This window comes from Rissa tridactyla, chromosome 3, assembly GCF_028500815.1.
Source record: "Rissa tridactyla isolate bRisTri1 chromosome 3, bRisTri1.patW.cur.20221130, whole genome shotgun sequence".
Taxonomy (NCBI): domain Eukaryota; kingdom Metazoa; phylum Chordata; class Aves; order Charadriiformes; family Laridae; genus Rissa; species Rissa tridactyla.
Window position 1 is genome coordinate 10316543 of NC_071468.1, and position 251689 is coordinate 10568231.

The window sequence follows — 251689 nt, forward strand, 5'->3', positions numbered from 1 at the left end:
ATTTGGGGAAACAACCTTATTTGTCCTCTGCGCCGCGTTGGGGCTCAGATGTCGCGTGTGCGCGTGTGGCTCGGGAGTGGCGCGCGCGCGACTTGTCGCTGGAGTAGGTCATTGCAACAGATGCCAAACAGATAATGGTTTTGCGAAGACAACATACTTCCAGAGGATACAGATGTTCTGATCAAGGATCTCTGTGTGTGAGTGTGAGTGTGTGTGTGTGTGTGTGGGCGCGCGTGCATCTCTCTGGGTATCTCTGTGTGTGTTTGCCCAGGCGAGAGCAGGCTTTTAGAAGAGGAGCAGCGCTGTTTGTTTGCTAAATTTTGGGTGGACAGGAGTGAGCCAACGTTTCCACCTCGCTGCTGGTCTGCCCATCTTTTTCTCCTGGGCAGAGGCTCTTTTTCCCCAGAGCTGAGTTACCTACCCAGTTTTGGGCAGAGCAGGATGCGGTTTGTGGGCTGTGGTGGTTTAGCAGAGTAAGAGAGTGAAGAGAGATGGGTTTGGGGCACTGGAAAGCAAGTAAGCCAGCGGTAGAGGGCTTGTGGAGCCCCCGGTGCAGCTGGACATGGCTGTGTAGACAACCATGATTGGGATGTTCTTTGCCCTGCTCAAAGGCAATGGTTAAAAATGAGATCAAGGAAGACCCTGCTGACACAAGGAGTGGCCTATGGCTAGAAGACAGGCAAGCGTGCAGGGACAGATCCCCTCTTTTAGCAGAGCTGGGAGAGCTGGAAATAGCGTTGTCTTGGGCTGGCCCCAGCTTTCCCACCAAACCTATCATCACTGGCCGCATGGGTGAAGGGCACCACGACAGGAGGAGCAGCTCAGGAGCTGTACTTGTCTCTCTGCTTCCACTGGCCACGTCCGCCATCTCTGAGCTGCAGTGGTGGTCAGCCTGGTCCTCGTAGGGTGACTGAAAGGCTGATGTCCGGATAGTGGCTGGACGTAGGCTGGCCCTGGGGCACGACATGCAGCCCGGGTTGTGATGGGGGCTTCTTGACAGTCAGCAAGGCGGGATGCTCTCGGCGAAGGGAACAGATTGAAGGCAGATTGTGTGGGTGAAGCAGCACCGTGCTACACAGCTAGGGAGTGGCTTCAGAAATGGCATTTAATCATTCAACATTAACACAAGACATCTGTCACCGTCCTCGGCAGTGACGGGGCTACACAGCAAAACAATATGTTCCGGCGCTCCTAATCACTGGAAAAACACTACTTTTTGCAGAGAGTTCTTTTAGTGCCCAGCACAAATCCTTCTATTTTATTATAGCAATCCCAGCCAAATCCTCCAATAAATGGAGTTTTTATTAATGTGCAGCTGTTAAATGAGAAAAAATAAAACTCAGAAATAAAAATGAATCCCTGAATAATCGGGCTGATCCCAGGCAGTAAGAACAAGCAGGCCGACCAAATACTTGCAGCTTTTTGGTATTATTTAAAAATATGATCGGGGCTTTTCTTTCCCCCCTCCATTTTCTTTTTTTTTTTTTTTTTACACAGGCCTGATTAGATTTTGCTCAGGAAGATCCGAGCCACTTCTGTGGGCTGGAAACGCAGCAAGGAGGAGCGCGAGGTGCTGGGACGAGGGTCACATCCAGTGCATGTGGCTGGTATTTGCCTGCTTCCGCGGTCGGGAATTTGCTCGGGACAGGGAGGAGAGCGGCAGGGTGGCACCATGCCCAGGGCATCCAGGGTCCGGCTTTGCGGTGGGATCTGCTTGCTCCTGCGCAAAAGCAAACAGAAAGGAGTGTCAAAAAAAATGAAGGTGGGAAGAGGTGAGCGACAAAAGCCCTCTGCCCGTTGCGGCTCGCATCAGAAGGACGGGGCAGTTTCCTTTAACCAGTCACGGTTTGGGGCTCTTTGCCTTGAATTGGAGCTTGCCAGGTGAAATGTCACCCCCTGAAGTGAGTGCCATTTTGCAGTTAAAAAGGAAGGAAAAGTGATCCCATGATGATGTGGTGGGTGAGGCAGGTGCTGAGTCGGGGGAAAGCGCGATGCCTACCCTGGGTTTAGCCCCCGGTCCTTTCCCCGTGCACAGGTCCTGGCCTGCCAAGGTATCTGCCACCCCCATGTCACGGGTGGAGAGACCTGCCACGAAAGGAACAAACCTCCTTTCTTTATGCTCGCTATTTCTGCTGGGAGACCTGGTCCAACTCCGCTACGCCCACGGCTCAGCCACGCAACCGCATGGGTGCTGGAAGCTGGGCTAAACCAGGTCCCAGGCTACAGTCCAGCTGGCAATAAAACGACCATCAGGGGCCGTTTCCTGATGGCTCCAGGCCAAAGGACAGTGCTGAGTGAGCAGAGACGTAGGAGACCTGCTGGAGCTGCCATCAGATGCACGCACGTGTTTCCAGGTAGCCAAGACCTTAGACAGCCCTGTGGGGGCCCACCTAGAGCTAAGCCTGCAATGGGAGAGCAAAGCCAGCCCGGGCAGCTGCCCCAGAGCCAAGAGGGCTGTTGTCCTGCCCGAGGTGCTCAGAGCTGAGCTGTGGCCATCAGGACAGTGCCTGTCACCGGTGGTGAGACCCTGGTCACCCAGGGGTGCTGCCTAGGGAAGGCCAGGCAGGAGGGAATGCCCGGAGTAGATAGCACCCTGCCCATGAAACGGCACGACCACCTCCACTATTCATTCTGATTAAATTAGAGCCAAAGTAAAGCCCTAATTCTTCTGATTAAAGCTTAGAAGTTAAGCTCTTCGGGCAGGATGTGTGCCTTGCCCTGTGCTCTCCTAAACCACTTTGTCCACTCGATGACAAGACACTAATAATACACTCCTATATGTTTCTTCTCAGACACGCATGATGCCCAGTCCATAGGGTGTCTGACGTTCCTGGGACATCTCACCACTTCTGTCTAAATAGTGGTATTTATATGTGGTCACCTGGATGTTTTTGGCTACAGTGGTGAGTTAGGGTATCAGGGACAGAAGCAGATTTAATTGTCACTGGTTTAGCCTCAATTAATAGGTTGGTGTTTTACCCCAGGGTCGCTCTGTCATCAAGCCTCGCTCGAGTGCTCTGTACCCTGCTTTTCTGCTCTGCAGGACTTTCTGAGGACGCAGGATGGGATCGTGCATGAGGCTTGCCTGCATTGCACTTGCCTTTAAGGAGGAGCTTGTGACACCCGCTGGGAAGCCCATCCCTGGGCAAGACCTGGGCTGTGGTTTCAGCAAGGGCTGGAGGCACATCCTTAGGACCCCGTCCCCCACATATGTCCAGCTCCTTGCAGGGAAGAGCTGGGAAACTTCTGCTTCCCACATCTTGCATGGGGAAACTCTCCCGTCCCTCCTCCTCTGCACCACGGGCAGAGGCACAGCCTGGTATTGTTTGTCACAGATCAATGCATTTACCCATGTGGAAAAATGTCATTACCGCCAGGGCTCGGCTTTTCTTTCCCCTTGAACCGCTCCCGCTGTGCTGATGAGGGGCTGGCTAATTGCCTCTTTTCTCAGGTTGTCCCTGGGGATGGCTGCCCCATGGCCCACCGCCCAGCTCACGCCGGCCACAGCTCACGCCGGCGCTCCCAGGGCTTCCCCAACCCGGGTATCTCCTTTGCCACACAAATGAACACTCAGCCACCGCGTGTGGGGCCACGGGGCTCTTCGTTACATCTCCCCTCATGAGCTAAAGAAAGAAAGTGGGGAGGTCACTTAAAAAGAGAGGGAAGGATGGCCCGTGGGCTCCCAGGTAGGAGGGGAGATGCAGGTAGCCCGCTCGCGTGTTCTCCAGGCTGTTATGGTGCCAGGATCACAGAATCACCGAATCACCGAGTGGTCAGGGTTGGAAGGGACCTCTGGAGATCATCTAGTCCAACCCCCCTGCCAGAGGAGGGTCACCCAGAGCAAGTGGCACAGGAATGCATCCGGGCGGGTTTTGAATGTCTGCAGAGAAGGAGACTCCACCACCTCTCTGGGCAGCCTGTGCCAGGGCTCTGCCACCCTCCAAGGAAAGAATTTTTTTCCTTGTGTTGAGATGGAATTTCCCATGTTCCAGTTTGTGCCCGTTGCCCCTTATCCTGTTGCTGGGCACCACTGAGAAGAGTCTGGCCTCATCCTCTTGGCACCCGCCCTTTAGATATTGATAAGCATTGATGAGATCCCCTCTCAGTCTTCTCTTCTCCAGGCTAAACAGACCCGTGTCCCCCAGCCTTTCCTCAGAAGAGAGGTGCTCCATTGCCCTGATCATCTTTGTAGCCCTCTGCTGGACTCTCTCCATCAGTTCCCTGTCCTTCTTGAACTGGGAGGCCCAGAACTGGACACAGTACTCTGGATGTGGCCTCACAGGGCAGAGTAGAGGGAGAAGATGACCTCCCTTGACCAACAAAAGTAAGGGGCAGTGGGGTAGGACACCCTCAGAAGTGGTCCCCTCCCAGGTGGGTTGTGTCTGCCCCCAAAGATGAGCCAGGGCAGTGAGCACCCCAAAATGGGGCTGGCACAGAAGCTCCTTGCCCTGGGCTGGGCAGGGAGACAAGAGCAGAGGGAATGGCATTCCCCAGGGATTCTGCTGCCACCGTTCACCTCCCAGGAGGCTGGAGGTCGCTTTGACTGGCTGAGCACTGTAGGAGCCTCAAAGGAGGTTGAGCGGGGGGGATGCTGAAGGAAACCAATAACCAGGCATCTCTCCCCCGGTGAAACTGGAACCTTTCTAGCTGCCAGGCAAAAGGAGACAAGAGCCTTTGCTGCCATGTCCAAATAGGAAGAAAATATATTTATTCCACCTTCAAAATCCAAGGAAACCTCAAGCCAAAAGGAAAGACGGCAGACAACGATCCCCCAAGGGAGAGGTTTATTTCTTCATCTTAATCCGTTTCTTCCTCCTTTTTTTTCTCAGAGCATGACAAGACCAATAATATAACTCCTTATTTGAGGTGATTAAGTAACTGTTCATTGTCAGCAACATTCAATCTGTTCGTTTTGGACAATATGTTCCCTTTTGGCACCAAAATCCACCTTGACTATGTTAGAGGAATGGTCAAAGCGAAGACCAGGAGCCGGTAGGGAAACTGGGAAGTTTTTTGGGCTAAAATCTGTCCTTTATTACAAGAAAAAGTAATAATAACAAGGAAATTTTACACATTTTACAACTAGTTGCTGACAATGAAGAAGCTGAAGAGAAAAGAAGAGAAAAAGATGGCCCGGGAGTGACACTGGTGAGAGCAGGGCTGAGCTACGGCAGGAGAAGTACGCCAGGGGAAGTCCCTGCACGTTGAAAGCTGCTCTTTCCGCATCCGAAAAGAAAATTGCAGAACGCAGTGTCAGAGCACAGAAAACGCATCCCTGAGAGCATGGAGGGGAGCTGGGCATGAAGAGCTCTCCTGCAGGGTCAAAGAAAAGGGGCGAAACGAGCCATAGCAACCCTACCTCTTACATCTGTGTTTCTAACACCAAATAACGGGATTGCCTGCAAAGGTGATGCAGCCAAGCACACGCGCCTTTTACTCATACAAGAAGCAGGATCCATCCACAGGGACATACTTGATGCTATTTTTCTGTCAGTTCTATAAGTTCTTTAGTTCCGTTTGGGACAGGATTGCTTCCATAAAGGGTGGTTGGCTTGTGTAATGCCAGGTGGGCTCTGTGAGACAGCCACATGTCAGTCTCTTTAGCTAAAAGACCCCAGGTTATGTCTCTTGGGAGTCCGGCCCTAAACCGGGGGAGGGCTGTGAGATTCACTAACGAGTTGTCTGCTCTGTCTAAAAAGAAACGGAGGCATTGTGCGGTGTTGGGGAAGCCGTGCTCCGGCATCTCCCGGCTTGCCTGCCAAAGCCGTCTCCCCGCTCAGCTGCCGAGAGGAGAGAGCTGGGAAAGCCCAGGGTGTCGCTTGTCACGGCAGAGCCAGAGCCGCCCTGCGAGCCCAGAACGGGACCCGGACCTCTTTGCACATCCGAAACCTTTGGATTCACCTTCAAGTAGAGGCACCGCGTTTCGGCACCTGTTCGCATTCAGGGGAGCAGATCTAGGAAGCGGCGTTAAAGGGAAGAGTGAGAGTAGCCGCCTGTGCGCGTGGTGTCCCCTGCTTTAATTAGGTTAGCTTCTTTCATGGCAAGTGCTGTCATACTGAGCTGAAAAATCAATACCATATGGCACGGCACTCAGACAGCAAACTTGGAGATTAATTAAAGGAGAAGTAATTCTGTCAGGTCTCATAGCATAGCACCTACGATTAGGCATGGCTGAACTGGTTTGGAAACGCAAAGGCTAGGAAACACCTTCACCCAGAGCTGAGCTGGACTCTCCACCACTTTGGGATCAGAATAAAGCCAAATCCCCCTTTCTCTGGCCCCAACGGAGATGTATTAGAAATACTGAAATCACCGTTTTACGTGTTTTCCTGGATTTCCCTCTATCTGCGGGGCCAGCCACTTGCTTCCAGCTTGCTGCAGGTCAGGGTGGGGAGGTGGGAAGGGAGGCATTTGTTCTGGGAGGCTTCTGCTTGGCAAGGTGCTGGGTATGAACGTGGAGAAGGTGCTGCGTGGGGGCTCGCCGTGCTCCTGGGCTGGGAGCTGGGAAAGCCATGGGAAGCAGCAGAAAGAATAAAACGCAGAGAGGTTCAGACATCGCGACAATGAGCACGGGGCAGGGACTTTAGGGAAAGAGAGGGGTGGCTTGGAGGCTGGGTGAGTAGAGGTGTCTGGGGAGGGAAAGGCGGCTGTGAAGTGGAGAAGAGATGAGGCGAGGAAAAAAAAAATCAACCTTCAAGTCACCAGAGAAGCAGCCAGTTCTCACAAGGACCATTTGCACGTCTCCATCACTCCTTTACCTCCTGGAACCGGCGGCTTCCAAACCAATCCAGTTGTCCCTGAGCTTTTCCAACACCCCTTGCAGTCGCAAGCTGTAGCTGTGGCTGCCGGCGGGGGTGGGGGGTGAGGCATGCCCGTTGGTTGGTATCTGAGGGCCAGCCAGCTCAGGAGACTGGAGTCCTGGAGCCCAGCCTAGATTTCCCATGGAAGCAACTGGTGCGTCAGGGGTATTTTATGATGTTACGGCCAGAGTGAGTGCAGAGCAGCAGCAGTGCCCACGGCACTGGGATAAGATGCCTGGGCTGGGATCCAGCAAGATCTGGCTCCCAGCTCTGCCCTTGTCCTGCTGCCTGGCCATGGGCAGGTCCCTTCCCTTCCCCGCACCGTTCCACCCCATCCTCCATATCTTAGCAAATCCTCCATGTTTTAGCAAACGCTAAAACTATGGATGCCAACGGAGATAGTCTGAAAGACCCCGAAGGTCTTTAACTTATTTTAACTTATTTACACGTCATGCCATTATCTGATTGAAGGCCAAACATCTGAATGAAGGAACTTGGCTGACAATCTTCCGGTCTGGAAGTTAAGAATCTCAGTTCAGTTCAAAACCCACGAAGGTCAGTGAAAATCTTCCAGGGGTTTTCATTGTCTTTGGGTCGAGACCTTCATGGGACCAAAAACTTCTCTGCTCTCCCAAATGTAAAAGAAACCTGAGGTGGTGGTGAAATGCTGTTTTTTTCATGGGGAAAAAAAAAAAAGAAGAAGGAGAAGAAAGAAATCTGACTCCATCGCTTGGGAAGTTTCATTTCCAGGGCGCGTACCAGAGCGGGACAATGTCTACCCCTCTTTTGGGAGATGCTGATTTAATGAATGTGGCAGCTATTGTGTGTGCTTGGGAGCCTCACAGCCGTTTTTCTTCTGCTGATATTTTCTTTTCTTTTCTGCTTTAATGAGTGTTTCTCTAATTGACTTGATGATTTCTGTTTAATTAGCACATTTTGGAGGAATGATCAAAAAATAATAAGATAAAGTAATCGGACAAGCATAGTGCGGAGGAATAATAGCTCCTTTGTGGGGCTAATTGGAGTGGACAGTCCATCGGCTAGTTTGGGGCTCCTCACAGTTGGATATTCCCAGCCTAGCTGTGCCGTGTGCCCAGGACTTCCAAGCACCCACATAGACCCAGCTCCGGTAGTCATTTCAATTAGCTTTAATGAGCTGTGAATGAGGAGAACCGAGTCTGGACCTGCCCTCTTTTGCTGTTGCCCAGATTTTGCAAAAGGCTGCGGAAGCGAGCGGAGTTTGCCCAGGACCTACGGCCGGCACGGGGCTCCGGGTACCGCCAGGGAGAGCATCCCCGAGGAGGGCTGTGTCCCAGCTCACACACCCCGTATAGGACAGGAGGGGGTTGCTCCCAGGGATTTGAGATGGGGAGGTAAACGGGACTAGAAAACAACAGCAAAGTGGAGCGGAAGCAAAAAGCACGAGCTGAAGGAGCAGACAGAAATCAGAGCTACGGCTGTTGTCCTTGCTCCGCCTGGGTTTCTTCCTGAACACCCTGTCCCTTATGTTCCTATATATCACCTAAAGGTTTACACCTCTGGGACATGCCCCAGTCTTGTCCCTAGGAGCAGGGACAGGGATTTCCATGGGCTACATCACCTATAGCTCCTGAAGATACATGAGGCGAGCTCCGCTTGCTCACCGATTGCCACTCATGCCTCCAGTCGCGGTTGTAGGTGCAGCACCTTGATGGTCATTTGTTTGCCCTGTGTTTGGCTGGGAATTAATTAGGAGATGGGCTCCAGGCTGCTGTGACAGCTGCCTGTGTGCGGCACTTCCCAGCAGTTTGATTAAATCTGCGACACTCCAGATGTGAGAGCCCTGTCCATCGGCACATGGTTTGCTCTTAAACTCCACTTAAACCGTGACTGCTCTTCTGGTTTTAATCAAAGGCAAATGCCTTAAGACAGAAATCTGTGCAGAGGAATTAGTGGGGATGTCTCTGGGGCATGTGGAGTGGGACGTGGAAAGGGACATCCCCCCCCCCCCTCTGGTGCCAAATTAGGGCTGCTGATGCACTTGTGGTAAGCTGGGCTGGCGATGCTACAGCGCTGAGCAGGTGGCGTGCATGGCCAGCTGTGGCTGCGCTCACCCTGCAAACCCTTCGCTTCACCCTCATAAACTCGAGCTAGAAACGAAGCACTTTCCGCAGCCCTGCGCTCCCGGGAGCACAGATTTCCCCATCCGTTTAACCTGGGCCATTCTGCCCGCCCCTGCAAATCCAACACCCCAAAATGGAGGATGTTTGGCCATTACACCTGTCTACTCCTAACTGGCCAGGGGCGCACACGTAACCCACCACTCAGCCCTGGCTGCGGCCTGAGAAAAGTCCCATCGCCCGCGTCGCCAGGGGGAAGCCCACCTGTAACTCGGAGGTGGGCATTTAGCCTTGCAAAATACAGACGTGCCTCAGCGCAACGCCCCCCTCTTTGCTGCCTTCTCCCCTCACGATGGGCTGTTTCTCAGTTCCCTTTCACCCGTGTGTCAGAGGCAATGTTTTCACAACAGCCATCGCTTCCCCACGCTCCCAGCAGGACACGGAGGAGGTGGAAGAAAAGCCCTTTTCTTTCTGTCCGTGCTTACTGAGGCAGGGACCTTCCCCCCAGCCTCCCAACCTTGCCGAATGGCCTGTGTTGCCATCGTCTGGCTGCTCACACCGCTGCGCTCCACTCCATGGGCCACCTTACACCCGTGCAAGTTCCACTGTGGCCACCAGCCGGCCCAGCTGAGCTTGCCCTGCAGAGTAGGCACCCAAAGGCTGTGGCTTCAACATCATTCCTGGGGACCAGGCTCCAATCTCACTCCTGTGCCAGGTTGCCAGGAGCTGATGGAGGAGTATGGCACGGAGCCAGGGGGCAACACCGGGCTGTGACTGCCGGTGCGGGTCCAACGGGCAGATGTGCGGCAGGAACCGGGCTTTTGGAGAGGGGTTCTCCATCCAGCCTGGAGCACGGGAGCCTCTTCCACCCTGAGCTGCCTGAAACTGTCAGATGGTCCTTTATTATTGACCTGATTCATATCTAAACCAGGGAGGTGAAAGCTGTCTTATCCCATTACTAATCCCCTAAACCAGGCCCTTCCAATACCTTCTCCTTGCTACCCCCTCCTCATCACTGCAGCAGGTGGCTGCAAGGCGAGTGCACATCCTTCTGGGGTTTCCCCGAAGTTTCATGTCCCTGCAAAGACAGGGGCCCCCAAAACCCACCATCCACTGGCTCGGGAGCCGTCATCAGCTGAGGAGGGTCCACCAAAATGTTGCCCGTATCTGTAAGGACTTGCAAAGCTTGCCCCCGTGTCTGAAGGGGACAGCCCCAGGCACCCATCCCATCCCTCACGATGCCATCCCGTAGGGTGCTGCAGGGCACGGTGGGTGCCTGACGTAGCGCTGGAGCAGCCACAGGGAGGAGGGGACACCTCGGTGACTGTCCCACTTCCCCGTGCCCCCAGTCCTGCAAAGCGCAGCGGGGAGCAGAGCGCAGGGGACGCGGGTGCTCCATCATCGGCTGCGGGCAGCACCCACCCCTGGGACGTGGGTCTGCAACGGGGCCAGGGTGCTGTGGCCTCCATCCGTCCTGTCCGGAGCCCTCCTGGAGGGGCTGGGTGCTGGAGCAGTGGCTAGCGCAGGCGCCCTGCCCTGCCCACGGGAAGGGGGGGAACCCCGAGGAAATTAGAGCAAGGGGCGATGTTTGATGTTCTGCTCTTTAAGCGATTAATAATCTTTCGGCGTCGGAGAATCAGCTGAAAATCTTCCCTGGAAAATAATGAGCAGAGAAACATTTACTGATTAGTCTAATCCCAGCTAATCCTATCTGATGAGCATATATCAAGATATCCTTTAACTGATTTATTGTCCAAAGGAGCGGTGGAGATGCTCCTCTCCACCACTGCCGGGAGAGCTGGCGGTGGCCGCACGCGTGTCCCCCCCACCCTGTCCCACAGCCCCATCCCAGGAGCGGGCGCATCCCCCGTCCTCCCCCCAGCACCGCCACAGCCGCCCTCCGCCCCGGGCGGCAGCGCCGTATCCAGGCCACCTCGCCCAGCGCGGGGAGATTTAATCGCTATTTCCATTTCTGCATCTATCGGCTTTCTCTTGGGTTTGAGCTTTTATGTTTCATAAACTGATTAGGAGCAATTATACGCGCTTTATCCCCAAACTTTCCAAATGCCTAGGCCATATGCATATTTAAGGCTTCATCATCTCTCCCAACAGCTCAGCCTGAATGTAAACTGCTGAAATCAAGCTGATTCTGGGACAACGTCAAAAATTAGGGTTTTATCCACTAATATCTGCTCGGACAGGAAATTTGTTGTGGGTGGTGGCCGGATTATGGCTTCTAATTACTGTGGCAGATCCTCCCTGCCCAGCAGTGAAAGTCTCAGATTCCAGCAAAACTGCGGTGAAACCACCCCGGAGAAGCGCAGGTGCCCAAGGGGACCGTGGGGTGCTCTGTCGTCCCCATGCGGGGGGGCAGCCCTGGGTGGGGATGCCCCGAGCATCCCTGCATCCTGGGCACATGGGGACCCCCAATTGCTTGGTGGTTTTGGGAGTGTGAGCCCCATCCCCACATCTCCTGGTCCCCTCACACCCGTTTGCCTTTCCTGGTGCAAAGCGTGATGGCCCAGAGGGTCCCCCTCCCGCCAGCCCCCAGCGCCGGCCACGGCAATTATCCTAAATGAAAGTTATTGTTCTGCTAATCCCGGGAACAGCTTGCGAGGGGAGATTTGGGTCTTTCTTTAATAATGCAAAGTTAATGCGGAGTCCCCTTGTAATTATCTTTATCAGAAGGACCCTCGGTTAATCTGACCGTCCAGCGAAGGCCTGGATCAGGCGGCCCATGTAAGCCGGTTGTAAATCGTTTCCATCAACAGATGAAGGGAAGGGGGAAAAAAATTGCAGGCCAGGTGCAAGAATCTGGGAGCAAAAGGGAGCACAGAGGCCAGGCACCTCGAGGTGGCCCCAGCCCCGGTGGCAGGACACCTGGGGTCAGGGAAGGTCCTGCCCCACTGCCCCCAGCCGTCCCCAGGGTGCCGAGTGGAGGGACAGAGCGGCTGTGTGGGATGCCCCGCCTGGGATGTGGGGCTGAAGGGACACGGGGTGGGATGGGGGATACTGGGGAGGGGACCTGGGGAGGGCACTGCGTGTCCTTGGAAGAGGGGACACGGGGACATAGCATGGGGGTCCTGGGAGAAGACCCAGGGAGGGAACCCACGGGGATGTGAGGGTGGTTGACGGGGGAGCTGGGCGGTCGGGACCGGCGAGGGGGCTGAGGGGGTCCTGGGGGAGGGATTGAGGGCGACCGAAGGGGACCCGGGGAGGGGACCCGGGGGGACGGCAGGGGACACGGCGAGGGGCTGGGGAGGGCCGAGGGGCGGGGGCCGAGGGGAGCGGAGGGAGGGACGGCGGGAGGGGGCGGCGGGGGACCGGGGCGGTGGCCGGGGGCGGCCGGGGGAGGGGCGCGGAGCCGGTACGGCCGCGGGGGGGGGGGGGGGGGGGGGGGGCCGGGGGCCGTTAATCCGGGGATTGGGAGCGCCCCCCCGCCGGCCCGGGGTGTGATTGGAGCCGGGGCCGGCGGCGGGACGATAAAAAGGGCGGCGGGCGGCGGTGCCCGCTCCGGGCCGGGCCAGGCGGCGGCGATGCCGGGCCGGGCGGAGCCGTCGGTGGGACGCGCGGCGGCGGGGCCGGTGGCGGTGCCCGTACCGGTGGCACCCGGGGCGGCGGCGCGGCCGGTCGTCCCGGGGCTGCGGGCCAAGGGTTTCGCCATCACCGACCTGCTGGGGCTGGAGGCCGAGCTGCAGCCGCCCCCCGGTCCCCCCCCGGCGGCCGCCTCCGCCGCCGCCGGTGGCTACGAGGGCGGCGGGGCGCTGGGGCTGGGGCTGGGGCTGCTGTGCGGCCTGGGGGGGCCGGCCGCCCCGTGCCTGCTGCCCGCCCCGCTGCCGCTGCTGCCCGCCCGCGGCCCCCGCCCGCCCCCTGGGCCGCCGCCCGCCGCCCGCCGCCACAAGGAGAACATCTCCGGTGAGCGGGGACGGCGACGGGGGGCGGGGGGGGGGAAGGCGGGGAGCGCTCACGGGGACCCCCGGGCAGAGCCGCTGCCGGAGCCGCTTCGCGCCTGCGGCCCCGGGCACACGCGGTGGCGGCGGCGGCGGCGAGCATCCTCCTGCTCCCCGACCCCCGCTTCCCCCCGGGATGGCGGCACCGGTGCGGTGCTCCGGGCTCGGCCGCGGGCCTGATGCCGCCGGTTGCTACGGGAGGGGACCCCCGCCCCGGGCAGGTTTTGGGAGCTGGGTTTGTTCCCCGCTGCTCCCCGCGGGAACCTGACTTTCCTCAACATCGCCCCCCCCCCCCCCACGCCCCGCATTGCTGCTGCCAGATGAGGACAGTCTGTCCGGGGACGCCAGCGACCTGAAGATGTCCACCTCCCAGATCAAGAGGAAGAAACGCCGGCACAGGTAGAGCCCCAGAGCGGGGGTCGTCCCCGTTCTCACCTCCTCGCTGCTGCCACCAGCCTCCCGCTATCTCTCTGGTCCCCAGGCCGGGGCGGTGGATGTCCCCAAGGGAGCCAAGAAAGAGAAGGGCTGCAGCTCGGGTGGGGGGAGGATTTTCGGGAGGAAAACCCCAGCGAGGAGTGGGCTGCTAGCTCCGCTGCTTGCCCAAAGGGTCTGGACCGTGTCACAGGATGTTCTGTCCTCTCGGCAGGACGGTGTTCACAGCCCACCAGCTGGAGGAGCTGGAGAAGGCTTTCAACGAAGCTCACTACCCCGACGTCTACGCCCGGGAGATGCTGGCCGTGAAGACGGAGCTGCCGGAGGACAGGATACAGGTAGGTGGCCGTGATGGTCCGCTCTGCCGGTGGAGTCTGCGGGCTGCCAGTGCCCGGCTGGCTCGTCTGCTCTGTGGCCAGTGAGTGTACAGCTGGTGGGAACGTGGTGGCACTGAAATGCTGCAGGGCACCTGGGGGAAGGGGTAGCAGCTCAGTTTCTGCCCCCCGGAACTGAACAGTCTCCAAATGGAAATGCAGACCCGGGGGACAGAGCTGGCCCCAACAGCTGCTCACCACCAGCAGCTCAGCTCTGTCCTCCGGAGACCCAACTCAGGCAGGAGCTGAGAGCAATTCAGGAGCTGCTGGGCCAAGCTGTGTCCCACTAGCTTGCTCCCTAGCTTGTCCCTTTGAGGGACACATGGCATTTTAGGGCCTGATCCTGCCCCACTGTGGAGCAGCTTGAGAATGGGGTGGTGGTCTGGGCAGCAGCCAGGTTGTATCGACACCTCTTGAGCCTTCAAACGCAGGCAGGGGGTGAGGAGAGGGACCTGAGCGCCCTCTGTCATCATCGGTCACTGCATTATGGACCCGTTTTTCTGGAGAGGTTGGTGCTCCCTGTGGAGGCAGCAGAAGGGGCCCTGTGGGCAGGCGGAGCGTAGGGTGACTTCGGCTGGGATCACCCTCCCGTGTCACGATCAGCCTGGTGTAACGTGTGCTCCCTCTCCCCCCCTTCCTCCCCTCTCTCACTGACACCCACGTGTGTGCCCTCCCTCACCCTCCTCCCCACACACCGCCCCGGCCGCCCTCCCACTGCCGCCTGCGCGTCCGCATCCCCAAACCCCTCCACACACCCCTGTGGCTGCCCCTTTGCCCTGGACACACGCTCCCTCGTGCCCAACGGGCCCTGGTTTCCCGGCCGCGGTGGCCATCTCCTCCCCAATCCCACCCCTTCGTGCTCTCCTGGCTGTTACCCCTGAAGGTTTGGTTTCAGAACCGAAGAGCCAAGTGGCGGAAGCGGGAGAAGTGCTGGGGCCGGAGCAGCGTGATGGCTGAGTATGGCCTCTACGGAGCCATGGTGAGGCACTCCATCCCTCTGCCTGAATCCATCATCAACTCTGCCAAGAGCGGGCTGGTGGGATCCTGCGCCCCATGGCTGCTGGGTAAGTGGGAGCTTGGGGCTGGGGGTGGCCAGGGGGCAGGTGTGGAGCGAACGGCCCTTCCTCTTTCGTATGGCCATCCTCATCTTTTCCCAGAAAAGAATGAGGCCTCAGCCATGAGCTGTACACAGGCTGCCAAGCGCCATGGCTTTTCCGCTCCCTCCTTGCAAAGAACAGCTGGGAAAGGGAAAACCTTTTACCGCCGTGTCAGAGAGGTGCCTGCACCTGGTTAGGTATCACTTTCTAGTGCTAGCAGCCAGCGTGAGAGTTGCAGGGCATCTAGGAAGTCATCACCCTCCCTCCACCAAACTGAAGTTAACGTTAATGCTGCCTCAGAGCTACCCTCTGCTCATACACAGCCCTACATCGGGGTGACACTCAAAATCCAGGGTGGGATGGGCCATCACAGCACCCTTCTCCCTGTAAAGTCTTCCCTGCTGGGGGAAGGTACCTTCCCTGCAGAGGAGGTACAGACCAGTTCTGCCCCAAGCCATCCTTTTGGGCTACAGAGAGCAGGTGGCAGGGCTGCGGGTCGGGAAAGGCTGGTAGCTAGCATGAGTTTTCCTCGGGATGCAAGCGAGAGCTGAAGGAAGCAGCAGGATGGCAGGAGGTGATGCCGAGCGGTCCTGGGCAGAAATAAGCAACCGGCGCCCTTGGCTGTGCTCCCTCTCCCCTCTGCAAGGCATGCACAAAAAGTCCATGGAGGTGAGCAGGAAGGCGGAGAGCCAAGAGAAGCTGGCAGATGGCTGGCGAGCGGAGCAGGAGGAGGAGGAACTCAAAGGGAAGCAGGCCAGTTCCCAGAGGGGCTCCGACAAGCTTGGCCCCGAGAAAGATTCGGAGGACACAGCCATCGACCTCTCCAGGACAGCCAAGCACGAGAAGAGGGGCGTACTGCGGCAGTGCATCAATGGGGACCCCCCCACGGAGCAGAAGGACAGGGACCACTGAGCTTGGGCTGCCCCGGAGGAGGCCAGACCTCACAGCTTCCTGGCGAGATAATAATATTTATTGATTTATTGATATATATATTATTTTTTCTTAAATAATTGAACTTTTATCTGAATTCAGGGCATTTTAAAACTGAGCACACACATCCCCTTGTCCCCTCTTTCAAGCTGTTCACTTCTCAGCAGAGCCAGGGTGGAGGGTGAGAGAGGTGTCCCTGCGGGGCCAAAAGCGGTGCGAAAATGAGACCGCATTGTGGTCGGCATGGACCATTGCTGGGGAAGAACCACCCTTCCCCTCTGGGCTGTGAATGCTTCCCCCGCCAGCCAGGAGCACAAGGAGAAGCAACGCGACGGGAGCCGCTCCCTTCTCAAACACGCGGGTGCGAAGACGGTGCAGGAGTTTACAGACGCCTTCTCTGAGCACTTCCACCCCTGCCCAGTGCCCGCCTGGCAAGTCCCTCCGCTTCGAACACACAATCCTTCCACCTGGAGGAGCAGCAGGGTTTTTAAACACGGTAGGGTTCATCCTCAAGCTGGTGTAACCTGACAGGGTGCGCCGGTTTATACCTCCTGAGGATCTGGCCTGCCAACGCAGCCTTATCACTGGATTTACACTGTGTAGCTTCCTTAACTCGTATTTGGGAGAAGGGGGTAAAGACATTTTTGTTTATGCAACAGTTTTGTACACTCTCGAATGTTATCTGCCAGACTATGCATAATAGAACAGACCTTTTTGAAAACCAAGCCATAGTACCCCAGAGCAATTAAACAATTTTGTGAATTGACATAAGAAGATATTTTGTAATTGTCTGTAAAAAGTGTTAATGTCAGAGCTGTTTCTTGGTCGTCCTATATTTATGTCTAAAAGCACTTTAGTGATCTGGATTTTTGAATGTGGCTCTTCCCATTTTGTCCACCATTTATTTATTACACATCCATAAATAAAATTGTGGTGTATCTTTGGTTTTCATGCTCTGCATTGCAATTTGTACCTTCCTTTGGCACATCTCGTGGTAGTTGCCACCTTGGAGCAGATCCTCCACAGGCTCATGCCTAAACCGGGCTGGAGGGCTCTGCGGAGGCAGTGCAGTTGTTCCAAGGGGGCAAAGCGAAGCCCTCGTGTGTCTCCCCAGAACCGAGGTCTAGTCCAGTGGCCCTCCACATGCCATAAGGTGGTTGATTTCTGCCGGTCAAAGAGCCAAACCACGGCTGATGGGTTACGAGACGGTCCGAAACAGGGAACGTGGCCAGTCCCTGAGGGAAGCCACAGGGAAAAAGTTGCTCCAGTCTTCCAAGGGCCGTTGAAAATCCTCCTCAATAGAGCGCAAGTGTGAGGTTTTTCTGCCCCGACAGCAGGAAAGGCGCTCTGCCTCTCGAGTGTCTGCGCAGGGCTCCTCTCCTCCTTCTCCGCTCCTGCTGATCCTGCCGCTTTGGAGGATGCGGAGCTGGGCCCCATGTCCCCACGTCTCTTGTGGCTAAATACAAGGAGCAGCTGCTCACTTTGGCTAGGTGAACGCATGGTGGCAGGTACTGTTGGGGGCACCTCTGCCTCCCGGGGAGGCACGAAGAGGAGCCGTGTGGTCCCAACCGCACAAGCACCCCCAGCGAGGCACAGGGGCGTTGTGGCCACCCGACTGCCCCACTCCTGGCTGTGACAGGTCCTCCTCTCACGGCTGGGCTGAACTGGCCCACGCACATGCCGCGACAACAGCTCTCCTGGAACAGCTCCAGTTTCGTCTGCTGGCCAAAACATAACGGAAAATTGTCAGAAGGTTTTATTAAAATCTGAGTAATTCCAATTTGGAAAGTTTCCTAATACAGCTCAGGGGGGTGTGCAGCCATGTAACGATGCTGTCACCTGTCCCCCGCCTCTGCTGCTGGGCCCGTCTCCTTGCACACCAGCAGCCGCAGGCTGTGTTGGGCTGGGGGGAGAGCGGTGGGACGCTGGCTGGGAAGAGCAGAGCAATAAAAGTGGCATCTGCAGATTTCCTGCCTTTCCCCTCCTCCGCTCAGCCAGGCCCCGCTGGGCAGGAGCGGGGGGAACATATGCATGGCAAATACAAGCTTTGCAGCAAAAAAAAAAAAAATGTTTGACTGGGGAGGGGGCCAGGGGGGAGCGCGGTTCAGGGAAGGACCAGCCAGGGCTTATTGCAGCAGCAATTAGGCTCGCAGAGAGCCGAGACTTAGCACATTGGAGGCCTAATCCTGCCTGAGCAGCATCTGCAAACCTTTTATTTGGGCCGTGCCATGCTGGCACTGGATGCCTGCAATCATTTTTTTTTTTTTTTTTTTTTTTTTTTTTTGCCCTGCCCGCCTGCAGATGGCCTGGCTCTTCGCCTTGCGCTGGCTGCAGCGCTGCGAGAGCAAGGAGGGCCAAGCGTGTCACCGCCGCAACTGCTACACGGGGAAACGCCGCAGCCCCGGCACCGCGCAGGGGGCGGACAACTCTCCCGGTAGGGTCTGGTGGGCTCCCAGATCTCACCTCACACTGTGAACGGGGAGTCGCGGTGAGAGCTGCTGGCCCGAGGCACTTTTCGTGTGCTGGGAAGTAACTGCGGGGTTGTCCTGGTTTGAGGTAAAACAGAACCAACTTTCTGTTCAGTAATTTCACTTCTTAGCTAGGCCTCTTCTAACGCTCCGAAATTAAGAGCATATTGTGCCGAAAACGGTCCGTTCTCAAAGTGATAAGACCAATGTTTACAGTTTGTGCCAGGGAACGGCACGCAGAGAGGCTCTTGCTTACACTTATTGCTATAACAGCCAAGGTCAGCTAATTTCGTTATTTGCCCCATTGGAGGTCGGAAATGGAAAAGCGTAGAGGGGTCCCACCTGCGGGGAGGAGCAGACAGGACAGGGGACCCAAAATTGACCAACAGGGATATTGCATCCCATCTGCCCCATGCTCAGTATAAAAGCTGAGGGATAAAGGGTCAGCTCTCTCTTCAATGGCTGACACCCGAGGAGGACCCTGTCTGTTCATCTGCCTTTGATCCCAGTCTGTGGGTTCCTGACTCCAGCTCTGGAACCCAGTTCCCACCCGTCGCTGAGTCCAGCCCAGGACTTCCCCAGTGCCTGCCGGTGACATAATCCTGGGAGCTTAATACGGTTTTGTATATACTGTATCTATTTCATTATTTTCCTTTTTATTTTATTATTAATATTTCATTAAAGTAGTTTAGTTTCTTCTAAACTCGTAAATCTATCTCTCCTCCTCCCCTCCGTGTACGAGAGGCTGGGGGGGAGCATCTGTCGACGGCCACTGGCCAATTTGGCCAAAACCACGACAGGGGTACAGCCAGGTATGCTGGGGCTCAGACGTGCCCTTGCTGCTCCATTCACAGGGCGAGAGCCCAGGGAGGCCACATGGGTGCTGGTGAATGACAGTAACTGCTTCAGGTTCAGCTCCCGGTTGCCACCAGGAGATGGTGGCAGAGTCTGGTGGGGCAATCGTCAGAGCAGGGACAGTCAGTCACCTCTTAGCTGCCTGTGCTAAGCCTGGCAGGGCTGTCCTCCGTATGTCATGGTGGTTGTAGCAGCACTAGGAGCAGGGCAGTGTATTCTTCTTGTCGTTGCTTCAGATTTGATCCATCCTGAGATTAGCAGCAGCCAAACCCAGCCACTGCTCCTGCCAGTGCCAGTTCAGGCCAGGGCTGGTCACAACAGTGCGACAGAAGAAACTCTGACTTATGGCAATGGCTGACGCTTGCTCACATCTCCACTGCTGCGGTGGGTTTTGCCCATGTAAGACCCAGCAGCAGGTGACCACACCACCATCTTTGTGACCACACCAGGGCCTGGGTGGCTTGAGCTTCCCTCTGTGGGTGGCCCTGGGGGTCTCTCAGCCACAACAGCTGAGTTTGGTCAGGCGGGAGATCCCTTCGATGTGGCAAGAGGAGTCGGTAGCACCAAAGTCCCTGTTCAGTAGCCAGCGCTGACGCAGCTTCACTTCAGTTCATCTGGGCTGGCGCCCGCCCTGGCACATCCAGATCTTTCCACAGTGCTGGCCGGGGACTTAAACGATCTGCTAAACCAATCATGGAAGAAGGGACGAGGAAAGGGAATAAAATGAGATTATTTTGGCACGTCTCTTGTCTTTTACGGGATTGGAGGCTGACTGTCAGGCATGCACGTTTAGGGGTCGTGGAGGTGTCCTGGTGATGAGCCCAGAGCAGGCCAGAACAGACAAGGCTGCAGGGCTGCATTTGCGGAAGCATCTTCGTGGTGCCATTTCTGTACAGCTCAGCAACGTTAATTTCTAATTGGCATTTTGTCCTGGCCCATCCTCCCAAGCCGCTGGCTGGATTTTCAGATTGGGAGGTTAGGAAGGGAGCAAAGAACGTTTTGCAAGTGCTCCCTCGTGTGGAACTGGGCGCTGGGACACAGCGAGCACCCCAGGAACGGGGAAGGCTGGCTGGAGTCCTGGAGGAAACCAGAAGCCTCACTCCTTCCCCTTCATCCCAACAGACCCCTGTCCGCCTGTGGGGCGACAGGCAGGGGTGTCTGGATGGAGAATTAAAGAATCGAATCGACTGTGTGGGGGTTGTTTTTCATTACTCACTTCTCGGATCACCAGCAGGCACTCGGTGCAATGAGCAGCCCCTTCCCCAGAGCAAGCCGTCTGGGTTCTGGCAGAGGGCATAGGTACTGATCAGAAGGCTCCGACTTCCTCCAGACTGCTCCTTTCCAAGGTCAGTTCAGCATTAGCACCAATATAACCGCATTCGTATGAACTATGTGCCTGTGTTTAGCCCTGGGTGTGTGCCATTTCCCTCTTATTCCAAGTTCTGCTGGAGCGAGGCTCAGGGTGGGCAGGGCAGCAAAGCCCTCACCCCACTTTTGGCCCCATTCCCCCTCTTTCCCACCACAGTGGGAAAGCGGTATTCCCTAGGGGTCAGTACCAGGACCAGTCTTGTTCAATATATTCATCAGCCACCTGGATGAGGGGACAGAGTGTACCCCCAGCAAGTTTGATGATAACACAAAACTGGGAGGAGTGGCTGACACAGCAGAAGGCTGTGCCACCATTCAGCGAGACCTGGACAGGCTGGAGAGTTGCGTGGAGAGGATCCTAATGAAATTTAACAAGGGCAAGTGTAGGGTCCTGCACCTGGGGAGGAATAACCCCCTGTACTGGCACAGGTTATGGGTTGTCCAACTCTGTAGAGAGAGACCTGGGAGTCCTGGCAGACAGCAAGTTGACCATGAGGCAGCAACGTGCCCTTGTGGCCAAGGCCAATAGTCTCCTGGGGTGCATTAAAAAGAGCGTGGCCAGCAGGTCGAGGGAGGTTATCTTCCCCCTCTACTCTGCTCTGCTGAGGCCACATCTGGAGTACTGTGTCCAGTTCTGGGCCTCCCAGTTCAAGAAGGACAGGGAACTGATGGAGAGAGTCCAGCAGAGGGCTACAAAGATGATCAGGGCAATGGAGCACCTCTCTTCTGAGGAAAGCCTGAGAGACATGGGGCTGTTCAGCCTGGAGAAGAGAAGACTGAGAGGGGATCTCACCAATGCTTATCGATATCTAAAGGGTGGGTGTCAGGAGGATGGGGCCAGACTCGGCGCCAGACTCTTCTCAGTGGTGCCCAGCGACAGAACAAGGGGCAACGGGCACAAACTGGAACACGGGAAATTCCATCTCAACACGAGGAAAAAAATTCTTTCCTTGAAGGGTGGCAGAGCCCTGGCACAGGCTGCCCAGAGAGGTGGTGGAGTCTCCTTCTCCAGAGATATGGAAAAACCGCCTGGATGCATTCCTGTGCCACCTGCTCTGGGTGACCCTGCTCTGGCAGGGGGGTTGGACTAGATGATCTCCAGCGGCCCCTTCCAACCCTGACCACTCGGTGATTCGGTGATTCTGCAGCCTCTGGCTGCGGTCCCGCTGGAGCCTGAGAAGAATGAGGCGGGCGCCACCGCGCCGCTGTGTGCCCAGGCCGCCAGCCCTCGGCGGCGGCTGGGCCGGGGAGCGCGGCCTCGCGGAGGCCCGGCCCTGAGGTGAGGTGTCCTCAGCTGCCAGCCGAGGCTCCGGCGGGGGCGGGCGCGGCCTGGAGCTGCCGCCGCTCGCAGCGGGGCCGAGCCGGGGCGCTGCTGAGGGAAAGCGACCGCTTGGTGCCCGCTCTATGGTCGCTGACCTTATGGGGCCGCTCTGCACCGCCGCTCCGTGGCCTTGGCGGACCGTGAGGAGGCTTCGGCGCCTGCGCGCCGCGCCCTCTCTATCCGCCCGCCTCGATGGTGGCGGGGCGGGGACGGGTCCGCTCCGCCCCGCGGCGCTATGGCGGTGGCGGTGCTGCGGCCGCTGGAGGCCCCGCCGGCGGAGCTGGCGCCGGTCACCGCGCTGCTGCTGGCTCCGCCGCCGCTCTGCTCGGCGCTGCGCGGGCGAGGCGGCAGCGGTGAGGGCCTGGTGCTGGCGGTGCGGCCGGCGGGGCGCGGCGGGGCGCAGGCCGTGCTGCTGAGCGCCGTGGCGCTGGAGGCGGGGGGCCGGCGGGGCGCCGAGCTGTGGCTGCGCGGGGCCTTGGTGCGGCGGCTGGGGCTAGCGGCCGGCCGGCGGGTGGCCGTTTGGCCGGTGCGCCGCCCGCCGCCGCTGGCCTGGGTGCTGCTGGGGGCGGCGGGGCGGGCGGGGCGGCCGGCGGGCGGCGCGGTGCTGGTGCGGCGGGGGGAGGCGCTGCCGGGAGCGGGGCCGGGGCCGGGTCCGCTGGTGCTGGAGGCCCGGCCGGCGCTCCAGGGGTTGCTAGGCAACGGCACGCGCACCGCCCTCGCGCCCCCGCCGCCGCCCCAGCGCGAGCCCGCCGCCGGCAGCGCCCCCTGCCGGCCTCGCCCCGCCGCTCCCCCCCTCGTCTCCAGTTTCGCCGCCGCCGGGCCCGGCGGGGAGGCGGCTGCCGTGGGGCTGCGGGCGGCCCCCGGCGGCGGGGCGGGCGGCGGGGCGGAGGTGTGGGTGAGCCGGCGGGGGCTGCTGGCGCTGGGGCTGTTCCAGGGGGAGTGGGTGCGGGTGGGCGCCGAGGGGGCGGCCCGACGCCACCTGGCGGCCCTGTTGGCCCGGCCGCCGGCCTGGGAGTACCCGCGGGCCGCCCGCCGCGGGCCGCCCGACGGCGCCGCCCTGCTGGCCCCCGCACTGGCCTTCAACCTGGGCTGCGACCCCGCCGCCGCCGCCAACCTCCGCCTGCAGGTGAGCCGGGGCCCGGGGAGGCCGAGGCCTCTGGGGCTGGGGGCGGCGGCGGCAGGTCCTCACGGTGTGGCCTTTTCCCCTCTGCAGAGGTACGAACGGTCCGGCGCTGCAGGTGGAAAGGGCAGCCGGTCCGTGCTGTCCGTGCCCCCCTTCGCCAAGGAGCTGCACCTAGAGATCGTCTGCTCGCCAGCCTACAGCGCACGGGGGGGCTACGACCGCCTCCTCTACAAGCACTTCAAAACGCCCCGGTGAGCTGCACGGGGAGGGGACGCGTTCCTCTTCCTAGGGCGTGTTGGTGAGATGCACCCTTGCTCTGTGTTTGTGGCACCCAGAGCCGATACACACTAATGGTGTGCATAATCAACACCTTAATGCAGATGCTGAGTAGTTTTAGAATATCCGCTTGTACCATCTTCTCCTTGTGAGCGTGCTTCACTTGCACGTAGCACCTCTTGTCCTGTCCTTTGGAAGACATCCTCAAGTCTCCTTTCTCGTGATCTACCAGCCAACGCTGAGGGCTCCCAAGTGCTCCCTGCAAACCTCCATTCTGGGGCATGTTCATAACCCCAGTTTTCAGCTTTGAATGAAGTTGAGTAATCGGGAAACTGGATGTGTTGCCATCTTCTCTTATGACACCTGCCCCCAAGCCTCTTTCATTTGGCTGTCGAGGTGTTCTGTTGGAATTATTCTCGGCTCTTCCAGGAATAAGGAGGCTATTTTGTCTGGAAGAGACACTCTTTAATGGCATTCGTCTTCTATACCGTTCCCAGAAGGTTCCCCTTAGTAGTCTGGATGCGCGTACTCACATTCAGTGTATGCTAAATCTTTATGTGAGTATTTATAATTTTATTTACAGGAAAGGAGCGAGTTGTTATGAATAAGTATATTCTTTTCTATGAAAACGCATGTGGTACAGGATGGGGAGGACACACCACCAGAAGGATTTACTCTCACTGTTGAAACTCCCTGTTATTTTTTTGTAGGCTTGTCCAGGAGGGAGACATCCTATGTGTTCCAACATTTGGATATGCTGAGTTTTTAGAAGTAAATGCAGACAAATTCCTAAGGTAGGTGGCAACAAACCGTGGCTCTTACATGGGTACTGCAAAGGAAAAGATACTTTTCCACTATTGACTCTCTTGAAGCAAGACAGTTTATTCCATTCTGATCTGTTCCTGGAGTTTGGAGTTTATCGGCCTCTTATTTTAGGGAGAAGAGGGAAATGTTTTTGTTGGATTATGGAAGGCTGCAGCTAAAGGGAGGCCTCCCTTAGCTCACTCAAATAGTTGTGGGGGGAACAAAGGAAAAAGAGAGAAAGAAACTGATGGGGGGAAAAGGAATGAAGAGGAGGAAGGGGTGGCCACCAGCAAAGTGGGAGTTGGGCTTGTCAATGTGTGACAAACAACAAAATGTGAATATAAGCACTTACAGTTTGTATTAGAATAACTTTCTGTTTGGCCACCAATTCTGCCTTCCTTGGTTTTGCTTATATGGCTTTGAAACAGTTCTGTGCTAAGTGAGAGAAAGTCACCTTTGTATCAGCGTAGGGGTGCCTGCAGTGGGGTTTGGCTGGTGTTAATATAAACGCTTCATTTGTGTCACTGGGGGAACTGCCACAGGTAACGGAGGCGTGTGATGTGAAGAATCGCCTTGAATCATTCATGCAGGATGTACCAGCGACATGTTGTAACACTGCTCAGCTCCGCTATGCATTTTAAAATTTAATAGTTTTATAGCCAACTACATGAGTATTTTCTAGGCTGTTTCTCAGAGAGAGGCAGGACCATAGGAGGCACAAATCTTCCATTTGTGGTCTTATATTAGCCCCGTGGCAAGCCAGAGAAGACAGCAGAGTTCATGGGACCTAAGGAGCTTGGAATTGTGTTGGTGTGCAAGTGGTACAATTATTCAGAGGGTGGAGAAAATCCCAGAGGAAACCTCTGCAGATCACTTAATCCATCCAGTGGGATATCAGCGTAGGAGGAAGCCTTTTTCCTGCAAGGTGCCCAGGGTAGGATGCTTGTAAGGCTCTCATGGTATCTGGGTGAGCCCTAGCCTGCAGCCTGGAGGACTCTGCGCTGTAAGGTTTTAGACGCCGCAACTGAATCTCTGCGGAGTTGTAATGAAGGTAGCAACGGCAGAAGAGAAAATGTCTTGAGCTCTTAGATGAAGTTAGATTAGTACAGCCATACTTGTGGAATGAAGCCCACCAGCACAAGCTGTAACTGTTGACAGTCTTGTTGGTCTGTCTGGCCAGACGGCACAGTGGGGTCCATAAAGGATCCGTGTGGGTCCTGGGAGAAGGCAAGAGGATCTCTGCTTACCTCTGCCTTTCAGCTGTCTTCTTGTTGGCAACTGTATTGTTCCTGCCGTCAAGATCTTGACTCAACAATTTAGACTGCTTGTTTTTTCCCTTAGGTGGCCAGAGCTTTACTTCAAAGCGAGGAAAATCTTAGGCATGGGGGAAGGCGAGCAGTCTGAAGGTTACCTGGTGGACACCCAGAACACCTCTGTCTATCTGGTAAGATGTCAGTGGAGAGCAGGGAGGGTGTACAGGAGATCTGAGGCTGAGGTTGCACTAGGGGTGTTGAAGGTGCCTGTGGAGGCTTGTCTCTCCTGTCATTGAAAAATGGCATTTCAGCACACATTTTGTCACTTGGTACATGTCTTTTCTTGGGCGGTGTTCCACAGAGTGCTATTTTCCCTTCCTCACAGGCGGGCTCAACAAACAGCGCTGTCCCATCTGCCCCAGCCTATAACAGCCACGAGTTCTGGAGCAGTTTGTCTCCTGCTGGACTTTCTGATGTTGTGAAGCAGCTCTGTGACACTCTTCGGCCTCATCTGAACAGTCCGTGAGTTAGAATTCCTTCTAGCAAGCGCCGGGAGAGCTGGGACCGCGATCCCCGGTCACTAGGAGAACTGTCTCTGTGTTACAGGGCAAGTGCACTGAGCGCGGCTGGCAGCGTTCTCCTCTCAGGGCCAAGCGGCAGCGGGAAACTGATGGCTGTCAGAGCTGTGTGTAGCTGCCTCAACCTCCACCTGTTCAAGGTAATTCCTCCTGCGGTCAGCTGATTCGTGGATTTACAACATACAAAGAATTACGGAAATGTTCTTTAAGTTAGCCATACCAACTCTCCTGGGTATCGCAACCATGACATGCAGCCTGCGCAGAAGCTGCTCCCATGTGCACAAGCAGACAAAAGGGGTCCGAGTATTTTGAGCTTAGCGGCTTGCTCTGGCATGGGTTATGGCTGCTGGTGGGCAGAACCTCAGAGCAACCGTTGGGATCAGCCTAAAGGTCTGTCTAGCTCCATGGCCTATGTCTGAGACTGACCACTAACAGATGCTCAGGAAGAGAGCATAAGCATGAAGAGATGTCTCCTCTGGCAGGTACCCTCCAGTGCTCCGGAATCAGTAATTTAGAGATCTCTTGGCCCAGGGGTTGCATTTCTCCCTTTCTTTACTGACTCTTGCTATTAATGCTGTTGGTCTAAGGTACTTTACAGATACTGCAATTCACAGTTGTATTTTGGCAGACTGTCTCCCTGTCATTTGATAGGGCGTTGAGTTGATACTATACCCCAGAGGGTGGCAGTAACTAAAATATACAGAGAGAAGTTGGAAAGGTGATGAGGGCAGGGAATTGCAGTGGCACTGGGTGTTTTCACTTGTCCCCCCCATAGGCTGGGCAAAAAGGCATGTTGGAAAGTGAGGCAGAGATGATGCTAAGATCTTCTCTAGCTGGGTGGGAAGCCTAGAAAAGAAATTAAACCCTTGGTTTGATAATAGCATGTGTGCCAGATCTGGTTCAAAATTTCATGGCCTGTAGAAGAGCTACCCTGTAACTGTGTACACATTTGCCACCACCCGCTCGAGCAAAAAGAGCCCCCATATCTTCCATAGCAATGCTTGGCTTCTGAAAGAGGAACAACATCAAAACAAGGTTTCTTTAGAAAGAAAGAATCAGCCAAGATAAGGAAGTGTTACAACAAGAGACCGCTGCATAGATCACATTGGGGTGGCCTTGAAGTAAATGGAAGACAAAACAGATGAACAGATGACCAACACAGTCCACTTGGGTTTTGAAAAGGCTCTTTGGGAAGCTGAATGGTGGTGGGTTCTGAGTGAAAGTCCTGGCATGGATAAAGTGCTGGTTAAAGGTTAGGAACCGGCTGGGTGGTTGGTGGTGGTTGGTGAGTCTTCACAATCAGCAGCGGAGCTCTGCAGGCATCTGCACTGGGAACTCAGAAATGACCTGGGAAAGGGGGTGAACTGGGATATAATGGTTTGTTGATACCTAAATTATTAAAGGTAAGAGAAAAGAGACAGACTGTCCTTGGACTAGAGACCTTTAATGAGACCAAGTGACTGAGCAGTGAAATGGCAGGTAAAATTCACTGTAGTTAGTTTTACATGGAAATGATGGATTTCAAGCTGATTGTCACCAGTCAGTATCAAGAATTTGATTTTATGTCAATGGCTCCATGAAAATTTGGGCTCTGTTCTCCATATATGTCAAAGATCAGATCGTAATTTTAGGAAACAAACTTGAGAGTAGGTACTGCTGCTGTGCAGATCCTTGTCTTGCCACAGCTTGAATTCTGTGCACAGTTCTGGTGTCTCCATTGCAAAAGCGTAAACCTGAACTGGAAAAATTCAGAGGAGGCTACTGGGAAAGATCAGGAGTCTAGTCCAGTTTCTGTGTGGTGAACAGCTGAACAGGCTCTTCAGCTTGAAAAATAGAGAACTTGGGGAGAGTTTGATAGAGGTTTACAAGATCTTGAGTGGTCAACAGAGTGGAAAGTTTACTTTTCTTTGTGCCAGCATGAGGCCTGGGGCTGACAGGTGGAGCTAGTGGGAAAAGGCAAGCTAAAGGGGATGGTTCTTTGTGTAGGTAAGAGTATTTGGAGGAGAAACCTATTGTTATGAAATGACATCTGACTGGGAAAATCATTTCTGGTGGGAATGGTAGGTGCCTGGAAGAGTACTGAGCGGGGGGCGTTATATGTGCTTACTGTGATCATCCTCTTTCTTAAGCAGCCGCTTGTGGTCATGCTGGGAGACAAAATAATGGGCTAAATGGCCTCGTGGTCTGAACTGGTTTTAGTTTCTGAAACTCTGAAAGGATTTGGAAGAAGAAGAAAGATGGAAAGAAGAGATCTGGAAGGTTCCTTTTTGTGGAAGGGAAACATAGGCTTGCTCCTTTTTTGTGGGTATTTTTAGAGTCAACTCATAGAAAACAAGCTACACATTTTGGATATTTGGGTTTTTTTCTTCTATTTAGAAGTTGGGTCCTGTTAGGTTGACATTACTCTCTTTAGCTGCACTTTTCTATCCAAGTAAAGCTGTAACAGTGGGTCAGTGGGGGAGATAGTTACAGCTTTGGCCAGCTGCTGTGGAGCTCATCTTCTGGACGTGATCCTTAGTGGTGCTGAGCTCTTACTCTTCTGCAGATGTGCCATAGCTCTTGGGATCCAGTACAAGATTGCAGAGGCTTCACAGTACCTTCAGATGCACGTATAGGATATGTTTGGGAGCACTGCAGCACTGCCGTGTCCTGGCAGGTGGCCTCAGGTTCTTGTGCGATGTGCAAGGCTATAGCTCTGGATTTGGCCTTGTGTGCTGCTTTTAAAGACTAAGACTCTTACTACTGAAGCTAGAGGTATTTCCTGTCCGTCTTATTCTCCTATGCCAGCTTTTACGCTCTTCCCTGCTTTTCTCACTTACTGCAATGCTTACATTACCATTCCACCTTCTCTTCCTCTGACTGTTTTGCCTGCTCTCCTACCAGGACACAGTAATTCTTCCATACTGTAATCTCCACCACTTGACGATCAGCAGGGGTTTTTTTGTCCTTTCCCTCTGCCTTGCTGTACTTCCATACAGATACTGCTGCCATTTGGCTGTGCCTGCCCCAACCCTAACTCCTGTTTTTGCCTACAGTACATGGAGCACAGGAGTTCCTCAGCTCTGTGTCCCTGTCCTTACCCTTTACATCAGCTCTTGAGGCATTCTCCCTGCTTCAAGCTAGCCTTTCTGAGGATGAGGCCCAGGGAATCCAAGAGATGGTCTGGCTTTCTCTGCTCCGCCTCGCAGCAGCAGGAGGCAGCACTGCCTGTTTCCAGCAGCATTCAAGCTGCTGTTCAAGGCTGGCCAGTGACCTCTCCTGTTTGGATGACTGTATCAAATGTTTACTTTGCAAACAGTGTCTGGGCCTCTAGCCGCTTCCAACTTCTCCCCCCGCTTCTACCTTCCTCTTGCACTTTGAGCCTGTGTGGCACTGGGTTGAACAGTTTCCTGAGCCTCCCCTTCTGCTCTTTGCACTGTTCCTCCAAGACACCTTGTTCTCCCTTTCTTGGCCTCTCCCACAGCTCTCCCATCCCTTCCAGCTTTGCTTACTGAGCCGTGATATCCACCGTATCAACTTCTCTGGTCTCTTGGCCTCACCTCTTTCAGACACGTTTTCCTGCCCCCTTTACCTCCTGCAGAGAAGCAAGAAATAGATGTTTTTCCATGCCAGAGAGTCCTGAATATGTCTATTTTGAACATGTCCTGAATGTGTCTCTGGGAAGGATCCAACTAGATCTCCTTTTGGCTGTGAATTGCCCTTGGAAGGCTTTGTGGACTTGAACGTTGCCCTGGGTCCCCCAGCTGTCCAAGTTGCAACCACTGCAGACTGTGTTGTGTGGTCTGTCTCGCAGGTTGATTGCGTTAGTTTGTGCAGTGACACCAGTGGAGCCACAGAGGAGAAAGTACAGATGGCCTTCACCCAGGCCCAGCAATATCATCCGTGTGTGCTCCTGCTGAAAGACATCGAGGTGCTTGGCAGAGACCGGGACAGGCTAGGAGAGGACGCCAGGGTCATAGCTACTCTGAGACAGCTGCTCCTGGACAGAGACCCATCACTGAGGTACAGACCCTGCGTGTTTGCTATGAGCGTCTGCGGTGATTGTTTGCTTCTGCCATTCCTAGGGCAGCAGTCACCGTTACATCAAGGTGACTGATTGCTAATGTGCCCTGTTTTATTTTTAATCCGGTGGAATCTCTCCCAGACTTGCTTTGTTTACTTCAGAGGGCCCTTGTTCTTCCAGCTTAGTGGCAGAGGGAATTGGGAAGCGTCGTTTGTCTGAAGCTGGTTTCTGAGTTGTTCAGATGAGCAAACCTGGTGTGTTGGCTGTGAGGCATGCCAAGGGCCACAGGGACCCCGGAAGGGAGCTGGACCCCGGGAGAATCTTGAGGCTGATGACAAGTACCAGGGCACAGGGAAGGAGACATCCAGTGAAGAAATAAGATGCCTTTTGAAGGGCCTGTACTTGGAAACAGAGCCCACAAAGCAGTTCAAGGGCAAGCTGGAGGAGGGTGGCTGCAAGACACCTTGGCCAGTATGTGCATTTCTCAGAGGGAAGGCTAGCCATTAGAGAGTAACTTGGCATGGGTGATAGCAACGTAAAAGGGAAGCTTCCTTAGAGCTGAGACCATGCACTGTCGTCCTTTTATCAACAGCCATGTTGTCCTGGTGATTGCCACAACCTGCAAACCCCAGGATGTTCCTACAGACGTGCAGACTGCTTTCCTTCACGAGGTGAAAATTGAAGCCCCTTCAGAAGAGCAGAGGAGGTCAATGCTGAGCATGCTGACTGCTGGTCTGCCTCTGGGCAAAGAAGTGAGCCTGTCCAAGCTGGCCCGCAGGACTGCAGTGAGTGAAACCACAGCAGCATGTGGAGATGGGCAGGACAGGAGTGCTGGGCCAACCTCCCCTACGTGGCCTTGCAGAAAAGGGGCAATTCCCACAGCACAGGCAACTTCTTCAGTCAGACATCAGCTTTAACTTCAGATTTAACTGCAGCCTAAGGACTTCACACCTTTTGCAGGGGTGTTGGTTGATACTTAGCTCTGCTAGAAGACGGAGCCAATAGGAAAAAAAAAAAAGAAGCTAGAGCCTTCAGCCAGGGCACAGCAGCTCAAAGAACAGCTCTGCGAGGAATTTTTCCCTGTACACTTTTTATGGCCCAGCTGGAGCTGTGGTCAGGGACTGAACTGATGCTGTTTGTTTCCGCATTCACAGGGTTTTGTGCTGGGAGATTTCTGTGCCTTGTTGTCCCACAGCAGCCGGGCTGCTTGTACCCGCATCCAGGCCTTGAGGTAGCACAGGCAACAGGGCAGGAGGCGGGGGAGGGCAGGGGCTGCAGCCAGCAGGAAAATGCCAGGAGCTGGGGCGGAGCCTGAGTCCTTCCTTTCTCTTTCCTCAACAGTTTTCCAGGCGGACTGAGCGAGGAAGTGGAGAGAGATTTTTGCACTGCTGGGTTCCCGGTGCTTGAGGAGGATTTTAGCGTTGCGCTGGACCAGCTGCACGATGCCCATTCACAGGCAGTGGGAGCCCCGAAGGTAGGATGCTGGGGCAGAGGAGGGAGGGTTGGTTCTCTAGGGCGGTATGGCTCAGTATCTCTCGCAGACCTCGCCAGACAGGGCTGTGCTCTAGCATACCACTTCCTGTTGTGTCCTTCCATGTATTCCCCAGCCTTGGGTGGGAAACAGTCCCACTGGGCTTTCCCCACGAGTGCTTTTCATCCTCTTGGCTTTGCATTTGGTCAGGGTAGCCCTTGCTGCTCTAACTGGAGACCACTTAGTTGGCTAGTGCCATAGGGCTGCCAGCTGCGTAGCTCAGCCTTTCGAGAGGCAAAGGCAACCGCAGGCTGGCTGCCTCGCTGAGGTCTCTCCAGCCACCTGATGCATGGGAACAGAGAGGCTGGCGCGCAAGCTGGTGAGGGAGTTTCCCCACATGTGTGAGAAGCCTTATACTTGATCCCTGGCCTCGGACACTGCCCGAGCAGGCACAGGCTTTTCAGACGGCCGGGCGATTGGAAGAGCTTGGGGGTTCTTCAGAGAAAGGGACGTGGAGTGTCAGAGAAAACCAGCAGAGTCAGCTTCTCGTGAGGGGTGTGATCTGCCTCTGGCAGCTCGGCACACAGGGAAACAGCATTAGGGGTGACTGTTTTTGCTGCGTAGTGTGGGTAGTGTGAGGTCCGAGCGAAACGATTGGAGCCTCTTCTCCACACCCTCGAGTGCAAATAACTGAGCTCAGCACAGGACAGGGAACGCTGGCCTTGGAGCAGTTATTCTGGCGCCTTCCCCAGCTGCCCACTTGCAGTCCTGCCCAGGGTGACACCTTGCTGGTGTCATCATACAGGAGCTACTCCGGGACTTAATTAATTCAGAAATTTACTAGAGACTGAAATGAGCTCTGCTTTGAGGCCTGTTTGCCAAGTTTGCTGTAAGACAAATAATAACCATAGAGCGTGCTCGACAGTGAGCTGTGTGAATGGGAGCTGATTTCCTTTGTATTTTACAGTCCTTTATCAATTTCTTAGTAATTGGCTGCGGTTCAGAAAGCCCATTAGCAGACCTGGATACTCTCAACGTACATAACTTTCAATTCCCTGCTTGCATTTTCTGGTTAGTCACACATTTGTTTGCAGTTATAGCTTGAGCTTCCTAGAGACAACTAATTTCAAACCTCCCGTTGCTAGCAGTGTCTGCAACATGTCCTAGACTCACAAAGCTCTCCCCTGAAAACAACCTTGCTGCAGTTTTCCAGCTCCCATGCTGATGCCTGTAGAGACTTTTCTAGTGAGGCAGTATAAGCAAGAGTGCAGGGGAGAGGGCAACTCTTCCATTAATTAGCACTGAAGAAGTACGGCATGTGACCTTTTGCTTTAAGAGACTTTTTTTTTTTTTTTTTTTCCTGGAAATCCTTATCTTGTCTGACCTGATTTTCCTGGTGGACTTGCTGGACAGCTGGAGAAATAGCGTGAGATAACATCATCTCAAGTAGCGAAGGAAGGAGAGCCAAATTGGCTGATGGGAAAAGAATTTTGCTCTGGCCTATTTTTAAACTCCCAATTTTTGCTGGCACCTGTTCACCACCCAGCCAGCTGCTGGGGGGAGGTGTTTTTGGGCTTTGCTTTCTCTGCATGTTCCCGGGAGAGCTGCTCTGACTCTCAGGAGGATCTGTCACGCAGACTGTGGCATTCCTGCTATTTCTAATGCTGTGAGCAGAGCAGCAGCATCTTCTGAGATTGTTTTGCTCAGCACAAAATAACTAAAGTGTCATGGATCACCCCTCTCAAGTTTGCTGTCTTTTCTCTCCGCAATGATCCCTTGCGTATTTGCAGTTGACCCCATCCCTATCCATTTCTTGTAAGCATCCATGGATTTTATTCTCGCATCCCCCCTTTCAAAAGCAGCTGGTTTTCTGGACAGTGTCCTCCAGGATGTGTCTCTCTCACATCCTCCTTCACATGACAGAGGTTCCTAATAGCCCAGGTTTTGTCGCTCTGGTGAGAAGCCCTTGCACAGTCTCACCATCTTGGGGGACAAGGTGCCCTGAGCACAAGTAGCTCATAATTGCTAGGTCTAGGTTTCTTTTTTTTCTTTTTTTTCTTTTTTTTCTTTTTTTTCTTTTTTTTCTTTTTTTTCTTTTTTTTCTTTTTTTTCTTTTTTTTCTTTTTTTTCTTTTTTTTCTTTTTTTTCTTTTTTTTCTTTTTTTCTTTTTTTTCTTTTTTTCTTTTTTTCTTTTTTTTCTTTTTTTTCTTTTTTTTCTTTTTTTTCTTTTTTTTCTTTTTTTTCTTTTTTTTCTTTTTTTTCTTTTTTTTCTTTTTTTTCTTTTTTTTCTTTTTTTTCTTTTTTTTCTTTTTTTTCTTTTTTTCTTTTTTTCTTTTTTTTCTTTTTTTTCTTTTTTTTCTTTTTTTTCTTTTTTTTCTTTTTTTTCTTTTTTTTCTTTTTTTTCTTTTTTTTCTTTTTTTTCTTTTTTTTCTTTTTTTTCTTTTTTTTCTTTTTTTTCTTTTTTTTCTTTTTTTTCTTTTTTTTCTTTTTTTTCTTTTTTTTCTTTTTTTTCTTTTTTTTCTTTTTTTTCTTTTTTTTCTTTTTTTTCTTTTTTTTCTTTTTTTTCTTTTTTTTCTTTTTTTTCTTTTTTTTCTTTTTTTTCTTTTTTTTCTTTTTTTTCTTTTTTTTCTTTTTTTTCTTTTTTTTCTTTTTTTTCTTTTTTTTCTTTTTTTTCTTTTTTTTCTTTTTTTTCTTTTTTTTCTTTTTTTTCTTTTTTTTCTTTTTTTTCTTTTTTTTCTTTTTTTTCTTTTTTTTCTTTTTTTTCTTTTTTTTCTTTTTTTTCTTTTTTTTTCTTTTTTTTCTTTTTTTTCTTTTTTTTCTTTTTTTTCTTTTTTTTCTTTTTTTTCTTTTTTTTCTTTTTTTTCTTTTTTTTCTTTTTTTTCTTTTTTTTCTTTTTTTTCTTTTTTTTCTTTTTTTTCTTTTTTTTCTTTTTTTTCTTTTTTTTCTTTTTTTTCCCTTCCCTCTTGTGTCCCAAGGGCTGTCTGCAGCAGGGCTCTCTGGCAGGTACTTTCCCTGGGGTATTTTTGCTGACAGGTGATATGAGGTGCAACAGAGGACTGGAGACAAGGCAGCAGCTTGCATGGGGACATGCACAGTTTGTTCTCCATATTGCAGAGTTCAGGAGAGGGGAATGTGGGTGCTGGGGGATCCCACGGCCAGGATGTCTGGCAGTGCAGTGCGGGGCTGACTTGCTGCATAGCCAGACACAGGTGACGGCACGAGGGGCTGGTGACTACTACCCCACTGGAGCAAGAGCTCCCCAGGCCTGCTCGAGACTCAGGAAGAAGTGCTGACAGGGACTCTCTCTCTTGGCAGATACCGTCCGTCTCCTGGCAGGATGTTGGTGGGCTCCAGGAGGTGAAGAAGGAAATCCTGGACACTATCCAGTTGCCCCTGGAGCACCCGGAGCTGCTGTCACTGGGTCTGTGCCGCTCTGGTCTGCTGCTGTATGGGCCTCCAGGGACAGGGAAGACCTTGCTGGCAAAAGCCGTGGCAACCACATGCGCCATGACGTTCCTTAGGTGAAGAGTGGGGGTTCATGCAATGGGACTGACTTTCTCCTGGCAGCGGATGGGCATGTGCTAACTGGCTCCCTCTTCTCCCTTCCCCACAGCGTGAAAGGGCCAGAGCTGATCAACATGTACGTTGGGCAAAGCGAGGAGAATGTGCGTAACGGTGAGCAGATGCATCCTGCTCCTACATGTAGGAAGATGGGGCTTTTCCGTGGTGCTGGAGGGAAGGAGGTAGTACTTAAACCCCTCTTTCCGGCTCCCACCCACAGCTGCCCGCAAGGGCACAAACCCAACTGTCTCCTGCACTCAGTCTGTTCCTTTCCTTGCCACATCTTCCCCTCCTGCTCGCTCTGGGCCTGTTGCTCTTGTCCCTGGTTTTCCCGATGGGACAACAGCCCCTCAGAGACAAAGCTGAGCCTTGGGGCCCATGGTGCTGGGTGCTGCTTGTTCCTGCTCCCACTGAGCCCCTCAGGCAGGAGCAGTTGGTGGTGGTGAGGCAGTGGGCAGCTGGTTTCCATCCACGGCTCTTCCCTCCTGGTGACGTAGCAGGTCCTGTTGCCGTTGACTGCTCCTCCAGGCCTTTCTCACCTTTTGTGCTGTCTCCTCCCAGTATTTGCCAGAGCCAGGGCAGCTGCTCCATGCATTATCTTTTTTGATGAACTGGATTCCCTGGCCCCCAGTCGTGGGCGGAGTGGAGATTCAGGGGGCGTCATGGACAGGTGGGTGAGCATTATGTGTTTTTGAGAGACCAGCATGCCTGCCTCAGCTGGGGGGATGCACAGGATATCCCCACGAGGCAGAGTCCATCCCAAATCTCTATTTTTTTTTTCCTTCCTTCCCTGCTCCCTTCAGCTCTTCTGTGTGGCCTGTCTCCTCTCTCTGGACATTAGTACTGCTATTTGCATTGCCACAGATTCCTGATTGCCCAAGCTTGTTGTGCAAACATTTGGTAAAGACAGAGTCCCCTCCAGCTGCTTCTGTGGCTGCCAACTACTCCCTTTGGCCTCTCCAAGGTCATCCTTCACACCCCTGCCGTGCTCGCCTCCTATTAGCTGCTGTTTCGCTGCAGTGGGAAACCTTTCAGCTGCCTCTGGTAGAAGCAAAATATGTACAGCTTAGAGATACCCAGAAACAGGGTTATTTCCCCCAGGCCTCTTCTGCTGAGCTGATAGTCCCCATCCAATCTTCCTCTCCATCCATGGGGGTTCTGCAGAGTTTTCCAGTGACACCGTGTGTCACTGGACACAGCGTCCATCTTCACACGCGCAAACCAGTAGCTCTGGAAGGGGCTGGGTATGGTGCCCGTTGGTTGCCTCAGGTGATCCCAGAACCTGGTGGAGGTATCCCCATTCCAGGAGGTCTGTGCAGCACTGAAGTACTGTGCTGCCAGCCCAGCTTAAGCCTCGTGGCCGCAGAACTAGATCTGCAAGGTGTGCCATTCACCGCTCGGAGAACGGGTTGTCAGTGTCACCGGCCTGCCAGGCTGTCCCCGGCAGGGACTGACAGGGCAGTCCTGCAGCTGAACGTGCTGGGCAGTACCACGTAGCGGGGAGAGTTAGGATCAGCCAGCACATGCGAGTGGGCAACCTGAGCCATAGCCATGCATGCCTGCCTGCGTTTGCTCTGTGTTGCCAGTGTCTGATAGCAAGTATAAGCACGTGTGGCCATCCTGGAAGGGTTCAGAGCCAAGCAGAGGCCTGAAGGACTGTCTGGGTAACAGAGGTTTGCACTGACTTTGCAATGAACCCACACACTCACTGGCTGCACGTAAACGAAGGGGTCTGGATGGCTGTGTCAGGGCTCTTCAGGGAAGAGAAATACGAGCTGAAGTCCAAGCCACAGACCTGCCAGTGGCCTCACTTATTCCTCTTTTCGTTTGGTGGCTGAGGGTGACAGTGGGTGACTTGCCAAGGCCTAGTTGTGCTGTCTTGCACCCTGCAGAGTTGTCTCGCAGCTCCTGGCTGAGCTTGATGGCCTTCATTCCACCAGAGAGGTATTTGTCATTGGAGCTACGAACAGGCCTGACCTCCTGGACCCAGCTCTGCTCCGGCCGGGCAGGTATGTCGCATCCTACCCTGCCTTACTCCAGGGTAGTTCCCCGGAGCTCCTTAGGCAGTGATGAGGTGGACTGTGTCCCCACCACATTCCCTCCACAGAGACTTCCTGAAGTCCCCCAGCCCTGGCTTGTGGGGGAGATAGGAAGCCAAGAGGAGGCCGGTGCCTACGGCTGTATCAGCAGAACAAGATACCGCTGCTTGTTATCCCCCTCCACTCTGGTTATCGCCCCAGCATCAGAGCAGGGCAATAAGGGACCTGCCCGTTTCTCCGGCCTGCCCCGGTCCCTCTGAAGAGCAGCCCTGCCCTCCAGCACGTTGCCTGCTTTTTCCCCCCAGCTTTGTGTCATCCACGAACTTGGCAGCAAAAGGAGCTGCCCTAGGGCCACCCTTCAGTTTCCGTTGCACAGGGCCGAGCACCCGTGGCAGGTTTGCCTTGGCCTGTTCTCGACTGCCTCTTCTCTCTGCTGACAGGTTCGACAAGCTGGTCTATGTGGGCATAAACGAAGACCGGGAGTCGCAGCTGCAGGTGCTGAGCGCCGTCACCAGGAAGTGAGTGACCCTGTGCTCTTGCAGCAGCCTTCCGCCACCCTCCAGTGGGTCGCAGTCTTCCTGGGGTTGATGCGTAGTGTGCTCCAGCTTGGCTTCATGTCTGAGCCCTGGGGAGCACCTGAGTCACTGACCCACAGACAGCAGGTAGGGGAAGAGGATGGGGCAATTTCCAGAAGCAGAACTGGGGCTGGTTTTCGTACAAGATGGGAGCAGCTCAGGTGACTGTCCAGGTGGAGCGGTTGGTAAAGTTCTCCAGTCACCGTGCCCACATGCTTTTCTTGAGGAGCTTAGCCAGATCCTAACAGCGTGATGGGACTGTGGTGCACCAAGATAGCAGGAATCTCCCATTTGCTTCCTGCAAGAGTTCCCCTGGCGCATCTGCTGTTTCCAGGTCCAAGGGTGAAGGCAGCTCTGTTCATCTCACTGTCCCCCCTCCTGCAATGCTGAGGGGTGTTCAGCCTGTGCTCTGTTCCAAACACTGGTTGTGTTGGGATCATGGCAACGTGGGGTTTGGCTGCTTCCCCAGCCATTCTGAGCTCCTGAGGGCATCTCTCTAGAGGGAGAAAAGCAAGCCCTGGAATTCAGGTGCAGAGGTACCACCCCACCGCAGCTGGGTGAGCAGCTGGGAATCTGCCTCTGCGGGGACGTTCTGTCATGGATAGCCGTGATCGGCTGCTGCCTTTGACGATAAGCTAGCAGGAGAGGCGAGAGCGTGGGCTGGCTGCGAGCATCTATTCACGCCGTGTGGCTTGGCCGTCGTGCCCTCCAGCACCGTGCTGCTGTTCGTGCTGAAGGAGGCTCCCTGTCTGCAGCGTGGCACTGATGGGATGGTTTGGTGTTACAGTGGTTTGTACTGTCTGTAATTAAACATGTTCTTATCCAGCCCTGGCTGTAGGCTGTTCCCAGGCATGTGGACTACCTAGTTTCTCTGAGTGAGAACTCAAAAGTTGCCTTTGATCCTACTTAGCAGGAGAGAGGACTCAGAGAGGTGACTACATTGACAAAACAAACAAACCAACCCCTTTGATTTTTTGTTTTTTTCGAGCATGCAGAGCACAGTCCAGAAGTGGCTAAACATGGGGCCTCCAGTTCCTCCCGCCCAGTCAGACTGGCTGCCACCGCTCTCCTGGTTTGTTTTTTCTGTGGCTTTTACACCTGCACTTTTCTCTCTCGGCAGGTTTAAACTGGATCCTTCCGTGAATCTCACCACCATCCTAGAAAAATGCCCGGCTCAGCTGACAGGAGCAGACATCTATGCCCTGTGCTCGGATGCCATGATGTGCGCTGTCAAACGCAAGGTGGAATGGATCGAGGAAGGTAGGAGCCCGGCCTTTAGCTGTCCCACGTGTTGGGGTGGCCCAGCACAGGGGCAGAGAGGAGAGTTACCGATGCTGGTAACTGGGCTTTGTGAGAAAGGCCTCGACGGCTTTGGGACCAAGTCTAAATGCTGGGCTCTGGGTTACTGGCAGGCGGCTTCTGCAGATGTGATCATCTTCACCTCCAGCGCGTGGTCCCGGTGGGAAGGAGACAGACATGGATTTTCCTTCCAGTCTCTGGTGGCTGGAGAGGGGGCTGTCAAATCTTTCCAGCCGCCCCTGCGTTGGCATTCAGCCTTTTCCTGTCCTCTGTCTCATGCAGGGCTGGACACCGAGAGCTCTGCTCTGATCCTGACCATGGAAGACTTCCTGCAGGCTGCTGCGAGGTTGCAGCCGTCAGTCTCTGAGCAGGAGTTGCTCAGGTACAGACTCATCCAGCAGAAGTTTGCTGCCTGCTAATGCTGAGCAGAGCTGGGACTGGAGGAGTGGTGGGGACGGTGTGTTAAGGGGTGCGAGAGAACAGGCACAAACAGGCACCCCCCTGCTCTCCTCTGATGTCTCCTGGGCCCCCTTCTTTCGAGCTTGGGTGGAAAAGTAGCCGTCCGTTTTCCTGCACCAAAGCCCGGTGGAAGCACTGCTCTGCTCAGCCAAGCTGGTGGTGGGTTCTGTAACGGTCCCTCACATCTCAGGGAGCACTTTGTGGCTGCCGGGAGCATACCGGGGTGACTTCCCGGCACAGAGGAAGCTGAGTCTTGTGGTTGTGGGCAATGTAGGAGTGTCTCCGTGGGTGACAGAGCACTGAGTGGGGGAGCAAGTCCCAAACTGCACTCAGTTTGGCAGCAGGAGGGGGGCTGGAGGCAGCCCAACACTTGTTGGGGTGTCAGCCCCCAGTGAGGGGCGCTGGCTGGAGGGCAGTAGGACACGAGATGCTGCTGCTGCAGCCAGCCTGGACTAGACATGGTCTCTCTGAATAAATATGGGGGTTTGACACTAGGTATTCACTGCCTGGCCTCAGGTCTTTGCCTGCTCGTGGTGTCTGTGGGCTTGGGAAGGTCCCTACGAGCTCCCTCGGGTGGGTGTTGCAGAGAAACCCTTGTCCTGCAGGTAGAGGGGGGAGGGCACCTGTGAACAGGGCTGGGGCCACCTTTGTCTGGCAAAGGTTGCCAGAGTGGCTGCAGTACATACGAGATGAGGAGAGGCCAAGGGAACGGGGTTTGCTCAGCTGGGAGCTGAACTGTCTCTGTGGAGAGAGCCCAGTTCTTCCTGGAGGTGCTGGGAGGCAGGACACGAAGCAAGTGGCAGCAAGGGAAGTTCCCACCAGATACTAGGAAAAACTCGTCATGGGGAGAGGGAGTGTTCCAACCTTGGAAATACTCAACCCGTGGCTGGAGCAGCCCAGAGCTGCCCTGTCTGCGCTGACCCCCCTGCCGAAATCCTGTCTCACCTCCCTCTGTAGCCTCACGGCAGCTGATGGCACCACCACGTGTGTCCCGCTTCCTGGCCTTTGCCAAGGATGCCAAATAAATCCCCACTCCAGCCGTGTGTGGCAGCCAGCTGGCCAGCAGCTGCCTCCGCCAGGTCCCTGCAGCTGCTCCTGTGGCTCGTGGACATGTTAAGCCAGAGGCCCAAGGGGTCGTTGCTCCCAGGCTTTGCCCCACGGCTGGCAGTTGTGTCCCAGAGCCAAGCGTGGCTGTCGAGCACCAGGTCCCCACCGCGCTCCTCCTCGAAAGGGCTGGTTCTCCAGCAGCTGCAGGCATTCCTGCACGAAGCCCCAGCTGATACGTGCCTCCAGCCCTGTTGCGCTTGCTCTGGCACCTGAGCGTGTTGAGGCAGAGCTGTCCCTGACCGCAAGGCGCTGCTGGACCTGGCCACCACCTCTCTCCCCAGGGCGGGCAAGGAGGGAGCTGCAGCCACAGCAAAAGCGCTGGTGGGGGGGGATGCGGAGCCTCCCCCCTCGGGGAGCCCTGGCAGAGGGGTGTCAAGAAAAGGGGTCGGCGCCTGGCTGGGGGTGGTACAAGGGAGGAAAAAAACAGTTGCAGCACACTGTGAGCCGTGCTGTCGTGGGCTTTGCGGGGACGTGCAACCAGCCAGGAGCCAGCCCACCCTTGGCTCCGCTTCAAGGGGAGCCCCGAACCCCACACCACAGGCATGACTGGCACCCGCGGCGGGGGGGCTCGGGCGTGAGGCTGTGCCTGCACCCACCCCATGCTCCCCCCAGGCTGGGCAGGTCCTTCCCCGTGAGTCCTGAGGTGGCTTCGGCCATTCCTCTTGCCCTGGACCCTACACATACACGGACACACGAACCACGGGCTCCGGTAGGTCTCACGAATGCTCTTAATTAATGGGAGGGGGCTCCAAGGCAGCTCTCAGCAATGTCTCCAGCCCCCTGCTTGTCCCCGGAGCTGCTCGCAGCTCTCAGCCACCACAGTCCCATCTCTGCAGCCCCCTCAGGCCGTCTTCTTCACCACGTGGATGAAGTAGCAGGGGACGTGGGCTTGCCCCGGCGTGTAGGGCTGGAAGTCACCCAGGACGCTGTGCTGGCACTTCCCCTGGAAGGCGCCTTTCAGCAGGGCCGTGAAGGCCTCCAGACGGTGCGGGTAGTAGGAGAGCCGAAACTTGCTGCAAGGAGGCAACCATGGTGAGGTGGGGGCTAGCAGAGCACAGCACTAGCCACCCTCCCCGCTCCAGGGCTAGGAGCCACCCCCGCGGCCCCTCTCACCTCAGCTCCGGGGCTGCACCTGCCTCGGTGGGAGGGACCTGCACCGTATAGTCCAGGGTCACCATGTGCGCCTTGTTGTTCACCAGCAGCACCGAGGTGGTGATGTCTTTGGTCAAGTCACTCTGGGGACCACAGTAAGACCGTTTGTGGCCTGTGGGGACTTGGTGGCCCCCTCCCCAGCCTGGGCACAGCCCTGCTCCCTGCCCCACTTGGCCCCCTTGGGGCCAGAGGGCTCAGGTTGGGGCAGAGAGGAGTGGGATGGGGGAGGGTCCACCAGCCCACCTACCTTGTAGTAGATGTTCTTGCCAGGTGGAGCGCAGCCCGTGGCTAGGATGTGATCGTAGTTGCGGTGGTCGATGACCAGGACACCACCGGGCCGCACCATGCTGGCGATGTTCCTCAGGGCCAGCTTGTGGTCACTCTGGTCCCCTGGGGAGGAAACCGCAGTGTCCCCAGGCACTGATTGTACCCTGTGGCACAGCCCGTGGGGCCCCATTTTGCCCCCCACCCCCCCCACACACACACAGACAGAGCTACCCCTGCCGTGCCTCCCCCCCCCCAAAACCAATCTCAGCTTGGAGAACCCACAGCCCCACCCATGGTATGAGCTCAGGCACGTTCTCAGCCTCACTGGGGCAGAGCACACCACATGGGGAACCCACCACCCTGCTTGTAGCACAAGTCTGGGTGTGTCTCCAGCCTTGCCAGAGATGTGACAGAGATGCACACAGCTCCACCACCATCATCACAGCACCCAACGGGCCCCACTCATGCTATGAACTGGGGCACGTCCTCAGCCTCCCTGGAGTCACGCCGTGATGCAGCAATGCCACTGCGCGTAATCTGCTGCCCCACTTATGGCATGAGCTAGGGCATGGTCTCAGCCTGCTGGCAGACACAGTGCACATGTGTGTAGGTAACACACGCGCGCGCGCACACACACACACACCCCCAACTCACCTTTGAAGTCAGGCAGGTGCGCGAAGGAGTTGCCCAGGCAGATGACTGCATCAAACCCGTCCCCTGGCTTCTCCAGGTCCTGCTCCAGCGTGAGCCAGTTGGCCTCCTCGATGACTGCAGTACAGGGGAGCGGATGAGGGCAGGGACACCCCAACGACCCAACAGCCTACCCCGCATGCAAGCCCCCCCCCACCTGCCCCCCAAGCCCATCATCACCCAGCCCTTCCTTAGCCCCCTGCAGGTGCTGTATCCAGCCTGGGGCCAGCAGGCAGGTGAGGGCCACAGCCTGGGCTTGCAGAGCAGCTGGCATTGGCAGGTCCCTGCCCATCCCTGCAGCAAGGCCAGCGGCACCCACGCGAGGGGCCTGAGCATGGCAAGGGGTTGGGGACGGGACGCGAGGGGCTCAGGGCAGAGGCCCCCAGGCCGGGGTGGGGTGTTGGTCTCCACATGCCCCTCCCGGCCCCCGTGTCCCCCGCACCCCATCGGTCGAAGGGCTCCTCCTTGCGTCGCTCCCAGCGCTCCTTCAGCGCGTACTTGAGCATCTTGTCGCTGGCGTCGACGCTGGTCACCTGGAAGCCCTCCTCCAGCAGCATGATGGAGTCCACCCTGGGGACACGGCTGTCAGCGGGGCCGGGGGCAGCTCAGGGGGGGCCCGGGTGGGGGTGGGGGGACGGGACTTTGGGGACGGCCGGGGGCAGCGTGGCCCAGGGTATCCCCGGGGCGGGAAGGGCGGAGGGGATGGGGGGGGGGGGGACCGGGCGGGCGCGGGGCGCGGTGCCTCACCCGGTGCCGCAGGCCACGTCGAGGACGGAGCGGCAGCGGTGCTGGCGGAGCAGCGCCAGGAGCCAGCTGCGGTACTCGGCCGTGCGGCCCCGCGTGTCCCCGATGTACAGCTGCCACACGCGGGCCGCCCGACCGTCCGCGTACTGGTCCGGCAGCCCCTCCGCCGCCACCCCCAGCGACCGCGTCCGGTACACGCTGTCCACCATCCCGCCGACGCCGACACCGACACGGCCGCGGCCCCGGCCCCGCTCCGGCCTCACTGCGCCACGCCCCCGCCGACGCCCCGCCCACCCCCCCCGCCCCCGCCCCTCCGCCAATCACCGCCCTCCCGCCCCCTGCGCGCCTGCCAATCACCGCTCCCCGCCACGCCCCCCTCTCCGCCTCGCCCCCGGGATTTGGCGCGCCGGCGCGCCGCGGGGGTTGGGTTGGGGCCGGGGGGGGTGACCCCCGCATCAGCCGCCCCCGGTGGGGCCGGGACGGGCGGCAGCGCGGGGGAAGCAGGGCCGGCAGCGGCGGCGGTTCCGGGGAAAACGTCTTTATTTACAGTGCGGGGAGGCGGCGGCGGCGGGGCAGCACCCGCTGGAGCCCCCAGCCGGGCGGGGTGGGCGGCTCCGCGCCGCCACCCCCCGCGGCTCGCAGGATCGCACCTCGGGGTCGCTCACGACGCGACACAAGTCCCTTTTTCCTTTGGTACCGGGGGCTGCGGGCCCTACAGCTCATCGGCCGGGCTGTGGGTGAGCGGAGCCTCCTCCTGGACGCCGCTCTCCTCCAGGGCCTCCCCAGCGACCGGGAGGGCGGCAGCTCCCTCGCTTTCATCCTTCCGGACCTTCTTCTTCTTCTTCCCGCTCTTCTTCTTGCTCTGCTTCTCCCCCACGCTTGCCAAGTCGCCCTTCTTGCCGGTCCACTTCTCTGCCAGGCAGCCTGCGGGAGGAGAGGGGCAGAAGAGGGGGGAGCTGAGGGAGAAACAGGGGGTCCCCGTGCCCCAGTGGAGGTCCCCTGCCCTCCCCAGCACGCCCACGCTGCCCCTGCACTTACAGCAGCCAGGACTTACTTGTGTCCTTCCCTTTTAGCACGTGGTTGGCGCAGAGAAACTGGGAGAGGTCCTCTGTCTGGTGGTGCCTGTACCAGTCCTCGATCACATCTTCATACTCCTCCACCAGCACATCGCACTAGCGCAGAGAGGAGAGCCCAGCTCCAGCCACGTGCCACCGGACCAGGACCAGGACCAGGACCAGGGCAGCAGGTCCTGACGACACCCCCGTTCCCAGCAGCGCACCTCCAGACCCTCCCTGTGCTCCAGCCCACAAGGCCAAGGTGGCCACTGAGGGCTAGTTCCCCCGGGTCAGGTACCTGCTTTTTGAGGTCAGCCACCTCAGCGGAGGTCTCGTTCCACAGCTCGTAAGGGATGTCCATCACCACCTTGACGCCCTTGTGCACCAGGTTGTGCAGGGTCTCAAATGTCTCCGACATGCCCTGGGGGAGCAGGGCTGTCCGGTGAGGCCGTGCTCCTCTCGCCAGGTTCCCGGTCCCCCCTCCCAGTGCCACACAACCCTGCCCAGGGACGCAGGTACATGCAGGCCACCCAAAATCAGTGTCACCAGGAGGGAGTTCAAGTGGCAGCGAGTCCCCATCTGCAAACCCGCTCCCCAAAACAACAGAAAGCCATGGGGCCAGGTGCGACAGCCCCTGTCTCCCTCCACACAGATGAGGGCGGGGGCCTGCCCACCTCCCCAAGGACGGCACCCCACACCTGACTTGGGGAGCAGCGTGGCCTCACACGCTGGGCGCTGGCAGGGGTTCCAGGCGATGGGAAGGACAAACCCCAGTCTGGTGCCCTGGCGGTGCAGGGATCAGGGGGCTAGAGGACAGCCCTCACCTTTGCGAATCTGTTACTGCCGCTCCTCTCCTTGTGCAGGTTGTAATCCAACAGCCGCTTGCAGATGTTCTCTGTCACCTCGATTAACCGGATGTCCCTGCAGGGAGAGGAGGGAGGGCTTGGGCTCGGCACTGCCCCCCAAGAACAGCCGGGGCACAGGGCGAGCCTCAGCCCAGCCCATGCGATGGGGGAGCATCCTGTGGCTCCCCAGGCAGAAGGGACACCCCCCGGCTGCCCTGTCCTGCCCACCCCACCAGCCCTGGCGCAGTTCAGTTTTCCTAGAGGAACTGCACGCAGCGCAGCCTCCCCGCAGGCTCCCGAAGCCCCCCCAAACCACAGGCAGCAGGAGACCACCCGTCCCACTCTCACTTACGACTGCGTGTACTTGACGGCAGAGCCCTTCCCGTCCAGGAAGCCGTACTTGGTGTCGATCACCTCCTTGGTCTTGCCGGTCTCCTCAAAAGCGGATTTCAGCTCCACTGCCACATACTTGCACACTGCGGGAAGGAAAGCACAGGCGGGTTAGGGGGTTTCGCAGCTCTGATGGGCGGCATGACAGAGCACCTGGGGACGGAACAGCAGCAGGAACAAGCTCCAGGAGTCGGGCGCACTAGAGCCGCTGTGGGCAGAAAACAGATGTCTCGGCCATTCAAAGTAACACGGGAACCTCTCAACTGATTCCACCGGAGATGCCTTGAAGCAGGAACGCCTGAATCAGTGCTTCGGTGTAAGCGCATCCACACAGCCAGCTGCTACGGCACAGCTGGGAAGGCAGACAGCGACAGTTCTGCCTCCAGGTTTCCCAACAACTCCACTTTGCAGCCAACAAAGCCTCTGCGCCACAAGCCGCTCCCTTCCTCCTGGAAGGGGACAAGGTCTTTCCGCAATGCCAGCCCCAGCGTGGGTCACAGCTCCTCCTCACGACATCAGCACATCCCACCCCGTACCAGTTCCCCCAGTGCCCTGGGGACACAGGGGCTGCGCTGGGGAGCGAGTCGCTGGAGGGCTCAGCAGGCTGGGCGGTGGGACAAGATGCTGGCTACGGGCGGTGTCACCGCAGGAGGGGCTGTCAGCTCCAGCAACACTGCACGGGGCAGTGCCTGCAGCACAGACCACAGCACCAACAGCTTTATAACACAGCACATGTTTTCTTTTATAAAATTAAAAAAAAAAAAAAAAAAAAAGGAAACAAAAGCTTTATTTCTTCTGTAACAAAAAGTCCAACAGAGCTATAGAAACAGAGAGCAGGAGAGAAATATTTCAGAGGTTTACAAGTGGAAGTGGGATGGATGGGATGGATGGATGGAAGCCAGGCACAGCATGGCTCTTCCTCCCCCGAAGCCAGGGTACCAGGAAGCTGGAGAAAGCTTTGTCCTGTGCTGCGGGCTCCTGTTTGCTCAGAGCCACCTCTTCCTCAATCCCGGCTTTGGGAGAAGGACCAAGCCCCAGCAGGAAGTGTCTGAGAGCGATGAGCCGCCGCATCTTCTCCCAGGCAATGATGTGAGCGAAGAGATGCACCACAGGCAGGAAAAGAGCGAGGTGGCTTCTCTAGGGCTGCCATGCACGTGCCGAGAAGCCCTGCGCACCTCCTGCACTTTCCTTTCTCTGATGGCACCAAGGGCTGGAGATGACCACAGACATTTCTCAGCTGCTCCTTCCTGCATCCCCTCTGGACTTGGGCCTCGAGGACGTCCCTCTCCACATCACACCTGCTGCAGCGTCCCCAGTACGTGCTAGTAGCGCTCACTGCTGGGTCCAGTTAGCCAGATGCTGCCCGCGGCTAGCACTGTGCGCTGACACAGGTTCCAAGCCTGGGCAGGAAGAGGAGCAGTGCATGGTCAGCGCTCGCTATGATGCTTCTCTGCGGTTATGCAGGTGCCACAGCACGGCTAAGACATCAGTGTCTCCAGAACCACTTCCCCAGCAGTGAAAGCTTTGCAAAGAGCTCCGGAGTTTCATTTCTTCCTTTTTCTCTTTGCCGTCAAGCTTCACTTGTCCCTGCACAGCAAAGACAGAGGAAACCACGGCAGACAGCAAAGTTCCGTCATGCCCTGCCCTGGTCTGTCTGTGAAGCCCTTTGATTGCTTGTAAATCAAGGGGCTGCTCAGGGATGGAGCATCGCCGAGGCCGAACTGTGAGCAGCAGAGACGACCAGCCCCAGCTACGAACCGTCGGGCGACTAGCGCCTACTGGAAACAGCAGCCACTGCCAGGGCGCCCCTAACCCTCTCATCTAGGGAAGGACGGGAGACAGCCGCCAGCAGGGACACACCGCGGGGCGCTCCGCTCCGCTCCAGGGGCACTGCTGGATACTTGCTCCCAGCCAGGCCCACGGGCCCCCGCGCTCGCTCCTCTCCTCCGCCTGCGGGGCTGTGGGGCGGGCGGAGGAAGGGGCCAAGAGGCGGGCGGAGGGGGCAGCCCGCAGTCGGGCCTGGGGGCTGCGGCCACAGCCTCCGCCCTGGCAACCCCCTGCCCCCAGCAGCCAGCGGGCGGCGGCCGGCCCATCACCGCAGCTTCGCCCGGCGAGCCGTGCCCCGGCCCCGCTTACCCTCGCACTTGCTGGGCAGCCGCACCCAGTCCGAGTCGTCGCCTCCCACCAGTGCCGCCGCCAGCAGCAGCAGCAGCGCTGCCGCCACCGCCGCCATGGCTCCGCTTCCGGGGCCGCGCTTCCGGGAGCGCCCCTCCCGCCCCGCCGGGTACCCATAGCAACCGCGCGGCGTCGGCCAATCCCAGCGGCGCGCGTGGCCCGCTCGCCCAATCCCCGCCCGCCTGCCGCCGGCCAATCCCAGCGCCCGAGGGCCTGCTCGGCCGCCGTAGAATCGCTTCCGGGTCTTCCCGCTGAGCCCGCACGTGGGCGGCGGCGGGTGCGCACGCGGCCCCGGTCCCGGGAGGCGGAGTGGGGGGAGGGGGCGGGGATGCGCGACACTCCACAGGGTCCCGCCCCCCCATCTCCCCCGCAGCCCTCCGGGGCCCTGCCCTCACCCCTCAGGATACTTGGGGTCCCCTCCCTGCCCTCCCCGGATAATTTGGGGTCCCCTCCCTGCCCCAGGTAATTCAGGGTCCCTTCCCTCCCCACGGACAATTCGGGGTCCTTTCCTCCCTTCCCCCCCCCCCAGGCAGTTTGGGGTCCCTGCCACCCGCCACCACGTGTCAGCCCTTCTCTCTTCCCCACCCACCCGGGGCTCCCCTCTGCACTCCCCAAACAGCAGGGGGGGGGGCCTCTCCCTCCTCTCCACCCTCTGGAACATTCCAGGGACCCTACGTGCCCTCGGACCAACCTGAGGGGGACATACTCACCCCTCGGGGGCTGGCCTTTGCCGGGGCCCTCAGCTCTGGGCGAGGAGGATGGAGGTGAGGAGGGCGTCGGAGAGCGCGACCTTCAGCAGCACCACCCGGGCGGCCACCACCAGGGCTGCCGAGGCGCAGGCCGGCGGCACTGCAATGGAGGGGACGGGGTGATGCCGGCCACCCTGCTGCCCCCACATCCCCTCCAGGGCCAGGTCGGGGGGGTGGGGAGGGGGGACACACATCCCCCAAGACTTCAGGCCCAACAGGGCTTCTGTCACCCTTGCGTGTCCCCAAGACACTTCGTGTCACCCTTGTGCTGTCCCTGACCCACATTCCCACCTTCCCCATCCTCCCCCCCCCAGGCGGGGCTTCATCCCCTTCTCCCCAGCCCCGTGATGCTGTGGGGACCCACCCTGGCCACCACCCAGGTCCCTGTCAGCATCCCAGGGGGGTTTCCTCCCTGGCAGACAACATTCCCACTGCGGTAGGGCCCAGGGACTCACCAGCCGCCCCGCTGGGGCACGGCTCCGGTGCCTCCTCAGTGCCTGTGGGATGAGAGAGCAGCTGGGGACGCGGTGGCAGCAGACAGGACCCAGGTGTGCAGGGGTGGCCGCAAACCCCTTCCTGCGCCACCGGTTGGGGTGGCAACGTTTACCCATGCGGCCTCAGACATGGGCCACCAGGCCAGGCAGCAGCGTGGCCATACCGGTGATGCGGATGGGGCTGGAGCTGTGGGACGGGGAGGTCCGGTTGGGCCCCACATGGCAGGCGAGATCCCCTTCGGCCAGGGGTTCCTCAGGGAGGAGGGCGACGGTGCAGACGGTGCCGCCGTCCTCCTGGGAGCCCCCGTAGGCAAAGGACTGCAGGGCGCTGCCGTTCCCACCGGAGATCCAGACGGTGTGGCCGGAGCCGGGGGCCAGCTCGCTCACCACGCAGACCACCAGCCGCCGCCGCTGCCCAGCCACCACCATGGTCAGCGGTGGAGCCATGGTGGGCAGCGGCCCCATGGCCCTGCCAACTGCGGGAGGACACACAGGGGTTAGAGGCACGATGTCCCCACTGCATCCCAGCTGGGTGATGCTCAGCCTTCGCACCCGGGCTGGACGGCAACCAGCCCTGATGGCAACCAGCCCTCCCGTCTCAGCTGGGAGTACTCACCGGGCAGGAGCAGGAGCAGAGCGGTGGCCAGCAGCACCCAGGGCATCTCCATGGTGGCCAAAGGGCTCGGACCCCAACCGGCAGCTGTGTCGCCTGTCACCCGGCGGGGCTGGCGGGGACGGGGCTGCCACCAGCGCGGCGGTTCCCGCTCCCCCCCCGGCGGTGGCAATGCTGTCCCCCGCCCTCCCCGCAATGGCACCGCCCGCCTCCCCCTCCAGCAGCAGTGGTACTGCCCGCCCCGCTCCGCCCCGCCCTCCCGGCGCCACCGCCGCGCCATGGAGCGGGACCGCCACGGGGACGGGGACCGGGCCCCGGCCCCGCCGACCCCCGCCGCCTCCTCCTTCGGCGAGGTGCTGCGGCTGGTGCGGAGCGGGCAGGAACCGCCGGGCGTGCGGCGACCCCGCGCCTCGCCCACGGGGGACAGTCCCACCGCCTCCCGCGGGCCGCCCCCCGCCAAGCCCTGGGAGAGCCGCCCCCGCCCCGCCGGGCCCTGAGCCCCGGGGGTCCGTGTCCCCCCCCCTCCCACCCTCCCGCCAGACGGCTCTGAAGGCAGGTGATGTATAAACGTACAAAATAACTCTTTAACAAGAAGCGTAAAGGCTGCCCGCAACCGGGCGGCGGCCGAGGGAGGAGGCGGGGGCAGGCGGCAGCGCTGCCGGGGACACGATGGTGGAGTACGGGGTGGGGGGGGGACAGGGCTGGTGGCCGCTGCTGCAGGGATCCGGCCTTGTGCGACACGGCCAGCTGCTGTCCCACGCGTTACAGCACTGCAGGAGGGCTGAGGTCCAGGCTGGAGAGGCCTCTGCTCTCTGCTGCTGCTGCTTCTGCTTCAGCCAGAGATAAAAACACCCAAAAAATCCCCACACCAGGAGAGGTGCTGGGCTCAGCGGCATCACACACGCCCAGGACAGGCCTGGCACGGTCACCATGGGTCTCTTGCGGTCAAGGGTACGTAGAACTTTGTGCCTCATTCTTCTTCTTCTTCTTCATGAGTATTGAAATAAAGCGAAACAAAAGCTGTCCCATCAACTTTAGCACGTACCCGTCAGGAAGGCGTACGTTTTGCAAGGATTTTTCTTCAAAAAACAAAATATATATCTTTTTTCCCCCCATTGTCACTTCCAGCATTCAGTTCATGCTGTTTTATGACCTCTTCATCTTCGCAGCTGCAGCCAGCGCTTGGAGAACGAAGAACCCCCACCACTCTCAACCCATCATCCCGGTGGGAGCAGTGGATATCGCTTGATTTCCATACGCCACATCTCAATAGCTAGTGATCCTTTCGGTAAGTGCAAACCAACTTCAACAGCGCCACATTTCCTCGCCATACACCTTGGCGACGGGCCTCAATACAAACATCAAATTAATCTTGCAAACGTTTGAAGAACCTGAGAACTGACCTAACGCTTGAAACCAGCGTGGCTGGCACGTGCTTCCTCCCTCCCGGCAGCAGCACGGCCGTGCCCGAGGACGGAGCTACTCCACCTGGAGCTTTGTTTTTATGTTCATGGCTGCCAGCTCCGCCACAAAGTAACGGAAGACGTGGGGCACAGGGACAGCCTCGATGGCATCCACCTCGCTGCAGACGGAGCAGGAGTACCTCCTGTTGCTGGTCACAGAGGAGGAGTGCGGTGGTTTCTCCAGCACAGGAGATGTCATGCTGCCGCAGCTCGTGCAGACGTAGGCTATGGAGCCATCGGAGCAGTTGAAGAGACGGTCTTGCAGCAAGAAAGACGTGCCGTGAGCCAGCAAAGCGTCACGCTCCATCTCGCCGAAGCGAATCCCACCTTCCACGTTCCTCCCCTGGATGGGCTGGTTGGTGACAGAGTCTCGGGGCCCTGTTGTCCTCACCTGGAACTTGTCCGAGACCATGTGGCGCAGGCGCTGGTAGTACACCACTCCCACAAAGATCTCCGCCTCCAGCTCCAGGCCGCTGATGCCGCTGTACATCTTTTCCGTCCCGAAGAAGTTATAACCTGCGCTGACTAAAGTCTTGCCAAAGTACTTCAAAGCGGAGTCCTTCTCCGTGAAGGTGAAGGGAGTGGCGTCGTAAGAGACACCGTGCAGTGCCGCTGACTTCCCCGCCATGCTCTCAATTAACATCCCGATGGTCATACGGGAGGGAAAGCCGTGAGGGTTGAAGAGGATGTCTGGGACCATCCCGTTCTCCGTGAATGGCATATCCTCAATTGGCCAGAGCTGGCTCAGGATGCCTTTCTGTCCGTGACGGCTGGCAAATTTGTCTCCGACAGTTGGATTTCGGGGAACCCTGACAGTGATGCAAGCCTTCTTGAACTTCCCAGTGCCACGGTCGTTACTGCATAACCTGACGTTGTCTACAATGCCGACTTCCTTATTCCTGCGTAGGTGGAAAAACAATCACAGCAAAAGTGTCAGGCGTGCTTGTGATTTTTAGCTAGGAAAGGAAGGAAAACCATCCCAAAACACTTCAGAAGCCTCATAAAATGCCTTGGGATAGCTGGGGAACAATAGCGTTCCTGAAAAGTACTATTCAGTAGCGAGGGAAATCAGACTGTGTAAGAATCAAGGCGAGCAGGCAATACAACGGCATCAAATAGTGCCATTCATTTGCTTTTTCTAGAAGCACAGCTACAACTTTCAGGGGATCGGGTAACGCACCACCCATGATTTAAAATAAAGATCATTTAAATCTGGCTCATCCGTATCACGCTTTATCTGACAAACTGCATCCCAGTGCCATTTGTTCTGTTTTAAGGCAGCAGCCCCTCACCCTACCCCCCAGGAAATTCACACCATCTCGGTGGGATACCACAGTAAAGAACAGGGTTCAGTGCAAAGCAGCGAGGGAAGTTCAGCGCAGAAAGGGAAGGCGCAGTGTGGGCTGAGAGGGCTTTGCCAACAACTGCCTTGTTCGGGGCTGGGGCGGGGGGGGGGGTATGTGCTGCTTCTCCAGATGAACCCTCAGCCTGATGTTCCATGTGCTAGGTGTCTGCTGCAGCTTAGCTGTTGTTACGCGGCTTTCAGCCCAAACTCTCCACTCCTTTGGGAGATGATACCTAAGGAATAAATATATCGTGTCCCACATTAAGACAAGGTTACTTTTCTTCTTCTCCTTTGAAGTCCTAATGACTAAGTGTTTGCAGAAGGCCTGTACCATGTAAGTTTAGCTTGTTTCAAAGCTACCAGGGTCCAAGCAATCCAAAAGCTTGGTTACAGGCAATCAAAAAAAATCCAACCAAACCAACCTGTGCTTCGTAAGCCTTTTCCAACCTTATTCAAACTTTTGAAGTCAAAGCCTCTGTCCTCCCTGTTTCAAGCCACTCATAAGATCTATCAGCCTATGCAGCATTAGGACAGCAGGGAGAACTCCCTCTTAAGGGCCCTGGATCTCTGGGGCAAACTAGGGGCAGGAGCCAACACTGAGAGCTGGGAACCTCCTCTTTCTGAGAACCTAAATAATTATCTGATTTGGACCAAGAATGAACAAAAGCTGAATGGCACAGAGGTAAAATCGGTCTCTGGATAAGGAACCTGAACTGAGGCTGGGCTGACATGAGAGAGCTAGGGAGCAGGAGCGCAGGGGGGGAGAGCCAAAGAGGCTCCCCAAGTGCTGAGCTTACAGATCCCCACTACCACGTGCCGAATCTCTTAGCCCTGCTCCACAAGTCCACAGCAGCCTCCCCATGGCAGCTAAGGCACCATCTGTTACAGAGTAATAAACTACAGCTTTCCAGTAATGCCAGTTACTGTGTTATCCAAGTGCTTCTCAAACTAATTTGCCTTTATAACGGCAGTAACTGCACAGTGTTATCCTCACTCTATCGATGCTGTGGAGAGACACAGGTAAGGCCTGAAGTTGTACAGACAACTGGGAGTGCAGAACGCTTTTAAATATACCAGTTTTTGTCAATGTTTTTTGCTTCCCTTTCCTGAAAGGATTAAGAGGATTTTAATGAAAGCCTCAGCAGCCTTCTCCCTTTCAACTCAAGTTCAAAAATCTTCCAAAATTTTACCCCTGAAATATTCCAGAGGGAGGGAGGGGTGTAGCTGACACATTTTGATATTCTATCAGTTTGGAAGCTGCAATGTTAACAAAACTGCTCTTTGATCCCTAATTCTGTAACAACTTTGCTTACAAGGTTTTCTGGCAAGTCTCTGGGACCAGAGACTTTGTTTTTTTTAGACAGAACACCTTAAGCAAGTCAATTAACAAAAAGCTACATAAAACAACTGTGCGGGATGGGCAGAGCAACAGCCCTTGGGAGACAGCAAAGCACTTCTGCAAGCTCTTTCTTTTTACTGGTCTCAGATTCTCCTCCGGGACCAAGTCAGGCTCTGCAGCGTACACCAGATCTGAGAACAGCCGTGACAAGACACATGGGAGTCACACACAACATGAACTTCATGCTCGCTCTGTCATGACATGGACACCATCACGTGAGGAGAAAAGGGAACTCCTGGAGGAAAAGATACTGCAGCTCATCAGGGCCAAGTGCCCTCAGACTGCTCACCAGCGGTTATGTGGAGCCAGGCAGGACACGCTGTACTTACGGATAGTACACAGTGAAGGTCTCTCCCGTGTTGAGGTTCATGAAGCTGTAGAAGGGGTCCCCAGGCTGTAGGATAGAGCCAACAAAAGGCAGCCCGTCGGCATCCAACTTCTCCATCACATTCGGATCGCCAGGCCTGATTCCAAATACTAAGTTATCGCCGGCCCTGCTGGCTTTAAGGGAAAGGTCAATGCTCTCCATCTTGATAACGCTTCCATAGGCAAACCCTCTCTCCCAGGAAGATTTGTTTACAATCTAAAAAAGAAGAAACAAAGGCCTGTTAAAGACTTGCTAATAAATCCAACAAAGAACGCATTTCCATTCTGATCTGATGCTTTTCTTTTTAACATTACCCTCCTAAACAAAGCATCAAAGCAAGTCACTGTTCCAAAAGGCCCAAACCTCCTGCAACCCCAAGTATTTTTCAGTGCTGGAAGCCCACTGCCTTGCACAAGAGTGCTCCGCTCTCAGTACCTTCATCACTACCTGCGGTAACAACATTTAACCGCTCCTACATCTGCCCTAACAGAGTCTGTGGACAAGCAGAAGCAGAAAACGGGCTCTTCTCAGCTAGGTACCACCTTTCTTCCCAGTCCCACACATGAAATTCCTTTACAGGACAGCAGGATTTCTCCCTTTGGTGGCTTACCATTGCATCTTCCATGTCATAGCCGCTGTAGGAGATGACAGCCACAATTGAATTGGTGCCGACTGGATAGCTGTCCATACTGTAATGGTCATACATGCTGGGCCGCACCAGAGGGCTCTGGGGAGTGTGAAGGTGGTACAGCTTGTTATCTGAGCGGTCCTTGTAGTTATAAACCGGAAACCCCATGGTTTGCTTTCCTGTAAAGACAGAAAGTTGCATTTATTCAGGATCGATTCAAAGTTAATCTATGTTTCATCTTCCATGCGTCTTGTTAAGAAGAAAGCTGGAAATACTTACAATTTAGAGGGATTATCAATCTTAAAACCGTCGGAATGTAATAACTGCCCTAAGTCCAGCTATAAAAGTTTCTGTGAACCACAACACTCAATTCCTTTCATAATATTTCATAAGGACTATTTGTAATTTTCTGCCTTTTCTGCAATTTCAAAATCTCCAGTAAGGTTGGTGTGGTGGTTTTTGGTTTTCCTTAGTGCTGTTTTTTTGTTGCTTTGGGTTTTTTTTGTTTTGTTTTTCCTCTCCCCAGTTTGCTATAGTGAGACACACCTTATATATTTTCAGGCCAAAAAGCGTTTGCTTCTGCAGCGTAAATATATTGGCAAAGAAACCAAGTTTTAAACGTCACATTGGTACTTTCAGAAAAGTATGAAAAAGTGGTAGCATTCTAAGGACATCTTTCTGATAATATTGTCATAAATGTAATATGCTAGTGATGCTATCGAGGTAATGAGACCTGCTCTCTTGACGTCCCTACCCACACACCTTCTCTTAGCCTACCTTTTTTTTTTTTTTTTTAAATAAGCACATCACTTGCACCTCAGCTGACTGAAACCCCACTACATACCATATCACAACTTTTCAGACAACCAAGTAAATCAGTTTAAATCTTTGCCAAATATTTGTCAGAACCTCCCCACACCCTGTTGCCAGTGCTGTATTACTCTCTTGCAACAGATGCCTATAGCAAGTGTCCTCTCAACAGCTGCAGCGTCAAGACAGCAGTCGCTCACGGAACAGGTGGCAAGGAAACCTCACACTAACTGCTGCAGAGCATCTGCTGCAGCTACCAGTGAGAAGTAGGTTAACCTCTGTCGGTTGTGGGGACGAGAGGACTGTTGGCAGCACAGTTGTCAGACACTAACACCACCAAACAGCTGGTGCAGCGCCCAGTCTGGGTCATCAACAACGACAAATTAAGAAAAACACAAACAAAACTTACTAAAGGCTTAAGGAAGGCAACATGAGTCCGACAACCTAGAACTGCCCACTGGAAGGCAACCAGGATGATAAACTTGACTTCATTTACTTTGCCATGAAAAAAATGGCTGTTAATCAACCTCAATATTGAAATAACAGCTGGGAAGAGCTGTTATTTGGGAATGTGGGAAGACACACTGGAATAGGCACGTGAGAGATTTTTTTCCTCCCCTCTCCCTTGCCCAGGGACTTGCAGCATTAAGTACTACAGCACTTACCCATCTGGCACTGGTACATGTTTCGCGGACTTTGGTTGTGGTCAGAGAAGGGGATGAGGTTGGCCACCACGCTCAGAATGCTGTGAGGGAAGAGCTCCTGGTGAGTTGTTGTGCCAGGCACCACCTCCGACTCCAGCGAGGCCACGTTCATGAAGACCTGCAAGCATCAAATCAGACAACACTTTTTAAAGCTGCCTCCAATCAGTGTCTTTTTATCCATTTCAGTTTTCGCTGTGGTCGTGGTCTGCACATTAGTGTATTAGCAGGCAAGAAAAATACCAGATGGTTGCTAAACTACCTATCACAATCACAGACCAACTGCAAGGAAAGCAAGTCTGGAAATAGAAAACTGCAGTAACTTGTTCTCCCTCCTGTCTCTCATTTTAATTGTTCCAAATGGGCAAGGTCCCTGGCAATCCATTGCTTGGCTGCCCATGGCCAGTTTGGGGAACATGATGTAATGCAAGATAGCTTTTTCGCCTCAAAAGCTTCACGAAGTTAATACTGAGAGAGATTTCAATATCTCAAAAAGATCCTTACAGTCCTCCAAGACATTTACCAGAAACCAATTAGCAGGAGGTGAGAAAATCCTTTTGTCGCCTGTTCTAGCTCTTCAACACAAGCTCCCTATGCCCCATCCTCAGCTGCTTTCACAAATATTTTCTATAACATTGGTTTTATGCCAGGTACCTCTGTAATAGTCAACGCTTTATAAAGCAAATATGCAAAGCTCACCTGTTCCAGAGTACCAATCCATTCATTCCTTCCATAGAACAGGTTTTTGACAGGCCGCACCATCCGACAAGGGGTAGTAAAAATGAACAACCCAGGATACAGACTGGGTTTTCCCGTCATTGGGATAAGGACCACTTCTGCCCGTGCAGGAAATCTCTTCTCTTGTGTTATCTGTTTGCGCAAAGGAATACCAATTTAGAAACACAAACCAACACTGGTTTAGTTAAGCCGCATCCAACAGGCTACACAATGAAAATGCCAACCACAGGTGGATATAAAATGGTGGGGAAAAGATTTTTAAAATACTTTTAGAAAAGTCTCCGCCAAGAAAAGGACAGAGTATGTCTATCTTACCTTTTTCAAGAAAAAAAGTTCTTCTAAAAATTATGATTTCATAAACCAATAGACCAAACAAATGGACATAAACAAGAAAAACAGAAAAGCGCACTCTGATACTAACATACAGCCAAAGATAACTTATTGGGTCAGATTAAAAAGACATAAATGGAAGTTTAAAAAAAAAAAAAAGTTCCAAACATGCCTATTTTTGACCACTGCATATTGAGGATGCTTAGCTAAGAAACATTTTAAACAAGACAACCTTGAAACGGCGGAGGGTTTCTGCAATCTCAGGAGCCAGCTCCCGCTCTACCCAGCCCACCACAGAGCCATCCAACACAACTCTGTAACACTCCGCGTAAGGCTTGCTTGGCGTCGCATCAATGGGGGTGACACCTGCGAGAAGAGGGGGTTGGTAGAAGGAACAGCCGAAAAAGCAAACAAAACACAGAAGTTATTTCTGCAGGAAGCCTCAATCCACACCAAAAAGCTTTCTGAGACATCAAAACATTCAGTCCTACAGGGCAAAGCTGTAGATAATTTAATGGAAAATACAAAACATGGACAACTAAGAATGCCCCATTCGCCTCCTCATTTTTCTGATTGAAATAAGGATTCCCATTATTGTGGTAATTACAAGTCAGCTGCAGTTTAACTCGAGTCACCAGCAGCATTAGAAAGGCACTGTTTTGTTCAATTTCTTAGACCTTGTACTGTGCAATTCCTTGTGCTTAAGTGAACATCTTGACTCTCCAGCAAACACCTAAGAGACATTTACATTGAACTTTACACTCCAAAACACTGACATACCCGTATAAACAACGTGCTACTTAACACTAAGCAGAAGCACAGTACGTACAGTTTTAACTTGATTTCAGCTTCTCAAGTTAACAGTGTACAGTGACGGTATCTGGAGAACCTTTCCCAGATACAGGTTTGCAGGGTAGAAAGGTAAAAAGGAAGACCGTTTCCTTACATGATCAAGTCAGTAAAACATACCCAGGGAACACAACAAAGGTGGAATATCTCTCACAGGCACTATCTCTGTCACTATTTCACACACAGCTGTCATGTGGTTCATCAGACCACAGGGTTCTCCATCCGGGGTGTCCACAGGGCAGAGGAACCCCCAGGATTCGGGCAGCAGCTTGCGGACAGTTGTAGTTCTCATCTGGGAAAATGCTGCCCCTCTGTGTACGCAGCGAAAGTGGGAAAGGTAGCGAATGAAATTCAGCTTGTCTCCCACCACACACAGGCCGCTGTCCTGTAACATGCCCAGGCCTTGGGAACAAAATTGAGAATTATGTCAGGACGTCATCCGGCTTTAACAAATAAAGTACGATGTTACAAGGCAGTTTCTTATATTTCACTGACAAGCCCTAAAGATGCTCACACAGGATCACAACAACAGAAGCCACATATGCTGTTGCTTTTGAACAGGCAACTCAGTGACCTGAAGAGGCCTAGAGAGTTTAAATTCCAAGCTATCGCTTAAAATCCAACTCCTTTTAGAAACACGCGAAAGTCATTCCCAGTGAAGCGACTTGGGGTTTTGCAGCTAGTACTTTTTACTGAAATTCTGTGGCCTTCTAATCAGATTTCATTTTCTAGTGGGCATTCCATTACAACATCATCACACTAGACACTTCAGGAAAGCACAAGGTAAACTGGAAATATACGTTAGCGAAGCAGTTTCTCTCCATTTAAGCTCACACGACCAATGGGGCAGTCCTGACAAATGAACACCCCTTCTCTGAAGAAATAATCTTTGGGAAACCAAATCAAAATATGGTTGCTATATTGGCCAACTCTAAATTTAGTTTCAACTGTTCATCTGGGTAAAGGCTTTGCTTTAATAACTAACCTATTTTATCCATGCATAAAGTCTATGCTTGAGGAGAAATCTTGCCTTTTTCCTCGACTATCCCTTTCCTCAAACCACTTTCGCTAATTCAGTTACAGCGTACAATGTCTGCGTACAAGCAGTTGTTTTCAGTTAAGAGCTGGTTTATGTTGTTTCTCATTCTGTTCAGCAGGGAAAAAAAAGGCTTCTTAAGCCTGAAGATTTACCGGTTTTAGATCGCAGGTTACCAGTTGCAAGAAGATATTCAAATGGCTTGGTAAGGTCTGTTGCCAGGCCGAACGCCTTCACCAAGCTGTCTGCATTTATGTTGATATCGGCCTTTTCTGCTCTTTTCTCCAAAACGAACTTAACAGATTGCAACCAGCTTTCCAGCCTCTCCTACGGTTTAAAAGAGAGAGATTTAAATTTAAAACAGGAAAATAAAGGCTCAAATTACAACTTCACATCAGTTGCATGTGCTACAGAAATCCCCTGAAATCAGCAGGATGGACAACTTTTAGTGAACTGACAGTTTTCCATCCACATTTCCCATACTGACTTTGTTTTGTATCAAAGCTCTTGACAGTATCACGCCAACACAGGCCTGCAAGGAAAATACCCATCCAACAGCTTAGTAATCACTTCCACCCAGACTGGTGATGAGTCTGGCAAATGAAGTACAATAACAGAATTTCATCAAGAACAATCAAAATCCGAAGCAGAAATCATACCTAAAATCCGACCACAAGACTAACGCCACTGTTTACCCTGCTAAATACAGTGACAAAAGTAAAACCACATTAATGAAGTAAGTTTAGAAACCAAAACTTGAAGGCCATGGACACACAGTATTTAAATGTTGCTGAGACAATGTGAGATAGCGGATTTTAATTTTAACTGTAATTTTATCACTGCCGTGATCTTAGATACTATATAAAAACAGGGAAAAGGACACAAGATACTAAATAACGCTTTGAATTCTTAGAAAAATCCACTGTATACAGCCACAGTGTCTACTGTATGCTCTAGTCTATTTAGGATCTTTGCATTCAAAAAAGGGGCTGTTACCTCACTCCCCTGCTGATCTGACAGGGCCAGGCAGGAAAGAAACCTTTTCTTATTCCTGGTGGCAGTTCCACGTAGCACTAAAATCCTTCCCAGAACTCACTTTTTATTTTATTTCTAAACTCACTGAAACTACTCAAGTAGAAGAGAGGTATTAGTAGTCTTTCCATAAAACAATGCTAATGAAAATTTTAGTTAAAATGGACAAGGTTAAAAAAAATCGTTATCTAATAATTCAGGGAAGTATCTTTACTCGGGGACAGGAACTACTATTCCACAATGATTTTCATGGGATAGTCAAGCTTCTGAACAGGAATACTTTCCTCCTGGCATCCTAAAGAGAAGAATCCCTAGAAATAAACTGAATCCACATTGAATTGGAATAGATGAGAGAACCACATTTTTACATCACCAGTAACAAATTAACTGTTTAAGTCAGAAGCATGCTATCAAATTCCTGATCCATAAAGGAATTTAAAGATGGGAGAGCGACGACAATTTCATGAATCATCACTTTTGAAAGATGGAGGGGGCAGTTATTTTCTTGTACATTTGCCATGTGAAACAGCAGCACCACAACAAGGCAGATCTTTACCACTTTCACATGAATCGATACAACAGAAGTATGCTGTTTCAAACCCCTCTTTGAACACCAGAAGGATCGGTAGTCTTCCTTCCTCATACTCCAACCCTGAATGGGGTGCTTCCATTTGCTCTGGAAGGCTACAAAGCTCTTTATTCCAGGTTTTGTACAGGCTTTTCTTCAGCATATTTAGTACCCTATACTGAGACAGCCAAGCCTTCCTGGTTACACGACACCCAGCACTCTCTCAGCTTTCATAGCATATCCAGGCTCCCTGCTCTTCACTCTGGCTCCTGCGCTTTTCTTGTCCCCATGGGGTCTGGACTGGGTAACCATTACATTCACAGGCTTAAACCCCTTAAGACCTTACCTTTAAGAACATAAGGAAAAGTTGTCCCGGGGTAAGCACTTCTTGATTCATCAGACTGTCTGGATTATCCTCCATGCACTCCCCTTTGGCAAAAGCATACAGCTTCCGGGTCATCATGCACAGCAGGTAGAACTTTTCAGTTCTGTTTGTCAGGTGTATGCAGATACACTTGCTGGAGGAAGAGAAAGGAGGAGGACAACTCTTCATGCTAGCTGTACTTCAAGTTCCTCCTCAATATCGCAAACCAAATTTTTTTTTGCTAAAAAGCCTAACAAGGCACAAGCTTTTCCAGTTGCCATTACTATTATATGAAAATCCTAGGGAAATAATAATTAAAAAACCCCAGAGACGGAGCTGAAGAACGATCAACTTGTCTTTTAACAGGCTAATTTTGTCAAGGATATGCCTGGTTGATTAGGTGAAGGTGAACCTTGTGAAAGATTGATTTTACAGACTCCCACATTAGATGTCCGTACAAGTACGCAGTTTATGTAAACAGATACTTGCATCAGGAGCAGTCAACAGATGATGTTTGCGTGTTATTTTACAGTAGCTATGACACCAATCATATACACACACATGCAACGCAACATACATGCAACGCCCCCCCAAATCTGAAGTAGAAACTACTAGCAAACCACAAAACACTTCTGTTAACGCTATCAGTGTCCTGCTACAGAAAGTCCAGATCTCCACTGCTATCAACCCACATGTTGAAAACTGTGGGCTGAACAGCACTCCAGCACAAGCCAAAAGGAAAGCCACACCTAATTCCTACTAAAGCTGATCGACGGCTTTCCAAGACACTTGAGATCACTTGCTCTCCAAGATGCAAGTGCAAAAGTCTTCTACCAGCACTCAAAGATTTTTTTTCTGCTTTTCACTTCTGCTCTACATTGCCCTCTACTGAAGCCTTCACAACTTCACTGCAAAGTAAGCCAAAACTCCAAAGGTCGGTTCTGTCCAGGTAAGTTACAGTTCCAGCACTCTTACATACAAGGTACACCTTTTCACTATTCCTCCTCTTCTATCTCCTCAGCTGAGGCTAATAAGGTGTCCAGAACATACCAGAGGAAAACAAACCAACCAACCACCTGCCCAACAGAATATTTAGAAATAAGAAAATCAGAGTAATTAACTTTCTTGAGATTACCCACTCACATTTTTCGGTACAAAATTCTGTGCTTCCTGCTGGTCTTTTATGGACTTTTAAGTGCCCCTCTGAGGCACCTGCCAGCTGCCTTAATGTTTCCAGCCACCTGACCACCCCTTATTTAGAATTACTAAAGGACCTGGGCATCCCAAATGATCCTATTTATGTGCTAAAAAACCTCCCAAAAAGCAAACACCTACTTTACCAGAAAAATAAATTATTTAGTTGAATGCCTGTCACACTGACAGTCTCAAAGCCAGCTCTTCCATTCCTTTCCAGCTTATTCCATGGAAGCAGCAAGATTTTAAAGCAGGTAAATATACCATTTTAAAAGATAAACGTAATTTTCATCGTAATTGCCAGTGACTGTATGAAACTGACAAAGTACCACATATTGCAATATTTCTGTTCAACAAATAGAGCTTCGAGCAGTCACAGACCTAGCTTTAACCTTCTCTTCATTAGTCTTTAATATGTGATGTAATGTGCCAAAGTACTCTTAAATCTGCCTAAATTTCAATATGATTACACTGAATCACACACTCCTATATGCACGCATACATACATACTTCAAAATGAAATCTGCAGCCTGTTCATTGCTGTACCACTCAGGAAGGTTAAGTTTTACTCTGAAACTCTTTCCCAGGTATTCAAGGACGTTTTGCTGTGTCAGACAGCCAGCATCCACTACTGCTCTCATCATCTCAGTAACACAGTTCACATAAAAGGTGTCACTTTCCTTTTCTTTGACCAACTCTTCAAAAATCTGGTAGTCTGGGAAATTAACTAATGCCTGAAAGACAGAAGTGTATCAGATCAGAAAAACAAAGTCATAGCAACACCAGACCATCCTACTGATTTAGGTTTTCAGTCCTCTGGAAATACCCTTCCACCATGCAAACTGAAAAATACTGTGGGGCTGAGGTGCTTAGAGAGTAATGCACGGGATATTCACATCCTGATGATGACAAGTACTCCCAATCCAATGAGACCCTTGGAAAAAAACAAACTTGCACCCTCTAAATTAACAGGCTTCTCTTGTTTAGGTAATATCTACTTATGTCTTTAAAGAATGAGCTCATTTAGAAACATGAATTTAACCCACCAGCATCTCAAATTGCTACTTATTCTCATGCAAACCAAAAGGTAAATTCAGCCTTTTGATGAAGGCTATTAGAACGAATTCACTATAGTTTCAGCACTTCACATACTAAAGCTCATACTTAAATCCAACGCTCTTAGCTCTTGGTGTTATAATGGTTTCCTAGTTGTTTCTTTACAACTTCTTTTAGCGTTAAGTAAATATGTTGTCCACCAATGACTTCGGTATCTACTGACAAATGTGCCTCATCTTTAAGTAAACTCTTTGTTCATCATGTTTAAGTAGGCTTCAAAAACTTCAGGAAAAAATGAAGGCTGCATGAAAAAGACACTAAGGCAGGTTTCTTTACAAAAGGGGGCAACGTAAGCTCAGTTCTGCTGCTTGGTAATCACAATATATACAATCTGGAATCAGCCAGAGCATGTGCTGCCTCTTCTCCAGCACGTGCTGCCTCTTGTCCAGCAGAGGAGACCAGTGGGATGATTACACAGCAAGAAGAAACCAGAATTACAGCCAGAGCAGAAACGCAGTGGGGCCGCCATACCAGCAGTCTGATACAGTGGGACCTGGCCGGGCCCCAGGAAACCAGTACAGCACCCAGCTTGATTGATGCAGGGGAGGATGCAAACCCACAGAGAGTGACCAATTATGGAAGAATGCAAACTTCAGACAATATGGCCTGCTTATCCTGAGTTCTCAAGAGCTACTAGAAAGTCAGTACATTTCCTCTGCATATTAGAACAACAGCTCCTTTTGGTAACTACTTATGTTGAAACAGGAACTGAAGAAAACTATTGAAGAAAAAGTGAAATGCATTGTCCAATGTGAATACAGCAGGTTGAAAGAAGATACAAATTCAGTGAGGCTGATTTACATGATGCTTCCATCATGTAGCGCCACAGGCCTCTGATTTGCTCTAACACTTCGCTGCTGTAGGTAAAATACACAGCTGAAATACTCTAGGTCTGTAAAACTTTTGCCGGCTATCCAAAGCACAGTCTACATTCACCAAACGTGCGTTCAGTGGTTTACTTTTAGATGCGACAACCTGACTTTAATGATTAATATTGTTCACTCACTGAACACTCAGCTGTCATTCTGTTCTAAAAAGATTCCCGAGATCTTTCACATTATGTAGCAAACTCTTACACTCTCCAAGAGCTATTCATTCAGAGCGTTCATTAGCAAAAAGCCATGAAACCCTTGCCTAACTCTCACCACAGGCTTTTTCTGCTGCAGCCGAGTGTTACATTACAGGCATAGGCTTGGTTCTTCATCCAGTATAGGAAGGATGACTGAAAATACTTGATATAGAATTGGCTTATTCTCATTACCTAAATAAAAAAGCTTAGCAAAACTTTGTATTTATTCAAGACAGAAAGCAGGAGCATTAGTTGTTTACCTTCAGAGCAAATCCCAAGGGAAGGAAGAACAACTCTTTCTGAAAAATGAAATTCACCATGACGCAACCGTTTTCCAAGTAGTGAAGATTCATATTTATTGCAGTGTGCTCATCCTTAACGCAGTGCATCACTACTCCTGCAAAAATTAACACAAGCGAAGACCAACGTGAGCTCTACAAAACCAAATGGCTGCATCACTGTGTCGTGGCCGTGCCGGTGTGAGACAATTCACAAAAGAAACTTCGTTACTTCACGGCTGAGAACACGGGGCAGATCACCAGTCTTAGCATCAGTCTCCCATTTCAATTAAATACACCACCTCAATTCAGCTCTTAGTGGACAAATGTCTCAGGACAGCCAGTGCACTTGCTGCGAGGCTTGGAAGATGCACACAGTTTTTAAGAAAAGGAAAGCCCCAAGGCTCAACTATTCTGTCTTGTAACCTTCGGTTGTAAGATACAGCAACACACAAGTCCTCTTCCGAATTCCACTCTAGGTCAAGTGTTCACATCCCTTGTGTTTGGGTGGTACCGCTGAAACAGTGTTTCCTGGTCCCACCCCATCCTATCCACGGCAGGACAAACAAAAATAAAACAAATAGGAGTGTTGCAAACTGGCACTGCCTCAAAGTTAATTAATGTGTAATTACAGTGTGTGCTCAAACACCATGGTCCAGTCAAATCAGCAGCGGGTAGCACCTGAGTTTAAAACTGTAACTTTTCTGGTTTAATTAAGATTTAAACTTGTTACTGAGTATACATGACAAAGGTATGGAACAACCAAGAATCTAGTTAATCTGCTTCACGTAAATTAAATCTGCCATCCCAAAGTAAGGAGAAACAAACTTAATGAAACAAGTTCAGCAGTTTACACTGACTTTTACTGAAGGCAGGGTTTTAGTTACACCTTCCACGTAACAAAAGGTTACATGTACTGCAAGACCTGGAATAAAATCCCCTCTCTCAGCATGGGCGGCTCAGACAGCTCCCACAAGGCCAGCACCTGCCGCAGGCTTGTACCCTTTATGGTGGTGTTGACCCTTTATTTTTATATGTAGTAAAAAACATAAACATTACACAAGAGCTACGGCAAAACAAACTAACGAAAGTCAGCTATAGATGGTCACTCCTGTTTGTCCTCAAGTAGTTACTAGCAGGATGCTGCAGGAAACTGTTCAGCTTACCGTACTCTGTGAAACCAGGGCCTCTGTTTTTCCATTTATGTCTTGTCATTGCAAGAGGGAAATTTCGCCTGGGCATAATCAGCATCCTAATAACTTTTTCTAAGCCATTAATTATAAAGTAGCCACCCATTTCCTGGCAGAAGAAGAAAAATTATTTTAATGTGCTTAGAAATTCATAATCCAGAATTTTAAGACAAAAATGCCTGTATTGTACGTTAACAAACATTTAATGTTTTACCTATGAAACACATAGCAAGACATACGTTTGAGCACTGCATTTGGAAAGGTTGCACTCCTTGCCAGTCACTACTAAGTCTAAATGTAGCATACAGTGCAAAGAAAGGGATGCATGTTCCACAATTTAAAGGAAGAAAGAAAAAAAACCAAACAATAAACCAACAAAACCCTGTGTGGTCCACTGAATGGCTTTGAAGAGCTGACATTAATTTTTTTTTTTTAATAAATACTCTGAAGTTCTCATTTTGAGTTTATAAACCAAAACAGATCTTCAGTGCAGAAAACCTCTTTCTGGTCACATACATGCTTAACTTATAGCTCCCCAAACAGTATGCCATCAGACCAAAATTGTTTCAGTAGCAAGTAATAGTATGAATAAAGGTACAAGCCGCGTACTAGGGGGGCAGCAATAATACGCCATTGTAGATTTTCTTTCATAGTTTGCTTCCTCTTTTTGTGGGCGCAAAATATGGCATTAAATAATTCTGTATTCAATTCCCCGCAGCTGACAGGCTAGCAGGGAAATGAGGAAAAAGCTGCAGAGACAACTGAGAATTAAAATGCCCCGTTCAATGCCTGTTCTCCGAACCTCTGTCTCCGCAGAGGCCCACTCACTGCTACGCAGCCTCAGCTGCGGGGTAGCAGTTGAGAAGTCGTATACTGGAATTGTAAGTATCGGCACCAAACATAACCCTGTAATCAAAGACAGCTGTGACTGCAAATCTTTCAAGATGCTGTATCGCACCACCATAAATAGGGTACGCCCAGAGAAATAACAAGTCAGACCTGAAATAAAATATAAATGCTCAAGTTCTGTAAAGAGAAGCTGCCCTGAGAGACTGCTCACGTAAAACGCAGATTTTTCCTGACCCACAAAATCCCCGTTACCTCTTCCTCCTCATGGTGCTGCATTAGCTCTTTTGGAGAAAGATTGTAGAGGTTGCAGAACTTGGACTTCACCATGATTGGAATATACCCCAGGGGATGTTTAATAGTCCCTTGTGGCACATCATTCACGGACCAGCTGATGTCAGCCTAAAATGACACAAGGCAAACGGTGAGCAAATTAAGTTGCCCTTTTAGTCTTTCCTGCTGTGGTAACTGTACATTTAATATAACCACACTCTGTTTAACAAAGTTCTATCACTGTAAAATGGGGATAATGATAATAAAAAGCAGAACTAGTAGATACATGCATAAAGATTACTCCATGGAAACCAGCCAACATGGGTTTACATAAGAAAATCATACAAGCCCAGAACCAGGTGAAGAAGCTGCTAGTAGAGCGAACAAAGTTGACACAGCCTGCTTTCCCTTTCAGGCCCTTCAACAGAGCAGCCTAAATAAAAAAAGGCAGCCACAGGATACAAAAGGAAACCTCAGGAGTTAACAAACAGTTAAGAGAAAAAGTACAAAACAGAAACCGCTCAATGAAAAGACATCCACTACAAGCCTGTAGAGACCCTTCCTAAGTCTCGTTCACTTGACGTGTTCACGAGTGATCTGAAAAGTGGGAAAGAAATGCGTGCGTGAAGGAATATAATTTATTTACAATAACAAGATCTGGCAGTGGGTCCGCAGAAGGACCCCTTGAATGTAAGGCACAAGGTGATAAGGTGCACTGTGGGAGCAAACAATCCTCACTTTGTAGGCAGAACGACAGGCTTTAGAGGAGCTGCTGCCATGCACGTCAGAAACACCAGCACTGCAATCCAAAAACACTGGTTCAACACCTGGCAACAGTTAAAAAATTAAATCGAGTCTAAGGGAAGGAAGGGAAAGGTTACTGCGCCTCTCTAAATCCGCGGTGCAGCCTTACACTGAGATCCCCCGCACAGTTTCGGTCTCCACCTTAAGCCAATACTAATGGTATAAAGTGGCTCCCGTAGGAGCAGCCGCTCAGCAGAGCGGGGCTCATTCCCGCCGTGGGGAAGCGAGAGCCGCAGGAAGAATCTGAGGGAGGAGTACGCGGTTAGCGGCAGCGCGGTGGGAACAGGGCATGATCACAGAGCGCTGCGCAAGGGCAGGGAGTGGGAGAGACCAACCAACCCGTCCCAGCACAAGGCAAAACCTTCTCGCACAGGGCACAGCCAAATGTTTTGTTCCAACTGTGCCAAACATTTACGTGGGTTCAAAAAAAAATAAAAAATTAAACAGATAAACATTGGAAAAAAGGATGGGAAGTAATTCAGGTATGAAAAATAAAAGCACCTCTAGCTCAGGAAAATCTAAGAGCCACTGGGAAAACAGCCGCGCGCAATCTGTGACTGCCCCGCTTTCATGTTCAGATAAGATACTGCACTTACAGTTGCTTTTATCACTGTAAATTGTAATGCTTTGGACAAAGAGAAAAAAAAAAAGCTGAAATTGCAAGCAAACATTTCCCTTGCACCTTGTGCCTCATGCAAACATACCGCTCAGGCACAATTACACAATTTTAATAGAAAACAGCAATGGCCGTACAAATCTTTCAGAGTGCAAAGGAAAATATTTGCTGAGGATGCTGCTTCTCTGGGCAAATTTCAGAGCAATTCGGAAACACGCTGAACATACGATGTCATCAAGAGCGATTCAGAACCCCGTAGGAGCGATGCTGCTACTGAAACCCGGATTCCTGCAGGAACAGGATTCGGATTGTCCCCGTCTCCTCCCAAACTGGCTGGCTGATGGCAAGGCAAATCTGACAGCCAAGTGAAGACCCCACAGCCCGGCCGTGGTGTCTTGGCAGGCAGCGGAGACGGGGCCCGGGAGGGCCCGGTCGGAGGGGAGGCTTCAGGGAGCTCATACTTCACCGATACTTCAGGGCTACGAAGATGATTAGGGGATTGGAACACCTCTCTTATGAGGAAAGGCTGAGGGAATTGGGTCTCCTCAGTCTGGAAAAAAGACGGCTGAGGGGGGACCTTATCAACACTTATAAATACTTCAAGGGTGGGTGTCAGGAGGATGGGGCCAGGCTCTTTTCAGTGGTGCCCAGGGACAGGACAAGAGGTAATGGGCACAAACTTGGGCATAGGAAGTTCCACCTAAACATGAGGAGGAACTTCTTTACTTGGAGGGTGGCAGAGCCCTGGCACAGGCTGCCCAGAGAGGTGGTGGAGTCTCCGTCTCTGGAGACATCCAAAACCCACCTGGACGCATTTCTGTGCCACCTGCTCTGGGTGACCCTGCTCTGGCAGGGGGTTGGACTAGATGGTTTCCAGAGGTCCCTTCCAACCCTGCCATTCTGTGATTCTGTGACACCCGAGTCTCCACAGGGGGCGCGGCTCTCAGAACCCCCCCGAGGCCGGTGGAACCGGGGGGGATGGTGGGCAGAGGACACCGAAATGGGTGAGGGGCTCCGCTGGCTTTGCTGCCCCAGTGCGGCGCGGGGACACAAGAGCGGCGGGCGGAGGGACACTTACGGCGATCCTGCCGCGGTAGGTGCTGCGAACGCCGCGGCACTCGGCGGGGAACACCCTCCGCTCCTGGCACACCGTCCCGGCCGGCACGGCGGGGGGGGGTGATGGACACCCCCACCACCGCTAGCGACACTCGTCTGTCCTTCAGCGCGAACTCCAGCGGCAACAGATCCTGCAACGGTACCGGCATGAGGCCCGGCGGGATGGCCCGGCCCTACGCCGCCACCAACCCCCCCGCGTCCCCCTCGCCCCCGACCTGCACGGCGCGGTAGACGCCCTCGCTGACGGCGTAGTTGAAGGACTCGATGTGGGCGGCGGCCAGGTCGCGCCGGGCCCCGCCGCCGCTGCCCGGCGGCCTCGGCCGCAGCCGGTGCGGCTCCCCGTCGCCGCGCGCCGCCATGCCGGACCGGCCGCCGCGCGCCGCCTCACGGGAAACGGGGCGGAGGCCGGGCCACGTGCGGGGGCGCGGGCCGCCGGGCCGCCAGGGGGCGCTGCGGCACCCAGCGCCGCGTGCTGAGGGGCGCGCCTGCGCACAGCCGCCCGGCCGCCGCCCCGCATCCCTGCGCCTCCGAGCAGCCCCGCGGCGCCACCCGGCCCTGGCACCCCCCCCCCAGTGCCCCACAGCTGTGTCCCCCCCCCCATCCCTGCCACCCCCCGATGCCCCGGAGTCGTGTCCCCGATCCCCGCCACCCCCGCCTTGTGACCCACAGCCGTGTCCCCCCCCATCCCTGCCACCCTCCGATGCCCCGGAGCCGTGTCCCCCACCCCTGACACCTCCCCCGTGCCCCACAGCCGCCCCCAGCCGTGTCCCCGATCCCCGCCGCCCCCGCCTTGTGACCCACAGCCGTGTCCCCGATCCCCGCCACCCCCCCCTTGTGACCCACAGCCGTGTCCCCCCCCATCCCTGCCACCCCCCGATGCCCCGGAGCCGTGTCCCCGATCCCCGCCACCTCCCCCGTGCCCCACAGCCGTGTCCCCCATCCCCGCCACCCCCCCGTGACCCCCAGCCGCCCCCAGCCGTGTCCCCGATCCCCGCCACCGCCCCCCTTGTGACCCGCAGCCGTGTCCCCCATCCCCGCCACCCTCCCCGTGACCCACAGCCGTGTCCCCCATCCCTGCCACCCGCCCTGTGCCCCACAGCCACCCCCAGCCGTGTCGTCCCTTTTCTGCCCCCCACCCTGTGCCCCCCACCCAGCCCCATGCCCCACAGTCACCCCCTGCCATGTCCCCCTTTCCTGCCCCCCACAACCACCCCCAGCAGTGTCCCCCCCCGTGCCCCATAGTTTCCCCCAGCCGTGTCCCCCCTCTCCTCCCTCTCATCCTGTGCCCCACAACCACCCCCAGCCATTTCCCCCCTTTCCTGCCACTCACCCTGTGCCCCACAGCCACCCCTTGCCATGACCCCCCTTGCTGCCCCCCACAGCCAGCCCCAGCCACATACCCCTTTCCTGCCCCCCACCCTGTGCCCAACACTTCCCAGCTGTGTCCGTGAGCTATGCTCCCCCCCAGCACTGTGTCCTCAGCCACCTGCACCCACGTCCCCCACGGCCTGCCCCTCCCCAGCCTTATGCACCCCAGGGTCCCTGCAGCAGCAGTGGGGAAGCTTTGACACCCCCCCCATCACTCCCGACCGCCTCCACACCCCTGCACCCCCAAAGAGCCCCCCCACTCCCCACCTCCCGTCGGTGCTGGGACAGCTCTGGGGTGTGAGGCCAGAGCTGCTGTCTCACATTTGTCACCTCGAGGTGATGAAACCTTCACTGTGGGGCTGGGCTGGCTCCTGGGTTCCCCGCACGGCAAGGGGGGCATCGCTCATGATAGGTGCCCACAGGAAGGTTTTCTGGGGGACCTGACGCCCCGGGGGCCCAAGGAAACACCGCAGGCTGTGTGGTTTGCATGTTTTAATGATGGTTTAGGAGAGATGTGGATAGAGTAGTCAGAGATCCACCAGCTCAGGCATCCGCTGGCCCCACACGCACATGCTGACGTGAGAGCAGCTGGGGACGCAAAACGGAGCCCGTGGAGCTGCCAGCTTGGCAGCGCTGTATGTACCCCACCGTCCTCTCAACACCATGGTTTTCTGAGGGCTGCCATAACGGACACTGGCAATGAGACATGATTATGAACCTACGTACGGCACAGCACTGCTCTCCCGGAGAGCTGCACGTGGAGAACAACAAATGCTGGGAGCAGGGACATGCAAGCAGTCCTGAAGGGCGCTGGTCACAGCAGGGCTGGAAAGCCTGGATGAAGCGGCTTTTGAGCCTTTCTTAGACTTCTCCAGCATTATCCGTGGGCTGTGGCCGGCCAGCAGATTTTGGCAGGAGCACAATAGCTGTTACATGGTAATCACGACTAACCTGGTATGAGACAAGCCACAGGGGAGTCACCTGAAACCCAGAGTCCAGCGGGACCAGACCCTGCTGGAAAACACAGCCAGAGCACCTGGGCCTGAAATCCTTCCTGGCTGAAAGGAAGGGATACAACTAAGACTAGAGACATTCTGCAATATGGTAGATGTCTTCTGGAAACCCAGCACCATCCTTTGTGAAAGCTCAGGAATGAGAGCGAGACCTTTTCCGTTGACCTTTTAGCTGAAATAAGCTAGAAAACATTTATTGTTGTGTATTCCTAAAAAAAAAAGAAACAAAAGTCTCACAAGGGCTTGTGAGCACCACTTGCAAGGTGCACCCACGGCTGCAATGCTCAGGCCTCGGCCACACACGCATCCTCTACTCCACCTCGTAGCTAATATTTCAGGCAAGACCTCAGGCATTGTGGTCTCCATCCCTTATCATTTACCTCCTGTGTTTTACCTCGGGGAGCACTTTGAGAGCAGGTAGTAAATACATGCGATACCTGCTTTTTTCCTACAGAGGCTCTTACTTATTTCTGAAAAACTCAGTAAACAAGCCAACGATCAAAGTGTCCCTGAATCGCTACCTCCCCCAAGCCCAGCTGAAAAGGCAAGGGTATGAACAGCCGCATGGCCTGCGGTCATGGCTCAACCATCAAGTTGGAGCCCCACTTTCAGCTGAGCGGCAGAAATGGCCAGCTGCTGACTTGCCACAATGCAATCAGGGGTGAAAAAAGGGAAAGAAAAAGCCTTGGAGTTAGGCAGAGGGTCCCGAGTCACTCGCTCCTCCCGGCGGTGCCACCTGCTCCAGTTGGGCCCGCTGCTTTTGCCTGCATCCAGGCAGCTTTCTGGCCCTTATCCCACTACATCGGCAGGAATCTCACGTTACTCTGCAGTAAGGGAGTGATTCGTTTTTTTAATTTCCCTTTTAAGGGGAAAAAAGGGATGCGTCTAGCACCCCAGAAAATGAACATTTCTCATAATTTCATTACGATGGGGAAAAGTTTCTTTTCTCACGTTGCGCTCTGCTCGTCTGCTCTAGAGCTTGGAAGAGCCCAATGTTTTCCGTCACCCCAGGCACATCCTGGGCCAGGGTGACCGCTATTAGATGTTACCTTTGATGGACAATAAAGTGTATTTTTAAGCTCACATGAGCTAACATCTGAAAATGCCAATGGAGACATGGTGAACTTCGCAAGTTGAGTAACAACCGTTATAGCCTACATTTTACTTTGGAGTGTTCCCACTGTGCTTTACCTGACCAGCAGTGAAATTCTGACACCTATGGGCTATCATAAGGTTAAAAAACCCAACCAGTCGTTCCCCGACACCCAGCTTATCTCCCAGTTTATCACCCAGCACTTCCTGTCTCATGAACCGATGCATTCACGGTCCCTTTTCTGAACATCACGAGGCCCAAATCCAGAGACTGGACCTGGCACTCAGGCTCTTGCTGGGAGCAAGGCCACCCGCCAGCGCTTGCAGTGCAGGGGAACAAAGCTGCATCCCCGCTTTCACACAGCTCCTGCTCCTTGTCACTTCTCAGTGCGCACCAGTGCACCCTGCGTCCGCCACACCCCGTGAAGGTGCAGATCCACGCCGTGCTTCAGGGCGCTGCGGACTTCAGAGGTACCTGCGCGGCTCTTTGGGATGTGCCCTCTCTGCGGTGCTTCCGTGGGGTTTTGCTAAGCACTCTGTTCCCTCCTGGATAGGAGCGGCCCTGTGTGAAATGGTGCCACTTGTGGATTCACAGCGTGCCGCAACGAATGTCCATCCCATGACAGCACAATCAAAAGGCACCACTCCAAGGAGGCCTGGGCACGTCAGTCCTGCCTACAGAAAGACGCCAGGATTGTCTGCTGGCATGAAGACCTCTGAAATCTCTGTCATGAGCAGAGATGAGTACGCCAAAGTGCTAGGATCTTCTGGGGGAGGCAGAAATCTCACTGCCTGGTTCACTTCCTATTACACACAGGCAGCCAGAAGCCTGTAACCTCCACAATCTCCTCCTGTTTGTTTGTTTTGGGTAACAGGAACCAGTTTATTTCGCTGCCACCCATCTCTCCCTCCCAGAGGCAGCAGAACACAGCCCTGAACACCTCCCACAAAGCCCACTGCTGTTACAAGTGCCATTGTGCTCTGCAAAGAGCTCTAGCTGAAATTCAGGGACCTCAAGGAATTTAACCTCCCCTCCCCCAAAAACCACCTGCTTTCCCATCTGTGTGGCAAACCTATATACAGGGATCTCTCTCCTGGTCTACAAAACCTCACCCACTGTCCCCCTAAACTGGGACCAAGCTGTGGACTGTGTTCAGGGCAGAAAATCGCAGTATTTGTCAAATGGAGGAGAATAAAATTGTCTGGATCAAACAGGATAAAAATCATTCAGGCTGAATGGTTTCAGATTCAAGCCTCAAATGCATGAAGATGAACGCTGAGAGAGAAGCCTAAATTCACTGCAGCGTCTCATAAGAAACTGAGGAGATGGGGTTTCTGCTATTTGAAACGCTCTTAGCACAAAAGTGATGCCAGAAATCCTACAGCCTGCCGATGAGCCCCGAGAGGGTCTCTCTACCTCTTTTAAACAAAATCCAACTGCATCAGACTGGGATGGAGGCTGATTCAAATCTCATTAGGAAAAAGGGATAGCTATAAATAAACAAAATTGCCTTCCTTGCTTGGGTTAATTCACCCCCTGCAGTTCAGCACCCTTTCGCCAGCCGTTGCCTGGGTGTTCGGCCAACCAGCTTGGAAAATGACTTAAGGAAAACTGAATTCTCGGTATTCCTGGTTTTCGGCATCCTGCGATGCAAGACAGCTTGCTCCTTCCTATGTAATAAGAGCAGGAACAAAGGAAAGGAGTCACACCTATTTGGAGCTGAGCTAAGGCACTAATGATGCAGTAGGTGAGGAAAGAAGAAACACAGCAGGAGGACAACTTCCCAGCCACGATGTCCCAGAAGATCATCGTACTCTTCGCTCAATTCCCTTAAAAAACCCAATGTTATCACTATAGAAAAGGAGGAGCTAATACAGTATTATAGTATCCTTGTTGGGGTTTCATTTTAAGGTTACTTTGTTGTTCTCCCAGAGAGATTTGTTCAGATATCAAAGTCACACGAGCTGTTTCTGAAGTGGATTTTGGTGAATGCAGGCAGAGTTGTCTGAGCAGCTCTGGCTCACTGCAGCTTTGTGTAGATGCCTGTATTGTTGGTTTTTCCCCATGATTTTCCAGAAAATAAGAAGCCTGTCTCTATCACTTTTTGGCATGATACTGAGATAAGCCACCGAACTTTGCTGACCCGACGGGTGCAGTCTCTCCCTGTGCACAGCAGAGGCATTCCTGTCATCATCACAGCTTGATAAAGATCGATGATGGCTGGCTCGTCTTCTGCCCGGTGTCGTTGAGGGGGAAAACGCTAGAGATGGCTACATCCACAATTCCTTGGCAGAGCTCTGCATACAGCTTCCTAAGAGACAAAGGGAGAGAGAATCAGATGCCCAGGCAGGACAAACCAGCAGGCCCCCGACCCATTTGTAGACAGAGATGCATTTTCCCAGCAGGATCTACAAGAACCTGCTCCCATTACAGGTAGCTGCAGGGTGGCAAACGGGAGGAGGGTGGCATCATTTCCATCTCCCCCACTGCCTACCCCAGCAACCATCTTCTTTTTCAGCGGTGCTCCCATTCCCAATATTGTTCTCTGCCGGACAGGACCATAAACTCCATTGCCTAAGTTTACCGTCAGAACAGGCTCCTGAGCAGGCCCCAGACTTTTTCTGCTGAAGGAAATACACATGTAACCTCCCGTTCAATGCTGGCATCTGCGACATTTTTAGTACCAAAGCTGCCTTTACTGGAATTAACGATATCTTTCATCCTGTGCAGTTAAGGCTACATGACAGTAAGACACTTCTTCAGCTCCTGGGAATGTTCCTGCTTTCAGCAGCCAATTTTTGTCTCTTAAATGGGAACAGTGTGATATGGGTGCTATAAATTAGAATAACACTGAAAAGGAGAGGCCACAAATAGCCAAAACCTACCTCAGACGCTTTTGATGGCTTCCAAGTGCCCATAGAAGCACACAACAAACAGGGCATTGCTGCAACCCAAATCCACCCAGCGACAGCCAAATTCTACCCACACCGCAGGCAACACAAGGAGGTGCAAGGCAGTATTGCAGCACGGTGCACATGGTGAACAGGGCATCCTGGGCGCAGAAAGCTCCCCAAGCCCTAGCTCTGAAAAGGCTGCTGAACAGGCTGTCTGGTATGTTTGACCTGTATTTTTTGCCTAGTGTTAGTGATGATCTAATAGAATTTAATCTACATCTAATTTAATCTACATCTAATCTAATCAAATTCTAGTGTAGTGATGTACAGCCTGTTCTGTTTTGCTGGGCTTGCCCATTTAGCAAAGATTTCTAGTCTCCCGCGGTTGTCTCAATCACACAATACAGCTCCTGCTGCTGGGCTTATGCAGAGATGTTCACAGCCACAGCTGTTTGGCTGTCCCAGCCTCCCTGTGGCTGGTGGAGGCTTTGATCCAATGCCTGCAACATCCGCAGTGTGCTCGGGGGTCCTGCTGCCTGCAAATTCAGTCATTCACTTCCAGCTGCTGCCCTTAACGCTACTCATTTATCACGGGTTCAGGTAAGGACCAGCCACCAGTGGCTGCAAAAGAGAGACTGAGAAACCACCTGATCCCCAAAGCGTTAATTCTGCAACACAACTTCAACGCAATAGTGTCAATAAAAATGATCCAAGTTATATTCAAACCCATTTGTCCAAAACCTGAAGTTAGTGCCCCATCTCACACGGGAAAGAAGCTGAGGGATACCAAACACAAAGACAGGAGCAATGAACTTAAATCAACTGGCACTTAGAGCAGCGTTTGGTCTGGGTTAGCCTGGAAAACTCCCCTGCCATTCACTTTCTTCCACCTTTTTCACTTGGAGCTGGGACACAGCCATGCTCTGGGTGAGGCATGAGAATTGGTGGCATCGCAAGGGTATTCGAGAAACCGATTACTCACTGGGCACACGCTGGGGCCCCATTGACTTCTATCAGCCAGACCTTCAGCTCCTCATCCACCATGAAGTCAAAACCAAACAGCTGGAAGCTCTGGTAGTGAAGATGCTTTGTGCTGATTGCAGGCTCTATACACATAAGGCAGCTTCTGTGAAGGGAAAAACAGAAAGCCAAGATTAAAAGCCCCGTGGGCACACCTGTAGCACTGCAGCTTCTGAGGGCACATGCGCGGCACAGTGAAGTGGAGGTGTCCCCTGTTGCCCTGGGGCTGCCCCAAGTTACAAGCTATATCCAACACACTTCATGGTAACCAGGTCCCTGTAAGTGAGATTGTGTAACCATCAAAACATCTGTGGAGACAGCCCTGAGTGAACTCCCAAAGAGCTGGAGGGCAGCATCCACCCTCACTACTGGATTAGGCAAGTTGAAAAACGTGACGTGCAACTAGCGCCTGGAGCAGAAGGCAGAGCCCCGGAGGTCTGCAGCAGGTCCCCAAGGAACTGCCATTGAGAGCTCACTTGCCTCTGAATCCCTCAAAGATCCTGTCATGTCTTTTTGGTGTAAGTAACAGCAATGGGGCACCTGCAAAGTAAATTCTGCCATGAAGGATCACTTTGTCAAGACCTAGATTCTCTGCAGCACCGGGATCTCGGAGATCTCTCTCCAGGCACTTTCTGTGCCCAGGAGGTAGCTGGCTCTGTGTGGACCAAGCAAAGTGACCTATGCCAATGAGATGTGCTGCTGCTTGCTGGTGGAGGAGGAAGCAGTGAGATCCTGCAGACTTGAGTCCCACTTCATTTCCTCTCTTACACCTTCTATCTTTTTTAACCTCAACCGCTCCTACCTCTGTCTTTCGACCTACCCTCTTCCCCTACCAAGTGATCTCACTCCATCCTTCTCCAGCCACAGCTGGCAAAATGCAGACACATGGACACATAACCCGAAAGAACAGCACCTATGGAGGTCCCCTTTCACTGAGCAATGACATCGGGGTGTTTATGGCTTTATCTTAAATTTACCTCTGGGTTGCAACCCCTGATCCGTGCAATTGAAACCCTTCCCTTGTCGGTCTGTCTGCTTCCCCAGCTGTGTCCATACACATTCCCTGTCGCTGAAGGGTTGTTTCCCTATGCAACAGGCAGATGGCTACCTTATTATGTGTTTGATTTGCAGTAAGATGCTATTCTCAAGCGTTGTGTTCAGGGCATCCATCAGATACTGGTTGAACTCCTCGAAGAACATTTCATTCCCTTCCTCATACCGCCCGTAGTTTTTGGAGTATTCCTTCTGAATGCAGTGATTGGTCAAGTGGCAGGTTTTGTCCTGGAAATTAGCACTGTTATATGGTTCGGAAGAGGTCCGCAGGACACCCTCTCTGTAGAGGTAGATATTATATTGATGATCCACGAGAACCCAGCTCCTGGGGGGGGCAAGAAAACAAACAGTGGTCTCAGTGGCTCAAAAAGAAACAGCATGAAAATGGAGACCGGTATTATTACAAAAGCAGAAAAGGTTACCTGATGTCAAACTTGCGATGCCCTGGCTCTAAAAGCAGAGGCTTCTCCAGGTATTTCTGAATCACGTGCACTTGTCCCTGCTCATCGATGAAGTCCAGGAGCTCTGCAGCCTCTGAAGAAATCAAGATCCCTTCCCCTGGCACAAAGACAAGGACAAAATTAGCCAGAGGATCCTCCTACCTTTGCTGGAGCTCTTTCAGGGCCCAAGTGGACCACAGCTCGTTTGCCCAAAAAGCCACACGACACGCAAGAACCCACGGCCGCAGGGACAGCTGGTGTCCAAGCGATGTCATGTTGTCTCAGGGTCGGGCAGGGAATCCGCAGAGGGATCTCCCTGTTACCGCACCACGAGGCATTTGGCTCCCCTGTAACTGGGGCTAACGCAAATGGGAACCAAGGGTACCCGAGATGGCATGGCCTGCCTGGGGACTGTCTGCAGGGGGCAGCTGCTTGGTTTGGAGGATTTTGTTTCCTTTTCCAGTGTTTTTTCCCAGCTGAGCTTGGTGGGGGTAGAGGGGCAACGCACGTGTTCAGCACTTGTTCAATTTTGTTTTTCAGCAGTTTGGAGAACAGGGGTTTTGGCAGTGTGTTTTCTTTCTTTCTTTCTTTTTTTTAAATGTAGGGAGGGAGGTCTGTGGGGTTTTTATCCTAGACTCAGGCTTTCTCCCCCTGTCTGGCTTCTCTGGCTGCCAGAGGCAGCCACACACACACATTTGTGCAGTGTTGCCCCGCTCACCGAGTTCATTTAAGTTACTATTAAAACCACTGCTGAATTAGGAAAAGAACTGCTTCAAAACGTTCACCCATGTAGTCAGTGTTTTCCCCTGCTGTGGAAGCTCTTCATTAAAGGAGTTAGATGTGCCTTTTAAATACTGCCACATCTTGGCTGAAGCTGTCACTGTTCATTTATTGCAAGAGCCCAGATACAAAACCACTGTTGCAGAGCAATGAAGAGAGAACATATCCCTTCTGGGATTTGATAAAGGGATGGCATGGTGCCACGTGAGGGATAAACCAGATGAGGTAAAATTACCTAACACTTCCCTGGCACTATGTCCAGTCTTCAGGCATGTAGTTAACTTTTTTGATTAAAGCTGATGACATAGTCTTAATTTTGGGGTTTTTTGGAGGAAATACTGAGTGAAAAGGAAAAAACAAAACAAAACAAACCACTCTTCAAGGGGGCATTGGGGAAAGAACACAGGTTTGGAGCACAGGCAGGGTTTGACAGCATCATCCCACGGAAAATGCTCCTAGCTGCGTACTTTCACTGCCCCATGCCTTGCATACCTGAGTCATACCTTCCCTGCCCCACTGACCCCCTACACCGCGTCCTCCACTAAAACAAAGTCCCTTCATCAAAGTATCTTTCTCACCCGTGTTTTACACGGGGTGGGGGGCAAGATTTTTCATCCTTGGATCACAGCAGAGCCAAGCAGAAACCTGCATTGGTACAAGCAAAGGGCTGTGCACTGGGGAAGGAGGGAAACAACACCACTGTGAGCCAGTAAAGCCCCCACAGCGGGAGGATCAGCAGGCACCCGTCCTGCACCGGACAGACGGTGAATCAAGGGGGAGGTTAGCTTAACTGTGCACCTAGTCAGCAACCCAGTGAGGCAGCAAAGCAGATTATGTGGGGCAGCTGTCCCTTCTCTCAAAGAAAACATCAAAACCTCTAGTCACAGTTGAAAAACCCCTCAACTTTTAAGTCAGGACATCCTAAACCTTTCATTTTCCTTTTATTGATGGACAATCAAGCTTCCACTAGACCTGTCCTGAGTGAGGGGCTATGCCTGAGTTAGATCTGCCTCGGAAATTATGTCAACAAGCTTTCTTCTTCATCTGAAGTAATCCCCAGACATTTAAAACTTCCCTCTAGAAGATTAACATGAGGCCCTGCTTTCCACTTTAATTCCCAGCTTGAGTTCTGCAGCACACTGATGAATATGAAAGGTTACTCTGCTCTAACGCAGGAAAGATGGGATCACACTTGAATAAAGTATGTGAGGAGTTTAAACACCCCCTTCCTGCAGCAAACCACAGCAATGGCCTTTTCAATTGCCCAGATTGATTCTTTTCCAGACTGTTACACTACACAGAAATGCATTCCCTCACTGGCGTAACAAAAGGACTCTTCTCCCCTTCCTCCCTGGTGAAAATAAGCATACTCTTCTGATGCTCCTGGGTAACACAGCCAAGAGAGCAGAGCAGTGAAGAACGCCAGTGTGAAGGACAATTTTATCACACAGCCTCCCTGCAGCCACCTCTGGCTTTCACATTCCCTGGTGATTTTTGAAGACTGCATCAAAAGTGAGTAAATATCAGTAATACGTTTGGGTTTGCTCCCTTTGAAAAGACCAGGTTTTTCATCAGGCCGGGCTCTGCACACATGGCGAGGCAAGTTTTCATAAAACCATTCTAATAACGTGCCTGTGATACCGCCGTAACTGACAGACAGCATGTAGTTACCAAAGCATTACATCTGCAGCTGCGTCCAGCTACCTCCTCTAATAGCTCATTATTTCTGTAAAGTGAGCGATGCAATGACCCTGGCACGAGGAAGGACACGCTATCACTTGGGTATCTATTGCCTTACTCAAATTAAAGAGACATACGGACATTGCATTGCTTGTCTTTGCGCTGGTACCTGCCCCTGAGGCTTGGGTGTAATTTCGATGCACTGAGCTCGTGGCTGCTCAGCCAGTCTCTCAGTGCGGCCGTGGGTAGGCCATTGGCACCAGGCATCTGGGTTCGGTTGAAAGACAAGCTGCGGTACTTCTGCCCTGGTGAAACCAGGCTGAGCTGCAGCATGGAGAGCTGGGCTCCTTGCCCTTGAAGGCTGCTGTCCTGCCTGCTGCCCTCCTCCCGGTTATCTCCTGCTCTCCACGTTCCCCTTGCCTGCTGGTCCCTGCTGCCTCCTCCCTGCAGCAAACTTTCCCATATTTTGAGGTGCATGTGTAGGAAAGTGGAGGTCCTTTCGCTGCCATCCATGTCCTAGGTAGCATGTGCATGTTACAATGCTTGTCAGGAGCCCCATGCCACCAAAAAGACAACGGAGAGCCCTATGCTGGCTTGGCTAGCATGGAACTGGTAGGTGAAACCCTTTAGACAGGCTAGATATCAGCTGGGCTCAGCTAAACCCCGGGACTCTACCGATCAAGTAAGATGTAAGGAATAATGAGAAGGTGGCTCGTTTTTCTGGAGAATGAACCTTTGGCACCAGCTGAGGACTTGGCAATCCACACGTTGCCTTCTTTGCCTTCCCGCCGCCTGTTATAAGCTGCCAAGAAGACTTCCCGCTCATCTGTCCTTGTGTTGTTTATGAGATGGCGAATTCCATTCTGTGCTGGAGCCACAGGGGTCTTCAAGTTTGTTGGGTAAATCACATACGACTCAGGGAACCACGTGCAGGACTCCGATAGTTCAGGGCTTGTCTTGATTAGCCTGGGTGAAGAGAGACAGGCTGTTAATCTCCAGAGTGTCCCCACCTGCAGGGACATCATCTAATACGTAAAATTCTTCATTAACTGAGCTCTTTTGCTTGGTGACGAATAGCAGCTGACAGATAGTCTATGCTAATTTACTATATTTTCCTTAGACGCTTGAAATAAGGGTTTTCCTAAAGATATCATGGCAATCCCAACCTGCAGCCGAGCACTGCTCTTTGAACCAGACCTGCACGCTTTCATTAAACGTTTTGTAGATACTACGGATATTGTGAAACGATCAGTAGAGAAGTTTCCACGTAACTAGAGCCTGCGGGGCATTGTCTGCATCAACTCTGCCCAAGGGAACCGAGGAGGTGTGTTTGCTAACATGGAACAGGGCAGGACGGGATGCTGTGATCACAACAGGCAAAAGGGAAGCCAGTGCAGCAATGTTCTCCGTGCTGGTGCTTATCCTTTGATCCCGTCCCCACTGAGATCTGACCAGGTGTCCCAGCTGTGGATGAAGACCACTGGGAACCCACTGAAAGCAAGAGCACAGCCATACATCTCATGAGCCAAGGTGTCTGGGATCCCCCTTGCATCATGCAGCCTCTGATCTCTCTGGCACATCTCTCCTAACAGTAACGTCTAGAAATTCCAGCGAACTCCTGTTAGCAGAGCCCAGGCCTGTTTTCTTTCAGAGTGAAGGGAGCTGCCTACCTCTCTGAATGCTCACTCTGTACTTTGCTTAAGGCCAAAAGCAGAGCTCACGACTTGCTGACTCTCTCCGTGCATTTGTGCCTCTCTGTCGAAATGGCAATCAGTCAGTTACACCCTGGGAGCCCTGAGGAATGCAATTTGTGGTCCTTTGCGTTCGTAAGTAGCTTGATTCATGGTTGACCCCACAGTTAGAAAGTTCAGCCAAGCTTCAGGAGAGAACAAATAGGTGTGCAAGCACTTTCCGCACCGCCTCTAGACCACAGGTTGCAGAGAAATCCAGCTGGGGAGCGACATGAGTGCTTGTTTAAAAAAAATATTCTGCTAGTTTCTGACAAACACCACCACCACTGTAAAGAAAGCAATTGGGAGCAGGTTCCTTGCAGGGGAAGGAGAGACCTCGGATCAGCACGCACCGTCTGCTGGACTGCATCAGCAAGACGCAGCACAGGCACTAACGTGGAACCAAACGCTTGAAGGAGGCCAAGAGCTCTGACGTGAAGATGCCCTAATGGCCGCAGAGTTTGCACAGGGACGAGGGTTATCTGCAATGAAAGCTCATCCCCATTTCCCCAGGAGACCCTAGCACGGCTGGTCATGCAGAAATAACTCCCAGAGCTCTTCCTGGAGATGTCTCCAAGCATTTGTTTGACCAACAAATCTGATTAGCTAAAGGCATATTAGTGTCTCATCTCTGTATGAAACAGAATAAAAGGAGTAGGTTTTAATTAAATGTCTACAAGGAAAAAGAGCAGATATGTTTGAGGTTTTTTTTCCCTTTTGATTTGGCTCTAATCTGATTCAATAGACTCCATGGTTTCGAGCAGACATAATTCAGTGGAAATGGCATTTCCCCTGAAGTTACAAAGAGTTCTTTGTGCACACAGATAGCTCTAGAGACCAGCACGGGAGTCTGAAGACAGCACATGCTAGGACACTTCCAGGGCAGCTGTTCTGTGAAATACCCTCTGAACAGGTTCAAGACTCAACAACGGTTAGAAGAAAAGTTTCTGCCAATCCCATGTAACATTTCAGTGAATTTCTTACTTCACCAGAGACGCTTTGCGGCACAGCTTGTCTGCTCCCCTGTAGTAATTCACCAGCTGCACAAGTCCGGGTTCATGGCCTAAAAAGGGGAAACAAACAGGTCAGACAAACTTCCCAATTAATGATGGAAAAACACCTGTTTGGGGCAAAGGACCTGTGCAGTAGGGAAGAGAAAGGGGGCTATTTCCTTGCCCTGCAGCACAGGAACAGGCTCTAAGCTGATACTGGCCCCTGTGATTTCTTTCTTTTAGTTATGAAAAACCATGCATTTACCCAAGCCTGTTTTGAATCTGACACTTCCATTTTCCAAAGGAAAATAATCATTTCCTAATTCACACTGGGAACTGGCAGCGCCACACAAAAATGTTCTCCGTTTGCCGGCGGCAGTTTGTAAAAGCCAAGATTTCAGTTACTCTTAAATGCAGTAGGAAGATGCCGGGAAGCACACCATGATCCAAAGATCACAGCTTAGGAAAGGGCCTTGTTTCTTTGCCATGCACAGCAGGATTCCCTGTGCGACCTGGTATCACAAAACACTGGGAAACATTAAAAGATTTGGAGTCTCGCTTCCCTCTGGCAGTGTGCAGCAAGCCCCCTTGGACAGCTGGGGAGGGAAGGGACCTCTGGCTGTCTCTGCTCCAACCTCTTGTTTGATCAAAGTACGAGTAGCTCTAAGGATGAAGATCCTACTGCTTCTACAGGTCCTTGTCCCAGTGCTTGACTGTCATCCTGTGTCCCCGGACTACCTTGATGGCCCCTGCTGGAGTCACTGCAGGGTTCCTATGACTTTCTTGTACTGGAGAGTCACAAACTGGTCCCGGTAATGAGCTGTGGCCTCACAAGTGCCAAACAGAGTGCCAAATAGATGGGTACCTCCTTACCAATACTGGACTTCACACCACAGCCTGCCTGCCTTCACCTTCTCACACTTGCCCTCAGCTGGAAGCTCTCTGGGGGCAGCTGTTGCCCAAAGGGTAACACGAATCTGGACAACACCACGCAGCCTCTCCCACACAACCAGTGCAGCCGAACATGAATGTCCAAGGGGCAAGTGACACCTGGGGCAACACATGGGTCACCAGTGACAACAACTGACAGCAGCTGCAAGATCACAGAGAGTGAATATCTATTTCAACCCCAAAGTCATGGCCCTGACCTGGGTCCCTATTTTAATCACAAATCTTTAAATAGAAGATAGCTGAAAACCATCTTCTAGAAGAGATCTGCCACATCAGGTACCTCAATGTGTAGCCAGCACCGCCAGGCACTAATTTACTGAAACAAATTAGCATAAAACACCAAACTTCCTTCTGTTTCCAGTTTATTGATTTTGCTTGGTTCCTGGAGGAATTGAGGTCCACGAGGAGATCGCACCACTCCAGGTGGGCTCTGCCCCACAGTGGTCAGTCCACCTTGACACCAGTGACGGAGGAACGGGGATGGTGAAAGGAGGAGCACCGAAGCGGCTGAAACCTGCTTTGAAACCAGCGCTGTTGGATAACTCTGAGCCACCAGGAGGCACATCCTGGTCGGTTTCCTGAGCATCTCCATGGAGCAGTGGGGCTGTGATGTGGAGTCTGGTAGTCAGCAAGGAGTGACCACCAGGTGGGAAGGGGAAGAGGTCTCGGGCGTGTTGTGAGGTCTGCACCATGCATTTAGCAGGGTTAAAAAGCTGCCAAGGCACTCAATAAACTGGCACTCATCCCGCGGCTGGCAGGGCGTAGTCCAGCATCCTCTGCAGCCTCTTCCTCCTTTCCCTCCCCTTAGCACAAACTGCTTTTCCATTAAATACAGACACTCACAGCTTAAGGGCACAATCCCCCAAGAATGAGGGTATCAGCGAGAGCAACAGAAGTCGCTGCAGCTGGACAGAAGCAGCGGTGCCTGCTGAGAGCCCCCACTTCTACCCCTCTCCCATGTCAAATGATCCACCTTAGCCCCTGAGTAGCGCAAATCCCTATGGTTCCCTGAATTAGTGCCTGCTTCTGCTGAGTAGAGCCTTTAGGAAAGCCAAACCAAGCCAGCTTTGATGCAACAGTTGCTCAGAAGGACAGCTTTAGGAAGATGTACCAGAGAAGATACAGCTTTTTGGAAGATGTACTGAAATAACCATGTTATTTTTGGCCCGAATCTACTGATTTCGGGCAACCAGCTCCTGCTATAGGAGGATGGGTTAAAGAGGCCAGTGCCAAAGCACGGTCCTTCTCCATGGGTCACAAATGTGTCTTGGCTTTGAGAAATGGCTTGAATTTTCAGGCATCCCATGGCAACACGTGCTGAAGGGCTTGCTGAAGCCCTTCTATCACCCCAGGGCTCTTTTCAAGGATAGAAGGGGTTAATAAAACATGGCCAGGAGCCCAAGCCCACTGTGGAAAGGAAGCCAGACGCTCGCAGGCCCTGCCTGCTGGCCACTTTAAAGCACAGGTCTGCTTGCTGTGCCTGGCTACAGCCTGAGTGAGCATCCTTGCTGCTTAAGCCTTTCCCGGTGTTTCCCTGCCTGCTGCAGACACGCTGGCGCTGGGAGGTGACCAGATGGCATCGCCATGTGATGGGGACTTTCCACTCACAAACGCATGTGGAGACAAGGGAAGAGGTGCTGGAGTCGGTGACTTGCAAACCTGAATGAGCAGTCAGCGCTGGGTCTCAACTGCAAGGAAGGAGCTGCAAAAGCTGTCCTGCCCCGGAGCTGCAGGGATGGGGGGCCTCCTCCTGCTCCAACATTTCTGCAGCCAGAAGCAGTGCTGCAAAATCACCCCAGAAAGGAAGAAACCAGGACCAAGGGTGGGGAGGGAGGCCAGGGGGGTCCTGCCAGCTGCCAGATGCAGACGCGGGGGACCACAGGAGGGAAACACGCTGCCCTGCTGGGGTTTGCAGCGTCCTCATCCCAAACCTCCTCCTGACAGGCCTGGTGACAGGAGCCAGCTCGGCAGCTGGCACCCCGCACGGAGACCTGCCAGCCTTGCGGCTCCTGCCGGCTCGCCCCCAGCTGTGGGCAATGACAGTGCATCTTTGCTCTCCCCGACGCGCCCTACAAGGCTGCCAGCGCCTGGCTCGGCTCTCCCCGCTCGCAGGCAAGCGTGTGGCACTCTGGAGGCTGAGGTGGCTGCGCCTGACAGCCCTGCCTGACACGGGACAGACAATGCCCATGGCAGACAGGGGACAAGCATGCACAGGGGAGCTCCCGGGGCCCAGCAGAGTGACAGAGGGGGTCAGACAGCAGGGAAAAAGGGAGAAGAAGGGAGGTGGCCTGGCCCTACGCACACACAGAGCCTCTGGAATAACCCTCACCCTGCTCCGAGCAGGGACTAGAGGTGCTGTCACCCCCACCAAGCCCCTGCGGACGCACAGCCCCACCAGCCTGGCCTCCGGGGCGAGGGTTTGAGCGTGCCTGGCTCAGACCTGTTTCCCCACCTGCCCCAAACTGCAGAAACACCCCCGTAAGCTCAGCACCGCGAAGTCCCTGCCCTGCGCCTGGCAGGGGGATTGCCACGGGCACCACCACGCTCCCCACGAACCCACGCTGGGTGACTGAAGGCCCCTAAAACGGTGAAAACGGCACCAAACGCATTGCTGGGGGACGAGCCAGGCAGGGTGGGAGGCGAGGGCTGCACCCAGGGACCCCGAGGGTCCGCAACATGCGAGGTGGGGGGGGGGGGTCCCCGGGTGCCCTCTGCCGCAGCCCAGCTCCCAAGCTGGGCTGTTTTGGGGGGGTTACCGGTGACACCACCCTCCGGGCAGCTCGGGAGGGGGATCCTTCGAGCCCTGGCTGGGGCAGGACGGGAGGCCCTGGAGGGGGGGCTGGTCCGAGGGGAGGGGGGGGTGGTTTCTGCGGAGAGCCCTGCCGGAGGCCGGGAAGGGGCTGCACGGAGCCCCCCGCTCCCACTCTCCTTTGTCCCGGGCGAGGCGGGCCGGGGCGGCCGCCGGGCCCCCAGCACACGGTCCGCTGCCGGCGGCAGTCCCGGTGACCGGGACCGGGGGACGACACCCCCCACCCCCTAAACGGTGGGGGACCCCGGCGGGGCACGCCCCGTCCGCAGGGACGGCGGGAGACTGCGGGGGACCCCACCCTGCGGCGGGGCGGGAAGGGGCACGACGGCAGCCCGGCTGCCGGGGAGGGGGGCGGCCGGGGGTGGCCGTGGGGAGGAGGGGGAACGGGACAGACGACCCTTACCCAGCCTGCCAAAGGGGAGCCGGTTCCTCTCGCCCAGCATCAGGTTGAAGCGGGGGTTGTCCCTCCGGAGGCGCCGCCACTGCCCGCTGGCCAGCAGCAGCCGGCTCACCTCGGCGTACACGCTGCTGCCCTCGTCCCGCACCACGAAGGTGTACATGGCGCCGGCGGCGGAGGGGAACGAGGAGGAAGGGGGATGAGAGGGGGGGGGGGGACGGACGGGACGCCCCACCCTACCCCCGGCGCCACATCGGGCCCCGCCGCAGCCTAGGCAGGGCCCTGCGCGGCCGCCGCCGCCACCACCGAGCCCGGCTCCGCATGGCCGGGGCCGCCGCCGCCCCCGCCCGAGCCTGCCCGGGGCGGGGGGCTGACCCGGAAGCAGAACCACACCCCCCCTCCCGGAAAAGGCAGTGACGTCACGGAGGCCACCCGGTAACGGGAAGCGGCTTCCCCGCCTCGGACGGTCCGGCCCGGCCCGGCCCCACCGCTCCCTGGTGTGGGTGTCCCGGTCACCCGGCGGTGTCCGCTCGGGGCGCAGCGGGCACTGGTTTTGGTCGGCCTGTGGGTCCCGCAGGGCAGGAGGGAGGGAGCGACGCAGGTCTCGGTGTCGCCGACCGGAGGCACAGGCCTGGTCTGGCCGGGGCCCTGGCGACGGGCCCGTCGCCACAGGAGCTCGGAGGCCCAGGGAGGTGAGGCAGAGTGCGGGGGGCAGGCAGGCGGGCGGCCAGCGGCACCTAGGCAGGCTGGAGGCTCCAGGAGCCCCGTGAGGTTCGGGGAAGGTCAGCAGTGGCAGAGGCTGGAGCTGGAGGGGCCCCGCGGGGAAGGGCTCGGCGGGCACGGCCCCGAGCCCCCACGGCAGCCGCCGCCCGACCGACGGGGGCAGGGCCGGGAGGTGGAGGGAAGGGGCTGTGCCCCCCGGCTGGGAGCTCGTCAGACTCCTCCGAGGTAACGGTGTCCGGTTCAAGAAGGATGTTGATAAACCAGAGCCACGAACCGCCGCCGAAGTGGAGCACTAAGGGATGAAAGGGCCAGGTCGCCTCCCCGGCTCTGCCCCCTCAGGCCTTGGCCCGTGTCCAGGGGTGATGCAGTGCTTCCGCCATGCGACACTGGGACTGGAGAGCCAACAGGCCACCTCCTTTTCTTAACCTATTCGACTCTTCAAACCGTGTTTTCCTTGATATCTTCTAAGTTTTCTTGAAGATGCGTCCTTCTCATGCATTGTCACCTAGTTTGGTTTTTCTCTTTGGGAAGACATCTTATTTGTTTGTAACCATCACTTCTGTCCTCTTAAACAAGTCTGCAGCAGACCAAAGACATCTTCTCTCGCAAATTCAGAACCTGGAAATCACATTTCACCCCCCAAATCGGGTTTATCTTCACAAACCTATCAGTAACGGAAACTGTGAATTCTTGATTTGGGTTGGACTAGGTGATCTTGGGCTAGATGATCTCCAGAGGTCCCTTCCAACCCCTACAATTCTGTGATTGATTTGGTTAATGTCCTCTTTTTTCCTTGTAGACGCTCTATGAGGAATGTCTATGCATGCGCATCTTGGTTGCTACAAATCGTGATGTATTTCCAACAAATACATGGGACGGGGAACTACTGGAGCAAGTCCAGCGTAGGGCATCCAAGATGATTATGAGACTGGAGCACCTCCCTTATGAGGAAAGGCTGAAAGAGCTGGGACTCTTTAGCCTGGAGAAGAGACGGTTGAGGGGGGACCTGATTAATGTTTACAAGTATCTAAAGGGTGGGTTTAAGGAGGACGGAGCCAGGCTCTTTTCAATGGTTCCCAGCGACAGGACAAGGGGCAATGGGCACAAGCTAGAACATAGGAAGTTCCGTTCAAATACACGGAAAAACTTCTTTACAGTGAGGGTGACAGGGCACTGGAACAGGCTGCCCAGGCAGGTGGTGGAGTCCCCTTCTCTGGAGATTTTCAAGACCCGCCTGGATGCAGCCCTGAGGCATGTGCTTTAGGCAATCCTGCTCTAGCAGGGGAGTTGGACTAGATGATCTCTAGAGGTCCCTTCCAACTCTGAAGATTCCGTGATTCCGTGAAATCAAGAACATTTTGCTGAAGGAAACTCAGATGTGTGGTCGATTGGTCGTGACCTGCACACTAATGGTACTGCCTTTTCTTCTTGACAGCACAAGGCGTTACGTGATTCACAGACAAAAAAAAAAATTAATTTTAAAAATGGCTGCTATTTAATTTTCTCCTGCTAAATTGTTTTTAGCCTTCTCCTTCAAAATGTTTTTAATGAAATGCTTTCCCAAAACGTTTTTAATGAAGTGTTTTTCACCCTGAAAGAATTGTGGACAGGGACAACAATTAGTGTTTTAAGCTGGTATAATAAAACACTGATTTTATTAATAGTCTAAGGAAAATACAAGACCCTTAACTGTAGGCCAAATGGATGATAACAACATTCAAATTAAAAAAAAAAGTCAGATTATTTTTCATCAACTTTGACAGAATGCCAAAGTAGAGTTTGTTAAAATGGGAGGTTATTGTATATTCTGTTTGTTACTGGGATGAAACTTGGGATACTGAAATTTCGTCTTTTTGAAGCTAAAACTTACTTCCTGAATATAAAACAGGAACAACTGGAGCTTAAAATGCCTCCCCAAGAAAAAGAAAAGGGTTTTAAAGCAATATTGTCGCAACCCTGCTATGTAGAAGTGAGCTGTGGTAATTTTTGTAGTGCACACCTTGATCTGTGGGGAGAAGCCTGTGGGTACGCTCCTGTGTGGGCAGAGTGGGAACGGGCGCTCTCAACCTCATTGATTTGGGACCCCACCCATTGTCCTTCTGACCAGGCTAAAGAGGTGGGGAAGAAATCGGGACATTAAATCTCGCCTTTCTCCTGCTCTGGAGCGAAATTTTGCCTTCTTTATTGAAAAAGCTTTCCTGGACTGGCACTTGCCAGGTCGTGACAGTGAATTTCACGGCTTGCCTTGCCCCCTCTCCTGGATGGCCTGGAAGAAAGTGCTGCAGCGTTAACCTGCTCAGGCTCCGAGCAGGATGGCCAAAACAAGGGGAGGATGTACTGCTCCCAGATCAGAAACTGATGCCGGCATCACCGCTATAATTTTATTATACTCGCAGGCGTATAGAGAAGATGTGAAAACTCCTGCGGCTACTAAGTGTGAAATAACGAGAGAGACCAGGCTTGTCCAAATCCAGAAATTTCTACTGATTTCTACTCTTTGGCACAATTTGCGTGCTGCCTCATGGTGTGAGCGCCTAGGTGTCTCCAGCACCTGTTTGATGTAGGTACGGGAGTGCCCTGAACAGGTGCCCGAACAAGTGCACCACACATGGCACTTTCGAAGGTATATTGTGCCCTGTTACCAGTGTCGGCGTGTTGCGGCTCACTGATTATTAGCATGGGGGTGCCGCTGACGAACCCAAGGCAGCGCACAGGCTTTGCCCAGGGATTTTGGCGGGTTACTTGACCCAATCTTTGAGACAGAAATAATTCGCAAAATTTTCTTAGCCTCGCGGGTGGTTCTGAGGAGTTTGCTTTCCTTTTGTTGCCTTACAGCAAAAAGGTGATGTATATAATTTTGCCAGGCAGTTTATTTCTACTAGGAGGCGCTCACGGACCTGGGATTGGATGCGCCTCTCCACCCGCTTCCAGATGCATCCCGGGTTTGTGTTTATCCTCCGAGGGCTGCGCATGGCTGAGCTTAAAACGTCTCACAGCCCAGGGAATCACGGTCCGCCTGAGACTCGGATGCTGAGGCCATTCCCTCTTCCCGATTTAGGGAAGCGATGCTTGTCAGGGTTCCAAATTTATGGATATTGTGGTGGCTCAGCGGTGTTGTCTGCACAAGTAAGTGCAAGATGCAGAGGCATTCCCTGAATTTCAGATCAATGCGTTAGACCGGTAAGCAGAATGAAATCAAGTAACAAATTATTCAATATGCAATGCAAAAGTTAATGTAGTAAGGTTGTGTTAAAAATAATCTGTAAAAATAAATAAAAAAAAAAAATTTGCAATAATCTGCAAAAGCTTGCTTTCTTCTTTATGTACGTAGGACAAATGCTTGCAGTTGTCCCACTCTCGGTGAGATTCCTGCGTGTGCTTTTTGCTGTCTTTGGGCCTCAGTGTGAAAAGTGTCCAGACCATTTCCAAATCCAAGAAATATTCGTAGCTACGGTTTATCCACCATCCAGTTAGATTTATTTGAGGTTATTTTGTTTTGTACAATTCACGCTTGATGTTTTTTTTATTGCTGCATCGCGTTTCTTGTGGTGCGTAAACTAATGGATAGTAGTTTCGGGAAGGCTGGGCGGTGATCTGAAAGGTGCTGCTTGTCCAGCAAGAGCTTGCCACAGGGTGCCTTTATTTCCAGACCCTGCTAGACCTCTGCGTTCTTGCTCCTGGCCACGCTACAGAGTGGGGTTGGCTCCCTCCAGCTGGTTTTGTGATCGGCCTCCTTCCTCCAGTGTCCTCCACCCCACTTCCCTTGCAGAGAGAGACTCGGTAGACAGCAAAGGCTCTTTTATTGACAGGTCAGAGCATGGCTCGGTTTTGCAGTCCTCCATAGCGGCCGTCCCACAGAGTCCCTCACTTCGGCAGAGTCTGTAGCGGCGTGCCCTCGGGAGCGCCGATTTGTGGTGGCCCTTTCACTCTGGAAGAAAAGGCGGCACGCTTGGGCTGATGGATAGAAGAGCAGGAAGCCTGACAGCCCACATCCCCACCGGGCTGTCCCTTCCAGAGGGACGTCCCCTGCCTCTCTCATCAGGATCCACGCACAGGGCGGGATGGAGCTGACTCACTGTGCCTTCTCGATGTCCTCGATGCCCTCAGGCAGGCGCACGTTGAGCGTCTCCGGGAGCAGGAAGGCCACCGAGCCGCAGCACACTGCTACCCCGCAGTAGGTCACCTCGGGTAGAGACCTCCACACCTCATCCAGCAGAAACACAAGGGGGGCCAAAGCCCCGCCGAGGCGTGCCACGAAGGAGGTGTACCCCATCCCATTCTGCCTGGAAAGGTAGGGCACCGTGGTGGCCCAGACCACCACGAGAAAGAGATAGTACTTCTTTCATGTCAGACCTTGGGAAAAAGTGCAGACCCTTTGCCCCTTCCCCCTCTTTTTCTATAAATGCAGAAGCTTTCCCCACCTCCAGGTTTTTCCTCTGCCGTGCTTTTTCTGGGGAGGTTTTTTTATTTCTTCATATCTTCCTACAATGATAATATTTCTCAGAGAGTAACTGTAGCTGCTGTGATAAATAGATCTATATCTGAGAGAGAAGTTCCCCACTAAAAATACCTGCTCTAAAGTTGTTTCTGCTTTAAATGGCTACAACCCTGTAAGTCCTCTGATCTGCTGAGAGCAAACCCAAGTCCCTCCTTCTCCCAGGTATTTCCAGGCAGGTGGCATGAACTAGAGATACCTGTGAACACCTTTGGTCCTGCTGTAGCAATAAGCCTAGGAGAGCTTGGAGAAGAGGCCAAAAATAAGACCTGGGACCTAGTCCACTTACTAATTTTCAGGGGATGGGTGGCATTTCACGCCGACAACAGGCGTGCCGGGACCTACTCGCGCATCCACAGAGCAAGCGCTGCAGAAGGAACCAACATTTTTGTCTTTACCTGTCAGTGTCTTTGAGCACATGCAAATACAAGCCCATCTGAGAAGAAAAGTAGCAGATGAGCATGCCCACTCCGGTTTAAACGCGCGTCGTTCCCCCCATACAGCACACCAGTGACAGTTAAAGGACTATATGGCAGAGGAGGGTGCTCTGGGCAGGGAGGGACGGCGTGAAGTAAGCCACAAGCCCTGCCGTAATCAAGAGAGGTTTTCCAGACTTTCACAAAGAAACCAGTGAGGCCGTTCCCTCCACCCGCCTCAGGTATATCCCAAACTATGCTGATGCTCAGTCCGGTTTTATGTCACCATTACCTGGATATTTCATGAAGAAAAAGCTCTCTTTTTCCTCCTGAAAGTCTAATTAATCCCTGCTTTAATATCATCTGAATTCCAGAAGACTGTCAAACATGTAGTAGTATGTCCCCCTTATAAAACTTGATATTTCAAATTATTATTTTGGGGGGGTCTTTTAACAGTTACTGGCAGATTATCAGAGGGAATTAAGACTTTACTGAGCACAGATGCCTTATGGAGTTCAAAAATCTTCCCACACGGAATACTCCTCACCTTTTGATACATCTTCCTACCAACATAACCTAATCACACATAAGCCACGTAAAAAAAAAAGGGTAGCTTTCTGCTCCTTTCTGGTGAGTATGTGTAATCCCTAGAACCTGCTACTTGTAGAGGCAAGGCATCAGGCCCGCAGTCTAGCCAACAGCACGTCCTGCTGTGCTGATGTGGAAGACCTGAGGGTGACATCCCACCGAGGCTCTGGTTGTGCCCTCAGGCACGTGGCATCTCTTACCTCAGTACGGTGGGGTAGAGCTCTGAGGTGTACAAGAAGACGGTAGTGAATGCAGCTTCTGAGAAACCTTTGCCCATAATGGCTACTACAGAGCGCAGGGAGGTGAAGGCTAGGAGGAAAGAAGAGACATTCATGACAGTGGTCTAAGAGCAGCCTCTAGGAAGAAGCTTCTTGTGGCTTCAGGTACAAGAACGAAGAAGGTTCACTGCTCCTACAGACAAAACAGGGAGCTTCATAGCCCTGGAGCTGCTGCCTCCAAAGTCTGGTTCAGTAAGTCTGGTAACTATTAGCCCAAGTGGGAGCTGAACTGGTGAAAGGATAGGTCCTGACATTTCCCATTGGATAATGTCTATAAAAAAACCAGGCACTTCACCTTTCCGTCACTGGACCCTTACTAGCCACTTCACAGTGACTGGAGACCACCTGTTGCTCCCAGATGTTAGGGCCAGCCCACATTAGCAACCTTGACCCACAGGAGGAGGACATCTCCATACAGAGTTGCCTGTGGGCAAGATCTGCTGTTCTCTAGCACTGCCCAGAATGGAAACCTCCCCTTTAGCAAGGACTGCGTATAGCAGAAGAGCGGCTCACGCTTGGGAATGATGACGTTGGCTCCTATGCATAGTCCGGTCAGAATGAGCGCCCACGCCTGACTCTGCCGTCGCCCAACTCGATTCACCAGCACGTACATGATCATCTTGGCTGGAATCTCAATGATGCCAAAGACAAACTGGGAGAGGTACATGTTGAGCCCAAAGCCAGTTAGGTTCATGCTCATGCCGTAATAGGAGAAGGCAACGCCAAACCTGCAAGGAGCGTGTGGAGATGGGGATTAGGGAAATCCAGCCGGGGAACTGCAGGACAAATCCCCTGGGCAAAGGGACACCGCTTACCACACAGCCCCAGAACACAGAGAGATCTTCCGCAAGACTGGTGTCCTGAATAAGCTGATGTAGGAGTAACTCTCTCCTGGCTTTTTGTCTGTTGCCATCCTTCTGAGAGCCTGAGAGAGGTGGGAAGAAGGTAATAATAGCTCAACTGCTGTACATTTAGGATCCAGACATAAACCCTAGACAGGCTGGGGCCGGTGCCCTTCCCAGCTCCGGCTCCGCCTTGCATTTTCCATACATTCCCATTGCAGAACGATTCTCTGGGCATACATTATCAGAGGCATGTCTTCCTACAATTTTATAGATTGCCTACCGTTTTAAGCCTCTCTTTCCTCCCATGGCCCCTGCTCCCCTCGTACCCACATACCCTGCGTGGCAGAAAGGGTTGCAGAAAAATGTCAGATCATGGTGTTAGCAAAGTCAGCGTTGGCCAGTTGCACCCCCTTCCCCATGTGGTTGCCTGCCGTTGTGCCAGGCCTCGGGCAGGAGCTGACAGCGAGCTGCACGCTTTATGCATTTGTGTAAAGTGTGATTATTTATACATCTGTTTATACGGATGCAGACTATACATAAAAAAGTCAGGCACTGAGAAGTGAGAGGAATTTGAGCAATGGAATTAGGGGCAAGTACCAGGAGAGTTGGTAAGTTCTACCCACTGGCTGAGACGCAAGAGTCACCCAACTAGAGGTCTGCAATGCAGGCAGCTGTACCTAAGCCGGTTGCCGTGGGCTCCCTGTGCAGTTAATGGAGATCTCCAGGGGGAGTGATGGAGTCATTTTATCCTAGAGCAAACAGCCGCGTTCGGTCAGAAGAACCGCTTGCTAGCCTCCATCATTCATTAGAGTGCAGACTGGAAAGGAGATTGCAGACAGTGATGGTGTGGACACCTAATGTCGGGAGAGGTGAATTCCTCTCAGGGCAGCCTTGCTTCACCATGTCCAAAAATCATCAGGGTAGGGCAGTTACAATTAGATTAGGCTATGAATCACAGGACACCTTGAGGAGAGAGTCCGGTTAACTGGTTGCATGTATTCTCAAATCAATCCCCTCTTCAGAGAAAGCAAAGCCTTGGCCCAAGCTTTTGCATAAATACTTAATCCCAGCCGCAGAGCCACATAGGGAACCTACAACTTGGATGAAGAGGGCCCGCAGCGTCTTGGACCAGAGGATCATCTTCTCCAGTGCCTTGTCTCCAACAGTGTCCTGCAGTGGCGCCTACAGAGGAGCCGGGCAAGCGTGTAGAGATATTCCCCTAGAAATGTCACTGCCTCCAGCCGGTCAGGGACTTGCTGAACCAGACAGGGTGTCTCTCTGTTTAGCACCTCGATGATCATTTCCTACATTATCTAGTGGTTTGTTGAACCCAGGTTTTTCTTTTATTTCTGTACAATCATCTCTGGATCTGGTAACTTGTGTTAATACTGCACTACGGCAAGTAAGTTATTTTTTTAAACTTTTACCTTCTTTTTTTTACCTTTTTCACGGACAAATAATAAGCCTTTTCATCCAAATGCATAGGATGAATCATAGCACTGATAACAGACTGCTTCTGCAATGCTGAGAATTTCAATGTTAGACTCAAGTTAACCCGTTGGCAGTCTGTCCTCTCTTTAAGTTGCATGATTTGCTATTAAAATCGGTAACGTAAGACGTTAACATGGAAAACATCTTCCAGTATGTATTGTTAGCCAGATTTCGTGGTATGTGGAAGGACAACTGGGAGAGCCAGAACAGCGAGAACCCCAAGAAACTTAAAATGTACATAATTCAGTGATGGCTGGAAGGGGGAGGAGGGTGAAGGAATCTGCAGACCTACAGCATCACCTACAGTTAAGATGGTGCTGAACAACTATGGGGGCTGGGGACTTGCGGAAATGTTTAATAAAAGAGGAATCCCAGCCCAAAGAGCTCTCTGGTTGAAAGAATTGTACAAATGAAAGAAAGCATTAGGAAAGGGAAGAGGACAGCTATAAGTAACAGCATGTTTTACTAGGGAAGAGCTAAGGTTTTGTTTCTAGTTGCATGCTACCCTTCGTAGATTTTGGATGAGTGACAAAGCCTTTCATACTGAAAAAAGAATTTCACACGGGGAAATTCCTTAATCAGTTCTGTAAAACAATGCTACTAAACCTGGGAGTATGTCAGTAACGTGCTGTGCAATTATCCGGAGATTATACGTCCTTCAAAGTTCAGTCTTCTGAACTCAGGAAGACCAGTTGTTACCTTAATAAGCCATCAAAACACACTGATGCACAGTCAAGTCAACTCAACGAGCCAGAATCCGGCAGTTTTGTGTTGCCTGCATGTTTGGATACGGACAAGAAAAATAAGTATGTCCCTATAAACCTGATGAGTCACAACTGCAAGCCTTTCTTGGTGGTGGTCCCGCGGTCACAGCGTGGCGTGACTTGGTGCAAGGCTGTGATAGCGGGGAAGCCCCAGGTATATTTCCTCGCCCCAAGAATGGTATGAGGCTGCAAGCCCATGCCCTTCCTGGTGAAACGCCGCACTCCGAAACACAGAGTCATCAGTCAAGGCTAAACGAAAGAGGTTATAACTTGTTGTTTTCACATGTTTAGTCAGAGCTACTGGCTTGATTAAAGGCAAGGAAGAGTCACGCTCGGCTCCTGTCTGCAACAACCAGTAAATTCATAATTTCTCACATGATGGAACGACATGTTTCTGTTGTAAATCAAAAGGGCTCATCGCCTCTTCAACAGATATTAAGAAACTGCTTTTAAAAAAGTGGCGTGCTGGCCAGGACGGGGCAGCGCTGTGGATGCAGGAGCACTGGCTGCACGCAGAGATGCAGCTGGACCGTGACAGCAAAGCACAAGGCTCCTGAGCTGGTGCCAGGGGTTTCCCATCTTCCTCTTTTGGTAAGAGGAAAACCAATAGACGTTAAAGGAAAGATTGATGTTTAATGAACTACAGGCTTCCGTACCCACCAGATTTCACAGCTGGGCTTTGTTGCTCTTGAGAAGGTCGAGACCAATCATGTGGACCAAATTAGTCAGAGGTGACAGACGTGCAGCCATCCAAGCCTGGCTGTGGAGGGTGGTTGCGAGCGCTGACTACGCTCTGGTGTCTCTCCAAAGGGAGAGATCAGCTCCTGCCTGGCCCTTGAGTCCTCCCTAGAGCTGGGATGTCACTTGAGCTTATCACCATGCCCTGGAGCGACCAGCATGTCCTTAAGTAAGTGTCATGGACCAAGGCCTTGACATTTGTGAGTCTGAATGCAAAAATACATTTTTAAGATAGAACTCAGTACAAGACAAAGACCTCCAGATCAGCCTCATACCTTGGGCTTTGGAGCCGAAAATAGATAGATAGCTATTTTTCTGGGTTCTCCTTCCCCTTTATTTGTTCAGTCATCCAGATGAGCATCTTCACTCCATCCTTTACATCTCTGGGGTCAAGCAAAAATGGATTCAAACCAGTAGGTACCTGCCTGCTTTGCCCAACGCCTCACCCTTTAAATGCCACGTTCCTTTAAAATTGCTGGCAGAGCCACGACTGACTTGAGAGCAGAGCTTTAGCCAGGGGAAAAAGCTGATTATGCTAAACGTTCTTCATAGCCACATTCACCGCTGGGGCACTAAGGCTTCCAGTTTGACACGTACTCTTAAGTGCAGCCTGAGGTGGACGAGCCTTTACATTTGTGGATTACTCTATATGCAGTATCTCAAATGCAGTATGAGAGAAAATACGCTAACTACATCCTATTAACGTGCGTCTGCTCTCTGCTAGCACTTGTACCAGCGCGTGGCCAACAATATTTTTGTTTGCCGTATTTTTTGAGGCTGGGCTCCTCTCTCGCTGCGTATTTAGTCCCGTGTCCGGTGCATCGAGGCTTCTTGTCGTGGCAATAGTGAATGGAAAGGCACTCCACCTAGTGGAGGGGATTTCTGGCCTTATGGGAGCTGAGCCACTGCTTTATCTTAGGGAGCGGATGTAGCTCCTTCCCGGGGTAAAACGGAGCGTGGCTCCCCGTGGACCACAGTGCCCCACAGATCACATCGCAGGCTGAGCATTACTTCAGGTATCAAATAGAAGTAAAATAAGAGAGAGAGAAAACGGGAGAGGAAGAACACGTGTCTGGATCTTCAGTTTCTCACCTCTGGTGAGACAGCGAAGTCTTTCCTTCCGTTCATTCTTGCAGATCTAAGCAGATGCCTGTGAGCTTGTTTCACTTTGCCATTGGCTATGAGCCACCGGGCAGACTCTGGGACCCACCTGGTGCGAGGAGAGAAGACAGTGTTCCTGTTGGCGCTCCATGTTTGCCAACCCACACACATGGCCCTGGCCAAAGAGAGGGGGTCTCCTCTGTGAGACTTCAACCTCAGCTAAAAGCAGCGACTGTGGTGCATGAGCATACGAGTAATGGGACAACCCTGTTACACGTACATGCTGTTCTACCCTTAATGGACTACAGCCTGACCATTGAAGTCTATCCAGCCAAAATTTTTAGCATGTGATCTTTGATCGAAGCTCGACTTTCCTGAGCTGGTTGAAGTTTCAAACTCCTATCGGTTAAAATTGGCCTCGGTGTTTATATTTACAGATTCGTGCTTTTTGGGACTCTTTTAAACTTTGAAATTGTAGGATATAAAAAATTACTATGCAGAAAGGAATTAGCGGGCTCTATACTTACTTTGCTAATGGCTAAAATTGTTTGGTTTTCACAATAATCACAGCCTTCTGCACAACACGGTCAACTGGGGTCTAAATCATTGGAGCTGTGGCCCCTAGTGAAGTATCCATGCTAGTCATTGAGCGACAAGGGATGCTGTACTGCTCTGGAGCTAATTAGCAACTCTGAGCGGTCTGCGTAGCAGACCTGTGTAGGGTGGGAGTCCCGTGACTCTTATTTTTCTGTCTGTTCCAGCAAAAGATCCAGCACTTGTCACAAACTAGCATCTGCAACTCCCTCTTCTTGGACTTCTCTCTGATCTTGCATCTGGTTGCAGTTCATGGCTACGTGGCCCTGTTTGTCCTGGAGCTTCCCAAGCCACAGTGCAGCCCATCTGGCCTAGAGGGTCCGTGGCATCTTGCGGGTCTGCATAGTGGCCAGGGTTTGGAAGACATTGGAAATACCCCACAGTGGCTACATTCTGTGAGAGCGGCCAACACCTACCTCCTGCTACCCAAACCTGTCCCCCGCGACAAGTAGGAAACAGAATCTGTGGTTCTCATGGAAACTTTCAGCTGAGCATCTTGTGCAGTGAGTGGGAAGACTTATAACCTTGAAGAAGTACGTGGGTGTGAGGTCTACTGAGGTCATGCAGTTGTCAAAAATCTCTCACTGGAGTCTCCCACTGGAGCGGGCCGAGACCAGTTCCCTGTAAGCTGTTGGTGATTAATGTGCCCTGAATCAGGTTACGCAAAAAACCTAATGAACAACCGCTGTCACTATTCAAGCAGCAGCTGCAAAGGATGTGTAGAGCAAAAACCTTTGCAGAGCTGGTCTTCTGGAAAGTTCAGGTCCTTCCCAAAAGCTTATAACCCAATGCACCTTGGGAAATACAAAGAGTGAAAGGTGGCATTTTGCACTCATTGCCACCATTTCCAGAGTGTAATGTTATGTCTTTTGGTTGTCTAATGTCTCAGCTGAGTTCTGACGTTGTGTCAACAGTATCTACAGAGTGTGCTAAATTAGATTTTGATTCCATACGTCAGGGACTTTTAATTATCCAACAATCACTGACCTCTTGGGTGCTTGAATTTTGATCAGACTACGGTGTAATTTGTTGGAGAACTAATCTCCATAAAAGGCATTAACACGAGAGAGAAAAAATAATCAGTTATCATGGAAAAGGTGGGTCCAAACGTATCTGCGAATTTCAGCACTTCCCAGGACTCAATTTTTTATGGCTGGTTGTCCTAGAGAAAGAGCAAACAACTCAAACTAAAAAAGTCAACAGAACGCATATTTTAGTTGCGTTGGAGTCGATCGGTGAAGTGTCAGATGTAACTCTTTGCCAGAAAACTCTCATCACCAGTAAAACAATACATATTTTTTAAGCCGTTGATTAACAACAGCATGAGTTTATATCCCATTTTTTCATATGTGTTATTTGAGATTTTTCTGCTAGATCTGTGCAGCTATTTAATCTACTGCTTCATGCTCATGGACAGACAAACCGTAGGCTCTAGAAGCCTCTTTGATGGCAGCTGAAAGGCACTTTAGCATTTGGATCTCACTCTTTCTGCTCAGCGATGAAGCACATAATTTTGGGGTCCAAGTGTCTAACAATCAGAGCTTATTCTGCCTGGTTTCCAGCTGGAGCTCCCCGTCGCCCTGAGAGACACAGCTGTGATTTCTGCCGTGTGGTCCAGCACCGCACCGATGTCCCAAGAGGAACCAAAAAACCACCCTAAGGTGGAGGAGACCCAGACCCCCATTTCTGAATGTTTTCAGTGGGGCTGTTGTGAGAGTAGCTTCTTGCTTATTTCAACACGGGACTTTTGTCCAGCCAGGAAATGGAGCTGCTTATTCAAAGGACTGGTTTGGATCATCGAATAAATTGATCCAATACACTTCACGTTACAGTCACAGCATGAGGGAATCAGCCCTCTACTCTAGTCCATGTTAATACAAGAAAAAAAGAAGAAGGAAAATGAGTTGCTCTGATTAAATGAACTGTCTCACATTTTAAGGCTTAAGAGATGTCGGGTATTTCTTAAGTAAGGCTGCAGGAGGCAAATAGCCCACAGCAAGCCAATGCGTTTGACCTGTCAGGATGGTTACACGGCTGAGAAAGGCCATGGGAAGCGCAGAGATAAATGCACCTGACCTAGCCTGCAGATGCCATTGGCTCGTATGGAAAAATTGGTACCAGAGGTATCCCCCCCAGTGAGGCGGGGACAGAGGATGGACAAATTATTTATCTTGAGTCTACCTGGGATGAAAGCAAGGGACCCGGCTTGGCCTTGCCGCCCTTTACTGGGATCTCTTTGCTTGTTGTGAGCGCATCTGACAGCGCTTGCGGCACCAAATCCTGCTCCTTTGCCCTGCAACCTCTCCCCCAAATGCCTGTCCTCAGCCCCAGTCCTGCCTCCTCCTTGTCCCCAAGGCCGTGGCGCGACCTTGGCTGCTGGACTTGTTGGAGGTGAGGAGAGATGAAACCCAGTTTCCAAGAGCTGCCACCTTGGAATCCGAGTGCAGGACACAGGCGAGTCCCGCTCCTCTTTGGGTTGCCGGAGCCAATCCTAGGACTGGCGTTGGGACGTTTTACAGGCTCGCGGAGCAGAGGAGGCAAATCACAGCCCGCTCCCATCCCCACCAGCCGCCCGGCTGCAAGTCACTGCACTCACCACAGGCAGACGATGCTCAGAAGACAAGGTCCTGTTACGGCTACTAATAGCCAGTGCCATTCCCGCACCAAGTACGCTACCATGGCCAACAGCATGTTCCCGATGCTCCAGAAGATGCTAGTCAGGATCCCGGTGAGGGTGCGGTGCTGTATGTCCACCCACTCCATCCCTGCAAGAGGGAGGCAACGTTCAGCTGGGACACACAGGGCTTCTCCAGGAGGGGGTCTGCAGGGCTTTTTAACAAGGGCGAAGCAAGGTAACGTCCCTGGTCTTCTCCTCCAGGAGAGTTCCACTGTTTGCCCAACATCTGGCACATTTAAAACCTTCATCAATAATGCTTAACCTCTTGCAAAGCTGCAAGCAACTAAAAATAAAGCCTTAAATGAAGAAATAGTGGACATAGAGTAAGAAACAGTGCTAAAAACACCTTAGACGACACTTTTGTTTATCCCATTCAATAGCATTCAAATGGTCGTCTTCATCAAACAGATAATTTTTTTTCCCTAACCATCTTGGCCGCACAGTTTCCCATTTCTCTGCCCACTCATTATTCCAGATGAAAGAAATATATTCAGATGAAAGAAATATATTAAGATGAATTGTCGTTCATGTGGAATCTACCTGCAGCAGATACTAATGCACATGTGAAGGCAGAGCAGATGGTGGTCTCCTTGTTTCTGTGTGTGAACTAAAAGCCAATTTCCCTACAAAGATCTGGACATCTTGCTACAACCTCTAACAATTAGAAATGTCCCTCCCAAGCTCTACTTTGCCTTGCCGGCATCATCCTTTATCACAATAAAAAAGCCATAGCAGGCCTTGGGATTTGTGAGGTCTTGTGTGGACTTCTCCAGTATTGAAGCCATATTAGCTTGATTTTGGCTATATTTGCAAAAATCCTGGAAATTTTTGCGGCACCTCTAACTTGCTCTTGGGAACAATGAGTCTTGCCAACTGTATTTACAAAATCACCCAGTGCTCTGTTGGGTACCCTGAAATTTGGAGCTTGTTTTTGTTAGATAATTACCTAAATTCTTCAGCTTCAGTTTTGCCTAGCTCTGTATGATTTTTTTTTTTTTTTTTTTTGTGATTCTTTCCCCCTAACCTTTCTAAAAATAGCAACCGTGAACTTGTGAAAATGGTGAGCAACCTCAGGTCTGGGGAGGCGGAAACACCCTGCAAATGACACACCGTCCTCCTCCTGCTGAGAACACTGAGCGACGCCGACAAATTGTCTCAACAGTCTGTTGGAAGGGTGAGAACTCAGTACCAGAGGAAAGGGGCAGATGCTTTGGTCCGTGGCTTTATCGTACTACTGATGATCCCCCTGATACAGGAGTTGGGCAGCATGGATTGCGAGTGTTAATGTTGCAACAGCAGTGCTAATAAGTGGTTGTTGTATTTTGAGTAAACTGTTAAAGCGCTAATTAGCCGAACAGAAAATTGCGATTCTCGGATCCTCCCAAGCGGGATGCTCTTTTGGCTGCCCGTAGTGAAGCTGCACACATACCTCCTGTTCCTACTAGCTCTGCCCTGGCTAGTAGACAAGTCCCTACCTACCCGCTGCCTGGCGGGTGTCCCACTCTACGACCGGGCAAACCCACAAACTCCCACGAACTCACCCAAAGGCAGTACGATGAGGGAGACGCCGCTCAGGGCCACCCCGGTGAGGGTCCGCGTGACGGCCAGCATGCTGTAGGAGACGGAGGCGGCGCTCAGCATCCCGAACACGACAGAGCACATGAGCGACAGCAGGAGCATGGTTTTCCGTCCGAACCTGCCACAAGCACAGGCTGGATTACAGCGGCTGGAGACCTATCTCAGGAGCAGGTTTGAAACGGGGCAAACCGGAGATGTGAGAAGGAAAATGAAAATGTTGCCTGCTCTTGCACAAGACGCAATGCCCCGGGGAGGAGGAAACAGCCCTGGGTATGGCCGGTGCCACCGTGGTGCGGTCCCATTCAGAGGGCCAGCCTGCCCCATGAGCATCGGGCAGCCAAAACACTATATCGGGCTCCCTTGTTCAACACCGCCATCAAATGCAGTGGTGTCGGCTTGAAATCCCATGCTGCTGGCACACCCTGCTCCCTCCAATGGCTGTCCCCATGCCAGCGTGTCCTCCTCCCATGGCTCACTCAGGACGAGCCGCTGCCACCGCTCTGGAGGAGGAGAGCGAGCCGTGACACATTCATCCTGATCCGTGGAAGGAAAACAAAGATCCCAAAGGAAAATAAAAGGAATCCAATCGTCAGCCCACGTGTGCAAAGAGCCCTGATGTCCTAAGGGGGTCTATGAGGAATCTGCTAGGAGGTTGTTCCCCAAGGGTTTTGGAAGTTGTAGGACCATCTTACCCCTGGTGCAGAGTCCTGTGTGGAGAGTGTGGAGAAATCCAGACTATCAAATACACACAAATGCACGTGTATACACACACACACAGAGCGAGAAATATGTGTGTATGTATTTCTCCACAACCCATGAAAATCTAAAACTCAAAATGGAGCACAAGGCATCGGTCTTCTGATGGACATCAGGGCTGCATGTGACAAAAGCTGAGGTTCAAACTGGAGTAGTAAATTAACCCTGTCAACAGGTGATGTTCAGTCTATCGGCGCTGAAATCCTGGTCTGACTCTGGCGCTAGGGCTCCCTTAGTGGCCACCTGAGAAGGATGATGGCAAGAACAGTTGCTCCAGGGGCAAAAATGATGTGCCAGGACATAACGCCACAAAGCATTCCTAAAAATGATCATAAATGACATCAAGCAGCGGCCAGTTAATGAATCCACCGGAGGGAAAAAAAAACAAACCCTTGTGGCTTGGACCCAGGCAGTTTCCTGGATCTGCTTTGAAATTTGAGCAGAGCCAGTTTGCAAAAGTCATCGTAATGCCCCTGGGTCGCGGCAGCAAACACCCAGAAACACACCAGAGCTGGATCCCCTTTCCAACAGGATAACTGCCTAAGAAAGAAGATACGTTTTTTTAAACGAATGCTTCTATTGAAAATGCGGTAGGAAGCATATAAAGCCATAAGATTCCCCGCAGTGCGCAAGGCAGCTATTTATGGAGCCATTACTAGATTGTCTCCGCAAACGCATGCCACCTGCTAGGGAAACCAGAGGCGAGCTGGCAGGGTTGGACTGCGGGCTACAGGGAGGCTGCTAGAAATAATGCTTTTAAAATCGTCTTCAAAGGGAGAGATAGGAAAGCACTGCCTCTGGAGGATTAAATGTGGAAGACGCAATAAAAGGCGCAAACTGCGCAAGCAGAAAAATGCATTATAAAAAAAAAAAAAAAAAAAAGCCATTTTCATAAATATCCCAATCTGGAAGTCTGCCAAAACATCATACAGCCAATCCGGTACAAGGACAAGGTACAAAAGAGTATTTGGAAAAAAGCAGACAAAGGGGGCTTAAAGGAAGGATGGGGAGGGACTCTTTATCAGGGAGTGTAATGATAGGACAAGGGGTAACGGTTTCAAACTGAAGGAGGGGAGATTCAGGTTGGATACTAGGAAGGAATTCTTTACTGTGAGGGTGGTGAGGCACTGGAACAGGTTGCCCAGGGAAGTTGTGGCTGCCCCATCCCTGGAGGTGTTCAAGGCCAGGCTGGATGGGGCTTTGAGCAGCCTGGTCTAGTGGGAGGGGTTGGAAGGGGTTGGCAAGGGGTTGGAACTAGGTGGTCTTTAAGGACCCTTCCAACCCAAACCATTCTATATTCTATGATTCTGTATATTTTTTCATGTATATGTTCACAGAGAAGGTTGTTGAAAGGTTTACCGGGATAAAATTTGTCAGTAGAGATGTTCTCAAATCCAAATGTCTGTAGAGGCTTAGAACAAAACGAACCCAAACTAGCAAAATGCCGGGACCAGGTGGTTTTCACCCTGGGGCACTAGAGATTGAAACCTCTGCCTTACGGTTAGCACAGAGAAGCGGGACCTCTTCTCCCTTAGAGGAAAGGAAGGTTGCCAGTGGGGTTGCTTTTAAGGGGTTTTAGGGGAGAATGGGGGCTATGACACCTGAGGTTTAACAAACTTGCTGCAGACTTACGGGATGCACTGTCCCCACTGCCGTTACAGGGGCTGCAAGCCTTTCCTGACGTGACCTGCGAGCCCTGTGGCCAGGTAGCTCAGGTGGCCAGGGTCTGCTCCAGGCTGCTCACGGGGGCACAGCTGGCTCTCAAACCCTCCGTAGCCGCGGTTTTAGCAGACTGAAGGGTCCTGCTCTGGCTAATTGGGAGTCAAGCCATAACTTGATCTTTTTTGTTAGCTGCTCCGAATTTTCTCCATTTCTTCTGTACCTTTTTGAGACGGGGAAGGAGGGGGAAGGGAAATCAAAACTGCACGCAGTATTCAAGATGTGGGGCCACCACGCATTTGCATGGTACCGCACAGTGATATTCTCTTTAATTTTATATTCCTTTCCTAATGATTCTTAATTTTCCATTTCCTTCCCCAGCCACTGCTCGTTGCAGAGTGGATGTTTGCCTGGAGCTGTCATAACCCCAAAGTCTTGCTCCTGGGCAGCTATGGTCAGCTCAGAGGCCTCGGTTTTACATGAGAAGTTAGAATCAGTCACAGAATCACCGAATCACCAAATGGTCGGGGTTGGAAGGGACCTCTGGAGATCATCTAGTCCAACCCCCCTGCCAGAGCAGGGTCACCCAGAGCAGGTGGCACAGGAATGTGTCCAGGGGGGGTTTGAATGTCTCCAGAGAAGGAGACTCCACCACGTCTCTGGGCAGCCTGTGCCAGGGCTCTGCCACCCTCCAAGTAAAGAAGTTCCTCCTCCTATGCTCAAGCTTGTGCCCATTACCTCTTGTCCTGTCGCTGGGTGCCACTGAAAAGAGCCTGGCCCCATCCTCCTGACACCCACCCTTTAGGTATTTATAAGCGTTGCTAAGATCCCCCCTCAGTCGTCTTTTTTTCCAGACTAAAAAGACCCAAATCCCTCAGCTTTTCCTCATAAGAGAGATGTTCTGATGTTCCCATCCAGTCACAGGGCTCCTTAAGCTTCTTCTGAGGTTCTCTACACTCAGATCTCATCCTTACCAGCCTGGGCACTCAGCATCAGCTCCCCACTCGCTCCTTTTCCTGATAATTTATAAACGTGCTGAAAAGCACACAAATCCAAGCAGGTCTCCCTCCATTGTCACAACTGAACACTCACGTCTCCTTCCTGGCTTTTACTCAATTATCTAGTCGTGCAGAGCCCTTCCTTCTTATCTTAGGGATGCTCAATTTCTGTAGGAGCCTTTTGTAAGGAAACTTCTTGAAAGCCATGTAGATGGTATCTCCCCTATTCAGATGCCCGCTGGCACATTCAAAGAAACCCAGTACATTTGTAAGGCGCGAATCTTTTGCAAAACCCCCGCTGATTCTTCACCAGTATCTCATATCTACCCTTGTAGCCACCGACTCGATCTTTCAGAAGAGTTTCTACTCATTTCCCCAGTACGCATAGACATCAGGCTGCCTGCTACGCAGCTCCTGAGATCTTTTTTGGAGATTAGGTTAAAACCGGTTTGATACGTGACGCCTTCCCAGCTCCCTGCTGTGAAGGCCACACAGCGCCAGCAGCGTTCCAGCTTTTTCATCCCAAAGGTCCGGTGGGGCTCTAGGATGGGCACCCCCTGCTCCTGGCTCTTTACTGGCATTCACCTGGTGTATTTCTCCGTGCCTTCTTCTATCAGCTTATTTCAAATCTCCAGCTCCAACACCTGCCCCTACACATTCTCCCTCTGAGCACAGGCTCATTTACGTCTCACACTGCAGCCTTTTTGTTTCCAGATGCTCCTTTTACACACCTTGATCTTCTACTGGCCCTTCCCCCTCGCAACCCATTTGAAAAACAAATTATTTTTTCATTTTGCTCTCGCAGACACCTTCCCTTCTGCCTTATTTTGTCCTGCTCCTCTGCGTGATTCTGAATTTCTTTCCCTCCAGCTGTGCTACAAAACCATTTTAGCTACGAAGCCAAGGCACGCAGTTTGAAGATCAGCCAGGTGTCTTGGGTCCTTGTAGAAGTATCCTGATATATGCAAAGATATGGACGTAAAAATGCTCATCTTCAGCACTAAATCTCTGGGTTCTTTGTAGTGTGAAGCTCATTCCCCTCTGCCGCGTGGCGGTTTTGCAGCCCGCTGCGCTGATGCTTGTTTGATCCCAGAGGAAGGAAATTGGGAAGCAGTTTCCTGCGCAGGAAGCTCAGACGTTAAATAATGAATCACGTACGGTGAACAGCACACCCTGATCGCACGCTACATATTCTCCGGAAGGTTTCCTGCTTCTGCCGTTTGCAAAAAAATATTTCATTTCTTAACTGATGCCCTTTCTAGGTTATTACTCAGGCTTTTTTTCAGGTTTACATTATCACGTTCTAACATTTAATGAGAACGAGCAGATTTGTTCCTGTTTTCCTCATTGCTTCAGCTCTTCCTCATGGAATGCCTCCCTGCTCCTAATAACCTCCTGTACCCTGCTTCTCTAGTAGTGACAGTCAGGTTTTGCTTTCTGGAGACTTTTTTTTCCCAGGTAAGGCATGCATTTGGTCTGAGCCCCTCACCTGGGGGTCCTTAACCAATTTGCATATAACTTGCAAGGAGTTGACCCTTTTAGCCTCTTGTTTTGGCCTTGTTTTAAACAGCTTTCTCTTTTTGTTTTGTTTGTTTTTTGTTTTTTTGGTTTTTTTTTAGACGGTTGTTTTTTCCAAAATCGGTTTCACAGCCAGTGGATTTTTTTTCCCCCCAGTTTTTCCTGTTCCCGCAGCAATGCTCACCACTGCATCGTGGTGGTCACCTCACTCCTAACCAAGGCCAGAGCTGCTGCTCTGGTGGGCTGTCAACCGTCTGCTCCGTTAATTTAGCCAATGCATTGCTCCCTGGTATAACTTCAATCCAATTATCACGTGAGAGGCTGGATTCTCCCTTTACGATTGTGTTTTCTCCTTTCTCTCCCCCCTCCTATTGCCCTTTGCAGGCCACGGGTTTGTGAAATTCCCGTTACGAAACTGAAGCCCCGGAGGAACAGCCTGACAGGGGTCGGACCTGTCTGAAAGGTACCCGAATACCACGGCCCCCATCGTGACGCCGATGAAGAAGAAGGTTGCCGTCGCCTGGTTCAGTCCGCGCTGCTCGCACACGAGGTCCCACTGAAACACAAGGACAAAATGACACTTAGTGCCCGGTTCAGCCTCTGTTGCCTTTTCGAACCCCTTCCCTCCGGCGGTCAGCCATCCTGTCTTGCAATTTATATTGCCCAAATCCGACGGAGGGGTAGAATCCTGCACTAAACCGCACACAAGGCAGTGCTGGAGGCCTGAAAAAAGTGAAGTTGCATCTTAGAAAACTCAGAGGCCTCCCGGTTATCTGTCCCCACTGTGATAGCCTGTCTGCGGACACTTGTTGGGCATCGGAAAGCTTTCCTGGGTACCACTTACCACGGAGAGAGAGAGAGACCCCCCTTTTTCCTCTCCTGACCCCTGCGATAGCTGCTTTCAACTCGTCCCGGGCGCGCGTCTCCCCTGTCTCCCTCTGTCATGCCCTGGGACTGCCCTGGTGAGACGGGCGTTTGCAGGGTGCCGCGCTGCGGTGAGCTGTGAGACGTGCCTCAGCCTTCGTTAGGGAAGGTGGCATTGATAGCCAGTTACTGCTGCCCCGGACAGATTCCTTTGAAGTTGCCCGTTCAGGGGGGAAGGAGGAGGGCAGAGGGGGAGTCAGACCAAATGCTCGCTCCTGGTCCCTTGAACATGTCCCGAGGCCACCGCACCACGAGGCTCCACGCGCAGCGTCCGTGCAGCGGGGCACCTCCGCTGCCTTTTCCCCCAAGGGCTGCTTGACACCTTTCTCCCTGAAACGGTGCAGGAATCAGGTGGAGACCTGGTGCACATCGGACCCTCACCTCCATGCCCGCCGAAAACAGGGGTGGTTGGGAGGAGGCACCAGCTCTAGGAGCTCCTAACTTACTGATTTCTTACTGAGAAGTTGGTCTAGACGTTCTTGCTATTTAAGTTAATGAGCATCATTTTACTTTCTCGGAGGTGCAAATGTCGCTAATCATTAGAGAGTGCTGTGGCCAAGCTGCAGAGTTAATTTTCCGTATGTGCCAACTTGGCAAAACCTCATTTAATCATCAACCCGGCCTCGCAGCCTCTCTGACAGGTCCGGCCAGACCTTGAGCAACCTTTCTTGCTGCCAGAGCAAAAGACCCCAGAGAAAGCCCCGACCCCTTGAATGTGTCCTGAGGCCACCGCACCACGAGGCTCCACGCGCAGCGTCCGTGCAGCGGGGCACCTCTCCTGCCTTTTCCCCCAGGGCTGCTTGACACCTTTCTCCCTGAAATGGTGCAGGAGTCAGGTGTAGACCTGGTGCACATCGGACCCTCACCTCCATGTCCGTCGAAAGCAGGGGTGGTTGGGAGGAGGCACCGGCCCTGCTCCCTCTGAGACGCTCATCTGCCACCATTTCCAACCCAACCATACCCCTTTCATCTGACCAAATTCCCCCCTTCCCCAAGACCTCCTGTGACTTGGGCCGCTTTTCAAGAAAGGTAAAGCATTAACACCCAGAGGTATCACTGTCAGCCCTAGCAAAGCGTTTCGGAAGGCGGGCGGTTAATGTTTGATGGGCAGGGACTTTAGGCAGGCTCAAGGTTATGGCTGGCCGGTGTGCTGCATCTCAGCGGGGGGTGGGCCGTGGAGAGCACGTCTGGCTTGACGGTAAGAGACACGGGTGGTAAGAGAAAAGAGGCAACACAATGCTGGGGAGGAGAGGGGGAAGCTGGAGATCAGCGAGGAGGGGCAGCCAAGGGAATAGAAGTTACGAAGTGTTTGGAAAATCAAGAAAGCAAGTCAAGGGCTCACATGAAATCCTGATGGGTGTAATCCTCTGCAAAGCCCAAGCATGTAGGAAATCCTATATGTGTGTCTTCACCCCGCTCCCCCCCAATCTCTCAATCACTTGGAGAAATTAAGACACTTAATTTTGTGTCTTTTAATTTTGTGGGGCTGGACTAGATGACCTTTAAAGGTCCCTTCCAACCCAACACATTCTATGATTCTATGATCCATGGTTATACCGAGAAATGTTGACTTCTAACTATCACTCTAAGCAAGATGCTCATAATAGTAATAACGATAAATTTTGGCTTCTAACTCTGAGCTTCAGAGAGCTTCCCCATTCTGGCAAATCTTATCTCAACAAGTCATTTCCACTAGTTAAAACGCAAAGATTCCCCTCTGATTCTGCGCACCCAGTGAATACCTCTCCATCTGCTCCTTGAAACACCGAGCTAATTTCATTTTCGGCTAGGTCACGGGCCAGGCGTTACCTGGGTGGAGATGGTTGAGGTGAACTGCGAGTGGTCGTAGGCCCATCCGTGCTGGCAGGGCTGGATGATGGAGTCGTTTTCTGGTCGCAGAGAGGAGTTGAGCAGCAGCTGAAACTGAGGCCGCGAGAACATCTCACAGGACCTGAAAGTGCCATCGGGCTCCCGGGGGATGCTGATGAGCAGAACTTCCTCTACGGTGAGGTTCACAAATGCCTCCTGGTGTGGAATTGCACAGCGATGAGAGGGGGTAGCGGCAAGAAAATTGTGCAGCAGAAAATGCATGGGAAGGTTGATTCTTGGGAGGCAGAGGATAAACAAAATCAAAATCTGGAATCTGCCAAAGCCGCCAATTTCCAGCAAGAGATCCTCGAATTTCATCTTTTCTGGGGAGTTTGCTCATTCAGAGCCGCTATGTACCAAGGAGCAGCAACACGAGCTTGAAAAGCTGTCTCTGTCCTTGGAGCTCAACTTCCCATGGCTTTTCATACAGCCACTTCGCTGGACTTTGAGACCCCGCTGAAAGGTTGTCAAAAGTCACAGAGAAACTCTCCATTTGGGGTAGAGCCAAAGGAATCATCCTGCGTGCACACCACACATCCATTTCAAGCGGACCCAGCACGAGGCGTCTTTGCTTCTGTTGGGGGAAAGGACAAGAGTCCTTCCCTCCTCTTGTCATTTTTGAGAGGGAGATCTGCGTTAGGGAAGGAGGCCGTGGGAAGCGTGCTGTGAAAGCCCTGTTGTTTCTAGTGCGGGGGTACCACGCAGCGTCTCAGGTGCTGCAACAGGCTCTGTCTGGTGTGAGCTGATCACCAGCCAGCCCACCTGGATCACAAAACAGGCCCCCAGGAGAAGGAGGGCAACCCGTGGTGGAGGGATGCCCAGGGGCACCAAAGCCTAGCTGCTATGCGTCAGCTAAGCGTTTTTCAGTATGGCTTGTGTCACGTCACGGCCTGGCGGCAGGGAGAATGGAGAGGGGTGAGAAGGTGCCCAGAAGAGGAGAGAGATGAATGGATGGAAGCAATCAGGGAGGTGAGCATTCTGGGGAGAAAGGGTGGGCTGTGGGTGAGGGCCACCAGCTCACCACTGTCCTCCAAAGGCTGGGAAAAGTGAAAATGTTTCCCCGCAAAGTCCCTTTCTCCACCTGGGAAAGCGCTTTCCCAGAGGACGTGCAAGGCAGTGATGAGAGCTGCAGCCTGCCACGTGAAGGACCATGAGGTGCTCCTGCAAGGTCACAGCCCTGTGCTGGTGTGCTCTGGGGACCGATGCGACAGGCACAGGAGTGAGAGCGTGCAGCCCCCGACAGGGCCGCTGCTGCCACCGCTGCGTGGGCCTTGCACCGTGGCTCTTCCGTTGCCTGCTTCAGGGAATGGTTTCCTGGAACAGGTGGGTCTTTAATGTGAATTTCCACTCTTCTTACGTTCACAACCAAGCAAATGAGCTCTTTACTCAGCTGGAGCCACTGTAGAAGAACAACGGGCAGTGCATCTGAGAGGCTGAAGGTGGCTGGTCGTCAAAGGTGTGTCGCACGCAGCTGTATAACACACAGTATTATACCACACAGCTGCTGGGCAAGAGCTTTGACCCTGTGTGTCAGGGAGCAGAAAAATTGCTGAATTTTTGGAAAAGTTATAGAAACAATGCCTGGAAAATGCAGGAACTGAGGAGATGTGGCATCAGAGCTGGCGCAGTTTGATTCACACAACCAACACGGTTCAAAGAAAAGTCCCTAGTCCATGAGCAAGGAACAAAAAAAAATCCAGCAGAAGTGGCAGCTCCAGGTACTCCAGGACTGCCAAAATTGCCAAGAGGTGTACAACCTCTTCCATGGCTGGCAGAGACCTGGCTGGAGGATGACTGGCACTTCAAGACAGGATAGACACAACTCCCTGCCCTACAACTGAGCAAGCTTAGGAAAAGGGATGAGATCAGGGCAGTTAAACTGGGAGCACCAGGAAGAAGGGTCTCTACCCTGACTCTGTCTGGAGAGCCTGCAGGACCCTTTCCTGCAAGTCCCGTAACGCCCTCGCCACATCTGGGTACCAGACGTGGGCACATCTCCCTCGCAGGGAGTGCTCTGGACAGGCTGGACCCATGGGGCAGCCCCTGGAGATGATGCATCCCAGGCGGACATGTCCTGAAGGCTCAGGGAGCAGTGCATCGCCCACCAAGCAGGTGCAGCAGCCCCTTGCCTGTTCCAAGGCTACAATCCCTTTGCAGGGTGCACGTGGGGTGGCACAGGTACTGACAGCTTGCTATAGGTTATCTCCTGCTGCATCTTCATATTCTGTACCTCTCTCCCTCCACCCACCCCGCAGTCTTGAGCGTTTGTGAATCATAGAATCACAGAATGGTTTGGGTTGGAAGGGACCTTAAAGACCATCCAGTTCCAACCCCCCTGCCCTGGGCAGGGACACCTCCCACTAGACCAGGCTGCTCAAAGCCCCATCCAGCCTGGCCTTGAACACTTCCAGGGATGGGGCATCCACAACTTCTCTGGGCAACCTGTTCCAGTGCCTCACCACCCTCAGAGTAAAGAATTTCTTCCTAATGTCTAATCTAAGCCTCCCCTGATGTGTCATCCCAAACCCTCCTCCAAGCTGTTGTCCTGGGGCATGGACAGGACATTTTTAAATGGCCTTTAAAGCAGCTCTCGTTTCGCCATCCACCTGGAAAGTGGTGGCATTGGGTGTTGGGATGCAGGCGCATCAAGAGTCCGGGCACAGATGGAGTGCGAGCGCTGCCCCGCTGCCCGGCGCTGCCGAGAGCCGCCCGCCTGCAGAGCCCCGGCCGGTGACTGCCTGCCCTGGTCCCTGCTGCAGAGGGGTGCCGAGGAAGGGCTGGGGAGCAGCAGGTAGAGCTTTCTGTAGGGCCTGCCTCAGTGGCTGAACACCCGGGCTGAGTGTCGCCCAGATATTCCATGCTGCGCGGGCGGAGAGCACACGGAGCAGGGTAACGCCACGGGCTCACGCCCACGAGGCAAAGGATGCCGCGCTGTCGCCTTGAGAGATCTTTGCTCTTTTCAGCAGCATTCCCGCCTGTGTTGGTTTAGCTAATGCGCCTCCCCAGCCTCCACTATGGGCCACTTCAGTGCTCATCCCGGGACGAACGTGAAGAAAGCACGGAGGAGTGAAGCGGGGACATCGGACAATGCCGTGCCTCCAGGGTTACAGTTTAAGCTGAAGTTGAACTACAGGACAAGTTGTTTTTCTTCACCACTGGTCTTCTAAGAGCCAGGAACAGAAACTCTCCCTGATATGCTGTTGCATATTTAAACTGCAAAGCAGGTCCAGCCTCCCCCTCAGAAGCCAGGTTACGGGTCATTGCTCTGCAGCTCCTTCTGCAATTGCTCATGAAATGTACATCGGTTGATTGCTGCATTTCTCTAACCCAAACCTGTTCATTTAACCAGTCACCAGATTTGGTTAATGACCACCATGAGTGCAAACGCTGTGACTGACTATACCCTACCGTTTGGTTAATGAGACCCAGGACCAAACAGCTCGGACTTGCCCAGCAGTGGTGAGATTGGGCGGACTCCTCTGCTGCTGCTTTCACGTGTAAAGCTGGAAAGAAGAATTTACCTTCTACTTCACACGTGTACAATTTTCTTCTGCAGTCTTTCTTTCTTCTCCTTGTCGGGATGCCAAATGCTCGTCGAGAGGGAAGAGTAGTACATGACTTAGTCCCTAATGTGCCGGCTTTTCTGTTTCCAGCAGTAGTTCCGTAACACCTCGCGTGGAGCTGTAATAGGCTGGATGGTGAGGGGGTTGATTTTCTCCTTTAGCAATTAGGGCCACCCCATGGGTATCTCAGCCGCTGCAGGGTAGCTGGAGATCTGATCAGTTGGTGCAGGCTGGTGCTTCAATGGTGTTTTTCTCTTACGGGAAAGCTGCAGATCCTGAAATCCTGCCTCCCCTCCGAGTTATGCCTGACTGCCATGGACATACGTGTCCATCAGAGCCGATGAGCCAGGCTAACCTTGCTCTCAGAGGGCGGAGGTGTCCCCGTCTAACTGCAGCTCATCCCAGGCTGGGATGCCTGCAGGAGGGAGACGTGCCGCACACGAGGAGTCTCCATTTTTCCTATTGCTTGCAAAGGCCGCTTGCACAGCAAGGTCCTGCAAAGTTGGCCAAAGTCAGCTGAGGACACCCGCAGTATCGACCTAAGGTGACCCAGGCTGCAGCCGTGTGTCCAAATGCTCTTGCCAGGACGCGTGCACACCAGATATTGCAGCTCAGTTGAAGAATGCGGAGGAGAGGCCAACAAAGAGGTCCTGGGGCTCCTGAAGGTCTTGGTTTGGTGTTAGAAGAAAGTGACTTTGTGCCGTTCTGACTTGGTGCTGCATTAACAAGACGCCTACACTTTCCCTTACTTGCAGTTGTCTTGTGTGCAGACATTTCACTCGGTTGCACAAGCCAATAACAACACTTTTGTAAAATAAACTGGTTCTGGCCAAAGCTTCTTTTCTTGCCTATCAATCAGAAATATGAACATTGGTCCTGCTTTAATGCGAAACCACGTGAGCCACTTCCACACCTTCTGCCAGGTGTGATCACGGGTCCACCACCAGCGCTCGCACCCTGTCTGCTCCCTCGCCAGACCCCGCAGACCCGTCTTGTGCTTCCTCCTATGGTCGGCTCATGGAACTATTTTCTTTAGATTTTCATCTCACCAGGGCTGCTAGGAAACTGTAGCAGGGCAGAGATTCAGCCCAAATTATTAGGCTGGGTTTTACTGAGGGAAAGGTAAACCCAAACTGCTCCTTCAGCCAGGGGAAGAAAGACCCAGCAAGAATGGGAAGACCAGGCAGGATCAAATGTTTTCTGGGGTGAGATACCATCTGATTAAATCACTGTCACCTGCACAGTGTAATCCTGTGTAAAGTGAAATGTTGCCAGAGAGCTCAACACACGGACCCACTGGTTCAGGGAGCACCACGAGGAGGGGCTGAGCCAGGAGCCAAGGGGGCCCCAGCACTGGCCGTGCCCTCACCAACAGGGCACAGTCCCAGGGGGTCTCAGGACGGATGGCAGAACTGGGGGTGGGACAGGGTCCATCAAGAGCCCCAGACACAGCGAGGGGATGAACCGGGACCAGGGTCCCCCCAGGAAGCCCGGCCCGGAGCAGGAGATGGGATAGGAGACAAGGCTACAAGGCCGGTCCAAGGTCCGTGCGGCAGCCAGGGCTGGAGACAAGAGCATGCCTAATGCAGCTCATACTGGGACAGGGGACCCAGGCCTGATCTTAAATGAGGTCCTGGGCCACAAGCAGAAGGTGCATGGCTGGCAAGTGCAATAAAATTAACACCCATTAGTGCCCTCAAGGCCCTGACACGCTGCATCTTCAACGAAGTGCCAGGGTTTTACATCAAAAAGTAATGCAGTGCTGCCTGGAGAGCTTGGAGCAGGCTTTAGCACTGGCTGGAAGGCTATTTTTGGAAAGCCTGCGCAGACAGTAAGGGTGTGGGAGTGAAGGTACGCACAGTCACACACTTCCTTCCACTGAAAGAGGAGACGGGGTGCCTGGATGCCGAGAGTGATTTGTAGGTAATTACCGGGTGGGCGAAGCGAGGTCTAACGCTCTGCCGTACCTGCCGGTGGTTCTCTGCCCACCTGGCTGTGTGCTCATCATGATGCCACAGGTCCGTCCTTCCCTCCCTCCCCCTCCCAGGCCATTCCCAACAGGTCCCTCCCCAAAAAGGAGTAGAGAAAAGCTGCAGGGCATCCAGGTGATCTGCCTTCACCCTACGGCACCAGACCTCCAGCAGGGTGAGCTGCTCCACCTTCCTGCACTGATCACTTCCTCCACTAATTAACCTTCCTTCCACCAACCTCTTCATTTAAACCTGAGCATCCCCTAGCTCCTGTCTCGGCTGACCAGGACTTCCGTTTGGATTTTTCTGCCCGGTGTTTGAGTAGGGATCCTCTGCACTTTGCAGTTTCAGCAATGCTGGAATTGACTCAGGCTTGGACCCCTCGAAGCAATGCGAATCTCACCCAACGCTCCATCTCCAACAGTAGCAAGAAGCCTGGGAAAGAGTGTAGGAATGGGGGATGTATCTAGTATTACTTTCCAGATGGTCTTCTTGCCTCCAACCCGTTCCTTGTTTGAGGATGCAGTTTTTGTGACTCCTCCTATGAGATGCGTTGTCCCAAACTGGGTGCTTATTGACAGCTTTCAATTTACATCTATGCTTTGGATTAAAATTCCAACACAATTTCATTTTAAGGTAATTTTATATGCCTGCAGACAGGTTGTACCGTCATGTATGTAGTTGCGCAGGGCAATGTCAGGTACGTAACTGCCGACATGCAGTTCGTGTCTTTATATCGGTTCATCCCAGTATACAAGTTCCCCAAGTTCCTTAATTCATCTCTTTTCGCACCGCGTCTTCTGAGCCATGCATGAAAGCTTTGCACCCGCTGTCGATCCGCCTGTCCATCTGTCCTGCACGTGGCATTGAGAACGTGCCAGAGAACGTGGCTGCGGGGAGCTTTTTGGTGCGAGCCACCCTGTGGACCTTCCTTGGCAATGTTGGCTGTTTCAAAATGTTCTTCCTGCCCTCACCAGCTTGGTGTCCTCCTGCTCACAAGATGTCTCCTTAAGCAGTCACTGGGGCTGCAGAGACGGTGGCTGAGCGGGGAAGGTGCACCATGCCCACCCCATCCGTCGCAGATGTGCTCACCAACGGCAGCTCTTGCTGGACCTCTCCCTGTCATCAGCCTTACCTGAATGGAGAGTTGTTGCCTTGATCTGCGCCTGGGCTCTTTTTTTGCCATTTGTTGCTGAGATTAGAGCTTGGTGGCCTCTTGACACCGCAGACAAACTTGCCTGAGCCTCATCAGTCCATGCATTTACAGAACTTGTGGTGATGCCAAGTGTGGTCTGTGGCGACGGCTCCATTTCAGCCAGCGTCCCCTATGGGCAGCTGTGGGACGGGCCCTGGGAGGGTGGTTTGGTTGGTTCGCTTTGAGTGTAGGATGAAGTCCTCATCTGCTGCCGTGCTCTGGACCTCCAGCCCAGCCTCCAGGGCTGGGAGCCACACCTGCAGCCTCCCCTCAGTCTACTGAGCAACCTGGTGGGACCCCACTGTTGACCCTGCTCTAAGCAGGGCGTTGGCCTAGAGGCCTCCTGATGTCTCTTCCAGCCTAAAGCATCCTGTGAGCCTATGAACGTTATACCGCAAGGTTTGGGACTAGTTCAGCCTGTTATTTTAAACCTGAGGCTTTACCTTGTTGTGTTTTAAATATGAATTAGTGAATTAGGGGACTCAAATAAGTTATTTTCTTTAACTGACTTTGAGCTTTTTTCTAAGTAATGAAATCTGTGTTGATGCCGCAAGTTTCTGTTTCTAGATGCTCTCTGCAATCGGACATGTGGGCCTGAAGGACCGTTTCTCACACGTCAGCGGTCCTCGGGTCTAGCTGACTGCAGAGCCCCACTTTGAGACCCCATCATAGCTACCCTCTGACGCTAGAGGGTAGACGAAGGCAAAGCCAGGAATAACAAGCAGGAGCTCTGTTTCCTTGCAGTTGCAGGGAACTTCTGTGGCTTGCCTTGTCCGTGCTCTTCTTGTCTTGAAATACCTCAAGATGGCTGCGTCAGCTCGGCAGAAGCAAGGTCTCTGAAGAACCAAGCCTCTTTGGTTTCTCAAACTATATTGGCGGGTCCCAGAAAAGATATTGCCTCCTCCTACCTCCTACAAACCTGTCTTTTCACATTTCCTGGAACTGTTCCAGTACGATCAGGTAGTTTTCGTTTCTTTCCCCACTTGCCTTCTCGCTTGACAAAGGCAGAGTGCCTCTGACAACGCTGTACCCGGCACCTTGCATCTGACAAACGCGTCTTCCAGAGGACCTCTCATTTCACCTCCCAGGGGTGGGTGATGAAGCTCCCCCCTGTAACCCCTCCTGCTGGCAGCCGGTCCATGCGGTTCTGCAATATTTCTCCATTTCCTAGGTGATGCTGCTCAGCTTTAATTTTCGTCTGCCTGTTCCTGACATGGACTTTAAGGAGCTTCTTTGATCCCAATGCTTCTTTCTATGGATTTAGGTTCTGCACTAGAGTCAACTGTGTGTTGGCTATAGGAGAAAGAATAAAACCTGTCATCACAGGAACATCTTTCCAAGGGAGCACTTATTTTTTCATTCTTTTCTTCACTCTCACCCATTTTTCACAGCCCTTGAAAGCTGAGAGGGGCCGACAGCGTTCTCCTGTCAGAGTACTCGGTGTATCCAAAGGAGACTAAGCTTTCTGCTGCTCCTCATTGCTGCTTTTATCGGATTACCGTGGGCTACTTTATCAGAGACGTTGGCAGCTCTCACCTGCGCAGTGTACAAACGTGGGATTAGTGTGTTTGGGGGTATTTAGTCAAATGCTGTATATGACCAGCTAGGCAATGTAAAAAGAAAAAAAAAAAAAAAAAAAAAGCAGCTACCATATTTGCCTAACAAAGCCAACCTGCAGAAAATCACATTGTCGGGTACGAATTCTATTCTTACCCCGTAGGTTTTTTATCAGCTGAAATCTCAGACAAAGCACTCAGCTGGCGTGTTAGACCGTGGTGATGCTAGTGGAGGTACTTTACCGTATACCCAAATGTTGCAAATAGGTATTCCACTCGTAACCACAGTCACGAAATTAGGACAAAGTGAATCTGAATTTCACGTCCTCCCCGTCTCCTCCTGCTGCTGCCTGGGGGCATTAATGCCTCGTAAACAGTATTTTGAGCCACATTTAGATTATTTTTAATACCTAACCATCTTCACTGGCTGGTGGCCACACTTATTCCTGCCTGCGCCTTTTTGTTGTTGTTGTTGTTGTTATTTTTTTTTTTTTTTTTGCAGTTGCAACTGAGCAACAGGAGAATGAGCCTGCGTCAGGGAGCCGCAGAAGCTGACACACACTTGCCAGCAGACGGCTTCTATGTGCCTAAAGGTGGCTGCAAGTTTAGGAATGTTTAGCCAAGGAATGTGTCTGAGCCCTGTACTACCTGTGTACAAAGGACGGCTGGCGGCTTGCAAGCTGTGTCTAACCCTGTCTGCAGAGTCTCCTGGGCTCGGTAAAGGTGCCCGACTGAACGTGGCGAAGGGGCACGAACTTACCAGCCGGTGAAAACGATCCATCGTAGCTGCCCTGTTCCCTCTTCCACCACTCCTTCCCAACCTGCGTAAGGAACTGTACTGCTCGCACCCGGATGTGGTCTGCAGACGATAGCCACTCGGCAACTTGCACGTGGGGAAGTGACTGCTGTAGGAGCTGCCCTCGGCTTAAATCTCAGACTGTCGGTCAGTGTTACAAGTCAAACCGTGCCAAGTTACTGGTTCTGCTCCGCTTCCAGCGTATCAACGTGCAGGTCCAACTGCAGCCCCAGCTGGCTGGTCTCAGCACGGAGTACAGATGGGGCCAGTGAAGCATCGTCAGTGGTGCTCAAATTGGGAAGACCATATAAAGCAGAAGAGCAAGAGTCCAGTCCTGTAAAACACTGGCCCTCGCCAGCTCTGGAGTTCAGTGAAGATCTTCCAGGCAGATCCCAGATGGACTGCATGGATCAGCCAGGCATGGGTCTCACAAACAACTGCACAGTTACTTAGCTGTGCCATCTAGGCTTCTACCCTAAAAGCATATTTTTTTTTGTTAAAAAAGCAGGCTTTGCTCTCTGACAGATGCTGTTCTGGCAGTGGACAGCTGAGCCTGCTGCAGGCAGCGTGGCTGTGAACAAGATTCATGGTGAAGGAACATGTCTGTGGTGCAAAAACCCTGGCATGAATACCAACAGCCCTGCTCTAGCGAATTTTTCCAAGTCGTCCCCCTGACCTTGCCTCCTTGCATGAATCACAAGCCGCCAAGAGAAGAGGGAGCAGCGTTACCACTGTGGCACAGGGAAAGGCTACCACCAACTCAGACAGCTCTGAGCTCCTGCGTACCTGTCTACAGGCACGAGGCAGGAGCTGCATCATCGATGCTCATATTAAAACAAGGGAATGCTCCTGGTCCTTGCCATCATGTGTTTTAGGGTTGGTCACAGCCGACTGAGTTGTCGTGATGTCGGGAAGAATCATGTACCTCGTGGGGAAATCTTACGGCAACCTGGGGCACAGCTCTACAGGAGGTGTCAGAGAAGGAACGGGGGCCACAGCTGAAATGAGACCCAGGTACCATCGTAGCCAAGGTCCCTTGCCAACAATTCAGGTGGTGTTTCTGCTTCACATGGCCACACCAATAAATGTGAGAAGACACCAATGAAAAGGTAGACCGGTTTTAATGGCATGATCAAGAATCCCCTTTTAATAACAAATCTAATGACAACTGTGTCTGGTATGAACAAGAATTGGCATCATCATTTATTATTTTTTTTTTTTTTTAAGACGTGTTCTGAAGTAATGACAAATGCCAGGTGGATCTGTACACAGACAGGGCCTCTGTGATGCATGCCAGATTTTATGGCCAAGAAATTTGCCATGCAGTTGAACCGGATTGTGGTTCCTCGGTCGGAGTCGTACATTCTGTTTGCAGTGTGTAAACATTCTCCAGCTGCTTTCCTAAAGAATGCAAAGAAGATATGTAGAGAGATTTAGCCTTGGGACCCAGTCGCATTTCCAGGCAGGCAGTACCAAGGAGCAGAAGTCCTGTCTCCAGGCCAAAAGACTTTGTCAGACTGTGCCAGAGGCGAAGGAAACCGACGTCGGTGCGCCAGATACAATATCTGAGTGTAGAGTCACATGCTATCGTGTTAAAAGGAGATATACAAAATTATCTGTGTTTCCAGCTCCAATTCCTGTCCGGAGAAGAAGCAGCCCATGGCACAGCCGTGTCGCTGACACTGGTTTTCACACGCAGTGTTCTGCCTGGACTCCTTGCCTAAACCCCGGCGTCCTGCAGAGCTCGTCACACCATCTGCAGGCGATGGTCCAGGAGCCCCTGCCCCGCACCCCGGCAGCCATTTACCCATGTGCTGAGTAAACGTCAGCCTGTGCCTCCTCCAGCGACCCCGCGTCAGACCTCCTCGGGCTCAGGGCAGGGGCAATATGAGGCAAGCCAGGGGCAGAGCAGCTACTGGCAAGCCCCATGCTAATACCAGCCCAGCAGAGATCTCACCCCTGCAGCCCACTCTGGTTTAGGAGCTAAGAGCAGGAGGAGTTCTCACCTTGGGCCCTACCTGGAACCCACCTCTGGGTTTGGTGTGGGACCTCTCTTCCTCCTTTTAGCACAGAGGGCATCAACGCCCACTTCAAACCTGCTTTCCAGGCATTTGCAGCTCCAGAAATAGAAGGGATAGTGTTCCCCCCTACAACCCGGAGCAACCAGCCTGCTGCATAGGTTGGTGGCCAAGCCTGCCTCAAGCTTTGCAGAAATCCAGGAGGGCTCCAAGCCCCCGGCTAGAGATGGACTGAGCTGCAGGGAGTACACGGTGACTTTGAAGACAAGATTTGCTAGAGGAGGTAAATTAGGAACGAGGGGACAGCAGAGTTGTGGCGTGCAAATCACTGTCATTTCATGGGATCCTGGCTGTGCCCGGGACCACGGCTCACCACAGCCTGCAACCAGGGCTATTCTCTGGTCTCACAAAGATACCAACCCCAACGCTCACCGAGATGCTGCCAACCTGTCTTAACATCAGCTGTCTCTGCTGTTACCATCAGCATGGTCCCAGCCCCTCGGGGCACAGCAACAGGCTGAGGAAGACCAAAACAACCATTCATGGTTCTGCAGGGGACCTCGAGAGTCCATGGGCACCCACCCAGTGGTACAGGCACGCACCACAAGAGGGAAGGGCCCGAACAGGAGCCCGAGCTCTCTCCCTCGCATGCAGCTGTGCAGCTGTCAGAGTAGCTGTCAAACCGATGGAATCAACGGTGGTCGCAAACTCCCAAGTGGTCCCACGTGCTTTGTGAAACCAGCCTAGCGACGCTGGAGCACGGGCACATTTCGGTTAAGCCAGAAGAAACTCATTTGAAACCAAACCCGTTATGTCCACAACAGGACTTTTACTGTGTTCACAAGATTAATTTAACGGCAGTTGATTCATATAGTTGATTGCAAGGCCTTAGGTGGCCATCAGTGTCTGTGCACGTGGAATAGTGGTGGGATCATGCCATGGATGAGTAAACTATACAGAGTAAAGAAAGAAGTGTGCTAAGGGACCATCGAGCTGCTACTGGAGCTGATCAGGCTATCAACAGGTACTTAGCCACCTTCTTACAGAGGATCTACACTGAGAAAATACCTGTGTTGGAAAGGAGAAACATCAAAGATTTTCTTGCTCCAACAGAACTTGCTTTGGATTGAAGTGTTTCACTAGCAAACAAACCACGCTCGTGTTAGTCAAGGGCAGCCATGTGAGCAGGGACTCTCCAAACCATGATCCACGCCACGCAAAGACGGGTGGCAGTCCACCAGTTACAACAACTCTGATGGCAAGCATCGATGGCTGCCCACCATCCAAGCTGGGGGGGGTTTCGCCCCTGGTTCACGCTCTGGCAAGCAGAGCCTCACAGCTCACATGTGGTACCCTGTTCCTCCATCCAACATCTACTGCACACAGCGGTCAGTCCTGTACACATCAGAAGTCACGTAGCATCAGGGCGCTTCTTTGAAGGTAGCAGGATCCTTTTCAACCTTTAGCCACTATATATAATGGGCACTACTTATATTATATCATTATAATAATATATATATTATAATATTCTTTACTTAGAAAGGGCAAGCAAAGTCTCCTGCCTCTCACAGACTCCAAGCACACTGTCTCAGAGGTGTCTGCTACCCACACACCTTTTGCACCAAGACAAGCAGAAGCATTTGTGCTGCCAACCAGACGAATCAAGTTAAGCAGCTCCATCCACGTGTTCAAGCCGCTCCACGGTGTTAGTCTGACTGGTGCCATCGGTCCTTTTGCTTCCTCTGCTCATAGAACCTGTCATCACACTGGCTTACCACTAAGAACTTTCAGATTCGCCAACTTGGCACGCCCCTCCCTCCCCCACCTCCCCGTATCGCTGTTTCTTTGCAAACATTTCCTGGACAGAGAGCAGCCATTGACTCATTTTTACCAGCCAGTGTGCCATCTTCTCAGCTGGCAGATAAGAAAGCAGGTGGGACCTTTGCAGACCCGAGCAAAGTGAAGACTCTCATCAGAGCGTTTGCTGTGACTCACGATACCAGGCGGTCCTAAAGACACTTATGCTCCCAACGTACACAGGACCCCACAGTGCTCCCCTGAACAACTCCTGTCCGTTCCTACCACCCATCACATGCACACATAGACGCAGGCACGGTGGCAGCCTGTCCCAGGAATCTCCTCAAAACACACACGGGCACAACCATCTGCAGCTGGACAGGACAGACCCTGCAGCACACATACCCATGGGGAACCACGTAGTGTCAGGCTGTTCCCAGAAATTCCCGCAAACATGGAAAAGTGCTGAGAAGCCTGCTTCTCCTCCCCCCCTTGACTCCACAGTTTTCTTTACTCTTCCTAGCTGTTTCCTAGCTATTGGGGCCAGGCTCTTTTCAGTGGTGCCCAGCAACAGGACAAGGGGCAACAGGCACAAGCTGGAACACGGGAAATTCCATCTCAACATGAAGAAAAACTTCTTTCCTTGGAGGGTGGCAGAGCACTGGCACAGGCTGCCCAGAGAGGTGGTGGAGTCTCCTTCTCTGGAGACATTCAAAACCCGCCTGGATGCGTTCCTGTGCCACCTGCTCTGGGTGACCCTGCTCTGGCAGGGGGGTTGGACTAGATGATCTCCAGAGGTCCCTTCCCACCCCTATCATTCTGTGATTCTGTGATTCCTCTGCTCTGGTCAGCTCGATCTTCTCTCCTTTGCAGTGAAGCAAGGATGCAGCCATACATCAACAGCAGCGTTTGAGAAGCCCTGTGTGTCCCTGAGGCTTGACAGAGCTTGCACACCACGTATCATGGCGGAGAACAGCAGGGTCTTGCCCCTCCTGCCTTTCTGGGATGTGACACTCCACCATGTCCTGCGACATCAGACTGGATCGTCTGGCATCCCTCAACCACCTAACTTCTCCCTAACATCACAGACCTCGTCCCCACCTTCCCCCAGACATGATCTCCTGTGTTTGCTCCAACTATGGCAGGTGCCCTTCTGGCCTCCATGCAGTGTAGAGGAAGAGGAGAAGATAAGAGGAAAAAGAGGAGTCGTTGACACTTCTGCAGGGCTGTTTTCACAGTGACACTAGCAGAGAGCATCACTACTGGTCCACCTGCCTGCCAGAGGATCCCTCCAGACAGACACACAAGAGGAATGGGAACTCCTGCGACCAGGGTGTGCTGAGCACCCCAGTGACGGGCGCACCCTGGGGTCACACCCACCATCAAGCAATGGAAGGGCAGAACCTTGAAAATCAGAGCCAGGGAGGGGATCTGGAGCAGCACCCACGGCTTTCTCGTGTCCCTCTGTTGACACCTGAAAGAGGGATCAAGCCATCACCACCTGCAGCACGCGGGCTGCTAACAGGGGGCTTACAGGGCAGGCAGTGCCCTGTGACCACCTCTGCCAGCAAAACGCGGGTCTGTGGACCACCTTTTGTTAGCAAATTCTTGACAGCCACCTAACTGGAAAAGGCCAGCGCCAAAGCTCCTGTAAAAATAACTTCAGTGAAGGAATGAAGAAGGCGATGTGACATCCAGCCAGGATTACAGCACCTCTTGCCACAAGGAAGGGGAGCAGGTCCAGAGACCCAAACCTGTGGGATACGCGGGGACAGTCAGGCCTCGCAGGAACGACCCTTTGAAACCCCTCAGTGACAGCGCCCGGCAGGTCCTGCGCAGGCTCTCTGGGGAGAAAGCATTGCTGCAGTCAGCCCCCTTTCACTGCCATCGCACCTGATGGCACAGCCCTCTCTCATCCCAAATGACCGGGGGAGCACCGTGCTGTTGTCCTCCGTGCCAGAGAGAGCCGGGAAGCAGGGCTGTGCTGGGGCGGGGAAGCACAACCGCAAGGAGACGACTCACGCCAACCCCAGACCTCTGTGGGCCCAGCTGCACCCTCAGCCCAGCCCTGTCAGACAACACTGGGAACGGCTGTTATTTTCTGTGCTGGAAATCTTTCACTGGCTTTCCGAAAGCTGCGGGACTTGTCTGGTGGCTCTCCAACATGCGACAGCTTTGACATGGGCCCGGCAGGACCAGGAATCTACTGCACGACAAAGAGAGATGATACCTTGGTGTCACCAGCATCCTGCCTGCTACCTGTGGTTGGGTCATGGTAGGAAAACCTCTTAGAAGACAGCTAGGTTTCTCAGAGAACCTTTTAATAAGAAAAAAGTCCCCACACTCTTGTGAAAGATTTCACTGGACAATTGCTTCGCAACTAAAAGCCTGCCCTATTTCTTCAGCTGCCACTCTCAGCTACTCCATCTTCCCTGCTTTCATGTGCCAGACGGAAGATCTCTGCTCTGGAGCTTCCTTCCTGACATGGGTATAGCTGGGGCATGGAAAACGCTCCTTTAAACTTTCTCTTGAACAAATACGTCAATTGTGCTTTATTGGCCTCCCATGATAAGGCAGGTTTGCCACCCTGTTAATAGTCCTGTAGCCCTCTTTCCAAGTTCTTTTCATGTCGTTTTCGGCATGTGTATCTAAGACCTGGATGGAGCATCTGGTAAAGACTTCATAACAAAGTCTTACCGTCTGAGCACTCTAAAATGAATATCCCCTCAACAAATTAACAGGAGTGCCATTATGGTTTATATTTCTGGAAATAATCCATGTTTGGGTTTACTCTGTTTTCTAGTTTCTAAACATGTAGGGCATATTTAGGTTGTAGCTTCACCCACACGTCAAACTCACATGAAGTTACAGTGCCACCAGAAGACCAGAAGATACTCTCTGTCATCTCCTTCCCCCACTTCTGCTGTGTGACCAAATGCTGAATCAGACTGAGGAACCGAACCAGATGAAAACCAAAACAGCAAACCAGAGCTCTTGGTGTCATGCTGGATCAGCATTTCCAGCCACTTCACCAAATAGTTGCCCCGGTGTAAGGGGGTGGGACAGTGCAACGAAACAGCTGGAACCTGGAGGGACCACTGCTTTTGGTGGCAACATCAGGTCAGTCCATCAAACCGCAACCTGACCTTGGAGTTCCCATTGCTTCTCTGCCAAGACGAGGGCATGTTTTTAGACTAGAAAGGGTGCTTCTTACTCTACCAGGGGGAACAACATCAATGAAAACCAGCAAACACTTTGAGCTAGATGAAATAAATTCTTAGCATTGGCAACACTGAGACTGTCATATAAAGAAGTAATTCCTGTCACCTATTTCTATACATTTCCCTGTTCAGATGAGGCACTGGAACAGGTTGCCCAGAGAAGCTGTGGCTGCCCCATCCCTGGAGGTGTTCAAGGCCAGGCTGGATGGGGCTTTGAGCAGCCTGGTCTAGTGGGAGGTGTCCCTGCCCAGGGCAGGGGAATGGAACTAGGTGATCTTCAGGGTCCCTTCCAACCCGAACCATTCCATGATTCTATGTCTAAGGAGTACCCTTTTCTCCCAGCCACCCTGTCACAGCTCTCATGCTCTTTTCCAGAACGGTTCCTGTAGATGTGAACAACTTCAGGATCCCTGGGACTCGATGGCCATCAGTGTGACTGTTTGTACCTATGTTCAGATGAATCAAGGTCATCACTCTCCAGATTACTCTATCAAACTTTGTTGTCTGCAAATAGTAAATATTCGGAGCTAGTTGCAGCTGTGGGAATGAGTGTACAGAGCAGCCGCATTTTTGTTCTGCCTCATGCAAAACTTCTTTTGGGCATGACAATGGTGTGAAGCCCGAAGTATTTGGGTCTGGAGTGTTTCCCCCTGTGAGGTGCGGGGAAAATTTTGTGACTGCTTCAAGATCTCATCAAGCTCAGACAGGTATCAGTCTTCCTGGCTTTAATTTTTAAACCTTCCTAATTAGTCTGGGGGCTAAAAAGTTGGTTGATTTAGTTCTAGCTGAGCGCTAAGCTTCTGCTCTGGTAATATTACTGCTAGAGCACAGCCCTTGGTTTTACGTTCACATTGGTAGTTCTCACGCAACGTGTGGAAGAGCTGAGCACCAAGAAAGAGAAAGACATAAACTCAACTTCTGCAACTCAACCCACTATGCTCTTGGATAGAAATGCACAAGGAACCCATGGCGTGCCAGCAAACCTCTCCTCGCAAAGCAGCAGCTTTTGAGTATACTACAGGATAATAATTTCCCACCCTGCCGTGTAGGGGAACTTTCAACCACAGTGCCAAAATTCACAAACACCAAGAGCGTGACAATAAAGCACAAGGAATTTAGGTGCAAGGGGCACCCAAGCTAAAGGCATCCAGTGACTATTCACATCTTCAGCTGTGTTTGGTGGACTATAGGTCTGTGGCACCAGCCACACTCAGGTCGAGAGGAGCCACCCATGTTGGGAGATGTGGTCTCCACAGATCACAGTTTGGTATTTGAGACAGAAGTGGCTGCAGTGTGCTCCCTTCTACATCAATTAGCAAGCGCTCTTGACTTCCCAGCAAGCTGCCAATACGCAATTACTTCCATCTAAATACCCACCACACAGGCATCTGCTGAGACATCAGCAGTGTCGCCGAGCAGCAGTGCCAGACGGCCTCCTCTGTGGGACATCCTGGAGCAGGTAGGAGCATCCAGCGAGACCTGCCTGTCTCCCACTCCCACTTGCAGAGGCATCTCTGGAAAGGAGAGAAGAGCCCCCTCCACCCTGCCCCTGCTCTTATCTCAGCTCACAAGGACACATCCATCCCTCTTGGCTAAGCTGGTGACAATCCCTTGCTAACACAGGTGACAGGAGGCAAGCCAACACTCAGGTAGATGGCAGTGGCCAAGGCTGGCGTTTTCCCAGCATGGAGAGAGGAGGGAGCTGCCTGCAGGACAGGAGCCTTCCTCTCCAGCAGGCCTTGCTCTCATCACCTCTGCTCCTCTTTCCAAAGCCAGGGTCAGTGTTGGTGACTGGTATTGCTAACAGAGAGAGGGGAATGCCTGGGGAGGGAGGAGGGTCAGGCACTAGGCGGGCTGCCTGGGTCGCTGCTTGGTGCTGTGCGTTAGCAAGCGTGAGCTGCGGGCTGGATGTCTCCCTTGAAGAAGGCTCCGTGGCTCAGAGGCTCTCAGGCCCGTGGGAGCTGATCGCGACGGTGTGGGGTGAGAGTGAGTGAAGCATTGAAGTACAGCTACTGCTATACACTCATGGGTCCAGCGTGGAAGGCTGTGCTGCAGCATCTCAAGTGTATACTATATGCAGAAGTTACCCAGTCTGTTGGGCTGGCAGAAGATCATTATCTGGCAGCTGCCTTACTTTCCAGGGACACCTGCTTTCCTTTGGTTGCTGGACTCTGAGTCTGGGTTTTTCCTCTTTGTCGTTTTTTGGCCACACCAGGAGAGGGCAGGGAATCTCCTGTTGGCCCCAGGGCCTGAGCTGGGGGCTGAGGTCGGGGGGAAGAAGGAACTCGCTGAAGAGCAGTCCCTGGCTTATGCTGTCGGCCGGGAGAAGGACTTTCCCTCCGAGGCGGCAGCTGGCTTCTGGGGGAAGCACTGGGGTTTCTTGAAGGAAGGACAGGGCTCCGAGGGGATACACAGCTGGATCTCCGTGAGCTGCTCCGTGGAGGAAGAGAACTAGAGCTCGGTGAAGGAGGAAGCCGACTTTGTATCTGCGTTATTCGGCACTCGTTTGGGACACTTCCAGCTGGTCTCTGTGCCTGAAGCCTGCAGGGGAAGAGAAGAGGGAGGATGAAGGAGAATTTCTGCAAGGGGCTTCAGGCTCCTGGCAGGTTTGGCACGAATGTTGCTGGAAAATTACAAGGAGTCTCCAGCACCAGGATGACAGGAGCTATGCCGTGAACAAGATGGGGCACTGGCTTGAACACCATCCTGTAACTCTCGATGCTGTTCACTAGTGTTTGCCCTGATCCTCCAGCACCTTCTGGGACAACACGCAGGCATGGTTTGGCTGATAGCACAAACCTGGGACTCTTCTTAACATGCAGCATGGATGCAGCAACCTCTTTCAAGGCAGGAGATACAATCTGGGAACGTGGGCGTGAGCTGGATTGCACCAGTTGCACTGTGCTGGAAGATAAACCAACCCACCGGGATCCTGTCCCTTCACCCCATGTCTCTGAGAGAGCAGAATTTGCTGGACCTGTGGCAGAGCCACAGCAGCAGCTCTGCTCCTTGGCTGGACCTCCAGCCCCAAGGCCAGGCAGAAAAGCCAAACACTGATGAATTCAGAAGGTCCACCTCTACTTACATCTCTGTGCTTATTTGATAGAGAGCCAGGTACCTCCCAAAAAAATTAAGGCACAGGGATGTGTAGAGAATTCAGACCGTGTGGAGGTGACCCACACTGTTCCAGGTCACTGCCAAAGCCCATGCGTGTGCACCTCCCTCTCTCCCGCTCTTCGCATGCTGGGCATCTTCTGAGGCAATCACAACTGGCAACCTCACAGCCCGTGCAGCTCTAATCACAATAGCCAGGCCAGGTCCCCCTGCAGGGCTATGGCTGTGCCAAGCATGCTACAAAACTGAGAGCTCAACACCAGAATGATCTGCTATTTGCAGGATCAGACCAAATGAATGAGCTCGTGGAAGGCAAAAAGGCCTTAAAGCCAGGGCAAGTGAAGAGGGGCTTGGCCCTTTGGCCAGACTGAGCCAAAGAAGACAGAGAGGTGGGAATTTCACACACCAGTGAGCTGAAATGACTGTAGGAAACAGGGATGGACCACGCATGGAAGCCAGGTGAAAGGCAAAGCAGTGGGAGGTGAGCCAAGCCCTGGCTGATCCTCCTTAATAAGTCCAACATTTTGCATTGCTCACTCTTTTAGTCTTACCTGTAGGCAACAGCCGCGTCCTGCGGGGAGCTACACAGCACTGCCATTCCAACGGCCGTGGAGCTCTCAGACTTTGCCACCTCTAGCGGTGTTTTCACTGGCGTGATGGGCCGAGGAATTCTGCTCTTTGTGCTTATGGGTCTCTCTTCTTTCCCCAGAAGGGCAGGCTTCTCCTTCCCCGCCTTCCTCGGGACGGAGTCATCAGAGTCATGGGTGTCCTCCTCAGAACCGGTGGTTGACAAGGTTTCTGAGGCCCGCCGCCTCTCATCGCTGGAGGACGCTGAGGAAGAGGCCCCTGAGGCCAGCCGAAGGAGGCGGTTTTGCCTCTTCTCCATCACTAGGCGAGCCAAGTCAGGTTGCTTTGCCCTCTTATAAAGCCTCTCTTTGGCCGAGAGTGAAGTTGAAAGGTCTGAGCCGGTGTCCTCCTCAGAGAACAAAATGGGTATCCGACTTCTATACCTGGAGCCCAGAGGTCTTCTGGGGCCCTGCTGCGGTGTGTCGAGGAGGGGCTCTGCTCGCTTAAGGTGTTCTGCCACCGATGCTGACTTATCAAGGTCAGGCTCCCTTGTAACCATCTTGCTGGGCTCTTCCAAATCCAGTGAGAGCGCCACTTTGTCAGAGAGCTCCGGCTTGTCCTCGGGAGGCTTTGCTACGCCATTGGGAAGTGCCAGCTGCTCTCCCACCGCCTCTGAGGTGGTTTCAATGGGATTAGCTGAAAGCGCGCAGCTCTCTGTCTCTGCCCCTTCTAGCCCCGAATGTATGCTTCCATTCTCTACCAGCACCAGGTTGTCCTCCAGCTCTTCTTCGATAATGACCTCCTCAAACTGGCCCGGAGGGCAGTATTCCTCATGCCTCATCAGCTGGCCACTGGAAGACATGACATTTAAGTGGGTCTTTTCAGCAATATGAACAAATGTGCGCTCAACTTTGGTAAAGGGGGAGGAAGCTGTAGCCACTGCCACGGGAGGCTTTGGTTCAGATTTAAGGACTGAGGAGAGGGTTCCTGGCTCGGATACATCCAGTTGGCTACCCATAGGCTGTGGCCGCTCACTCTGAGGTGTCAGTGCAGCAAGAGTGCCCAGATCAACTTCTGGAGCCAAGTCTGTGGTCACCGGAGACTTTTTCAGATCACCTGGTGAAAACAGCACTAGTGTTTTTGAGCCTTCCTCCAGCTCCAGGTCCCCATCAGCCGTGGACGCTCGACCTTTGGATCCCTTCTGGTCATCAGCCAGCAGCGTGGATGGTGCGCACTCCTGGCTGCGCTCTGTGCTTTTTTGACTCAAGTCGCTGCTGGAACCGCTGTGCATGTCAATCTCATCTCCTTCCTCCTCTGCCTCCTCCTCTTCATCTTCTTCCTCCTCTTCTTCCTCCTCCTCTTCTTCCTCCTCCTCTTTTCCATTCATTTCCAGATAAGGTTCCAGAGGTTTGCAAGGAGCAGTCAAGACAACATTTGAGAAATCAACTTTCTTTATCCGCTGGGATACCTTAGGCTTTTCCCAGTAGTCTGACACATCTTTTCTGAAGTCTTGATAAGGCAAACTTAAAGGCACCGCCTTGGGCAGACCATTCATTTCAAATGACTTCAGCATATATGCCTGCAAGAAGACAGATGTGACAAAAGAAAAGGGTTAGTATTCAAACATAGCATTAACACAGAAGACATCAGGATCAACAGCAGTGGGAAGCATCAGTGGAAAGCGTCTAGTCCATCACGCTTCCAAAATACACGCCTGAGCAGCGACCACTTGATCATTCAATTTGTACAAACCTTAGAAAGGAGAGGTTCACAGATACGTATCAGCGAAGGCAAAAAAATGTGCCAAAGGAGCTCCTTTGTTAGCAGTCTTTAACCTGGACCTAAAAGAGCTGTTTGCAAGCAACTCCTCATGAATTTTCCACGTTTCCCAGTCTTCTTCAGTTTTTATACATTTGTTTCAGTATTTATATATTTACATATGCACTCCTTCTTTACTGGAACCATTCAGCAACTCTCATGCCCAGGCCAGAGTGAACTCAAGGGGCCTCCCTTGTGCTAGACAAATTTTCTGATCACTTTTCAGTCCCATCCACCATTATCTAGGGGGCAATAACCCTTCTAGAGCTCCTGTGCTCCCCTGCTGTGCTATTCATCCCTCCTTTCTGCTCCCACATCCCTCCAGCAACTCCTAGTTCTGTCTTCTTCAGGCTTCTGACAAGAAAGTCACAAAAGCTGACATATAAAGTATCATTATTAGACTCTGGGGTGTCCATCCCCTAAAAGCAACGGGAGGACAGGAGAGTTGGTGGAGGCGGTGTTTCTCGAGCAGCCCTCTGTGGCGGAGACAGCCCATAAGGCACCAGGAGAAAGCTGCGAAATGACTGCAAACAATACTAACGGAAAAGCAGCAGCTCATACACATGTGCACGCGCTTGACCAAACGAGCGAAAAAGGGCAAAATAAACAGGAAACGCCTACGGATGTTTGGCCTAATTAACAATTGGTTGTAAATGAAAAGCCGCTGCAGCACCACTCCGCAAAATGGATTTAAAAAAAAACCATTTAGGTCACCATTTTATTAAGAGGGCTGGAAAACAAAAGCCTCTCCATAAAGTCAACCAGTCAATAATGCATCACATGTTACCCTTGAAAAGTCCTAATCACGAGCAGAAGGGCTCCAAACATCTGCGTTTCCAAGCAGCATTTGACAGCGTCGAATATTTAAGCTACACAACTAAACAAGCACCCATTTAACTCTGCGGGCTACAGAGCTGCCAACAGCTAGCACATTCACCTGGCTAGGGGAACAGAGACCTTTTGGTCCCTAGCTGGGGAAAAAAGTCCTCAGTAGCTTTTCAGTTCAATGACACAATTTCAAATTGTGCTGAAAATCTGCATGTTGTTCTGTGCAGAGCAACCGCCCTATCAGTATGCCTGAAAAATGCAACATCTTTATGCTCATGTATAACAGGGACATTTCAAGTAGGTTGGTGGGCAGCATCAAGCTGTTATGTTTGGTGGTAAGTTGCTATCCATTTAATCTTTATTTTTATAACTTATAATTAAAACGCAGGCTGGGTTTGGCAATGCCTCTGGAGTCCAAAGCTCCTTCTCTTTGTTCATTAAAGCAGAAGCCTGGCCCCGAAGGTGGGCCTCTATTAGCCTGATCTGGGCTTTCACTGACCCACTCTACCTTTTCTATCGGGATGGCAGATGTGGAACTTGGACTGGTAAGAGGGAGTTACCACCCTTTGCAAAGGAAATTACTCCCTTGGCTTCCTCCCTCAGGCATTTCTTGGAAATTAGTCCATTCGGCAGCCTAAGGTTGGATTCTGCCTGTTGGCTGGATTTGGTTTTCCCAAGAAATACACCCATGGCGCTATTCCTAGAGTCCTGATCAAACAGACACGCTTCCCCAGTAGGACTGGGACCTGATGAAGAAGCCCCGACCAACACTTTGCTTTGTGCTGAGCCTCCCGCTGGAAAGAGTATCCCCAACCCCAAAGACCTGTTTGCCTGTTGCTCTACTTCCCCCCAGTTTTCTAGATGCTGTTGTTGATGGTACAGTTGGAAGATTGCTGGTTTCTCTTTGCATATGTAAACCTTCAAACCTCCCTGCAGCTCTTAGGAGCTTGTGTCATCTCATCTGCTTTCTGGCCAAGGAGAACTGAATCCAGCCCTGCAGCCCACATCCCATACAGGCCAGAGATACAGTTTCAGTGCCCTGCAGTCTGTCCCACCAGCAGCTCTGTCTCCGGCAACCCCTCTTTCCTCAACAGCTCTTTCCCTTGGAAGACATCAGAAATTTTTCTGAGATGAGATTGAACTAAGTGATAAGGTATGACATGGAGCTGGACAGCATGACGTTGCTGTACTAAAAATAACGGTTCTTCTGCTCTGGTTCCCCTTTGCTGTCATTGAGTCATGCTGCAGATACCTTTCTAACCTCCATGTTCTTCCACCTCTGGCTGTACAAATTCCTTGCGGTATTTAGCAAATGGACTGCCTTTCTGCCTGTCATTTCATTTTCCCCGTGTATTTTCTATTTCCTTGCATGGACATTGCATCCTCAGCACAACAGTGATTGCTTGGCTTCTACCTACCTTTGGGAAAATGCCAGAAGGCATTCCTTAAAGCAGCCTGAGACTGTGGTTGTTTTGCCACTGTAAATGTACCATCCAAAGAACATAAATATGCCAAAAAATATGCCAAAAAATATGGAGGACAGAAGTTACTGACAAACCCAACTAAAAGAAACTTCACTGAAATGACTCTTGGGTCAAATATTATTTTAACACATATTTTCTTACCTTCATTACTATCACCACCTGAAGCTGTTAACAAGGAAGACCGTCCTAGGGCATCCAAGTCTGATACTGTCTTCACTGTTGAGTTAATGTGACCAGCAGCTAGCTGCAAGCGGACACCCTGATAAACAGGGTGTTCCCAGTTTGAACCCCTCACTAGAGAAGCTTGTTTCCTCTCTTGACAGTCATCACGTGTCTTTTGTACTACAGCACACTCAGCTGCTCTAGGACCATTCCCCAATGGCTGGAGAAGAAATTTTTGGCTCTGTGGGAGGAACTGTGGGAAGGTGTCAGAAGATCAGGAGTAGAGAGGCTTAGCCTGTATCTTAAAATTTCAGAATAATAAAGGTGTAAGGAATCTCTGGAGGTCTCTGCTCCAACCACCCCTCGAAGCATGATCAACTTAGAGCTATCTGCTCTGGGCCCTGCCCAGCTGAGTTTTGAGTACCTCCAAGGGTGGAGATGCCACAGTCTTTTTGGGACCCTGTCCTAGTGTTTGAGGCTCTTCATGGTGAAAAAGTTTTTCTTTACCTTTTTTTCCCTGTATCTAATTTTCCTCGTGTCCATCACATCTCATCCTTTCACTGTGCACCTCTGAGAAGAGTCTGGCATCATTCTTTCATCAGGTAGTTCAAGGAAGAAATAAGATCCCACCCCAGTCTTTCTCTTTTTAAGGTGGAACCGACCCAGCTCTCTCAGTCTCTCCTCGTGTCATGTGTTTCTAGTTCCTAATCATCTGGGCAGCCCTGAATCTGAGTCAAAAGGGCGTCCTTTACCTCCAGCAAGCTGACCTCTGACTATGTTCCTCACTTTTCCAGAAGACACATTGCCTGTCCTTGGACGGTGAACCACTTTTTCCCACCTGCTTGGGCTCAGATCTTCACTCCAGTCTTTTGACTTGTTAGTCAAGTGTCCAGGAATGCGTATGGCAGTACATGTGTCTGAGTGTGTGCTCTCCACAAAGTCTGTGCATTTCACCTCTTTAACACTCTGTCTCTCTATAAAACTTGACTGCATTTAAATTTAATTTGGCTAGTAACTACTTTGGGTAACAATATGTATTTGGAAGACAGTAAATATCTCTGCTTTGCACAGAAGGCAGAGTTTGAATATAGAGGGGAAGAAGAGTCAGTAGAGAAAAAGATCTACCTGCTTACAGTTGTCAGAGGCAGAAACCAGCCCCTTCAAGTCCATCTCTGCCCCTGCGCTCATGAACAGCTTAGTGGTGACTGGGGGTTTGTCTTTACTGTAAACTGGTGGGGGTTCAAATTAGCAAGATCGTTGGAACCGGGACATCCTCAGAGGAGACTTGTATCACCCAATATGGGCAGCAGTAAAGTTCCTACACCCCAGTGATGCTGCAAATACTGCAAAAATCAGCAAAGATTCAGTCTCCACTTTGCTACAGCAAGTTTACACCCATGCATTAGAAGTTCCTAGGTCTTCGTGTAGCCGGGAAGGTAGCCAGACATGTCCTTCTCAGACAGCACCACGGAGCAGACTCATGCTGGTGGGTTCAGGAGCAGTACTGGCATCCAGCTCATTAATGTGCTCATCTATGTCCTGCCCCGTGCCAAGTCACACACACTCTGCCCAGGTCCCAAGAGCAATGAAGAGTGATAACGGTACCTGCTCTGCCTGTATGGCTTTCGGTGATCTCACGGCTCATGAGGGCACAGAGAAGACCTACAGCTTGCCTGTGCCTATGCCCCCGCAGCAGAGCAGTCTGTGGCACGGCACAGAGCAGGCCCAGTGTCCACCAGAAAAGCCTGTTCTCTCGAGCAGCTCTGCACTGACCTGGGGGAAAGGGAACAGTTTCCCCTGTGAGCCTAATCAATTTTCTCTCCCATCTCTTGGTTTCAAACAGTTTAAACGCATTAATTTGTAAAAAAACCCACCAACAACAGTTACGGGAAAAAAAAAATCACAATATTTGCCTAATTCATAAAACCAGGAAATGCCGCAACTCTTCTATCTACTGTTCTGTTTCACACCATGCTCTAAACCGTGTCCCAGACCGCAGTTACCGCTATGGCATCAGTGCATCCTTCTGCAGACGTACACACCTGCCACCCACCAACAGCCTTACAGAGGTGAAACGAAACACACTTTGAGGCGTTCAGCATAGAGCAGACGGGCTTTGGACCCTGCTAGATGCAGACTCAGAAGCAGCCTGCCACCTCCAGACAGTTCCCAGGAGAAAAAAGGGACTTCCACGCTGTACAACCCTATCAGTGAGAGACCACAGCCCAATCCTAGCTCCTCCTCCCAGACCCTCACCTGCCTGTACGAACTGCTCTCTGCCTTTGAGGCGTCGGGGTCTCGTGCTTCTCCTGCGAGGGGGAAAGTTTCCACCACCCCTTCCACAGGTACCAGAGCCTTTGCATGCACCTACTGCCCGCAGCCTCGCTCCCCAGCAGCTTGCAGAAAAACACCGAATTCATGACTGCGCGCTTCACACCAAAGCGGACAGGGTCTATCGCTGTGTTTCGTCTTCCAACCTGATCCCAGACAGACCCACAGCAACTGGGGTTGAGCCACGTGCCGCTCTAGAGCAGAGACTGCTTTCAAATAGTTACGATAAAGGCAGAGCGCGGTCGGATCCACTGAGCAGCCCAGGCAGGAATACGTTACTTGCAGGACGGTCACAATTTTGCATCCATCTCCCTGGGGTTTTGGGGGGTGGAGGGGCTGGAAGTTTATCAGATGTTCCTAACCACCTTGTCAAATGTCTAGACTGAGGGAGCCACCCACCCACCCTAGGCACACCGCGCTGCCAGTCAGAAGATGCCCACTGTGAGAAACCAAGAGAAATGTGATAAACTGTTTCTGCTGTGTTCATAGGTGTTGAATTGTACTAGCTTAAGTTTAGGCAGTTTGGATGCTGGTAACCATCAAGGCAGAGCTCTAAAAACTTATAAAAGTTGGGGCTAGGACTGGGTTCAAGTCAGTGAAATTGGTACTAGCCTAAATTTACATAAAGCGAACTCACATTGTGGCCTTCCCAAAGTGCATGAAACACATCTCCAACAGTCACGGAATTTTGTTTCTGTTCCCAGATCTGCCTTAACTGCAAGTTTTCAGTGATCACGTTAGTAAACGATAATTAAACTCTCCCTGCCCATGTACCCACGGATGAGCAGAGGACACCTTCCCAGAGCTGGAAAGCAAAGGGAGTAGAAAAACAAAGCAAGAAAGCAAACAAAAAACCCAGCCATCACCAAGGTGCTGCCTTCGATTCTTTAATAAGATTTTGGTAGTATACAAGCTCTTTTTTTTCTTTTTTTTTTTTTTTTCCCGATTGTCTGGATTAACATACATGGATTTAAAAAAGGCACAAAATCCATTGCACAGCTTCTGTTTTGTTTGTTTTTGATGACATTGCCTGTTCATTGTGGTTTCAAGTGTAGGATTTTACAGTACTCTGCAGCATTTACAGCATGGTCTACATACAGGTAATCAATGCATGCTTTTATACAGGAGACAGAATTCAAATTCTCTCTCAGTATTTCTATATACACAATAATACAGTGTTTTTCTTCTGAAAAAAGCTTTAAATTGGTCTTGCATGCTCGGTGTGCCAGAAGAATTAGTGCAAGCATATATTACAGTGTTATTGCAGTACAAAAAGGGGTTGACCTTAGGCTCTAAAGGGATTAGATACAGGAAGAATAAAAAGACTCAAGGAAAACAAGCTTTGGATCCCTTTAGTCAACTACGTCCTTCCAAATGGATCCCTACTCAGTACCGCCTTTAAAGCTACAGCAGGCTGCTTCCCCTCTGTCTCCCTGCTGCCCTCCCCCTGAGACGAACTTCCACAGCTTCTTCAAACCTTCCGTCCCTAGCAGTCGATGAGGACTTCTGGCAATTCGAGGAAGCCCTTCTGCTGTGCCTCCTAATGCTGGAGACCGGCTTGAAGGGGACTTTCCTGAGACCCACTGCTTCAAGGAAACTCAAGTCCCGGCAGATGAAATTTATCGAGCGAACCGGGAAGTACGACAGGTTACCTACAGCTTTTGTCTCCTCTCGGTAGAAACGACTGCAGAAACCCACATTCACCTCCCACTTGAATAGCAGTTTGTTAAATATGGTTTGGACTTTCTCCTGCTTAGCAGCGACAGAAGTCTAACAGGTGACACAAGGTAATGCAAAGGAAGGATATGCTGGTCCCTGAGATTCTTCATGGGAGCTGGAAAGTCCGAGAAGCAGAAATCAAGTTCCCAACATGACGTTAATTGCTCCATTGGGAATGGGAAGAGGCCTTAGTCCTGAGAGATGCAGATGGCACACAGACAGCAAGAGCCGTGGTCCGGTCTTCCCTGTTACAGCTTTGATTTGGATACTATCAGGACCTTAGCATATCCTGGAAGTGACATTATCCTCTGCCAACATAAACTAAAGCTTGTTTGGGACTGGGAGATCTGGCAGGATTGGCAACAGCGAGTGGAAAAAAACTAGAATCTGAGTTTCTGAAGCAGCTCTTTCTTCAAACCAGCATCAGATGAGGTAAAAGTAGCAGGGGTCTTAGAGCTGCCAGGCTTGCTTACAGGATCTCTGCGTTCCAAGAATCAGCACCATAAATGTCAGAGAGATGTTCTTCTTTCCAGCATCTTACCATCAAATGCTCCACAGCCTTACTCTTTGTTTTTTTTTTTTTTATTGTTGTTGTTTTTTGTTGTGTGTTTTTTTCCTTTTTTTTTTTTTTACCAAGGTGAACAGGACAGTCCAGTCGTATGCTGGATAAGTGCTCTGCTCCTCCCCATTTGTGCTTTCATATGTTGTTAAGTTTGTGCCAGCTTTCCTAGCGTCTTGGACGGAAGCAATAGCTCTGTAAAGGTGGTACACCTGCCACTTAGCTTCCCACCTCTGCACCCACCAGTGTCTCCAGCAAGAGTCAATGCAGGGCTCCCTGTCTGAGCAGACACGAGGACCACCTCATTTTTATCACTCGTAAGAGACTCAGGAAATGGCAAGCGAAGTGGAAGGAAATGATAATCCAAAAATTGTTCTAGTCCCTAATTGTAAAGGCAACTTAATAGCAGCAAGAAAGAAGAAGGAGGTTCTGAAAGCTAAACATCTTCCTTAGTCATAAAAATAACCAGAAGTCAGCAGTGCTGAATAAGAACCTGATCTGGATTTTTTTTCAGGAAGGACCAAGCTGAAGGGGTAAGAGTCCCATGGAAATCCTCCTTATCTGACTTGTTCAGAGGAAATTTGTCATTACTGTGTTTCACGTTGCCAGATCAATTAATCGCACTCATAACTAAACTGAGAAACACGTCGGAGTTGTTGGAGGAAGCCCTGGGGATTCTTATGAGGCAAGTGCACTAGATGAGGTAACCGACCTGAAACACTTTGCATATGAAAAAATAAAACCTCCAAACATAAAGCAATTTTCTTTTCAAACACTAGAAGACATGCAAGTGAATGTAAAGTGGGGATTACTTCCAATCCCCAGGTTACATGGTTAGCAGCTTGTTTAAAATGTACATTCATTGTAACATCGTTTTTTTAAAATGGCAGGTGTAATACAAAGGAGTTGCAATACATCAAATAATACTTAGAAACATTTCCCAGAAATTAATCTCTGCGCTTCCCGTGGAACTGCAAATGCAGACCTGTGTGTTATAGTGACCCAAACGCAACACACGTGCTATAAAAATGCAACAAAAAGGAAGGCAGTACCGCCATGATCGGCCTTTACACATTTTATTTAATGTTTTAACATTGCCCAAAATAGCTGTTTGCATATGAATAAATTATGTCCCAAGTGGCTGCACCATTCCCATCGGCAGAATACTCTGCCACCAGCTGATGGCAAAAGGAGGGATATGTATGCTACAAGACACTGAATTAAGAAAACTGGGCTGGGCCAGGTTGCCGAAATCAGATCTGCAACGTGCAAAGGAGGCCAGGTGTGCCACCTGAACCAGACACCACGAGGATACTTTCTGTAACCGACTGAGATTCGTTCTTTGCAACAGCCTTTTGAGCACTTGGATGTGTGCAAAGTGGCCCATTGCCGGCACAAAAACGCTTCTGTAAGGCATGACCAGGCGTGGCCGTTCACCCTCCACATGTGGGTCACGAACACATGGAGATATACATACAATCAGAAATGGAAGCTCCAGCAAAAAGCATCCCAACACCACCCTCAGGCCAAGAGCGAAATCAGGATGCACATCTGGCTTACTTTGGTCAGCCTCTCCAGAAGCTGTAATCTCCTCCAGTCACCCTGGGGAGGGCTGGCAACTACAGGGGAAGCAGGTCAAGAAGAAAAGCACCCCACGTTCTCCAGCTGAGAAATATCTGGGGAGCGATTTATTGACTACAAACACTAACAGGAGTTTAGGGATTTGCAAATCGTCCACGATTTTCAAGGCTTCAGACCTTGTCTGCTAGCAAACACAATTTTATTTTCTTCAGCTAGCCTCTTGAAGCCCATCTGTTACTGCCAAGCAGAGCTAGACAAATATACAATAGCCATCTCCAAATAGTTCTTTCCCATTTGTCACCAAAGGAAAAACAGAAATATGAAAATAAAAATAAAAGCTTCCCTTTTGAATAGATTGGGATAAAAGAGCCCTTTCTTATTCAATCTGAAAGTCGCAAAATGGTCTCAGCTCCAGGTAAAGTTCTGAGAGTGGCGTGAATGAATCTCCACTGACAACCATTAATAAAACGTGTCATTCATCTAACCCAGCAATTTACAATAAAATAAAATAAATTAGGTCATCGACGCAGTATTATGTGGCTGTAATATGAACGTGACTGGATACCACAGAGACTCCACCTGCCTAAGGAAGAGATGCAAGACCCACTGGACAAACACGGTTGCTGTCTGTCACCAATCCCTCCAGATGAGCAGTAGAAAATCTCCTTACATTTCAAAGGATAATCTCGTGCCGCTGTCAGGCACTTAAAGTTCCACATATATACATCATGGAAGATCAATTGTTGGAGGCGTGAGAGGAAGGGCACTAGAAAACAGGAAAAGGACTGAACACATCTTTCCATGCTTTCTGATCTTCAGTCTCACAGTGCATCCTATTGTTGAGCTATTTTACAATACAGGACTAAACTAGCAATGGTTATATTTTCTGGCCTTAATTTATTTACATAGGAACACAGCACCAGATTCAAATAGTGCATTTTTACGCGAGAGAGCAAGTGAAGTTCCTGGTCATTTGCAAAGAAATGCCGCAATGATCCTTGTTATATTTGGTATATAAGTCCCACCCCCTGCCCTGACAATTTCCAGATCATGAAATAATGTTCTGCCTCCTGAAATTCTCTCTGTGCAATCAAACTCCCATGTCTGGCTTCATCCTGACATCTTCTGAAAAGGCTTTATTTGCTGCTGACTTCCTCCAGCTGTCCCGTGTGTCAAACAGCAGGGAAGTGACCCAAAGGAAAAAGAAAGCACTTGGGGATCTCTTGGGTTAAGAGGCCGTAGGAGGGTACGAGTACTGTGACTATTAGTGTTGCTTCTGAATAAACTCTGGAAAGGCTCAATCGAGGTGTTTGCCCTTCTTTCCCATCTGACTGCAGAAGGCTTCTACTACAAAACAAATTATCAGGTCTCTCAGAAGAGGCCTTACACTTTGGGGCAGTGTGGTCAGTGATAAAGATGGTAGCAAAGGCTGGCGATGTTACTGGAACAAAAGACAAATGAGGTAGTTAAACACTCCAAAGTGAACCCTTTGGAAGACATGTTTTAAGCACAAAGCAGAGAAATCTCCCGAAGAACATTTGTTTCGTTTCTCATCTTGAAGCGCTCACAGCCTGGAGGAGTTAGAAAAGAAGGTGGATGTTACTTGGCTTTAGTCACCTTTGGAAAAGAAACGCAGCCCAACTATCGAAGGGTCACTCAACCACTCTGCCCAAAGACCAGGCTAGGGAAGCTGCTAAGGACACCTTTCCTTATTATCACTGACAATTTGAAACAATAGGCCTCTTTCCAGAAGTCCTATATGCAAAAAATACATCAAAAATTGATTTTTTTTTCACCTCAAAAAGGAAAAAACATTGTTGACTGGTTCTTAAAGGCATGCTGCCTTCTCATGTAACACCCGGGTTTGACTGTCGCAGAAGCAGCTGGGGAGAGCTAGCTGCCAAATGGGATTGCAGAAGAAACATGCAGCTTGTTTAAAACAAGAAGATACTTTGATGGCGTAATAATGCCAGTGGCACAGGCTAGATAAGGGATGAACTGTCACTGTATGTGTCAAAGTGAGGAACACCAATCCTCAAGGAAAAAAAGCCACCACTCTGTGATAACTACAGATAAGACAGGCAACGAGAAGAAACACCAGCGAGTTGAAGTTTAGAATTAATGAACAAAGTGTGAGCACTGTTGCACTTAAAATTGCCCTGTCCTGGCTGTTTGAAATACCCTATTTATGTATATTTTCATTTAGATACCCCCCAGCAACTCCCAGGCTGAAGAATGGGGACAGCCACTTTTGACGGCCCAGAAGACATCCAGTTGGAAGAGCTTGTACTATTTGCAACTGGAGTTGAGACATTTTCTCACTCACAGAGACCAGGCACCGATTTAAATGGAACTTAGAGACATGCTCACAACAATAGAAGTGGTGTTTAATCAGCTATTTACATGGTTTGCAATCACAGATGGTAGCTGTGTCTTAAGGGAAAGTGCATTGCCAACTCTCTAAATTTAGCTGCTCATGTACACAGTAATTTTGGGGAGTTTTCTAAGTCCGAAGGATTCTAGGATTTGAAACTCGTGAAACTGTCCTGAAAATGAAGGTTATCTTTCATTATCATCTTCAAAATGAAACTACCTTTAAACAACATGATTGCTATTTCTCACACAGACTCCATGTAGAGCTGAGACTCCTCCACGTGCCAAAAATGTACCATTTTTCACTGTTTCCTCCAAGGAAAACAGAGGGAGGGAAGGCAAGAGGCTGATCAAAGTGCTACAGGGACTGTATGTTGCAACATGAGATATGCAACGCATAGGAAACTGGTGCAGGAGGCAAGCCTTGCATATTCTTGGGAACAGCAAAGGCAGGAGGTAGTGCAGGTACCCAGGGACGCGATAAGGATGCGAGGGATGAGATACCACAAACGGCAACGGAGGTAAATCATGGGGGCAGGTGATTGTGTGGAGCGGGACACGCGTCGGCAACTGGCATGGAGTAAAAAGAGTTTTGTCACATAGGAAAGAGATGGGATAGGCAAAGGGGAACAAAGAGGCAACCAGATTTAAGAGAGCTTCTCAAAAAGTGAGGTGAAGATGAGAAGGTTTTGCCTCCTCATCGCACCGTGTGTGATCAGCTACAGTTGACATCTGTTGTTCGTGCATCTAGATTCAGATTTAAATAAAAGCTAATTGGGTGGCAGCTGAGCAGCGATATCTCTGCTTATGGAACAATGGATGAGATCCCAGAGGAGAACGTCAGCCAGTCCTGGAGTCAGCTGCCTTATCTCAATCCAGTCTGGAGGCCAACTGTCCAAGTACAGCTTCTTCATCCTGGGCTGGGGAGCTGGCAACTGCCAACACCTTCCACAGCTCAGGTGGTGCCCGCTGCCTCCCAGCACTGGAAGGGAGAAGGTGTGCTCAGACTCTCCCCCTCAGCCGAGTACCTAGCTGGAGCAGCTTCCTACACACTCTTCAGAAGTCATTTGGACACAGGATTTGAGAGGTGGGCTGATCCGCCTCTGTCCTTGGGGACCCCTAGAGAATCACCACATGAACTACAGGAAAAGAGCCGAAGGAAAGGTCTTGGAGTCAACATCTGTGATGCAGAAAGGAAAGCAGCAGTCCAGGCTGGAAGTCTCTAGGAACGATAAAGACGCTTAGCCCAACAAATGCAACTTCTGGACCATTTGTCCCTTTCAGAGCAACAGTCTTACAGCAGCCTGGACCACAACAATGTCCAGGTTCAAAGAGAAGGAGTGGAAGAGCAAGAGATACTTTTAAAACATCATGAAGAGGTAGCACAGGGATGGGATTATATCACCCATATGGCTGTCTTACAGAGCATTTGCATTTTACATTTTGTCATCGCTGTAACAGAAGAGACCTTAAACAGTGAAAGAGGCGATGCAACATGACTCTTCCACTTACCTGCCCCTTAGCACTGGCAAAAAAGTATGGGAATGGTGGACAAAGTCAGGTTCACACCCGGGACTTTGTCAACGTAGGTATGTCGACAGGATACTCCTAATGCAGACGCGTTGGCATCTGCAAAATTGTACCGTTGTCAGAACAGCTTATCTTCAGCCAACCCCCTCCCGCCAAAACCTTCATTACTGAAAGTGAATGTGTGCCGGCATAACTACATTTACCCAATTCATGCTAGCTTAACCCAAGTATTTACAGTAACATTTTCACAGAAATCACACCTCATTAGCTCCTTCCCGTGGGAAGGAGGCTGGGAAGAGAGTGATAAATTGGAAACATCTCCCATTCTGCATAGAAAGAAAGTGAAAGGAGCCAAGGGACCAAGGTATAAAAAGATGGCTTTAGTATGTATATACAACTGATGTGCATTTGCTCACCAGAGCATGAGATCCTAGCAACAGCTGCCTGTCCTTCTGAGGCTAACGATCTCTGTATTGTAAAGGAGTGGCAAATGCTCATTTCAATCGTCATTTTGGATTCTGAGGAGAACAACCGCTACGTACAATGGGAAATAAAACCAAGAACATCTCTTTCAGGATATTTTCCTGAAGGAGATCTTTTCAGGATCTCTTTCTTGGACCCTTCTGATGAACACAATTTGCCTAAGAGTCTGATGCTGCAAGGGAATTTTATTTCACTCGTATTGGTTTGCACTGACTTACCCCAGCTGAAGAATTTAAGGAACCTTATAAAACATAAAAGGAAAAATAACCAGGGCAACTAATTTTTCAGCCCATAGCTCCATGATCACTTTTTGTGTCATCAGCCCTCCATCGGTTGGTTTTTTCCCTGCTGATGGTGGCTTGCCAGAGCTGTCAGTTGTGCAAAGGGACAGTGAAGCAAAGCAGGAAATGAACCCAAGCTGAAACCAAATTTCCTTCTCCCCGTGCAGGTCCATGCGGCTACATGAACACCAGCACAGGCACAGGGGAAAGGGCTGAAAGGGATGGATGGGATGGGGTGGGGGTAGGAGAGTACCTCGTAGAGAACAGGTACTTCTGTTCCCCTAACTTGACCACGAACGCGCAGCCTTCAATGGGAAATGGCTGCTTGCCACTTCCTTTGAGCTTTCTAGTTGGTTTGTTTTGTTTTTTTTTTTAACAACTGATTTTGGACATATTTACATTTATAATTGCAGTCATTATAAATGAAACACAATAAATAAATGCAATATAAATGTAATCTACAGAAGTGTTTTAGAATTGCACTGTAACTAGTTTTAATATTAATTTATTACATTTCCATAGATATAAAAAGAAAGCTATTTTCACATTTCTTTAATTTGCCAACTGTTCCTCAACAATATGTGGATTCCACAGTATTTATTACAGCATTAGATGAAGATGTTAAAAAAATCTGCAAATTGACTATTTTTAATACTCTTTGCATACTACCGTAACACCCGGATTCCAGACATTAGCACCAATTAATTTGTTCAGAATTAGATTTTAAAAGCCATATTGATTATGAAATAAAATTTCCCATAAAACCCAGGCGATAGCAACATGTCCAATTATTCTGGTATAGAGCCCAACTGTGATGGTTTAACAGGATTGGTTTAGAAATCAATATCCCACCTTACAGAATCTGAACAGTGAAAAACTCAAGTGTCTTTTAATAATGTATTTCAGCGGTTTACTACCCACCTATGTCTTTAAAATGAGCATCTCGCTTCTAGTTTGACCTGTGTTACTTTATCTTCCAGCACCTAAACCCATATCTTTGCCTGGCGGATTAAAAACCCATCTTGCTCTCTTCAGGCACGTGCTCCTAACAGCAATCCTGCCACTATTTAGTTTTGCCTTTTAATAACAGACTGCGTTTCTCCAAGCTCATGCTACAAGGCAGGTTTTACAGGATCAAACAATTCTTGTTTCACTTCTCCTTTTTTAGGTTTTGAAAATCTTTCAAAAAAATTTCCATACAAGACTTGGATATGATGTCTGGTAGCGATCTCACCAGTACAAAAGATCTCCCCTCTGCTCCCACATTTTCCTGCTGATACATCAAAGAAGAATTTTTTTTTTTTTTTTTTTGCTATAGCAGCATAATGAGAGCTTACATGCAACTAATTATTTCCCCTAACTCCCACCTCATTTTGGGAGACGACACCTCCCAGGGCACGGTTTCTCCCACTCTGTGCGTGTGACCTATATTCTTCGTACTTGAAACATGACCTTGTCCCTGGCTGAATGCAATAATTAGTTCCAATGCAAGCAACTTATCAAGCGATCTAGATCTTTCTGCAAAGCTGGCCTGCCAGTGTTATTTTATCGAGCCACCCATCTCCCTGTCACTGAAAACTTTCTCCTCTGTGATTTCTTTTTTCCTCTTGACAGGCACTAAAGGCACGGAATAGTGCTGAATTAAGAGCAGGAGTTTAGGAGTCCTAACGAGAAATGTCCCCACTTGGAAGAGATACCAACATATAAACATATTTTGTTTGCTTAGTTGTTTTTCAATTTTTTAGTAATTTTAACTAGAAGAAAGTCTTACTGAAGTCTCTATAAATCAACCATCTTTATCAATCAGACTTTTGAACTTAGAGGAAGAACAGAATCAAGTTTACTTGGAAAGAACAGTTCTATCTTTAACCATGATGAACAGCATTAGATAGATGACTGCCCTTTAAATTTCATGTATGGAGCTACTTATCGGCTAGTCATAGTTTTTGTTTGAAACGGGCAGGTTAGAGTTTATAAATACCCAGTTATCCTGTTTGTTCTCTTTTCTCACTGGTGAAACTAAAAATTTTTTTTTAAAGAATAGAACAATAAAAATTTTTATTCCTACAACTGACCTTGAAAAGCGGACATTGGTGTTTTGGAGACTATGAACTCAAGATTATTAAGAGCTACTGATTTTAAATCTACTTCTTTCACAAATTCCATTTTCTGTGGAATCTGCTGTTCTATGAAAATCTCTACCAAACATGGAAAAAATAACATCAGAGCGGAGTCTACTTAAGGAAATCATCCCTTCTCATGTCACTTTGAGAAAAGCAAAGCCTTGCTCTTTCTGGTTTCTCTTGACAAGAGAAGAACTGCCAAATAGGATTAGGCTACTAGTTAATGCAGTCTAAGCACTTCTGGAAATGCTCACTGCCTTTTTTAAAAATAAAACTGATAAACAAATTGCAAGATAAAAACTTTGGCTGGGCGGTAAAGTGTCCTGTTCACTCATGTTCTTGGGGCAAATCAAAAGAAATTGATCTCAGTGATTCAAGAATGACTGTGGGAAGAGACTGGTCATGCTTATGCTGAATCTTCTCAAGGAAGGTGCGTTGCCCCCTCCATCTACATTCCTGCACCCACCGGGATGCTCTGTGGGCGGGCAGGAGGCACTGCACGCCCAGCCTGCCTGAGCATGTCCTACAGCATGCAGACCCACCAGGCTAGCGCCTACGAGCTTCAGAAAGCACCACCCACCCTCTGTAGGGTTGCGTTGTCTGGAGTTGCTTATAGAAGGGTGAATCTGATATTAAGGGGAGCCTCAGGCAGGCCAGGTATACCTACAGCAATCCACTGGAAACACCCTACCTGTGCAGTAATACCTCCACGTCACAACTTTCTTACTTTGGACACGCACTTTCTTAAAGCCCTGAGTACCAGCCACGACCCCTTCTTCTTCTTTAACACCCATACTGCCTCTTCTCCCAGAAGACCAAACCAAAGGCTCATTTCAATAGAAGACAGTTACTACTTTCAGTTAACTATAGAAGCTCTTCATACAGCCTGGTGTTTTACACTGCAGCTATACTGCGAAGGGCAATGTATCCCACTGTATACGACAATTCCAATTAACTTTGATCTCCCTTTTCCTCTGAGATTCAAGTCAGTTTTAGACAAGGGCTCCAGGGGCTCCGTGTACTGAGTGCTGAGGCCAGTTTATTACTCAAGGGAGATCTGTTACCACAGGCATTTCCAAACAAGGCCAAGAAGCAGGGCTGCTCTGCCATTGAAAAGCTGCAGGTGCCTAAAATTTCTGGAATTTGGAAACAGCGCACTATACAGCTGGATCAGTAAGAAAATCCTTGCTATCCAGCTCTTGACAGGCAGCACCTCTAGGGGAAGGCAGGTAGATTTGGAGCAGCTTAGGAATGGAGAGCAGACAAACAGGTCCGCCGTCACGTAACAGAGGCAAAACCAGAGAGACAGACATACGTGGTCAAAGTATGGAAACCAAACCGCAACAAAGCAAGGGCATTTCCAAAGCCAAAGCAACAAAGAGATACACGATCGTAACTCCACAAGAGGGACAAATCCTGAGGTCCTGCCTCAGGTGAGCTTCCAGTGGGAGTCTGCCTATATCTAAACGGAGTAAAACCGCCTACAGATTTGGCCCAGTGTAAGATACCAAGAAAGATGCTCGAACCAATTTGCCCGGGGAAGGTAACGCTTGCTGATACCTCCACGGTCTCTCCACTCGAGTCATAATTTGACAATGTTTGTGGCTTGATTGCATGTGTTCAGTGAGGCGGCCCTGCGCTTCCTACCCCGGGGCTGCAGGACGTGCGAGCGAGTCTCTGAGATGAGACCTGGCATCCACCTCTTTCACACATCACACGTTCACCATCTGCGTTCTCATCTTCGGCCATGCTGCCGCCCCTCGCCCAGGTTGCTGGGAGGTTTAGAAAGGCAGATGTTTTCAGTCTCTGTGGGGTCTGGTTGCAGGGGCTTTGGAAGTTACAGTACCTTAGGCCAGTGTTGTCTGGGATTCAATATTGCATTAAGTGGTGACACATTGTGGGCAGGTGGGATCTATTATTGCATTATGGAGGCTGCTGCTTCCCTGAACAGGCTATGTTTTGTGTGTGAAGCGGGCCCACACCTGCTGGAGCTGGGACCTGGAAATGCGGAGGACGGAAGGCATGAGTCTGTGGTTTCCTGCCGTGAGGGGCATGTGCCTGCGGTGGGGCATGCGCACGGGGCTGCTCTCCGCCGAACGGCTGCGCTGTATGAAAGTGCCACCAACGTGAGGGTAGTGTTCTGTCTCCAGGGTTGAGGAGGAGAAAACGGAGGACGCCAGTCTTCTCAGGGGGCTGTACCTCGGGAGGGAGTGCTGAGAAGGCCTGTCCTCCTCCAACTGAAAAAGACCAAGAAGAGTGGAGGAAAAGGTGTCAGGCAAAGACTTGACTCGCCCCTGGTTTGTGATGCGCATGCTGCAGACATCTTCGCCGGCGGATGAAAAATGCTTTTGCTCTACGCGGGGCTTACTTACTGCTCTGTGTCTATAAAATTGCAAATCTAGAAATCTTCCCAGGGATCCTACGGGCACCACGGGAGCCTGCCATTACAGGGGGCCTGCCATGCTCTCCCCAGCCACACGCGGACATGAGCGACACCAGCAGTGTCAGGCTCTGCTACGTCTGTCCCCTCCTCTGGCTCTTCAGGCCACACGCCTCACCTCTCTGTTCCTCTGGCATCACTCATCTTGACACGTCACTAGGCTATTCATGCATCTTGCATATAGGTAACAGTCAAACACACTTGGAAACCATGTGTACAAGAAAAGGTGAAACACCTGGTACTATAATGATTACGTGTATTTAAAAGTGAGGGATTCTCAGAGGCTCTTTCAATGAGCCTTATTAAAACTCGCCCCAGGGATTTGCAAAGGCAACTTTGGGGGCTGTCAGTGGACTTTTCTCTCACTCACGGCCTCCCGATACACTTTTATATTGAGTACCTGCAGGGGGAGTGTTAATGCTTCCAGTTTTGGTAAGCAGAGGACAGGCAGCAGCTGGAAAGACAGGCAGAGTATAATCCTTTCAGTGAGAAATTCAAAACACAGAGCCACGGGAGGACATGAGGAGAAGATGCACTTTTAAGTCCCTTTTCTGCTCCTGTGATCCTGGGATGGCCAGGAGAGGGAGGAAAGTATACTCACAGAGGACAGCTTGTGTCAGGATGAGATCGCAGTCCCTACCTTCCCTTTATGCACCGAATGGAAGAGAGAGGCATTACGGGAATGACTTCAGATTCTTCACCCTGAAAATGCTAAGCTCTTCTTCCCCTTTCTACCTCTGCTATGAAACTAACGCTTTCACAGGGGTCAGCAACCTCAATTTCCAAAACCAGACTGTTTTTCCTGGAATTACATTTTTCTTTTCAAATCCATTCCCTTCCTTGTGCTGCACTTCTTTTCAGGAAGTCTGTGCAGGTTTCAAAATGTAATTGGGAAATGTGAGAAGGCAATACTGTATTTTCTTAAGCCAACACTGATCTTCTTACCTTCCTAGAGATGTTGCCCTTGCAAATGATATGAGAAAAAGAGCTGAACTTCATCCAGTCTCATCTCTTTCCTGTCACCTTCAATATCTTTGCAGTGCTTTGAGGCAGGTATCTTATCTTCATAAGCATCTGAGCTTGTGGTGGGCATTAAATGTGAAAAGCAATTATTCACAGTCCTAAATGTACTGCACGTCACTGCATAGATCAGACTCTGAGATGATAATAATGTAATGCTGTCATACAGAGTACTTGAGAGAGACCAAGAAATTCTAGACAGCAGCTCTAATTTCTCATAAAGACAACCATCTCTTCTTTGCGTAGATGGAGTAGAAATTCAGTCCTGGGTGTTCTGTTTGTAGGCTGCACAACTAAGCATACTGGAATTATTATTATTACTTTTTGCTCCATGTTCGGGCTCAGCATATTCTATGATTTCCAATGTATATATCATCCCAACATGGTAATGAATTCTCAGATCAAAAAGGATCACTCCAACTACCCAGACGGACGTCCTTTACAGCACAGGATCAAGGACCTTGCCCAGGCCATGAAGGGGCAAATTGCACCACCCCACCAGCAAATGCACTGAGATATCGCTGCCTCCTGGCTGAAGCTGAGGTTACAGACACACCGCTTTCCTTCACTGATGCTCTAACGCTTAAATTACACAGCCAATGCTGGAGGTGCTGCCCCCTTTCATCCCTCTGCCCTTGGGAACAAACAGGCTGGACCACCTTCCGTCTGGCCTGCACGGACAGGAGCAGTATGGCACCTCTCATATGAATTCCCAGAAAAATGTGATGTTGATAGAGCTCAATATATTTTAAAGAATATAAAATGTAATTAGGAACTTCTACTGAACCTGAAGTTTTGATTGTTATGATCTGTATATATATAACGAGCATACGTGAGCATAACTTCTCTTATAGGATCACCCTTTTGCTGATCCTTTATTACTAACACACGGAAGGACAGGGATCCTGAATCTAAAGAGCATAAGGGACAGAGGACAACTCTACATACATCAGCATCTTCTCTATCAGCTGGCAAGCTCTTCTCATGAGGAGGGAAGCCAGAGGAGCTGAATGTCAAAGAATCGCATCATCTACAACAGGCACTAAATGCTGTTCAAGGGGAATTACACTGAGCGAGGGGCAATGAGAGTCTGCCCCTCTTCTGCAAATGCCCATTTCTCACCACTGAGAAACGGTCCCTCACGTCCCCTCAGAGCAGCTCACAGACAACGCTGTAGAAGCGAAAGGAAACCAAGACACACAGCACCTTTTCATATCTGATTTTCCCTGCCACCTTCTTCCCTACCTCCTCTGCCCAGGGTTATAAACCTGAGAGCCTGCTGTTTTGCTTCTACCCGTTGCTTGATTATTTCAGCCCAGCTTTTCTCCTTTCTGCCTCCAAGCCAGTGAAGTTGTAGTTTCCATTCTCTCTTCCTGCTGTCCGTAGGCACTCTGGGAGTGCCAAGGATTTCCCCACTGCTCCAGGGTCTGGGGCCACAGAGGTCACTGGGCCCAAAATATAATCCAGAGAAAACTCTGCTCAGCTCTTGGTCTTCAATCAAACAGAGTTTCTCTAGATAAGAGACCGGGGGCAACCCAGGCCTCTATACCACACAAACCAAAGAGGCAGTACAGATCACCCAAACTGCTAGAGCCCTGTCCTTGCTGTGAGGCACCCCTCTCCTGTGTCTCTATGTCCCTTTCCGAGGAATAATCATTACAAACTCAAATCAATGGAGGTAAAGAACTGCACACTGGGGTCGCTGAAGCGGTTGTCACCTAACCAGCTGCACTGCTCCCATGGGTATCAGGCCACGTCCAACTTGGTCTCTTCTCCCAAATAAGAAGCGATAGGACAAGAGGAAATGGCCTCAAGTTGTGCCAGGGGAGGTTTAGGTTAGATAATAGGAAAAAATTTTACACTGAAAGGGTTATCAAGCATTGGAACAGGCTGCCCAGGGAAGTGGTGGAATCACGATCCCTAGAGGTATTTAAAAGACAGGTAGACGTAGTGCTTAGCGATAGCGCTTAGTGATGGTTTTTGTCAGCCCTTCCAACCTACACAATTCTACGATTCTATAGCACCCCTCAGATGAGGCAATGGTGAAGTTCAGGAGCATGGGGACACCTGTGGGCTCAGCACCAGAACAGAGAATTTTTTCTTGGCTCAGTGAGGGTCCCAGAGCAGTTTTTTACAGAAGAAAACCAGTCATTGTACATAAAGTTGGGCTCCCAGGTGAAGTTGGCCCAGGCAGCCTGTGCAATGTGCTTCTGACTGCCTCCTGTCTTACCTTTTCTAAAAGATGTACTCTTGGCTCTGGGAGATGGGACTGTAAGACACAGTGTAATCAAAAAGCTCTCTGAACACTGCAGAATATATCCAAGAATAGGCAAGGAAGAGTTAATATGATCTCCCGCTATTGCTTCACTTTTCTTGTGTTTTTTAGATGCAATATCATTTGGGCAGGCATGTTTTAAGAAGGCACGTCCCAAAACATTTTGTACAATGCCAATTGCACTAGCAGCAAGGGAGATTCAGAATCAAGAAATCTGCACAGACCTGAAGTCAGAAGTAATTGCTAAAACTCATAAATGCATGAACATTTGCATTTTTTTCCAACGCAGAAGACAGCAGTAAGTTGCCATCTCTGTCAAGCGTCAGTGAATTTACTCAGCTTATTTAAGAACTTGACAGATTTTTAAGTTATATTGCTAGGCGTGGATATAAATGACTTCCAACAATAACAACAATCCTATGCCAGGATTAATATGTAAACAGAAGTACAGGTTCAAACTTGTTTTTTTACTAATTTTTAGCTATTTCTATAGCTTTATCTGCACATTAGTGCATAAAAATAAGCAGAGATTTATTAGTACATTCTTAAAATGTATACATTAAAAAGTAGACCCTAAGAGCTCTGTTAAAACACCTTGCTGGGTGCTCATTGCTGCACTAAGCGGTGCACAGACAGAAGGGCTTGAATAGCCTGACAGACCTGGTCTCCCTCTGTACCAGGGCGCCCCATGAGGTCTACGCTCCACTGCAGCTGTCTTCTTGTGAGCTGAAACTGGAAGATATCTAATATGTGAGAATATTTGGGTCAGAAATTCCCCCAGGCTATTCAGAGCCTCCTCTGTACTTGACTTTTCCCACAGTAGCATCCGTTCACACTGTGCTCCCTCTTACACCCACACAGTTTCATGAGGACACCACCATCCCTCACACTTGCACTATAACATCTTTCTTCCAACAGATTCATACATTTGAACAAACATCTGAGCTCTAAATGAGGATAACTTCAGGAACTACAGGCTGGTCAGCCTGGAAAGGGCACGGAGCAAATCCTCCTGGAAGCCATTTCCAAATATACGAAGGAGAAGGTGGTGATTGAGAGCAGTCAGCATGGATCTATGAAGGGGAAGTCATGCCTGATGAACCTGATTGATAGCTTTCTGTGATGAGATGGTTGGGTGGGAGGTTGTTTACTTCGACTTTAGTAAGGTTTTTGACACTGTCTCCCATGACATCCTCCTAAACAAAATGATGAAATATGGGCTAGATAAGTAGAGAGTGAGTTGGACTGAAAGCTGGCTGAGCTGCTGGGCTCAAACCATAGCGCGTAGGGAAACAAAGTCCAGCTGGAGGCCAGTCACTAGCAGTGTAGCCAGGGGTTGATATTGGGGCCCCTACTGTTTAACAACTTCATTAATGACCTGGATAATGGGACAGGCTGTACCCTCAGTAGCTTCGCAGATGATACAGAACTGGGAGGAGCGGTTGACACACTGGAGGGTTGTGCTGATATTCAGAGGTGCCTGGATAGGCTGGTGAAATGGGCAAAAAGGAATTTCACGAAGCTCAACAAAGGGAAGTGCGAAGTCCTGCACCTGGGGAGAAACAGTACACGCTGGGGGCCAACTGTCCGGAAAGCAGTTGGACAGAGAAGTACCTGGAGGTCCTGGTGGACACGAAGCTGAACGCAAGCTAGCAAGGTGCCTTTGTGGCAAAAAGGGCCAACTGCCTCCTGGGCTACATTAGGAGGAGTGTTGCTAGCAAGTTAAGGGAGGTGGTCCTTCCCCTCTACTCAGCACCGGCGAGGACATACCTGGAATGCCATGTTCCAGTTCTGGGCTGCCCAGTACAAGAGAGACACGGACATACTGGAAATAGTCCAGCGAAGGGTCACAAAGATGATGAAGGGACTGGAGCACCCCTCACTTGAGGAAAAGCTGGGAGAGTTGGGACTGTTTAGTCTGGAGAAGACAAGGATCGGGGGGGGGCGGTTGTCAACATTTATAAATACCTGAAGGGAAAAAGAAGATGGACCCACACTCTTCTTAGTGGTGCCCAGTGAAAGGACAAGAAGAAATGGACAGAAATTGAAACACAGGAAATTCCATTTAAACATAAGAAAAAGTTTGTTTACTGTAAGGGTGATTGAACACTGGAACAGGTTGCCCAGAGAGGTTGTGGAGTCTCCATCCTTAGAGATATTCTGATTGGACACTGTCCTGAGCAAACCTGCTCCAGTTCATCTATTTTGGAGCAGAGGGTGGGACTAGATGATCTCCAGAGGTCCCTTCCAACCTCAGCCATGCTGTGATTCTAGGATAATCCAGAAGTCACTGTCTTTTTGCCAGTAACAAGTAATGGCTTATATACTGGAGTCAGAGAATGGAGGAACAGAAGAAAACATTAAAGCAGGGATTACCCATTTCCTCTCAGTTGGTACTCTGCTGACACCAATGGACGATCACCAGTTTTCACGAGACCAGAATGAGGTCCCAAATCGGTACAACAAGGTCTATGACCTTCGTGTCACGGTAGTTCTGCATTTAGTGACATTTTCACCTATCTTAAAGACTCAGTTCATATTCAAAGATAAGGAAGATTTACTCACACACATACTACCTAATCACAGTTTCAGTCAAACCCAGAGGAAGCCCAAGCCTGAGCTACAGGAAACATCTGTCATTGTTAGTGAGGCCTTCAGTATTTTCATTAGTTAAGTCCTTGGCCAACTTCTTATTAGCATCCCAAACAACTGTCCTTCCATCTCTGCTGTACCTGAGGAGAACAGGCTTTTGCTTTCCTTTAGGCACCAAGTAATTTTTCCTTTCAGAGTTAGCAGTTGGTTTTGTGACAGCAAATGGAAAAATATGAATGTCACTGCAAAGCTGTATGTATAGAGGCAACTGAAGGATCTAGACATCAAAGGAAGCGCAACTACATACCGGAGAGCCAAAAAAGTACAGTGTTGGTCTGTATGTACAAAACTAGGCCCAGGAATTACTAGAGGGTATTTCAGAAGACAGGTGCAAAAAAATGTGCAGCCTGCTGGAGAACTAAAGTTGTCTAATATATTAGCAGTGATCACCCACAATCCCATTGTTTTAGGTTTTTTGCCTGCTTTTTAAGTATCACTGTGAAGCGATAAGCAGCCTTCATACTGCACCATACCCAACTCCCCCAGGCATTTCACATAGCAATATTATGTCCTATGGCCAAGAAGGCACCTCCAGCCTCCTTTACCTACACTACATATGTCACGGTGTCCCTGCTGGTTCTTACAGCAGGTTCTTACCAGCTGGCTCTTACCATGTTCATTGCATCTTGCCAATCTTGCACATGTTGCACTGACCAGCCTAGTAAGTGTACAGACAGCAAATTCAGGCCCAGACCCTTCCAACTATGCAATCTCTAGCTATTTGGGGCATTTAACATATTTGCTTTACATAGCAAACACCTCCACCTTGCAGCTGGATGCAGTCTCCATGAGAAGCACGTACTGCTACTATTCCGCGCTCGGCAGGACAGTCCCGCTAGTGCCTGCTGTCGCTGCTTCTGTCCTTCCTGTACGTGCTGCAGCCTCATACACTTTAGCAAGGAACACCTTGCCTAGCAGGCAAGGATTTGGTTTGATTCTTTTAACATAGTTTCATGTATCATTCATGTTTTGCTGAAAAAACGAAGTCCCTTTTTTCTTGTACCTCTCCGGCATCCAGAGAAGAGAAGAATCTGGGCAAGACCTGAATAGAGGATGTTCTTTTAACGCTCCAGTCCAGCGAACACTTCCTTACAGAGTAAGATCAAGAGAGAACGGGAGATGGAGTTACCATCTTCCAGAGGGGAACAAGCGACTGCCCGAATGCCTGCTGTAGGAGGGTATCGCTGTGCACACGACCTGAGACTCGCCTGCTCTTTGCTGCGCTTATGGATCCCACGCACATGAGAGATCTTCATTAACATACCAATACAAAAAGCCCTCAGGAGAACAATTTTATTGTCTCTTGTAGTGAACACTCTGGGACAGCCTTCTTCTGAATGTCTGAGAAATGAAGATTAGATATGACAGAGGAACTCTGAGCCTAACAGTATATCATGTTTTCCCAGGTAATCTAATAAATTACCTCCCACTAAAAATTGAATTTCTCTATATCTTCAGAGGACCACAGAAAAAAGCAAAACTAAAAGAAAAAAGCCCTTTACTATCTGGAAAAACCACAGTAAGTAAAGAACATTTCTGTGAGTCAATACCTGGTAAGAACAATACCAGTCACTGAAGCAAGGTCGCCCGGATGCGTATGCTGGTTACTCTGAACTTTCTATTTAGAAGAAAGTTTTATTTCAGGGAGTTATTTTGCAATTTGCATTGCTGCAGGCCTGCCCAGTGCTGGTGTGTGATTAGATTGGAGGGCATTCTCTTGCCATACACTGCTATTGCTGCTGTGAAACTACGCGGAGCAGATTTGCTAGCGACACCTCCATACAACTAAGCAGTTATTAACAGAACACCGTGGGAAAGCAATAAGAGAACTGATTAAAGATACTCACAACCACAGCTGTGCTCTCCTCTTGTCGCTGTGCCAAAACAACTGAAAGATCTTGATAATAGTGTGTCCTTGTTAGGGGACAAAATTACTAGCTATAGGGAGCACTTCTAAGGCGTTCACAACATTTGCAAGCACTGTCAGAAAGAGTTTCACAGGACCATCCATGCTTGGAATCACAGGCTTCTCCAGCACAGCTAACTTTTCCTAAGATGATGACTTTGCTATGCTAGGCAATAAGATACAGACCCAGGGATCTTACCTGTCTCTGAGGACCAGTAGGTTCAGATTCTCGTCTCCTTTGTCGGATGGCTGGTGCTGAATGTAGGGGGGAGTGGGCTGGACTTCCTGTCTGCTGTTCATGTTTACTGTCAGATACTGTTTGAGAAGGTCCTTCATGTCTGTGGGAACTGTCCTCCTCAGTCACAGGCTGCATACCCCGACTTCGCCCGTCATGCGTCTTCGGCCTGACTGCGGCATCTGCCCCCAAGCGCCTTCTCTCCTCACCGTCTTCAATAGGTCTTAGCTCCTCAGGCTCCTCATCCGTGGTTCCAGAGGTGCTTGGCTCAGCACCTGGGTGAAAGTCCTTCAGCTCTGTCTCCTTATCAATGATAACCCACTCCTTGCTATCAAAGTCCTCCTCCTCTGCGAGTGGCACTGAGCGGAATGCATTGCTGAGGGCTTCATGTTCCACCGAAGCAGACACATCCATCCTACCACTTGCCTGCCGGTCAGCCTGGCCAGTATCTATGGACAGCATCTGGGCTGGCTGGGAGGAGCATACAAGCCGTGATGGAGAGCCAGGTAAATCCATTCGAGATCTAAAAGCAGAACATGAAGCCATTAAAAATACATCAGATTTGTGGTTAAAGTTAGGAATCATAAGAGTTGAGAGAAAACCCATACAATCCTTCTCACTCATTTCTTGGTGCACTTCAGAAAGACAGGCTTCAGCAAAAATATTTCTCTAGAACCTACAATGGCATAAAGATGTTCCCCCTAAAGTGCTTCAGTATGAAAACCAAGTCATCATCTCTATTCCTTGTAGATGACTGGATGATAGCCAGTTTTCCTTAACAAAACCAATATACTCTTTCCACTTTGGTAAATTCTACTGTTTGTGGGGGGGGAAAAAATAATCAAACAAAACACCACTAAATCCTAAATCTACTGTCTGACCTAACAGTGTCTCTCCTGGGCTCCTATAACCTCTTCAGCTGCACTGTGCTATCTCTGTGGTGGCCGCTGAGGCCTCTAAAGCAGACACATGAGTTCTCCGAAGACAGCAAGAATCTTTGATCCCATTGTGCATAGATGACCCCAAAATACCTTGGAGGAGCAGGAAGGAAATATGGCAAGTATCCTTTTACAAAGAGTAGTACAATGTTCAATGGCTCACAGTCTAAATAGCAGCAGCTTCTGCAGCCATGCAGAAATACCTTTCAAAGAGGCCCTGGAAGCTCCCTTTGCCCCAACGGCCCTGGCAGCATCTCAGCTGGAAAAGCCAGTGGCACTTCTGTCTTTCTGCTCCACAATGTTTATGATCCACACTTCTCATTTGGCCTGCACCTGCTGCTTGCTTTGCTTCTCTGTCTGTCACAGAGGCTAGAAGCTTGCTGCACAAAGCGAGAGTGTCTGCTGCCCAGAAAAAGGCAGCTGCAGCGTGTTTTACAAAAGGATTTCAACGAGCACCATACAGGAGCCTTGCAGACTCTTCTGGGAAAAGCTTTCCACGTGTGAGAACGCATGAGGGGAAACAGAAGGGACGGACCATTGGGTGGGGGCTGCTAAGCAAAACTAGGTGTCTTTAACGCAGTGGAAGGTCAGAGCTGAGATGGAAAGAATTACAAGCAAGAATGAAAAATTTTTGATGAAGAAAGGGGAATTAGAGAAGGAGGTGAACCAAAGGCTGATGTAGAGAAAGTTGTGAGCAAAACCAAAGATCTCAGCAAAAGCCATCTGATGGATCTGAAAGAAGCAAGGCTGTACTTGTTAAAGTCTTAAAAATACATTATTATGAATAGGGAACACTAAGTATGCAAAGTAAGAATGAAAAATGGCCTATACTGTCTGTGTAAAGAACTGGGATTTAAAGAGCTGTTGCTAAAAAAAATAAAAGAAACTCTGAATTTAACCAATGTCTTCATCCACTCCCCAGCCGAGAAGAGACTCCTGGCGTGGAAGAATTTACTCCAGAAAGCCAGAAGAATTTCCCAGTGCTGGGAGTCACGTCTGTGTTGTGAAAAGATGAAAACAGAATAAAGAGAAGACTGTGTGGCAGAGTGGGACTGTATTTGCTGCAGGTTACTTCAAAGATAAAAAAAGAATCTTTATTTTAAAAACAGGAGCTGAGGGAAGAAGGCAGGAGAAAGGGATGTGTTTTGGATAATACACATTTTCTATATCATTAGCATAGACAAAGAATAGTGTGAGAAATAAAGGAAGGAGTTAAAAGCATTCAGTGAATATACAGGGCTAGTGTTGCTGACTGGGTTTTTCCTTTCCTATTTTAAAGAGCCTTTCTTCGGAGCAAGAAAAAGAAGAGGTAGCAAGACCCAAGATTTGTTATTCAAACCCTAAATTATTAATAGCAACGCAATCTTTTGTGAATTACAGAGAAGCGTTACAGCTTCTCCCAGCCACCCAGAATAAAACAGTACCTAACAAACTCGGGGTAGCACTAGGGGTCATTCTCTCTCTCTAGTTCTTTTTGATCCCCCTTCATTTCCAGCTACTGTCTCCTTGTGACTGTTCGTCTTGGCTGCAGTCTGTCAGATTGTCTCTGAGAAGAAGGCCTGTCCCTCCCCTACTTCTTCTAGAGAGGCCATTTCACCAGTACATCCTGCAACCACAGTCCACGCCCTGACATTCAATGGGAAGATGACACAGTAACAAAGATGTGAAGCGGGTTACCAGCACTAAGGGCTTATGTCTTGTAACATGTGTTCTCCAGCACACGAGACTTTAAAAAGCTTATTTTCATTATTTGTGTTATTCTTGTTTTTTTCTTTATTTCTTTGCTGTGGATCTGAGAGAAACTATTCATATTACCCTCAGAATCAGTGCGTAATGTGTACTTTTCACATGCAAACAAGTGCAACGCTATATGCTGAAAAATGAATACTATTATTACTATTAATGAAAAATAATGACATAATGAAACCCACCAGATCAGGATCTGCCAGCTAGCTCCCAGAATACATGCATTCTTGTATGTACCCTCGCAAGATCCATTCTTCTCTCCCACCTCAGGTCAGCCAAAAGCTTTGTGACTATTTACATTATCTCTGACCTGATGCTTTGCCTCCCTCTGACAAAAGTCCCTGCTTCCCTCTGTGGAGTTCTTCCCATCCAGGGACAGGATGAGAATCATTCCCACTGACTCTCCTTATTAACAGACATGAGTGTCTCACCAAAAAGATCATAAAGCCCATGAACACCTCCACCTAGAAATGAACTTCCAGTGCCTGCTTATCTAACGGTTATGTTGGTCTCAACAGTCAATCTTCAAGACACTCCTAAAAGCAGTAGGACACTACAGAGGTTAAGCAAACCTTCTTTCATGTAGATCTGCTTTGCCATCAGCAGTGGAGAGGCGTTCTGACTCAGGGCTGTTCACACGGCGGTATCTTAGGGAGCGCACTTGTGCGGTAGGGGACTCCGGAGGCACTCGGACAGGGGAACTGGGGCAGACACCATTTCTCTGCTCCTCTTCCACCATGCACTGAGTCTGTAGGGGATAAACACAAAGAACCTCAAAATCTGGCCAAAGACATTGATTTCCCATCCTTCACTGTTGCTCTGTGCTTTCTTCCAGGGTACAGTTTCAGCTGCATTTTCACAATCCACACAAGCAACATTTGAAGGAACGCAAGGGCCCATATGCCCTGGCAAGTATCTAATATTAAAACAAGGTATGGATTTTAAATCAATTAAAATATTTAACACATCTTTACAAGGTGGCCTTTCCATTTCAATAGTTGATCCAAAGGAGTTACCATGGGCAAACCCACTGCATACACAAACCCTAACTGCTTATCCCAGATGTCTAAGAGCCCTCATTTGTCAATATTTGTCTATGCAGCATCCATGTATTATAACGCACTATACATACTTCTACTTCTGATGAACTTGATATGACTAAGACCTCTCCTAATTCTCAGGGTGTTTGGGGATTTTTTGTCGGGTTTTTTTTTGTGGGTGTTTTTTTTTTTTTAAATCTTGGTCCTCTAAACAAAGTCCTCCAGGACGCACACTCAACCGCAACATCTGTAAGAGCTTTCCACAGACCCAAGGTCATGCAGGGACTTGAACATGCTCGTGGACACTTGTGAACATCGAGTGTTCATGCTCTACCACTACGTATTTTATATTTCCATATGGCCTTAGTGAATTTGATTTTTTTAATTTAGCAGCAAACAAAGGAGCAACAGTAGGTGACTGTAACACAGCTGCCTTCTGCCTTCCACTGAGCTGCTTCCCCTTGGAAGAGAAGACCTGCTTGGGCAAAAGAAGAGAGGCAAAATGGTCCAGGGGCTACAGCAGCAGTCTAGAATTTGCATTCAACCATGTCGTGATGCCAGCCATGCAACATCAGCTGCTACTCGCTGCTTCTGTGGGGGGATGTGCCAGTGCAAGTTCCTAGCATGGAGAGTGTTTACCCTTCTCTGCAGCACGCCCTACATTCACTTGTCCTCTATTAATGCCAGAGGCTCTAAATGTAAGCAGGCTTCTCAGGAAAATGCTGCTCAGTAAAATGCTGCTGATCAAGACAGCTGCCTTTGTGCATGTACTGTGTATGCCGCAAGTCAGCCAGTATCCATAAATTAGCAGATCTAAACCATCCAGGCTGGGTTTGGAATGCATAACTAAGGAGCCTTAGCAGCTAGGGAGAGCGGAGGAAAACTTGCAGGCATTACAGAAAAAGCAGAGTAGATTATAATGATTTAATCTGTAATCCATTCAGGCCAGGAGAAGGTCAGTGACAAAGGAAGGCCAAATGTGCTTGTGAAAGGAGCACAGTGCTGATGTAACTGTAGGGTAACAGGCAACTTGGAAAGATCCAAGGGCAGAGAATTAGGGGAGGGTGTGGGAGAGAAGGAAGAGGCTTCTGAAAAAAAAAACAGAATGAGAACTTTGATCCAGTGGAGGAAGGAGAACCAGAAGGAAGATTTAGAAAGGTCAGTGATGGTAAGCAAGGAAACCGTCCTTAGCACAGAAATGGGAGAAGTAGGACAGAAGGAGATCTGAACTGTGTGAAATGAGAAATAAGGATGACCTTAGAGAGGTATCAGGGAGAAAAAACATGTCAAGATCTACTCATCACCTAAATACAAAGAGCAAGACAGGGAGAGCCAGAGTTACTTCTAGTGTTACAAGACTGGAAGATGAAGGATGGTGAAGCTGTGAATAGCAGAAGGGTGATTTACACACCAGCTGCCCTTGCAGTTCTGAAAGACACAAGGGATGCCTGAGATTACAAGCAGAGGTGAAGCTGTGCCCTTACATGTCGAATCTGCTGCCTCCTTTTTTTCTCCGTGTGGTGACTGTGACTTAAATAAAAACCGATTCTCTCTCAGAGAGCAATCAGACTAAAGATAATAAGCCTAGCAGAGCGAAAGGACAGGCAAGAGTCAGACTAAAGATAACAAGCCTCACAGAGAGAGAGGACAGACTTCTTTAGCTTTGGAGAGCATGATGCCCTGGGCTCTATTTCATAGACTGCTGCGTAGCTACAGAGCTTGTCAGAACTGAAGTGCTCATTGCCACGCTGACTAACTCCCTAAGCTCCTTTGCCAGTAAACTGAGAAGAAATAGCATATCCCTTGGCAGGAGAGTCACCTGGTCATGCTGTAGATCTTGTAGAAACCTCTCCTGTCTCTAGCTGCTGTTATGACAGGGCTTGTGAATGACAGTGCCGGGTAAGGTACCTAAGACATGACGTACAACTAGCACGCAGAAAGGACATTTAGGACTCCCTTGTGCACATTTCAGTCTGACTGAAGAGCATCAAGGCACCTGGTGGTTCAAAGGAACAGAAAAACACATAGGAGTTACCAGAATTTTTCTGTAATACTCCTTTTTTTTGTTCGTTGTGGAAGCAGAACTGTACCACTCTAACAGGATTTTCTTATTTCATCATGTGCCTTCAAATAAGAACTTCTGGGAATGCACACCATTTACCAGTGAGAGATGAAGAAGTGATTTGAACTTGGTTTATAATTCTCAGCACTGGGGAATGCCACTGGTAATGTTCCATACAGGTAACATGTTGATCCAAGTTATTTGCATTGGAGAATTTAAAGCAAGTTAGATGAGATTATTTCTTGTCCATGAAAAATGTTTTCTAATAAGACTAAGGATAGAGGAGATATCTACAGAGCCAAAAGAAGGACTAATTTTGTGCCAGTAGAGACTGAAGGGAATTCCGGTCGGACCGAGAAGACTGGTAGATATGACACGCTGGTCCACAAATGTCCATTAAAGACAGGTTTGTGGAGTGAATCGGATATGCCTTGGTAATATTTTAAGTCTGTTTGATGAAGGTTTCTCTGCTAACAGATTCTGTATGTATCTGATGTCATGCCATGTGACATTCGGGTTTTTAAATAAGCGAGATCAACATAACAAATACTAATTTACTTACAATATGTAAGTTTATCTAATAAATACACTAACTGGTAGATTCTCATACTTAACTTTTACTATGGAATCATCATTCAATGGGGATGGGGATACCTTCAAGAAATTAGGTAACATTTACAAGAAAGGACTGAGAAATGGTTTAGGGATTATGAGAAAAAACAACTGAAGCATACACTTTATGCAAGCTAAAAAGTGTAATATGATCTTGGAATGCAGAAATATGAGAATATTAAGTGATAGTTTCTCTCACTGTTCACAGGGGTGAAACCATCATTAGATACTCTTTATTGATTGTGAAACCCTTGGAAAGTTAAAAAATTGTAAGAGAAAAATTAGTGATGATTCGAGATGTGGAAAAATATAGCTTATGAAGAAATTTGTGAAGAAATTTATTTACCCAAGAGGTCAGGATACAATAAAGTTTTGGTTTATAATTTCCTAACCTGTGACATTTCTGATATTGTATCAGCTATGCAAGGATTAGAATTCCATTGCTTGAAGTATCGAGATCCTAGATAATGATATAATGATTGTATGAGAGAGTCACTCTAGCATTATTTGCCCCCAAAATGTCATTTGCATAAAAATCCAAATTAATCCCAATGGCTTTTACTCTGTGAAAAAACTGTTTGTAATTTCCCATTTCCACAGGTAAATTCCACAGTGCTTTTTGGGCTGCACTATGTAGGATGCTACATCAGTGGATCCAGATGGCTTCTAGCAGTCTATGAATCCATTGCCCTAAATCCAACAGCCACAGGAGATATATAAATGTTCTTTACTTTGCTGATGCTGATCCTGAGTTTGTTGCGATTCACATCTGTCTCTTCCCAAACTTCAGCCTCATTGAAAGGTGTGTTTGGAGCCTGACCAAGACCTTCCGCTGGTCGGCCTGACAGGATGGGAGGAGCGTTCTCTTGATCACTCAGGTGTTCACCCTGTAGGACATCCTCAGTGTTCTCACGAAGCAAGTCCCCAGGTACCGGAGTGACGTTAACCACCCTATGGAAGAGACAAGAAGAAAAGTAAAGTCATTAGTAGTTACATAAGGAGGCCTATCACACTGCCCCACAGAAATTCCTCAGCAGCTTTTAGGGTATTACCAGGTTGAAAAAACAGGCAGTCCAGCATTATCCCACATATGACAACCTGGAACGGCATAGGAGGATTCCACTTAATATATAGTCACAAAAACAGTGGGATGGATCAGTGAAAGCATCTTGGAACTTTTGATATGCAGGCTGCAGACTTCTTCAGAAGTTCCCATTACACAATATTTAGCTTAGAAGAAACTTCCCCTCTTTGCATGAGCAAATGAGGCTTAATAGGCCTTATAGCTTTTGTCTTCTATGATATTAAGCTTTTACCTTCTATAATATCACTAAGGATTATTGTTATCCCTTAATGTCAGCCCCCTCAAAAGCACCCGAGACAGACAAAAGAGCCAAGCCTTATAGACTTGTGTTTGGACTCATTTCCATCTCTGAGCACCAAGCTCTGTGTACCTGTGCACCCTGTAAAGGTCGAGGAGCTCTGTTCGAGGTGTGACCAGTTCATGCACTCTGCTGCGTTCAGCTCACTACCAATCACAAACCCACCCCACAGCAAGGCAACAACTGCCTCACGGCAGGCGCTCTCACAGAAGCTCCAGCCATGTGTGCCATATAATGTGCAAAATATACAAGCATATGGGCTCCATCAATCCTAGACAAAAGTCTGCAGACATCCGTTAATGCGACTTCAACCCACACGCTCATCCCCAGTAGAAGATATGTTTTCAGAACAGCAAGGCTATGAAACTGGGTTCCACCACCTTAGATATATGTTATATATATATACAGCCAAATCAAATGGTGGCTGCCATGCAGCTCCAACTTCCCAGGACCATAATGGCCTTGAAATCTTTCAAATATGAACTTGTTACTAAGCTTTTTATTGAGCATGTCCACAGTCTGACTGGTTCAACTGTAATACTCACCCAAACATGGCTGCTGTTTGCCTGGTGTTTTGCTGTGGTGGAGTAGAGGTGCTAGTAGACAACAAGATATCTGTACCAGCCTTCTCCCAGTCAAAGGCTTCATTTTCAGTGATGCCTCTTTCTTTCATGCTGTTCTCGAAAACGGACATGATTAGCTGAAATAAATTTACAAAAACAATTTCTGTTACGTACTTGAGGGTGGGTCTCAGAAAAAACCTGAAGTATGAGCATGAGGACCAAGCGCAGTTTATAATCTCCATCTTGCCTATGAAAGGTACGAAAAAATGAAAGCAAATGTCATAGAATCGTATCAGTTTTTTTCTCAGGCTGGTTTTGGCTTGGTAACTGATATTTCTTTGCATCTACAAAAGAAGTGCATGCAACATTTTGACGCTGATTTGATGAAATCTTGCAGCTGGCTTGTACTCTAACACTTAGCTTCGGCTCAGCTTTCCTGTAGATTAGACATATACAGAACAGTACATTTGATACGTAGAGTTCAAGGGCTGCCAGAAGACATAAACACAACAGAAAAACACAGTCCTGGGATGCTGACTCGTTGCAGTGTCTTGCCCAAGTACAGCTTGGTCAGGTGCCCTAGGATATGCTCATGCACAACGTGGCCTGCCACATTTGTCTGAGGAAGAAAACGAAACCGTAAAAGGGATGATAAAATTTTCTCGGTAAGATGGCAGGTACAAATGCTCATGCTGACATGGTTTATGCTCGTTGCTTTCTAAGAACAGATATTCTTTAGGAAAGAATGAAAGTACTGGCAACAGTGCTCCGTGCATCAATGCGTTACCCAGGGAAATCTGATGTTCTGCTGTCAAAGGGAAACTGGATGCTATAGGCCAACACAGCCGTAGGTGAGGTCCTGCATTTCTAATAAAATTATGCAGCTGAATAATGCGGAACTGAGAGGATTCAGTCTAAAGTCCATATGGAGAGAGTATACGGTGACAAATACATTCGGCTTATGGCACAGAATTAGCATTAAGTTATGAATAAAAATTAGGATGAACAAACCGCCTATGTGTTTGCATTTGTATTCCAGTTCTGTTTATCAGCATGATCAGAAGGCCAGGAGGGACTGCCATTTCCTACTACCTTATACCAAACTACAGTAAAATACCTATTATTTGAAGCTTTCAGTTGAGCCATTTTTTCCCCTCCTTTTTTGATCTAGAATCTGGTGCTCCAATCCTGCAATGGCACTACGTTTGATTATAAGAATTCCCAAAGTTGATTGTTGGTCAGGCCAAGGAACAGGTAACACGGCTCCAGAAAATGGACACGACATGGCAGTGGCAGCAGCTTCTTTGATTTGAAAGGGATTTTACTGTTGTGACAGTTTAATATGACAGGATTGTGTTTCTGCTTGTTAGCCTCATGTCATGATGCCCCCTTTCACCTCTGATGGAAACGGGAGTTGTGCTGCCACTGTTGGCAGGGAATTTCTTGCTCAAAACTGAATGTGAGTAACTAAAGGGTCACAGTCTTGCTTTTAGAAAATGCATTTCTGGTATTTAGTAACCTTAGGCGGATGTTTTCTCATGAATTTGCCTAATTAGTTATTGAATGCATAAGCTTTTGGACTACACCTATTTTATGGCAAAGAATGCACCAATTACGTGAACTATCTTCTTTGCTCATTCAAACCTAGCACCTGCTAATTTCATTTGGCAGTGCCTCATTTTTGTATCAGAAGAAGCAGAAAACAATCATTCTCCATTCAATTCTGGCCATTCTGTGTTTGATTTTAAAGATGTCGTGTACATGTCAGTCCTCTCTTTTTTTTCCAGAGTGTACTGTCCTAGTCTGATTAGCCTTTCTGTATCTGGAAGTGAATCTATTTGGCCTCAAGTTGTGCCAGGGGAGATTTAGATTAGATACTGGGAAAAATTTTTACACTGAAAGGGTTATCAAGCATTGGAACAGGCTGCCCAGGGAAGTGGTGGAATTGTCATCCCTGGAGCTATTTAAAAGACAGGTAAACATAGTGCTTAGCGGTATGGTTTAGTGATGGTTTTTGTCAGTGTCAGGTTGATGGTTGGACTCAATGATCTGAAAGGTCCCTTCCAACCTAGGCGATTCTATGATTCTATCTCTAGCCTCCTTGTCACCCTTCCCTACAACTTCTCTGATTTCAAGATATCCTTTTTGAGATGCAGGAACGGAACTACACACTATATTTAAGAGTATGCGTCACACAGATTTACGTGGCAGTATAAGGATATTTTCTGTTTACCCTCTAATACTGCTCTAATTATTCTTAGAATTATATTTGCTTTCTTATTACTGGTTTGTCAAGGATTACTGTCAAATGTCTTTTAGAAATTAATACCCCACATCCTCAAAGACTCCTTCCAAGAACTCCATGTATTTGTAGGCAGATGCCCTTATAAAAGCCATGCTGACTTCTGCTCATTAGACCATCCTCACCCATCTGTCCGCTAATCCCAGTCTTTATCACAGTTTCTGACTCTGAGGATGAGATGCACCTCAGAAGAATCTATCTCAGTCTTCCCTATAGGTAGTAGAAGGCAACAACCAGGATCCCTTTTGTTCCTTCACTTCTTAAGCTCAAAGAAACCCGCTTCTCTCAGACTCTCCCATTATGGCATGTGCTCTAGCTCCCAGTCATCTTGGTGGCTTTCCACTGGGCTCACTCCAGTTTGTATGTCTTTCTTGTACTGGACACAGCTTTCCTGATGTCATTTAACAAGTGCCTAACAGAAGGGAATAATCACTTCCCTTATACTGCTGGCTATGCTTGTCCTAATACAGCCCAACAAATGGTTAGCTTGCTTTGTCACAAGGACACACTACGGTTTCATGGACACCGCTAAGACATACAGGTCTGTCGAAGCAGAGCTACTCCCTAGCCAGTTAGTTGATCCCCAGCCCGTACTGTTCCACGTGTTTTATTCCAGCCCAAGTGTACGACTTTGTACCTGCCTTTGCTGAACCTCATGAGGTTCCTGTAAGCCCATCAAGGTGTCTCTGAGTTATCAGTACTACCCTTCAGCATATCAGCTGCTTCTCCCAAATCTTCTGTGAACTGGTGAAAACGTGCTCTGTCCCCCTGTCCCATCATCCAGATCTTTAATGAAGACACTGAACACTCTTAGCTCCATGAGAGATACCACTAATGGCCAGCCACCAACTGAACTTTGCATTGCTGATCACAACCTTCTGACACCCAGCAATCCAGACACAATTTGCCACCAACCTTGTGGTCCACTTATTCAAACCATCTCTTTCCAATCTGGATAAGAAGACATTATGAGAGACTGTGTAAGGTCAAGGTAGATAACATTCACTGCACTCTCTGCATCCACAGAAAAAGTCACCTCCTGGCAGAAGGCTGGTCAGGTTGGTCAGGCATGCTCTGGACTGGATAAATCCATGCTAGCTCTTCCCAGTTCCCTTCTGATCTTTCATGTACCTGGACATGCTTTCCAAAAGTATTTATTTCATAATGAGCCCAGCATCCCTCTTCAGCAAGAATATAATGCCCACCATAATGCCGGTATACACCACTCCGTTAAGAATTTTTTAGTTTGTATACCATGGACCTAAGGGTAGATAGAGGCTAAACTTGCCATATTTTCTTGTCAGTAACAGACCTGGCCTTTTGGTGTCTGGACAGAACACAAAACCAAGGAAAGTGATTAGTCACATTTTCCCTTGCTGCCTTTGAGAAAAGTCTGGCTCTGTTCTCCCCACAACTGCCCTTAAGGCAGTGGAAGACAGCAATCAGATCCCCTCTTTGACTTTTCTTCTCCAGTCTAAACAAGTCCAGTTCCCTCAGCATCTCCTCAGTCCACCTCCATCCCTCTATAGCCTTCCATCTTAGTGGCAAATGTTATTTTTCCGCTGTCCTATCCAGAAAGTATTTGCCTTTTTTTTTTTTTTTTTTCTTTTTTAAAAAGTTGTGGTTGCTATGCTGCAACATGTACATGGCTAACATAAAAAAGCACTGCTGGAGAGAGTTTGCTGAAACACCCTCCTACCATTTTCCCACTCATTTGATGCACTATCAACAGAGGCAGACACTCATTTAAGACTGCACAAATCAGCTAATAAAATGTTGTTTTCATCATTCTGGCTTTAATGTACAGTGAAAAACACTGTGATAAAAAAGGGACACAGAATCAAGTCGCCTCAGTTATACTGTGTTAGCTGAGCTACTGTAACTGATCACATATATGCTGACAACATTCAGCAAACAGTGAATGGGAGAAAAAAAAATGTTAAGATGAATATTAAAGAAAGAGATAGTAATAGCTAAGGCCCATATGAGTCTGCAAGAAAACAAAGGAGTTGCTGTGCACTGTTGAGCTGTTGGCATAGGCTCTTTGCAGACTTTGTCAAGCTGTGCTAAAATTCTGTCACGTTTGGAGTATCTCAAAACTTCTGTGTTTTAATGAAAGCCAAAAGTACTCTGTTGCTTGGGAAGAGCTTTCTGGTCTGGAGTACAGGATTACTTTGGACAGGGTGGTGGCAGGAGAAGAAAACACTTTTGAGATGTCGAAGAACTGTACAGGCCAACCTTTTTCTCCTGGTCCTAGGAAAGGTATTCCTCAGCCAGGTATGAACACGTGCATGGAAACGTTAGAAAATCCAAATGCCAATCCAGTGTGCCACGCATCAGACTGGTAACAAAGAAAGGCTCCTACCTGATAGTCTGGCTTGGTGAAGTAATCTAGGCTTGCAATATGATCCAGAAAAAGGTGGAACTCTGAAGGCATGTGTTTTAGCAGCATTCGGTGTTCATACTTTTCTTTTATCATGCCAACCTGCTCCTGGAAAAAAGAAAATATCTCAGAGCCAAGAATCTCTTCTATTGCTTCATAGTCATACAGTCTTATCATTCCTGGAATACCATCTAGTGTTATCATTCCTGGAGCACGGCCTCTACTTAGACCCAGCACTGTGTCCACACACTTCTCCTGTTTGGCAGCCCTAGCAAAGCGAGGTTGGTCACTGATGGTAAAGGTCAAAGGGGAATCCTGAGTCAGAAACGCTCTTCAGAAGCTGTCCCTTTAGCACAGCCTTCTGCACAGGTGACCTATTTCTTTCCAGGGATTTTATTCTCCAGCACAAAGTCTTTCCAAGACAACATGAACGGTTAACTTTATTCTATTTAACTTTCCAGTTGCAATTCCCATTTGGCTTGTTTGGCATGGCAAAGCGTTATCGTTCCGCCTTTCTAAAGGCTCTGCTTTTGTCAAAAGAGTAGCTCAGCCTTCCCACTTTTGTTGTTTGCTTTGCAAGAGCAAAGTCAAAGTCGCTTGATCAGATATGATTAACAATGTGCATAAGAAAACGTCTAGCTACTCCAAATAAAACAAACCCGACACTGTGCGTCAGAACACACAAAAGCAGGTTAGCATCTTGCAGCGAGATCTGATGAAAAGCAGGCGCTGGCTTTACTTCAGCAAAAAGCTGCACTGAGCTGCAGGAGGAATATTAAGAGTCATAACTATAAAAATGTAGCACCCTATCTTAAGCACAGTCACTAGGTTTCCTACCTTATCTTTGATCTTTCGCCATGGAAGCTGACCAACCGCAAACTCCACCAACATGTAAAAGAGGGACCACAGATCATCATGTCTACCCATCTCCTGGAGAAAAGAGAGACGAAGACTGAGGAGCAAAGTTCCATGCTGCTCAGTAGTCCAGCTGTGCTCTCCAGATGAGCTACCTCATTTTAAAAAGCAGGAAGAGAAGTCATACTTCCCATTCAATGATTAAAAAAGCCAGATTAAAGACTAAAGATGTAAAATCAAGCATTTCTTAAGCTTGGCAAGGTAAACACAGTCACCTGAATAACCTCTTTTGTTTTTTTCCCCTTTTTGTGAATATATTAGGAAAGAAATTTTATCTATACAACAGAACACAAGCTTTCCGTAGGACTCTCCCTCACTGAGTATACAAGAGTGGAATGTTTATTAATGGGATGTGGACTAACTTAGATTAAGGACAAAAAAACCACAAGCTGCGTGTAGAAAGTCTTTTTTATTATTGTTTTCGAGCTAAATACCATTCAAAGTCTTTTTGCAAGACAGCATTTACTCAAGGGCTTTTGCAAAACAACATCAAGCACCACAACAATTTACAGATGTATAACATTTCCACATACCACTCTCCTCCTGGCCTAGCAAATGGGAAACTGAAACGTGGGGATTAAAGCTGAAACTGTCAAAGCACAAGAAGCCATTTTTGGTGCTCAACATCCAATGTCTAGAACATGATTTCTCAGAATAGCATGCATTATGCAGCATTTTTTGTGTCTAAATATACCTTCAGCTGATGCCAGCTACAGCTGGCACTATTCAGCTCTTTCAAAAATTATACCTCAGGTTTCTCAGTGTCCCAGGAAACAGAACGAATTCCTGAAGGCATTCAACTGCCCTCCCCACATCACACTTTCCACCTTCTGCAGACAATAACTTCCTTCCCTAAAAAAACTTGAAACTTTCCCTACAGACTCATCCCAGATAAGGCCAGAAACCTAGAGATAATGCAAAAGGGCTGACAGTTTCCATCTGGCAAGCACTTAGTGTCCGAACCAGAGGACTTACAGTGTACTGTCAACAAAGGAGCATTAGTGAAATAGGACAAACGAGTGTTTTGAGAAGAATGTTGGATGAGACTTCTGGAAGCGTTCAGAATGAAATAGGCCAGACACTATGTAAATAATGGCTCTTTTCAGGGAAAAATAAACCTAACTATCACTAGGTGGCTCTTTGCCTGACAGCATGATGTTAATATTAAGAATTCCAGGTGGAGAATGGATCTGGGGACCTGGGAATTGGTCATTCACAGCCAAGTTCTGCTAGAAACTAGTAGCAAGCAGCCTGGCACTTAACCCGATTTCCACTTTTGCATAATTTCTTTTTCCCCTTAAAAAGTGTCTGATAACACAATAATTACAATAATTAAGGCCGCCAACTAAAGAGGATTCAATAACTCAATAATAATTTTGATTTTACAGTCAACAGCCTTGACCACCTAGTGGAATTCATCTGATATACTAACTTCCGTAGGTAACAGAACAGAACTCACACCTCTTAGTCCTCTGCTCCTGAAAACAGGTTTCTGAGGAGAAATAACCTTGCTGTTAACTCCTTAAAACCAAAAAATACTCACTCGGTTTTTGTGTGCATTCACTGAAGCGTAGCGGACCGTTCCTCGAAAACCAGCAACATTGCGAGGCTGAAGGGAGACAACAGAAAATCTCAGAGACAGAGCAGATTACTAAATCCCCTCTGCAGCTAACTCCTGAGAACTTCTCGTCTATACTGTGATTTCGTATGTGCCCAAGGGATACAAAGCTCTTACTGCCTCCATCTGCTCTAGCAGCCAGCTAAACAGACAGCATTCTCCAATTCTGCGTTTCTAGAAAAGCTTATTTTACAGAGAGGGCAAAGTGGTTACAGTGATAGGTTAGAAGCATAATAGTGTAGGCATAGAGCTAAGAACATTATCCAAGATCGTATTTTCCTTTTTAGACTCCAAGTCAAGGGAAAAGCTAGTAAAGAAGCGCAAGTGCAAAACTGAGTCATCACATGAGCTAAGCAAAGCTGGAGGGCAGCCTGGTCAGGCCAGATGACCATACGCGTTTGCTGACACTGCTTGTTAACATCTTCTGTAAGACTTAAAGACATTAAGAACCTCTGACTTTCAAAGTTCTTGCTTTCTTTTTTTCCCCAGAGTGTTCCCAGTATATCCTAAACCATGTATCTTTATTTTCTCTGATTCTCTTGTTCCTCGTGTCCTGGGGAAGAGAAGGTTTGATACAGTGGCCTTGGCAAGAAGGCAGTTCTCCTGTGACTATTCCTCTGGGCTGGAGGCTTCCTCTGCTCTGGGGGCTGAGCAACACTTCCAACTCTTTCCACTGCTGCCTCCGCAAGAACATTAGACCACGTGAGTTCACTTACTGAAGATGTCATTGTTCTGGAAAAAATGCATTTAAATAATGACATCCACCAAATCCTTTCAGCTGAGCTAGAAGCATCAGAGTTAACAGCAGTGCTTTCAAAACTCACATGGCAAAACCAGGTTCAGGCCCAGACATCTTCCATAATAAGGTTATGCTTGGGCGAAGAGCTAAACTTACTCATAATTAAGATCCTACTCTTGCAGAAATTGGAGCAACTCTGCTTGGGTAACTTGTCCCACTTAGGTCAGTTGATTCATGTTTGTTCTTTCAGCTGTGCCTATGCTTTCAGAACTAAGCCTAAAACTGTACTTTTATTCTTGGGCACCTTTCTGTCAGCTTAAATACATACAATTCACTTGCTTCCTTTTGCGTACAGGGAAGTTGCTCTTAGTTTCAATATTCTCAGAAAGAATAAAACTTCAAATGTTTTTTAAACAAGTTCACCAACATCGTGCCACTAACATACACCCGGATGGTGTATAATGCAGCTCTTAAGTTATAGCGACTCCAAGCAAAAAAAGCCACAAGTCTATCTTACAACTCCTTTACATTAATCAAATGCCCACAAGGAGAACCCGTATGCGTATCCCATGCACTTAATGCGGCATTTAATCTTGCAGTACACCAGCTTGAGCTATAAGCTACTTATTTAGCAGCAGGTAATAGTCGAGATACTATATTCCTGACCATGTACCTCATTGCTCCTGGGGCATGCATTTAGGATTAGCACTGACAAACGACTGTGAAATATTTTTCAGAATTCCAGTGAATTCACTGATGTGAGTTCCTGAAAAGCATAATATTGCCCACTGGAATACATCTGTTGGAATCAGCCATCACCGTAAATGTCCTCTACACATTCAAAAGCAAGAGGACGTTCCTCTCTTCCATTATGAGCGGAAGCTAGTGTGTTTGGATACTTTTCATAAGCCATAAAAAATGAGTGTATTGGAACAACTCTAGCGTGTAACCCAGAATGTTTTCAGAACAAATATTGTTCAATATTTGCAGTCCACGGGAGTTTGTCTTCCGTGTTCTTTCCCCGCTTCAATGTCATCACTTATCAACTGTGTATGTACTGAACCACGTACCACGTGTGCTGGTTTCAGTACGGTTGGCAATGTCTCTGAAAATCTCTTTAGATCAATACTTACTATTTCTGGCGGACAGGCTATCTTTGCAGTCTTTAATTAGATCTATTCTGAAAGCAACTCTAGGCAGTTTGCAAATGTTTTCCCCTCCTCTTTCAGAAGCAACCCAAAAACTCAGCCATCTTTTAACTGTGCATCTGTCCCACCGCCAACATGACACCGCTCACCAAGGCAGTCCTGCAGCTGAACCCCAAAGGGCTCTCTCTCCAGTCCTCTCTCATGTGGTACCTCAGCGAAGGCAGAGCACTGCAACTCAGCAAGACTTTGCAATTGTTTTGACAGGACGTTTAGACCTTTGGACAAAATAGGCAGATGCTAACTGTGTTAAGAGCATCTTTTCCTCATAAAGGTTTCACCTCTTTTAACCGTATTTGACTGCCCTGCCAGTCACAAGGCAATTAGTCATGCCTTTTGACTGTGTCACTAATCACTGCAATCAAATATTTCCATGGCTGTGGAGATACTTTGTTTTTCATCCAAACAAACAGCTCCTGCCCGAGCATTTATTGTAGCACATTCTGTATACCCCAATGTTATTGACTTTTCTTCTGAATTCATCCACATTAATTTTCCAGATGATTTCTTTACACGCTTCATTTCTTCCGGTTAACAAATTTCACCCCACCACTGCATTGCCCAGCAGTGGAAAAGAGCCTGGATAAAGCATCCCTGCTGTCCAGACTGGTCCATGTTTGACACAGAACGGACACTGTAACAGTTAGGAGCTTCAGATGATGGAATCATATATAACCCAATTGATTTGAATCCCCCAAATGATAAGAAGGTAATAAGCTAGCAAGCTGAAATACAATTTTAAACCATGCATGATTTATGTTTTAATTTTTTCCACATCAGTATTACTATCAAAAACGGTACTCAGGGTAAAGTATATCTCTTCCTGCATTCAGATTGTGTCTAGCACAAAGCTAAAGTAATTTATTACACAGAGCTGTCAGCGAGATGACAGAGATATCAAGTATATTGAATTGTGTTAGAAGCTTGGTTTAAAATGAGTTTTAGCTTGGGAGAATATGTTAGATCACTACCACAGAGCAAAAATTATACTCTGTGTTCCTTGCAATATATTGGTGATGTACACTACATAAAAGACAAAGACAGAATTAGGTAACAAAATCCTGTCCAAAGTGGATGCATTGTTCCAAACTGTGCTCTTCTGCACCCATCTGCTTTTCATCATTCTCCAGTTCAAACACTCATGATTATTTGTATTTTAAGTGTCTCCCTTATCATTCACCTGAAGTCTGTCTTTCCTGCGTATGCTCCCTTTATTTCAGGAGTGCTTATATTTCCTCATTAATCTGAATCCCTGCCCCTTACACCACACTCATACACAGAGATTAAAATTTTTCCTCTCGCCTCACTGGACCCTAGGTTGATATTTTGAATGTCCCGGTTTCGAGCTTCCTTCCTAAAAACCTTAGATTTGGATGCCAGTACTTTCCTCCTGCTGTTTCTTATGCCTGTGGTCCTCTCATAGAACATGACTGCTGGTTCCTCCCCAACTTTCTGGAGGCCTGTGCAAACACCTCATGAGAGCCACCACCTTTGCCCCTGGCAGGCCTGCTGTCACCTAGGATCATTAACCCACCTCTCCTGGAAACAGGAAAAGGACTTCCAGCAGTAAGAAAATTAAAAGAAAGTTAGCGCAGATCGAAGAGAAGGTGGTAAGGGGAGAGCGGAAATGCCACAGATCATGGGAAGCACTTGGAGATTTATCTTGCATTGAAATGACTTGTTGGAAAAGTTGTAATAAGAAGGAAAAGTGAAAGGAAGCTTTAACTGAACTGAAAGGAAGTATCTCTGTGACTTCTAGGAATCTCCTGCTTCCATCAGTTATGCTCACGGGGAGATGCAGGGATATGCATCTCCACCTCTCCTGTGGAGACAAATTCTGCCCCTCTTATATGAGTTTTAACTTGCTAATTTCAACAGCAGCACTTTGTAGAATCATTAATGACAGCAGCATATTTTATCCCAATGGGGAGTCAGAAATTAATAGAGGAAGCTGGAGCCAAAAATGTAAGATGAGAGAACTCCCCTCCCCTTGCCTCTGAAACCACAGAAATGACAAAATCACAGTCTCTGGCACCACCCAAATGTCTGCCAGCCCCTCAAGCAGAATCCCAAGTGTTCTAGGCCTCTGCATCACATTTAGGTAGCTGTCATGATCCTGCTGAAAAACAAACATATCATGAGGGAAAAAAAGAAAACCAGGTGTAATTCGGACTTCCATATATAACAAAAGCACAAAACAAAATGAAAACCCAGAAGCATGGTGATGGCTCACTCACAACTCATAGCAGAGATGGTTACGAGCAGCGGATGGGAAGCCAACGCATCAAACACAGCCTCAAAAGAAGAGCCCAAAAGAACTGTAAAACAGAGAGAAACCCAAAGAAAAACATGATAAAAAACAACAAAATGAGAAAAAAATTAAACAGAAATGAATTAAAAAACAATTTAATATCGTATCCCTCCAGAAACCTGAGTCTCTTGTTCAGCTGTTGCCATCTCCCGGCATCCTTCCCAGGGCTGTTGGCCCATGCTGTATTTAGTTTCATTTACACACAAAGCGTTTCGTGAGCCTGTGTGGATTGTGAGCGCTCTGTATAGTGGTGAGAGGGGTCCCTCTAGAGACTAACTTCCCCCTGCTCACATATCACACCTAACAGTATAAGAAGCAAAGTTGAGAGCAGAGATGCACACAGCCTAGCCACAGATCAGTTGTATGCTTCTACCGTGATTTTCCTTCCTAAAATCATCTGATACTTACACATCCCTTCCTCCCCCAATCACACTGATCTAATAACCAGCAAAGGGATTTGCTCTTTCTCATCTCTTGCTCTTTTCACCCAGAGCAAATTCTAACATCAGCGCATAAGTTTCCAAAAATGATCAGAGATGCCCCCTTCCCCATTTAAATTGTCATGGGTTCCCACCAAGATGTTTGGCTTTTTCCCCAGCCACCACCTTGCTTTCTCACCAGCAATCTCTGTACAATCACTGACGCGCCAATTTTACAGGCTTCACAGCTTCATCTTCCCCTTCCCTGATAACCGCTGCAGTGCTCCACCGAGAAATAGCGGGGTCTCCGCTGCCTGTGGTGGGATGCAGCATGGTGGTTTGTAAGAGAGCAGAATGAAAGTCAGTGCTGCTTTTGGGTCGTGTGGGCAGTCACTGTATCTTAAGATGTGAATTGCACAGTATGGAAACACGAGGGCCACCCTGATCAGAGACCAGAGCTAATGTTATAAAATACTATATAACCTTAAAACTCAATTCAGTGAACTGAGGAAAGACCTCGGCTAAGAGATAATTATTCCAAAAGAAATCAACTAATCAAAAGCAATCAACCCAATGGAGCTTCTTATTTGAATCTCAGTATTTCTCTTCCCTAAAAACATGCAAGTTCTAAGAATTCCATAGATTTTGCACAAAATTTAGTTTTGAGAAAGTTACTTAATAGCCTACTACTATTCTTTCCAAAGCAAAAGACCCAAAGGAGATGAGTTAAAAATGCCATCTTTCCTTCTTTACTTTAGGAGAATTCAAAATTTCCAACGGATTTTAACATCAGAAAAGACTAAGGTAATAATTTTGTCTTTCTGAATAGCATGCACCAACCGTGTCATCATGCAGTTCCTGCGCCAGAACTTGTGCTGGAGATGAAGATGCCTTTCTCACATTGGAAACAGGGCAAAGAATGATCACTTTTTTAATCAAAAGCTTATTCCAGCTGTAATCCTATTATTTGATTATCACTTGATTTTTAACAAGAGAATTTTGGCCTCAGAGCCACACTTGTTTCTTACATGTGTGGTCCCATAGAGGAACAAGTAGCACAGAATGTCTCCATGGAAAGTGATAAGTAAGGAAGAGAAGTTCTTCATGTGCTGTAACAGAGAGCGGGGGAACCACTGACATTGAAATGTTTTGGAGAGTGCTGTAGAGAGTTAGTCACATCTCATTTGTGATTTACAGCTCATAATGCTTTCCTAGAGTCAGATGGAGAAAATGGTCTTTTTCTACCACAGGAAGAAGACAAAAGACAGTCCTGGCAATCACTGAGATGCTGCAGAGCTAAGTTCAAATCTCTCCACCCCCTGGACAGACATGAAAACCACACTTCCCTCCTTCCAGAGCACACCCTCACCCCTAAGCCACAGGGTGCTTTGAGATGCAAGTCTAAGAACATCCGTGTTGGAAAGGATCCCTTTTGCACAGAATAATTGAATATTTATTACCAAGAGAGAGAAGGTGTACGACAGGCACTCTGTAACTTGGCAGCAAATGCACTTACCTGATGGAGGGGAGACTTGACTGTCAATCCAATTCAACATGCACCTGCCCAGGGTGTGAAGCCCCTGTTCCCTCACCACCGCACACAGTAATAGTTTTCCGTTCCTCTCTCTGTAGTCCAGTGGGAAGAATAATCAGAGCTTCAAGTGGAACAGCATCGACCAGAAGGAATGACACACTCAGATGTACCGTATCCCCCCTGCAGCCTGGCAGGAAAGGTGCTCGGAAATGGAAAATGGGATCTCAGTTCCCTGCAGGCATATACGGGATTTGAGCCTGAGCTGTCCTTCCTTTTCCCTCACCCCTCTAGCACAAGAGCTCTAACCAGAGCGTTGCTACATAAAATAAACCACCAACAAGCTGATGTAGATGATCTGAGGTCACCCTCACTGAACCAGGGCTGCCAGGGGAGGAAAGCAGAGAAACAGCTAGTTATAACAAGATACAAGAGTCTCTGCTCGCTAATAGATTTTCAAATCCATCAGCTAGTCTGCTTTTCGTACATTTAATTTCAATTGCACTGGCTTTCTGTAGTTGCAATGTTTTAAACCAGAACGTGAACTCTGTTCTCAAGTCCAATAATGAAAGTTACAACGAGAACCTTTACATAATTTTCACAATGATCTGTTTTATAACTAACCTATTCCCACAGAAACAGCATTTCTATAATATATTAAATGCGCACTATTTTTAAAGACATTGGTTCACTTTTTTTTTCCTTTCCCCCCAGCTCTGGTGGCTCTAGTTGCATGCTCTAGTGGCAGAGATTGTAGGTTGTTTGGTTGGACTCGATGATCTCAAAGGTCCTTTCCAACCATGCAGATTCTATGATTCTATGATCTCTGTGTGAACCAATGTGACTATGTTGTGCTTTCAGCCTTTTCTCCAATTACCTTTCTACAATAGAAAGTTCGAGACAAAAATTATATCCCTTCCTAAGGGATATAACTCAGAGTACTACAGCTCCACAAATCTGTTTATTCTACTGCAAAATGTTCATCATCTCCTACATAACGTAACAACTTTTCATGTATTTCAAGTACAAAGTAAGTATAAAAGCTAATGGGCTTCTATGTTTGAATATTTGGGGTCTTAGGATGTAGGAGTTAATATCCTTTGTGTTATTTTATAGTTCATTTTCCAGTGGGGGGAAAGTACTTAGTAGAAAAACATACCTTTCTGTCCTGTTCTAATACCTTGTTCGCTGCAGCAAAGTTTATTTTTAACACTATGAACAGACATTTGGAAAATAAATACCTTTTTTTTTCCAATTAGCTGACACATTTCTGCAGCCTTCATCGTGCTCGTCTGAACAGGCTACGCCCTGTCCTGCCTACAACATCTTCTTTCTGCCCACTGACTCACAGAGCCGCCCTCGCACATGTACAGTATCTTCGGCAAGGCACTGCAAACTACTGCAGTGCAGTCTGAGCCACGAGGAGACCGAGATCTAATCAATGGGCTGCAGCTGACTAAGCTAAAAAAATGCTTTGCTGAGCATAACAGCCCAGTGTCAGATCCTGCAAGGGGAGAGAGACTCCAGGAAAAACATAGCCTCTCCTCTGTTTTCCAATAAATAATTAAGACCAAGCTGCTAAACCCTTGACCACTTTCAATTAATATTTGTGGAGCCACAGGGAATATGTTTCTGAAGGCAGGGTGTCACAGACAGAGGAAAAGCATAATGCTTTCTGTACTGCACGTTAGTGACAAATCTAGCAGACCTGAACAAAGACCAGTAATGATCGAGGAGTTATTGTCCAAAACCTGACCTACATTAGCACAGAAGACCTTCATGACTCAGAACACCTCCACTATACAAGTGTTATGTTGTTCATCATATTATTTGTATAACAACATCTATGTCTATTTTCTCCTCCAAGTTCAAATTTTCTGCTCAGCCTTGGTTCCCTGTATCAAACGCGTTCTGCTAGTCCAGCTCTCATGCTATAAAAATTAATGGAAGATGAAAATTTTGACTTGTGCACTTAGAAGATACTTCCACAAATTTAAAAAACCCCAGCTTTTCTATTCTTTCCCCAGTTGCTTAGCTCTGTTGTCTGAAGACGTGCATCAACATTGACTGCTCATACTGCTGCATGGCAAAGGTAGGTTGTACAATCAGGACACCACAGTGAATAAAACTGCTCTTATCTCTACCTGAACCATGGCAGAAGGTTGCGCCTAGAGGAAATAATAGTTAAAACCCTAAAAAAGCTCTCTGCATCTCGTAATACAAAATTTGTTACAGAAGGTCTTGCGATTCACCCCAAAATGGACTTTTTCACGGGAGAGGTGAAAAAAAAAAAATCACAGAGAGAAAACTAGACTTTTTTCTCAGAAGAGTACCCTCTGCATCTGAAAGCACTTATTAACTAGAACTGAACTAACAGATACCCTCCATAAGCCACCTCTTCTTAAGCAGATCTCCAAGACTTCCATGACTGAGAAACACATGGCTTGAACTTCAAACACATGCCCACTTCAAACCCATGTGGATGGGAACCCTCGTGCTGATAACGAAGAGTATAACACATCGGCATAACCGTATAAAAAAAACACGCTTCCTTGCCACTGAAGTTATACAATAGCACAAATCCTAGGAAGATCCCATGGAGAAAAAGGTATTGTGGGGTGTGGGAGGGTGCAGAATGTAAGCTGGAAAACAAGGACAGTGGCCTTGGATGAGGTAATGGGATTGCTTTAGGTGTTAAGGAAAGGAAATACTGCTTCCTATATGCCAGGTTAGATTGGTTCAAGACAACACTGCACCCAAGCTACTTATATTTCCCAATTTTCTTCTCCAGCAAGGGAAAAATGGGGTGCAAATGTTCTGCAGGATGACCATTGATATGGAAGAGAACACCAGTTCTTTCTTTTACCTCCATTTTTGATATGTTTCTAAACAGATTTTATATTTACGCGTTTTCCTGCTGCTAGTTTGCCTGGGCTAGTTTGCCCGCATGCAACCACAAAGTGAAGCCACTGCAAAAATCTCAGAGGAGAGGGGTTAAAAAGTAAAGCACCCTACAGCAAGCTCTTTTAATAGTAGATGGCAGGGATGGCCTATATCCACAACTGCTGCTACCATCATACTATGACCAACACAAAGAGAGAGGCCCTTTGCACGAACAAGGCCAATAGATACTCAGTCCACCTCAGATCAGTCTGAAGTTTACTGTCAGGTATGGTATGAGAACTCTGAAAAGCCACCCCATTCTCATCAAAGGTCACAACAGTGATCTCTGATTTGTCCTGAATTCCTTTCCCAATGAATTCTAATGTTTGAGTACCTTCTTGAAAGCTGTTGAGTATCAAACCTATGTTTTCATGAAGCTATTCCATAACATCGAGGTCTCAATTACCAGCGATACTCATCAGTTCAGAGGCCACTGTGAACTGTGAAATTAGAACTGTTCTCCCCCTGCCCCAACACACACCATGAGCATCACTGTTTATCTATGCAGAATTTCACCTGCCATTTTTTAGTACCCCCCCTATCTTCTATAGCTGTCCCTTACCTTTATCACAGCACACTCTGTCCCATCGCTGATATTTAGACCAGTCTCTGACCTGCACGCATGTGCTGTATTACTCTTCCCAATGTGCGCTTACTACCTGTGGCAGCAAGTGATGCCTCATGAATAAATGCATCCCTTTATTGGTTTAAATGCATCACCTGTTTCACTGACTATCTTGTTCCTTTGTAACCAAAGAGAACAGAGGCTCTCTCATTTGCTTCTGAAGACTTTATAGTATCTTACAGACTTGTATAAAATTTCTTTTATTTGTCTTCTTGCTCAGTTTATAATTACAATCTTTTCCATCCCTCTTCAGGTGAGTTTGTCGTTACTGTCTTCTGAATCCTGTTTAGAGCTGGATGGGTGGTATCTTATGCATCACCAACTGTTATCTCATCTAGATTTGCGTAAAGACACCAAAAAAGCTTTCATCATCCTATTTGATATGGACCGTAACAATTGCAACACTGGCCTGACGCATTTGGTGACCTGCCTCCAGTCCTAAAGAAGGTGCTTCTGGATACCCTACAGGTAGGGTACATGTAGCTGGGCACATGCGGTCCCCTTGCATTCTGTTCAATCTAGCACGTGCAATACTAATTTTTAAAAGGTGTGATGTTGGTTCAGATCCTGTGCACCAGAACGAATACTTGAAACCCTCCTAAGAACAAAATCAATTGAAATGTGGCTAGCTGGGATGCAATTAGGAAAAGTCTGCACAGCTTTTCTAAGGGAAAGTACCGGATCACCAACAGTATACTCTGCAGCATTTGTGCCTAAAGACAAGGGCAACATAGTCCATATAGTACATCTGAATTTTCCAAAACATCAGGCCCTGAGAAAGTCCACACTTCAAGAAATTACACTGCAAAAGACAACGTTTACCTCTCATTTGAGTTGTGGCAATTACAGTTGTCCTTTAAAAAGGCAACAAATTAAAGACGTGCACACAACAAGAACTGTATGACACAACCTAGTCAAAGTTGTGTTATCAGTCTCCCCTCTCTTGTTAAACTATTTGTAGTATCACGAGACAAGAAAGTTTTGAGATCAGACAAATTCAGAACCTGATTTCCTGTAGATCAAAGTTTAACTGTGAGAATCTCAATATTTAACAAAAACTTGGACATGAAAAGAATGAACATTTTGATTTAATAACAGAGCTGCAGCAGTTGTGACAGCAGTTAGCAAAACAAGGGTGTGAAGGGGCCCGGAAACGTTGCTCAGGACAGCGTGGACCTGACTGAAGCTATAATGATGGCGGTGATGGGCCACAAGGCCTGGTCCCCAGCATGGGCTGATGCAACTATCTTTAGCACGCTGGAGACCTCAACCCAGAAAAAGCCCTAAAGGAAGGATATAGCCATTCACACTGGGCTTCAGAGAGCACCTGATGCCTCATTTCTAAGAGAAGTACTCTAGTTGAGGTGCGGAGTTACCAGGTGAAGGAGCTGTAGTGAGGTGGGAAAGGAGGTGAGCAGATTGTGTAGCATCAGGGAGGGTGAAGAAGAGATCAAGAGAATCTTCGCAGAGCCTCTGAAAGTGAAGATCATGCACCCTGCAATGCAAGGAAAAAGGGACAAATAGCAGTTATGCTCAAAGGAGCAACAGATGGAGACTCCCAAGAGGAGGGAAGCTCGCAGCAGAAGGGAGGGTCCTGCTCCACATGCAGATCTGCAGCTGCTGAATAGATTTAGTAACCTGGGTCAGGTGAGGAGGAACAAGAACCGTCAGGAACGCCAGCTGAGCCTGTACCAAATGTCCATACCAAGAAGCAGAGGTGAGTGATGGTCACTGAAGACGTCTTCCTGTAGGAAATGGAAGCCCTATCTACTAGCCTGGCTTGATGTCTCAAGAGCTTTATGGCTTGTTGGGGGTGTGTATGAGAGATAAGGACACATTGCCAAGGTTTGTGTCGCCCTCTGGCTATTAACTTTTGCCGCTCATTCATGGGAGCACCAAAAGCCCCTGGTTTTGAACAGGTTTTTGAAAGGGTGACCTTGAGTATACTAAGAGTGACTACACATCTGGCAGCATGGGGGCCCCGGTGCTGTCCTACTAAATCCTGACAGTGAGTGGGAAAGACTTAGGTAGAAGTGGATGCATCCTGCAAGTCACCACCTAGTGATCAAAGACAGGGCTTTGGCTTCTATGACCATGGGTCCCTCTTTGAGGAAAAAGGAATGTAAGTGAAAGAAGGGACTTATCTGGCAGAGTGGCGAGAGCAGCTTTTCGAAGGCTTTGCATCTAGGCTTGCAAACCTAGTGAGGAGGGCTTAAAGCAGGTACAATGAGAGAGTATTACCGTATCCTGAAGAGAAATGGAAGAACAGAGGCTGTGAGGAGGTGTCCTGGGAGAGGATGATAGAAGCTCTCATGCCTTCCCTGGGAAAGCAGCACAACTGGTGGCTCACCTCAAGTGCCCCTCCACAAACACCTACATATGTCAAACGAACAGGAGGAGTTAGTGGTCCATGTGCCATTGCAAAACTACGATCTCACCGGGATTACAGAGAGTTGGTGGGACAGCTCGCATGGCTTGAATACCGCAATGAATGGAGAGAAGGACTGGGAAGGCAAGGAGGTGCATTTGTGCAGGAGTGGTTTGAATGTATGAAGCTCTCCTTGGAGCAGGCGATGAGATAGTCACTACTGATAGGTAAGTGATCAGCACCAACTAACACAGGTAATGTAATGGTAAGCATCTGCTACGGACTGCCTGATCAGAAAGAAAAAGTAGATGAAGCCTTCTTTAGACAACTGAAGGAAAGCCCTGCAATTGCAAGCCCTGGTATTCATAGAGGGCTTGAATTCTTGGGTCTGCCTGAAGAGGCAATATGTCAGGGTGAAGCAACCCAGGAGTTTTCTGGTGAGCATTGAGCAGAACCAGAAAAAGAAGAAATGAAGGTTCAGAGTCACAAGAAAAGGACAACACTGAAGAGGAGCACAGTTTCTTCTCTACAGCATTAGGTCATTCACACAAAGTTTGGAAGTCTCAGATTAAATAACTTCCTCTCCTACAGGTGTTCCTGCATTCTCACCTGACAGCAGGGTACCACAGACATCGTGTATTTAAGGTGTATTGAAGCTTCACAGCGTTGCGTAAAATTAAGACATATTCCCTAGAAAAGGGACCTCAGGAGTCCCACAGCCCTGGAGGTGGCCCTGTTTACTGTGACTAAGTAATTTTTCCACTCTCTGTTTCAGTAAATATGTAAGTATTGAGCACCAAAAGATTTACTTAGGGTAATGGACCAGGAATACTTTGTGAATTATCACTTGATAAATGGGAAATCCCAGTTCAAACATACCATGCTGAATACAGATCACAGATCTTATCCAGTGTGTGCTACCTTTCAAACAGGAGAGAGTGGGGCTTGGAGAGGCAGGGAGCAGCAGTAAAGAAATAAGCATCGCCTCCAGCAATTTTGTCAAGCTGCCTGTCTTTTCCTTCATTTCCCTGTCCTCACAAGTGTTTGAAAACAAAATCCTCTGGACATTTTTTTGCACTAGCAGTCTGTCCTGTTTATCGTAATAGCCAGAGTCCCTCCTGCTAGCCAGGATGTTGACTCTGATCCAAATGACAGAAATGCTGATGGTAGTCAAAGTAGCAGCCTTCAGCCAGGCCCTAAGCAGTTCTCAACACACAACGGGCACCAAATGGCTACATGGCTGATGCACATCTGCTCTACCTGTCCAAAGGAGTAACTATCAAAAACTCACTTCTGCAACCCTCAGTATCAAGTAATGAGACTGTTGAGAACAGCTGAGTTCCCCTGATTGCTAACAGAGGGAAAATTGTTGCCGATGCTTCCTTACACACCTTCTGGCTCCAACCACCTTGTGTCTTTATAGTGCAATGTGAGTTCCTACAGACTGTAGGAGACTCCAGAATCCAGGAAATTTTACAACATCTGTCAAGAGGCTAGTGGTAGAGAGGTGAGACCATTCGCATGAAAGCAAGTCTCGGCAACAACAGCTTTTCCCCAATGAGTAGCATTTGTCTAATTATTAGCATCCCACATAAGGCAGATCAGTTTTGTTTTCCTAGAAGCACAGAAAAAATTCATATTCTGAAAAAATTTACATTTACCTAAGCCAAGTGGCCCGTAACTTTATAAACGCCAAGCAATCAAGCTGAACTTTCAACTAGCTATGCTCTATAAAAATATACAAACCAAATAAATAGTACTCATCAGAAGCTTAGCAGCTCCCTAGGTAAAAGCTACTGTGGTGGCCCTTGAAAGAGAGTCTGTAAAGCCAGAGTGGTGACAGCTGACGACAGAGGAATTAATGCTCAATGAAGACCATGGACAATAGAAATGATCCCACCTCAGAGCTTTAATCAGTCTCTAGAAAATCAGAACGAGACCTTTTAAATGACAGCCTATCCTATCTGCCTACTAAGGAGCTCCTTGCCTTTTCATATAAAAAATATTCATACTCTTTGGCGTCAGTGAATTGCACGTAAAAAGATAAATACATACATTCAGTGCCAACACAGCTTTCTAGAGGATCTTGCTCCACAGAACCACTGGCTTTTCTCTTTTTCAAAATCAAAGGTGTTTTCAAAATAGAAAAGTGACCAAAAATAAAAAGGCAAAAGGTAAGTTAAAAAACCGAAACAAAGCCACAGCATCCTAAAGGCCAGGCCGATTATCTGCATTACCAGCAAGTCATTCAGAATCTTTCTGAAAAGCTGACAAGCAAGATTGAGGTTATGAATCTCAGAGGATGTGAAAACAGCGAACACTTTTTATGGTATTATTCATAAAGTATGACAATGGTTCTGAAACTGTAGGAAAACTGCACAGAACCTACTTGAGCAGAAATCATCTCTTAATAAATGAATATGACTGAAAGCAAAATTCAGACATGCTTCCAGAAAAAGAGAAAGTGAGCTCCTTCCCCTACCTATCCTGTGTATTGTACCTCAGAACCGAATCACAAAAAGACTAAGCTCAGGATGATCACATTATAAATCTGGGAATTGTGTTCTTCATGGATAAAGGTACTGAAAGAGAATGGAGATAGAAGAATCTACCTTACCGGCTAGAAACAATCCCTTTGGTGAAATAAAAGATTAAGTTCTTAATTAAAAGAAGAAAAAAAAAAAAAACTACAAAAAAAAATAAATCTCGTTTCACTTGGCTTCATTCTGTCCTTCACCACCATCTCTTTCCTAATCGTCAGCGCATTATTTGGGCAGCAATCACACCATGCTTCGCCGGGCAAATGTCTCAGCCCTTTAAGTGCGACTCAACAGTGGCATCAGGCAGCAGAGACATAAAAGGATCAAACAGCCTGGTGACTATAGCATAACGTTAAAAGGGACTGAATATATTCTTCAATATATTCATCAATGACCTGGATGAGGGGATAGAGTGCACCCTCAGCAAGTTTGCCGATGACACAAAGCTGGGGGGGGTGGCTGACACACCGGAAGGCTGTGCGGCCATACAGAGAGACCTGGACAGGCTGGAGAGTTGGGCAGAGAGAAACCTTAGGAAATTCAACACGGGCAAGTGCAGGGTGCTGCACCTGGGGAGGAATAACCCCCTGCACCAGTCCAGGTTGGGGGCTGACCTGCTGGAGAGCAGCTCTGTGGAAAGAGACCTGGGAGTCCTGGGGGACAACAGGATGACCATGAGCCAGCAATGTGCCCTTGCAGCCAAAAAGGCCAATGGCATCCTGGGGTGCATCAAGAAGAGTGTGGCCAGCAGGTGGAGGGAGGTCATCCTCCCCCTCTACTCTGCCCTGGTGAGGCCACACCTGGAGTACTGTGTCCAGTTCTGGGCTCCCCAGTTCAAGAAGGATAGGGAACTGCTGGAGAGGGTGCAGCAAAGGGCTACCAAGATGATTAGGGGACTGGGAACACCTCTCTTATGAAGAAAAGCTGAGAGATTTGGGTCTCTTCAGTCCAGAAAAAAAATGGCTGAGGGGGGACCTTATCAACACTTATAAATACTTCAAGGGTGGGTGTCAGGAGGATGGGGCCAGGCTCTTTTCAGTGGTGCCCGGGGACAGGACAAGAGGTAACGGGCACAAACTTGAGCATAGGAAGTTCCACCTAAACATGAGGAGGAACTTCTTTACTTGGAGGGTGTCAGAGCACTGGCACAGGCTGCCCAGAGAGGTGGTGGAGTCTCCTTCTCTGGAGACATTCAAAACCCGCCTGGACACGTTCCTGTGCACCCTGCTCTGGGTGACCCTGCTCTGGCAGGGGGTTGGACTAGATGATCTCCAGAAGTCCCTTCCAACCCTATGATTCTATGAACTAAATATTTATGTATTTTGTATTGAATCATTTTTGTCAAAAAGCTTCACCACCTGAAGAGTGGCATGGGAGAATAGGTACATTAGGTATATGAGACTCTACCCCATATGATCCTCCCACATCCCAAACAAACTGAGACTTTTTGCTGCTCTCAGCAGAGCATACTCCCACCCCTCTGGGGATCCCCATGTCTTTTTTCAGGAAAAGATTATGTGTCATAAGTCCTTTCACAAGACCCATCTGTGGCAAGCAACAACCATCCATCAGAATGACCAGAATTAAGACCGACCTTCTCAGAGTCGTGCATCCTAAAAAAGCCCATCCTCACCCACACCATCCCAAGCAGGACACAGCTTGTGACACACAGATGAAGAAATCTTTTGCTCTGAAAAATGTCGAGGCTGGATGTAGTGCTGTTTTCAAAAACAGGGCCTGGGAGTATTCTCTAATGATGTAGCAAAATAACAGCAAAGTAATTTTAAATTAGTGGGAGAAAGGAAGAAAAGAGAGGATCCAAAAGAAGAGACATCTGGAAAAAATAGTTTTTTCAATTGTAAAGAAAGAACAGTGTTCAAACAATGGTATTTGAAGTACAGATATAAAACATAGTCGCTTCACTGAGGCAATGAAGAAATAAATTTTGCAAAAAACCAAATACCAATTTCAATCCATAATGATCTTGAATTCTGAATGCAGAAAGAGGAAAGGAGTGGGGCTGTATTTTGAAAAGGGCAGTATGGAAAAAGGGTTATCCCCAAACTAAACAGCTTTGACAAGGAAGACCAGTACACATAGTGTGTTTCTTTTTAAGACTAAGATGCAGACACAACCTTTGGAGCTGCTCCCATCTACGGCTAAATAGAAAAGGCTCGCAATGTCCAACTGAAAATACTTATAAAAAAAGAAGAAAAAATAGAAGAAAAAAATAGAGAAAAATCCTCCAGCTGTGTTGATAAAATCTGCTCACTGATCTTTGATTTCTTCCCACTCCCTAACCATATCCTGCACTACAGAGTCTCTGAATTTAGCTCTCACGTTGTCAAGATGTTCTGGAACAACAATTATCTTGCAGATCGAAAAAGATGTGCAGACCAAAAGGTATAAGCCTAGGATGATAAACAGAGAGATTGTCTGAGCCCTCCCTGCTTGAGCTGTGTTCCAAAATAAATCTGGGAATGCTCTGACTGATACCTAGAGCATCTGAAGCTTCGTGCATCCTTATGAGTGACCCCAGAAAACACAGTGCTGGTAAAAGGACTGGAGATAACACACACGTCACGTGGCGCAAGTTAGGCCTCCTGCCCTTACCTCCCCTCCAAGCAGGCACACTGAAATATTCCTGCTAAGAAATCTGGACAGGGGGCAACATACATAAAACTAAAGCCAGGCAAGGTTGAGTACAGCATTACCAGTTGCAGTTCACAGTAAGCCCAGCCTCTGAGATCAGGTCAGCCTCTAACTTCTAGCATTTTTTTCATAAAAAGCTTTAAGAACGCACCAAACTGGTTCCTCAGATCACAGAGAACCGAACTAGACCAGTCCTCTGGGACTACAGAAGTTACATGGCCAGCACCGGGCTCACCCTCTTTGCTTGGCCATAATGTACTCAGTAAGTATTCCAAGCCTATGGAAAACATGATTATCCTAAAGGGAAAAAAAACAATAAATAAAAAAGCACACACCTTGTAAGACAAAAGCAAGCATCCCTTCTTAGATTCTCAACTCAGCTGAAGTCACCTGCTGCTTCTCACCTTGCAAAAATGCAGTGCAATATAATGACCAAGCATAACAATCACAAAACAAACAAAATCACAAAACCTTTCCATGCCTAAGCAGTTGCAAAAGTGGAAAAAAAGTACTTAAAATTTACTTACTGGCCGGACTTCACCAGTAGTGTTGGTATACTGACGGGCCAGACCAAAGTCTAACATGTAGCACTTCCTGTATGTTGAAGGTAAGCGGCCCATGGCAAAATTGGACTAGACAAAGAAAGAAAAAAAAATCAATTTGATACCAGCAACTTGGGTAAGAGTGGCTATTTGTTAACAAAACTTTCCCATATAGACACACGTGCCTCTGGTGGAAACATAAGTCAAAGGAACAATTTTAAGATGCATCTTAAACATCATGATTAGAGAATCACTGCAATGTTAAGAAGTTCACTTTGCAGATAAGTAACTGTGGAGTCTCAAAATAACTAAAATTCACATTAGCTTATCTAAATTTCAGCTGCTATGAGGAAGAGCTGCATTTAACACCACTAGCTCTGCAGCGAGAGCTCCATCACTTGCATAACAGGATGGAGTTATTGTAGACAAACGCTTCTGTTCATGGTTCAGCTGCTAGCATGCGTTATTCTGCCCTAACTCCCAGAATCTCCATCCACTGTATTGCATTACCTAAATTTATCCGAACATTCAGACATCTAAAAACCACTAGGTTTGGTTCTTAGTAAATAAACTGACAACAAGCAAATGGAACAGCTCTTTTTAAACCCCCATCTTAAAGTTTTATCCTTTACCCTAATGGATGGCTGCCAAAGGATTTGTGGCCAGTTACATTAGTGACTGATTTTCAGCTGAATCTGATCAGCCAAAACCAGCTAATTTTAAAAGTAGCAAATGATTTTGCTGGAATCAAGATGGTCTCAGGTACAGTGGAGAAACAAGTGTTCAGGTCAAGTAGTGAAGAGCTACAGGAAAAAGAGTGACTCCTACAGTGAGACTTGGAATTACTGTGTGTCACCTAGGCAGATGACCAACACTGTGACTGTGTTTCTGACACTGGAAACTGTACTCCAACTTTTTGGCAATTGCTCAGAAAAGATTAAGAGGATTATTTAGCTAAGTCAAAACATGAAATAGCATTTATTCAAGTGATGGGTCATAGAGCAAGACATACTTTCTGACCCCCTTTTATAGTAATAATTGGTTGGATTCCAAATGGTTCAAAATTAGATTGTTTTGCCATGTGATCTTGACTGGTGCAAGTATGACTGACAGCTACTAACCCACCATGAAGTAGCCTCTGCTCATAAAATCTAGTTTGCTCTGCCCTTAAAGGAATGACAATACTATATTAATATTCTGTACTTACAGAAAATAGCCAATGTATCAGAGAGTGGGAGTGCGCACGGAGGCCTAAATCCCTCCTTTGAGATCTGCCCATATTCAGACTACCTTTATTGACTCAAGCAGAACAGAGAGACATACAACCAAAAGAAAAATTTCCAAAACAACATACAGGCTTGATGTCACGATGAAGGAATCCCACAGAGTGAATGGCTTCTATTGACTCCAGAATTTGTTTGCCTAATCGCAGCGTTGTGCTCAGCGTGAAAGTCCCTCGAGGCTGACTCCTTCTGAGATCTGCAAGATTTCGGCCCTGAAACAACCAATAAAACATTTAAACCGTGACATTAAAGCATAGCATTTCACAGCTGCAAGTTCTAACATGCATCCCCCAAAAAGCAGAAATGCTAATCAGACAGGTGCTCACCTTCTGTCTGCTTTATTTCTTGTATATGATTTTCCAATACTTCCTTTTAAGTGATGTATTTGCTGATACGAAGATATCAGACTGTTATCTTGGCAAGTCAGCTGATGTACTATTTGAGAAATAGGCACAGCGTGGACAGCCGTGCCTCGGACTGTGTGGGCCCAGCATCTCCTCACTCTTAAAACCAGACTATATAGAAGCTGATTTAAGAACAACCTTTGACTGTTCTCTGAGCCATCTAAAGATTAAAGCAGTACAAAAATGATAAGCAGGTCATGAAGCCACTATATAGTACAGCTCACAGGAGCAGTTTCATAAGAAACTCTCTAGCACCCAACTGTCTGGCTCAAGCTTAAGTCAGCATTGTTGTGGCAACACCACAATGGGGCAAGCTGCCTATCAAGAGAATCATACTCAAAATAGGAGAGGATTTTTCCACTGACTTAAAAAATACTTGTTAAAAAAATTGGTAATTTAACTCTAGTTAATTACATTTCTTGGGCAAAAATGTCTATCAGCTGTACATGAAAATAAAGACAATTTAGCAAAAAAAAAAAAAAAAAAAAAGGACAGACTAAACACCAGAAGAATTACAGTATTCTTTGATCTCTGTCATCTCAGTTTTGTCTATACCTCTTTAGATTTGTAAAGAGAAAGAAGGTGTTAAAACGAGTATATTCTATGGCACTGTACCCCTCTAATCCACAGAACTAATGCATTTATCAACCGATTGAAAACATTATGCATAAGAGTCCTCTGTTTCAGAGAACATGCATCAAAAACAAAAGTTACCGGGACATGCTAATTATCATTATACTATAGAATCTGCTGTTTCTGCTTCTGCAAAGACATACATACTTATATTACTTATAATCCAGATGCACTCAAACAAAATTCGCAACAGAAGATATATAAAAGATTCCAAACATTTGATGAGAAAGCACAGATTGCTCTCCAAACCAGTGAAATGCCATTTATTCGTCCACCCGTTTCCAGTTCTCAAGTTATTTACAGACATTAAAGGGCCAACTGCAACTGGCTCTTCCAGCATATGACTACTCTCAAATTGCTTTGACCCATGTTTCACTCCAGGGCTCTGGTCCCTCGAACAACCACGCTTGACGTTGGTCAGCTAATACAGATACAGCCAAACCACAGCAACTGGCCCAGGTTTGCTCCTTAGCATGAACAAAATAAGACTAAGCTACTTCTCCAGTGCTTATCTTTTTTAATTCCTGTGAGAGTTTACTAGAGGCAGCACAGATTTGTCATCACTGTCCTGAAAGATCTGAGTTACTGAACTGACAGCAGATCTTTCTTTCCACTGTAAAGTGGTTCCTTGGACACGAACTCTCTTATCCAACAGTAACAGGCAAAGGCAGATTTTTTTCAGAGCCGCACACTGAAATGTGCCATAATTTTCCCCAAGCTGTTCTGGGAGATGGTCTCAGGTGCCTGCTCTGCAGAAACAACCCAAGGCATGTGAATATTCAGTACTGCCCCCAGGAAAAGACAGAAAATGAGCGTTATTTTCCAAATAAACACCATCAGGCTGGCTAAGAAACAGAGCAGATGCAATGAGTTGCAAAGCTTAGAGTGGAAGCCTCAGACCCAGTGACTGAAGAGAAAGGGATTCTGCAATACATGACAGTCAGAGGGACACATGATAAACCATGTCTCCGCAGACCTTGAAGCTGAAGGAGAATTTTAGCCTGAAGAGTGATAGTGCAAAGCTAACTAATGCTTTAAGTATTGAAGTCTTAATTTGCAAATAATTAAATGATTTTTAGCTCTGCCTACTCTATAAGCTCAGCTACATAGTCAAGAACAGGCTAGAAAGTAAGAGATTCTACACAGAGAAGTTTTTTTCCAAGGTATAGTCATCTTCGTCAGGCTTGTTAAGGACAGGATTGGGGGATTAGAAACTTTGTTCTTCCATGAGCTCCAGATTAGCCCTTTCAAGAATTGTATTCACACTCACGCTGCAACAGCAGCAATAACCAGGGTTGTTTAGAAAGCAAAAGGTTTTTCTATCTGTAACAGCACCTGGGATGCCAACAGCGCGTAAAAGGCAAACCCAAGCAACCGGGAATTTACTGGTTTTATACATCTGCCTTGCAAAGCAGAACTACACTTCAAAAGAATCAGAAGTTTATTTTAAAGAAGCACCGGGGTCTGCTGGTGACAACTTTACTTCATTCACTAATTAAAAATAACCTTCCAGTTTATGCAGCAGTTTACTTCCCATTACTCTGTGCTTCAATCTTCTCACTTTCCTTCAGCACGTTCTATCACCCAAATTATACATAAAGAAACATGACATGGGCTGCAAGCTCTCCAGGGGAAGGGTCGGTTTGTATTGTATTGTCTAATCATACAGTGCTTTGCCCAGCAAAGCCCTGATCGTACAAACAGCCAGAGAGATAGGACAAGCTCCCTGTCAACGCTTGTGTCAGGTGCTGGAACAGACCAGCTTCCAAGGCAACTGTGTCAGAAAGAAGCACCTTTAGTTTGAAAAACATTCCCCTCCAGCCAGGGACAACCTCCCTCTCCTTAAAGGCCTTTCTTCCATGTGTTTTTGACTCAGATATCTCTTCCCACTTGCTCCCCTCCAACTCTTTCTCCTGTGACTGTATGCTGTAAAAAAAAAGCTGCTTTCATGAAAAGCTGTTTACATGACAGAATGACCATATTTGGGCTCTGAAGATCGAACTATATATGCTTTCTTGGTGAAGTGCCATGCCGAACCATGCAGAGGTCCCTGCAGCTCCTGCTGTTATTGTGGCTTGCGTAGACACCCATGTAAGGCTTCAGGTGGCTAACTCTGATGGGAGCAGCTGGCTGTCTAGCAGTACAGTCACCATGTGCTAGCTGCCCAAGTATTTACCCATATTGACTTAATATCAGCAGTGTTCAAACGGGAGAAAACACTTTCACAGCAGAAGCCAACCTGCTGCTGAGCTTGGTAGAGATGGGGGAGCCAGAGATCACTCCCTTTCATAGAGAGGACTGTGCTGCTGCTGTGACACCACTGGCTCCCACCGCACTCTGAGCTCTGATACAAGATGCATTTTGAACACTGCATCACAGAGCTCAGCAGGAGATATTTCAAACAGCTGCCACTGCTGCACGATACTGTGGGTAGCTCTCGCAGGCAATCTGAATTGAGTGCTTTCTCAGAAAATTGTCAGAAAGCCATCTTAAAAGAGAAAAGCAGAGCTATGAAATATCTTAGTGCATCTTGACAACTGGAGCTACCCCAAGGGATATCACAGCAACACCACCCCTTCTCACTGTCTCCCATTCCACCCACTTTCCATGTACAACAAAGTCTCTATACCAGTGCTTGGCCTTATTCTCTCACTGTAAATCCTTTGCTATGATGCAATCTCCATGGCAGAGGGGAAGCACAGAACTCACCTGAAGCTGCATGACAACATAATTAAATTTTTCATTCCTTCCACAGCCAATAAATCTGCAAACATGATCCTTCCCTGAAAAGAAACAGAAACATATAGAATGGGACATAAGATAACAACTCTGTGATTGCGATTTTTAGAAAAATGTTTTCTGATCAAGGGCTTGTAACCATGAGTGGCCTCAGGCAGGGAGTTTTGCGGAACAGACTGATTTTGTTTCTGCTTCCCAGTCTCATAGCTCAGGAGAGTACTGACATACAAGAAAACTGCCTGTGAAATAGCCATGAGTGGAAATCGGTGTCAAGGATCCTCGAATTCTCAAAGTGACACAGGACACAAGTGACAGTATGACAAACCACTAGGTGCAAGCAACACCACCACAGCCACCACCATCCCTGAACTAAACCACGGGTAGCACACATGACCACATGGTTTCACAGGTTCACTGGCAGCATGCTTAAGCTCATTAGAATCACAGAAGGGACCTTAAAGATCATCTAGTTCCAACCCCCCTGCCCTGGGCAGGGACACCTCCCACTAGACCAAGCTGCCCAAAGCCCCATCCAGCCTGGCCTTGAACACTTCCAGGGATGGCGCATCCACAACTTCCCTGGGCAACCTGTTCCAGTGCCTCACGGCCCTCAGAATGAAGAATTTCTTCCTGATATCTAATCTAAATTTCCCCTCTTTCAGTTTAAAACCGCTACCCTTCATCGTATCACTTCACTTGCCAAAAAAGAGTCCCTCTCCATGTTCCCTGTAGGCCCCCTTTAGGTACTGGAAAGCTGCAATGAGGTCTCCACGGAGCCTTCTCTTCTCCAGGCTGAACAACCCCAACTCTCTCAGCCTGTCCTCATAGCAGAGGTGCTCCAGCCCTCTGATCATCTTTGTGGCCCTCCTCTGGATTCACTCCAACAGGTCCGTGTCCTTCTTATGTTGTGGGCTCCAGAGCTGGATGCAGTACTCCAGGTGGGGTCTCACAAGAGCGAAGCAGAGGGGCAGAATCACCTCCCTTGACCTGCTGCCCACGCTTCTTTTGATGCGGCCCAGGATGCGGTTGGCTTTCAGGGCTGTGAACACACATTTCTGGCCCAGTCCTTCTCAGAGCTGCCCTCAAGCCATTCTCTGCCCAGCCTGTATTTGGCCTTGGGATTGCCATGACCCAGGTGCAGGACCTTGCACTTGGCCTTGTTGAAGGTTCCCACAGGCCCATCTCTCAAGCCTGTTCAAGTCCCTCTGGATGTCATCCCTTCCCTCCAGTGTGTCGACTGCACCACACAGCTTGGTGTCGTCGGCAAGCTCAATTCCATTGTGCATGTCCCCAACAAAGATGTTACACAGCACCGGTCCCAATACCGACCCCTGAGGAATAGCACTTGTCACTAGTCACCACTTGGACATCAAGCCATTGACCACAACTCCTTGAACGTGGCCATCCAGCCAATTCCTTATTCATTGAGTGATCCACCCATCAAATCCATGTTTCTCCAATTTACAGATGAGGATGTCATGCAGGACAGTATCAAATTACACCAACTTTACTCAGTAAATGCTGACTTTTACACACCATCACTACACTTGCCTATGAGCATTTCTTACCCTGAAACGGCTAAACTAACACTACTTCAATGTGGACAAACTCTGATTTTAACAGTCAGAACCATCTGGAAAAGAAAGATCCTTAAGAAAAAACTCCACTGAAACGTTAAAGGAATTTCATAATAAAAGAAGGAAACAAACCCAGGCAATTTCATGTTGCGTACTGTCATAGTGTTAGAAATACAAACTACATCTACTCAGAGAAAACCAAAACCAACCAGCCCCCCCGCAACACTCAGCTACTCCTCTAGGTTTGTTCTCTGTGGTACAAAAGCGCTGCTGCAACATCTACATTTCTTCACATGGCACCAGGCAGGACCTATCTTAAGAAAAAAAAAAAAAAAAAAAGAAAAAAAAGCAGAGAGAGTGGAGGCTGTGGCTTCAGATCCTGACCCATAATGGATCTGTGATGGTGTGCTCTCTGTATTAGCAAAAGGGGATGCATGTGTTCCTCTAATAGCAGACTTACTGATAACAGAGTAAAGGTTGATGCACACCACAATGATGAACATTTGATGCCTGGTGGGGTTTCTAAGCACGGAAAATAGTGAGCATCATTGCATAGCTTTGCCCTGTAGTTCTTTGTAGCACTTGAGCAATTGTGATTTTAATTAGTTTTTAAACCAAAGATTATTGTTTGATACTTCCCAGTTTTAAAATAAAAAAAGGAAGAACAGGAACATATACAGTACTCGGTAATTGCACTGCCTGTAGCACCCTTGGGACCCTGCTTTTGCTCTCATTGTGTACACCATAATCCTGGGGTATCAAAAACCGCTGGGGACGGCAAGATGTGATAGAGTAGGGACCTGGAGGGCAGGAGACAAAAAAGCAGCTTTCTCACTGGAGAACCAGAGCTTTGACCAGAGCAGTACCTACAGCTGTGGAATATGGAGCTCCATCCGAGGTCTCTTGGGAAGAGCATCAAGAGCCTGTCCTCCAGGGCCCAGCAGCATCCCATAACAGAACACCCACACACTCTCTCCTACCACAAGGAGATAACAGAGCTGCTGGCAACCAGAACTGGAGGGACAGAGGCCTTGGCTACTCCTTACTCCCTTAGGAAGAAAACACTTAAAACCAACCAACCAACTAATCAATCCTAGTATCCACCTCTACCTGGTTAGATAAGCAGGAAGGTTATATGGCTGCAGATCCTTCATGTCTCTGGCACAGACTTAAGGACATCGTCCAGTTTCAGGACTGAGCGTGCAAGACCGCGGTGAAACGATCAAGGAATGCCACAAGCCACCATATTTCAGGAAAAGATATTCAGAGATCAGGAAAGCATCCTCTTCAGCATACATCAGGACAGCCCGCACACTATTGCTTGACCCTTTTTCTCAAATACCAAGCCCACATCCTGTGTGTGCTCATGAGTGCTGGGTGCCACTGGTTTCCTACCATCTGCAAATTCATTGCAAATTCAGTGTTGATTTTGACATACAGGTCTTTGGTTTTCTGAGGGAACTTGAGACACTGTCTGGTTATAGCACACGTCCTGGCGTGGGCATTACCAAGAAGGGACTGCCGGCAAACCTCAACTGTCCTACACATCTTCCTGCCATGGGTCCCAATATGGATGGCTATGCTGCCTGCCAATCGATGTGAAGGCAGCCTCAAAGCCAGATTTGTAGCTACCAGGTCAACATATCCGGATAACCTCAGAAAGAACCGGTTATATTTCTTTAGGAACTTGTGATACCGGTGTCCTTCAGCAAACTGGCAGTCTACAGAGGTCTCAGAGAGGATGGACAGGCCAGCACAGGTCCACTCTCATCCCAGACCTAACTCCTTTAAGTCCGTAGAAATTCACAGCCTGGCTTACTTACAGACGCACTGTGAGTCCCACTTTGCTTTGCCTTTCAGAACACCAGGAGATGGATATTGAGGTAACAGCCAAAACAATGACTGTTTCAACTGGCAAGGAGAGCTACTGTATGGTAAATTGCTCCAATTTTTACTGGCTTTTATTGTTTTAAATAATTGCAAAGCACTGATAGGCAGGACACCACGTGCTTTTTATTGCTGTAAAACGACAGACAAGAACATTAAAAACCAATCCTCTGACAGGGAGAGCCTGGCCAGCTAAATCAATCATTTCAGCGAACAGCAGTGTTAGTGTCCAATACGCTTGATTGTGACTTAAGACACATCCACGCTCTTCTGATTTTGAGTATATTCCTGAGACTTTTTTTTTTTTTTTTTTTTTTTAAATCACTTTCTTCCACAACATAATGGTTTTCTGGATCACAAAAATCTTACAGGAAGAAAAAGCATTTAAATTTTTAATTTATTGTCTTTGAGAATTACATGCATGTTTAGGCTGACAACATGTTTCTGTTTACTTTCATTTTTGAAAATGATGAACTGACTCACAGTTCTTGATGACCACATCCCCAAACTGACTTGATTTGATACTGAATCCTCCTTTCCAGCCTAAAATGAGCTCCGACCTGACCTGTTTGTTTTAGGAATTGAGGTGCTCCCTGGAACAGCTCTCCCATGCGCTATTCTGCAACACAAGCAACACCAGGAAAGGAAGAAGAAAGGGGGAGAGGGAAGACTGCCAATTCCTGCATGAGAAGAAAGGAATATAACAGCAGACCACATTTAGAGGTGGGGTATGTACAGCCAGCTGGTCATATAAATGGGATAAATGCTTGCAGCATCAACCTCTCCGGGTTTCCGAGGCTTTTACTCATTTTTCAACTAAAGGAGGCAGCAGGTTACAACTGTTCTCTCTCTCAGAGGAGTTCATGCCATGCAGAAGTAGCAGATGGAGGCCGACAGTCAGGCGTGACTTTGGGATTCCTGCAGATCGGTCCTGAGGCTGATCAGAATTATGAAGCCCACAAGAACAATCACCTTAATAACCTGCTGTGCAGCCAGGATGACGGGACTGTCATACTTTCCTTTAAGGCAGAAGGAAATAGCCCTCCTTCCTCACACATGCCCTCCTTGAGCATGAAGATCATAGCAGAGAGAGAAGCAAAGCGTATTTTAACCCAGAAAAGTAAGAAAAGGTAAAAAGTTTTTCCAAGGTATAGTTAGCATGGGGAGCCTCACAACCATTTTACTGCACTAACCGCCAGATCACACTTGCTCCTTTGCTGAACAGCCACTCTGGTATTACAGAAGATCACAAGCTCATACTTTGGAAAATAAGTCCTATGTCTGTATTTCTTTATTACTAAAACAAAGCAGTTATCTTCCAACAAAGTAAAGGAACAGAGCAAGAGATTATAAAGAGTTTTGGCCTGTTAACTAACATAGGTTGGAGGAATAAGTCAGCATGATTTCACGAACGCTGACCTGAGAAAAATTTCAGAGAACACGTGCTTTCTTTTGTTTCACATGCATTCATTTTCCCAACCATTTAGTTAAGGCAATGCTTTAATATTCACCCATAGAAGAATATTCTTTCTACTGCTGCTTTTAAAATAAAATAAATGTAATAAACTCCCATATAACACCGTGTAAGAGACAAAATATTTCGGTTACTGAAATGGTCTTCACCATCCTTGTTCTGAAGGAACTTAAAAATTACAGTCAATGGCCATGTCCTCATGTATAAAAATAACTTCAAGTATCTGGAAGATCCACCCTAGGATAGATATTCATCACCTTCTAGAGAAACAAATTAAAACCCCATATTAATACTTAAGAACTTTCATTACATGAAAAACTTTCATTACGCAGCAGTTAAAAAATTAGTTTATGATCCTTTTTTGAGTGTATTTTTCCACATGGATCAATTTCCAACTGCTAGAAACCAATATTCATTCCAATCTTTTACTTGTTTAAATTCTTAAATATTCCTAACGTATTTTCAATACAGCAATGAAACTAATCAAATAAATAGAGTAAGAAAGAAATATGTGACATTATTGTTGCAATTTGAAGGGTCTTGGTTTGGGTTTTTTTTGGTAGCAGACTCTGTATTTCCTGAATTTTTACCTGCAGAAAACAAATAACCACTCTTCTCCCCAAAGGAGTTCAAGAATTTAAGCTTTTAAATTTATGCCAAATTTATTTTGTGATTCATCTCCATAGATGAGCTGTCTCATTGCTAACAGTCCACCCAAAACACTGAAGAAACTTCTTCTGCATAGATTATCATAAATCTCATTGCAATTATTGTTACTCTTATAACTGTTACCTTACCGATTCTTGTACTTCTATGATTCTACGATTTCCTCTGCGGTACTAGACCAACACTGACATAATAGTGCGAGTCCATCAGCAGCCACCAGGATGGTTGAGGGAAAAGGAGAACGTGACATTCGCCAAAAGTGTCAGAGAACTGGATTTGTTCGGCCTTAGGAAGGCAGCAGAGAGGGATCTAACTACTGGTCGGAGCCACCTAGCAGAACAGTGCCGAGAAGATGGAGCCTGACGTTTCTCAGAGGTGCACAGAGAGGCATCGGACACGAGCAGCAACATGTGAAATTCCCATTAGGTGTCCTTTCTTTTTCACCACGAGGGTGGTCGAACCCTTGAACAGGGGTCCAGAGATGCTGTGGGATCTCCATCTTTGGAGATCATTCAGAACTTCACCGGAAAAGGCTCAGAGCAACCTGATCTATTTCTTTCTGCTTGGAGCAGGAGGTTGTACTGGAGACCTCCAGAGGTGCTCCCCGACAGCCTAAATTATCCTCTGGATCTATCCATGTCAAACACTCATGTTTCTTTAAGGCCTGCCTCTCGCATCAGCAGGGACCTCTGACCTCTCTAATCACAAACTTGGCTTAATTCCAGAATCATCAGTCAAGTATCTTTTTATTCTGGTAATCAAAACCAATGGTACACTGCCGGCCAAAAACAACCAGCAAGGCACAGCTCAACCTTAAAGACAACTGCATAGGAAAAGCCCAAGTGCTTAGTGACATAATTTGCTTGAGCACTTGGCACTGCCAGGGTCTCAATTATATGCACAGTTGTGGACATCTAGCTATACAATTGCTCTCACCGGCATTTGGAAAGATGCAGCTATTTCTCAGACTCTACATTATAGACAGAATATACATTTTACAGCTATCCTGTTTTTTATTCGCCTGTCGACATCAGTATCAGGTTTATCAGCTAATCAAAGATTTTGTATTGTGAGGATATTGAATTCACTTCTGTACAAACACTCTAAAGAAATGGAGGATCCATCAGGACTACAAAATGAAATGAGAATTATTTTCATCATCTTCTAACTTTACTTGAAAATGGTGTCTGTATCTTGGCAAAGCTGACTAGCATACAGTTTTCTTTCCTTTGCAGTTAGCAAGTTTCATTTCTGGCCAGACAAACTAGCTGACTTCAGGGACTTGTCAACGCAGCTGGAAACAAGGAGTTTAGAATATGAAAGGAAACAAATTCTATGCTGGAAGTAAGGCTTAAATAACTACATTATCCAATAGTAACCAACTAGGATTTAATCAACTGGGTTAACCTTGCTAGTGCTTCTGTAATAAATGAACGAACTAATGCATATAAAAACAAAAGGCTGATCATCATCTTCTAATCAAAGAGTAAAAGGCAAAACTACCTGACCTGGCATGGCATAATTTCCTCTTCTTATTTCCCAAGACCACTAAAAACTTTAAGATAAGCAATTGATAATAGATCCCACACATGGCAAAGCAGAATAGCAAAGGAGCAAGAATTCAACAAAGCCTCAAAAAAATTATGTTTTAAATCCTCTTTCATCCATCCCATGTCCTTCCCCCATCCTGCGACACCACAGTTGACACAGAAAACATGTGGCCCAAAGGCCAGTTCATTCAAACACCCATAGGTCTCTTCCACATGGAAAAATGCAGTGCTGAGCAGAGAGGCTACATCAGAGCTACATCAGGTGCCTGAATCTGCCACCCTGTCATAGCCTAAAGACCTGCCAAGAGTAATTTACCCTGCTTTCCAGCCTTTACAAATAGCTTGGTTACATCAACCTAGCAAAATACTACAGAAACATATAAAATGTGTCTACAAAGTAACAGAAACTGAATCACAGAGAATTAAGGCACCACTTTCACATGAAAAACTCACATACGCAAAAAGAAAAGACTAGGACTGGCAAATGAGAAAAAAACAAGCAAGATCCCCTTCCTTCCCTTATTTTGTTAGGAAACCCTTACCTGTCCAAGCCCTGACAGTAACCAGGGAACAAGCAACACAGACCTGCTTCGCTATCTGCTGTAATAAAATCAGGTACTCAAAAACTACAATGCCTGTGACCAGGCTGCATCTTGCACAACTACTCAATATGCAGAAGATCTCTGCACTGCAGAATAAAATTAATCAGTCCTACGCAATGAGATCGGTCACACTGAAAAGAAGGCATTTACAAAGAAAAGGACACACTGAAGAGAACTTAGGAATATCTGGCTGCTGAGTGAGGTCGAAGGCAAGTACATGGGGCTTCGCAGCCTCACACCAGGGCAAAATTGCCACTGCGGATGAACAGAAAACAGTGCTCAGCACCAGAATAACCTGGCCATTTTAACTGACAATCTGGCTGTTACGCTGCTCCAAGGAGAATCCCAGCACAGGAAACTGAATGCCGTGGCCACACCCAAATTTTTGGAAGCCTGCAGACCAGAAGGCATCTGAAGTGCACGCCTCGTGAGAGATCCTTTTGCACCGTCCGAGTCTCACAAGCCCTCTGAGTGCTCCCAGAGGGACCTATCAAGAAGTGGGTAAGGACAGGGAGAACACTTTTGAATTCAAAGCATCTGCTGCTGGGCCTCACGCAGCCCCAGTTGAGCATCTAGAGCAGGCACAGTGCCTGGTTTGGCATGTAAAGATGGTTTCCACACCCCTCTCTGCAGCAGCCTGAAAGCTAGAGAAAACAATCCACCGGATTTAATCAGGGATACTGCTTCACTATTTCTGCAATTAAGGCTGCTGTCGGAAAGGCAGAATGACACTGAGGTAGCTCAAGTCAAGCACCTCAAAAGCTCTACAAGAGCTGCTCTAACAGAGCCGTTGGGTTTTGATTAACCTTAAAGACCTCAGAGATAGGAAACAGAGCGCGGATAGTATTTCACCTGAATGTTGCTCCACAGCAAATGCAGGGTGGGGAAAAAAAGTCACAGAGAGAGCAGGCAGATTTCTTTCTGTCTGTATTCCAAAGGATTAGAAAAGCATTGAAGATATGTAAAAACATCTGCTTTTCTAGAAGTGACAGGCTCTTCCATCGACGTGCTCAATGACAAGAAACCATCCCGTTTTTTCTCCCAATGATTCCAAAGAACACGAGTCTCAGAGTCCTGCTTTATAATAGCAATGCGGTTTTAAAACAAGCCCCCATACTGCCTTAAACCATTGCAATTATCATGTCAGTGTTGTTCACAGAGTGGCTTTGGGTCATAGAAACATTTCTGAGCAAACAGACCTAGAAGCTCCATTCCAGCTACACACCAAATACTCCCCAAATCCTAAAGAAGACAGTCCAAACCAACAACTGGTCCCTCAGACAGGGAGACCAGATTAAAACTAACCCAAAGGAAGATCCCCAAAACACATGCTGTTTATGGCGTAAAATCCCCAAGCCATATTTGCTGGAGATGCATAGGCCTGAGCAACTGCTTCCATCCACTGATCTGCTGGTAACGTACTGCTCACGAACGTAGACATAGCTTAAGCGTGTGAAACACAGAAAACCCAGCAAAGGCCGTTCGTGCTGTCTGGATAATTAAGTTGCTAATTAGGCACACAGATCTTATTTCCATTCGCTTTTTAACGTATGTGATGAAAAGGCTTGTCTACACAGCAAAACACCTGCAGATACAACTAAACCAGCATCCTTCTCCGCTGGAGAGAAGGTGTATCTGCAAGAACTACTTTGCCAATGCAGCTTAGGCTTGGTTTCAAAATGCTTGACTGCAAAGTAGAAAAGCCCAATAGGTTAAAATTACGTTCAAATGGTACAATCATATACATTTATGTCACTAAAGATAATTTTACAGTAGTGATTAAGGTAATAAAATGAGGGCTTGGCACTAAAATGGTATTCTTCTGACATAGAAACTGTATTCACGCAGAAGTTCCCTGTGCAGATGTGCCAAACTATCCCTGAAACAGTTTCTGAATTTGTTATAGGTAAGATTTTCATCCCTAGTAGGGTAATTCTCTATTAGCTGTCTTTAAAATTATTTTTCTTATTATCTTTTTTCATACTATTTGATTTATTATCCCTATGCTACCCAACTACATACACACATTTCTTATTGCTGTACACCATGAATTTTGGGCATAATTTCCATATTTCTTGATACTTATTGCATATTTTAGAGATAAATATGTATATAAGAATCTGTTACTGCAAAAGTTTACTCTCTGATGTGGTTCCTTGGACTCTCCATGACACCCAGCAGCCTTCTTCAAGGAATGAAAATTTTCTGATCCTCAAGGTAAACTTAGTCCTGTTTACTCCTTCATCCACGGAAGGGACAGATAAGGCAGAGATAATCAAGCCCAACAGAAGTGGTGAGCAACTCCTGTAGTCAGGCCAAAAGGGTTGCTCAGGCTGGTATTGATAAGTAGCAGAGGACTTCACCTACAGCAGACAGTGGGTAAACACATGGTGGGATCTCAAGTAAATGAGAGGTCCAAGGTTATAATCTCTAGTGGCCACTGGTTCTACAACAAGGTGTGCTTGCCTGAATGCCACCGCATGGTGAGGATTTGGAAAGAAAGACTTGTTTTCAAATGGTGACCCTCATGGAAGAGGCCTGGCATCATGGAAGATCCCATATGCTCATGCTGCAACGATGACAGGGGTAAAATCAGGCACTATGGAGGGTGCAGGCCTCCTTGAGCAGAAAGGACAGTAATACACATTGTGATGCTGCGGTCAACATTCCTAACGGTACGAAAAAGAGAATGCAATTTTTCTGTTCCCCAAGAAAACTTACCAACACACAATGAGTAAATGGCCAAGGCCCTGTCAGAATAGAGGAGCAACAGGACAATGTAAGCCAACCAGTGCTTGACAAAGACGAAAAAGAAATGTTATCTTGTGGTACTCTGATTAGTATTGGCCAGATAAAGTATCACCAAACAGAACGTCCTGAGCCCTGCAGCCTGAACAGGGAAATACTCTACAGCAACTCTGTGGGACCAAGAGGTTTTGATTTTCACAAAAATAGCCCATGGAAGGCAAGAAAAAACCCAGAAATTTTGCTGGAAACTTTTTGGGTAAATGTGCAACAACAGGACAACTGAGAGCTTCAGCTCCTCACCTGCTTGAGCAAGAAACTCTGTAAGCTGACTTCTCAATCATGTTTCACCCAAAGCCTAAAAGGACACCATTGCTGGTGCTTCCCAGCCCCAAGATAGTATAAAGATTTGGAAGGTTGGTCAGAAGATGATCTACAATCCTTGCAAGCAAGAATACAAGTCAGAAATAACTTTGCCTTTGGCAAAGACATTAATATCTAAACAGGTAACGAAAAAGCACTACACATCTAGAAAAATCAAATCAAGTAAGAACAGAACAGAATGAATCTACAGGGCAGTTGAGAGATACTGAAGTGGCAGTGATCTCACATAGCCAAGCACAAGTTTTACAGAATCATTTTTGTTGGACGGGACCTTTTGAGATCATCTGGTCCCCTACCACTTTTCAAGCAGAGACAGCTACAGCAGGTTGTCCATGGAGACATCCAGTTGGGTTTTGCACATCTCCAAGGATGGAGACTCCACAACCACTCTGGGCAACCTGTGACAGTGTTTGACCACGCTCGCGGAAAAAAAAAGCTACCAGCCTCACAGTAGAAAAATACACACAGTGTTTTCTTAGAAGGTATAGAGACTCTCCAGAAGAGTCATTAACTCATTAGTTCTGCAGCTGTTCTGTGTGGACTGACAGTGCAGAAAGGACATTGTGAGGGACCTGCAGCTGTGCTACTTATGTGGCTATTGCAGAAAGTGTCCCAGAAAGTCTGACTGTTGGCAACAGCCTGCAGTCCAAACCAATCAGGAGCTACTGCACTGAGAGGTCGGGCTGCACCTAAACCAGGTCCTGAAGTAGGTCTGCAGTACGGGGTAATGGCCAGCCTTCTCTATGCCAAACTCCGGGACGCTCTAGCAACTTGCAAGACACTGATCACAAGCTCTGAAAAGAGTGGCAGCTCATTAGTCCTTTAATGTTGGTATGATACCTAAACAGAAAACAATAAAGTTGTACTATTTAAAAAGAACTGCAATGTTAAATTCTACCAGAAAAGTGCAAAGGAATTTTAGACAACAGTGTTCCCTTGCTTTTCACCTGGAAAACCATGAACCGACCATATCACCTATGGTAATACCACCAATTTCCTCCATCCGTGAACTGTTTGGATAAAGTCAGCATCTCCCTTTCTGAAATGTTTCACACCTTTTCGCAACAGCTTACAGTGAAAACATACACAATACATGATTCCCAACTCTCTCAACCTTATTTCTTATTTTAACTTTATCATTTATTTCAGTAAGGCATTTGGGGATTAACCTTGAACCCAAAAAGCTAAATTCTTCACAGAACAGCTTGATTTATAAAAATATGGCTGAAGTAATTTGTCATTCTTAAACGTGGGATAGCTGATGCATAATCAATTCTGCTTCTTCTGCCTCTTCTGTCCCTTAATATTTGCTAACTGCTTTGCCAAGGGACTGTCCTAATTTCACACACCACCACGCCCTCTCCCCAATTACCAGGATCATGCTGTGTACTACTGTGGGTGTTTTTTCAAGCATTTGGTATTCTCAACTATTTTCCATAAATAAACATCGATGTCAAAGCACGTGTATTAGTCAACTCCTTGCACATTTTCTGATGCTAGTTCTGATTTGGCAACTTCAGGTCATGCTTTTCAGGCATTCCCTGCCCTGGATGTACCACGTATTGACACTAGCCAGCATGATGGCATCGTCTCTTGGTATTTTAATAGTCTGTTGCTCTACACAGTCACACTCTCACTCAATTCAGAGCAGTTCCAAGTGTACAACCAAATGTAAAAATCTAAATCTCTGCCTGTCTTGCCCTCACTACATTGCTTTCAGACCTCAGCTACCTGCTCTGCTGTTCTCTGGGAGTTCTGTGTATCCGGGCCTTTCACAGATCAACAGAAACCTTCCTCCTAAGGACCTGGGTTGATTTCTCCTTCATTGCGATTCTCTTTGCACAGCTCAGCTGCATCTATTATAATACAGTGTATTCAAAAAAGGCCTTATCAGTCCTCCCCTTAAGAGCTGGACTGTGGAAAACTATTTGACCTTCCAAAATAATTCACTGACTTTTACCCAGAGGTTACCTGTCGCAAACACTGAGTAAACTCTGTTTCACAAGATCTGCAACAGTCGCCCCCTCTAATTCAATCATATCTCTGGAGATTTTGTGTAAGGGCAGAGGTATAGACACGGACATAGGGCCACAATACTCTCTCTGAAGCATAAGCCCTGGTGATAAAGATACTACTCACTGCTTCATGGGAAGGTGTTTCCTCAGCCCAAGTGGGAATAATGCAAAAAGGGACATCCCTTCAAAGGCATACTATACTACAACATGTAAACTGTACCTGTCAATAGCTGGCCTTCACAAGGAAACCATGCGCAATGCACTTGAGCAAACAGCAGTTCTCTGATCCTCAAAGGCAGATTTGGAAATCTCTTGTTTACATCCTCCTCTAGCAATCAGTTTTTAGAAGAAGCCCCCTCACTGTTCCTTCAGCCAGGAACAACTGCAGCAGGATTGCTCCCTTGCACCCCGTGGTGTTAAACTGTATCCCATCAGCATTGCAAACGCCTTGGGGATACTGGCTGACTTCCTTCACCCTGCGCTACCAGTCCACTCCCGAAAATGACTGTGACTTTAAAGATCAGCACAGGAAGTTTTAACTTTTAGCCTTGTTTATAGTTTCACCTGAGCAAACAGAAAACAGCATCCTGGCATAAGGCAAGTCCCCTTCCAGTGTAATTTCTTAAGTAGAAGCAGGGTTGGATATGAGTCAAGGAAGGCTTCCATTTTGCTGCTTCCCAGTCAGTTTGAAACCTGCTTATAAGCTTTGCCAAGGTCAACTTAGAAATCAATGGTCCCAGGGTTGACTTCAACATCCAAACCAATACAAAACTGTGTTAGGGAAAATTAAGAATAGGCATATAATTCAAATTAACATAATTCAAAACCACCACTCCCCAGACTAAATGGCCTAAAATCATTTCATACTTTGCCTTCAGGACAGTCAGGTACAGGAAAAATTAACTAATTGCCAGTTTCCCTATACTTCATGTAAACCCCTTTTTGCACTCATCTACTAGTCAACCATTTTACTTGGAGAGTCCGTCATGCTCACAGTCATAAACATTGTCCCGGTCCTCTGGGAGGCAATCAGCTAACCTCATTTCTTAGGCCGGCACTGCTTGCTCTATTCCTTATTATCTCATCAGTATCACTAGATTGCACAGACCAGTGTACCAACAGTTCAGTTCAAGATTCCTCATTGTTCTTACAGCCTATCAGACAAAAATAGTCCCTGTGGTTGGAACTCCCTTGAGTAGGACGCTTTGCAGAATGTAATAACTTTCTGAGCTGAATGGCTTAATGTAACTTCACATATAGATGGAATCTGAAAATTATAAAAAACATTTGCAACTTTGGATTCTAATTGTTAACATGCACAGTGACCTTTAGCACTTCCAAAGAGCTTTCTGCCTTACCTTGCAGCTTTTTCAGGACAGCCACTTCCATCTTGAGAACTTGCTTGGGCTGCTGGGCTGATTCCACTTTCAAGGCCACATTCTCACGGGTCAGCAGATCCATCGCCTCATAGATCTCCCCAAAGCCACCACCACCAATCTTCTTCAACTAGAAAAGTACGAAGAGATTTGGTACAATGGATGAGATACCACATCAAATTGGCTCTCACAGAGCCAGGGACTAGCTTCTTTACTGCATAAGGAGAACAAGCCCAGCTCCCAATCTGTGCTGTGCCTGAATCCCTTCACTGCACAGCTAGGCAAAAGTCCAGCTACCCACTTGACTGTGCTATGTATAAATTCATTTTTGTAACAACAAAGAACAAGCCTAGCAAGCGATGACATGTGATACATTTAAAAGCAAATGATAACGCCTATTACTTCAGCATTGCTCTTGCCAAAATTCAAGGAAAGACCCTTCAAGGAGATAGTAGAACCACTATCCAGACCATGGTAGATAAAAACTGTCATTCCCTCTCAACAAACACATCTCGGCAGCAAAACACAACCATGGTAGTTGGAACTAATGCTTTCAAGACATAAGTTAAATGAAGTTTACATCTCTTTCACAGGATTTTAAATACAGAAAAAAACATCCACTGGAATATTTTACAAGTTGCTTGACCTGCTCTGCTAGTGAGGTTACTTCAGTGACACATTTCAGAGAACTGCCAACTACAAGCCACAAGTATAACTCCATTGTTTCTCATTCTCTCTTTCTCTCTCTTTTTTTTTCTTTTTAATTTTAAACCACACCGAGCAAAATTAAAGTTTCTGAGCAAAATTAAAGACTGTTTCACAATAGAAGGATATCACTGCTTGGAAATCAAAACAATTTCAATTGACATAAACTCAAAGCTAAAGATGTCTAAGTTTCAGCATATTTGATGTGCACCTGCTAGAGATAGATCGTCTGCCTGTTCTAGAGTAGCCACCCACTCAGAGAGCAAGCTGGGATCCTCTGCCTTTCCTGGAAGGTGATTCCTTGATTCTCCTTCTGCTGGGACTTGACAGCATATGCACATATGCATGTATAAGACAGACTCCTAACGTGTTGCAAGCGTCAATGTCTACGCCAGGAAAATTATTTTATATTTGTTTTTCTTAGATATATTTAAAGAATACTATGCTGCCCATGAACAAACTCATGTTTACAGCAGAGCTACATCAGGGCTCCTTTGATCTGCTCAGCGCTTGTTCACTGAACCTAGCTGCAGCCCTTCCCTTCAGCATTTTGTGTTCCCTCTGCTCGCAACTGCTGAGGAAGCCCCGAGCATTGCTTCTTCCCAACGGCAGCAATGACACTTGAAGAGAAAAAGGAGTTTAAATCAGGCAGATAGTTAAACGTGGATCTTACGCAATGTTTAATGAGGTTTAGATGATATTTTAGTGTCTTCTGCGCTCCAGAAGGCCTGTCCAGTTTGTGCATCTGTCCAGTTTGCTGAACAAAGGGCCCTGCCTCTCAAGGGCAGGTTTGTTTGCGTTTTTTTTTAAGGTAACCTGAATCATTTGCTTTTCTGGCTCCCAGGTCAAGAAAAATCAGCTCTGCATGAAGAAGGTAGTGGGTTTCGTATTAACAGCCTGACTATTGTCTCTGAAGCTACTTCTTGATAACCCTTTGAGAGTTGCTGCCAGGAGTCCTTCTTCTTCTCCTTTTACTTGTTATTTTTCCTCACAACCTTCCACTGGGCTAAAGAGGCATATTCATACAGTAAACAGCCCAATAAGCAGGTCACCACACATTATTCATACATTATTACAGTACAGCCCTATTTCTACTTGGAAATTCACACTAAGTGAGCTGGCTATTAAAAATCTTTCTATCAAAACAGTGCTACGTTCAGCATAGCAACAACATGCCAGCTAATACCTCAGGATTCAGTCCACAAGATCTTCTGTTGCCTGACGTATTGACAACACAGATGGAAAAGGGAGAGGGACAGTAAAAGCTGCAGAAGGCAAAAAGTTTAGTTGGGATCTGGAAGGACTCTGAGGAAGATTAAAAAAGTCTCAGTGAGAAAATAGGTAACATAGTAAAAATATAACACAACATAGCTGGGATGGAGAAGAAACATAGGCGACCCAAACAGCTCATTGGATTCCAAATTCAAGAAATGGATCTGGGAAGAAATATTGCTGAGCCAGCACAGATGCACACAATGATCCTTTTCCATTCGCTAGCCTTAACAGGGAGAGCTCCCATGTCCAACACAGCTGTCAAAATGCAAAGCTACTAGAATATAAATGGAACAACACAGTAATATGATTAGGATAGCGGCACTATAAGGATCTGTAGGAAGGTCTAGTCATGTACAATACTGACCACCTAGGCTCTCACTGAGTTAGAAGTGGTTCATTTCAGGATTAAAAGAATGACCAGGAGCCTAAAAAGACTAAGACCAGACTAGGACTGCTACCTCAGAAAAAGCAAAAGAACATGTGCATCACAGGAACAGGTTCAGGAAGAAAGGTGCAGGCGTTCTAACTTCTGCTCACCTGGGAAGACAGCCAAATGGGAGGACCCATATAAGTCTACAGAGCAACAAATGCAAAATGAAATGAGATCAAGACCAAAGCTTTGCTGAATCAGGAAACCGGCTGCACTCAAACAGTTGCAGTCAAGGGCTCAGTGACCAAGTGGCAAGTGGCATTCCTCAGGGGCTGGTATTGGGGCCAGTGCTGTGTAACATCTTTGCTGGGGACATGGACAGTGGGATTGAGTGCACCCTCAGGAATTTGGCCAACCACACCAAGCTGTGTGGTGTGTTCGACATGCTGGAGGGAAGGGATGCCATCCAGAGGGACTTGGACAGGCTTGAGAGGTGGGCCTGTGGGAACCTTATGAAGTTCAACCAGGCCAAGTGCAAGGTCCTGCACCTGGGTCATGGCAATCCCAGGCACAAATACAGGTTGGGTGGAAAATGGCTTGAGAGCAGCTCTGAGGAGAAGCACTTGGGGGCGTTGGTTGATGAGAAGCTCAATATGATCTGTAAATGTGTGCACACAGCCCAGAAAGCCAACTGTATCCTGGGCTGCATCAAAAGAAGCGTGGCCAGCAGGTCGAGGGAGGTGATTCTGCCCCTCTGCTCTGCTTTGGTGAGACCCCACTTGGAGTACTGTGTCCAGCTCTGGAGCCCTCAATATAAGAAGGACACGGACCTGTTGGAGTGAATCCAGAGGAGGGCCACAAAGATGATCAGAGGGCTGGAGCACCTCTGCTATGAGGACAGGCTGAGAGAGTTGGGGTTGTTCAGCCCGGAGAAGAGAAGGCTCCAGGGAGACCTTATAGCGGCCTTCCAGTACCTAAAGGGGGCCTACAGGAAAGATGGGGAGGGACTCTTTGTAAGGGAGTGTAGTGATATGATGAAGGGTAGCGGTTTTAAACTGAAAGAGGGGAAATTTAGATTAGATATCAGGAAGAAACTCTTTACTGTGAAGGTGGTGAGGCACTGGAACAGGTTGCCCAGGGAAGTTGTGAATGCCCCATCCCTGGAAGTGTTCAAGACCAGCCTGGATGGGGCTTTGGGCAGCCTGGTCTAGTGGGAGGTGTCCCTGCCCATGGCAGGGGGGTTGGAACTACATGATCTTTGAGGTCCCTTCCAACTCTAACCATTCTACGATTATAAAACTGATTTTATACACATATTCCAGCCAATGGATGCACCTCACTGTCCAAGAGCCCTCAAGCTGCCTCTACATCCTCACATCCTTTCTCACCCTCTTATGGAAATTATTCTCTGGCATACTTTTCCCAGCACACCAGATGGTCCTATTCATCATTTCCAGCACTGCCATCCTCCTTGATTTTTCAGCAACATCCAGAGGCCATCAGCAGCCATTTCCTTTTCATTGTTGCAGAGCAAGTTGTTATCTTGCAACTCAAGGTCTTGGCTGAGGTCAAGGGCTCACCACACATGCATTTCCTCATTGCTTGGGTACTCTGTGGAAGTTCACTGTTTAAGGTGAACTCAGCACAGCCTTCCGCTGGACACAAAGGAGTGATGGGCATATACCACTCAAGAAAATAAAACCATTAAACGCAAAGTCAAGAAAGAGAAGGGAACATCTCACAAGAATCACCTAAGTGGTAATCATGAGTCACCGGCCCATGCTAAGCCTCACTGCTCTTTGAATATTCTCTTCTCATCATGTTTCCTACCTTCCACCAGACCATTTACTTTTAAGACCAGGATACAGGCTGACAACACCAGCAGGATTCGTTCTACTTAAATGCATGAGCCTGAATGTGAGCTGGGTGTCCAGGTTCCCATTACAGCCTGTAGAGTCACGTGAATGATTCCTCTGATCAAACACAGGTATCTATTTGGACTTGCACACAGACAACTAAAATGAAGCAAGCTACATCTCAGACATGATTTCAGTCCTTTCAGCATCCTAATGGCCACACGACCATACAGCTCATTGCAGTGCTTCTTCCATATTCTAAGAGGTTTCATGCCACATTAGGCCCTTGGAGTACACTGTCACAAAAAAGCCACTCTACTTGACCCCCTCAGTGTGGCAGCCTACAACTATGAGATTCCAGTAATTCCCCAAACTGAACTCAGGACTACTGACAGAAACCAGCCATATCCTGATGGGAGAAGCCACTCTGAAAAGGCCTCCCGGATGTATCAGTAGTTACACAGCACACAGATGGCTCCCTTTGAAGTCTCCTTTAAATATTCTGAAATATTTTGGATTTATCCTGAAAAGACTCTTGCAGCACAATTCTCCGGAGCCTATTAAAATAAAAAAACCCCAAAACAACACCACACAGCCTTGCCATTAAACAGGAATCAGCACTCACAGCGGGACAGTTCAAAAAACCAAGGCAAGACCCCCCCACCCTCAATCAAAACTAGCCTTCAATTACAAATTTAGCCTTTTATTCAGCAATTGTATAAGACACCACTGCTCTAATCAAAGTCTGCCTTCCAAGGATATGATATAAAGACTAGACCTTCCCAGGAAAACGCTCTAGGACCAAGGCATGAGTGTTTCAGTCTCAGGATTGGTGGCAAGGTCAGGAACAGGAACATGGGCTCTGAATCCAGAGCAAAGGACCAAACCAATGCTTCAGCTATGGTGAACTCAGCCAGGGTCAAAGCTGTCACCCACAGGCTTCAAATGCTGACAAGGTCAAACAGTGACTACTGTGACTGCCTTTTAGGAGCACTTCTATAGTGAAGCCTACAACTCCTGCAGCCCAACTCAGTGGGCTACTTGGTCCACAAATGGCTACCAGGCCTCATATGACTTAACAACAGGTGAGGAAGAGCAGATCTATATTCACCAAACTCTCAAGAGTCCACTCAACTTGCTTAGGAGGACTGGAGTTATAATGATCTCAAGGGAAAACTAACTTATATAAAACAGACATGAACTGAGAAGCCAATCAAGGAGAAGTCAACAAGCCCCATTCTAGATCATCTGAAGACCTTCCAAAGTCCACCTAAAGCAATTCTGCACAGTGAGACCAAAACGGGCCCCAAGACTGACAAAGCACCTTCCTTGTGCCAAGTTCCCTCTTGGAACCATAAATGGCCTTTGTGACCAAGAGAAGGTGAAGAGTCCACAAAAGTTTGTGCAGCTTCCAGCAAGGTTTCCAAAATAAAAAGAGTAAGGACAAGTGTAGCCAAAACTGCAGTTCAAGAATTGCACCTGACAAAAGAGCTTACACATGTACAAGAGTCACCACTTGTACTCAAAGTTCAGTGCAGGAGCTGCCAACTCTGTCTTGCTAATAAGTCTCAGTTGTTAATCCCCAGTACAAAGTGCTTAGGTGAAATAGATACATCCATTCTGCCTTAAGATCAATACCTAGTTCAAAGCAAGTACAAGTTATGTTTGACTTTGTTGCTTCGCCCGAACAAAGCAGTTCACATCATTCAGAGCACGTGTGGATCAAGTCACCCTCTGGGGTCTCAACAAAAGTCACGTGGTTCCAGTAATGTCCAAATTTCATCCAGTCAAAGCATCAAAAATATCTGAAAGTAAAGAATGATGACTCAAAAGAATACTTGTTCAAGTCCAAAAGTTTTGATAAAAAGCATAAGCACTCCCTGTCCATCCCTTTCCCCAAAAGTAAGAACAAAAATATAATAGCTGTCAGACAGCCAAAATTTACTGACTTGGAGCAACAGGAAAATGAACTACAACAGGCTAACTGCAGAGAACTAACATCTTCATTTGTCAAAGCTTTGTCAGCCAGCATATAGGAGGAGACGAGGAAAGGAATTCAAGGAATACATTACACTGATCTAAAATTAGAAATTGGCTCAACGCTGGAAGTATGCCAGCACTAAGAACTACAAGGTTCAAGCAGATGCCCAGCCAGAGACAGTCACAATGGGAGGACAAATTACACAAAAAACCTTCTGGCAGCTGAACCCCAGCACCACATAAATATGCCACACACCTGCCTGAGCAGGATCCATCACTCACAGCAAAGCTTGGACTGTCCAGCTTGCATGCTATGGGTCAGATTCAGAAAGGTCTGCAATAAAGAAAAAGATGCTACAACTGACATTACAGCTGTATGCTCACTTTACGGTACACTGCCTTTTTCATCTGTCACTTGATCCTGTGCTACCCATTTCCTTTGTCCAACAGAGGTATTTTAATATTTTTTCCAAATTACTTCGAGCCCCATACAGCTCGCAGTTCTGACTGGTCCCACACCAACATCAAGCACATGAAGGGGACAGAAGCACAGAAGGCCTGCCTAAAGGGTGTGCACTTTTGTAGTGGGGCAGAAATGACTGTTCAATGAAGGCTCACAACACACAACTCAGCTAGCACAAGGCCAAATTCCCAGCTCCACTCAGAGCTGGGAATTAGAATTTCTCATTGCTATCGACGCCCGTAAGCAAGTCATGTAATTTCTCAGGGCTTTCAAGTGGGGCAATGACCTCACTGCAGTATTGAAGACTACTGTGAGACAACATTATAAAACATAAAGGGCTATTTCTCTGGTTAGAGGTAGTTGTTGTTGACAATATAGCTGCACATTTCTATATTTTCTAAGGCAGAGTTAGTGGGTAGAGCTTCTAGCAGTCCCCAGTCACAGGTTCATGCAACAATGAAGTCACTGAATCCCACATTTAGTGCCTCTACCAAATTTAAAATTAGTTTGAAATGTTCCCCTATGAGCATAACTGAGCATATTTTAGGCTTTATTTGGACTTTTTGGTGCTTTTAAGAGTTCTGCTGTTTCCAAGAACAAAGCTACTTTGTTTAGACTGTGTTAAAAAAATACTCCCATAATTTACAGAAGTTTTAGCACTCCTGCCTATGAAGGAGAAACTCAAAGTTTGATGAACAGTAGGAATGGCACAAGCTGAAGTTAGCTAGGGTAAAGGACAACGGAGAAGAATGAGCAACATGGACCTGAAGCAATGGCTTAGCATCAGGAGAGCATCTAAATTCAGCTTTGCAATGAACATACACCAGTCTGACCAAATTGTAGCCTCTGAGGAAATTTCCATTTGTGCAGGGAGGGTCAGATAAAAGCTGCAAGCAGTATTTTCTGAGAAGTCCGTAAGCACAGAGCATGTTTCAAGTCCTGTACGTCAGTTAGCCTGACATGTATCATCCTGCCAAACCAAGTATGCGTGCTCCAGCCCAGAGAACTGCAAGAGCACAGCAAGACTTTCCTTCAGCTGTGCCAGAAAGCTTGGGGAGGGGGATAGGGGTTGTCTCCATTTTGGTGTCTAATCACAGAGAAAATTGAGGTTCTCCATCTGCTCTCAGCAAGCACGGAGAATGAAGAGCAGGTTGCATGGCTTAAATATAAATAGGCTGTTCGGGGATAGGCCAGACAGAAAAGTGAAGGCTGCGGAGAAAGCAGGAGCAAAGAGCTAGGATGGAGAGGCAGGCAATGGGGGAGTAACAAGAACAGAGCAAGGTGAAACTGTCCAGGGCAACAAAAAGATACAGGCACGAGGCAAGTCTAATGAAGGGATAATACGTTGTCCTAAGCGGGATGTTGAAAATAACCTGTCCTCAGCCTGGAACTGAAACGAGTTCAGAGTCCTGAGTCTCTTTAGTCCTCTGCTCTTCACAGCCCCACTGCAAAACTCACAGGGCAGCTGTACCACAGCTAGCGAGCACAGAGAAATGACTTAGTGCTACTACTACAAATCACTTGTAGTTCATCTAGCAACTCTGCTGTGAGTTTAGCAATTCAGACACAGCTGGTAATCCCAGTTAAAAATGGAAACAATGGCACACATGGGATTTAATTTTTTTTCCAGCTTTTGAAAAGCAAAGCTTTTAAAGCCAGAAAACAAAAACTCTCAGAAAACACATACAGAATTTCAAGAGGTATAAAGGTGCATGATCTTTTCAAGTATTATATTCTAATTTCTTCAACTGAGGTGATAATATAATGCTTCTTCCCCCACTATCCTGGAGACCTCACTTTATGACTAAAGAGAAAGTCTGATATGTAAGAGGAACTGCACCCTCTGAACAAATCTGGTAGCAATGAAACACATGTCTAGAGGATGAGATTGTCCCCACGTCTCTATCACAGTATTCTTGCATGATTCTGGTCAAGCTGATGAAGTCTCTGCTCACAAGCCATCACTAATCACATGCTCATTTGGTGGGTGCCTAAGGCAAGACAGACAGGACCAATCTATAGAAGTGCTGAGTGTGCCTAGATGCCCACGATGTCTACTGGAGTTGTGTTTTGGTCATAAATATTTAGCACTCAGTAAAAAATAATAAAAATCAAGATCAAGAAACTCTGTAAAAGCAAGCTAATAGTTCTGTCTTGTATCACCTGGTAAAAGCATGAATTAAAAAAAAACACAACCCTATATCTGACACAGACACAACAGCAATGAGAAACATAAAGAGCTGAATTTAAATGGCAAACTCATGCCATGAATTTAAATGGATAATGAGATCTGCAGCCATACAATGAATGCATAGAAGACGAAATGGCTACTAATTCAGTGTACTCCGTCCAGCTTGCACAATAGATGAGACAGCTGTCCCATAAGGACTAAAACTCTTAACATGTGAGGATATAGTTTTAAAAAGTATCCTAATAAATTTCCACAGAAGTTGTACCATCAAGCTAATTATGGAATTTTTGACTTTTGAAGTAGCTGACATTCCAACCTGTAACGTTTGCTTTTAAATTATTTTATTGTAATGCAATTTATTCATAGGCACATCTGTAGTATTCTTTGCCACAGTAACTCAATATCTAAGTTTCTTAGTAAAAGATGACTCAGCCTGCTGCAACGGTTCAACCCTACCTAAAAATCCTTGGCAGGTTTAGCCTTCTAAAAATACCAGACATTCTAAAAAATGTTAGAGCAATAGTAACCATCTTCTTGCAGTATCTTACCAACTTGTCAAACCATACCACTCCACTGTTGCTTGCCAGAACCCGCGATTAACTAGACAAGTTTCTGTACTACTACAGGAGGAGGAGATCTGTTTGGACCACCAAAGGAAGCGCAAAGCCGGAGCTACTCACCACTTTCCAGCGATCTTTGACCACATAATTGGCCGGAAGAATGTCGACCTGCTCCCCTCCTCCGCTCATGTTTGGTTCGTCCTTGATGACTGCTGCTAGGCACTGCATTTGCCAGCCAGAGAGTATTTTAGTAGCTCCCAATTTAAATGAGCCATTTATCTGGGGAAAAAAGGGGCGGGGGGAAGGAATGACAAAATTAGTACAGGTCACAGCAGAAGTACATGCTACATTTCCACAGGTTTTGCTTATGACTAAATCAGGACCGATGTCTTAGGAAAGAAGGCAAACTCACCTTGCAAACACCTGAGCTCACTCCATGCATAAACTTGGCAGACGCAACCATGCTTCAAGTCAGCAGCACAAACTAAAAGGGTGACAATTACCAGCTTTACCATGCAAGAGTCCAGTGCTCTCGGGCCTGACAGCCAGCAAGTCAAAGAGAATCTAATGCTGCAAGAGCTGTTATTGTTACCAGGCAAAAAGGTCTTGCTTTAACAGAGCAGCTGCTACATAGGCAGTTTTTATGGTTTTCATTGGACGACATCCAACACAAATCAGAAAGGTTTGCCAGGTATTGCATTCAATAAGCCTCAAAGCATCTGAATAGGGTAGAAGGGCCTTTACAGAGCCAGGATTACAGACACTATCACTGTGATGAACAGCCAAGCAAAGAAGATGGGGATGGTTAGAAAGGGCTTCAGCCATGGATAAATTAGTCCTTCTCATAGCATACACACAGTGCTAAAAATGATCAAATTAAAATACAGAGAGATATCTTGCTCCTATGGTGTTTGCATTCTACCTCATGCCCCTTTTTCCTGCTTTTAGAGGGAGCTCCAGATAGCCTATGCTGAAATTAATTTTGTTTTGACGTTTTTGGTTATAATTCTTCTACAAATATGACTTTCAGATACACATTAACTCCACTTTCCTGGAAGAAAATTAATTGGAACAGGACTAATATAAGATTTTTCTATTGCATTTCATCTCTTCCTGTTAGATATTTTGCTGGTTTTAGAAGCAGGCCAGATCTTTTATTAAGCATGGATCTTTTATTAAGCTTTCTCGGCAGTTCTATCATCCTTCTCCCAAAATATGTAATATTTTCCTTCCTAAAAATGAGTGTTACTGTAGCACTCTGACTGCAGACTTAAATAAGATTACAACATAAATACCAAATTAGGAAAAAAGACTAGAGCTGGTCATTCAACCATCACACTTCTTCAGGCCCAAAAAAAGGAAAAAACGTCACCAGTGAATTATGAGCTCAAGTAGAGAAAAGAGCTCATTCCCTAGCAATGAAAGGACTGAGAAGGAAAGATAGGAAGTGACCAGCATGTAGTGTGCACAAGGAAGCAGCAGACAGAAGTATGTCAAAAGTGCAAGACATAGAGGATGATCAAACGAAACATGAACAAAAGATTTCAAAGAGATCTTCTCAAAAGATCTTCACAAAAGAAGACTTCATTCCAGATATAGAAGGGAACTACATGAAAAAAAGGAGCAGCAGACTAATACAGAAAGAGGGCTGCTGAGGAACGTTCATACAATCCGACCTCTGCTGCAGTACAATCAAAATGGTAGAAGAGAAATAAGAAGAAACTGAATATTAAAGAAATTCAGAAGAAAGATGCTGCAAAATGCTCTGAATTCTCATAGAAAGAGTCCTGCATCTGTATGGGGTAGCAGCCCTTTCAGCCATCAGGTACTAAAATAAGAAACTGGAAAGCTCTCCAATGAGAGAGTACACGCTGTGTTTGGCAGCACCACGTTTGTGCTGCTTCTTCCTAATGAGCAAGCGTAATGCCATTTCCAGGCTTCTTATGTTCCCCAGATCACCTGAACTGAACACCCCTAAACTACCAGCGAGCTCTGCAGAAGCTGTGCACACGCTGTGCACCCAGCCTCCCTGCACATCACCACAGGCTGCACCGGAGAGAGAATCCCCACAAAAATATCTTCTTAGGCTGGCTTTTCTTCTGTTATTTAAAGAAAAGTAATTTAATTATAGAGATCCGAAACTCCCAACATTACAAAAACTATAAAAACCCCAACATTAACACCCAGGTACAGAGGCAGGCATCCCCTCCCTACTCTTGAAGGTCTGTCTCTTGGCATCACTTCATGAAGACAGGTACAGCACAGTGCAGGCTCTGGGTTGCAGGGGATACAAAAGCAGCCAGAGATCCAGGACATGGGGTGGTAGTAGCAACAAACACAGGTAGAAAGAAGTTTAGGAGTTTTCCAGAAAAAGTCAGCCATGCGCTATTTTTCACTTTGAAACAAAACACCTGAAAACTATAGTACATGATGTACGCATTAGCGATGCACGTGCATAATAAGATTTCGGTCTAGTGACTAGCAGTGGAAAGTAATTCCAAGGAATAATTTTAGAGGAGAGACACAGCACGGAAGTCTACGAGCACTCAAAGCTAAGCAAGGTAGAACTGCTTTCCCTGGCGCACAATTCCATTTTCCTTTATCAATGTTATAATACATGTGCGCAAAGATAACACAATTATTATTTAAAGGAGTCACATAAATCTTCACTGGCTTTGAAACAGAACAAAATCCTCCTGGGCACTACCATAAATAGCAGCCATTTGGCAATGCAGAATTACAGAACTAAGTTTATAGATACACTCTGGTGTAGCCAGGGTGATGCAGCCAAACCAAAAGCCAATTTAATTACAGCCTAAGACAAATTTCAAGCTGTTTTAGATCACAGCAGCAGCACAAAGCAGTGTTAACCTATCAAAAATTTCTTCCTGAGGCAGTACTAACACTGCAGAAATATGCTCAGGCCTATGGACCATGGGTTTACCAGAGTAAGACTGAAGCATCGCCTACACCCATGGCAAGACGTAACACATTAGATCTCCACAAGCATCACAAAGAAAGGGCAAAAGAAGGGATGAAGTTACCTTAGTGCAGAAAACATAAGCACATTTAAATGATGATTCTAACTTAGGCATTATTGCAATTCTTTCTAAGTGAATAAAATATAGTGTAAATATTGTTTGAATAGCATCAAGCCTGCAGCCAGACATCTGCTAGCGCTGAATTTGCTAATGTAGCTACAAAAAGGAGGTGGTGAAGGATGGTTAGTGAGGGAGAGGTAAGGCACTACCACCTCTTCCCAGCACACAGCAGAGAGCATCATTTCGGCATGTTAAATGTTAAGTGGTGTTAAGGGGAACTGGAGGAGAGATGGAAGGATTGTCTCTCTCTTGAACTCCTGTAAAGCTGTTCCCGATTCAAAGGGTGACCAAGCTTATGAACTTTGACATATCTGCATTACCTTTAGCTTTAAAACGTACACACTGTAGAATGTAGAGATATGTAATTCTGAAGATAGTGACTGAGAAGACAAGAACTTTCAGATTGTCTTTTCCTGTAGAAAGTGCACAGGATGTCAAGAAATGATTGTACCCCCCTTCCATGAGGACAGGCAAGAGAGTTGAGCGATCCTAAGATACTGTAAAACTGGCTTCCTAGAAATAGCAAGTGAAGCAGAAATGAAAGCAGCTGTGAGAAAGAAACAGTGACAACAACAGGACCAAATCTCATCTCTTGGCCAATCTCAGCATGAAGAAGTGTGAAATCAGCTCTTGCATCCTGCTGTCTCTTCCAGCCCATATTGCAGAATCTTTAAAATTTTATAAATCTGGTCTTGGCCTTTAAAAAAAAGGAATCAAAAAACCATGCTTCAACAGGCTAATAAGCCCCACTATGTATTCTGACACACTGCTCTGCTAGCCGTTCCTTCCATTTGGCACCAAGACAGTTGCAGTCAATAGCACTCGTGGGTAAATGGTCTCCTTATTTTCAAGGCAGCTTACAAAAATCTGATGCACTATAGCAGCAATTATTTAGCCGACATGAGAATCAAGACCGGGCAGAGAAGCATGACTGGGATAGGCAACAATAACAAAATTAGGAGGAAAGTCTACAAGAATTTCAGTGCAAGGCCTGATGTTGCAATTAGTGTGGCAGAGTCTTACATCAAACGCATCTGCCTTGTTCACACGTGTGTTCATCAGGAGGCAAACTAGACCAAGCAAAAGTAACTTCATACAAGTTGTTAAGCTGAAGAAATCTTCGCTGCAGATGCTAAAAGCTTACATAGATTCAAAAAGTGACTTGACAAATTCACTAAAAATAATAATAAAAAAAAATTCCATTAAACAGTTACATACAAATATTCCATCTTTAGCTTAGGAAGCCTTCAATTCACAAATCACTGAAGGTGGCAGGAACATTCTGCGGAGTCATTTTATATGGTTTTCTGCTTTTATTCTCTACCCTAGATATCCACTCTTGGCCAACTTAGGACGGGACACTAGCCCAGATGACCTGTGATACAACTCAGTATGGCCAGACTTGTGTTTTTATCAGTTACTTCCAGCGGAAGTAGTGTATATATAATATATATGTCTCCTTTATCCCTTCAAGGAGGTCAGAGACTAAAAAATAAAGAATCAATCAAAAAGTCCCATGTACACAACACAATTACCTATCTTAGAATGTTCTTTTTCATGCAAGCAATATTTTAAACAACTTTACTGGAAAATATATTTCCTAATTTTACAGGATCATAGCACTCTTAAAATTAAACTTAAATATGGAGCATTCCCCGTGGAAATTCCTAATGTATATACGAGATCTTTCCTATGTTAGCTCACTTCAGTCTCAGTATACTGTGGCAGCAGTGCTCAAAATACAGCCAAACTCAAACAAACATCAAGTTGAAAACTCATCAGTCGGAAGGTGGTTATTAAACAGCAGAACAAAGCTATGGAGGTCTGTCTCTCACCATCTTACTAAAGGTCCTGGATATCTTAAGTGTCTTAATCTCACTGTTGCGGAATTGCAATATCCCACTTTATTTCAGGACACATCCTCACCTCTGGAAGCCTACAAATTAGAACAATTAGAACAAGTGAAGTTTATTGAGACCGCTGTAGCTCATGACCCTCTTTACTCAATCAAATTCCCCACCATGAGCACAGATCCACCTTAAGAGCAGATCCCAATGGTGTTTCAGAAAGGTGGTGCAAACTACAGCTTTTTAGGTGAGACAAAGCTGGACATCTGCAAAAACCAAAGAAGTAACCCCAGTAAACTGCAGTCTAGAAATAAGATCAACCTCCCTGTCCAATACTTGCATGGGAGGAACAAACAAAAAACAGTTGTAAATAGAATTTAAGCATAACTTAGCTGTTCCCAACATGAACTTTACTGGCATTAAGCCAAAATGGAACAGATGGGGTGGGGAATAAGAGAATATAACAAGTAGGATTGAGAGTGCTTAGAAGTAAGAAAATAAAACTGGAGTTTCCAAGTGCAACTGAGCAGCAGAACTAGGGCTCAGTTAATGGCAGCATTAACTGCACACAGTCAGTGTCGCTCACTGTTTTACAAACGTCATCTGCTTCCACCACAGAATATCAATTATAAAAATTAAATCCCTCACATTAAAACAAACAACCCCCCCCTCTTAAATCTTTATATAAATAAGTTGTACCATGCACTAGCATTCTGTTATTAGGGTAGAAATACATATGACAGTACAGGAAAAATGTTCATTAAAAAAAAAAATACAGTGCACTGGACTAACAGCCCCTCAGCCCTGGAATACATCATACCTCCTGCTGAACTTGAAACAGCAATTAAAAACAAGTCATACGCTGTTAGGGTAGTTCTGACAGCAGGAGCTCGAAAGGTTCTGAATTGTTCCTTGAAGACACATATCTTCCTTCATTGCCTGCCTCTGCTGTAGCAAACCCTGCTTAGAGAGCAGGCTCAACTCCTAGCAGCTGCGGCTTAAAGTCTCCTCTGTGACATATTCTTCTCATAGGCATGCAACGGCATCAGCCTTAGAAATTCTGGATTTGCTATTCACAGCATTTCATTTCTGTAAAAAACAAAACATCTAAAGGTGAGGTTGCAAGACACTGGGACTGTTCTTCACCTTTGAAAGGTTTATGACCCTTAAGGAGTGATGTAGCTATGACTGGGAAAAACAAAAACCAAAAAGCCAAACCAACCAACCAAACAAAAATATTCCCCCCACAAAAAAGCTGCAATCAAGACAGACAGGTCCAGATTCTCTGCTAACACGAAGCTGCACTGAACAGAACATACATAAATATATTAAATATAAGAGATACACCTTGACAGCATTATTATAGCTACCTGGTTGCACAGCCAACTGAATGTAGCATTGCCTGCACAGTGACACTTACGAGTAACAGCATACGACCTAAGCAAACCAAACAAAACCCCCAAACACATAATTTCATACTGCCAGAGACTGTATTCACATACATTACAGAGCAGCCAGACATACCAGAGATTTCTGTGCCAAAATCACCTATCTACAGGGAGAATCAGCACAGTTAATGATGACAACAAATGATTAGGAACGCACACCAGATAAGCACGCCTGCACTACTGGCAGTTTATGTGATCCTAATCCTCTCCAACTACATCTCGTCAGCAAAGCTAAAAAAATTGGAAGCAGGAGAGTTTGAGAGGAAAGTCTGTTACCTTCCACCGCTCTCCCTGACCCAGTTGCTCCAATTTTTGATCCAAGCAGAAAATTAAATCCAACGCCAGGAAATCCCTCCAATATCACAACCAGCTCAACCTCTACTAATTTAACAGGCAAACATTACAGTCTGCTTACAATTAACTGCAGCTTAAGTATATCTACCTGCAAAGTAAATATAGATCACTACTTGCAAACCTTGTAGTATATATCTGAATAGAAGCAAGAACAAAGCAGAGGTTATACTTATGGTATCAGACTTAAGCTACACCTGACACCACCAGAAACACCACACAGAGGTACGTTTTCACCACCTGATCCTGGGACCAGTTTGTTTAATTGATCCTTAGGCAAGTCCTCTCCCTTCTCCCTGCAGAGCATTTTTGTGGGGAGCCTGTTACTCATCTTCCCTCAAATGTGGCCACTCCAAGTCGCTTCTCGTAACTGGGGTCAATAGTACCCTCCTCAAGTCCTTATTCTTGGAGAACAGTATTTTACCTTGGAAAAATCAACTCAGCCATAACGAAAACTGAAAACACCTGTTGCTCAATGGTCTTGTATATAATCAATTATATCAGGTTATTAAAAGGCCCACAGCCTGAGATCAATCATTTTAAACCTCCATTCCAGGGAAAACAGTGCTCATCTTACCCATTCAAATCATTTTAGGATAGACGCAGTCACCATAATTATCAAGGATTAAATAAACTTGTCAAAAAACTATTCAGAGATTAGGAACATAACAGTAAGTTCCAGATCAGAGATTTGGTATTTTCATTCAAATTCTGGAAGACAGGGTATTTTGCAGGGAAAAATCAGCTATTTATAGATTTGCTACACAGACTTCATGTTGCCAAGCGCTTTCTGAAATTTAATAAAAATTAGCATAAGTGGAGTAACTGCCACTTACTGCACTGATACCTCATATCAGACTAAATGAGATTAAGCTGGACAAAAATGTTGCAGTTTTCAAGCCCACTGCTGATCACAGCAGAGATTCTGTTTGGTATTACACAGAAGAGATTGCCCGGGACTGACAAAAACATTTTATCATGCCAACTGTTAGTCGCTTAAATTGTCTCTCTACAGCACTTCTGTAACCATTTTTCCCATTTTTGTAAGGAACTCCTTCCCCTGCTTGGAGCATGCTCGGGGGAGCATATTCAACCTTCCTGCAAATCTACAGTTTCATTCTCTGATCTGCAGCCTCACCATTTTTTACTTTTCAGACAGCTGGTGACTTGCCCGAAGGTGATGTCCTCATGGCTGACCCACTTTTTCTTCTACCCTTGGGAAATCCCAGCGCATTCTCCACCATATTCAATGGTTTTCTGAGCTTTTTTCTCAAAGACAGAAGTCCCCAGAGGTGTAAAACTTGGTTTTAGACTGGAAGCTCAAATTTAACTGTTATTTGGAGGATCTAAATTTCTAGAGGAATTTGTTTCCTTTGTAGTTAATATCTAAATATAATATTAACAAAGAAAACAACATCAAGGCAGATAATGGCTGTGGCCTGCACCTGTTTTTCTCTATGCCTGAACACCATAGAAAGATATATGAAAACTCTTGTATATGCAAGCATGGTCTGTTTAATTTCTTTCTGCGCTGCTGTGTCACTTTCCAAGGAGAAATGGTGTTACTAAGATTCTGGAAGAGTTTTACAAGCTCGCCTGGACTGCCTCTGTTAAGCCACTTCCACATGTGTCAACGATGCCATATAGTCCGTAACTGTCAGTAGCTGCTTGCGTTCTCCTAGCCCATGCAAATAATCATTCCCCATCCATAAGTCTGGCTGTCTGTTGAGTTAAGCAGTTCTATGACTTAGGCATGTGTCTTCTCATTCTGCTATCAGATCTTACACCAGCTCGTCGTGCTTGACAGAAAAATCCCTTGACTATTATTCTCAGGGAAGAAAAAAAAAAACAAAACCAACAAACAATTCAAAATGTGTTCTTCAGGGTAGATTCATTGTAATAAACCTTATTTGTACTTTGATCCTTAATTTGCCAGTTCTATGACAGGTAACTGAATCCTGAGAATTTCCTATTACAGACCACAGATGGTCAGAATTTGTTTCCATAAAAAGCACCATAAATCTTGTGTCATATTTGATTGTAAAAATAATTTCTATTCTATTCATAGCTGTAATAAAGTAATGGAAAACTGAATTTTGTACCTGAGCTGTCCAAAGCTCATAACAATTTTTCAAACTGATCTCAACCTGAAATGGGAAATTGCGCATTCTGTGCTCAACTTGCCAGAGTAAGCTGGCTACCGACAAATGCTTCTAATAATATTCCACAGACAGAACAATTACTGGTTTAAGTCCAGCCTAGGATGTTGGGAGGGGCAAAAAAAATGTATATCATTTCACCACAATCAGAAACACGGGCAGCAAGGTTAAAGAAAATCTGTTCCACGAAAGAAGCAACAGCCACGCTATAAATATCAGCTGCTGAGTTTCCATGAAATTTGAATATATGCTGCAGAGACCTACACGACCAGATAGCCCTGAGTCCTAGAACCCAAATGCCTCCTGCCTTTTCCCCCACATCAACTGCTACAGGAGTGAGAAAATACTTGACTACCTGCTCTTTGCATTTGTACCTTTTACATTTTCTCTTTTTTCCTGTTAGGTCAATGGACAAAGCCCCTTAAGCATCATCTCTACTTGATAAGCAAGCGCTCCTGACTCTTTCTAGACACGGAGAACAGCAGAAAGAAAAAACGCATCTTCCACAAAATGCTTCTTAATACAACAAACTTATGCTCAGACATCTATGGATAAGTCATACAGGTCATGCATACAGAGCACAGCATTGCTACAGGGAGAAGCAGATAAAAAGGGAGGCAATTCGGTCCTTGTCTACAACTGGGGAGAGACAGTGGAGTCCGGTAAAGGACCAGCATCCTTGCCTCATGGTCACTAAAAAAGCTGGAGCTGAAAAAAGACTGAAAGACGCCTTCCAGCCACCTGAAAACTAAACTCTTTAAAATGCATGTATCTTATCCAAAAGTCACACTGAAAAGTAAATTAATGTAGTGTAGAAGTATCTCCCTATGATGAAAATTTAAGAAACGGAAGGGCTCTCCCATTCTAGCTCATCTTCGGCTAGAAGCTAAAGGCTGACAACTACAAATTAGTTTTTCATGGCAGTTTTCCTTAAGGACAAGGCCTACAACGAGGGAGATGGTGGATTCTAGATCTCTTGCTCTTTTCAGATCAAGGCTTGGCACCTTTAAAAAGGAATGTTTTAGCTAAAGCAAATTTTACAAAAAACAAAAATGACAAAAGAGCAAAATAAAAATCACATTTTTCGGTGCTTAGACACTAATGAATTAAGGTTGAGAATCAATATGGAAGCACTGTTACACTGGATTACCTACATTCCCTCCTCCATAAAGCCTACAAACAGACGCTGATCCTGGATCCACAGCCTCGGGCTCCTGGTTAGCCAATCTAAAAACCTACCTGCAATGAAGAGAAACAGTTCCCCTCTCTGCTGCCATCTCTAAACTCCTGCACACAGGATTCCACCATGGGCCAGTTCAGTGACTTGTACTAGCAGAAAAACTATTCCTCTTCCTAATAAATACGGTTATTTCCTTGGCTTAGAGCTCCTTTAACTCGTTCATGGCAGGGTCCGTCAAATGCAAGTTCCAGCACAATGGAGGAGCGGTACCTCAGATCCATTTCAGCCTCAGTCAAGATGTGCTCTGTGTTCTCCACGGCAGGAAGCCCTCGGCCTTCCATGAGATCACAGGATTCAGCAATTTCTGCTTAAAAGCAGTGGAGTGACTCTACCTGAGGCCAACTTTTTTGTTTTCAAGGAAAGTAAAATTTAAAGAAACCAGTTAGTTTCGATAACTTACTTACATAACCCCTAAACTAGTAAATTTTGGAGTCTGATGCAGCTAGATTCTGTTCAAATAATTCAAGACGTAATTAAACCACAAAGTGCTAAGTCTCCTAACACAATGTCACCACAAAGGTGACTTCTATTCTCTGACCAAGGCACTTCAACAAGCAGGCAGCAACTTTCTTTTCTTCATGAAATGAGGGAAACAAACCACACAATTTATGGAGCGTCCAATCAAAAGAAGCATTGCGCTGATGCCTATATGAAGGGAAAAGCGTAAAACAGCTACACCCTCCCCTTGTCTGAGTGAGCAGAACACATATAAAGAATTTAAGCTATACGTCAAGAAGACTATGAAGTTCCTAGTCCCTAACTGTAAAAGTGAAATGAAAAAAGTGATGCTAAAAGAAGAGGGAAACAACTGAACTACCTACCGACTGCCCTCCACTACCTCCAAAAAGGCTGGAAGCTGGGAAGCGGGCAGCGGTGCAGCAGAAAGGTGGGACAGCTATAGTCTCCTCCAAGCACTGCGTGTACAGCTACCTACCTGTGAAGAGATGTACGCGCACCTCTCAGTCCTCAGAAGCAAAATGTTGCTTCTTCACATTAGGGATGGATGAACTGCACAAATTGGGGGAAAAGAAGAACTTCAGGTACGTTCCTACCTTCAGACTATGCTCCTACCAAGGAGGGGAAAACACCTTGTGGCAATAGGTCTGAGGGTGACTAGCAAAGATCCTGTTGGTGAAACCTCCTCACCGGATGGCAGTATCCCGTCCTCTTGCACCAGGAATACCCACCCGCTGGGCAGAGGAAAAGGAAGGCGGCAGAGGACACTCAGATACCTGGCAGGCACACAGTTACATCTTAGGTGACAGGACTGTGCAGTGTCCTGCCCGTCAGGTGTGAGAGTGGCACACCAGCTGCCGGGAGGCAGATTCTTACAAAGAACAAGTTGAGGTACGGTATGATTGCGGTCTACACAACCAAGTTCTGCATGGAGAAGGTGAACAAGAAATGACTGTTCACCAGTTTTTCCAGTATGTTACAGAAGCAGCAGCAGACAACTCTAGCAGGGGGCATGTTTGAAACAAATGTAAAGAACAAATGAGTTGTGCAACGCCCTGCTGCAAGACACAGTGGAGGTTAAGCATTTACACTGAGTCCAAAGAACAGGGCAAATTCATAGAAAAAAAAACCTAAGAAAAACAAAACAAAACAAAACAAAACAAAACAAACCAGCCAGTAGAGGACAACTGAATACAATGACAAAAATCTTTGACCAAAAAAATCACTGAGCTGAAAGCTACTGATGCAGGGTAGGGAAAAAATGGGCAAAATTTTAGAAGAAACACCCCCCTGCCCTCCAAGAGAAGTTCTGCGGGTAGGTCATATTTAAATGGGACTCAAAAAACCAAACAGATGAATTAGGTCTCAGAAGTAAGGTGGAGAACTAGGATGTCCATATGGATTCAAGGGAGAACATGGAGTCAACACATACCCCAGGAACTTGTCAACAGAGTGGCATTCTCCAGCGCTCCAGGGAACAAGGTACACAGAAAAACACCAGGTCACTCAAGTGGAGGAACAGTGCTACATACTAAAAAAAAAAAAAAAAAATAGACTCAAAGGAGATAGATAAATGAATTGTATTAAGCCCAAATGGAAAAACTGTAGCAGCAAAACTACCCCGTCAGCCCAGAACAAAGCAGCAACGGTGATATGCCATGGGAGAGCAGAAAGGCTGTGCCTTTAGGAAACAGGCAGCAATGGGGAATTTCAGTTTCCTCACGGAGATCAGGACATGTCATCAGGATGAAGTTTTAAATAGTAACGTTATAACTCAACAGCAACTCAATTTTGTTGAGTAAGAACAGAAATATATCACCTTAAAAAAAAAAAAAAAAGTCTTTGGCCAGTGCAACTTCTGCTTGGTCCTTTAAATTGCTTGATTTAAATTCTAATTGACTTATTGTACAAACAAGAAGTTTTTTAAAAATAGATGTGCACAAAAGAAGAAAACAGCACAAATTCTTCAAAGTTAAGTATGATATTTTTTTCTTAATGATTTTAAAGAGATGAAGAAAATTTCTGCAGATAAAAACTACATATTTTCCACACATACCTGACCAGAGGCCAGCCAGCCAGTCTGCTGGATGACAGATAGACAAGAAACAGAAAGACAGAACAGAGAAGAAGATGCCAAGGATTTGGGGTTGTTGTTTATTTTAAAAAGCTCTGCAGAAGATCTGGAAAATCAGCGAATCTTACTTCTGCACCAGACATGCCCAGAAAACTGAAAATGAAAAATAAAACTAAGTGGCAGGCAGAGGGGAGAAGTCATGATTTATAAACCTATTAGGAAAGGCTAGGTGCTTTTAGGACGACTCGACAAGCACACAGATAGGGCCACCTCACTAATAACAATGTCTCTGGATAGCCAAAACCTTCTGGTGTGGTATCAGACCAGAAGGATATGTCCCAGGATAAAACCAAAGTTTCTCTAAAACTGGCTAAAAGAGAGGGAAACACACAGGGATGCATAGCTAGGTTTCACAACAGAGTGCTGTTACCAGCGGAATGACACACCCTGTGTACATACAAAATTATTCAGGCTAACAAATAAAAAGACTGAAAAACCGCAGACTGCAACAGCAAGAACGGTGTAACTGGGCAAGCATGTTACACGCGTCCTCTCAGCCTTTCCTTAAGCATCATCTCTTGGCCACTGGTAGAAAAAGGACTGGAGCAATACGGGGTTTTGGCCTGAGCAGTTGGGTTTATAATCCTATAAACAAAACCTTTTCACTAGACATCAATTTCTCCTTATCCCTTTTGCAATCTTTTCATATCTGATCGGTAGGCCACCAAAGCTTTCTACACATACAGCCTCCAGGCTGATGGTGAGCCTCCTAATATTTACTGTCGCACGGACAGCGAGGAATCCACTTCCATCTGTCACAGCTGAGACTAAATCTCTTTCTTAAGGCTAGGCTGCCCCGCTTCTCCAGAGAAGAGGAAATCTGCGCCCACAAGCATTCTCTCTGCTCCCTGTTGCGCCTATACGGCTGGAGTCAGCCCATGATCCGCAGTTTGTTCCTTTCATATTGTTAACAAATTAAAGATGATACGGCTTGACACCAAAAGGAAAGGGTTTCCAAGCACATCGTATTTGATTACATCTACAGTCCATCATGCTGTCAACATCTTCTCAACCACAAAAAAGACCCTTTCCCATGTTTCTCTTGAGTAGTGAAGAAGACTTGATGGGAAATAGTGTGGAACTGGGTAAGACCAAAAGGGATTTTGAGTCTAATGAAAAAAGCTAGTGTGAAAATTTCTCTCCCCCCCGCCCCCGTCAAGTCTAATACATTGATGTATCTGCTGGTTTCCAAAAAATGGAAAAGTTCATGTGAAAAAACACTTGATACATTGAGTTCTAAGTCACATCACTATTGCTAGATTACTTCCCATATTTTCTGGGATAACTGTCGTGGGTCTCAACAGTGTGATACACAGGTTGCACGTGGGCACTGTTGTGGAGAAGACCAAGAGTTGGTCCTACATGACACAAGAGGACTGCCATTGCCCAGTTTGTAGCTGGTAAGACTTGTAAAGGCAAGGGAGTCTCAATTCGGGTCCAGACACATGGTGTAAAAATCACACCATCTCCCTCACCTCCCACCTCTCCTTCCCAATGCTTCGATAAACGTCCTACAAATTCTCCCATTCCTCTTCTGCCCTAGGTGGGGAGGCCTCATAGCTGGCCTTCCTTATTGCTTTCTCTCAAAGCAATCTTAACATTTATTCCAAGTGGACGGTGTCCACTAGGGGGATTTCAGGATGTTTCAGAGGAATACCCACTTTCTGGTTATTTTTCATGGAAGAAGGGGAGGGAAGCACTCGTCATGCCCATTCTGTATCTTACTCAGTGAACTAGCAGTGCTTAAACACCCTTTTAGCAAATGCTTCCACAATCACTCTGGCAAATACTGGGCTGTGCCTTGTAACGTTCAAAGAAGATATCAACAAAGCCAGCAAACCCTTAAAAACGAGGGAACAGTTTACAAAGCCCTTGAGGACTTTGTAGAGACATAATCCTCTGTAAGGCTCTATTTTCTGTCTTCTGCTGTTTTCAAAGTGAAACAATGTTATTGGAAGGTCATTATGGAGCTCTGGCAAATTATTCTAATCTAGGACCTTCCCAGGATGGGAAGCCACTTCTGCAGAGTTTATCTGGACATTGATACATACATAAATAAGACCAAGGCAGAAAACTGACAGGACGCAGTTGAAGGGATGAGCCCACAGCAAGACCCACAAGAGAGTAGTGGGCTACCTAATAAGCTATAAAGTGACGTGTCAATCTTTCTGCAAGAGAGGGCAAGAAACAGCATGAAGGGATCCCAGCACTAAAGATAAAAAAGGAGGAGGGATTCGGCTCTTCCTGGATCTGTCTGATCACTCCTGCTTTGGAAAAGAATGAGTACCAACTGCTTCCATCAGAGGAGGGCTCCATGCTGCCTGTTGCGGTGCATAGGTACACTTGCCTTTGCCACCAAACATTGGGGTTGGGATGGAGAGGGAAGGGGAAGGAAATCCACACATGGGCCACAAGCGCCACTGCATTAGCATGAACCCTGGGAGCTGGTGAAATAGATTTCCTAACACCAGAGACACTCCTTTCTGGAGGACCAAGAGCATTGATGGCGATCTGACTTTCCTCTTGCTAACTATTCCAAGAAAAAAAGTTTACGTAGGTGTCCCCGAGACTGATTCCGATAAAATTGTCCTACAAGGGAATGATAATTCCAGTGTTTTTCTTTGCAAGTCAGAGAAGAGGAACTTTGCCCATTCCTGAAGGAATAAGATTATCATAAAGCATACAAAAGCACACAGAACACAAAAGAAACAGCAGCAGACACCACATACACCATTCATGAGCATCGCATCTCAATAGTTTCTGATCCCACATACATCAGCATGAGAATGCTTGTTATGAACTGGATGATCACTGGCACAAAACGGAAAAAAAGCCAAAACATTAACACATAATTCCTAACCTACCCCTCTCACACTGAGAGTCTCAAAAGAAGCTGAAACACTGAAATGTGGTGAATAACTACTAGTGAGGCAGTTCTGATACATACTGCTCTTTAGTCATCGCACCTTAGCACAGCACCTATAAGCATTAGTGTTGAGGGAGCATTAGCACGTCCTGTCTCACACACAACACAAGGTTAAATTTCACTCATAGAAAGAAAAAGTTCTCCGGCTGAATATCTCTGTTGTGACTCACTGAGAAGTTTTTTGCTAAAAGGTAGCATTTTCAGTGACAGTACAAGGAATATAAAGAAAATTCATGTGCAATGGTAAAAATAGGAAGCCTTTCCTTCTATCAATCAAATTGTCTATATTTCCTCCTTGCAAGCCTAAGTAAATTAAAAAATATAGAAGAAAGATTTTAATATGCAGCTGGTTTGGACTGCTCAGAAACATGATACCAACAGGTATTGAAATCCCCGGCCCTCAGAAAAACACAGGGGGTCTTGAACTTGGCACGCGAGTAGTTCAGCAACACTGATGGAGTGGCAGCATCACTCTGGTGATTCTCATAGCATACTGGTTCCTCGCTAAATACAAGATGCACTTCAAGGTCATGGTGTTCATCTTGAAAGTTCTCAGTGGGTCAGACCCAGCTTCCTGGATACCTCCTCTCCAGGTACACAGGGAAAGCACAATGACTACAGTCACATTCACCAAACACAAACTTGGGCACCACGAGCAATAAAGACACAATGGCAGGAGACTTCAAGCTAAGGAGCCGCAGAAGACACAGCAACGCACACAGGAGCACAATCATCTCCCACCCCGCGAAAGCCAACGAGGGGAAACTCTCAGCCTCCCGCCTCAGACCCGAGCACCGACACATTACCCCAAAATATAACACAATGAAAACGCCCCCCTCCCCAAAAAGCCCCTACAAAACGGGCTGGCTTTCCAGCATTTGGTTAAGCAGGTGCCCAGTGGTGGCTGGGAGGATGCTGGTCCCCTCGCCCCGGCGACAGCTGGGATGAACCCACACCCCCTGACAGGGCCCCGGCCACCCCTCACAGGGCCGCCGGCTGCCTTCGCACCTCAGCCCCCACCCCGACGGCACCTGGGGCCGGGCGGGGACGGAGCCACCTGGCAGCACCCGGCGGGGCCGCTCCCGCCTCGGCGGAGCCTGTCATGGCGCGGCGGGGCCGGGGCACCCCCCGCTCAGGCCGCCCGCCGCGCCCCACACGACGACGCCGTCGCCCGCGCCCCTGCGAGGCCACCGCCCGCCCCTCCCTCGGCGGGCACCCCCCGGCCGAGCCCCGAGCTCCAAGCCCCGGCACCCGCCGGCCCGGGCAGGAGGCGGAGGGGAAGGGGAGCCGCCGCCGCCGCCGCCCCGGTGCCCCCCCGGTTCTGCCCCTCACCTCGGGCGGCCCCGCCTCCCCCCGCCGAGGAGGTGGCCGCGTCCGCCCCTGCACTGCAGCTGCCGGCACGCCGGCTCCCCCCCCCCCACCTCGGCAGATGGTTCGCCCCACCCCGTCCCGCCTCCTCATTGGCGGCACCCGCCCGTCACTCCGCTTCGGTCCCGCCCAGCCCCATGGGCATGCTGGGAAACCGAGTCCCCCGCGCGGGACGCTTCCCCTTTCGCGGGCGGCACTGGGCGGAGCTGCGAACTACAGCTCCCACAGTGCCCTGCGTGCAGCCCCGGAGAGGAGCGGCCCGGCCCGGCCCGCTGCGGCCCCGCTGCTCCGCACCTCCCCCGCCGCCGGCGGGGCGCCCCCTCCCCTGACAACGGCCCCAACGGCCGCCGCGGCCCGTCCCGTCCCGTCTCACCTGGCCCCGCCGCCGCCGGCGCCTCCCGCTGCGGCCGGCGTGGGCAGCGCATGCCCCGGGCCCCTCAGTGCGGTTCGCCGGGCTCGGTGCCGCCGGCCCGGCGCGCTGCGGCTGCGGCTGTGGGGCGGGCCGGCCCCCGGAGCATCCTCCCCCTCGGAGCCGCGGCGGGCGGCCGGGATTCGCCCACAATGCACCGCGCGCCGCACCGACAGCATCAGCCTGACATCACCCGCGGGCCGCCCCCGCCCGCCCGGGCCCGCCCCGGGCCCGCCCCGCCGCCACCGGCAACCCGGCACCCGGTACCCGGTACCCGGCAGCGGCGTGGGGTTGGGCACGGCACCGCCCTGGGAGCGGCGCCGGCAGCGCCGGCACGGCCAGGGGCATTGGCAGGACGGGGACTGGGGCAAGGCTCGTCTCTGCGCTGCTGGGGCCGGCACTGGCATCACCAGCGTGGGGCTGGGGACTGCGCAGCCCGGGGACTGGGACCAGCACCGCCAGTATGTGGCTGGGCACTGCATGGCCTGGGCACTGTGACCAGCACCACCAGTATGTGGCCGGGCACTGCATGGCCTGGGCACTGGGACCAGCACCACCAGTATGTGGCTGGGCACTGCATGGCCTGGGCACTGGGACCAGCACCACCAGTATGTGGCTGGGCACTGCATGGCCTGGGCACTGGGACCAGCACCACCAGTATGTGTCCGGGCACTGCATGGCCTGGTGTTACGTGAAACGGGGCCAAGCGGTTTTGGCAGAAGATAAACCCCCTTGCGTTCTAACACTCCTCACCGAGGTGGGAGGCCAGGTGCGGCTAGGTTTAAATTCTGAGTGATGCCCAATTCAACACTATCAGTCCAATCGCGTTTAATATGTATTAAACTATTACGATTTGGATACACTAATAGTGGACTGCACCTTCAGTCTAGTCGTGCTCCTGAACTAGCACGGCCTCTCTGTAGTTTTGGTCGCGTTCAGTGAGAAAGCGAAATGACTAGCTACTTAAACAGTGCAGTTTATTTAAACAACAGATATACAGGTTCTTTAGGATTGCCGGTGATAAATACACTGTCTGCAAAGCACGTGCAAATAAAGATATTGCGAAGTATACAAACGCGCGACAAAATTATAAACGATACAGCCTGGCTATAAATGTAGGGTAGAGATTCTCTAGAGAAATTTCTAAGTCCCCGAGAAAGCGCTCGGTGTAATCGAAGTCTTACCCAAAGGCGTCCCTATGGGGGGGAAGAAAGGCTCAGCCCGTCGACTGATCCCGGAAATCAGCGGTGGAATTCTTCGCGATGGTGTCTTCCCTGACATCCCCCCTCTCTTGGGCTATTTTTATATTATTTTTTTATCTTCAAAGTGGAGTTTGAGTGACTTTAGTCATACGTACTTTTATTATGATTCATGTATTCAAGGAGGAGTGTTCGCACCTCGGGGGCGGATAGCCTCCGGGATGGAGGTGTGTTTTGGTACATTGTGGTGAGCAAAGTTCGCACAAAAGGACAGCATTTCATCAACATTTGACGAAATGTTGGCTCGGGTAGCGTGCAGGCCGCTTATCAGTTCCGTAGTACCATCTCGTCCCCATATCTGCTATTCGTCACAAGGGAAGGCCACGGAACAAGCGTGTTCCGTTCCATCCCTCGTGTAGTTTCGCAAACAACCTTGTACAGGGAATCACAGATGTTGCATTCTTCGTGTGCTAGCTGCGGCTGTATTCTACCTCAGAAGCCTCTTGATTTTATGACTTTCCTTAATGTGTGAACAATGCTGTATTTTTGTATTCTTGGCCAATTTAGTAATTATTCCACATAATCCACCCCGTGACTACAGTCACTCAAGCTCCACGATAATCAATACTGATGGGGAATATCACATGTCCTCTTATGGCGAGGGATATCAAGTGCAAATACTTCTTGTGGGGTGATTAAGCGAGTTAAGCATTTCATCATAATCCAAAGTCTAACATACAAAACAATTGTCAAAGCAAAGCACAATACAGTGAGTACTAGTAGAACAACAACAGGATGGAGCATCTTGTTAAAAAGTCCTGTAGCTGTTGGTGACCATCCAAAGAGGGTGTCCCACCATTCATGTCCTCCGTCTCTCTTGACCCTTTCCAGTACATGGTGTATTTCTTCAACATCATGATGGACAGTAATCAGAGTTCTTTGTCCATTTTCTTGGGCCTCTTTCAACAATCGCTTCAATTCATCGTGTTGTAGCAACTTCTTCACTAGTGAGAGATTCATTCCGATAGGGGTAGGCAGCAAATCTCGAATCAATGTGTAATTAGATTGTAGCAATTGAAAAGACGTAACAGGAGCTGAATAACTGAAGTCACATCCAATGATGTTAGTAAAGTTACAAACACAAAGATTTGAGTTATTACTTATATCTACTGCTATGTCATCTACGAATACAAAAGTACAGGGAGACCTCATGCAAACACACCCTTTCCCAATGTATACAAGCACAGTTTCTGGGGTTTCATCAGGTTGTATCTCAAAATGACAAACATTCTGGTTGGTGTCAAGACAAATGTCTTGTGCCTTGAGAGTATTACTCTCTCAAATGAATCCTTGTTGATCTCGTGAAATGCATGCTTCAACATCAACAGTTTGCCATTTATTCTCGTTTTGTTGTGCCCACACTCTATGCTCTACCGGATGGAGTATAGCTCCATGGTGATTCAACCCCAGTGCGATGATTGGGTATATGGTGTATACTGAGGCATTGCGTATCGTTAAGACAAAAGCTGTGGCTTTGCTCTCAGTGGGATCATAGGTGAAATTAACCAGATACCACCAGGATTGAAATTTTCTCTCAAACTCAATTGCATTATCCCATATTACTTTTCGAATTTCGGTGGGCAAGGTGCCTTCTTCACCTTCCCTTATAATTGCGGCTGTCATAGATTGCATCCACAGTTGGGCTTGGATACAACTAAGGGCCAAGGAAACATTGTTTTGGGTTGTACCAAGTGCATTTGTGATCAGCTGATGGTCTTTTTCACCTGTTTCTTCCCACTGAGGCAATATATTCGATAAAAGCCATTGGTGATTTCACAATGCTGATAGAGAGGACTGTAGAGGATGTTTTGCATCATGTCTTGTACACTTTCTTGGCTCTCTCCCCCTATTAAGATGTCGTCAATATATTGGTATACTGTACATCCCTGTGAAACAGGAATCTCTGATAGCACTTTAGCTAAAGCATTATGAGCAATGGTGGGGGAATGTTTGTATCCTTGTGGAAGTCGGTTAAAGGTATATTGGACTCCTTTCCACGTGAATGCAAACTGCGCTTTGTCTTGCTCAAGGAGGGGAATCATAAAAAACATGTCTTTTACATCTAAGGCAGCCATCCAAGGATGGGCAGCTCCTTTTATCATTGTCACAATTTCTGCGATATTCGGAACCGCAGCGGTCAGGGGTGCAGTGTTGGCGTTTAACTTTCGGTAATCTACTGTGAAACGCCATTGCCCGGTTGGTTTCTTTACTGGCCACACCGGTGAATTATAAGGCGAGTGAGTCCTCTTAATGATGTTTCTTTTTTCTAAATCTGATACCACCCCGTCTGCTCCTGCAAGTGCAGCTGCAGGCAGTGGGTACTGTCGGACGTTGGTAATTTTAGAGGGAGGCAAAGGTATAGATGTTTCTAATAGGCCCAGTTTAACTGTGTCTAATCCTTTTTTGCGTCCTGCAAAACTCCACACAGTTCCATCCGGGAATTTCCACATTCGCCCACGCAGCATGTCAAATCCTAGGAGGTTAGTATGCGAGGCACCCACTAACACTTCTGCCCTAGTCATTCGCTGCTCTCCCGGCAACCAGAGGTTAATTTTTGCAGTGGGGCATGTTTTTACCACACCATCAATTCCTGTGAAGTTGACTCTGCGTCGGGTGGGATTTATACCTAGAAGTTGTGCTGTTTCGTTAGTGATTGCAGACATTTGGGCTCCGGTATCGATAATAAAATTTACCGATATCTTCCGGGGTCCAACAGGAATGACAATAACGGGTTCGGAGTCTTTATGAGAGAGCCATTGAATTGCTAGTACCTGCCGGACAGGGTGGCTCACTGCCCTCCCCGGGGATAGGAGTTTTTTGGCTGGGACTCTGTCAAATCAATCAAGTTACGTTCCGGTGCAGAAGGCACAATTTTCTCACGACTTGGGGATTCTCTGGTTAGACTTTTCTCCCCAGCCGCATTATTCTTTCTAGTTAGAGATTGGACTAGTGTACGGAGATCTCCCGTAGGGACACCGTGCAAGAATTGTCGGGGCACCCCTAATTGTAGGGCTTTACGCCACAACTCATTTCGGTCCTTATCAGGCTTAAACCTTTCCTCCGATTTAGGGTTTTTAGTGTGAGTTCGGACTTGGCGAACCTTTCGGGGGTGTTCGGAGGATTTCTCACTAGTTAGGCTGGCCCAGCCCATTCGGCGCCCATATTGGTCTATTTCCTGTACATATTCATTCCAGGTGGGCATGTAGTGACGACGGCCCCGCCCATGAGCACCCCGAGCATCCCGTATACGATCTTGAGTGCGAACAAGGAACGGTTTCAGGCAATCGGGAAGACCACGGATGAGAGGGGCTAATCGATCGGGGTCGATAGGGGCTGACATTGGGGATTTCCGAAATTCCTCTCTGTCATACATGGCTTGCAGACAAGCTGCTTTCCGTACAGCTGCAAATAGATCAGAGTAGCCTGTAGCTCTAATCTCTAACGGCTCCCCCCTCTCTCGCGGATCCATACCCCCTGCCCAATAGGCTGCTCGAGCAGTTAGGGAATAATTATGATCCCCAGGCATAGTGGTTAAAAACACTCCTGGTCCCCAAGAGTCTCCTGCTTCTTCCTCACTCAGCATAATTCTGTCCCCCCCTTCAGAAGAAACTCGCCACACGTACTCAACAGCTGACTCTTCTGGTCGCCTCGAATATTTCTCCCTTATTTTTGTTAACTCGGTTGGTGTCCCTGGAACGGTACGCACAGTGGTGTGAATTTCATCATCGTCATCAACTGCAGTTTCAGTTTTAACCAGAGGACGTAAAGGAAAAACTTGGGATTTCAAAGTAAAAGTCCTTTCCTCCTCATCTTCTTCATCATCCTCACTATTAGACAAAAAATCTCCGCTCTGGGTTCCGGAATTTGGATAACGCATTAACTTACGAATCTGTTGGACCTGGGTCGAGGGCTGCATTTTATCTAAGAGCCCAGTCACCCTTTCTAATAATATTTTAAGTTGAGCATTCTGGTTTCCTAAACATTCATTCTCACTCACAAGCTTATCAACTTGAGTTCTTAATTTTTCTCCTGTCTCCTTTTGCAAGGCTAATGATGACTTCAGCACCTCATTCTCCGATTTCAGGGTTGCATATTCTACAGCTGAAATCAGATTAGGAGCAGGGGTTTCTCTAGCTTCTTGTTGTGCACAAGATAAACAGGTGCCTAACACAGCACAAATCACACCCTTGCCTTTCCCCGCTCTGAGCTTCTGTGAAACCCGACACTCTTCAATACGTTCCACCACTTTCTCTTCATCCTTCCAAAATTTTTGGGCCCACTCCTTCCCAGCCTGGGAAGGGGCACAATCATATTTTTGCAGCAGTTTATCCATGGCAATCCCGCCGGACTACGCCAAATTCTGTTACGTGAAACGGGGCCAAGCGGTTTTGGCAGAAGATAAACCCCCTTGCGTTCTAACACTCCTCACCGAGGTGGGAGGCTAGGTGCGGCTAGGTTTAAATTCTGAGTGATGCCCAATTCAACACTATCAGTCCAATCGCGTTTAATATGTATTAAACTATTACGATTTGGATACACTAATAGTGGACTGCACCTTCAGTCTAGTCGTGCTCCTGAACTAGCACGGCCTCTCTGTAGTTTTGGTCGCGTTCAGTGAGAAAGCGAAACGACTAGCTACTTAAACAGTGCAGTTTATTTAAACAACAGATATACAGGTTCTTTAGGATTGCCGGTGATAAATACACTGTCTGCAAAGCACGTGCAAATAAAGATATTGCTAAGTATACAAACGCGCGACAAAATTATAAACGATACAGCCTGGCTATAAATGTAGGGTAGAGATTCTCTAGAGAAATTTCTAAGTCCCCGAGAAAGCGCTCGGTGTAATCGAAGTCTTACCCAAAGGCGTCCCTACGGGGGGGAAGAAAGGCTCAGCCCGTCGACTGATCCCGGAAATCAGCGGTGGAATTCTTCGCGATGGTGTCTTCCCTGACATCCCCCCTCTCTTGGGCTATTTTTATATTATTTTTTTATCTTCAAAGTGGAGTTTGAGTGACTTTAGTCATACGTACTTTTATTATGATTAATGTATTCAAGGAGGAGTGTTCACACCCCGGGGGCGGATAGCCTCCGGGATGGAGGTGTGTTTTGGTACATTGTGGTGAGCAAAGTTCGCACAAAAGGACAGCATTTCATCAACATTTGATGAAATGTTGGCTCGGGTAGCGTGCAGGCCGCTTATCAGTTCCGTAGTACCATCTCGTCCCCATATCTGCTATTCGTCACAAGGGAAGGCCACGGAACAAGCGTGTTCCGTTCCATCCCTCGTGTAGTTTCGCAAACAACCTTGTACAGGGAATCACAGATGTTGCATTCTTCGTGTGCTAGCTGCGGCTGTATTCTACCTCAGAAGCCTCTTGATTTTATGACTTTCCTTAATGTGTGAACAATGCTGTATTTTATGTTCTTGGCCAATTTAGTAATTATTCCACACCTGGGCACTGTGACCAGCACCACAAGTATGTGGCTGAGCTCTGCACTGCCCAGGGACTGGGACCAGCACTGGCACTGTCTGCACGGGGCCAGGTGTTGCGCTTTGACCAGGACCAGCAGACTGGTCCTGGGACGGTCTCACCAAGACCGTCCCACTGGGCCTGGGACTGTCACTGGCACCTTCAGCGCAGAGCTGGACACTGCGCTGTGGGGACCAAGACCAGCACCAGCACATCTGCCTGAGGCTGGGCATTGCGTTGCACTGGGGCTGGCAGCGTCACCAGCATGGGGCTGGCACTGCCCCGAGCTGGCAGTGGTGTCAGCCCCAGCAGTGCTGGCCTATTTTATTTTACCCCAGTCCTCTGGGGCCAGGACCAGCTCTAGCACCACCGGCAAGGGACTGGTGCACTACACTGCACTGCCAGTGACCAGCACCAGCATAGCCTGGGCTGGACACCGTACTGGGACCGGAACCACCACCACCAGCATTGGCTGGACACTGCACCACCAGAACCAGTGCTGTCCCCATCTGCATCTTCCACAGGGCTACGGTGCTCCCCCGTCCCTTGTGGGACATATCTCCTAGCCAGGCCTCTTCCTCCCACCCAAAGCAGTCCCTTGGGGCCAGAGTGGTAACGACGGGGATATGTTAGGAAGATTGACATCCCTGCAGACATGCCCATGCAAAGCAAGATCCACCACAGCCATGGCCACCCCCAGCCACTCAATCCAGGGAAAACAGGGCTGCCAGGCCCCCGAGATGTTCCTCCACTGGCTGGAGGTGGCCCTGCGCCTCCTGCATTAAGGGCTTGCTCAGTGGAAGCATTCTGCAGACTCCGGGGAGTCTCCAGCCCTGCAGCAGCTCATCCCAAGGGTGTAACACAACCCTTCACAGGCAGTTGCATTCTCATAGAATCACAGAATGGTTTGAGTTGGAAGGGACCTTAAAGATCACCTAGTTCCAACCCCACTGCCATGGGCAGGGACACCTCCCACTAGACCAGGCTGCCCAAAGCCCCATCCAGCGTGGTCTTCAAAACTTCCAGGGATGGGGCATCCACAACTTCTCTGTGCAGCCTATTCCGGTGCCTCACCACCCTGATAGTGAACTCTAGGTCTATGATTGTCAGTTGCCGCACGAGCTCTCTGTGCTGCAAGTCAAGTCCCCCATCACTTGCATCCCCAAGCACTGTCTCCTGGTGCTGGGCTTGAGAGGGCTCGAGGGGAGCAGGCAGAAGAAAAGAAGTTGGGGAGCTGTCTTCCTCTGCAGTGGCCCTCTCACATGTTTCTCAGTGCCCTTCAGACCCCTTTTTCAGAGGGCTGGTGGAGCACCAAGCACACACCCAGTAGCAGAGTTGGATTGGAAGAGACTGTCATGGTTCTGAGTGCACCTTAATGGCCCTTACGAGCCTCAGCTGGGGTTCTACCCACACCCTGCCCGTGGGCCCATGAGCTCCATTTCGTCTTAGTCTTCAGTCTTCAGTCCCTGCCTGAGCAATGCTGTGCTGGTCTCCAGCTCAGCCACAGCTGTACCTGTCCATGGACTCTGATGTATGGATGGACTTCCTGGCTTGAGCTTGAAGCTGTCTTGTTACTATGGGCCTGCCCGGGAATCACTGGAGAGTGTCTGAGCCAGGCTACCGTCACTGGACCCGATCCTGGTCTGTAACTTGACTACCTGGCTTGACCTCATACTTGCCTCATCACCACAAACTTACCTGATGACTTGAGCTCTTGGTTGAACCTGGCTACCACCGCTGCATCCACCTTGCTTGTGTAGTGCGGCACTGGGCCCTGGCTGGGGAGAGCCTTGTCTTGCTGGCAGAGCTAACTTCAGAATTAGAACAGGGACTTGTCCAGGCCAGTTTGGAAGATCTCCGGGAATGGAGACACCACAGCTTCTCTGGGTCCTTCCACCCCTTTTCCGCAAAAGCAGTTTTTTGTGCCATCACATTTATGTTGCAACTTGCATCTCTTTAACCTTAATTGAAAGGAGAAGGCAATACCACTTGATGAGCTGAAGCGGAAGTCAAGTGAGAGCTGGAGGCTTCCTAACTTCCTCAGTTGTTTCCACCAGGCAACTGTCTGCCCATGAGTGGGCTTCTGCCACACATGGACACTGAGCCCAGAGCATCAGTACCAAGCTGGAGGGGATAGAAGAATTTGGTGCTGAAGCCTTCAGTCAATTTCAATTTAAGGGAAATACCTGCAATCTCATGTTTGCAAGACAGTGCTTTAATGTTAGTGATGTTTTTTAGTCTCTTTACATCCGCCTACAAGCACTTTAGTTATCTGGATATTTCTGAGTATTGTTTTTCTCCCTTGTCACTTACCGGGCATTTGTTACACATTCATAAATGGAAGTGCAGCGAATATTTATTTTTCACGCTCTTTAGACCTTTATTTCAGGTGCGGCTAGATGTGGGCAGATCTGGCAAAGATTCACGTCCCCGCTTAGCTCAGGTACTCTGCTCCTTCAAACTCGCTGTAGCTCCTGTCGCTTTGGACCCAAGGTCTGTGCTGACCTGCGCCACTGAGGTAAAGTGGTACCTGAACAGCTGCGTTTTAGCTTTACTTCATCTCTGCTCTAAACCTCCCTCTGGGCCTTCTCCTCTGCAGGTGGAGCTGCATGGGCCCACAAACCCACTGGAACAGCCACCTGGGAACGTGTCCAATTTCACCTGCAGGCCCAAAGGTAGCTGAAAATCAGCAAAAGATTTTATTAAAATCTGGGTTAATTGCGACTTGGGAAGATTTCTAACACAGACCAGTGTGTACCTGGCTCTGTAGTGATGTTTTTGCCTGGCCATGCCTTTCTTTGTGGAGCCGGATATCAGCTGTGTGCACGCCACCGTGGGAAGACTGCTGGAAAGGATGGTCACGAGCAGAACAGTGATAACCAAGTGGCAGTTCGCCGTCTTCTTACTCTCCTTTTTAGGCCATTATGGGAAAAATAGGGGGATGAGCAATTGGGAAACATAACTCAAATACCCTCTTTGCTAGAAAAGACGGAAAGGCAAAGCAAAGCGCTCAGAGGGCATCGGTGCGCATGCCTGTAGGGTAGCTGTGCCTGGGAGTGGGGCACAAGCAGAAATCCCAGCACATTCTCTCTCTCCCTGGTGGCACAGGACCAGTGGTCTCCAGGGTGTCACACCACAGAGAGCAAGAGGTGATTTGGGGGGTAAATGGAAAACGAGCCCGTGGAGAGTTAGCGTGGCGTGGAGGCCATGGCTGGGATTAGCCTGGTGGACTCCTGGCTCTAACCAGGATGGTTTCAGCTGAAGGCTGAGGCTTCAATCTGTCTCCAGTGGGCCAGAGATGGATGTGGAAAAGCCAGCCAGGCTTGCTAGGATGCCAGGTGCTCTTTAACCTGGCAGGGACAAAAATCCTGTGCCTGAGTGCTTCCAGTTGAAGGTCCCCATCCTGCAAGCACCTCTGCCTATGCTCAGCTTTGTGCTGGCAGTTTTAGGGCTTGCACACCACATTGAGTAAATCTTGTACATGTTGGCAGGAATCAAAGATGAGGCCAATAAATAACTGCTGGTAGCAGCAAGAACAGGAGTAGAAAGATGTGGGAGGTTGGAGGGTTTTTTTGTTTGTTTTTGATTTTGTTTTGGCTACAGCTCCGATCGTCAGCTATCCTCAGCCAAACTCACCCTCTACTCAAACCACTACTGCCTTGGTTCATCAGTGCCTGCCATGGCATCAGCACAGAAGACCCTTAACACATGCCAGGGGCTGCAGCTATTCAGCAGGTGAGCCTCTTGGCTGCTAAAATCTCTTGCAGGGCAGTGAGGTTGTCTGGCTGGACCAGGAGGCTGTGGCAGGGGACTTGGCTGCAGCAGGGAATGTCTTCTTCTGCCCTGGCGGCCACAAGACATTGGGAGCTACCATAAGAGAGACGGCCTTTGTAGATCACAGTAAGTGGACTTCTGTGTCAATCATCGCTGTTTGGACTCCATAATGCCAGGAGGATCTTCTGACACAGCGAATGCAGGAAGCAATTCCATAACCTGTATTTTATCCAGCACCAGCCTTTCCTAGCATACTCAAGCGCCGTACTTAATAATGAGAATTGCTGGAGCACCCCTTGGTTCTCAAAAGTCAACAGCCTGCTGCCAGCCTTCACTGCCTGAAAGCCATAGCAAGGACAAGTAGGCATTGCAAAATCTCAGGGACTCATCTCCCTTCTCCTCAGCCCTCTTGGAGGCAAGAAAGGAGAACTGGGGCTGTGCTTGTCCTGCCCAGCGGCCCAGCTCAGGTGGCCTCCAGTCTGGATTACATGAGTTGTGTTGATGGCGGTCATGGCTTTCATTGAGGAAAAAGACAATCAAAACTTGAGGGTGGGGGGGTGGTCTGGTGAAGGATGAGAAAAATAAAACTTGGGGGTGGAAAAGGAAAATCAGCCTCATGTGGAAGAAAACCAGAGAAGGGCACCATTCCCAGAAGATTTCAAGGTCTGCAAATGAAGCAGCTAGCTTTTCAGGCCGAAGAATTTAAATTCATGCTTAGTTTTTTTGACAACTCATTTGCTTGTTTTGTGAGAAGCATTCCCCTGAAATCCTGGGTGGGGGTGTGGTTTGCATACAGGCAACATTTGATAGAAAACTTTTGAGCGCCCCTTAAGCAAACCAAGCGAAAGCTGAAGAGCTCTCCATACTCCCCTCTGGCACCAGGTGGCACAAGTGCTGTTTTTTGTAATTTAGCACTTTGCAACCCGAAACACTGGCATTCAAAACACAAGGAATGCCGAACTACGTTAGCAGTGCAGCAATGCCAACTTTACGAGGAAGCTAAGAGTATTTTTTATTCTTGTACGTTACCTGTAAAACACAGCTGAAAACGCCAGAAGCGGCAGAAATCCAAATCCTGATAAAATCTTTATTATTTACCGAGATAAAGTGTCTGCTGATAGTTCTAGCAGAGGAAAAATTTGTAGAAAACACTACTTGTCTCTGCCACTGCCAGAACAAGCCTCAGCTCAGCATAAAGAGTAGGCTTAAGTTTTTAATCTTGAACGTGAAATATGCTTTGTGTGCCCAGACTCTGGGAGTGAGTTGAGTTGGCGCTTAGGCACTTCGGCACTTCGGCACTTCTTAAGGATGCCCAGACCCTGCTGCTCTAATATGACTTTTCAAACTCTGTGATGGGAGGCTGGAGCGAATTGCCTGAGAGAATTAGTTTCTCCATGCCAGCAAAGAGGTCCCTGCAATGCTCAGGGAGGAAGCTCTGTGTCACCTGCTGTGAAATCTTGCTGCTCTTGGGACAACACTCATTGTGGAGGGTTTGCACTAGAAAGTCAGGGTTAAATTTGGTCCTGAGGTTGAGAAGGAGGAAGAAGTGTCGTGATACCAAAGCCAGGAGCTCCACGTTGTGGTAACGACGATGCTCGCAGGGCTTGCCAAGCAAAAAGTCGATGTGTACCCACATAGAGAGACTTACCCCATTTCCATGAATTTGGGGACAGGGGTATGGCACGTGGCGGGGCGCGAGGGCGCAGTGTGTTTGCCACCTCCCCACCTGCGCAAGCCCTGTCGGTGCGGGAGGGCTGGGCGCGTTGTCTGAGGACCCTGCCGCTGATGTTGGGGTGGGTGTCCAGGCGTGTAGCTGACGGACAGCCGCTGTTGGGACAGCGAGTGTTGCTGTGTGTGCCACAGTGGGCGGCCGTACCTGGGCACCCGTGTCTGTGGCAGTGAGGGGGTGTGCAGGGGTGCACCTCTGCCTGCATGGTGGTGCTGGTGATGGTCCCAGGGCGGTGTACACGCGGGGTGTATCTCTGCAGGTGACTCTGGGGGTGCGGGGAGGGGGTGTTGCTCCCAAGGCTGTGTGGACACAGCGGGGGGTGCATTTGGGTAGGCGTTTTCTCTGGGTGGAGCGTACCTGCGGGTGTGCTACGGGTGTGCCCAAGGCTGAGAGGCTGCAGTCGTGTCCTTCTGTGTGCGGGGCACTCCCGGGGCGCCTGTGGGGGATGTCTCTGGGGGTGGGATGC

The 251689-nt window shown here is 48.7% G+C and overlaps 9 protein-coding genes and 1 long non-coding RNA gene across 15 annotated transcripts; 3 read left to right on the forward strand and 7 right to left on the reverse strand.

Annotated features, from left to right (window-relative positions):
* The first annotated feature begins 12435 nt into the window (after positions 1-12435).
* VSX1 (visual system homeobox 1) lies at positions 12436-15664 on the forward strand. Its single transcript, XM_054196558.1, has 5 exons — positions 12436-12814; positions 13170-13248; positions 13496-13619; positions 14539-14719; positions 15399-15664. The coding sequence occupies exons 1-5, from the start codon at positions 12436-12438 to the stop codon at positions 15662-15664; spliced, it is 1029 nt and encodes a 342-aa protein (XP_054052533.1).
* Positions 15665-21910: 6246 nt separating this feature from the next.
* PEX6 (peroxisomal biogenesis factor 6) lies at positions 21911-39633 on the forward strand. 2 transcript variants are annotated; one of them, XM_054194729.1, is made up of 17 exons: positions 21911-22820; positions 22908-23068; positions 23804-23887; positions 25239-25341; positions 25536-25672; positions 25757-25868; positions 29522-29730; positions 30324-30516; positions 30886-30962; positions 31073-31205; positions 34518-34723; positions 34816-34877; positions 35325-35433; positions 36656-36772; positions 37243-37320; positions 38498-38637; positions 38959-39633. In XM_054194729.1, the coding sequence occupies exons 1-17, from the start codon at positions 21930-21932 to the stop codon at positions 39093-39095; spliced, it is 2949 nt and encodes a 982-aa protein (XP_054050704.1). In that variant the 5' UTR covers positions 21911-21929; the 3' UTR covers positions 39096-39633. The 2 variants fall into 2 exon arrangements, with proteins under 2 accessions (XP_054050704.1, XP_054050705.1); XM_054194730.1 differs by lacking the exon at positions 38959-39633 and having other exon boundaries at positions 34816-34945; positions 38498-38636.
* A 1314-nt stretch (positions 39634-40947) lies between these two features.
* GNMT (glycine N-methyltransferase) lies at positions 40948-43361 on the reverse strand. The gene is made up of 6 exons (XM_054194731.1): positions 43099-43361; positions 42794-42921; positions 42316-42429; positions 41642-41784; positions 41356-41477; positions 40948-41255 (listed from the first exon to the last, which is right to left on the reverse strand). Exons 1-6 carry the CDS (start codon positions 43302-43304, stop codon positions 41084-41086), a joined length of 885 nt encoding a protein of 294 aa, XP_054050706.1. The 5' UTR covers positions 43305-43361; the 3' UTR covers positions 40948-41083.
* Positions 43362-43617: 256 nt separating this feature from the next.
* On the reverse strand, positions 43618-49585 carry CNPY3 (canopy FGF signaling regulator 3). Its single transcript, XM_054194732.1, has 8 exons — positions 49420-49585; positions 48968-49279; positions 48765-48806; positions 45348-45471; positions 44975-45071; positions 44449-44571; positions 44150-44267; positions 43618-44019 (listed from the first exon to the last, which is right to left on the reverse strand). The coding sequence occupies exons 1-8, from the start codon at positions 49469-49471 to the stop codon at positions 43808-43810; spliced, it is 1080 nt and encodes a 359-aa protein (XP_054050707.1). The 5' UTR covers positions 49472-49585; the 3' UTR covers positions 43618-43807.
* On the reverse strand, positions 46154-47637 carry LOC128906811 (uncharacterized). The gene is made up of 2 exons (XR_008465329.1): positions 47522-47637; positions 46154-46972 (listed from the first exon to the last, which is right to left on the reverse strand). It is a non-coding gene; the product is annotated as an uncharacterized LOC128906811 (long non-coding RNA).
* Positions 49586-49680: 95 nt separating the features above from the next.
* Positions 49681-52094, forward strand: C3H6orf226 (chromosome 3 C6orf226 homolog). The gene is made up of 2 exons (XM_054195987.1): positions 49681-49909; positions 50583-52094. Exons 1-2 carry the CDS (start codon positions 49695-49697, stop codon positions 50800-50802), a joined length of 435 nt encoding a protein of 144 aa, XP_054051962.1. The 5' UTR covers positions 49681-49694; the 3' UTR covers positions 50803-52094.
* On the reverse strand, positions 49972-69900 carry POLR1B (RNA polymerase I subunit B). Its single transcript, XM_054195986.1, has 15 exons — positions 69764-69900; positions 69511-69679; positions 66995-67141; positions 65870-66002; positions 64686-64822; positions 62751-62974; positions 61029-61200; positions 59238-59409; positions 58167-58448; positions 57430-57563; positions 56829-56999; positions 56094-56250; positions 54601-54797; positions 53953-54206; positions 49972-51778 (listed from the first exon to the last, which is right to left on the reverse strand). The coding sequence occupies exons 3-15, from the start codon at positions 67067-67069 to the stop codon at positions 50896-50898; spliced, it is 2991 nt and encodes a 996-aa protein (XP_054051961.1). The 5' UTR covers positions 67070-67141; positions 69511-69679; positions 69764-69900; the 3' UTR covers positions 49972-50895.
* Positions 69901-71393: 1493 nt separating this feature from the next.
* Positions 71394-88136, reverse strand: TTL (tubulin tyrosine ligase). The gene is made up of 7 exons (XM_054195057.1): positions 87775-88136; positions 83604-83682; positions 81623-81855; positions 78412-78547; positions 78045-78314; positions 76899-77042; positions 71394-75333 (listed from the first exon to the last, which is right to left on the reverse strand). Exons 1-7 carry the CDS (start codon positions 87929-87931, stop codon positions 75216-75218), a joined length of 1137 nt encoding a protein of 378 aa, XP_054051032.1. The 5' UTR covers positions 87932-88136; the 3' UTR covers positions 71394-75215.
* Positions 88137-91845: 3709 nt separating this feature from the next.
* SLC22A7 (solute carrier family 22 member 7) lies at positions 91846-112219 on the reverse strand. The gene is made up of 10 exons (XM_054195056.1): positions 111721-112219; positions 109440-109543; positions 104020-104174; positions 102398-102566; positions 99199-99316; positions 95084-95193; positions 94782-94996; positions 94191-94299; positions 92568-92774; positions 91846-92419 (listed from the first exon to the last, which is right to left on the reverse strand). The coding sequence occupies exons 1-10, from the start codon at positions 112096-112098 to the stop codon at positions 92356-92358; spliced, it is 1629 nt and encodes a 542-aa protein (XP_054051031.1). The 5' UTR covers positions 112099-112219; the 3' UTR covers positions 91846-92355.
* A 9798-nt stretch (positions 112220-122017) lies between these two features.
* TTBK1 (tau tubulin kinase 1) lies at positions 122018-239061 on the reverse strand. 5 transcript variants are annotated; one of them, XM_054196636.1, is made up of 15 exons: positions 238952-239061; positions 221669-221827; positions 212131-212278; positions 197843-197916; positions 194168-194308; positions 192799-192903; positions 174864-174929; positions 173243-173335; positions 172388-172513; positions 167703-167857; positions 166507-166726; positions 162634-162809; positions 159342-159900; positions 131562-133156; positions 122018-130437 (listed from the first exon to the last, which is right to left on the reverse strand). In XM_054196636.1, exons 2-15 carry the CDS (start codon positions 221774-221776, stop codon positions 130011-130013), a joined length of 3993 nt encoding a protein of 1330 aa, XP_054052611.1. In that variant the 5' UTR covers positions 221777-221827; positions 238952-239061; the 3' UTR covers positions 122018-130010. The 5 variants fall into 5 exon arrangements, with proteins under 5 accessions (XP_054052611.1, XP_054052612.1, XP_054052610.1 ...); XM_054196637.1 differs by lacking the exon at positions 238952-239061 and adding an exon at positions 238543-238598; XM_054196635.1 differs by lacking the exon at positions 238952-239061 and adding an exon at positions 226485-226713.
* Between the last annotated feature and the right edge of the window lie 12628 nt (positions 239062-251689).

Coding starts and splice junctions, on each gene's coding strand:
- VSX1 (XM_054196558.1), top strand. CDS start 12,436: ATGCCGGGCCGGGCGGAGCCGTCGGTGGGACGCGCGGCGGCGGGGCCG. Junction 13,249..13,495: donor AGGAAGAAACGCCGGCACAG/GTAGAGCCCCAG, acceptor TCCTCTCGGCAG/GACGGTGTTCACAGCCCACC. Junction 13,620..14,538: donor TGCCGGAGGACAGGATACAG/GTAGGTGGCCGT, acceptor TTACCCCTGAAG/GTTTGGTTTCAGAACCGAAG.
- PEX6 (XM_054194729.1), top strand. CDS start 21,930: ATGGCGGTGGCGGTGCTGCGGCCGCTGGAGGCCCCGCCGGCGGAGCTG. Junction 31,206..34,517: donor AGGCAGTGGGAGCCCCGAAG/GTAGGATGCTGG, acceptor CTCTCTTGGCAG/ATACCGTCCGTCTCCTGGCA. Junction 36,773..37,242: donor GCTCTGCTCCGGCCGGGCAG/GTATGTCGCATC, acceptor CTCTGCTGACAG/GTTCGACAAGCTGGTCTATG.
- GNMT (XM_054194731.1), bottom strand. CDS start 43,304: ATGGTGGACAGCGTGTACCGGACGCGGTCGCTGGGGGTGGCGGCGGAG. Junction 42,430..42,793: donor GGAGCCCTTCGACCGATGGG/GTGCGGGGGACA, acceptor CCTGTACTGCAG/TCATCGAGGAGGCCAACTGG. Junction 41,256..41,355: donor GGTGCAGCCCCGGAGCTGAG/GTGAGAGGGGCC, acceptor GCCTCCTTGCAG/CAAGTTTCGGCTCTCCTACT.
- CNPY3 (XM_054194732.1), bottom strand. CDS start 49,471: ATGGAGATGCCCTGGGTGCTGCTGGCCACCGCTCTGCTCCTGCTCCTG. Junction 44,268..44,448: donor TGGCTGACCTCAAAAAGCAG/GTACCTGACCCG, acceptor TCTCTGCGCTAG/TGCGATGTGCTGGTGGAGGA. Junction 44,020..44,149: donor GCTAAAAGGGAAGGACACAA/GTAAGTCCTGGC, acceptor CTCCTCCCGCAG/GCTGCCTGGCAGAGAAGTGG.
- C3H6orf226 (XM_054195987.1), top strand. CDS start 49,695: ATGGAGCGGGACCGCCACGGGGACGGGGACCGGGCCCCGGCCCCGCCG. Junction 49,910..50,582: donor CGCCCCCGCCCCGCCGGGCC/CTGAGCCCCGGG, acceptor TCTTCATCTTCG/CAGCTGCAGCCAGCGCTTGG.
- POLR1B (XM_054195986.1), bottom strand. CDS start 67,069: ATGGTGAAGTCCAAGTTCTGCAACCTCTACAATCTTTCTCCAAAAGAG. Junction 56,251..56,828: donor GGATTGGTACTCTGGAACAG/GTGAGCTTTGCA, acceptor TGATGCTTGCAG/GTCTTCATGAACGTGGCCTC. Junction 54,207..54,600: donor ATGACATGGAAGATGCAATG/GTAAGCCACCAA, acceptor CTTCTTTTTTAG/ATTGTAAACAAATCTTCCTG.
- TTL (XM_054195057.1), bottom strand. CDS start 87,931: ATGTACACCTTCGTGGTGCGGGACGAGGGCAGCAGCGTGTACGCCGAG. Junction 81,856..83,603: donor CGCAAAGCGTCTCTGGTGAA/GTAAGAAATTCA, acceptor CTCTTCACCCAG/GCTAATCAAGACAAGCCCTG. Junction 78,315..78,411: donor CATCGCAAGTTTGACATCAG/GTAACCTTTTCT, acceptor TGCCCCCCCCAG/GAGCTGGGTTCTCGTGGATC.
- SLC22A7 (XM_054195056.1), bottom strand. CDS start 112,098: ATGAAATTCGAGGATCTCTTGCTGGAAATTGGCGGCTTTGGCAGATTC. Junction 102,567..104,019: donor CCTCATCGTACTGCCTTTGG/GTGAGTTCGTGG, acceptor TCCCTCTTGCAG/GGATGGAGTGGGTGGACATA. Junction 95,194..99,198: donor ACTTCGCTGTCTCACCAGAG/GTGAGAAACTGA, acceptor CACCTCTCTCAG/GCTCTCAGAAGGATGGCAAC.
- TTBK1 (XM_054196635.1), bottom strand. Junction 212,279..221,668: donor TCAAAGATCGCTGGAAAGTG/GTGAGTAGCTCC, acceptor GTACTTTTCTAG/TTGAAGAAGATTGGTGGTGG. Junction 166,727..167,702: donor CAAACAGCAGCCATGTTTGG/GTGAGTATTACA, acceptor TCTCTTCCATAG/GGTGGTTAACGTCACTCCGG.